The sequence below is a fragment of the Pleurodeles waltl genome, chromosome 1_1 (assembly GCF_031143425.1).
Source record: "Pleurodeles waltl isolate 20211129_DDA chromosome 1_1, aPleWal1.hap1.20221129, whole genome shotgun sequence".
Classification (NCBI taxonomy): Eukaryota; Metazoa; Chordata; class Amphibia; order Caudata; family Salamandridae; genus Pleurodeles; species Pleurodeles waltl.
Genome location: NC_090436.1, coordinates 5,501,410 through 5,789,767, shown reverse-complemented (window position 1 = coordinate 5,789,767; position 288,358 = coordinate 5,501,410). Strand labels below are relative to the sequence as shown.

The 288,358-nt window shown below is 47.5% G+C and overlaps 2 protein-coding genes across 3 annotated transcripts; both read right to left on the bottom strand.

Annotated features, from left to right (window-relative positions):
• Positions 1-6,869: 6,869 nt before the first annotated feature.
• On the bottom strand, positions 6,870-9,572 carry LOC138291687 (uncharacterized). Its single transcript, XM_069230327.1, has one exon. The coding sequence runs from the start codon at positions 9,570-9,572 to the stop codon at positions 6,870-6,872; it is 2,703 nt and encodes a 900-aa protein (XP_069086428.1).
• A 101,940-nt stretch (positions 9,573-111,512) lies between these two features.
• LOC138249767 (uncharacterized) lies at positions 111,513-254,336 on the bottom strand. Of its 2 annotated transcripts, XM_069203878.1 has the most exons (8): positions 254,233-254,336; positions 241,722-242,616; positions 214,343-214,468; positions 200,999-201,109; positions 199,158-199,280; positions 192,102-192,239; positions 153,784-155,556; positions 111,513-113,886 (listed from the first exon to the last, which is right to left on the bottom strand). In XM_069203878.1, the coding sequence occupies exons 2-8, from the start codon at positions 242,380-242,382 to the stop codon at positions 112,364-112,366; spliced, it is 4,455 nt and encodes a 1,484-aa protein (XP_069059979.1). In that variant the 5' UTR covers positions 242,383-242,616; positions 254,233-254,336; the 3' UTR covers positions 111,513-112,363. The 2 variants fall into 2 exon arrangements, with proteins under 2 accessions (XP_069059979.1, XP_069060066.1); XM_069203965.1 differs by lacking the exon at positions 199,158-199,280.
• Between the last annotated feature and the right edge of the window lie 34,022 nt (positions 254,337-288,358).

Sequence of the window (288,358 nt, the reverse complement as noted above, 5' to 3'; positions counted from 1 at the left end):
AGGTGGCGGCTGAGCTAGAGGCCAAAATCTACAGGTAGGCACTTCGCAAAAAACACCTCTGTTTTTTTCCAAAATTTAGGATGTGTCCACGTTGCGCTTTGGGGTGTTTTCTGTCGCCGGCGCTAGGCCTACCCACGCAAGTGAGGTATCATTTTTATCGGGAGACTTGGGGGAACGCTGGGTGGAAGGAAATTTGTAGCTCCTCTCAGATTCCAGAACTTTCTGCCACAGAAATGTGAGGAACATGTGTTTTTTTAGCCAAATTTTGAGGTTTGCAAAGGATTCTGGGTAACAGAACCTGGTCCGAGCCCCGCAAGTCACCCCTCCTTGGATTCCCCTAGGTCTCTAGTTTCCAGAAATGCACAGGTTTGGTAGGTTTCCCTAGGTGCCGGCAGAGCTAGAGGCCAAAATCTACAGGTAGGCACTTCGCAAAAAACACCTCTGTTTTTTTCCAAAATTTAGGATGTGTCCACGTTGCGCTTTGGGGTGTTTCCTGTCGCCGGCGCTAGGCCTACCCACGCAAGTGAGGTATCATTTTTATCGGGAGACTTGGGGGAACGCTGGGTGGAAGGAAATTTGTAGCTCCTCTCAGATTCCAGAACTTTCTGCCACAGAAATGTGAGGAACATGTGTTTTTTTAGCCAAATTTTGAGGTTTGCAAAGGATTCTGGGTAACAGAACCTGGTCCGAGCCCCGCAAGTCACCCCTCCTTGGATTCCCCTAGGTCTCTAGTTTTCAGAATTGCACAGGTTTGGTAGGTTTCCCTAGGTGCCGGCTGAGCTAGAGGCCAAAATCTACAGGTAGGCACTTCGCAAAAAACACCTCTGTTTTTTTCCAAAATTTAGGATGTGTCCACGTTGCGCTTTGGGGTGTTTCCTGTCGCCGGCGCTAGGCCTACCCACGCAAGTGAGGTATCATTTTTATCGGGAGACTTGGGGGAACGCTGGGTGGAAGGAAATTTGTAGCTCCTCTCAGATTCCAGAACTTTCTGCCACAGAAATGTGAGGGACATGTGTTTTTTTAGCCAAATTTTGAGGTTTGCAAAGGATTCTGGGTAACAGAACCTGGTCCGAGCCCCGCAAGTCACCCCTCCTTGGATTCCCCTAGGTCTCTAGTTTTCAGAAAAGCACAGGTTTGGTAGGTTTCCCTAGGTGCCGGCTGAGCTAGAGGCCAAAATCTACAGGTAGGCACTTCGCAAAAAACACCTCTGTTTTTTTCCAAAATTTAGGATGTGTCCACGTTGCGCTTTGGGGTGTTTCCTGTCGCCGGCGCTAGGCCTACCCACGCAAGTGAGGTATCATTTTTATCGGGAGACTTGGGGGAACGCTGGGTGGAAGGAAATTTGTAGCTCCTCTCAGATTCCAGAACTTTCTGCCACAGAAATGTGAGGGACATGTGTTTTTTTAGCCAAATTTTGAGGTTTGCAAAGGATTCTGGGTAACAGAACCTGGTCCGAGCCCCGCAAGTCACCCCTCCTTGGATTCCCCTAGGTCTCTAGTTTTCAGAAATGCACAGGTTTGGTAGGTTTCCCTAGGTGGCGGCTGAGCTAGAGGCCAAAATCTACAGGTAGTCACTTTGCTAAAAACAGCTCTGTTTTCTGTGATATGTCCACGTTGTGTTTTGGGGCATATCCTGTCGCGGGCGCTAGGCCTACCCACACAAGTGAGGTATCATTTTTATCGGGAGACGTGGGGGAACGCTGGGTGGAAGGAAATTTGTGGCTCCTCTCAGATTCCAGAACTTTCTGCCACAGAAATGTGAGGAACATGTGTTTTTTTAGCCAAATTTTGAGGTTTGCAAAGGATTCTGGGTAACAGAACCTGGTCCGAGCCACACAAGTCACCCCTCCTTCGATTCCCCTAGGTCTCTAGTTTTCAGAAATGCATAGGTTTGGTAGGTTTCCCTAGGTGGCGGCTGAGCTAGAGGCCAAAATCTACAGGTAGTCACTTTGCTAAAAACAGCTCTGTTTTCTGTGATATGTCCACGTTGTGTTTTGGGGCATATCCTGTCGCGGGCGCTAGGCCTACCCACACAAGTGAGGTATCATTTTTATCGGGAGACGTGGGGGAACGCTGGGTGGAAGGAAATTTGTGGCTCCTCTCAGATTCCAGAACTTTCTGCCACAGAAATGTGAGGAACATGTGTTTTTTTAGCCAAATTTTGAGGTTTGCAAAGGATTCTGGGTAACAGAACCTGGTCCGAGCCCCGCAAGTCACCCCTCCTTGGATCCCCCTAGGTCTCTAGTTCTCAGAAATGCACAGGTTTGGTAGGTTTCCCTAGGTGGCGGCTGAGCTAGAGGCCAAAATCTACAGGTAGTCACTTTGCTAAAAACAGCTCTGTTTTCTGTGATATGTCCACGTTGTGTTTTGGGGCATATCCTGTCGCGGGCGCTAGGCCTACCCACACAAGTGAGGTATCATTTTTATCGGGAGACGTGGGGGAACGCTAGGTGGAAGGAAATTTGTGGCTCCTCTCAGATTCCAGAACTTTCTGCCACAGAAATGTGAGGAACATGTGTTTTTTTAGCCAAATTGTGAGGTTTGCAAAGGATTCTGGGTAACCGAACCTGGTCCGAGCCACACAAGTCACCCCTCCTTGGATTCCCCTACGTCTCTAGTTTTCAGAAATGCACAGGTTTGGTAGGTTTCTCTAGGTGGCGGCTGAGCTAGAGGCCAAAACCTACAGGTAGTCACTTTGCTAAAAACAGCTCTGTTTTCTGTGATGTGTCCAGGTTGTGTTTTGGGGCATATCCTGTCGCGGGCGCTAGGCCTACCCACACAAGTGAGGTATCATTTTTATCGGGAGACGTGGGGGAATGCCGGGTGGAAGGAAATTTGTCGCTCCTCTCAGATTCCAGAACTTTCTGCCACAGAAATGTGAGGAACATGTGTTTTTTTAGCCAAATTTTGAGGTTTGCAAAGGATTCTGGGTAACAGAACCTGGTCCGAGCCACACAAGTCACCCCTCCTTGGATTCCCCTAGGTCTCTAGTTTTCAGAAATGCACAGGTTTGGTAGGTTTCCCTAGGTGGCGGCTGAGCTAGAGGCCAAAATCTACAGGTAGTCACTTTGCTAAAAACAGCTCTGTTTTCTGTGATGTGTCCACGTTGTGTTTTGGGGCATATCCTGTCGCGGGCGCTAGGCCTACCCAAACAAGTGAGGTATCATTTTTATCGGGAGACTTGGGGGAACATAGAATAGCAAAACAAGTGTTATTGCCCCTTGTCTTTCTCTACATTTATTCCTTCCAAATATAGGGGTGTGTGTAAAAAAGACATCTATTTGAGAAATTCCATGTAATTCACGTGCTACTATGGTCACCCCGGAATTCAGAGATGTGCAAATAACCACTGCTCCTCAACACCTTATCTTGTGCCCTTTTTGGAAATGCAAAGGTTTTCTTGATAGCTATTTTTTACTCCTTATATTTCAGCAAATGAATTACTGTATACCCGGTATAGAATGAAAACGCACTGCAGGGTGCAGCTCATTTATTGGCTCTGGGTTCCTCGGGTTCTTGATGAACCTACAAACCCTATATATCCCCGCAACCAGAGGAGTCCAGCAGACGTAACGGTATATTGCTTTCGATAATCTGACATTGCAGGGAAAAGTTACAGAGTAAAAAGTAGAGAAAAATTGATGTTTTTTTCACCTCAATTTCAATATTTTTCTTTTTCAGCTGTTATTTTCTGTAGGAAACCCTTGTAGGATCTACACAAATGACCCCTTGCTGAATTCAGAATTTTGTCTACTTTTCAGAAATGTTTAGGTTTCTGGGATCCAGCATTGGTTTCATGACCATTCCGGTCACTGACTGGAAGGAGGCTGAAAGCACAAAAAATTGCACAAATGGGGTATGCCCCAGTAAAATGCCAAAATTGTGTTGAAAAATTGGGTTTTCGGATTCAAGTCTGCCTGTTCCTGAAAGCTGGGAAGCTGCTGAGTTTAGCACCGCAAACCCTTTGTTGATGCCATTTTCAGGGGAAAAACCACAAGCCTTCTTCTGCAGCCCCTTTTTCCAATTTTTTTGAAAAAAACGAAATTTTCACTGTATTTTGGCCAATTTCTTGGCCTCCTTCAGGGGAACCCACAAAGTCTGGGTACCTTTAGAATCCCTAGGATGTTGGAAAAAAAGGACGCAAATTTGGCTTGGTTAGCTTATGTGGACAAAAAGTTATGAGGGCCTAAGCGCGAACTGCCCCAAATAGGCAAAAAAAGGCCTGGCACAGGAGGGGGAAAAGGCCTGGCAGCGAAGTGGTTAAGGAGGCATCACCGCCCACCACTGTCACGGAAGTTAGAAGTTTTTTAGGAATGGTTAACTACTGTGGGCGATTCATAAAAGATCTATCTAATCTGACCCAACCCCTGAGGAATCTTCTCAAAGCGTCTGAGTCGTGGCAGTGGGGGTCTGCTGAACAAACAGCGTTCGAAACAATCAAAGAGGCCTTATCCAGTGACACGGTACTGAAGTACTTTGACCCGAAAAGAAATACCAAAATTGCTGTTGATGCAGGACCCAAAGGTCTGGGAGCTGTACTGTTGCAGGAGCAACGTGAAGGAATGTGGGCTCCTGTCGCATATGCCAGCCGTTCGCTGACTGACACTGAACAGCGGTATTCGCAAATTGAGAAGGAAGCCATTGCGGTACATTGGGGGTGCAAGCACTTCCACATTTATGTATATGGTCGCCCGTTTGTAGTTACCACTGACCACAAGCCTTTGCTTCCGTTGTTCAACGGAACTGCTTCTAAACCCCCACCAAGAATAGAGAAATGGATGCTACAATTGCAAGACTATCGATGCCAGTTGGAGTATCGCCCGGGATCCGAAAATCCGGCTGACTATCTATCGAGGCATCCCAGAAGTGCATCCGAAGTAGAGGTCGAGGAAGCCACAGAGACTGAAGAATATGTCCGATACATAGCTGATCGTTCCCGGCCCTTACCTATGACCATGGAAGAAATCATACAAGCGACCAAGTCGGATGAGAGTCTGCAGAAAGTAATGAAGGCTGTCCAGACTGGTCAGTGGTACCGAATCAAAAATCAGTTACCATTAGTCAACTCTGAAGCTCGACGCGTCATGGAAAGCCTTTTTGGGGTAAAGGGTGAGCTTACCATTGACTCTCAAGGCTGTTTGTTAAGAGGAAGTCGTCTGGTCATCCCTTCCTCCATTACCAGCAAGGCGATTGACTTGGCACACAATGGCCACCAGGGTATGGTCAAGACCAAGAGCCGACTTCGATCCAAGGTGTGGTTTCCTCTCATGGACGAGAAGGTTGAGCAGGTGGTCAGGTCATGCCGATGGTGTCAGGCCACTGGTGAATCAGCGAGGCCTGTTCCTGTTGAAACTGAACCAACCCCTACCGGCCCATGGGTATCGGCGAGTCTGGATTTTGGTAGTCTGCCCGATGGTCGCCACACCATGGTGGTAATCGACGATTTTTCAAAGTATCCTGAGGTTGAAATCATTCCGGCCCTCACTGCTGCCGTAGTGATCGCTAGACTGGAAAAGATAATGGCTACTCATGGTCTCATTGCTGAGATAAAGACTGACAATGGACCGCCGTTTCAGAGCAATGAGTTTGCGGAGTACCTGAAAATTACTGGCACCCGTCATCGCCGAATCACTCCGCGATGGCCTCAGGCCAATGGTGAGGTGGAACGTTTCATGCGGACTTTAAATAAGGTGATAAGAATTGCAGTGGCTAGTGACCAGTCTGTGGAGTATGCGATTTTTTCGTTTTTACGGAACTATCGCCAAACACCTCATTCCACCACTAGTTTGGCTCCTGGTCATGTGGCGTTTGGAAGGGCGTCTATTGATGCGATTCCCCATCATTCTTCATGGTGTCCTCCTGGAATGGCTCGGGGTGTGGTCCAAGAGAAGAGGCGGATGTCAAATCAAAGGGTCAGCCGTGCAAGGAACGCCACACCGTCTGATCTGAAGGTTGGTGATCAGGTATTACTCAAGCAAACTCTGCCTGGTAGCAAGTTTCGTACACCTTTTTCGACAGTCCCGTGGAGAGTTGTTCGACGACATGGATCCGCTGTGGTTGCGCAGCGTGGAAATGACACAGTGACCCGAAATGTGTCATTGTTTAAAAAGTTTCATGGTGAGAGTGACTTTCGAGAGGAATGTATCGAAGATGCTGAGGCCAGCATTCCGGTGTGTGACGGGCCTGAGGCGGATACCCCAATGAACGGGTCGCTGATTGGTGGTGGAGATGGTAGAGTGTCAATCCAGTCTGACTCCAAGACTGATGGTTCCTCCACTGACTTAGTGTCTAAGCGATCTGGATCTGCTGGATATGGTTTGCGGGGCAATCCTTGTCCTTCATCCCGTCTCCGGGATTATGTGTGTGATTATTGATTGTCATTTCATGATGATACTTAGATTGGTGTTTGTGTGGTTTTGCATTTTTGGGGAGGAATGTTATGTCGCTGGCCAGTGACGTAACTGGCCAGCACATTCAAGTGTCGCTGTGGGGGCGCAACGAGGTGGGGGAAATGCCCGGATGTGTTGAGGGCATTTCCCCTCTGTTACAGTGTGCATTTGGTTTGCTCCTCGGCCGGCGGCCGGGAGCTATAAATAAAGAAGGGCGTGGCTGGGTGCGGCAGCTTCGCACCGAGACACGCTCCGATACTAAGACCCGTGCGGACGGGCTTAATACAGCGTGCACGCACTCGCCCGTGCCTTAAGCAAAGCAAGGCCGGTTTTCATTTGTTTTATTGCCGAGCGGCGCGCGCTACTCCCGACATATGTCCCAGCCCTTATAAGGGCTGAGGACATAACATTCTCTACTCGTGATAGTTATCAATCCTGCCGGGGCTGCGGAGGAAAGGAAGGCGTGGGACAGTTTGTTTGATTAAACTCCTCGGGACTGCCGGGCCGCCCCCTTTTCTCTCTCGAGTGGAGCCGAGGATGAGGAGGAGGAGAGGCGTTGAGTCCTGGAGTGCGGCAGACAGGAGGGAGGAGGAGAGGAGGCTGCTGGAGGAAGAGAGGCGTTGAGTCCTGGAGTGCGGCAGACAGGAGAGAGGAGGAGAGGAGGCTGCTGGAGGAGGAGAGGCGTTGAGTCCTGGAGTGCGGCAGACAGGAGAGAGGAGGAGAGGAGGCTGCTGGAGGAGGAGAGGCGTTGAGTCCTGGAGTGCGGCAGACAGGAGAGAGGAGGAGAGGAGACTGCTGGAGGAGGAGAGGCGTTGAGTCCTGGAGTGCGGCAGACAGGAGAGAGGAGGAGAGGAGGCTGCTGGAGGAGGAGAGGCGTTGAGTCCTGGAGTGCAGCAGGCAGGAGGGAGGAGGAGAGGAGGCTGCTGGAGGAAGAGAGGCGTTGAGTCCTGGAGTGCCGCAGGCAGGAGAGAGGAGGAGAGGAGGCTGCTGGAGGAGGAGAGGCGTTGAGTCCTGGAGTGCGGCAGGCAGGAGAGAGGAGGAGAGGAGGCTGCTGGAGGAGGAGAGGCGTTGAGTCCTGGAGTGCGGCAGACAGGAGAGAGGAGGAGAGGAGGCTGCTGGAGGAGGAGAGGCGTTGAGTCCTGGAGTGCGGCAGACAGGAGAGAGGAGGAGAGGAGGCTGCTGGAGGAGGAGAGGCGTTGAGTCCTGGAGTGCGGCAGACAGGAGGGAGGAGGAGAGGAGGCTGCTGGAGGAGGAGAGGCGTTGAGTCCTGGAGTGCGGCAGACAGGAGGGAGGAGGAGAGGAGGCTGCTGGAGGAGGAGAGGCGTTGAGTCCTGGAGTGCGGCAGACAGGAGAGAGGAGGAGAGGAGGCTGCTGGAGGAGGAGAGGCGTTGAGTCCTGGAGTGCGGCAGACAGGAGAGGGGAGGAGAGGAGGCTGCTGGAGGAGGAGAGGCGTTGAGTCCTGGAGTGCGGCAGGCAGGAGGGAGGAGGAGAGGAGGCTGCTGGAGGAGGAGAGGCGTTGAGTCCTGGAGTGCGGCAGGCAGGAGGGAGGAGGAGAGGAGGCTGCTGGAGGAGGAGAGGCGTTGAGTCCTGGAGTGCGGCAGGCAGGAGGGAGGAGGAGAGGAGGCTGCTGGAGGAGGAGAGGCGTTGAGTCCTGGAGTGCGGCAGGCAGGAGAGAGGAGGAGAGGAGGCTGCTGGAGGAGGAGAGGAGTTGAGTCCTGGAGTGCGGCAGGCAGGAGAGAGGAGGAGAGGAGGCTGCTGGAGGAGGAGAGGCGTTGAGTCCTGGAGTGCGGCAGACAGGAGGGAGGAGGAGAGGAGGCTGCTGGAGGAGGAGAGGCGTTGAGTCCTGGAGTGCGGCAGACAGGAGGGAGGAGGAGAGGAGGCTGCTGGAGGAGGAGAGGTGTTGAGTCCTGGAGAGGAGGAGAGGAGGCTGCTGGAGGAGGAGAGGCGTTGAGTCCTGGAGTGCGGCAGACAGGAGAGAGGAGGAGAGGAGGCTGCTGGAGGAGGAGAGGCATTGAGTCCTGGAGTGTGGCAGATAGAAGAGAGAAGGAGAGGAGGCTGCTGGAGGAGGAGAGGCGTTAAGTCCTGGAGTGCGGCAGACAGGAGAGAGGAGGGGAGGAGGCTGCTGGAGGAGGAGAGGCGTTGAGTCCTGGAGTGTGGCAGACAGGAGAGAGGAGGCTGCTGGAGGAGGAGAGGCATTGAGTCCTGGAGTGTGGCAGACAGGAGAGAGGAGGCTGCTGGAGGAGGAGAGGCGTTGAGTCCTGGAGTGCGGCAGACAGGAGAGAGGAGGCTGCTGGAGGAGGAGAGGCATTGAGTCCTGGAGTGTGGCAGACAGGAGAGAGGAGGAGAGGAGGCTGCTGGAGGAGGAGAGGCGTTGAGTCCTGGAGTGCGGCAGACAGGAGAGAGGAGGAGAGGAGGCTGCTGGAGGAGGAGAGGCGTTGAGTCCTGGAGCGGAGGAGAGGAGGCTGCTGGAGGAGGAGAGGCGTTGAGTCCTGGAGTGCGGCAGACAGGAGAGAGGAGGAGAGGAGGCTGCTGGAGGCGGAGAGGCGTTGAGTCCTGGAGTGCGGCAGACAGGAGAGAGGAGGAGAGGAGGCTGCTGTAGGAGGAGAGGCGTTGAGTCCTGGAGTGCGGCAGACAGGAGAGAGGAGGAGATTAGGCTGCTGGAGGAGGAGAGGCGTTGAGTCCTGGAGTGCGGCAGGCAGGAGAGAGGAGGAGAGAAGGCTGCTAGAGGAGGAGAGGCGTTGAGTCCTGGAGAGGAGGAGAGGAGGCTGCTGGAGGAGGAGAGGCGTTGAGTCCTGGAGTGCGGCAGGCAGGAGAGAGGAGGAGAGGAGGCTGCTGGAGGAGGAGAGGCGGCTGCTGGAGGAGGAGAGGCGTTGAGTCCTGGAGAGGAGGAGAGGAGGGTGCTGGAGGAGGAGAGGCGTTGAGTCCTGGAGTGTGGCAGACAGGAGAGAGGAGAGGAGGCTGCTGGAGGAGGAGAGGCGTTGAGTCCTGGAGTGCGGCAGACAGGAGAGAGGAGGAGAGGAGGCTGCTGGAGGAGGAGAGGTGTTGAGTCCTGGAGAGGAGGAGAGGAGGCATCGCCGGGCTCGTCCTGCATCCACGTCCCCCCAGGCGATGCTCTCAGGATGGCTCGGCTGGCCTTGACTCGGGCTCCGGCGGTAGAGAGGTCACCGGCGGCCGCTCTGTGCATCCTCTATGGAGCTGGGGGAGTGTTGTGGGCGCTGCTCCGGAGGGGGAGCACACTTGGGCCAGGTGAGCCCCACCGCAGACTGCAGGTGAGGCCAGCGCCTGTTTCAGTGAGCAGGGGGCCTCACACAACACCCTACCACACTCACCGCACACCTGCCACCTTGCTTCTGAGACCTGCGTGGCGCCACCCTCTCCTGTTCTGCCGCGAAGAGAGTGACCGTATTTTCGCGCTTTGTCCCGTGCACTTTTACCATCTTGCGTGATGCAGCGGGTGAAGTGGCTGAAAAGTGCGCGGTGGGGGAAGGAAGGGTGCGCGCACCTTACAGGGAACATTGCCTGGGGGATCAAGGATTTTTGTAGCCCCAACATATGAAGACGCTGACTCGGATATGCTACAGGAATGGGATGATAATTCTAAAAGTTGTTCGCTAACTATGATGTGCATCTTGGTCAAGTACGCACGTAAGGATCAGGCTACACTACTTCAGGACATAGACAAAATAATGTCAAAAGTGTCAGAATTAATGTCTAAGGAGGACTTGGAAAGTTTTTTTAATACAATGTATGAACGTTTGGCAAGAATTAAAAATGAAATCACTGCTAAGAAATAAAGAAAGTTTTTACGGGATCTAAAGGACTACCAGACGGAGAATTTTGACCCTTCACAAGAAATATGATCATCTCTATCACAAGACATCAACAGAGAGGAAGGAACAACATCGGGTGAAAGATAAGGAGAAAAGTGATGCATCAGATAGCAACGTATCAGATTTATCAGGAGACATCACAACCCAAACCACACCAACAGATACTGAACAAAGGATGAATTTTTTAAGGCAGTACCAGTTACTGAATCAGAGCAAGACAGACAAATTTGGAGAATCAAATCGGCAGAATGGCAGAGGCCAAGGAATACGAGGATGAGCCAGAGGAACAAACAGGCCTACCGCGGCGCAACCCGAGGCACTAAGAGCCATATTTATACTTTTTGACGCAAAACTGCGCTAACGCAGTTTTGCGTCAAAAAAATTAGCGCCGGCTAACGCCATTCTGAAGCGCCATGCGGGCGCCGTATTTAATCAATGACGTTAGCCGGCGTTAGCCGCCGGCGCTGCCTGGTGTGCGTTGAAAAAAACGATGTACACCAGGCAGCGCCGGCGTAGGGGGATATGGAGCTTGGGCGTGAAAAAATGGGGCAAGTCAGGCTGAGGCAAATTTTTCGCCTCAACCCAATTTGCGCCATTTTTTTCGACTCCCAACCCCCATAGAAATGACTCCTGTCTTAGCAAAGACAGGAGTCATGCCCCCTTGCCCAGTGGCCATGCCCAGGGGACTTCTGTCCCCTGGGCATGGTCATTGGGCATAGTGGCATGTAGGGGGGCACAAATCAGGCCCCCCTATGCCACCAAAAAAAAATTAAAAAAACACTTACCTGAACTTACCTTAATGTCCCTGGGATGGGTCCCTCCAGCCTTGGGTGTCCTCCTGGGGTGGGCAAGGGTGACAGGGGGTGTCCCTGGGGGCATGGGAGGGCACCTCTGGGCTCCTTCCGAGCCCACAGGTCCCTTAACGCCTGCCTTTTACAGGCGCTAAAAAACGGCGCAAAAGCGGCCGTACGTCATTTTTTTTGACCCGCCCACTCCCGGGCGTGAATTTTGCCCGGGAGTGTAAATACGGCACACATGCCGCGGAGTCAATTTTTTAGACGGGAACGCCTACCTTGCATATAATTAACGCAAAGTAGGTGTCCACGCTAAAAAATGACGCTAACTCCCTGGACTTTGGCGCTAGACGCTTCTAACGCCAAAGTATAAATATGGAGTTAGTTTTGCGTCGGAATTGCGTAAAAAAAAACTACGCAATTCCGGCGCAAACGGAGTATAAATATGCCCCTAAGTCTGAAGGCGGCAGCGGTTAATCTTTTAGGCCGCCGGGCATGCCGCTTCACTTTTTCCCGATATTTCCTCGCATGAGGCTCTAGGTTTCACATCGGGCCTCGGCGAGCTCAGGATACAGCACGGCCTGGGAATTAATTATTGCCCCATTTCCCCATTATGGCACATACCTGGTTTTCTGTTAGTCTCTGTTCTTTTCTCTTCTGTTGTTTGTTCTTCTTTTATGGTCTGTCTCTCTTTTGGGTGGAGCCATGTTTTTGCTTCTTTTTCCCAGCATACCTTTCTCTTCCCTGCATGCATCGGGATCCCTATCTAACATGGTGACCACATCTTTATCTCCTATGGTAGTTTTTCCCAACCTAACATGGCGTCTTTTCTTTTCCTGCATGTCACTTCCTGTTTTTAGGTATATAAGGACTTAGGGCCAGATGTAGGAAAGGGTTTTACCCATTCTGTGTCTATGGGAAAATGTGTTCGTACATATGGCCCTTAGACACTTGATCTCCTTGTGCTGCAACACTTCCTTTTGGTGGTGATCACGCTCCGGTTTTTTCCAGTCTTTTTATGCCTCTTTCTGGCCTTCCTGTTATATTTTGTTTTTTGAAAACTTACCTTTGCCTGTGCCTTTTGTTGTTCCAGGGAGTTCCAGCCTTTGAGGTGTTTTCCCTTCGGGTTTTTCCTCAGGGACTTCTTTTGGAGGGTACGGACTGCCTTGACGTTTCCTTGTCAGCAGCACCGTGGCTACTAGAAAGGGTCGCCCATATCTTGGCCAAGGCAGGACCTACAAGCGGCAAGACCATCCTGCAGACAAATCTGGTAAGCGACGAGTCAACCGTGACAGATTGCAGCGCCAAACTAACCAGCCCTTTTTGGCCAGCATGGAGGATAACTCAACGGCAGCTGCAGAATCCAACCAGTCGTTGCTATTAACAATTCAACAGCAAGCCCAGGAACTACAAGTACGTAATGAAAATGCGGCTTTATGACAAGCCCTGGAATCATAAACTACTGATGTCCCTACTAAATCTGCTACCATGCCACATTTCTCAGGAGATCCGAAAACACTCCGAGAGTTCCTTGAGGCCCTTACAGTCTATTTTGTTTTTTGTCCCACACAATTCGCACAAGATAAGACAAAGGTAGGATATCTTATCAGTGCCTTGTCTGGTCCTGCTTTGGCATGGGCAACTCTGTTGGTAGCCGCCGCCGACCCTAAGTTATCTGATTATTCAGCTTTTCTCACTTCTTTCAAACAAATGTTTCGAACGCCCTGGATTGGAGGCGTCGGCAGAAGAAGCGTTATGCAATATCCAACAAGGTAACCAAGATGTTCGTCAATACATTACACGATTTAGACAACTAGCAGGAGAGACAACATGGGTAGAACGCACCTTGGTAACTCTTTTTCTAAGGGGTCTACGAGGAGAAATCAAAGATGAATTAGTACATTCAACTAGAGTAGACGATCTATGTGGATTGATGGATCAAGCACTTTCCATAAGAGTATCGTCTAAAGGAACGCCGTCTTGAAAGAAGAAAGAATCGAGGTCCTCCTTATGTTGGAAATCCACGTACAATCGTCCATCATACTGAAGAAACTCGATCAGCCTCAAAAGAGACGACAGATGAAGAACCCATGCAAATAAACACTGCTCGTGGCCCTCTCACATCAATTGAACGTGAGAATCAGCGTAGAAAGGGATAATGGGGGTCATTACAACATTGGCGGTAAAAGGCACTTACAGCCGTGCAGAAGACCGCCAATACACCGCGGCGGCGGCGGAAGCCCGCCACAGCTATTATGACACACATCACGGAATCCGCCGAAATTCAGACACCCACACAATACTGCCACACCAAAGGTCAGCGATAAACATGCGGAAACAAATCCTCCACCTCCATGCCAACAGAAACACGCCCATGCCATTACGACCCACGAATCCACGCGGCGGTCTTTCAACCGCGGTATTCCATTGGCGGTACACACCGCCGCGCTCAAAATACACACACACACACAAAACACCGCCACATTGGACACATCCAAATACACACACCTGATACACATACAAACACCACTCCCACACATCCAACACAATATAAAACACACACCCACATCACCCACAAACCCCTACGACCCGAAATTAGAGAGAAGGCCATAGAGAGACAGCACAGAATAGAGAACCCCATCACACAGAGGCACACTACACCATCACCCACACAACATCCACGCACAAAACACCACATACCACTACACTCACCACACTCATCACCACATACACCACCCCACACCTCACACACACCACCCCATGTCATGCCAAAGACACCCCCGCTTCTCCGAGGAGGAGCTCAGGGTCATGGTGGAGGAAATCCTACGGGTAGAGCCACAGCTATTTGGCTCACAGGTACAGCACACATCCATAGCCAGGAAGATGGAGCTATGGCAAAGAATAGTGGACAGGGTCAATGCTGTGGGACAGCACCCAAGAAATAGGGAGGACATCAGGAAGAGGTGGAACCACCTACGGGGGAAGGTGCGTTCCACGGTATCCAGGCACAACATCGCTGTACAGCGGACTGGCGGCGGACCCCCACCTCCTCCCCCACAACTAACAACATGGGAGGAGCAAGTCTTGTCCATCTTGCATCCTGAGGGCCTCGGAGGAGTCGTTGTAGGAACGGACACTGGTAAGTCAAATCTTCACTATCATATCCCCCGCCCTACCTGCATGCTATCACACACCCCCACCCTCACACCCTCCCCTATCACCCTAACTCCTCATTAATGTACCCATAACAACAACCACCCATCCCAAGACCTGCATGACACAACTAAGCATGGATACCCATCACTAAAGCATGCCCACTGCACATACCCAGAACACCCCCCAACCATCAGCACACAAGCCCCCACACAGGAATGCCTGCACTGGGGTACACGCACAACCAACCATTGCACACCATAAAACACACACATGCAATAATCATGTACTTATACCCCCGCAGGAACCCGAAGGAACGTCACCACACCAGAGGGTCCAGACAACACCACTCCACCCCCAGAAGAGGCCCACAGTGACGACAGCAGCTCTGCCCTCCTGGATCTTGATGACCAGCCCGGACCATCGTGGGCCTCAGGACAGTCGGTTCCCCTTGCCCAGCCACAGCCCAACACCGAGCTGCCACCCTCTGGTAACACCAGCACAGCACCCACCCAGCGGGCCCATACCTCCGTACCTCCGTCCCCAGGACAGGTCAATCAGCGGTGTGTCCACCACTACAGGGCACCCAGGGTAACCCACCACCCCAACAACAACAGGGACCTGGGGGCAGTGGTAGTGGGCACACGGTCCAGGGGACGGAGGCACAGGAACATAGGGGAACTGGGAGGGCTGCTGTGCGACAGAGGGAGGACAGGCCAAGGGAACCAACTCTCAACGAGGCCCTCTCCTCCATCATGGGAGCATACCACCACTCCCAGGAGACGATGGCAACGGTCCTGGACAAGTTGCAGGAGACCCTGCGTCTTTGGGGTTCAGGGAGGAGCTCAGGACCCCTGCAGACGGACAACCACCACAAAAGCAGTCCCTGAGATCCAGGAACAGGACAGAGCAAGATGGCAAGACCCCCGCCAGGAAATAAGACTACCCTGATTGTCCCCCCACTGTCCCACTTTGTTACCCTGTCCATATCAGAACTGCCCCAGCTCCACTTCCAATGGCCAGATGTGCAATGTACCTGTGAGACTAATAGACTGGACTCTGCCATGGACATTCCTCCACCATCACCCATCCCCATTTCACAACCCCCCTTCATGTTTATGCACTTAAATAAACACCCTTGAAACACTAATAAAACTGGAGTCAGTCTATGATTTTGTACTTTGTATTGTCAATTACAGTGTCAAAAAGGGTTACCCATTGGAAGGCTAACATACCAATGGCACACATCACAAGCCCTTCAAGGGTGCAAGCTGTTGACACGTAGGTTATCACATTTGTGAAACTGAAATGGAAGGGGACAACTCAGTTAACAAATAGTGAGTGAAATGTAGGTACAGGATAGAGGTAGACGTGTGAAAGTTAATGTAATGTGAAACCTGAAAATGTTCTCACCTGTGTTTCACTGGAAATATTGCTGTATGACTGACTCCCTGTTGTTGTTTTCTCCTTCCTCAGAATCATCCTCATCACTGTCCACAGGCTCCACAGGCTCTACCGCTGCTACAACACCGTCATCTGGATCATCCTCCTGCAGAAAAGGCACCTGGCGTTGCAATGCCAAATTATGGAGCATGGAGCAGGCAATGATGATGTCGCACACCTTCTTCGGTGAGTAGAATAGGGACCCACCTGTCATATGGAGGCACCTGAACCTGGCCTTAAGGAGTCCGAAGGTGCGTTCGATCACCCTCCTAGTCCGCCCATGGGCCTCATTGTAGCGTTCCTCTTCCCTGGTGCTGGGATTCCTCACTGGGGACAATAGCCGGGAAAGGTTGGGGTAACCAGAGTCCCCTAATAGCCACACACGGTGCCTCTGGAGTTGACCCATCATATCAGGGATGCTGCTATTCCACAGAATGTAGGCGTCATGCACTGAGCCAGGGAACATAGCATTTACCTGCGAGATGCACTGGTCTGCCAAACAGACCATCTGGACATTCATCGAATGATAACTCTTCCTGTTCCTGTGCACCTGTTCACTCCTGCGGGGGGGACCAGAGCTACATGGGTCCCATCAATGGCACCTATGACGTTGGGGATATGTCCAAGGGCATAGAAGTCACCTTTCACTGTAGGCAAATCCTCCATGTAGGAGGCTGGACTGGCTTGTAGTGAGTACCAAGGGGTACTTACACCTTGCACCAGGCCCAGTTATCCCTTATTAGTGTATAGGGTGTCTAGCAGCTTAGGCTGATAGATAATGGTAGCTTAGCAGAGCAGCTTAGGCTGAACTAGGAGACGAGTGAAGCTCCTACAGTACCACAAGTGTCATATGCACAATATCATAAGAAAACACAATACACAGATATACTAAAAATAAAGGTACTTTATTTTTATGACAATATGCCAAAAGTATCTCAGTGAGTACCCTCAGTATGAGGATAGCAAATATAAACAAGATATATGTACACAATACCAAAAATATGCAGTATAGTCTTAGAAAACAGGGCAAACAATGTATAGTTACAATAGGATGCAATGGGGACACATAGGGATAGGGGCAACACAAACCATATACTCCAAAAGTGGAATGCGAACCACGAATGGACCCCAAACCTATGTGACCTTGTAGAGGGTCGCTGGGACTATTAGAAAATAGTAAGGGTTAGAAAAATAGCCCACCCCAAGACCCTGAAAAGTGAGTGCAAAGTGCACTAAAGTTCCCCAAAGGACATAGATGTCGTGATAGGGGAATTCTGCAGGAAAGACACAAACCAGCAATAAAACAACGATGGATTTCCAGTCGAGGGTACCTGTGGAACAAGGGGACCAAGTCCAAAAGTCACAAGCAAGTCGGAGATGGGCAGATGCCCAGGAAATGCCAGCTGTGGATGCAAAGAAGCTGCTACTGGGATGTAGAAGCTGAGGATTCTGCAGGAACGACAAGGGCTAGAGACTTCCCCTTTGGAGGATGGATCCCCCACGCCGTGGAGAGTCGTGCAGAAGTGTTTTCCTGAAGAAAGACCGCCAACAAGCCTTGCTAGCTGCAAATCATGCAGTTAGGGTTTTTGGATGCTGCTGTGGCCCAGGAAGGACCAGGATGTCGCCAATTGCGTCTGGGGACAGAGGGGGCATCGAGCAAGACAAGCAGCCCTCTCAGCAGCAGGCAGCACCCGCAGAACTGCCAGAAACAGGCACTACGAGGATGCGTGAAACGGTGCTCACCTGAAGTCGCACAAAGGAGTCCCACGTCGCCGGAGGACAACTTAGGAGGTCGTGCAATGCAGGTTAGAGTGCCGTGGACCCAGGCTGGACTGTGCACAAAGGATTTCCGCCGGAAGTGCACGGAGGCCGGAGTAGCTGCAAAAGTCACGGTTCCCAGCAATGCAGTCTGCCGTGGGGAGGCAAGGACTTACCTCCACCAAACTTGGACTGAAGAGTCACTGGACTGTGGGAGTCACTTGGACAGAGTTGCTGGATTCAAGGGACCTCGCTCGTCGTGCTGAGAGGAGACCCAGGGTACCAGTGATGCAGTTCTTTGGTGCCTGCGGTTGCAGGGGGAAGATTCCGTCGACCCACGGGAGATTTCTTCGGAGCTTCTAGTGCAGAGAGGAGGCAGACTACCCCCACAGCATGCACCACCAGGAAAACAGTCGAGAAGGCGGCAGGATCAGCGTTACAGAGTTGCAGTAGTCGTCTTCGCTACTTTGTTGCAGTTTTGCAGGCTTCCAGCGCGGTCAGCGGTCGATTCCTTGGCAGAAGGTGAAGAGAGAGATGCAGAGGAACTCTGATGAGCTCTTGCATTCGTTATCTAAGGAATCCCAAGAGACAGAGACCCTAAATAGCCAGAAAAGAGGGTTTGGCTACCTAGGAGAGAGGATAGGCTAGCAACACCTGAAGGAGCCTATCAGAAGGCGTCTCTGACGTCACCTGATGGCACTGGCCACTCAGAGCAGTCCAATGTGCCAGCAGCACCTCTGTTTCTAAGATGGCAGAGGTCTGGAGCACACTGGAGGAGCTCTGGGCACCTCCCAGGGGAGGTACAGGTCAGGGGAGTGGTCACTCCCCTTTCCTTTGTCCAGTTTCGCGCCAGCGCAGGGCTAAGGGGTCCCTGAACCGGTGTAGACTGGCTTATGCAGAAATGGGCACCATGTGTGCCCATGAAAGCATTTCCAGAGGCTGGGGGAGGCTACTCCTCCCCTGCCTTCACACCATTTTCCAAAGGGAGAGGGTGTAACACCCTCTCTCAGAGGAAGTCCTTTGTTCTGCCATCCTGGGCCAGGGTTGGCTGGACCCCAGGAGGGCATAAGCCTGTCTGAGGGGTTGGCAGCAGCAGCAGCTGCAGTGAAACCCCGGGAAAGGCAGTTTGGCAGTACCAGGGTCTGTGCTACAGACCACTGGGATCATGGGATTGTGCCAACTATGCCAGGATGGCATAGAGGGGGCAATTCCATGATCATAGACATGTTACATGGCCATATTTGGAGTTACCATTGTGAAGCTACATATAGGTAGTGACCTATATGTAGTGCACGCGTGTAATGGTGTCCCCGCACTCACAAAGTCCGGGGAATTGGCCCTGAACAATGTGGGGGCACCTTGGCTAGTGCCAGGGTGCCCTCACACTAAGTAACTTAGCACCCAACCTTTACCAGGTAAAGGTTAGACATATAGGTGACTTATAAGTTACTTAAGTGCAGTGAAAAATGCCTGTGAAATAACGTGGGCGTTATTTCACTCAGGCTGCAGTGGCAGGCCTGTGTAAGAATTGTCAGAGCTCCCTATGGGTGGCAAAAGAAATGCTGCAGCCCATAGGGATCTCCTGGAACCCCAATACCCTGGGTACCTCAGTACCATATACTAGGGAATTATAAGGGTGTTCCAGTAAGCCAATGTAAATTGGTAAAATTGGTCACTAGCCTGTTAGTGACAATTTGAAAGAAATGAGAGAGCATAACCACTGAGGTTCTGGATAGCAGAGCCTCAGTGAGACAGTTAGTCATAACACAGGTAACACAGTCAGGCACACTTATGAGCACTGGGGCCCTGGCTGGCAGGGTCCCAGTGACACATACAACTAAAATAACATATATACATTGAAAAATGGGGGTAACATGCCAGGCAAGATGGTACTTTCCTACACAACCCCCCCCCCCCCCAAACGAAGGACAATAAGACTAGCCATGGCCTGATGAGTCTTCATTGTCTAAGAGGAAATATCTGGAGAGTCCATCTGCATTGGAGTGGCTACTCCCAGGTCTATGTTCCACTGTATAGTCCATTCCCTGTAGGGATATGGACCACCTCAACAATTTAGGATTTTCACCTTTCATTTGTTTTAGCCAAAGTAGAGGTTTGTGGTCTGTCTGAACAATGAAGTGAGTGGCAAACAGGTATGGCCTCAACTTCTTCAGTGCCCAGACCACAGCAAAGGCCTCCCTCTCAATGGCAGACCAACGCTTTTCTCTAGGGTCAACCTCCTACTAATAAAAGCAACAGGTTGATCCTGGCCCTCAGAATTAAGTTGTGATAGGACTGCCCCTACTCCTAATTCAGATGCATCAGTTTGGACATAGAATTTTTTAGAGTAACAAGGGCTTTTCAGGACAGGTGCAGAGCACATGGCCTGCTTCAGCTCCTCAAAAGCTTTCTGACAGTTTGCTGTCCATAATACCTTTTTAGGCATTTTCTTGGATGTGAGGTCATTAAGAGGGGCTGCAATGGAGCCATAGTTCTTAATTAACCTCCTGTAATACCCAGTGAGGCCTAGGAAGGCTCTCACCTGAGTCTGAGTAGTAGGGGGAACCCAATCTATAATAGTTTGGATTTTCCCCTGAAGTGGTGCAATCTGTTCCCCACCAACAAGGTGTCCCAGATAAACCACCTTCCCCTGCCCTATCTGGCACTTTGAAGCCTTGATAGTGAGGCCTGCCTTTTGCAGGGCCTCTAAAACTTTCCATAGGTGGACCAGGTGATCATCCCAACTGGAGCTAAAGACAGCTATATCGTCCAGATATGCTGCACTAAAAGCTTCCAGCCCTTGCAGGACTGTGTTCACCAACCTCTGAAAAGTGGCAGGTGCATTTTTCAATCCAAAAGGCATTTACTGTGAATTGGTAATGGCCTCCAATGGTTGAAAATGCAGTTTTAGGTTTAGCATCTTCTGTTAATTTGATCTGCCAATACCCTGCAGTCAAATTAAAAGTGCTTAGATACTTGGCAGATGCCAGTGTATCTATGAGCTCATCTGCCCTGGGTATAGGGTGAGCATCAGCTTTGGTTACCTGGTTGAGACCTCTGTAGTCAACACAAAACCGCATTTCTTTCTTTCCATCTTTGGAATGAGGTTTTGGTACAAGTACCACAGGAGAAGCCCATGGACTTTCAGAGTGCTCAACCACTCCCAGTTCTAACATTTTCTGCACCTCTTGCTTTATGCAGTCCCTGACATGGTCAGGCTGCCTATAGATTTTACTTTTGACAGGCAAGCTGTCTCCAGTATCTATAGTGTGCTCAAACCAAGAAGTGGTACCTGGCACAGTAGAGAAGAGTTCAGAAAACTGACCCAGGAGATTTATGCAATGGTCTTTCTGCTCAGCAGTAAGACAATCAGCCAAAACTACACCTTCCATTAGAGCATCTTGTTCTGTGGAAGAGAAGAGATCAGGTAGAGGATCACTGTCTTCCTCCTGTCCCTCATCAGTTGCCATGAGCAGGGTGAGATCAGCCCTGTCATAGTAGGGTTTCAGGCGATTGACATGGAGCACCCTAAGGGGACTCCTGGCAGTGCCTAAGTCAACTAAGTAGGTGACTTCACCCTTCTTTTCAACAAGGGGTACTTACACCTTGCACCAGGCCCAGTTATCCCTTATTAGTGTATAGGGTGTCTAGCAGCTTAGGCTCATAGATAATGGTAGCTTAGCAGAGCAGCTTAGGCTGAACTAGGAGACGAGTGAAGCTCCTCCAGTACCACAAGTGTCATATGCACAATATCATAAGAAAACACAATACACAGATATACTAAAAATAAAGGTACTTTATTTTTATGACAATATGCCAAAAGTATCTCAGTGAGTACCCTCAGTATGAGGATAGCAAATATACACAAGATATATGTACACAATACCAAAAATATGCAGTATAGTCTTAGAAAACAGTGCACACAATGTATAGTTACAATAGGATGCAATGGGGACACATAGGGATAGGGGCAACACAAACCATATACTCCAAAAGTGGAATGCGAACCACGAATGGACCCCAAACCTATGTGACCTTGTAGAGGGTCGCTGGGACTATTAGAAAATAGTAAGGGTTAGAAAAATAGCCCACCTCAAGACCCTGAAAAGTGAGTGCAAAGTGCACTAAAGTTCCCCAAAGGACATAGAAGTCGTGATAGGGGAATTCTGCAGGAAAGACACAAACCAGCAATGCAACAACAATGGATTTCCAGTCGAGGGTACGTGTGGAACAAGGGGACCAAGTCCAAAAGTCACAAGTAAGTTGGAGCTGGGCAGATGCCCAGGAAATCCCAGCTGTGGATGCAAAGAAGCTGCTACTGGGATGTAGAAGCTGAGGATTCTGCAAGAACGACAAGGGCTAGAGACTTCCCCTTTGGAGGATGGATCCCCCACGCCGTGGAGAGTCGTGCAGAAGTGTTTTCCTGAAGAAAGACCGCCAACAAGCCTTGCTAGCTGCAAATCGTGCGGTTAGGGTTTTTGGATGCTGCTGTGGCCCAGGAGGGACCAGGATGTCGCCAATTGCGTCTGGGGACAGAGGGGGTGTTGAGCAAGACAAGGAGCCCTCTCAGCAGCAGGCAGCACCCGCAGAAGTGCCAGAAACAGGCACTACGAGGATGCGTGAAACGGTGCTCACCCGAAGTCGCACAAAGGAGTCCCACGTTGCCGGAGGACAACTTAGGAGGTCGTGCAATGCAGGTTAGAGTGCCGTGGACCCAGGCTGGACTGTGCACAAAGGATTTCCGCCAGAAGTGCACGGAGGCCGGAGTAGCTGCAAAAGTCGCGGTTCCCAGCAATGCAGTCTGGCGTGGGGAGGCAAGGACTTACCTCCACCAAACTTGGACTGAAGAGTCACTGGACTGTGGGAGTCACTTGGACAGAGCTGCTGGATTCAAGGGACCTCGCTCGTCGTGCTGAGAGGAGACCCAGGGTACCGGTGATGCAGTTCTTTGGTGCCTGCGGTTGCAGGGGGAAGATTCCGTCGACCCACTGGAGATTTCTTCGGAGCTTCTAGTGCAGAGAGGAGGCAGACTACCCCCACAGCATGCACCACCAGGAAAACAGTCGACAAGGCGGCAGGATCAGCGTTACAGAGTTGCAGTAGTCGTCTTCGCTACTTTGTTGCAGTTTTGCAGGCTTCCAGCGCGGTCAGCGGTCGATTCCTTGGCAGAAGGTGAAGAGAGAGATGCAGAGGAACTCTGATGAGCTCTTGCATTCGTTATCTAAGGAATCCCAAGAGACAGAGACCCTAAATAGCCAGAAAAGAGGGTTTGGCTACCTAGGAGAGAGGATAGGCTAGCAACACCTGAAGGAGCCTATCAGAAGGAGTCTCTGACGTCACCTGATGGCACTGGCCACTCAGAGCAGTCCAGTGTGCCAGCAGCACCTCTGTTTCCAAGATGGCAGAGGTCTGGAGCACACTGGAGGAGCTCTGGGCACCTCCCAGGGGAGGTACAGGTCAGGGGAGTGGTCACTCCCCTTTCCTTTGTCCAGTTTCGCGCCAGAGCAGGGCTAAGGGGTCCCTGAACCGGTGTAGACTGGCTTATGCAGAAATGGGCACCATGTGTGCCCATGAAAGCATTTCCAGAGGCTGGGGGAGGCTACTCCTCCCCTGCCTTCACACCATTTTCCAAAGGGAGAGGGTGTAACACCCTCTCTCAGAGGAAGTCCTTTGTTCTGCCATCCTGGGCCAGGCCTGGCTGGACCCCAGGAGGGCAGAAGCCTGTCTGAGGGGTTGGCAGCAGCAGCAGCTGCAGTGAAACCCCGGGAAAGGCAGTTTGGCAGTACCAGGGTCTGTGCTACAGACCACTGGGATCATGGGATTGTGCCAACTATGCCAGGATGGCATAGAGGGGGCAATTCCATGATCATAGACATGTTACATGGCCATATTCGGAGTTACCATTGTGAAGCTACATATAGGTAGTGACCTATATGTAGTGCACGCGTGTAATGGTGTCCCCGCACTCACAAAGTCCGGGGAATTGGCCCTAAACAATGTGGGTGCACCTTGGCTAGTGCCAGGGTGCCCTCACACTAAGTAACTTAGCACCCAACCTTTACCAGGTAAAGGTTAGACATATAGGTGACTTATAAGTTACTTAAGTGCAGTGAAAAATGGCTGTGAAATAACGTGGGCGTTATTTCACTCAGGCTGCAGTGGCAGGCCTGTGTAAGAATTGTCAGAGCTCCCTATGGGTGGCAAAAGAAATGCTGCAGCCCATAGGGATCTCCTGGAACCCCAATACCCTGGGTACCTCAGTACCATATACTAGGGAATTATAAGGGTGTTCCAGTAAGCCAATGTAAATTGGTAAAATTGGTCACTAGCCTGTTAGTGACAATTTGAAAGAAATGAGAGAGCATAACCACTGAGGTTCTGGATAGCAGAGCCTCAGTGAGACAGTTAGTCATAACACAGGTAACACAGTCAGGCACACTTATGAGCACTGGGGCCCTTGCTGGCAGGGTCCCAGTGACACATACAACTAAAACAACATATATACAGTGAAAAATGGGGGTAACATGCCAGGCAAGATGGTACTTTCCTACACTCCACCTCAGGGAAAATTATGTATCTCCTTACGTGTTTCAGCAGGGCAGCCAACACTCTGGACAAGACGTTGGAAAACATAGGCTGGGACATCCCTGATGCCATGGCCACAGTAGTCTGAAATGACCCACTTGCTAGGAAATGGAGCACTGACAGCACCTGAACGTCAGGGGGGATTCCAGTCGGATGGCGGATTGGTGACATCAGGTCTGGCTCCAACTGGGTACATAGTTACTGGATAGTGGCACGGTCAAACTGGTAGGTCACGATCAAATGTCTCTCTTCCATTGTCAACAGGTCCACCAGCGGTCAGTACACCGGCGGATTCCGCCATCTTCCCATATGTCCCAACTGACGGTGCCTAAGAAGGATAACAGCGAAGAAACAGTCACCATTCCTCCGGGTATGTACCCACAGTCATACACAAGACTACAACAGACAATTAACCCTTCCGGGATATGTTTTGAGTGTAGGCCTCGGTATGTGTGACGCAGTAGTAAATGAAGCCATGTGGGCCCCTGAAATGGCGGCTGCCTGACCTCTAAACTGGGACAATGGAATTGTGGGGTAACTTGGCTGGCGTTGGACACCGTCGCGGTAGGCAGTCGTAGACCGCGACGCAATGCTGCATTGGTTAACATTGGACCCTATGGGTCCCAGGAGCGAATGAACAGGTGCGCCGGCGGTGATGATGCGCCCCGCCGCGGACGTCACCGCCATTTTCTATCTGTTCAATCACTAGATACCTGACCTTCGACAGGAGAGGACCTACACTGCCAATGCTGCTGTGACCTCGGTCTGGAAGCGACGATGGCTGCTGCGTCAGGGGAAAGGGCCCCTGCCTTCACTGCACAGGAGTTGGAGAAATTTGTGGATGGGGCGCGTTGGATGGGCTAGGCCTGGGTGGACAGGGCTGGGTGGGAGAGGGAAGGGGGCAGAGTTCTAAGTACAGAAATGCATGGGGATGAATGGGCCACATGGGCAGAGTTGGGAGGGGGCCACTCACATTGACGATGCAGTAGGTAATGACTGTTCCTCTTTCCTTGTGCATGTCATGTAGGTGAGCGCCCACCAGAAGAGGGACATGTGGCGTGCCATCGCCAAGGAAGTCCGGACCCTGGGGGCCCACCAGAGACGGGGCACCCACTGCTGGAAGAGATGGGAGGACATTCACCGCTGCAGCAAGAAGACGGCGGAGGCTCAGCTGGGGATAGCCTCCCAACGTGGTAGGGGTGCCCGTTGCACCATGACCCCCCTGATGTTCCGGATCCTGGCGGTGGCCTACCTGGAGTTGGATGGGCGCTTAAGGACATCACAGCAGACACAAGGGGGTGAGTACAACTTCATTCTGTGGACTTTTGCGTGCAGTGGAGGTGTCTGGGTGGGAGAGGTGGGCTGTGGGTGTCCCTAGGCCAGGGCGAGTTAGGTAGGCAAGGCCCCTCCGTAATGTAGGTCATGTGGGACTCTACCCCAGCTCAGAACAGTGGCAAATTGAGGTATAGTTGCCCCTTTGCCATCCATGCGCGAAGATTTCTAGCATTGCCATGTAGGCCATATCCCAGATATTGCATGTGCAGAGGCCAGGAGCACGGCGTAATGCATGGGGCTGCTGCGTCTGCCTTGTCCGCCAACGGTAGTGGTACGCCATGCACTAAAACTCTCTTTCTTCTGTCACCCCCCCTTTTCCTGCTCTCCCTGTCCTTTTGTACATCAGCATCATCAGGCAGAGGTACAGTGGCACCGGAGCACGAGGGAGCTGCATCCCACATGGCCATGGAGGGCCACACCACAGACTCTGAATGCACCAGTGGGACAGAGGGCGAGGGGAGCTTCAAGTCGGCCACCGGATCACCAACCAGCGACACGGACTCGTCCGCCGATGGGAGCTCCCCTGTGGTGGCGGCACCATCTGTGCGCCCCACTTCTACAGGTACAGCCGCCACCTCCCCTACCAGCACCGCCCTCCCAGCAGCCCCTCAGCGTTCGCCCCGTGCCCGCTCACCCAGGAGGGTGGGCATCACCTTCGCCCCAGGCACCTCAGGCCCTGCTCCAGTCACCCCTGCTGCCCTCAGTGAGGAGGCCATTGACCTCCTCAGGTCACTCACTGTTGGGCAGTCTACCATTGTGAATGCCATCCAGGGTGTAGAACGAGATTTGAAACACGGTAATGCATTCCTGGAAGGCATTCATTCTGGTCAGGCTGTCCTTCAGCGTACCCTGCAATCTCTGGCCTCAGCACTGATGGCAGCCATTGTCCCTGTGTCTAGCCTCCCCCCTCCAACCTTCTCCACCCAGACCCAGTCCACTGTACCCCAGCCCATCCCAAGCACACCTACATGCACACAAGTCAACACACACAAATAGCTCATGCATGCACCACATCTACAGGCACTAGGACTCGCACCAGGACACCCAGCACCACAAGCCGCTCACCTGCACTCACCACCTCCACTGCCATTTACACGTCCCCTGTGTCCTCTCCCAGTGTGTCTGTGACACCCCCTCCCAAAGTACCCAAACGCCGGCACTCACCCAACATCCATCCACCTCACGACAGCCTCCAGTACCTGCACCTGCACCCAAAACACCTAAAGTGACACCTCCTACAACCACCTCCTCTTCCTCCACTCCCAGACCCCCTCCAGCTACCCATCCCAGTGTCCGTCAGAAACTGTCCCTATGTCAAATTGACCTTTTTGCCCCCCCCCCTCCTCCAATTCATCAGTCCCGTCGTAGCGCCTCAGCCAAAAAGCCTCCAGTACCAGTGGTGAATGTTCCAGGTTTTTGGAGTGCACCGTCCACCAGGGCAGGCAGTAGGACCCGGAGCCAAGGCACTGTCAGCCCACCCCCTGTAAAGGCTCTGAAATTGCAGAGTGGACGATGGGACCGTGTCAAGACTCCTGGTGGGACAACAAGTGGAATGGGATCCAAGGCGATTGGTGAGTCAGCTGTAGCTCCAAAAAAGGTGGGGAAGGTCCTGAGGAAGTCTCTCCAACCTGTTGTGAGTATCACAGCGGAGAAGTGCGCCATCATTTCCGGCGGTCCAGACACTACTGCCAGCACCGTCGTTACTGGTCCAGAGACCACCGCCAGAGTCACAGCCCAGGAGGGCACAAGTATCGTCACTGGTCCAGAGACCACCGCCAGAGTCACAGCCCATGAGGGCACAAGTATCGTCACTGGTCCAGAGACCACCGCCAGAGTCACAGCCCAGGAGGGCCCAAGTATCGTTACTGGTCCAGAGACTACCGCCAGAGTCACAGCCCAGGAGGGCCCAAGTATCGTTACTGGTCCAGAGACCACCGCCGGAGTCACAGCCCAGGAGGGCCCAAGTATCGTTACTGGTCAGGAGACCACCGCCGGAGTCACAGCCCAGGAGGGCTCAAGTATTGTTACTGGTCCAGAGACCACCGCCAGAGTCACAGCCCAGGAGGGCCCAAGTGTCGTTAGTGGTCCAGAGACCACCACCAGAGTCACAGCCCAGGAGGGCTCAAGTATCGTTGCTGGTCCAGAGACCACCGCCAGAGTCACAGCCCAGGAGGGCCCAAGTGTCGTTAGTGATCCAGAGACCACCGCCAGAGTCACAGCCCAGGAGGGACCAGGATCCCACAGCCCCGCTGGCCAATGATGGAACGTCATGCCACACACCAATGTCCAGTGTGGAGTTCGTCATGCCACACACCAATGTCCAGTGTGGAGTTCGTCATGCCACACACCAATGTCTTTATCCGAACCGCCATGTCAGAGCACCGCTGAACAGTCCATAGACCGCCATGGCAGTGCACCGCTGAACAGGGCAAAGACCGCCATGGCAAAGCACCGCTGAACAGTCCATAGCCCGCCATGGCAAAGCACAGCTGAACAGGGCAAAGACCGCCATGGTGAAGACCGCTGAACAGGTCAAAGCCTGCCATGGTGAAGACCGCTGAACAGGGCAAAGACTGCCATGGTGAAGACCGCTGAACCGTCCATAGACCGCCATGGTGAAGACCGCTGAACAGGGCAAAGACCGCCATGGTGAAGACCGCTGAACAGGTCAAAGCCTGCCATGGTGAAGACCGCTGAACAGGGTAAAGACTGCCATGGTGAAGACCGCTGAACAGGTCAAAGCCTGCCATGGTGAAGACCACTGAACAGGGCAAAGACTGCCATGGTGAAGACCGCTGAACAGTCCATAGACCGCCATGGTGAAGACCGCTGAACAGGGCAAAGACCGCCATGGTGAAGACCGCTGAACAGGTCAAAGCCTGCCATGGTGAAGACCGCTGAACAGGTCAAAGCCTGCCATGGTGAAAACCGCTGAACAGGGCAAAGACCGCCATGGTGAAGACCACTGAACAGGTCAAAGCCTGCCATGGTGAAGACCGCTGAACAGGGCAAAGACCGCCATGGTGAAGACCGCTGAACAGGGCAGACACCGTGTGGGTATGAATAGGCCGCCACATCAGGCATCCTTCTCCCATGTGCAGCTGGGACAGTGACAGGACATGAACTTTCACGGGGAGACTCATCCAGTCTGGGCACCAGTCCCACCCAGTACCAGTAGAGAACTGCATCTACTTGTGAGCCTGTGGCTTTGCACTCCCCAGGATGGCACAGTGGGCAAGCCACCCACTGTAGAGACTCGTGAGACTGTGGCTTTGCACTCCCCAGGATAGAACAGTGGGCAAGCCACCACTGTAGAGACTTGAGAGACTGTGGCTTTGCACTCCCCAGGATGGCACAGTGGGCAACCCACCCACTGTAGAGACTTGAGAGACTGTGGCTTTGCACTCCCCAGGATGGCACAGTGGGCAACCCACCCACTGTAGAGAGTTGAGAGACTGTGGCTTTGCACTCCCCAGGATACATCAGTGGGCATGGAGCCCCATCGTGGATCTGGCTTCGCATTCATCTGGCTGAGGTGCCCCCCCTTCCCTTCCCCCTGAGGTGCCTGCAGTGTTTCTATCTGATGCCCCGGCAGTGTTCTCTCGGATTTTGGTCAGGTATCTATTGTGGGCCTCGCCCATGCATTTTTGGACTGTTGGTGCACGGACATTGTTGTGTACATATCTGCACTACTTCTTGTATTGTATATTTAATTATGACAGATTTTGTGATATATATCAGTATATTTTTGTAGGACATGTATATTGGCACATTACAATGTTTGACCGCAATTCGCTTTGTCTTTGCATTCTTCCGGGGGGATTGTAGGTTGTTCATGTGATATTTTTGACTGCATTGGTGTGTATGTTGTCTAATGCGAGGGTGGGGGTGGGGGTGTTTGGTGGGTGTCCCCCTAATTTTTGCCTCCCCCTCCCCGTGTCGTAGATGCAGTACTCACCGGTATCTTCTGCGCCTACGTCGCTGTTGGTCGTAGAGGAGCAGAAAGACAAGGGCAGGTAGGATTTGTAGTTCCAGCTCCATGGAGTTGTCGTTCCTCGTGGAGTGTGTAGAGGTGAGCGTTTTCCCATAGCTAAAGCTGTTTCCGCGTGTTTTTATCCACGGAGAATCCGCCCCGGAAAAGGTGGCGGATTGGTGTGTTGTGATAGTGTGGGCGGTACATTGTCTCCCGCCTGTCTGTTGGCGGTGACCGCCGCGCTGCTTGTCTGTACCGCCGTGGCGGGCGGTGTGTTAAAGTGGCTGTCTTTGTTGGCAGTTTCCGCCAGGGTCATAATTCCCTTTTTTTGTCCCCCGGCCTGTTTGCGGTATTACCGCACCTTTTACACCATCCACCAGGGTTGTAATGACCACCTATGTCTCTATTATGGAGCTGCTGGCCATCTGCTACGTACTTGTCCTGTCTGTCCAGTAAAAGCCTCGGGAAACGCCAATTCCTGTCCTCTATGAGAAGGGAGGGGACGGGATTCTCGGTGATACCTCCTGTCTTTTCTTCTAATGAGAATTCTACAACATCGTTTTTGTTACCAATCACCCTACAGCTACTTGATGGTCGGGAAGAAAGAACTTTTGCCTTATTAGACTGTGGGGCCAGTGGAAATTATATGGATGAGAAATGGGCTATGGAACACAGTATCCCTCAAGTATTGAAAGATATCGCAGAACAAGTTCATACCGTTGATAATTCTTTGCTATCCTCTGGTCCTGTCATCAATGCTACTCCTACTTTGTGTCTACACTTTGGTAAACATCAAGAACATGTTTCTTTTGATTTGATATCCACACCTAACGATACCATAATCCCAGGCATACCCTGGTTTACAAGGTATAACCCATATATCAACTGGGAAACCAGAACTATTTCTCTTTCCTCGCAGTTTTGTCAAGTCCACTGTTATGCTTCAGGCACATATTGGTTACCAAAGAAGATGTTACCCACAGCACCAGAAGTAAGTTGTTCCATAAATGCTATCGAAGGCGTACCTAGTCATTATATGAATTATGCAGATGTGTTTAAAAATCCAGCAAGACCAGTGCTACCACCACACAGAGAGTATGACTGTACCATTCCATTGGAACCTGGTGTTGTTGTTCCCTTTGGTAGAATGTACTCGCTTACTGAATCAGAGAAGAGGATACTCAAGGACTATCTGCAGGAAAACCTCCAGAGTGGTTTGATTGCTCCATCGTCTTCCCCAGCTGGGGCTCCTCTTTTTTTCGTGCCCAAGAAGATGAAGGATCTACAACCTTGTATAGACTTTCGTGGGTTAAATAAACACACTATAAACGACCGATACCCCTTACCCTTAATAAGGGATATCTTGGAATCTGTCAGAGGAGCGCATCGATTCACAAAGTTATACCTTAGAGGAGCTTACCATCTGCTGAGAATAAAGGAAGGCGATGAATGTAAGACCTTTTGGTCATTATGAGCATTGAGTAATGCCTTTTGGTTTAACTAATGCCCCCTCCGTATTTCAGAGATTTATGGATTTGATATTTTCGGATCTGTTAAATCACACTGTGGTCATTTACTTGGATGACATCTTGATATACTCTAGAAATCCTGATCATCACACCGTGCATGTAACTCAAGCTCTAGGCAGACTTCGACAACATCAATTGTTCTGCAAACCTGAGAAATGCAAATTCGATAGAACAGAAGTGAAATATCTTGGATATCACATCAGTCCAACTGGTATTTTTATGGATCCTGAGAAGGTTCAGGCTATCCTTGACTGGCCATCCCCCTCTCCCATTAAAGAAACACAGTGATTTTTAGGATTGGCCAACTTTTATTGTCAATTTATTCCCAATTTCGCACAGCAAACCAGTCAAATAACAAAAACTCTTAAGAAAGAGAATATACATGCTGGTTTTATTTGGTATGATACTGCCGAAAGAGCGTTCCAAGATTTCAAACGTGCCTTTACCCAAGCTCCAATACTACGACACCCTGATACGACTAAACAATTTATCGTAGTCACTGATGCTTCAGAGAGAGCTATAGGGGCTGCCATACTACAGAAACAAGTGGATGATGAACTATAACATCCCGTCTTTTATTTGTCTCATGTGTTATCAGATTCAGAACGTACTTATTCTGTTTTGGAACGCAAACTTCTAGCATTAAAGACAGCATGTAATGAATGGAGGCATTTCCTTATGGGGTCTAGGGAACCACTTGAAGTACGAACTGATCACTGAAATTTACAATGTCTACAGAACTTCCAATGTCAGAACAGTCGTCAAGCCCGTTGGGCTTTTTTTTTGTTGCCAATTTGATTTTTATATTACCTATATCCCTGGTTCTCAGAATATACTTGCAGATGCCTTGTCACAACTTTACCCTGAAATTGTTCCTTCTCCTTCGCAACATCTTATTGAACCCCAAAGAATCATTGGTCTAGTACAGTCGTTTCTTGATAAGGTACGGTCAAAATATTCCACTCTTTCAGACTCCGAAATGAATGAACGATGTCCAAAATTATGCAAAGTCAAAGAACATTTTTACTACAAAGATGCATTATTTCTTCCTTCCAATGAGGTACAAAGGAGAGCATTCCAAATGTGTCTTGACTCCCCTATTGCAGATCATCGTGGAGTTAAAGCTACACAAGAGCTACTTCTCTGTTCCTTTCGGTGGCCTATGCTTAAAAAAGATATAGGGGGTTATTACAACTTTGGAGGAGGTGTTAATCCGTCCCAAAAGTGACGGTAAAGTGACGGATATACCACCAGCCGTATTACGAGTCCATTATATCCTATGGAACTCGTAATACGGCTGGTGGTATATCCGTCACTTTACCGTCACTTTTGGGACGGATTAACACCTCCTCCAAAGTTGTAATAACCCCCATAGAGAGTTATGTGGCGTCTTGTCCCATCTGTGCCCAAGCTAAGACACCCCATAAAAAGTCAGCAGGATTACTTCATCCATTACCTGTGCCGCCAGCCCCTTGGCATACTATATCAACGGATTTCGGGCCATATTTATACTTTTTGACGCAAAACTGCGCTAACGCAGTTTTGCGCCAAAAAAATTAGCGCCGGCTATCGCCATTCTGAAGCACCATGCGGGGGCCGTATTTATTGAATGACGTTAGCCGGTGTTAGCCGCCGGCGCTGTCTGGTGTGCTTTAAAAAAAACGACGTACACCAGGCAGCGGCGGCGTAGGGGGAAAATGGCGTATGGGCGTCCACAAATGGTGCAAGTCAGGCTGAGGCAAAAAAATCGCCTCAACCCGATTTGCGCCATTTTTTTACGACGCCCAACCCCCATTGAAATGACTCCTGTCTTAGCAAAGACAGGAGTCATGCCCCCTTGCCCAATGGCCATGCCCAGCGGACTTCTGTCCCCTGGGCATGGTCATTGGGCATAGTGGCATGTAGGGGGGCACAAATCAGGCCCCCCTATGCCACAATTTTTTTTAAAAAAAAATACTTACCTGAATTTACCTTAATGTCCCTGGGGTGGGTCCCTCCATCCTTGGGTGTCCTCCTGGGGTGGGCAAGGGTGGCAGGGGGTGTCCCTGGGGGCAGGGGAGGGCACCTCTGGGCTCATTCTGAGCCCACAGGTCCCTTAACGCCTGCCCTGACCCAGGCGCTAAAATCCGGCACTAATGCAGGTTTTTTAGTCCCGCCCTCTCCCGGGCGTCATTTTTGCCCGGGAGTATAAATACGACGCATATGCATCGGAGTCATTTTTTAAGACGGGAACGCCTACCTTGCATATCATTAACGCAAGGAAGGTGTTCACGCAAAAAAATGACGCTAACTCCATGAACTTTGGCGCTAGACGCGTCTAACACCAAAGTATAAATATGGAGTTAGTTTTGCGTCGAATTTGCGTCGAAAAAAACGGCGCAAATTCGGCGCAAACGGAGTATAAATATGCCCCTTCATGTGTCCCTTGCCACCCTCCGCAGGTAACCGAGTGATAATGGTGACTGTGGATTCTTTCACTGAAATGGCTCATTTTACTGCCCTGAAGAAGCTACCCACATCCCAAGAATTAAGCCAAATCTTTATACAAGACATATTTCGTCTTCATGGTTTCCCTCGCGTTATCCTTTCCGTTCGTGTTCCGCAATATATATCACGTTTTTGGAATTATTTCTGTAAGACTTTAGAGATTGAAGTAGCCTTGTCTTCTGGTTTCCACCCTCAGACTAATTGCCAGACGGAACGTCTAAATCAAGGTCTAGAACAATATCTACGTTGCTTCTGTAATTCTACTAAGAGTAATTGGTTCACATATTTACCTATGGCTGAATTTTCATACAATAATACAATACATATTGCTTCAAAAAACACTCCTTTTTTCTGTTCATATAGTTTTCATCCCAAGTCCTTTCCTACTGTAATGAGAGATTCTTCTACACTCCCTGCACTCACTTTCTATACTCGAAGATTACGTACTATTCAACGCCTAATCCATTCTAACCTCTTAGCTACCAAACAACAGATGAAAAGGATGGCTGATAAGAGACGCTGTGAAGCTCCTTCTTATAATGTGCAAGACAAAGTTTGGCTTTCCTCCCGGTTTCTACCTCTCCGTTTATCACAAAACAAGTTCAAGCCTCGTTATTATGGACCCTTTTCTATCCTTAAAAAAATTTATCCAGTTCTGTTTCGGCTATGTTTGCCTCGGACATGGAAAATTCATCCTGTTTTTTATGTCTCGCAACTAAAACCCTATAGGCCTGATCCTTTTGGACGACAATTCACCTGTCTCCCTCCCATTTTGGTGAATAATGAACCCGAGTACGAGATCCAAGAGATTTGTGATTCCCGTCTGTTCTGCAATCGCCTCCAGTATCTTATCCATTGGAAAGGCTACCCTTTGAGCGAGTGTTCTTGGGAATATGCCTCTTTTTTGGTACATCAGTTTTTCCACTTGCATCCTCACAAACCTGGAGCTCCAGGGGGCGGACCTACTGTTGCCCCGCGGCCTACCCCGGCGCACCCCGAAGCACTGAGTCGGAACGCGGCAGCGGCTGCGGTTCATCTTTTAGGACGCCGGGCATGCCACTTCTCTTTTTCCCGATATTTCCTCGCATGAGGCCCTAGGTTTCACATCGGGCCTCGACGAGCTCAGGATACAGCATGGCCTGGGAATTAATTATGGCCCCATTTCCTCATTATGGCACATACCTGTTTTTTTGTTGGTCTCTGTTCTTTTCTCTTCTGTTTTTTGTTCTTTTATGGTCTGTCTCTCTTTTGGGTGGAGCCGTGTTTTTGCTTCTTTTTCCCAGCATACCTTTCTATTCCCTGCATGCATCGGGATCCCTATCTAACATGGTGACCTCATCTTTAGGTGGTAGTTTTTCCCCAACCTAACATGGCGTCTTTTCTTTTCCTGCATGTCACTTCCTGGTTTTAGGTATATAAGGACTTAGACACTTGCACCCGTATTTATACTGGAAAAAAACGGAGCGTAATCACCACCAAAAGGAAGTGTTGCAGCGCAAGGAGATCAAGGCCCATATTTGTACTTTTTTAGCGCTGCGTTTGCGTCATTTTTTGACGCAAAAGCGGTGCAAACTTACAAAATACAATTGAATTTTGTAAGTTTGCAATGCTTTTGCGTCAAAAAGCGGTGCAAATGCGGCGCTAAAAAAGTATAAATATGGGCCTTGATCTCCTTGCGCTGCAACACTTCCTTTTGGTGGTGATCACGCTCTGGTTTTTTCCAGTCTTTTTATGCCTCTTTCTGGCATTCCTGTTATTTTTTGTTTTTTGAAAACTTACCTTTGCCTGTGCCTTTTGTTGTTCCAAGGAGTTCCAGTCTTTGAGGTTTTTTTCCCTTCGGGTTTTTCATCAGGGACTCCTTTTGGAGGGCATGGACTGCCTTGATGTTTCCTTGTCAGCAGCATTGTGGCTACCAGAAAGGGTCGCCCATATCTTGGCCAAGGCAGGACCTACAAGCGGCAAGACCATCCTGTAGACAAATCTGGTAAGTGGCGAGTCAACCGTGACACAAAGAAACGCAGACTTGCCCGTGGGAACAAGGAAAAGGGGCAAACAATTAACCTGATGGATGTGGTAAATCTTTCAGAACGGTCTTTATCTAAAGAAGAAGTAGAACTGCTGTCATTAGGCTTATCTTTCTGCCCCATTACTTCTATGGATTTTCCAAAAACTAGAATAAGCTTGTTTCTATTCATCCGTGAATTGAAATTGAAAAAATGGTTTTCCACACAAGTTTGATCTGAATCAAGAATGGGAAAGATATTTATGTATTGGTAATATAGAGACCTTGCATACCTTAAATATGTTAGATTACTCTTGTAAATTAGATGAGGATGCCATTTTAAATCTGGTTGACTGGTATTGATGTTGAAATGAGCCAGGAAAGCCATTTCAAACCTAAATCAAAATTCATACCTTAGATACATTGTGAATCCCTAGAGATTTTTGAGAAAAGGTTATTGAGAGAATTAAAAAAATTGAGAGGTAAAGAAAGGAGGATAGGCCTACACAATCCTACCCCAGTCCAAAGAGCAGCTTTGGTCAATTTGAAAAATGATTCCACAATTGTGATTAAAAAATCAGATAAGGGAGGTAATGTTGTGGTTTGGTCAAAGGAGAAATATTTAGCAGAAGGTTTGACACAATTCAATGATGGTTCATGTTATGAACGAACAGATTTTCAGACAATGAGACTAGCGAACAAGCGAGATGAGGAGCTGCTTGAGAACTGGAAAGATCAGGGCTTATTGGAATGGGAAGAATATTGTTTCCTGAATTGTAAACATCATAGAACTCCCATAATGTATCTGTTACCTAAACTACATAAAGACCCTACCAATCCTCTGGGGAGACCTATAGTGTCTGCAATTGGTTCTTTAACAGAGAATACTTCCAAATTCATTGAAGGCCCTTTGTAACAGTGTTGCCAGCGTATCTGAAGGATACCACTCACTTTCTGACATTGATTGAAGGTATAATGTGGGAAGATGATTTTCTAATGATGACATTATACGTAACTAGTCTTTATACCAGCTAATAGCACGAATTAGGAATCAAAGCAATCAGGCATTTCCTGAGGGCTAGGTCACTGTCCTTATTGTTACACTCTGAAATGCCGAACACTATGGTCTGGTTTTTCCTTACTAATAATTATTTCTTGTTTGACAATAAACTTTATAGACAGATACTGGGGACAGTGATGGGCACGTCTTTCGCCCCCAGTTACGCAAACTTGTTCGTGGGCTGGGGGGAGGAGCAGGTGTCCATTGATTTCCCAACTTTTGACGATCATGTGGACATGTGGACATGCTTCACCGACGATATCGTCATCATTTGGAGGGGAGATGTGTCTTCGGCAGAGGATTTCATAACAAAATTGAACAGTAATGAATTGAACTTGCATTTTACAGAGAACATCAGTAAACATTGTATTGAATTTTTTCGGATGTGGAGGTGTACATAGAAAATGCAAAGATGAATACTTAGCTCCATCATAAACTTACGGCGGGTAACAGTTTATTGCATGCGACCAGTGCACACCCAAAGAGTTTAATACACAGTATCCCATATGGGGAATTACCAAGAGGAAAAAGGATTTGTAGTGCAGTGTCAGATTTTGATACTGAGAAACAAACTATACAGTCCTAAAATGATTCAGCAAGCGAGTAATCGGGCTGATGTTGTGGATAGAACATGTCTATCACATGCACAGGCGGCACCACTGGAAAATGAACAAACAACTAGATTCATTACCACATTGTCTTGTCAGGCCCCTGAGATTCGGAAAATCTTTAATAAGTATTGTGGGATTTTTAAAACGGATGACCATATAGCTAAAGTAGTACAAAATAGACCACATATTATGTTTTGCAAGTCACAAGGGGATAAATTGAGCAATAATTTCGTTTTTTCTCAGAAGACCAAAATGGTTCATGACACAACAGGCTTTTGTTACTGTATGCAATGTAACGCGTGTAGACAAAGTGAGAATTGCACTAAACTTTGGATTTGTACTAGACAGAAATATCATGTGATTAAGTAAAGATATACATGAAACACAGAATTTTGCATATACTGTTTAATCTTCCCATGTGAGAAATTATGTGTAGGCAGTACCATTCATAAGGCTAAAAAACGAATACTAGGACACATGAGAGCCATTACGAATAATGATAAACAATATCCAGTGGCGTGACATTTTACAGAGGTACATAAAGGAAATGCCAAACTTTTGAAGTTTGTGGTAATAGATAATGTAGAACATCAGATTAGAGGTGGAAACAGAGAACATGAATTACGTGTTTTGGAATCAAGATACATAATTTATTTTGATATTCTTACTTCCCAAGGTCTCAACTCCAGTGAAGAACTGGCGGTGCACTTATAGTTAATAAATAGAATGACTGAACCGTGGACAATAACATTACTATCAGGAAACTGAGAGTGAATGTTTAAATTTGAGCTAAACATAAAGGTTATGAGATATACATTTATAAAATTGGAGCTCGGCTGGGCACTTGATGGCAATAGATATGTGTATATTATTAATAGGTTTATGATAGAATCCGTATGTCCTAATTTTCTCTTTCTTCTTCCTTCTCTTTATATATGTCTGTATGGATATAAAGGTTGGGTTTTAACTTTAGTATGTATCTTGTTTGCTTTTATGTTCCAATCAGGTACCGTTGTTTGGAAATAGGACTACAACTTGTGATAAGTCAACGCTTGTGGGGTAGAGCCAGAAATGGACACCTATTTGGTACTGTATTGGGGGGAGTTATTAAGCATCACATTTGAGGAATGTAATTGATTGTGAATCTGGCCCACATTGGCAGTCATTGTAAAATTGTGAATTAAGTCACTTATATTGAAAAATTTGAACTTTTGTGTAGTGGTGATGACTACTCCTAAGTTTGAACCTAATGTGACTAAGGCCCTCATTACAAAGCTCGCGGTCGGTGATAAAGCAGCGGTAATACCGCCAACAGGCCGGCGGTAACAAAAATGGAATTATGACCACGGAGGAAACTGCTCAGACAGAGAGCCACTTTAACACTCCGACCGCCATGGCGGTTTCAACAAGCACCACGGCGATAACCGCCAACAGCCAGGCGAAAGACAATGTACTGCCCACACTATTACGACAGGCCTATCCGCCACCTTTTCCGGGGTGATACCAACGACATAAAAAGCACGGTGGAAACAGAACACAGAAGTTAAAGGACTCACCTCTGGAGACTCAGAGAACAACCACGACGCCATGGAGCCCGAGCTGCACATATCTCCGATGCTCGTCTACCTTTTCCTGCATTATGAGCAGCAACGCCGGCGAAGACGACCATGGTGAGTACTGCTGCCTAGCACACAAGGGAGGGGGGTGGAAAAAGAGAGTGACACACACACACAACACGCAACACCCCCAACACCATACACACAACCAGATGCACAAACATTACATATCCACCCCGTATCCTTCAGGAATAATGCAAGGACAAAGTGATTGGAAGAAATGAGTGTAATACAATAAAATAAATAGAATAAGTGCATCAAAATACAAACGTATATACATATTTACAAATGTAGGGACACTGCCCAGTCCTCAATGTCCGTAGGCCACAGAGCCACATCACATAGGCCAAGGCCCCACCTCACTCCTGCAACAACACGGAGAGAACACTGCAGGGGCATCAGGTCGAAAATACACAGACACCTCAGGGGGAGCGGGAATGGGGGGGGGGGGGCACCTCAGCCAGAAGATGGTACAACACCACTGGTCCTGGAAGGGGCTACATGCCCTGTGCAATGTCCTGGGGAGTGCAAGGCCACAGTCTATCTAGTGGGTGGTTTGCCCACTGCTTGGTCCTGGGGAGTGCAAGGCGACAGTCTCTCTAGCTTGGTCCTGAGGAGTGCAAGGCCACAGTCTCTTAAGTGGGTGGTTTGCCCACTGCTTGGTCCTGGGGAGTGCAAGGCCACAGTCTCTCAAGTGGGTGGTTTGCCCACTGCTTGGTCCTGGAAAGAGCAAGGCCACAGTCTCTCTAGTGGGTGGCTTCTCCACTGGTTCTGGAGGGGGCCTTGTGCCGAGTGTGCTTCATACTGGGAAGGATGGGGGTGAGTGGATGGCTTCTTCCACTGGTTCTGGAGGGGGCATTGTGCCCTGTGATGCAGATATTGGGGTGTGCAAGGTCACAGTCTCTCACCTGGGTGTCAGACCCACAGGATTTGAAGGAGCCAGGACGCACCACAGCCCATGGAGTCAGGACTACACAATGTCCGCCGGCGATGATGGTTGCTCAGTGGTGGCAGTGGTGGTGCTGGTGTCGGGGCTGGCAGTGGTGGGGGGAGGCTCCAGCCCATCGTCTGCAGCCTCGAACGGCTGCCCACTGGGGCTGCTGCTGCTGGCAGAGGTGGTGGTGCTGCTGGCAGAGGTGGTGGTGCTGGTGGCAGTGCTGGCAGTGGTGGGGGGGAGGCTCCAGCCCTTCCCCTGCAGCCTCGGATGGCTGAACCACCATGGTTGGTGGTGGGAGCTCCGAATGAGTCCCAGCACCAGGCCTCCTGTACTTCCAGCCTGCTAGTGCAGGCCACTTGCCCTTCCTGTCAGCAGCTGGGGATTGCCCCTTGCTTTTCTCTCCTGCAGCTGGTGGTGCCTCGTTGGCCTTCCAAGACACTGCTGTTGGTGCCTCCTTGCCGTTCCCTGTCGCAGCTGGTGGTGCCTCCTTGCTCTTCCCTGTCGCAGCTGGTGGTGCCTCCTTGCCCTTCCCTGTTGCAGCTGGTGGTGCCTCTTTGCCCTTCCCTGTCGCAGCTGGTGGTGCCTCATTGCCCTTCCTTGATGCACCTGGTGCACGCACCCTGTCAGTGTTGCTGCCTGGTGCCCGGGATCCTTTCCCACCTGCAGTGGCTGTCGACACTACTGTGGCCATGGACTGGGGGGCTGAGGTGCTCGCCGAGACCCAGCGGCTGCAGAAGAGACAGTACTTGGGGATCAGACAGGACTTGAAGGACATAAACACCACCCTGGTCACTATTGCAGAGGTGCTGGCAGACATGGCCAACACCATGAGGCTCTGTGGTGGTATGGGACTGTGCCTGGGTTACTGACTGTCTGGAGATCCCTATTGGGCCAGGTTGGTCATCCAGTTCCAGGCGTCCAGAGCTGCTGTCATCACTGTGGGCCTCTTCTGGGGGGTGTTGCTGGCACCTCCTCTCCAGTGACTTTGGGAGAGGGACCTGTGGGGATGTAAATGCAGTGTTATTGTTTCTTTGTGTGTCATCTTGTGCATGGGTGTGTTGCCCTCTATGGTTGTTGTTGCCCTGTCAGCTTTGCCTTGCCTTGTGTGAGTAGTTATTTTGTGGGCTAGGTGATTCTCTCTAGTGTGCATGCTTTAGTGATGGGGGGGGTCCATGCATTGGGGTTACATGCACGGCTTGGTATTGGGAGGGGTGGGTTGTGATGGTGGGGTGTGTGTGAGGTGGTGGAGTGATGGGAGTGAGGGTAAGGGTGGGGGTTTGTGATGGCATGCATGTAGGGGGGTGATAGTAATAGAGAGTTGACTTACCAGAGTCCAGTCCTCCTCCTAATCCTGCCAGGCCCTCAGGATGCATGATTGCCAAGACTTGCTCCTCCCATGTTGTTAGTTGTGGGGAAGGAGGTGGGGGTCCACCGCCAGTCGTCTGTACAGCTATAGCTATTTGGTGTCTTGCTGCTGTGGAACGCACCTTCCCCCGTAGGTTATTCTACCTCTTCCTGATGTCATCCCTTGTTCTGGGGTGTTGTTCCACGGCGTTGACCCTGTCCACGTGCTGCACCTGTGATCCAAATAGCTGTGGCTCTACCCGGATGATTTCCTCCACCATGACCCTTAGCTCCTCCTCTGAAAACCTGGGGTGTCCTTTCGGTGCCATGGGTGTACTGTGAGTGGTGTGCGAGAGTGTAGGAGGCTGGACTGGCTTGTAGTGAGTACCTGGGGTACTTACACCTTGCACCAGGCCCAGTTATCCCTTATTAGTGTATAGGGTGTCTAGCAGCTTAGGCTGATAGATAATGGTAGCTTAGCAGAGCAGCTTAGGCTGAACTAGGAGACGAGTGAAGCTCCTACAGTACCACTAGTGTCATATGCACAATATCATAAGAAAACACAATACACAGATATACTAAAAATAAAGGTACTTTATTTTTATGACAATATGCCAAAAGTATCTCAGTGAGTACCCTCAGTATGAGGATAGCAAATATACACAAGATATATGTACACAATACCAAAAATATGCAGTATAGTCTTAGAAAACAGTGCAAACAATGTATAGTTACAATAGGATGCAATGGGGACACATAGGGATAGGGGCAACACAAACCATATACTCCAAAAGTGGAATGCGAACCACGAATGGACCCCAAACCTATGTGACCTTGTAGAGGGTCGCTGGGACTATAGAAAATAGTAAGGGTTAGAAAAATAGCCCACCCCAAGACCCTGAAAAGTGAGTGCAAAGTGCACTAAAATTCCCCAAAGGACATAGAAGTCATGATAGGGGAATTCTGCAGGAAAGACACAAACCAGCAATGCAACAACAATGGATTTCCAGTCGAGGGTACCTGTGGAACAAGGGGACCAAGTCCAAAAGTCACAAGCAAGTTGGAGATGGGATGGGCAGATGCCCAGGAAATGCCAGCTGTGGATGCAAAGAAGCTGCTACTGGACAGTAGAAGCTGAGGATTCTGCAGGAACGACAAGGGCTAGAGACTTCCCCTTTGAAGGATGGATCCCCCACGCCGTGGAGAGTCGTGCAGAAGTGTTTTCCTGACGAAAGACCGCCAACAAGCCTTGCTAGCTGCAAGTCGTGCGGTTAGCGTTTTTGGATGCTGCTGTGGCCCAGGAGGGACCAGGATGTCGCCAATTGCGTCAGGGGACAGAGGGGGCGCCCAACAAGACAAGGAGCCCTCTCAGAAGCAGGCAGCACCCGCAGAAGTGCCGGAACAGGCACTACGAAGAGGAGTGAAACGGTGCTCACCCGAAGTTGCACAAAGGAGTCCCACGTCGCCGGAGGACAACTTAGGAAGTCGTGCAATGCAGGTTAGAGTGCCGTGGACCCAGGCTTGGCTGTGCACAAAGGATTTCCACCGGAAGTGCACAGAGGCCGGAGTAGCTGCAAAAGTCACGGTTCCCAGCAATGTAGTCTGGCGTGGGGAGGCAAGGACTTACCTCCACCAAACTTGGACTGAAGAGTCACTGGACTGTGGGAGTCACTTGGACAGAGTTGCTGGATTCAAGGGACCTCGCTCGTCGTGCTGAGAGGAGACCCAGGGTACCGGTGATGCAGTTCTTTGGTGCCTGCGGTAGCAGGGGGAAGATTCCGTCGACCCACAGGAGATTTCTTCGGAGCTTCTAGTGCAGAGAGGAGGCAGACTACCCCCACAGCATGCACCACCAGGAAGGTGAAGAGAGAGATGCAGAGGAACTCTGATGAGCTCTTGCATTCGTTATCTAAGGAATCCCAAAAGACAGAGACCCTAAATAGCCAGAAAAGAGGGTTTGGCTACTTAGGAGAGAGGATAGGCTAGCAACACCTGAAGGAGCCTATCAGAAGGAGTCTCTGATGTCACCTGCTGGCACTGGCCACTCAGAGCAGTCCAGTGTGCCAGCAGCACCTCTGTTTCCAAGATGGCAGAGGTCTGGAGCACACTGGAGGAGCTCTGGGCACCTCCCCTGGGAGGTGCAGGTCAGGGGAGTGGTCACTCCCCTTTCCTTTGTCCAGTTTTGCGCCAGAGCAGGGCTGAGGGGTCCCTGAACCGGTGTAGACTGGCTTATGCAGAAATGGGCACCATCTGTGCCCCTGAAAGCATTTCCAGAGGCTGGGGGAGGCTACTCCTCCCCAGCCCTAACACCATTTTCCAAAGGGAGAGGGTGTAACACCCTCTCTCTGAGGAAGTCCTTTGTTCTGCCTTCCTGGGCCAAGCCTGGCTGGACCCCAGGAGGGCAGAAACCTGTCTGAGGGGTTGGCAGCAGCAGCAGCTGCAGTGAAACCCCGGGAAAGGCAGTTTGGCAGTACCCAGGTCTGAGCTACAGACCTGTGGGATCATGGGATTGTGCCAACTATGCCAGGATGGCATAGAAGGGGCAATTCCATGATCATAGACATGTTACATGGCCATATTCGGAGTTACCATTGTGAAGCTGCATATAGGTAGTGACCTATATGTAGTGCACGCGTGTAATGGTGTCCCCGCACTCACAAAGTCCAGGGAATTGGCCCTGAACAATGTGGGGGCACCTTGGCTAGTGCCAGGGTGCCCACACACTAAGTAACTTAGCACCCAACCTTTACCAGGTAAAGGTTAGACATATAGGTGTCTTATAAGTTACTTAAGTGCAGTGTAAAATGGCTGTGAAATAACGTGGACGTTATTTCACTCAGGCTGCAGTGGCAGGCCTGTGTAAGAATTGTCAGAGCACCCTATGGGTGGCAAAAGAAATGCTGCAGCCCATAGGGATCTCCTGGAACCCCAATACCCTGGGTACCTTAGTACCATATACTAGGGAATTATAAGGGTGTTGCAGTAAGCCAATGTAAATTGGTAAAATTGGTCACTAGCCTGTTAGTGACAATTTGAAAGAAATGAGAGAGCATAACCACTGAGGTTCTGGTTAGCAGAGCCTCAGTGAGACAGTTAGTCATAACACAGGTAACACATACAGGGCACACTTATGAGCACTGGGGCCCTGGCTGGCAGGGTCCCAGTGACACATACAACTAAAACAACATATATACAGTGAAAAATGGGGGTAACATGCCAGGCAAGATGGTACTTTCCTACAGTGAGGGTGTGAGGGGTGATGTGTTGGGGTGTGTTATGTAAGGTGCGTGGATGGTGTATAGGTGATGGTGGTGTGTGGTTGTGGTCTTGTCTGTGGTCTTGCTATCTCTCTCGTGGCAATTGTTTGTATTCGTAAAGGATTGTGGGTAATGTGTGTGTTTTTTATACTGGTGTGGGTGTGGTGTGTGGGTGTGGTGTGTGTATGTGTGTCAGGTGTGTGTTATTCAAATTGTCCAATGTGGTGTTGTTTTGTTAGGTTGTGTGTATTTTGAGCGCGGCGGTATGTAGCGCCAATGGTTTACAACAGTGAAAGTCTGCTGTGGTAATTCGTGGGTCATAATGCTGTGGGCGTAGTTCTGTTGGCGGAATGGTATGGGTTTTGCTACCGCCAGTTTATCACCGACCTTTGGGATGGCGGACTTGTGTGTGTGGCTGTATAGTGACGGATTGCTATGTGGTGGTAATCTGCTGCGGTGGCGGTATGTTGGCAGCACTGAAACATGCATAACGGGGGATGAACTATGTAAATTGAAGCCATGAACTGATCAGGTACATGAGTGATTAGGTTAAGATGGAGCGGCGCCATGTTGAAAATGGCATTGCGCTCTGTTTGCTACATTTGGAATTTTTTTTCTTGGTATGTTACATTATATGTGGAAAATTCTCGGATATTAATAATAGGATTATGAACATGATTTATAATGACTGAGAAAAATATTTCAATTTTGTGCCAATAATGTGATGTGTATATGAATTAGTCATATTCTGATGTTTAGTAAGGTAATGCGTAAAACAGGTGGACTCATGGACCGCTCGTAAAGAATGTTTTATTGATAGGAGCGTTGTTTTAAAGTTCTCTTCACTAAGAATTGTCTTGGAGATAGAGAAATATTGATTTGGGAATATCGTGATTGTGGATTCATGATGAAAATGTAAACATGAACTAGCGTATGAGTTACAGAGAAGTTAATTACCAAGATATGGATGTATATGAGATACACTCAAAGATGGCTCTTGATTTTTTACGTATGTATTGTTAGTCCTACATTTATGTGCAGTAGAGCAACCTTTAAAAAGTTTGTAAAATTACTGACTGCTAACCGTGATCAAGGCTCCGGCAAAACGCATTGGTGAAGCTATTGTAATGAAATCGCATCTATCTGAGCTCTGGTGTTCGTACCATTCTTCCAATTTCCATAGAGGAGCGTGGTTTTGATTTAGAGCATGGGTACTCACAAACATTTTCCCAGGGGCCAAAAGATGTGGTCTGTGACGTGTCCGAGGGCCGCATTGATGTCAGCAGCGTGTGGTTGGTGGTGGGGGTATTGGAGGGCCATTGGTTGTAAGGTGGGTGTAGATGAAACTAATAATATACACGTAGTTGCTGAATTGCACAATGGGAAACAAGAAAACCTTGGATTAGTCCCAGCTTCCCCACCTTACCAAATTGTGTGAGCCTAGGCAATAGTTTTATTTTTCTTCTCTTCATTATCACTTAAACAGGACCTAAAAAATACATGACTTCATGATGTCTGCTGTACAGAAACATCTCCTATGTTTGATTTAAAAAACGATAATGTTTTACTTGTATAATAGGAACCCAGGTCACCCATAGGGTGCACATAACCTACTTGGCACATTTCACTATTGACATTTCTAGGGCAGGTGAAGAATTGATGTTTCTAACTTTATGTAAGAAAACTATCACTTTTAAAATAATACTTCTCAATGTGCTGATATAATCTGATGTACGGAAGTGAAAAAGATCTGCGTGTTAATTAAATACACTTTTTGAATTTTGAGATTTTATCATATGTTTGCACTTCGCTGCAAGATGACTTTAAAATGAAGGTGCTCCAAAAGTTAAATGATGCAGGACTTAACAGTTACCTCCTTTTTTTTAACACTAATTATGCTTTAAATAAATTGTTGCCTGTTTCTTCAACATCTTTTTTTATTGTTAGCATCTATTTGTGTACATAGCAGCAGAGTGCTGCTGTGCACCAGGGGGGCCACGTGTCACGGTCGAGAGGGCCGCATGCGGCCCCCGGGCCGTACTTTGAGTATCACTGATTTAGAGGGTAACCAGCCCCCCGGTACGGACGCCGCGCAAAAGGGGCCCTTTGTGTTTGCTGGACTCGTAAGATTATATATATATATATATATATATATATATATATATATATATACACACAAAATATTACGCCAAATCTGGGGGGAGCTAAACCCCAAGTGCAATCAGCAGGATTATAAGCTCCTCGGCGTGTGCTGTTCTTGTAATTGTTGCAGCCTTCGCCGGTAATCTGAGTGTAGGGACCAGGAGAGCCAGAAAAGGGTAACTGGAGCGTGCACGCCACCTGAGAGCGGGGCTCACGCTAGGTTTGCAGCCTGAGCGCTGGCAGGGGCTGAGTGAGAGCGCATCAGCGAGGAGGAGGTCCTCGGCTCTCAGCCCGGGCCCGATGAACGGAGGCTCCGAAGAAGCCGGCAGCCTCATGGTTTAACCCGATGAGACATAAAACGCTTCTTACCCGGAGAGTAGCTCTGCAATGCGCAATGGGGGAAGACCCCAGAACGACGGGAGCGCCAGGACAGGGGATGCAGCTAGAAAACGTGCAGCCTGAGAGAGATGAATACTAGTGCGATAAGATGCAGAAGGCGAAACTGGCAGATGGGACTAATAGCGAGCCAATGAACATGAATATACACCAAGGCGCACATCTATCCTGCTGAGCACCAAAGAAAGAGGCTGCCACGATGCTGCTGACTGTATTAGTATGGGCTTGTGCGCTGTGATTGGTGGATTTATGGACTGAGCATTTTGGAATATGTAGTTTGTGTTTACTGTTTTTTCATTGGCTACAGATATGAACCATATTATTTTCTGTCTGTATTTATCTGTAACAGTCAGTTAAAATGGAGAACTGGGAGCCTTAATTATATAAAAGGCTCTATCCTGTGATTGGATGTCTGCTTCTGTGGTTATTGATTCATGGAGGTTGCTGGGATATGTAGCTTGATATTTTTTGTTTGAATAAAATGGTGTTCTTTTAATAAAACTACTTTTTAATAAACTGGCAAAATATATGCATAATCCACACTGCTGAGTCCTCAATAGAATTAAAACTTTCCTATTCCATAGCTAGGAAACTTTCTGGCCCTGTTTGTATGTTTGCTGCCTCAGGATGGCTGTGTCCAGAGTCCACCTATGAGTCCCTTTTCTATGTATGTGGCCTCAGGCTGGCAGTGTTCAGAACCCCCCCCCCCCCATGAGTCCTCTTTCTGTGTTTGTGGCCTCAGGCTGGCAGTGTCAGAGAGCTCTCCTGTGAGTCCTCCTTCTATGTTTGTGGCCTCAGGCTGGTAGTGTTTAGTCAGCTCTTCTGTGAATCTTCTTTCTATGGCTTCAGAGTCACCCTTCTATGTTGGCAGCCTCAGAGGCCTCTTTCTTTGTCCATGGTCTCAGAGTCCTCTTTCCATGTCTACGGTCTTACAGTCCTCTTTCTATGTCCATGGCCTCATACTCCTCTTTCCATGTCTGCGGCCTCAGTGTCCTCTCTATGTCAGCAGCCTCAGAGTTCTCTTTCTGTGTTGATTGCCTCAGAATCCTTTCTATGTACACTGCCTCAGAGTCCTCTTTCTCTGTCCCCTGCCTCAGTGTACTCTTTCTAGGTCTACAGTCTCGGAGTCCTCTTCCTATGTCCTCAGCCTCAGAGTCCTATTTTTATGTCCGTGGCCTCAGCGTCCTCTCTCTCTGTGCGCGGCTTCAGAGTCCTCTTTCTATGTCCGTGACCTCAGCGTCCTCCTTCTATGACTGCGGCCTCAGACTCCTTTTTCTATGTCCACGGCTTCAGTGTCCTCTTTCTGTGTCCACGGCCTCAGTCCTCTATTCATGTTGATGGCCTCAGGGTCCTCTTTCTATGTCTGCGGCCTCAGAGTCCTCTTTCTGTATGCGCTGTCTCAGAGTCCTCTTTCTATGACTGCAGTTTCAGAGTCCTCTTTCTATGTCTGCGGCCTCAGAGTCCTTTTTCCATCCACAACCTCAGAGTCCTTCTTCTATGTCTGTGGCCTCAGCATCATCTCTACATCCACGGCTTCAGAGTCCTCTTTCTATGTCTGCAGTCTCCGAGTCCTCTTTCTATGTCTGTGGCCTCAGAGTCCTCTTCCTATGTCCACGGCCTCTGAGTCCTCTATGTCTGCGGCCTCAAAGTCCTCTGTCTATATCCACTGCCTGAGTCCTCTTTCTATGTCGGCAACCTTAGAGGCCTCGCTGTATCTCAGTGGCCTCAGAGTCCTCTTTCTATGTCTGCGGCCTCAGAGTTCTCCTATGTCAGCAGGCCCAGAGTCTTCTTTCATGTCCTCAGCCTCAGATCCTCTTCCTGTGTCCACGGCCTCAGAGTCCTCTTCCTATGTCCACGGCCTCAGAGTCCTCTCTCTATGTCTGCAGCGTCATACTCCTCTCTCTGTGTCCGCGGCCTTACAGTCCTCTTTTTGTGTTGGTGACCTCAGCGTCCTCTCTCTATGTCAGCGGCCTCAGAGTCCTCTTTCTATGTCTGAGGCCACAGAGTCCTCTTTCTATGTCCCTGACATCACAGTCCTTTCTCAGAGTCCTCTTTCTATGTCCATGGCCTGACAGTCCTCGCTCTATGTCTACGACCTCAGAGTCCTCTTTCTGTGTCTGCAGAGTCCTCTTTCTCTGTCCCCTGCCTCAGTGTACTCCTTCTAGGTCTACAGTCTCGGAGTCCTCTTCCTATGTCCTCAGCCTCAGAGTCCTATTTTTATGTCCGTGGCCTCAGCGTCCTCTCTCTCTGTGCGCGGCTTCAGAGTCCTCTTTCTATGTCCGTGACCTCAGCGTCCTCCTTCTATGACTGCGGCCTCAGACTCCTTTTTCTATGTCCACGGCTTCAGTGTCCTCTTTCTGTGTCCACGGCCTCAGTCCTCTATTCATGTTGATGGCCTCAGGGTCCTCTTTCTATGTCTGCGGCCTCAGAGTCCTCTTTCTGTATGCGCTGTCTCAGAGTCCTCTTTCTATGACTGCAGTTTCAGAGTCCTCTTTCTATGTCTGCGGCCTCAGAGTCCTTTTTCCATCCGCAACCTCAGAGTCCTTCTTCTATGTCTGTGGCCTCAGCATCATCTCTACATCCACGGCTTCAGAGTCCTCTTTCTATGTCTGCAGTCTCCGAGTCCTCTTTCTATGTCTGTGGCCTCAGAGTCCTCTTCCTATGTCCACGGCCTCGGAGTCCTCTATGTCTGCGGCCTCAAAGTCCTCTGTCTATATCCACTGCCTGAGTCCTCTTTCTATGTCGGCAACCTTAGAGGCCTCGCTGTATCTCAGTGGCCTCAGAGTCCTCTTTCTATGTCTGCGGCCTCAGAGTTCTCCTATGTCAGCAGGCCCAGAGTCTTTTTTCCATGTCCTCAGCCTCAGATCCTCTTCCTGTGTCCACGGCCTCAGAGTCCTCTTCCTGTGTCCACGGCCTCAGAGTCCTCTTCCTATGTCCACGGCCTCAGAGTCCTCTCTCTATGTCTGCAGCGTCATACTCCTCTCTCTGCGTCCGCGGCCTTACAGTCCTCTTTTTGTGATGGTGACCTCAGCGTCCTCTCTCTATGTCAGCGGCCTCAGAGTCCTCTTTCTATGTCTGAGGCCACAGAGTCCTCTTTCTATGTCCCTGACATCACAGTCCTTTCTCAGAGTCCTCTTTCTATGTCCATGGCCTGACAGTCCTCGCTCTATGTCTACGACCTCAGAGTCCTCTTTCTGTGTCTGCAGCCTCAGAGTCCTCTCTTTATGTCCGTGACCTCAGAGTCCTCTCTCTATGTCCGCAGCTCCACAGTCCTCTCTCTGTGTCCGTGGCCTCCGAGTCCTCTGTCTATGTCCATGGTCTAAGAATGAAAAATGTTCTAGCTACCGTGAAGGAAACTTTCAATTCTATAGCAGGACCGGCGGCGAGGATTATGCAGTCCTTTCTTCACTTTTATTAATGACAGCAAGTTCAACAAAATCTCCCATGATGCCCACAAGTAACCATGACAACTCATAACCAATCCACAGTCCATAACGAGGAGTATATATATAACTGACGGGCGCAGTCCTTCCTCACTCTTCACTGCTGCCCGTCAGTTAAGTCCTCACTCCTTCTCGTTCTTTGGGGGATCGGGGATTGCCTTGTGCTGTTGCGTCTTTCACTTAGATTTGCTTGGTTATCCGAGGAACGCTCCTCGCCTTTAGCGCTTGGCTTTCTGTGCGTGCGGGTGCGAGGAACGCCTTCGCATTCCTCGCATTCCATTCTTGACATTCCGCGCGGCAGGCTCTCGCCCGAGCGCGTTGTGCGGTGACGGCCTGTCGCCGCTAGGGGCGCTTATCGCGCTCACCATCTGAATAGGGCAGCGCTTCGCGCGCTGTTTTTTTTCCGATTGTTTTGAGCCTGGCAAGCACCCTCCCTCGGGGTTTCTTGCCGTTTTAGGCTCCCAACCCTTGCTGACACCGCGTGGCGGTAGGAGCAGGTTCTCCTGCACTGGTATTTTCCCTTTGGGGACGCTATTAAGGTGTTTTTTTGCACTTGTATATGTTTGGTGCTGATAACTCATTCTTGGAGCACGGCAAGGGGGCTGCCCATTGAATCTAGGTTGGGCGTATTCTGTTTGGTGCTCTCACCCCCTCTTTATTGACGCCCCTTGGTTGGGTAAGTGACGATTTGCTTCTGGTTATCCCTGGGTCCTTTCCCTGTACTCTTTGGTGCTGAGTTGTGTATTTTTGGGTGCGATGTCTTCATCTACCCCTTAGGTGGATTCTTTTCTTGACCATGCCTACGCCCCATCTTTGGGGTCGGAGGAAGTTTGGCCTCCTCAGCGCCAACTTCCTGAGGGCATGGACAAACTAGTTTCGCAGGCGGTGGCGAAAGCCTTAGCACCCCTGCAAGATAGGGTGGACAATCTTATGCAGAATGTGTCCCACTCGAGTGTTTTAGGGGATACGGACCCTCGGGCCAGTACATCTAAGGCGCCTTCTTCCTCCAGGAAGCGTGACGCGGGGCACCTGGAAGGGTTCACCCAGTTAAGGGAGGCCTTCTCCAAGAGTGCGCGAACGCTAGATCCTGTACCCTGCCGGGAGGATGTATCACCCGGAGAGCATGGCAGCTCTGCTGCCCTGGCACTGGATCCCTTCGTGAGATCACCCCATTCGGGGGGGGGTGACTCCGATGACGAGGGCTCATCGGATGAGGGTCGCATTGTGGGAAGACCTTGGCGCCCATCTGCGAACACCTCTAGTGTGGAGGAAGATGGTTGGGATTCGGACATGTTTGACCCTGAGGACATTTATCATCCTCAGTCCTCCGAATGGGTTCCCAATCCCAAAGTGCCGGCCTATGTAGCTAAAACTATCCGCCACCCCTTGGAGCAAGGGGTTCGGGCCCGCTTGCAGGCGGAATGTCCCCGGCCGGCGCTGGGGGACAAGGTGGCTGCAACACCCATGTTGGACCCTAAACTATGTACTTTCTTTTCGAAGTACATGCGTGACCCCAAGAAGGGGATCGATCGTTCTTGGCGGTCGTGCCAAGACAAACTGTTGGATGTGTTGGGTCCTTTAACGAAGATTACTGAGTTGGCGGATTCGGCCAAGGCTGCGGGGAACCCTTGCAGGCAGATCTGGTGGCTGGATGGGCACAACAGGCGGTTTGTCTCTTGGGCAATGCCAATTGTGCCATTTTTACGGAGAGACAGCGTTCTCTTCTAATAAAGATCGACCCTAAGTTGGGGGAACTGACAAAATCTGAGGCTGGCGCGATAGTCCAGGGCAATCTCTTTGACGATCCCTTTGTGAAGGAGCTTGGGAGATTTGTATCTACTCTCTCCGCCTTGGATAAAGCGCAGTCCTCCATGCGCAAGATATTTCCCAGAAAGGTTTTCGGCGGGGCCGGAAGAGGAAGGGGTCACTCCTCCGGCTGCTCTCAACAGTCAGGCCCCTCCAGAACCCAAGGCAAGCGCAACAACGGCTGGAGTGATGGCCGTCAGGGAACTTTCTTTCCCAACAGAGGTTCTGGCCGGGGACGCTCCTCGCGTTTACAACTTGGCAACTCCAATTCCCAGGGAAGAAGTACAGGTGAGCATTCCCCTTTCTTCCCCTCAAGAGCTGGGAGGCAGGATTGCTCTCTTCGCAAGCAATTGGGCCCGGCTTACGTCCGACCCTTGGGTTTTAGAGACGGTTTCAGGTTTTCGCATAGAGTTCTATGGGATACCTGTTCGTCTGGTTCACCCTCCTCCCATTCGGTTCAGTGTACAGGATTCACTTTTGATCGATTCGGAAGTCCAACTTCTTCTTCGGGGCAAAGGAGCCGTTGTCCCGACTCTCCTCCACCTAAGGGGGTTTCTGAGCAACATTTTCCTGGTCGAGAAGAAGGACAAAGGTTTCCGCCCGGTGATAAACCTCAGGGCGTTCAACGAATGGGTGGTTTATCGTCATTTCAAGATGGAGGGTATCCATCTTCTCAGGGACCTTTTGTGTCAAGGGGACTGGTTGATCCGTTTGGATCTCAAGGATGCGTATCTTACAGTAATTTACCACCCTCACCACAGGTTTCTACAGTTTCAATGGCGGAGTCAGGTTTACAAGTTCACGTGCCTCCCATTCAGCCTTTCGTCAGCACCTTGTTGTTTCACGAAACTGCTGAAACCGGTAGTCGAGTTCTTGCAGACTCAGGGCACAAGACTGATTATTTACTTGAACAACATCCTGTTGACGGACCAGTCCAGATCGCAACTGCTGTCTTACACGAACATGACTATTGCATTACTACAGGACCTGGGCTTCGTGATCAATTCGGAGAAGTGCTCTCTGTGCCCGTCTCAATCCACAATGTTTTTGGGGTTTGTGGTGGACACGACGTCAGCAACGCTGCGTCTTCCGGAGCACAAGGTCTCCAAGATAAAGAAGGAGATTGCCAAGGTGCTCCGCAGGGACAGGACCTCCCTCTGGCAGATTGCCAGGATTGTGGGACTCCTGTCGTCGTCGATCCAGGCTATATTTCCGGGACCTCTCCATTACAGGGCCCTGCAACGCTTGAAGGCTTCTCACCCCTGGAAAGGGCATACCTATTCAGCCCTGGTAGAGCTCTCTCCGGAGGCTTGTCTGGAGATGCAGTGGTGGTTGGACCACATGGAGGCATGGAATGGCAAGGCCATTTTTGGTTCTCTCCCCGACCTGGTGATAGAATCGGATGCCAGCAGACTGGGCTGGGGAGCTAGGTGTGGTCAGATTTCCATTGGAGGTCAGTGGACCTCGGAGGAGTTGAACCTCCACATCAACTGCCTGGAGCTTCTGGCGGGGTCGTTTGCGATCCGCTCTTTGACTTGAGACGGGATTTCCTGTTGTGTCCTTCTTCGGATGGACAATATATCAGCTATTCAGTATATCAACAGACTGGGGGGCACTCGCTCCAAGGTCTTAGCGGACTTGGCAAAGGATTTCTGGAATTATTGTCTTCAGAGGCAGATTTCGGTCACAGAGGAATATCTTCCGGGGACTAAAAATCAGGTTGCGGATTGAAATTCCCGGTACCTCAAGGATTCTAGTGATTGGCATCCGGAGATATTTCGGTCTCTGATGGACCGTTGGGGTCCTTGTTCTGTGGACCTGTCTGCATCCCGGTGGAATGCTCAACTTCCGACTTATTTCAGTTGGAAACCCGATCCGGGGGCGAGAGCAGTGGATGCTTTCTTGCAGGACTGGTCGAACGACCAGTGCTATGCTTTCCCTCCGTTTTTGTTGATCCCCAGAGTGGTGGCTCAGGTGCGTCGCCAGCGGGCGTTCCTGATATCTCAGATCTTGAAGGCTCAGCCGTGGTTCCCCACTCTTCTGGAGTTGTCTTGGATGGCTCCTCTCAGACTCCTTAATAGAATTGAAAGTTTCCTTCATGATAGCTAGGAACTTTTTCATTCTGTTAAGGACACGGAGGTGAGGATTATGCAGTCCTTTCTTCACTTTTATTAACAACAGCAAGTTCAAAGTTCAACAAAATCAACATCAAGACTTCAAATCCCATGATGCCCACAAGTAACCATGACAACTTATAACCAATCCACTGTCCATATCGAGGAGTATATATATATATATATATCACTGACGGGCGCAGTCCTTCCTCTTTCTTCACTGCTGCCCGTCAGTTAAGTCCTCGCTCCTTCTCGTTCTTTGGGGGATTGCCTTGTGCTGTGGTGTATTTCGCTTCAATTTGCTTTGTTTATTCGAGGGACGCTCCTAGCCTCAGCAGCCTCTTTCTATGTCCTCGGTCTCGGAGTCCTCCTTCTATGTCTGCAGCCTCAGAGTCCTCTCTCTATGTCCATGACCGCTCCATGGTTTGCAGGACTCAAGATGGTGGCAACCAGCCTGTGTTCAGGAAGGAGATGAGCCAGGCACAGAGTGGGGAGACGCCCAGCGGTGGAGGGAGCCACTTCTCTTCAGGAGGGGGCTTGGGAGGAGAGGCGGGCCTGTGTGCCCACCCCCAGCACCTCCGGGAGGGGCTCAGACCCACTCTCGCCAAAGTCATCCACAGAGCCCTGTTTCTACAAGCTGCAGCTATTACTCATTGTTGGTGTCTTTAGAGCCTGGTGTGTTCAGAGGAGGATGGGGTGGGCTATCCTCCCCCACCCCCCAGTTATTCCCCATTCCCAGTCCATGCATTCAGATGAACAAGTTACTTACCTTCGGTAACGCTTTTTCTGGTGTATACAGTAGCTACCTGTGGATTCCTCACTTTATAAATTCTCCCAATGCGCCAGTGTTCTTCTGATGGATACAACTACCAGTGGATTCCTCACCTTATGACTAGTGTAGGAAGTTGGCTCTGTATGTACTATTTCAAAGTGAGAAATAGCATGCACAGAGTCCAAGGGTTCCCCTTAGAGGTAAGAGTGGCAAAAAGAGATAATTCCAATGCTCTATTTTGTGGTAGTGTGGTCGAGCAGTAGGCTTATCAGAGGGTAGTGTTGAGCATTTGTTGTACACACACAGGCAATAAATGAGGAACACACACTCAAAGACAATTCCAGGCCAATAGTTTTTTTTATATAGAAAAATATATTTTCTTAGTTTATTTTAAGAACCACAGGTTCAAGATTTACAAACAATACTTTAAATGAAAGGTATTGCACTCAGGTATCTTAGCAACTTTGAATTATTACAATAGCATGTACAGTTTTGGCAAAAAAGCTATTTTGAAAGTGGACACTGCAAAAATCAACAGTTCCTGGGGGAGGTAAGTAAATGTTAAGTTCACAGGTAAGTACAACACTTGCAGGGTTCAAAGTTGGGTCCAAGGTAGCCCACCGTTGGGGGTTCAAGGCAACCCCAAAGTTACCACACCAGCAGCTCAGGGCCGGTCAGGTGCAGAGGTCAAAGTGGTGCCCAAAACATATAGGCTTCACTGGAAATAGGGGTGCCCCGGTTCCAGTCTGCCAGCAGGTAAGTACCCACGACTTCGGAGGGCAGACCAGGGGGGTTTTGTAGGGCACCGGGGGGGACACAGACAGGCACAGAACGTACAGCCTCAGTGGCACTGGGGTGGCCGGGTGCAGAGTGCAAACAGGCGTCGGGTTTTCAATAGGATTCAATGGGGAGACCCGGGGGTCTCTTCAACGATGCAGGCAGGGACGGGGGGGGCTCCTCGGGGTAGCCACCAGCTGGGCTAGGCAGAGGGTCGCCTGGGGGTCGCTCCTGCACTGGAGTTCGGTTCCTTCAGGTCCTGGGGGCTGCGGGTGCAGTGTGGTTTCAGGGTGTCGGGTTCCTTGAAGCAGGCAGTCGCGGTCAGGAGGAGCCTCTGGATTTCCTCTGCAGGCGTCGCTGTGGAGGGTTAGGGAGGTCAACTCTGGCTACTCACGGGCTCGCAGTCGCCGGGGAGTCCTCCCTGTAGAGTTAGTTTTCCGCAGGTTGAGCCGGGGGCATCGGGTGCAGAGTGGAAAGTCTCACGCTTCCGGCGGGAAACGTGTGGTCTTTAAAAGTTGGTTCTTTGTTGCAAAGTTGCAGGTTTGTTGAAGAGGTCCGCTGTTCTCTGGAGCTTCTTGGTCCTTTTAGATGTGGGGTAGTCCTCTGAGGCTTCAGAGGTAACTGGACCCTGTGGGATGCGTCGCTGTTGCAGTTTTTCTCGAAGTGGGGAGACAGGCCGGTAGGGCTGGGGCCAAAGCAGTTGGTGTCTCCCTCTTCTCTGCAGGACTTCAGGTCAGCAGTCCTTTTTCATCTTCAGGTTGCAGGAATCTGATTTCCTACTGAATTTAGGGCTGTGTTTAGGTCTGGGAGGGCAGTAGCCAATTGCTACTGTCCTTGAGGGTGGCTACACCCTCTTTGTGCCTCCTCCCTGAGGGGAGGGGTGCACATCCCTATTCCTATTGGGGGAATCCTCCAAAATGAAGATGGAGGATTTCTAAAGGCAGGGGTCACCTCAGCTCAGGACACCTTAGGGGCTGTCCTGACTGGTGGGTGACTCCTCCTTGTTTTTCTCATTATCTCCCCTGGACTTTCCGCCAAAAGTGGGGGCTGTGTCTAGGGGGCGGGCATCTCCACTAGCTGGAGTGCCCTGGGGCATTGTAACACGAAGGCTGAGCCTTTGAGGCTCACTGCTAGGTGTTACAGTTCCTGCAGGGGGAGGTGTGGAGCACCTCCACCCAGAGCAGGCTTTGTTTCTGGCCTCAGAGGGCACAAATGCTCTCACCACATGGGGTCAGAAACTTGTCTCTCAGCAGCAGGCTGGCACAGACCAGTCAGTCCTGCACTGAACAATTGGGTAAAATACAGGGGGCATCTCTAAGATGCCCTCTGTGTGCATTTTTTAATAAATCCAACACTGGCATCAGTGTGGGTTTATTATTCTGAGAAGTTTGATACCAAACTTCCCAGTATTCAGTGTAGCCATTATGGAGCTGTGGAGTTCGTTTTTGTCAAACTCCCAGAACATATACTTAATATGGCCACACTGTACTTACAATGTCTAAGAATAGACTTAGACACTGTAGGGGCATATTGCTCATGCAGCTATGCCCTCACCTGTGGTATAGTGCACCCTGCCTTAGGGCTGTAAGGCCTGCTAAAGGGGTAACTTACCTATGCCACAGGCAGCATTTTGCGTGCATGGCATCCTGAGGGGGATGCCATGTCGACTTTGCCTTTTTCTCCCTACCAAAACACACAATCTGCAATCGCAGTGTGCATGTGTTAGTTGAGGGGTCCCTTAGGGTGGCACAACATATGTTGCAGCCCTTAGGGACCTTCCCTGGTCACAGGACCCTTGGTACCACTGGTACCTTTTACAAGTGACTTATCTGTGTGCCAGGGGTGTGCTAATTGTGGAAACAGTAGTACATTTTAAGTGAAAGAACACTGGTGGCTGGGGCCTGGTTAGCAGGGTTCCAGCACACTTCTCAGTGGGGGGTAAGTGCAACAGGGAGCCATTTCCTTACAACTAGAATCCCAAAGCAGTCCCGCACTCGGAGGTGGGTGCCCGATTGGTCAAACCAAGAAGTTCTGCAAAAAAGAGCCGGCAAAATTACCATCCCTCGTCACTTCCGAGTCTAAACAATAATGTTTTGCGAAAGTGTGGAGGGAAGCCCAAGTTGCTGCCTTACAAATATCAGCAACCAGCACACCTCTAGCCAAAGCTGAAGTGGCAGACTTAGCCCTGGTGGGATGGGCCCTAATGCCCACAGGGGGAACCTTCTTTGCTAGTGAATAACAAATCTTTATGCAAAGAATGACCCACCTAGAAGTAGTCCTCTTATGGACAGCTTTGCCCTTCCGTTTGCCCACATATCCAATGAAGAGCTGATCATCAATTCTGAAGTCTTTCATCCTTTCTATGTAGGAGCTCAGATGCAGCCTTTCCTTCTCCTTAGATGGATGGGGAGGAGGGTAAAAGGACAGAAGAGTTATAGATTGTCCCAGGTGGAATGGAGTGATTACCTTAGGAAGGAAAGCCGCCCTGGTTTTCAGCACCACCTTGTCAGCATGAAAGGTAGTAAAAGGTGGTTTCGCAGAGGGGCATATTTATACTCTGTGCTGGATTTGCATCAATTTTTTTTTACGCAAATCCGGCAAAAACTTAACTCCATATTTATATTTTGGCGCTAGACAAGTCTAGTGCCAAAATATTGGAGTTAAAGTCATTTTTTGCCTGCAGAAAACTACCTTGCATCAATGAGATTGAAGGTGGGCGTTCCCAGGCAAAAAAAATGACTCTAAGGCCCAAGTGCCTTATTTATCCTCCTGTGCAAAAATCACGCACGGGGGGAGGAGGGGTCAAAAAATGGTGCAAAGCTTGCTTTGAACCATTCTTTAACACCTGGGTCTGGGCAGGTGTTAGGGGACCTGTGGGCCTATTTCTACCATGGAATAAGCCCACATAAGACTTCCCTAGGCCCCAGGGACACCCCTACCCACACCAGAGGGACAGCGAAGGATGGGGACCCCATCTCAGGTAAGTACAAATTTTCATTTTTTTTCATTTTTTTTTTTGTTAAGTGCCATTGGGAGTACTGGGTGCAATGGCCATTCCCAGGGGACCCTGGTCCCCTGTGCTTGCCATTGTGGTGGTGGGCATGAGTCATGTGGTGTGGATGATTTTGCGTCAGAAAATGACTCTAGGCAGGTTAGAGTCATTTTTTTTTTTTACTCTAACCTGCCTAACCTCATTTTTTGGTGCAAAACCTCCTTCTTCCATGTCACCAGCCCCACCGGACTAACATAATTTTTGTTATGCTAGCCCACCCTTTGCACCGGCCTGCACCATTCCATAAATATGGTGCCCGGCTGGTGCACAGAAATGGTGCAAGCCAGTGCAAAACATTTTGGTGCAAAACTGCTTTAGGGCCAAAGAGCCTGAAGCTCACTCACACGTCTAGCCGACGTGATGGCTGTTAGAAAAACTGTCTTAAAAACTAAGGCCCATATTTATACTTTTTTTGCGCCGCATTTGCGTCGTTTTTTGACGCAAAATCGGCACAAACTTACAAAATACAATTGTATTTGGAAAGTTTGCGCTGATTTTGCAATAAAAACTACGCAAATGCGGCGCTAAAAAAGTATAAATATGTGCCTAAAAGCCTCAACAGGCAAGATTGCGTAGGTTGCGTAGGTTGAAACGGTGAATCCATCAAACAAGCTAAAACTAAATTCAAATCCCACTGAGGCATTACAAACAGAGTGGGAGGAAACTTGCTAGTTAACCCTTTAAGGAACCTAAGAACTATAGTTGACTTAAACAAGGAAGGCTGATTAGGAAGGCAAAGAAAAGTCGACCGCCCCGATAAATAGCCTTTTACTGTAGCAACTGTGCAACCTTTCTGTGCTAAGGAAAGTGCAAACTGCTAAATATTAGATAAATGGGCCTTTAAGGGATCAATTTGTCTCTCTCCACACCAAGTAACAAATTTCGCCCATCTGCCGGCATAGACAGTCTTGGTGGAGTGTCGCCTAGCCGATAAGATAACGTCCACCACTTCTGGAGGGAGAGGAAAAGAACTCAGATTGCTCCGTTCAATCTCCAGGCGTGTAGGTGCAGGCTCCGGAGGTGGGGGTGTAGAACCTGCCCCTGGGACTGCGAGAGGCATCTACCCTGTGAGGGAGACGGAGCGGGGGGCACAGTGAGACTTGAAGGGGGCCTGTGTACCACACCCTTCTTGGACAATCCAGGGCTATTAATATGACTTGGGCCCGATCTTGCCAAATCTTCCTCAGAACTCGAGGAATCAAGGGTATGGGAGGAAACGGATTAAGCAGTTGGTCACTCCAGGACAGCTGAAGCTGCATCGGATACTGGAGGGTGCAGAACGATGGGCAGTGAGCGTTCCCGTGAGTGGCAAACAGGTGTATGTGAGAAGCCCCCCACATCCGGAAGACGTGAAGAACCACATCCGAATGGAGATGTCGCTCGTAATCAGTTGAGAAGTGGCAACTGAGACTGTGCACACACGTTGAGAACTCCGGCCAGATGGTTTGCTACAGGACCAGAGCCACAGAGCCTCTCTGAAGAGAAGGTACGGCCCTACTCCTCCCTGATTGTTGAGGTACCACATCACAGTAGTGTTGTCTATTAAGACTTGTACCGACTGACCGCGAATGGACGGGAGGGAGGCCTTGAGAGCCAGAGGTATCGCCTGCAGTTCTAACAGATTGATATGAAACATCTGTTCTACTGGAGACCAAAGGCCCTTGATCTCCAGGTCCCCCAAATTAGTTCCCCACATCAGAGTGGAAGCATTACTTATGACTGTGGTCACCGGAGGTTGAAGACAAAATGGCCTTCCTCGAGAGAGGTTGCCGTCCACAGACCACCATCACAGATCCACCGCAGCATCTCTGGAGATCATAATCGACTCCTCGAGATCCCCTTTGTGTTGAAACCACTGCTTGTGGAGTACCACTGGCGAGCCCACATGTGCCAATGTGCGTGAGTGACCAACAGAATGCAGGACGCAAACAGACCGAGCAGACGTAGGACCTTGAGGACTTGAACAGTCGCTTCCTTTTGAAACATTGGAATCATCGCCTGAATGTCCTGAAAACTCTGTTGTGTCCAGTACTGCCCTTATGAACAGGAGGCACTGAGAGGGCTCCAGGTGATACTTGAGCACATTCACCGTAAAGCTCAGGTTGAACAACAACTGGGTTGTCACCTGCAAATGGCGCAGCACGAGCTCTGGGGACCCCGCTTTGATTAGCCAATCGTCCAGTTAGGGAATACAGAAATTCCCTTCCTTCTGAGATCTGCTGCAACCACTGCCGTCACCTTCATGAAGACATGAGGTGCGGAAGTAAGACCTAATGGAAGGACCGCAAACTGGTAGTGTTGCAACCACACACGAACCAGAGATACTTCCTGTATGACTTCAGAATAGGGATATGAAAATAAGCATCCTGTAGGTCAATAGCCACCATCCAGTCTTCCATGTTCAACACAAGAAGCACCTATGCTAAGGTCAGCATTTTGAACTTTTCCTGCTTGAGGAACTAATTCAAATTCCTCAGATCCAGGATAGGCCTCAATCGACCATCCTTCTTGGGAATAAGGAACTACCTTGAACAACATCCCTGAACGCTTTCCTGGTCCGGAACCAACTCCACTGCACCTTTTAACAAAAGGGTATGCACCTCCTGCTGAAGCAAGAGGAGATGCTCTTCTGTGTAAAATGAATGATGGGCAGGGAAGTGGGGGGGAAACTCCCAAAAGGGAAGGGCATGACCTTTTCCCACTATGCTCAGCACCCAAGAGTCCGATGTAATTAACTCCCACTTGTGGAGAAAATGTAACAGCCTTCCCCCTACGAGTAGAACATGCTGATGAATGGAGTGAGAACTAGGGCTGCTTTCCTGGCTGGGGTCCCCCAGAGGATGAGGCGAAAGGCTGCTGTGTGGTTCCTCGCATTCTAACTCTCCGACGGCCTCTATAGGACCTGTAGAGGGGGTTGGCAGACTGCTGGACATGGGACTGCTGCCTCCCACAAAAGGATGACCCACGGCCAAACCCTCTGAATCTTCGGAAAGATCTGAAGGACGCAGAAGAAGAAGCGTGAAGGCCCAATGATTTTGCAGTGGCTCTGCTATCTTTGAACCTTTACAGGGCCTTTGCCCCAAACAGTCTTGCACCATCAAATGGGAGGTCCATCAACGTAGCCTGTACATCAGCGGAAAAACCAGAACCTCTGAGCCAAGCATGCCTCCTAGTCGCAACGGAAGTCCCCATAGCTCTAGCAACTGAGTCTTCAGTGTCCAGACCTGACTGAATCACCTGCCTTGCTGCCGCTTGACTGTCCTGCAACAGTTCACTAAAATGTTCCTAAACTTCCTGTGGCAATTTAGGGACGACCTCCTTTGCCGTATCCATTAGGGCACAGATATATCTCCCCAGTACACGTTGCATTCAGTGATTTTAAGGCCATGCTTCCTGAGGAGAAGCATTTCTTAGTAGACTGCTCCATGTGCTTTGACTCCCTATCAGATGGTTTTGTAGGGAACGATCGCGGAGACAACCTTGAAGAACAAAAAGCCTGCACCACCAAGCTTTCCGGTGTTGGGATAAAAATTGTGGATCACCTGGAGCAACTTTGTACTTTCTGGATACAGTCTTAAAAACCACAGGTGTAGTAACCGGTTTCTTCCATGTCTCTAATAAGGGTTCTGTCAAGGCATCATTGAATGGGAGGAGGGGCTCTGAAGAGGACGCCAATGGATGCAAAACCTCCGTTAAAATATTGGTCTTCAACTCCGATGCAGGAGGTGGCAAGTCCAAAACTTCTGTTGCCTTCCTTATCACCCCATGTTAGGTAGTCGCTTCTGCGGTGAGTTCACCTCCAGGGGATAAAAGCTCCCGCTCAGGGAACGTGTCTAACCCACTAGCAGAGTCTAAGCCCTGGGATTTCTCCTTCCTCCAATTGTTGTTGTCCTTAATACTGTTGCTCCTCCAGACGTCTCAAGGCCTTCCATATAGACCTCAGCCTGGAATCCAAATGCGGCGTTGATAGAGAATTAATCAACATCGAAGACACCGGCTTTGAAGGAGAAGGTAACACCGGCGGTGGAGGGGAGGAAGGTGAATCCACACTCCACGTCGAAGTAGAGCGTCGGGATCTATCCGGCGCCGGTATCGACACCTCTGGCACCATCATCCGGGGTGGAGGCGGTGACATCCTCAGCACCGTGCCAGTACCTTCGCAAGGAGTTGCTGGTAAAACAAAAGGGCATAAATGGGGCCTATTTATACGGCACCAGGAAACCCAGCTTGAAAGCCAACGGCCCCGTGGGACCAGCAGGTGCATAAGAGGGGACCATCACCCTATTAAAAATGCTAAACGTAGCACTGAGGAACAAAGACGGATCCGCTCCCAGAGCCGGGAAGGCAGAGGTGGCTGCACTGGACCTGGCGCTCGAATACCAAACTTCTGACCGTGGGAGTATGCAGGAGAAAACTGAGCCGTTGGACTCGCAGGTGACTCGGAGATCGCGATGGAAGTCGTCTCTAGAGATGCCTCAGGAGACTGTGGCTGTGGAGTCACAGTGGGGATGACTTCCCACGTCGTGTTGCGCCGTCTCGGAGACTGCAACCGATCTCGGGATGAGCGGCACCGTGATTCATGCCATCGGCATTGCTTCTTATGAGACCTCGAAGATCTCTGTGACAAAGTGTCCTGTGTCCTCGACCTTTGCCGACCTCTTTTCTCCTTCTTAGCTTTTGCTAGCTTTAGGTTTTTGCTAGAACATCATAGCCTCTCTCTCTCCTTCAGAGCTTTTGGGTTCATACATTGAGCTCTGATCACGACGTGGCAGGTTGCTCGTCCTGCCAAACACCAGAGACAGTTCTTGTGCGGATCCGTCACCGACATGTGGTCTCTGCACTCGCTACAAGGTTTAAAACCATATTTTGTCAGTGGAGACGTAGTACTAGAAACAATTCCCTCGATACAGTTGAGATACAACGGAGAGGTGAAAAAACCATTAGCCTTGAAGCTGCGGGAAAAAAAGGGAACTGACGTCAGCATGCCGGTGAGGACTTCTTATGGCTCCGATGATGTCAGTCGGAGTCGCATGCGGAGCCGGGCAATTGTCACGTCCTCGTAAAAAAAAAAAAATCCATTGAATGCTGGCGCATTGGGAGAATTCATAAGGTGAGAAATCCACAGGTAGTTGTATCCATCAGAAAGGGCCTATTTTGCTCTGTGGCTATTCCCCGTTCCTTCCTTCTCAGGCTGGTGAGAAGGGCACCTGAGGAAGCAGCTGCACTCCAGTGATTAGTCCCTATTCCCTGTCCAGCCTGCACTGTGGGTGGAGGGGGCTGTACACCTGCTGTCATTCCCCATTCCTGTCAGGCTGGTGTGCCGAGAGCTGGGAGGAAGTAGCTGTGTTCTCACACCCACATGTTATTCCCCATGCCTCTGGACCTGGCCTTGACCCCCCCGCCCACTGTCTGCAGGGGGTGTCAGACCTGCCTGGTAAGGGGCTGTGGACCTGGCCTTGCCCCACTGTTCCAGTGTCTGCAGGGGGCGTCAGACCTGCCTGTTGAGAGACACTGGACATGGCCTTGCCCCCCCTCACCCCTCCAGTGTTTGCAGTGAGTGTCTGACCTGCCTGGTGAGGGGCTCTGGACCTGCCCTTTCACCCCCCCCATCCAGTGTCTGCAGACGCTGCCTGACCCGCCTGGAGAGGGGCTCATGACCTGGCCTTGCCCCCCCCCCTCCTCTCCAGTTTCTGCAGGGGGTGTCTGACCCACCTGGTGAGGGGCTCTGGACGTTGCCTTGCTCCCCCGTCCAGTGCCTGTAGTGGGTGTCTTTCTTACCTGCCTGGTGAGGAGCTCTGGATCTGGCCTTGCTTCTCTCCCTTCCTTCAGTGCCTGCAGGGAGTGGCTGACCCACCTGGTGAAGGGCTCTGGAACTGCCCTTGAACCCCCCACCTGAGGAGGGGCTCTAGACCTGGCCGTGCACCCTCACACCCTGTCCATTGTCTGCAGGGGGTGTCTGACCCACCTGGGAAGGGGCTCTGGACCTGGCCTTGCTCTCCCCATCCAGTGTCTGCAGGGGGTGTCTAACTCACATGGTGAGGGGCTCTGGATCCGGCCTTGCTTCTCTATGTGCAGTGTCTGCAGGGGGTGTCTGACCCAACTGGTGAAGGGCTCTGGACCTGGCCTTGCGCCTCCCCACCTCTCCCTGTCCAGTGTCTGCAGGGGCTGTCTGACCCGCCTGGGGAGGTACTCTGGACCTGTCTTGCCCCCACCCATCCAGTGTCTGCAGATGTCCGATGCACCTGGGGAGGGGGGTTCTGGACCTGGTCTTGTTGTCCTCCCCGATCCAGTGCTTGCAGGGGGTGTCTGACCCACCTGGTGAGGGGCTCTGGTCCTGGCCTTGCTCACCCCTGTCCAGTGTCTGCAGGGGGTGTCTGACCCACCTGGGGAGGGGCTCTGGACCTGGCCTTGCTCACCCTCTTGCCCAGGGTCTGCAGGGGGTGTCTGACCCACCTGGTGAGGGTGCCGTGGACCTGGCCTTAGCCCCCCCCCACCCCTACCATCTAGTGGCTGCAGGGGGAGTTTGACCCACCTGGTGAGGGGCTCTGGACCTGGCCTTGCTCCCCCCCCTGTCTAGTGTCTGACCCACCTGCGGAGGGGCAGAGGACCTGGCCTTACTGTTAGGGTTTGTGCACAGCAAAGAGCATGTCCCCTCTCACTGCACTAGTGGGTTCTGTAATAGCTCCCTTTTAAACTTACTATTGAAAGCCTTTCTTGTTATCTCACCTTCCCCCCCCTAGGCTTCTGTGTATGTTGTTTAATGTGCTGTTTTGTTTACACATTGGGCCTTGCTCTTACCAAGGCTTCTTTAAAACACTCCTCCCTAGGCCATGTGTTAATTCAACTCATTTGCATAATAACTGAAACTCTGCACACCTTTCAAGAACATGTGCAGCATGTGAGGACCACACCCAGCTCTTCAAACCACACCCAGCTCTGCACACCTTTCAAGAACATGTGCAGCATGTGAGGACCACACGCAGCCCTTCAAACCACACCCAGCTCTTCGAACCACACCCAGCCCTGTCTATAAAAGGCAGCCCCCGAGCCTCACCCAGTGCTTGTGCTCGTCTACCTCCCGCTTACCTGAGACCAGATCCCTCGGCGCTGGCACTCCTGCTCTCTACAGACTTTCATTGGCTTCAATGGGTGCAGCTGCTGGCTCTTCCTTCCTCCGGTTTCCGGTTCTTCCTTGCCTCAGCCTCTCTCCTACAAGCAACCTGCAAAAGAGAAAGAAGACAAGGTTAGACTGATCAGTATCTCTTGCCAACAACAAGTAAGTGCAAAACTTTTTATTACCTGAAAGAACTTTGACAACAATTTCTGGATTCGTGTATAGACAATTTGAAACAAGATACCTTCCACGAACATTGTGATTCAAACTCTTTGTTACAAGAATACTTTGCGGAACTTTGTGAAGCAAACATTTTTTGTTTATGGAACTTTTAAGAATTGAACAGTGGAAACCATTAACAGCAAGACAAACAGTAAATCAAGGACTTGCACAAATTACATGCTGTATTTTGATGTAAAAGTACAGTATTTGTTTTATAAAAGATTCTGGAAATATGGGAAAAGTGAGTCTGCTATTGGGAGTTTAGGCTTTAGTTATATTAAGATGAATGTTAGATATTGGTAATTCTGATAACGGTATTTGTTTAATGTTTTAGAAGCTTTACAGCAATAGAAAGCACATCCCAGAGCAGTAACACATTCCAAACCTGGAAACTAGAGACCAGGATCCAAGAGGTACTTTTAGAAGAGAATTTCTAATAAATAAAGGGATAGTCAGGAACCCATTTAGGAATAGGTTGTACTTATCTGTTCTTTGTTTATGTTTCATTAGGCACCAGTTTCTACAGAAGTCAGAAAGGGCCGCAGATTTGTGCAGCACTTCAACAGTGGAAACGCAAGAACGGTGTTGTCTCTTTATTTTATTTTATCCACTTCCCCCCTTCCCTTGAGCTTCTGTTCTTAGTGCACTGTTTTAAAAACTAGTGTGCTGGAACAAGCAGTTTCAGGGTGGGGTCGGATTGTCTTCAACCTCCATCAGAACTGAACAAGGACTCAGGTGAGCTGGGCTTTGACACTTACTCCCCCCTGTCCAGGGTCTCAGGGGGTATTTGACCCCTCTGGTGAGGGGCTCTGGACCTGGCCTTGCTCCCCCCTGTCTAGTGTCTGACCCACCTGCGGAGGGGCAGAGGACCTGGCCTTACTCCCCCCTGTCCAGGGTCTCAGGGGTTGTATGACCCACCTGGTGAAGGGCTCTGGTCCTGGCCTTGCCCCCCCATCTATTGTGGGGGTGGAATCTGACCCACCTGGTGAGGGTGCCGTGGACTTGGCCTTGTCATCCACCCCCCCCCCTCACCAGTCCAGTGCCTGCAGGGGGTGTTTGACCCCTCTGGTGAGAGGATCTGGACCTGGCCACCTCCTCATCCAGTGTCTGCAGGTGTTATCTGACCCACCTGGTTAAGGGCTCTGGGCCTGGCCTTGCTCCACCCCCCGCCCCACTGTCTAGTGTGGGGGGTTCTGACCCACTTGGTGAGGAGCCGTGGACTTGACCTTGCACACCCCAACTCCCTCCCCTCCCTCCCCCAGTCCTCCCCCCTATCCAGTGTCTGACCTGCTTGGTGAAGGGCTCTAGACCTGGACCTGGCCTTGCTCCCACCCCAGTCCAGTGTCTGCAGGGGCAATCTGACCCAACCTATGCTAGTATAGGCTTTAGAGATTATCTTTGGCAGCTTGCGCTCCTGTTCCTGTTGAGGAATCTCCAAAAGCTGTTGGCGAATGGCCAACGCTTCTGCTTTCCCTTTAATGTTTCTTTAAATAATTGAGGCTGCTGTGTCAAAATTACACAACAGTTTTACCCCCAAGTCCAGGGACAGAGCTGCCCTGTGTTCATTTTGGATGTGTTTTAACACTTCCAGTAAATTGGCAAGTGTCAGGGTACCATGTGTGGTAGTGTAGATTACAGCCAAGACAGTCCTCTGTTGATGAAACCATACCAAATGTCAAAATTCTATGTTTATCTTGGGGTCCCATATCGGGAAAACACTCCTTCCAGCTGATTTGTTTTTGTGTCCACGTACTATATCAGCAAGGTATGTTTTTATAGGTAATTTCTGATCACTCTTGCTCTGCTCTCACTGGGTTCACGTTAACATTAGTTGCGCACTTGTCTGATGGGAAATGTACTTTTAACCATTCAGTTGTTTCTTTGTTCTATTACCTTCTACTCAGTACACTTATCACTATAGGGAGCACTAACTATTCTATTTTCTATTCACCGTACACTGCAATCTACTGTAAAAGACATGGGCCTGCAATGATTAGGATAATGAACAATGCAAGAAGCAGAATTGTAAAAATGAGAGTCATGAGTATAAAGACCCCCACCATCTTGCAACAACATGAGGTGTGAAATAGGCCCTAATACCCTAGCATGTTGAACCTAATCTCTAACTTAGAGAACTAGGTGTGGTAAACCTTATCTGCCAGTATCATGTCTACGAGAAAAGCCCCCCATCCCTCGTTACCTTGGAATGAGGTCTCCAGATCAGACTCCGTGGAGGCACGAAAGCTGGGTCTGCATCAAGGTGACCTGTACCATAGATAGCGTTGATCATCTGGTAGGAATCCCTCTGACAATCTTGTCTGTGAGATGTATTTATAAAGATCTTGTAAGACCCCTGATGCAGGTATGTTCCCAAACAATAGATAAAAAGGCATGCTTGGGGCAGCAATTATATAAACAATTCCCTGAAAAGGTACATTATGTTACTGTTACATGAAAGTGGGCGTTAGCCGGCGGCGCTGCCTGGTGTGTGTCCAAAAAAATGACGTACACCAGGCAGCGCCGGTGTAGGGCAATATGGAGCTTGGGCGCCAAAAAATGGGGCAAGTCAGGCTGAGGCAAAATTATCGCCTCAACCCGATTTGTGCCATTTTTTTCGACTCCCAACCCCCATTGAAATGATGCCCCCTTGCCCAATGGCCATGCCCAGGGGACTTCTGTCCCCTGGGCATGGTCATTGGGCATAGTGGCATGTAGGGGGGCACAAATCAGGCCCCCCTATGCCACAAAAAAAAAAAAAAATAATAATACTTACCTGAACTTAACTTATGTTCCCTGGGATGGGTCCCTCCATCCTTAGGCGTCCTCCTGGTGTGGGCAAGGGTGACAGGGGGGGTCCCTGGGGGCATGGGAGGGCACCTCTGGGCTCCTTCCGAGCCCACAGGTCCCTTAACGCCTGCCCTGACCAGGCGCAAAAAAACGACGCAAAAGCGGCTGCACGTCATTTTTTTCGACCCGCCCACTCCCGGGCGTCATTTTTGCCCGGGAGTGTAAATACGGCGCACATGCCTCGGAGTCACTTTTTTAGACGGGAACGCCTACCTTGCATATCATTAATGCAAAGTAGGTGTCCACGCTAAAAAATGACGCAAACTCCATGGACTTTGGCGCTAGACGCGCCTAACGCCAAAGTATAAATATGGAGTTAGTTTTGCGTCGGAAGTGCGTCAAAAAAAACGACGCAATCCCGGCGCAAACAGAGTATAAATATGCCCCCAAATGTCGATCATGACAATCACAGCAGGCCAAAGTCTAAGGCAATGTTTGTCAAAACATTGAAACTTTAGAATAAGCCAATGGTCAAATACATTTAAAAGTAGTCATGATTTTGAAGAAAGTCTTCGAAGCCATCGAAGGAAAGGGCATTCAGGAAAGAAACCACATTGTCAGCTGTCAGATCGACGACAGGATTGGCAGACGGATTCAGGATCAGTAGTGCACAGCAGCCTCAGACGCAGAATCTCCCGCAAGGACAGCACCATCCCAAGTGTCTAAGGGAGCCAGATAGTCCACCAAGGGCGGCTCGTAAGTGGCCTCGCAAATCATCCTCAGTCTCAAGGGGCACGACCGTGAATGAACCCTCATCGGGAACATCAGCAGTTCTTGGTCCCCAGGAGGCACTGGCAGAACAGCAAGGCACACCGAAGGTAGATGTTCGAAGTGGCATCAGGTGCAATGAAAGACTAGTTGCACACACCATAAGACTGGTCGGAATGACAGTGACCAATCATGCTCCAATTCTTCCAGCAACGGAGCACCAAAGATCTGCATCATGCGATCAAGGCACAGCTGGGCTGGTGGTGGTAGCTTCATCACTCCACTGGGAAGGCATTACAACTGCGTATCAGGAACAGCAGCAGCAGTATCCCGCCGATCAATGGCAAAGTCACAAGAAAGCCATCAAACACACTTGGAAAGAGTGAATGGATGGCTGAAGGAATGACTCTGACACTAATCCAGACCCGACAGCCTTAAAGACGTGCTCAATCCCTGTAGTGCTTGAAGCGTTGAATATTCTGGATACCAGCTCTGCAAAGTGCGTGGGGAAGTTTGTGTTTAATAGGGATTGTACCTCAGCAGATGATCTTGCTATCTGGAGAGCATACGTCTCTAGCTGATGTCAGCACAACTTGTTTGTGGAACAGTAGCACCTTTAGTCTGTTCAGCTTGTCATAATTTACATTAGTAATATCAATGTGAGGCCACATTTTTTGCTACTCTTATCTCGTGTGGGGGTGGTGGGGGAATAGAACATGTCCGCAACAAGTTGCAATCTTAGAGACTGAAATTGTGTAGTCAATTCCTGGTCTCATACCGCAACAGCTTTGTTTGTTCAGGACCACATAAGTACCATTTGAAAGTACATGAAATGCTGGATGAATCAAAGGGATGGGATGAATGATTAACAGTAGTCTCACATTCGCTTCCACTGAGAAAGGCGTCCGTTTCGCAGTTCAGACATTTATATTTAACGCGCAACTCCCACTCCTGTATAATATAGCTATCGCCTAGCCACTCGTATCTGCCCACAAGAAGGTGTTTCAAGCATTTTGAAAAACGAAAGGTTGAAATGTGCAGATTTATCATGCAATGCACAAGCCATACTGTTGATGGACTCTCTGCAACCGTGAAAGGAAACTTTTCCAGCTTCTCTATATGAAGCATGGTGAATCTTGCTTCCCTTTGAGCCATTGTCTGTTGTTCCCTGGATAAAGTCAAAGAAGCAAACAAATAACTATTGTTAATGTATTTCCATGGAACGCAGCCATTTTTCAAAATCTGTAATGTCCAACCTAACTGAATGATGGAATGCAATTGACTTTGTCCATGGTGTAAAAAGGACATGCTATTCTTAATGATGTCTATCGCAGATGACACTATGTTATTAAGGGAGTATATCCTGTTGGATAGAGTATTCATGCCATTACTGACAACAGCTAAAGCCTTCTCCAAATTGTCCTTGTCTATCTGCCTTAAACGCACCAAGGCTTCCATTTGAGAAAGCTTCTAAATCTCCCTGTATATGGCATAGATGAATCTTTTAGAGCGTGGCTGTTAGCAATGGGGTCTTTGGTTGGCAGTCAGGTTACCCCCTGTCCAAGCAAGGACCCTCATTCTAGTCAGGGCAAACGAGAATCACCCTCCTTTAACCTCCGCTCACCCCCTTGGTAGTTTGGCACAAGCAGGCAGGCTTAACTTCAGAAGCAATGCGTAAAGTATTTGTACCAACACACACAGTAACTCAGTGAAAACACTACAAAATGACACAACACAGGTTTAAAAAAATAGGTAATATTTATTTAAACAAAACAAGACCAAAATGACAAAAATCCAACAAACACAAGTCAAGTTATGAATTTAAAAAGCAAAAAGAGTCTTTAATCCTTTTGAAAACAGTGAGACCTTTGTTAGCGTTCAAAAGTACCTGGGTAGCATGGAAATAAAGCCGCATGGGCGAGCGTGCGTCAAAAAAGGCCAACGATGCGTCGATTTCTCACTCGCAAGTGAGAGCGTGTGTCATTTCTCCTCCGGTCGGGTTGGCGTGTGTTGTTTCTTCTCTCCCGTAAGACAGTGATGCGTCGATCCAGACGGGCACCTCAGGTCCGGCAGGCTTTGCGTTGATTTTCCACACCCAGCGAAGTTGCGTCAAAATCCGGTCGCAAGGTGTCAAGAAACCATGCTGCGTGAGGGTTTGCGTCGTTAACAGCAGCCACTGCAGGAGTTGCGCGTCGTTTCTTCAGCCACGTTGCATCAATCTCCCATCCACGATGCCGGCGGAGCGTCGATTTTAAGCAGAGGCCGGCGGCATGTCGTTTTTCAGCTGCAACGCGGGTGGTGCATCGAAAGTTTCCCCGCATGGCGGTCTTCGTGTGGATTTCTGTCTTATCCACCAGCTGCACCTTTCAAGGGCCCAGAGACAGGTTAGGACACCATTCGGCAGGCAGGACTCTCAGCAGAAAGCCCAAGTGTTGGCAGGGAGAAGTCTTTGCTGTCCCTGAGACTTCAACAAAAGGAGACAAGCTCAGTTTCAAACCCTTGGAGATTCTTCACCAGTGGGAAGACACACAAATGTCAGTCTTTGTCCTCTTTCAGGTAGAAGCAGCTACTGCAGGCCAACCCAGCAAAGCACAATCACAGGCAAAGGGGCAGTACTCCTCATCCAGCTTCTCCAGCTCTTCTCCTTGGCAGAGGTTCCTCTTGGTTCCAGAAGTAATCTGATTTGTAGGGGTTTGGGTGCCCTTCTTATACCCATTTTTGCCTTTGAAGTAGGCCTACTTCAAAGGAAAGTCTCTTGTTTGTGTGATCCTGCCTTGCCCAGGCCAGGCTCGACACACACCAAGGGGTTGGAGACAGCATTGTGTGAGGGCAGGCACGGCCCTTTCAGGTGTAAGTGACCACTCCTCCCTTTCCCTCAGCCCAGATGGCCCATCAGGATATGCAGGCTACACGCCAGCTCCCTTTGTGTCACTGTCTAGAGGAGAGGCGCAAACAGCCCAAATGTCAAACTGACCAAGACAGGGAATCCACAAACAAGTAGAGTCAGAGAATGGTTTAAGCAAGAAAATGCCTACTTTCTAGAAGTGGCCTTTTCAAACACACAATCTAAAAACCAACTTCACTAAAAGATGCATTTTTAAATTGCGAGTTCAGAAATCCCAAACTCCACATGCCTATCTGCTCCCAAAGAAAATATGAGTTTTAAGAATATTTGAAGGCAGCCCCATGTTGACCTATGAGAGAGATAGGCCTTGCAACAGTGAAAACTGAATTTGACAGTATTTCACTGCAGGACATGTAAAACACATAAGTACATGTCCCACCTTTAAAACACACTGCACCCTGCTGTCATGACCACACAAACTTGCCAAGTCAAATCAAAGAAGTGCATGAGAAAAGCAAAGAGATATCCTCAGTGGAGACAGCAAAGCCCAAACTGGAAGAAGGTTTGCAGAGTAATCTTGCGCTTATTTCAAAGGAAGAATCAAGAAGAGAAGATCCAAGATGGCCGCTGTGAGTCCTGAAGGTTAGTTACAGTTCTAGTCTTGCAATCGGTTGGTTGCTAGGTTACGAGCTCTCCAGCTGGAAGCCTTGCACTTCAACTGAGGTCTGACAGGAATCAGCTGTGTGGAGAGAGAGCGCGCTTCAGAACAGAAACTCCTGTGAGGTAAAATTACATTTGAAGATTATATTACAGAAAACTGATAAATATTGTCAAGGTTTATTCGAAGAGTTTGATAGTAGACCGTTCCCGTGGAAGTCGGCAAGGCTACAGAGTTAATGTATGAATTAACCTTATGTTTACAAGGTTCTTGTTTAAGATATTAAAGTAAAAGAAAAAACGAACTTTAAAAGAGCAAGTATCTACAAATGTCAAGGTTATAAACAAAGGCCAAGTTTAAAGGAGAAACGAACTGTTAACAAATAAGCATTTACAAAGTCAATGGTAATAAACCAAAATAGAGTTTAAAAGAGAAACAAACTTAAATAAACAAGCATTTACAACTACAAGTTATCGACAGATGTCGAAGTAAGGAAGGAGAAACTAACTGTAATAAACAAGCATTTACAAATACAAGTTAACAACAAATGTCGAAGTAAGAAAGGAGAAACGAACTTTAATAAACAAGCATTTACAAATACAAGTATTGACAGAAGTCACAATAAGACAGGAGAAATTAAATAACATCAGCTGATTTGAAGAACGCATTATCACCAACTATATATATATATATATATATATATAGCAACATAAAACCAATCTCTAACAAAGGTTGAGAAGTTCTTCCAGAATCAGTAATAAGCATTTTTTTAAGAAGAGCTATCATTTATAGAGCGAAGCAAGGCTACAGAGAACTCAGGGTGAGTGAAGAAATAATAGAATTAAAGAGAATTAAGTGTTGAGAGTAGAAAGTGAAAAACTGATGTTGTATGTCCCTAGTAATTGCGACTGTGACTCTTGCAGGTGCTGTATCCAACCCTAGATGTGAAGAGGCAGACTGAGTACTGGCGTTCATCATCTCTGTGGCAGTCTCTCTACCATCCCATTCCCCTTCCCCCCTCCGGGGTACTCAGCACGAAGGATTAATATTCGTTGTGAGTAGCTCGGGTCGGGACTGAGGAGTTATCTTCTGCTTCTGAGGAAATCGAATTGAAGTATCCTGACAGATTGAAGTGCCATCATCCTAATTTTGGGGGAAAAAACTGATTTCCTCCTGAGCAGAATGGCAGAAGGAATTGATATAAAAGCATTAGCCACCGTTTTGGAAGGGTTACAGAAACAATTAAATAACACCATAGAAGAAACAGTCCAAATAAAACAGCGAATAAATGAGTTAGGGAACACCGCTAAATCAAATGAATCTGTGTTTTCACAAATCCCTAGCCCTTCACAGTCTGCAGGTATATCCACTCAAGTAATTCATGCGGTTTCCCCTATTATTCCTTTGGCTCAACCCGAGCGCTTCGGTGGGGATCCAAATAAGGCGCAGATTTTTCTGACCCAATGCTCATTGCATTTTTTATGTAGACCAGTCATTTTTTCCGAAGACCAGTCCAAAGTGGCATTTATATTGTCTTATCTGACAGGAGATGCGGCCGCATGGTCCATGCCAATAATTTCCGGAAATGATCCTGTTTTATATAATTTCCAAAATTTCAAGGAAGAGTTCTTAAGAATATTTGATCGGCGAACTGCAGCTCAAGCCACTGACAATGAACTACTGGAAATCAGGCAAGGTAATAAAGATCTAGTAGCCTATCTGGCTCATTTCAATAAACTCATTGTAGAGACTGCCTGGCCGGAGTCAAAAAGAGCCGCCATATTTTATCGTGGACTGAGAGATGAATTGAAAGATGCCTTAGCACAAGTTCCAAATAGACCGACCGAAATTTCGGAGTTAATTGATCTTGTGTTACAGATTGACCACCGGTTAACTGAACGAAGAGCAGAAAAGAGAAGAGAGTATCGACCATTTCCCCTGAGAATTGATCGTGTAAGAAATGATCATACGAGAGCCGGAGAAGGGATAACGATAGAAGAAACAATGCAAATTGGTTCCATCTGAGGTCCTTTATCTAAGGAAGAAAAAGAGAAAAGAAGAGTGAATCAACTATGTTTATATTGCGGTGCATCTGGGCATTTTGTTAAAAACTGTCCCAAGAAACCCAAAGCTCTTCAGTCGGGAAAAGGCCAGCTTCATCAGTAGAGGGAGTTGCCCTGATGAAAGCAGAACCCAAGACAACTCCTTTAGATCAACGAGTGGCGAATACCTTACAAACCGCAGCGCCACATTTGGTACAAACAGTATCAGTTAAGACCCTTGAGAAGGAAATTCAAGGGATCTCAGTTATGATAGACTCTGGAGCTACAGGCAACTTCTGTGATATCAAATACGCTCGTAAAATGGGTATTCGATTTATCAAGAAATCTACTTTGGAAGTAGTAAGAGCTGTGGATGGAACCAATCTTTCTTCAGGACCCATTTCCCATGAGACCGAACCAATTCAGATGCAAGGTTTTGGTGGACATCAGGAGCAGATAATCTTTAATTTGATAGATGCGCCACAATTTCAACACATTTTGGGTCTGCCCTGGCTTACAGAACATAATCCACAAATTGATTGGAGCAAAAGAACTATCAAAATGAATTCCTCTTACTGCAAAGAGAATTGCTTTCATGATGGAGTGGAAGTGTCCACCAAGTCCCAAGCGGCCTGTTTATCATCACCCTCTTCAATGATCTGTGCACTAAAGACAGCAGAAATCCCAAAAGAATATGAGGATTTAGTCGCCGTTTTTAATGAAAAGGAGGCTGAGAAATTGCCACCACATTGACCCTACGACTGCAAAATTGAACTGGAGCCAGGTGCGATATTGCCATGTAGCAGAATATACGCATTGACCGAAGCAGAGAATCAACATTTAAAGGAGTATTTGGATCAATATCTTGCTAATGGTTTTATTCGTCCTTCTGAATCTCCAGTGTCATCCCCACTATTTTTCATACCAAAGAAGGATGGGAGTCTTCGAACTTGCATTGATTATCGAGCCCTCAATCAGGTTACCATCAAGAATCGATACCCACTGCCTTTAGTGTCAGTTTTATTAGATCAAGTAAAGAATGCTGGAATCTACACCAAATTGGACTTGCGAGGAGCATATCATTTGATTCGAGTGGCTTCAGGGGATGAATGGAAAACCGCTTTTTGGACTCAATACGGATTATTTGAATATCAAGTGATGCCTTATGGGTTATGCAATGCTCCCGCTGCCTTCCAGCATTTCGTTAATGATATATTACGAGAATTCCTCGACCGGGTTGACGTGGTTTATATAGATGACATTTTAATCTTTTCCGAAAATCTACAGGAGCACATTTCCCATGTTCGATCCATCCTCACAAGGTTGCAAGAAAACCATCTCTATGTAAAATTGGAGAAGTGTGCATTTCATGTGGAACGAGTTGAGTTCTTAGGATTCATTTTGTCACCAGAAGGAGTTAGTATGGATCCTGCCAAGATAAAGACAGTGCAACATTGGCCTTCTCCTTGCAATGTCAAAGAGATCCAGAGTTTCTTGGGGTTCGCTAATTTTTATCGAAGATTCATATCCAATTTTTCTCAAACAGTTACACCCATTACTCGATTGTTGAAGAAAGGAGTGAAGTTTGAGTGGACAAAAGAAGCTGAAAATGCTTTTAATTTTTTGAAGAATTCCTTCATCCCAGCTCCAATCTTGCTCCACCCCAATCCAGATGAGCCATATTATGTGGAGGCAGATGCTTCAGATGTTGCCATAGGAGGTATCCTTTCCCAGCGTCATAAAGATACAGGTCAATTACATCCAGTGGCCTATTTCTCTCGAAAATTAACACCACCAGAGATAAATTATTCAATTGCGGATAAGGAGCTATTGGCAGTCAAAGAAACTTTTCGTGAGTGGAGGCATTACATTTTGGGAGCTAAGCATAAAGTGACCGTTTACACGGACCACTGAAATTTACAGTTTTTAAAATCAGCTCGAACTCTAACAGCTAGACAACTGCGTTGGTCCCTATATTTTGCAGACTTTGATTTTGTTATCACTTTCAGACCAGGAAAAGTAAATGGGAAGGCAGATGCTCTATCTCAAATTGATACCGGTGCAGTTAAAGAGCCTCCAGAAAAAGAATTGATTATTCCACAAGAGAAGTTCATATCTGCCATATTGTATGAAAATTTAACCAAAGAAATTCAAGAAAACTTAACATTCGAAGGAATGCTGAAGTGGTCCAAAGAAGGCCAAGGAAGAGAAATCAAAAAAGGTTTGCCATACTTTAAAGGTGCACTGTATGTTCCGACTGTGGAGCTGCAAGAAAAAATTCTTCAGGCTTATCATGATGATCAATTGGCTGGACACAAAGGAATTCAAAAGACTCAAAATCTAATACAACAAGAATTTTGGTGGCCAAAAATGAAAACTCAGATAAGACAATATGTGTCAACTTGTGACAAATGTCAAAGAGGGAAATCAAATAGAACAGCTTCACAAGGTCTGTTAAGACCTTTGCCCACTGCACCCCATCCCTGGCATACTGTTACTATGGATCTTATAGTGGACCTCCCTAGTAGCCAAGGTTTTAACACTATCCTAGTTTTTGTAGACACTTTCACTAAAATGGCGCATTTCATTCCTTTGAAAGAAATCCCTCGAGCCCCACAGGTTGCACAGTTGTTTACACAACACATAGTACGCGCCCATGGTATCCCAACAATTCTAGTTTCAGACAGGGGGTCCCAATTTGTTTCTCGCTTTTGGAAGGCCTTTAGTAAAAGATTAGGAATTGATTCTCGTTACTCTACCAGTTACCATCCTGAAACCGATGGGCAAACAGAGAGAGTGAATCAAGAGTTAGAACAGTATTTAAGACTCAATTTTTTCGATAAAGAGAAGGAATGGCTCGAGTTGATGTGGGCAGCTGAATTTGCTTACAATAAGGCTGTTCATTCCACCACTGGGTTCACCCCCTTTTATCTGAACCATGGTAGACATCCTAATGTAATGTTGGGTAAAGAAGATGATTCAGTGCCTGCAGTAGAAGAGATGGTGAGGGATTTGCAGACCACTTTAGTTAGGGCTAGAAAAAACATCATTCAAGCAAAAGACTCATATAAGACTCAGGCTGATAGAAAAAGAAGAGAGAGCCCCATTTATTCGAAAGGAGACAAAGTTTGGTTATCCACTCGTCATTTACGTCTCAAAGGAAATCGCAAATTTCAGCCACGATTTATAGGCCCATTCAAAGTTGACAAGATGATCAATCCAGTGGCAGTTAAATTGCAGTTGCCAGCTCATCTAAAGATACATCCTGTTTTCCATGTCTCCTTGTTAAAGAACAGTCCTCCAAATGTACGTCAAAACTCCCCTCCAATTCCTATCCAGATTAGCTCTGCAGAAGAGTATGAGGTCAATCAAATCTTAGATTCCAAAATCCGTAATGGCCAGCTTTATTATCTAATTGATTGGAAAGGTTATGGTCCAGAGGAAAGATCCTGGGAGCCGCACGAGTATGTACATGCTTCAAGATTAGTGAGAAACTTTCATAGAACCTACCCAAGCAAACCTAAATTGGAGAACTGTTCCTTGAGGGGGAGTACTGTCATGACCACACAAACTTACCAAGTCAAATCAAAGAAGTGCATGAGAAAAGCAAAGAGATATCCTCAGTGGAGACAGCAAAGCCCAAACTGGAAGAAGGTTTGCAGAGTAATCTTGCGCTTATTTCAAAGGAAGAATCAAGAAGAGAAGATCCAAGATGGCCGCTGTGAGTCCTGAAGGTTAGTTACAGTTCTAGTCTTGCAATCGGTTGGTTGCTAGGTTACGAGCTCTCCAGCTGGAAGCCTTGCACTTCAACTGAGGTCTGACAGGAATCAGCTGTGTGGAGAGAAAGCGCGCTTCAGAACAGAAACTCCTGTGAGGTAAAATTACATTTGAAGATTATATTACAGAAAACTGATAAATATTGTCAAGGTTTATTCGAAGAGTTTGATAGTAGACCGTTCCCGTGGAAGTCGGCAAGGCTACAGAGTTAATGTATGAATTAACCTTATGTTTACAAGGTTCTTGTTTAAGATATTAAAGTCAAAGAAAAAACGAACTTTAAAAGAGCAAGTATCTACAAATGTCAAGGTTATAAACAAAGGCCAAGTTTAAAGGAGAAACGAACTGTTAACAAATAAGCATTTACAAAGTCAATGGTAATAAACCAAAATAGAGTTTAAAAGAGAAACAAACTTAAATAAACAAGCATTTACAACTACAAGTTATCGACAGATGTCGAAGTAAGGAAGGAGAAACTAACTGTAATAAACAAGCATTTACAAATACAAGTTAACAACAAATGTCGAAGTAAGAAAGGAGAAACGAACTTTAATAAACAAGCATTTACAAATACAAGTATTGACAGAAGTCACAATAAGACAGGAGAAATTAAATAACATCAGCTGATTTGAAGAACGCATTATCACCAACTATATATATATATATATATATAGCAACATAAAACCAATCTCTAACAAAGGTTGAGAAGTTCTTCCAGAATCAGTAATAAGCATTTTTTTAAGAAGAGCTATAATTTATAGAGCGAAGCAAGGCTACAGAGAACTCAGGGTGAGTGAAGAAATAATAGAATTAAAGAGAATTAAGTGTTGAGAGTAGAAAGTGAAAAACTGATGTTGTATGTCCCTAGTAATTGCGACTGTGACTCTTGCAGGTGCTGTATCCAACCCTAGATGTGAAGAGGCAGACTGAGTACTGGCGTTCATCATCTCTGTGGCAGTCTCTCTACCATCCCATTCCCCTTCCCCCCTCCGGGGTACTCAGCACGAAGGATTAATATTCGTTGCGAGTAGCTCGGGTCGGGACTGAGGAGTTATCTTCTGCTTCTGAGGAAATCGAATTGAAGTATCCTGACAGATTGAAGTGCCATCATCCTAATTTTGGGGAAAAAACTGATTTCCTCCTGAGCAGAATGGCAGAAGGAATTGATATAAAAGCATTAGCCACCGTTTTGGAAGGGTTACAGAAACAATTAAATAACACCATAGAAGAAACAGTCCAAATAAAACAGCGAATAAATGAGTTAGGGAACACCGCTAAATCAAATGAATCTGTGTTTTCACAAATCCCTAGCCCTTCACAGTCTGCAGGTATATCCACTCAAGTAATTCATGCGGTTTCCCCTATTATTCCTTTGGCTCAACCCGAGCGCTTCGGTGGGGATCCAAATAAGGCGCAGATTTTTCTGACCCAATGCTCATTGCATTTTTTATGTAGACCAGTCATTTTTTCCGAAGACCAGTCCAAAGTGGCATTTATATTGTCTTATCTGACAGGAGATGCGGCCGCATGGTCCATGCCAATAATTTCCGGAAATGATCCTGTTTTATATAATTTCCAAAATTTCAAGGAAGAGTTCTTAAGAATATTTGATCGGCGAACTGCAGCTCAAGCCACTGACAATGAACTACTGGAAATCAGGCAAGGTAATAAAGATCTAGTAGCCTATCTGGCTCATTTCAATAAACTCATTGTAGAGACTGCCTGGCCGGAGTCAAAAAGAGCCGCCATATTTTATCGTGGACTGAGAGATGAATTGAAAGATGCCTTAGCACAAGTTCCAAATAGACCGACCGAAATTTCGGAGTTAATTGATCTTGTGTTACAGATTGACCACCGGTTAACTGAACGAAGAGCAGAAAAGAGAAGAGAGTATCGACCATTTCCCCTGAGAATTGATCGTGTAAGAAATTATCATACGAGAGCCGGAGAAGGGATAACGATAGAAGAACCAATGCAAATTGGTTCCATCTGAGGTCCTTTATCTAAGGAAGAAAAAGAGAAAAGAAGAGTGAATCAACTATGTTTATATTGCGGTGCATCTGGGCATTTTGTTAAAAACTGTCCCAAGAAACCCAAAGCTATTCAGTAGGGAAAAGGCCAGCTTCATCAGTAGAGGGAGTTGCCCTGATGAAAGCAGAACCCAAGACAACTCCTTTAGATCAACGAGTGGCGAATACCTTACAAACCGCAGCGCCACATTTGGTACAAACAGTATCAGTTAAGACCCTTGAGAAGGAAATTCAAGGGATCTCAGTTATGATAGACTCTGGAGCTACAGGCAACTTCTGTGATATCAAATACGCTCGTAAAATGGGTATTCGATTTATCAAGAAATCTACTTTGGAAGTAGTAAGAGCTGTGGATGGAACCAATCTTTCTTCAGGACCCATTTCCCATGAGACCGAACCAATTCAGATGCAAGGTTTTGGTGGACATCAGGAGCAGATAATCTTTAATTTGATAGATGCGCCACAATTTCAACACATTTTGGGTCTGCCCTGGCTTACAGAACATAATCCACAAATTGATTGGAGCAAAAGAACGATCAAAATGAATTCCTCTTACTGCAAAGAGAATTGCTTTCATGATGGAGTGGAAGTGTCCACCAAGTCCCAAGCGGCCTGTTTATCATCACCCTCTTCAATGATCTGTGCACTAAAGACAGCAGAAATCCCAAAAGAATATGAGGATTTAGTCGCCGTTTTTAATGAAAAGGAGGCTGAGAAATTGCCACCACATTGACCCTACGACTGCAAAATTGAACTGGAGCCAGGTGCGATATTGCCATGTAGCAGAATATACGCATTGACCGAAGCAGAGAATCAACATTTAAAGGAGTATTTGGATCAATATCTTGCTAATGGTTTTATTCGTCCTTCTGAATCTCCAGTGTCATCCCCACTATTTTTCATACCAAAGAAGGATGGGAGTCTTCGAACTTGCATTGATTATCGAGCCCTCAATCAGGTTACCATCAAGAATCGATACCCACTGCCTTTAGTGTCAGTTTTATTAGATCAAGTAAAGAATGCTGGAATCTACACCAAATTGGACTTGCGAGGAGCATATCATTTGATTCGAGTGGCTTCAGGGGATGAATGGAAAACCGCTTTTCGGACTCAATACGGATTATTTGAATATCAAGTGATGTCTTATGGGTTATGCAATGCTCCCGCTGCCTTCCAGCATTTCGTTAATTATATATTACGAGAATTCCTCGACCGGGTTGCCGTGGTTTATATAGATGACATTTTAATCTTTTCCGAAAATCTACAGGAGCACATTTCCCATGTTCGATCCATCCTCACAAGGTTGCAAGAAAACCATCTCTATGTAAAATTGGAGAAGTGTGCATTTCATGTGGAACGAGTTGAGTTCTTAGGATTCATTTTGTCACCAGAAGGAGTTAGTATGGATCCTGCCAAGATAAAGACAGTGCAACATTGGCCTTCTCCTTGCAATGTCAAAGAGATCCAGAGTTTCTTGGGGTTCGCTAATTTTTATCGAAGATTCATATCCAATTTTTCTCAAACAGTTACACCCATTACTCGATTGTTGAAGAAAGGAGTGAAGTTTGAGTGGACAAAAGAAGCTGAAAATGCTTTTAATTTTTTGAAGAATTCCTTCATCCCAGCTCCAATCTTGCTCCACCCCAATCCAGATGAGCCATATTATGTGGAGGCAGATGCTTCAGATGTTGCCATAGGAGGTATCCTTTCCCAGCGTCATAAAGATACAGGTCAATTACATCCAGTGGCCTATTTCTCTCGAAAATTAACACCACCAGAGATAAATTATTCAATTGCGGATAAGGAGCTATTGGCAGTCAAAGAAACTTTTCGTGAGTGGAGGCATTACATTTTGGGAGCTAAGCATAAAGTGACCGTTTACACGGACCACTGAAATTTACAGTTTTTAAAATCAGCTCGAACTCTAACAGCTAGACAACTGCGTTGGTCCCTATATTTTGCAGACTTTGATTTTGTTATCACTTTCAGACCAGGAAAAGTAAATGGGAAGGCAGATGCTCTATCTCAAATTGATACCGGTGCAGTTAAAGAGCCTCCAGAAAAAGAATTGATTATTCCACAAGAGAAGTTCATATCTGCCATATTGTATGAAAATTTAACCAAAGAAATTCAAGAAAACTTAACATTCGAAGGAATGCTGAAGTGGTCCAAAGAAGGCCAAGGAAGAGAAATCAAAAAAGGTTTGCCATATTTTAAAGGTGCACTGTATGTTCCGACTGTGGAGCTGCAAGAAAAAATTCTTCAGGCTTATCATGATGATCAATTGGCTGGACACAAAGGAATTCAAAAGACTCAAAATCTAATACAACGAGAATTTTGGTGGCCAAAAATGAAAACTCAGATAAGACAATATGGGCCTGATTCTAACTTTGGAGGACGGTGTTAAACCGTCCCAAAAGTGGCGGATATACCACCTACCGTATTACGAGTCCATTATATCCTATGGAACTCGTAATACGGTAGGTGGTATATCCGCCACTTTTGGGACGGTTTAACACCGTCCTCCAAAGTTAGAATCAGGCCCTATGTGTCAACTTGTGACAAATGTCAAAGAGGGAAATCAAATAGAACAGCTTCACAAGGTCTGTTAAGACCTTTGCCCACTGCACCCCATCCCTGGCATACTGTTACTATGGATCTTATAGTGGACCTCCCTAGTAGCCAAGGTTTTAACACTATCCTAGTTTTTGTAGACACTTTCACTAAAATGGCGCATTTCATTCCTTTGAAAGAAATCCCTCGAGCCCCACAGGTTGCACAGTTGTTTACACAACACATAGTACGCGCCCATGGTATCCCAACAATTCTAGTTTCAGACAGGGGGTCCCAATTTGTTTCTCGCTTTTGGAAGGCCTTTAGTAAAAGATTAGGAATTGATTCTCGTTACTCTACCAGTTACCATCCTGAAACCGATGGGCAAACAGAGAGAGTGAATCAAGAGTTAGAACAGTATTTAAGACTCAATTCTTTCGATAAAGAGAAGGAATGGCTCGAGTTGATGTGGGCAGCTGAATTTGCTTACAATAAGGCTGTTCATTCTACCACTGGGTTCACCCCCTTTTATCTGAACCATGGTAGACATCCTAATGTAATGTTGGGTAAAGAAGATGATTCAGTGCCTGCAGTAGAAGAGATGGTGAGGGATTTGCAGACCACTTTAGTTAGGGCTAGAAAAAACATCATTCAAGCAAAAGACTCATATAAGACTCAGGCTGATAGAAAAAGAAGAGAGAGCCCCATTTATTCGAAAGGAGACAAAGTTTGGTTATCCACTCGTCATTTACGTCTCAAAGGAAATCGCAAATTTCAGCCACGATTTATAGGCCCATTCAAAGTTGACAAGATGATCAATCCAGTGGCAGTTAAATTGCAGTTGCCAGCTCATCTAAAGATACATCCTGTTTTCCATGTCTCCTTGTTAAAGAACAGTCCTCCAAATTTACGTCAAAACTCCCCTCCAATTCCTATCCAGATTAGCTCTGCAGAAGAGTATGAGGTCAATCAAGTCTTAGATTCCAAAATCCGTAATGGCCAGCTTTATTATCTAATTGATTGGAAAGGTTATGGTCCAGAGGAACGATCCTGGGAGCCGCACGAGTATGTACATGCTTCAAGATAAGTGAGAAACTTTCATAGAACCTACCCAAGCAAACCTAAATTGGAGAACTGTTCCTTGAGGGGGAGTGCTGTCATGACCACACAAACTTACCAAGTCAAATCAAAGAAGTGCATGAGAAAAGCAAAGAGATATCCTCAGTGGAGACAGCAAAGCCCAAACTGGAAGAAGGTTTGCAGAGTAATCTTGTGCTTATTTCAAAGGAAGAATCAAGAAGAGAAGATCCAAGATGGCCGCTGTGAGTCCTGAAGGTTAGTTACAGTTCTAGTCTTGCAATCGGTTGGTTGCTAGGTTACGAGCTCTCCAGCTGGAAGCCTTGCACTTCAACTGAGGTCTGACAGGAATCAGCTGTGTGGAGAGAGAGCGCGCTTCAGAACAGAAACTCCTGTGAGGTAAAATTACATTTGAAGATTATATTACAGAAAACTGATAAATATTGTCAAGGTGTATTCGAAGAGTTTGATAGTAGACCGTTCCCGTGGAAGTCGGCAAGGCTACAGAGTTAATGTATGAATTAACCTTATGTTTACAAGGTTCTTGTTTAAGATATTAAAGTAAAAGAAAAAACTAACTTTAAAAGAGCAAGTATCTACAAATGTCAAGGTTATAAACAAAAGGCCAAGTTTAAAGGAGAAACGAACTGTTAACAAATAAGCATTTACAAATTCAATGGTAATAAACCAAAATAGAGTTTAAAAGAGAAACGAACTTAAATAAACAAGCATTTACAACTACAAGTTATCGACAGATGTCGAAGTAAGGAAGGAGAAACTAACTGTAATAAACAAGCATTTACAAATACAAGTTATCAACAAATGTCGAAGTAAGAAAGGAGAAACAAACTTTAATAAACAAGCATTTACAAATACAAGTATTGACAGAAGTCACAATAAGACAGGAGAAATTAAATAACATCAGCTGATTTGAAGAACGCATTATCACCAACTATATATATATATAGTTGGTGATAATGCGTTCTTCAAATCAGCTGATGTTATTTAATTTCTCCTGTCTTATATAGCAACATAAAACCAATCTCTAACAAAGGTTGAGAAGTTGTTCCAGAATCAGTCATAAGCATTTTTTTAAGAAGAGCTATCATTTCTAGAGAGAAGCAAGGCTACAGAGAACTCAGGGTGAGTGAAGAAATAATAGAATTATAGAGAATTAAGTGTTGAGAGTAGAAAGTGAAAAACTGATGTTGTATGTCCCTAATAATTGCGACTGTGACTCTTGCAGGTGCTGTATCCAATCCTAGATGTGAAGAGGCAGACTGAGTACTGGCGTTCATCATCTCTGTGGCAGTCTCTCTACCATCCCATTCCCCTTTCCCCCTCCGGGGTACTCAGCACGAAGGATTAATATTCGTTGTGAGTAGCTCGGGTCGGGACTGAGGAGTTATCTTCTGCTTCTGAGGAAATCAAATTGAAGTATCCTGACACCTGCCCATGGGGCTAGCTAGGGCCTACCTTAGGGGCGCCTTACATGTATAAAAAGGGAAGGTGGGTACACTTGCAAAGTCGAATTGGCAGTTTAAAACTGCACCCACAGACACTGCAGTGGCACATGTGGGTGACACAACCAGTGCCGCAGGCCCACTAGTAGCATTTGCCTTACAGGACCTGAGCACCTCTAGTGCACTTTACTAGGGACTTACTAGTAAATCAAATATGCCAATCATGAATAAGCCAATGTACACATATCATTTATACAGGGAACACTTACACTTTAGCACTGGTCAGCAGTGGTAAAGTGTCCAGAGCAAACAAAACAGCAAAAACACACAGAAAACAACCTGGGAAGTAGAGGCAAAAAGTTAGGGGAGACCATGCCAATGATGCCAAGTCTAACAGTGGCTTTTTGGGACCTAACAAAAAAGCTTGTACGTCTATGTCTTCAGATAGCGTATTAGGATGTTCTTTAACTGCTGCAACCGTTGTTGGCACAGTTTACCCACATTGTATGTAGTAACTATACCCGAGTGTTGACCAGAGACAAAGCGAGGGTCCGGCCAGCTAATCTTGAAACCCCCTGAGGAATTAACAAAACACGCCTGACACCCATTTGTGTCTATTAACCACAATAACCACCCGCCGGGAAAGGAAAGTGAGGAATTATAGGCACCAGCCTGGAGCTTTGCATCTAGTTCTTCCTCAGTGATGTTTAGGAAGGACGGCCAATTAGTGTATTTTTCCGGTGTGGGGATACTGGGCGCATTAATTTCCTTCATTTTTGCTAATCCTAGGCAGGATGCCTGTTGAGTTATGTCATTCAAAAAGATAATTTTAACAGGAATAAGGCACGCTCTAAATAAAGCTCCCCTACTCTGTATTTGCCCATCTTCTGTACCCCATACACTTTTAAATCAATAGTGTTCTTCAATGTATTCGTATCCTTCAACTGCAAGTCAGGAAACATAGGAATCGGAATAAATCAAAATCATTAACATTTATAAAGCGCGCTACTCACCCGTGCGGGTCTCAAGGCGCTAGGGGAAAGGGGGGGTTACTGCTGCTCGAAAAGCCAGGTTTTTAGGAGTCTCCGGAATGCGGAGTCGTCCTGAGGCTGGTGGGGAGGGAGTTCCAGGTACTTACTGTGAGGTGGGTCTCAGGAACTCAGGAACCTGGAGGAGCTGCAGCGGCAGGGGGAGCGACCTACCCTTGGGTCAATCAATGTTGTGTTTGTTAGCAAACTTTTCCTAATTACAGAAGGTGGTAACTTGAAATAGTATGATTCTGCATTCTTAATGTCATGCCCAGAAAAATATGTAAAGTTATCTGAATAATGCTTTGGACTTCCCACAGGCAGAGTTGAACAGTGTTCCCACTGTGTGTAATTGAATACCAATCTGTGTCTAGTTGCTCAGTGCAGGTAGTAATATCTCCAATTATTATAACAGAACATCTCCCCATAATTCTTTGTGTTAGTGTACACATCATCACTTTCAAATACAGTATAATCCTTCAATTCAGCAAGCTTGGAATCAACTGTTTGAACATCCCAGTCATCAGAAACAACACCCGGTGTAATTATATCAGTCATTGAAATTCTGAAGGCATATGGAATTTGAATGATCTCAGTAGGCCCGTATATATCACTTTATCCCACACAATCCCCTCAGGAATTGGTACTGCTGAAATGTTCACAAGGGACAAGTCTTTTTGGACCTTATGCAAGGAAAGATAGGGAGCTAAGACTTCATCCACTGGCTCAACAGAGGAGCGTTCAGGAAGATAATGACCATTTATAAGGAGAAAGAAAACAGTCACAAAACCAATCCATAATAGAAATGCAAGTATTGTCAGAAATATCCACAGACAGTACAACTGATAAATTTGTTATTTTTAAGCCACATGTACAGCTTACGTGTCTTTGAAACAGTTTCAGTTGCAGATGTGGATGAAGCAGAAGAAAATTCCTCAAGGTCAATTAAATAACCAGAAGCAGTCTCTGCAAACACATGAGCCAGTGCATTACTGGTTGATGGATCCATGTCGCGTGGTGGCTCATAGTATACAATGTCGTCAGTATATGTGGAATTGGAGTAGAAGACAGCCACATCTTGGACAGTTGTTGTCTGTGAAGTGGTAACAGGAACTACCAAAAGATCATTTTCTGCCCTCCTCGTGCTCGAGGAGGCATCTGTAGCATCATTGTATATGCTTGTGTAGTCAGAAGTGTTGTTTTTTCTTCTTTGAAGAGGTTATGTCCCATTGGGAATTGAGAGGGGACCAGGAACTACCCCAGGGACCTCTGGGTCTACTGTGCAGGATTGGCCACATGGTGTAGTTTGATGTTGTCACTAGAGACAAATCTGTTTGCTTTGGAACAAGGCAGCGGTGGTAGGATGACAGTTCTGGTACTTTGTATTTCTAGGACTTGGACCAGTACTCTGTAGGATGGGCCGAATTCCTTGGTTGGGGAAGGCGCCTTAATAGGTGATTCTTCAGATCGTCCCTTTGACGAATGTGTGACTATAAGGGGCATCTTGCCCCTCCCCAGACCAGGGGCCACCTGCCCTCAAGGTTTAGGGCCTCCCTTATTTGAGTTAGTACTCAGGTAGGCCCATAGTGTGTTCTATATACGCTGGTAACCTTTAGTTTAGGAGAGGCACTTCCAGCACACTAGCTTCACAAGGGATCCCAGGCCCTGACGAATGCGCCAGACCAGGAATGGTTATATAAGTGGGGAGAAACATGTTGGCCAGTAGGATTTGAGTGACATTATGAGTCATTATATCCATCAGCGTCCAGCCTTTGTTTTTATCTTTAGCAACAGACACCATCATTAAAGGATGTGATCTACACTGGTGATCTGTTAGGTAATTTTATTCATATAACTGGACCCCTACATTATTCAGAGAAACATCATTTCAGCACTCCTTTGAGGTTCATTTAACCACAAGGTGGTATTATCCTACCTGGGTGGGGATAGATGGTTTAATGATGAAGCATGACTCTATAGTGTGGGTGAGGCCACCTATTCCGGAAGGAGGAACCCCTCTAACAGGTCTCCAAGACACGTTTATCACAACCATACTGCATCCCTAACTAGATCACAGAAAAGAGTGATCTTATCACTAGTCAGACAGACCCTGGCGGTTCGTTCACTAGATTCTCCCCCAAAACTCTTGTGTACATGGCTGAATTACTTATTCACAGCAATCTTCTCATGAACCAGATCCCCTACTTTAGGAATCCAGCCAGCAGACATTGTTGGTAAATCCCTTATTCCAAGGTGGCATCACTGGCAGATGAATTATCACAAAAGTGCTGAAGCTCCTGTAAGACACTGAGACATTCATTTATGTCAAAAGGTGTATCTGCTGCCACCAAACCAGGGCCATCTAGTTCTGGGACATACATAGGTATCCCAAAGAGAACCTCATAGGGAGGGCCCCCCCCCTCAAGGACCGTCTTGGCAGATTATTCAGTGCTCTCTGGACCCCATATAGGTGATGAAGCCAACTGCAACCTGAACCTAATACTCTGGCTGTTAAGGACTGCTTTAGATTTCGACTTCTCATGGTGGCCGCCAAAGCCTTAAAGGCAAAGGCAGGGCCCTGTCCGAATGGAACGCTGCCACACATGTTTACCAATAAAGACCAGCAAGTCTTTAATAACAGTTCGAGCGTCGGCCAACCGCTGAGGCCATACCCACAGGAATCTAGAACAAGAATCTACAGCGACTAAGATGTATTTGTATGCACCATCAGGTTGTAGGGGAGCACAATGGTCCAGGTACACACATTGTAGTGGCCTGTTGGACATTAAGGGATGTCTGCAGTGGGCGTTTGAAGTTTGAGCCCTTTATCTGCTGGCAAATGTCACGATAAAGAACATATTGCTTGGTCTGCTTCTATAGACCCAGCCACCAGAAGCGTTTCTGTAAGAGTGTGATTGTGGCCGCAACACCAGCATGTACAGAGGCGACACCCTCATGCACTGCTTTTACTAGAACTAATCTCTGGTCCTGGTTGAGGATCACTTGATCTCCCACCCCAGAAGTGTTGCGTAGGCAACATTCTGTGCACTGATGTGGTATGAATATTTTGTAGGGTATGCTTTTGGAAGAGGCTTGCCTTCAGCCAAAGCTTTCACAGCAGCCAGTTTCATTCTCCAATCTCATCTGGGAACCAGTCACTGCAGCAACAGAAGCCGTAGCTACTGCGGATTTGGCCGCTTCATCAGCCACAATGTTGCCAATAATGTGTACCCCTACATGTTGGTGGCCCAATGTATTGACTTCATGAGCACTCGGTAGCTTATCCTCAAGATCAGCCACCCTCCCCCACAGAGTTATGTGTTTTATGGTGTCCCCTTTGAGTCTTTGAACCCGTTCAATCGCCAATGATTAAGATAATCATTGTAGGACTGGGCACAGTAGTACGAATCACAAAATAATAATGCGAGTTATCCTGGATCCGTATCTTCCAGCTCTCGGATAAGAGCTTTAAGTTCAGCCAGCTGAGCTGTGCAGTTTCCTAGGGTCTGAATGTAGGTACTGTAAGAGTGGAATATACCATCCTTCATCACTCAGCTCACAGCTGCATAAGCAGCTGACTATTGATGTATTCTACCTATAACTGGTTGTGCTGAACCATCAGTGTAAATGACAGCATGGTATCTGTCAAGTGGCAAGATGTCTAGAGGTGCCGGGTACTCCTATTTGTATTGGCGGAATTCTTGAGTTTGAAGTTTTGAACCAAAGATGTAATAAACATCGGTGGCAGTCAGGGAGGTTGCCCACTGAATCCAACGTGGATGTAATGCTTTAGCGTTAGGAATGCTCGCTTTGGTGACAGCCTCTAAGGCAGGCACTGGGGTAACGACAATAATGCGTTTCCCTTGGGCAAGTGGCCTCTCCTTGATGACAACCATCTGTACTGCAGTTAGAATTTTTGCTGTGGGTGCAACACGTGGTTCTGCATTGAAATATAAATGTGATTTGTATGCTATGGGCACTGTGTCGCCTTCGTTAAAGTAAACCCACTGGCACCAGGAATTATTCTGATGACCAAATTTGTTTTGTTGCCACGGGTGTGTAAGTGTTTGCTTCTAGCATGTCCTGTTGTAGTCCTCTAAGGATGCGTGTGTGTTCTACTTTCCAATGTCTGCTAGAAATATCAGGGCGTATTAAGTCAGAAAGTGCCTAGATGCGTTGTGCATAGTCCAGAATATATGTTCTGCCAAAATTGAAGAAACCTAGTAAAGACTGTAGTTTCTTGATAGTATTTGGTGGTTGGAGTTGAGCACACTTCTCCCCCCCCAAAAAAAAAAGTGCTAGCCAGGCTCTTGCCCTCGTTTGATAGCTCACATCCTAGGAACAATACACTGAGAAAGGCTAAACAAGGGCTGCGAATCCAAGAATGATCTGCTCAGCCATGACAAGATGAATGTTGAGGTCGTCATCTGTCATATAGATGTCATCCATATAGGACAACGCCGCAGGATCAATATCATGCAATATTGATGTTACACGGGCTGAGAACAGCCCTAGGCTGTTCTCGTAGCCTTGGGGCAAGCAACAAAAGCGTTTTTGTGAGCCGAATGAGAATGCACTCAGGTCCCGACTTTCGTGTGCTAAGTTTTGGTAGAACAAAATGTTGGAGATATCCAACGTTGTTTTGTATTTCTTACGCACTATGTTGTTAATTAGGGCTGTACTCTGTGAATTTTGTATTGCATATGTGCGAGGAGGACTGTTTAAGTGTCTGTAATCGAAGACTATTCTGTATGAATGGTCTGGTTTTGCAATGGGTAATAACGGGTGATTCATTGCAGACACGCAGGTCTCAATTACACCATGGTACTCGAGCGGAGTGAGGATCTCCCTCACCGAAGCTTTTGCTTTGTGTTTAACTGGATATTGTGGCTGCGGTTGGGGTGTAAGACCTGATCGGTATTACATGGCAAGGAGAATCCTTGTCCCAACCTACATGATTGTGGTATAACGCAGGTGCCTCTGCTAAAGCCCAGTTGACAGCGCACACTTGTTTTACCGCTTCTGGAACAAGATCAGAGAAAGGCAAAATGACATCTTCCCCCCCATGTGGGAGCTTAGGGAACTGCGTTCAGCCAATGGGATATCACAACTAAGTTCATCCGAGAATATTACACTAATGGTGCGCTCTATGTCTCCCTTAATTTGGATATTTAAATCATAAACCCAGTCGGTGGGAGAACGCGCCCATCCACAGTCTCGACTGCAATAAAGTCGCTTGTTGCTGTTGCATCCAGGTGATCTTTCAGACTCTGGCGACATACCATGACCTCTGCTGCGCTGTCCAACAGTGTCACAGCCCACGTCTTGTTCTTCAGCAATGTTCTCAAGTTTACTGCCATTCTTAATGGACAGTGCTGACACTTTTTACTTTTTGAACTGTAGCTTTTGCTGTGGAGACCCGTCTTCTTTTTTGTCTGAAAACTGCAGTGAATCTTTCTTCTGTTTCACAGTCAGGAGATTGCTCTGACTGGCCCACTCTCTCGCTACGTCTATCTGGTGCGTCCTGAAAGGAAAGAGAGGGACGCGAGTCAGTATATCTGTCAGGAGCTTTTATATTTTCTCTATTTCTGAGATTAGATCTCCTTTCGGAGTTCTCCAGGTGTGGAGAGTCCGCTCTCTTTGTCTTTAATTTGCTTATGTTTAGCCCAGTGTTGTTTGGAATTTTCAGCTTGGCTCCCAAACTATCCCGTCCTACACTAGTAGAGGTATCGGAAATTGTTTTCGGTAGCTGTTTCTCCTGGTCCAAGTGTATTCCTCTTGGAGCCGCTGGCGTATGGCCAACACTACCCCTTCCCCTTTAATGTTACTGAGTATTACTGAGGAAACTGCATCAAAGTTAAGCATCAATTTCATCCCCAAATCTAGAATTTGTTTTCCAGTAAATTGGCACGTGTCAGGGTACCATGTGTCGTTGTGCAAACTGCAGCAACGACTGTACACCATGTGGCGCAGTCATCCACTGAGGGGACCATAGCTCCCAGCTGATTCGTTTTCTGGGCTATCCAGAATGGGATTTTCTCTCGCTCTGTGGGCACTTTGCCCATGATATAATGTACTGTGGGTTAATTCCAGTGGTGGCCAATTGATATCCAGCGGGTGCTGGACGCGCTGGTATTGTGTTCAAAGTTTGCATTATGAACTGAACGAGTTGTGTAATGAAAATGTCACTTACCCAGTGTACATCTGTTCGTGGCATCAGTCGCAGTAGATTCGCATGTTCTGCAATAGCTCGCCATCTGGTGTTGGGCCGGAGTGTTACAAGTTGTTTTTCTTCGAAGAAGTCTTTCGAGTCACGGGACCGAGTGACTCCTCCTTTTGTCTCCATTGCGCATGGGCGTCGACTCCATCCTCGATTGTTTTTCCCCGCAGAGGGTGAGGTAGGAGTTGAATTGTAGTAATAGTGCCCATGCAATGGAGTGACTAAGTATGCACTTATTTAAGGTTGAGATGATACATATATAAATAATTGAAGGTAACTTCCAAACTGCTACAGGCTCCCGGGGAGGCGGGTGGGCACATGCGAATCTACTGCGACTGATGCCACGAACAGATGTACACTGGGTAAGTGACATTTTCAGTTCGATGGCATCTGTCGCTGTAGATACGCATGTTCTGCAATAGACTAGTAAGCAGTTATTTCCCCAAAAGCGGTGGATCAGCCTGTAGGAGTGGAAGTAGTCTGAAATAATGTCCTTAATACAGCTTGACCTACTGTGGCTTGTTGTGCGGATAACACGTCTACACAGTAGTGCTTGGTGAATGTGTGAGGCGTAGACCATGTGGCTGCCTTACATATTTCTTGCATTGGGATGTTTCCTAGAAAGGCCATGGTAGCACCTTTCTTTCTGGTTGAGTGTGCCCTTGGTGTAATGGGCAGCTGTCGTTTAGCTTTAAGGTAGCAGATTTGGATGCATTTAACTATCCATCTGGCTATACCTTGTTTTGAAATTGGGTTTCCTGCATGAGGTTTTTGAAATGCAATAAAGAGTTGTTTAGTCTTTCTGATGTTCTTTGTTCTGTCAATGTAATACATTAATGCTCTTTTGACATCTAATGTATGTAGTGCCCTTTCAGCTACGGTATCTGGCTGTGGAAAGAACACCGGAAGTTCCACTGTTTGATTTAGATGGAACGGTGAAATAACCTTTGGCAAAAATTTAGGATTGGTCCTTAGGACGACTTTATTTTTGTGTAGTTGTATAAAAGGTTCCTGTATAGTAAACGCCTGAATCTCGCTTACTCTTCTCAGGGAAGTAATGGCGATGAGAAATGCCACCTTCCAGGTTAGGAACTGTATGTCGCAGGAGTGCATGGGTTCAAAAGGTGGACCCATAAGTCTAGTTAGGACAACATTTAGGTTCCATGAAGGAACAGGTAGTGTTCTTGGTGGTATAATTCTCCTAAGGCCCTCCATGAATGCTTTAATGACTGGTATTTTATATAGGGAAGTTGAATAGGTAGTCTGCAGGTATGCAGATATTGCTGCAAGGTGAATCTTAATGGAAGAGAAAGCTAGGTTAGATTTTTGTAAGTGAAGCAAGTAACCCACTACATGTTCTGGAGTTGTGTGTAATGGTTGTATTTGATTAATATGGCAGTAGCAAACAAACCTCTTCCATTTACTTGCATAGCAGTGCCTGGTGGATGGCCTTCTTGCTTGTTTTATGACTTCCATACATTCTTGGGTAAGTTGTAAGTGCCCGAATTCTAGGATTTCAGGAGCCAGATTGCTAGATTCAGCGATGCTGGATCTGGGTGTCTGATCCTTTGGTTGTGCTGTGTCAACAGATCTGGCCTGTTGGGCAATTTGATGCAGGGTACCACTGATAGGTCTAGCAGCGTTGTGTACCAGGGTTGCCTTGCCCAAGTTGGTGCTATCAATATGAGTTTGAGTTTGCTTTGAGTGAGTTTGTTTACCAGGTAAGGAAGGAGAGGGAGAGGAGGAAAAGCGTAAGCAAATATCCCTGACCAGTTCATCCATAGGGCATTGCCTTGGGATTGTTTGTGTGGGTATCTGGATGCGAAGTTTTGGCATTTTGCGTTCTCCCTTGTCGCAAACAAGTCTATCTGAGGTGTTCCCCAGAGTTTGAAATAAGTGTTCAGTATTTGGGGGTGAATTTCCCATTCGTGGACCTGTTGGTGATCTCGAGAGAGATTGTCTGCGAGTTGATTTTGTATCCCTGGTATAAACTGTGCAATTAGGCGAATTTGGTTGTGAATTGCCCAATGCCAAATTTTTTGTGCTAACATGCTTAACTGCGTGGAGTGCGTCCCTCCCTGCTTGTTTAGATAATACATTGTTGTCATGTTGTCTGTTTTGACGAGAATGTATTTGTGAACTATTATTGGTTGGAAAGCTTTTAGTGCTTGAAAAACTGCAAGAAGTTCTAGGTGATTGATATGCAGTTTTGTTTGATGTACGTTCCATTGTCCTTGTATGCTGTGTTGATCGAGGTGTGCTCCCCACCCTGTCATGGAAGCATCTGTTGTTATTACGTATTGTGGCACTGGGTCTTGGAAAGGCCGCCCCTTGTTTAAATTTATGTTGTTCCACCACAGAAGCGAGAGGTAAGTTTGGCGGTCTATTAACACCAGATCTAGAAGGTGACCCTGTGCTTGAGACCACTGTGATGCTAGGCATTGTTGTAAGGGCCTCATGTGCAGTCTTGCGTTTGGGACAATGGCTATGCATGATGACATCATGCCTAGGAGTTGTAATACCATCTTTGCTTGTATCTTTTGTGTTGGATACATGCGTTGTATGATGGTGTTGAAATTTTGAATTCTTTGTGGACTTGGAGTGGCTACTCCTTTTGATGTGTCTATTATGGCTCCCAGGTATTGTTGTACCTTGCGTGGCCGAATTTTGGATTTTGTGAAATTGACGGTGAACCCTAGTTTGAAGAGGGTTTGTATGATATGATTTGTGTGATTTGAGCACTCTATTAACGAATGGGCCTTGATTAGCCAGTCGTCTAGATATGGGAACACATGTATTTGCTGCCTTCTGATGTGTGCAGCGACTACCGCTAGACATTTGGTAAAGACTCTTGGTGCGGTTGTTAATCCGAAAGGCAGTACCTTGAATTGGTAATGTATTCCTTTGAATACAAACCTTAGGTATTTCCTGTGCGATGGGTGAATTGGTATATGGAAATAAGCATCCTTGAGGTCTAAAGTTGCCATGTAGTCGTGCAGCTTTAGCAATGGCAATACTTCTTGTAGTGTGACCATGTGGAAGTGGTCTGATTTGATGAAAGTGTTGACTACTCTGAGGTCTAGGATTGGTCTCAGTGTTTTGTCCTTCTTTGGTATCAGAAAGTACAGTGAGTAAACTCCTGTGTTTATTTGTGTGTTTGGCACTAATTCGATTGCATTCTTTTGCAATAGTGCCTGCACTTCTATCTCTAGGAGATTGGAATGGTGTGTTGTTAAATTTTGTGCTTTTGGTGGTATGTTTGGAGGGAACTGTAGAAATTCTATGCAGTAACCATGTTGGATAATTGCTAGAACCCAAGTGTCTGTAGTGATTTTCTCCCATGCTCTGTAATAATGACCTATTCGTCCCCCCACTGGTGTTGTGTGGAGGGGGTGAGTGACATGTGAGTCACTGTTTAGTAGTAGGGGTTTTGGGGCTTTGGAATCTTCCTCTATTTCTAGGGAATTGCCCTCCTCTATATTGTCCCCGAAAACCTCCTCTATACTGTCCTTGGTAACTGGACGGTGTGGCTTGTGAGGTGCTGGCTTGTGTGCTTTGACCCCGAAACCCCCCTCGAAAGGGTGTTTTACGGAATGAGCTGTAATTCCCTCTGCTCTGCGGGGAGTAGAGTGCGCCCATGGCTTTGGCAGTGTCCGTATCTTTTTTGAGTTTCTCAATCGCTGTGTCCACTTCTGGACCGAACAGTTCTTTTTCATTAAAAGGCATATTGAGAACTGCTTGTTGAATCTCTGGTTTAAATCCAGACGTTCGGAGCCATGCATGCCTTCTGATAGTTACAGATGTATTAATTGTCCGTGCAGCTGTATCTGCAGCGTCCATGGAGGAGCGGATCTGGTTGTTGGAGATGGCCTGTCCCTCCTCAACCACTTGTTTTGCCCTATTTTGGAAGTCTTTGGGCAGATGTTCAATGAGATGTTGCATCTCGTCCCAGTGGGCTCTGTCATAGCGCGCAAGTAGTGCCTGGGAGTTCGCGATGCGCCACTGGTTTGCAGCTTGTGCTGCGACTCTTTTACCAGCTGCATCAAACTTGCGGCTTTCTTTATCTGGGGGTGGTGCATCTCCAGATGTGTGAGAGTTGGCCCTTTTCCTAGCTGCTCCTACAACAACAGAGTCTGGTGGCAGCTGTGTTGTGATGAAAGCCGGGTCTGTAGGAGGCGGCTTATACTTTTTTTCCACCCTTGGTGTGATTGCCCTACTTTTGACCGGGTCCTTAAATATGTCTTTTGCGTGCCGGAGCATACCAGGGAGCATAGGCAGGCTTTGGTAGGAGCTGTGGGTGGAGGAGAGTGTGTTGAACAAGAAATCATCCTCGACCTGTTCTGAGTGGAGGCTTACGTTGTGAAATTGTGCTGCTCTAGCCACCACCTGAGAGTACGCGGTGCTGTCTTCTGGTGGAGATGGTTTTGTAGGGTATGCCTCTGGGCTGTTATCTGACACTGGGGCGTCGTATAGGTCCCATGCGTCCTGGTCTTGGTCACCCTGGCTCATGGTGGTGTGAGCTGGGGAGTGTGATGGCGTTTGTGCTGGTGAAACGTTAATCACGGGCGGAGGAGAGGGTGGTGGTGTAACTCTTTTCACCACTTTTGGTTGTGGTGCTTGTTCCGTCTGGAACTCCAACCTTCTCTTTCTCCTAATGGGGGGAAGGGTGCTTATTTTTCCTGTCCCCTGCTGAATGAAGATACGCTTTTGCGTATGGTCCGCATCAGTTGCTTGTAGCTCTTCCTCAAACCTATGCTTCTGCATTTGGGAGGTTAGCGAGTGCTCTTCTGTATAAGAGCCTGAAGCTGGGTCGCTTGCAGTTTGTTTCGGCGTCGAAACTTTGTCTGCGTGTTTTTTCGGCTCCGAGGTGACTTTTTTCCTTTTCGGGGCCGAAACCTCTCGGCGTCGATCTGTTTCGGTGCCGCTGTCTCGGCGTCGAGCCGTGTCCACACCGGCATCTCGGTGTCGAGGCTTGTCTCCAGCACTTTCTCGGTCCCGAGAAGGCTGCGTGCCGGTGTCTCGACCGGAGTCGGACGATCTCGGCACTGTTTGGGCCTTTTTCGGTGCCGACGGTCGGTCACCGATTTTATGGGTTGAGCCATGGCCTGGTGGCAGTGGCGTCCCCTGGGCCTTGTAAATGTTTCTTTGTGTGGTTTTCGACGTCTTACTCACGGTTTGTGTATCGTCGAATCCTTCGGAGTCTGAGTCTTGGATCGAGAAGGTACCTTCCTCTTCCTGTTCCTCGAACTCCCGTCGGGCTGTCGGTGCGGACGCCATTTGAAGTCTTCTGGCTCGACGGTCTCGGAGTGTTTTTCGGGACCGGAACGCACGACAGGCCTCGCAGGTGTCTTCGCTGTGCTCAGGTGACAGGCACAGGTTGCAGACCAAGTGTTGGTCTGTGTAGGGGTATTTATTGTGGCATTTGGGGCAGAAACGGAACGGGGTCCGTTCCATCGGCGTTCTTCAGCACGCGGTCGGGCCGACCAGGCCCCGACGGAGGATCGAAAAATTACCCCGAAGGGCACCGGAGCTCTTCGATCTTCGATGCGGTGTTGAATGTAAGTATGCCGATCCCGAACGCAACAATACCGACGAAAATCTTCCGAAATTAACTATTTTTTCTGTTCCGAAACTCGGAGCGACAGGAACACGTCCGAACCCGATGGCGGAAAAAAAACAATCGAGGATGGAGTCGACGCCCATGCGCAATGGAGACAAAAGGAGGAGTCACTCGGTCCCGTGACTCGAAAGACTTCTTCGAAGAAAAACAACTTGTAACACTCCGGCCCAACACCAGATGGCGAGCTATTGCAGAACATGCGTATCTACAGCGACAGATGCCATCGAACATAGTGTTACTAGCTCATCAGCTGCCTGCATGTTTTGTACACCGGAATGAGGTGTATATGTGGCAAACATTGGCCACGTTGGTCCTGCATTACCTAAGGGACCTAATCTCACCGGTTGTATTACGTGTGGTAGGGCACCATTAAACCAGTTCTGATGTTCTTGATAAGTAATCAGTATTCTGAGATACAGGTATGTGTGATACTGTTGTGGTACGTCTGCAATTCTGTATGTGTGGAATGTGAATATACTAGGGTCTTCCTCAGGAAAGGTGACCCAGGAATAGACTGCTTCTGTTTGGTAAGCTTCATTAACTTCTACAATAAATGCAACATTCCCGCCCTCATCTGACATGCCGTGACCTATCAGGTGGAGTGTTAATGCACGTGTGACATTCTCGGGAATGTCTATAGCGTTAGCCATCTTGAAAAGGATAAAGAGGTGGAACACCAAATGGGAAGAAAGTTCTTTTAAGAGTTCGAGCTCAAACAACCTACAGCCTAGTTAGGTGCTCCCTGTTCAGCTGAGGAGGATTATCCCAAAGACCATGGATGTCTCCGTTTAATGGTGCTTAGGGTACCTTGTGTGTGTGAGACGGAGATACTCCGGGCATCCGTAAATTAGTGCCTAAACACAATCGTTGGTGGCGCCATTTCATAGTTGGACTCTTACTTTAGGTAAGACCGCTGGTTTTTGGAAGTCAGTACTTCTGTACGTAGGCGAGTTAGCCAATCCTACAAGCCGCAACTGTCAGCTCAACTCTCCCGGCTCACAAGCAGTACCTCACCAAAAACCCAAACAGTAGAAGGTGATTTGTGGCAGCCTTCACGCATGGACTCCAGAGTGCAACATCTCAGGGGAGTCCGGGTTAAACGTTGGTTACCCTTTTCTCACATGAGCAACAAGTCTCAGTCACACACAGGGAATGAAGGAGATGCAGTAAAGTTTTTAATAGGTTTTATTAACAAGACTGCAAGCTACTGTAAAATGCATGGGCTGCAGTGATTAGGATAATGAACAATGCAAGAAATGTAAAAACGAGTCATGAATATAAGACCCTCACCATCTTACAACATAAGAAGTGAAATAGGCCCTAATAACCTAGCATGATGAACCTAATCTCTAACCTAGATAGCTAGGTGTGGTAAACCTAATCTGCCAGTACCATGTCCATGAGAAGAGGCCCCCCCATACCCTCGTTACCTTGGAATCAGGTCTCTAGATCAGACTCCGTGGAGACACGAAGGTTGTGTGTGCATCAAGGCGATGTTTAGCGTAGATAACGTTGATGCATCTGGTAGGAATCCCTCTGATAATCTGGTCTGTGTGAGATGTATTTATACAGATCTTGTAGGACCCCCCTGACGCAGGTACGTTCCATAACTATGAAGGCATGCTTGGGGTGGCAATTATATAAACAATTCCCTGAAAAGGTACATTATGTTATTGTCACACGAAAGTGGGGAAAATACATAATATGAATACCTACCTATATCACTTATCTTTGATGCTGATAGTGATGCCTTTACAGAGTGGCACTGATAACATAAAATGAAAACATCTTCCTTACTATAAACATAGCAGCCATCATCAGCGAAATAATTAAATGTGCTTAAACAGAGCAGGCTAAGTAGGTTAGAAGTCACTAGGTGATGGGGGAACAGGCCTGCAAGCCAGAAGACTAAGCTATCTCTTGACTTCAAATAAAACCAAATAGGACCCACTACACCCAAATCTCACCTGAGGACCTCCCAAAAACTCCAGTTCATAGAGTCAGTAATGGACACCACCCTTTGCCACAACTTTATACCACCTCAGAGGATTGCCTACAACTAGGACATGCTCTAATCTTTTCAACAAGGTCTGAAAGTTTCAGTCCAGAGAGTCCTAATGTTCACTGGTCTGATAGCTTCCTGAATTCTCACACACATTGGCATGAGGGCCTGCAGTGGTGCCTCTGCATGTAGTGGCTACCGTACAGGGGAGACCCGTCAGACTATTGTGATGATCTCCCCCAGTGCTGAGGCAGAGGTGGCTTGGTGGGGGAACTAGGTGAACCTCAGCTGCGGGATAGCCTTCACTCCCCCTCCGACCACGACTACAATAGTGGTGGATACCTCACCTAGAGGATCTGGAGGTCACAGGCCTCTTGTCTCCAGAAGAACAGGTTTTTACTGTCAACCTGTTGGAACTTTAGGTGATTCAGATAGTGCTCAAGATCTTCCTTCTCGCCATCAGTCGGCCCATTTAGATCTTGACAGCAAGAATATACATTAGAAAGATTACAGGTAACTTTTTCTTTCCCGATGACGTTGATCGGTTGTATGGCTCCCTTTATGTAGTGGGCTTGAACTTTCCTCATGGAGAAGGGCAAAAGGTTGCAGCTGAATACTCTTTGCCGTGGGGGCGTGCTGGGTGGGGTTGGGTGGAGTGGAATTTGAGTCTTTAGCCCATAGCTCTGTTGGACAACTGAGGTGATCTCCACCCAGCATGGGTAGACAATTCTTATCCTCCCCCGAATGGTGTTCTGTGATTAGGGGGGTTCTTGGGTGAGTCAATATTTAAGGGCCCCTCTACCCCTGCCCCTACCGTTACTTCCTAAATAGTCTTCCCTTAAGTATCCCTTGGTGTTTGGGGGTTGTACACGCTTTTTTGTTGCATTTGACCTTGATGGCTGCAAACCTTAGCTGGGCATTGCCACTTTTGGGTATTTCCGAAGAAAACTGCCCCATGACATGCTTTCTTGTAGGGCCCCATCGATTATGCAGTACCTGTGTCTTTCTTTATTTTCTCCAACATTTCAACTACCGGGGGACCAAAAACATTCTCCATCGAGTGAAATGTTGAGGAGGTGGTGTTACACCTCTAGTTCAAACTACAAAGCCAAGCATGTCCATGAAGCAATACAATGGTATTCAGACTGCATGAGGCAGTGTCTGCGGCATCTATTGTGCAGTGGATATTCGTACTGGACATTACTTTCCTCTCTGCGACAAGCTCATCACCACGCTTCCTGTGTGTGGTGGGACTTGCTGCATTACCGCCACCATCTTATCCTAATGGAATCTATCAGAACTTGGTAGTAATGCAACAAAGTGTGGGATTCGCCAGTTGTATGGTCGCACCTACAGCAACTTCTTTCCCTGCTGCATCTATATGCTTGCTTTCATTACCAGTGGGTTTGGCATCCTCTGGTGGCCTGTGCTGATACCCCCTTTCTGCCCATATGCACCACCAGAGAGTCTGGGGGAACCTGTTACCTGATTGTTTCCTAGTTGAGACCCTCTCCAAGACTGAACATAGTGGTTACTTCTTAATGAAGCTAAAGGGCCTGCTGAGGTCAGTCCCTGACAGCTTTAAGAACTCTGTCTGAGTCACAGTAGCTGTGCCCTGTATCGAAAAGAAATATAATGCCTCTTCTGAAGGGTACGGTTTGTTGTGTATGTGCTAGGCAACCACTTCACAAACCAATTACCTAGGTAAGGGTATGCATGTATTTTATTACATCACAAATGCACAGGTACATCTGCTAGATACTTCATAAAATGTGTTCAAGCACACTTTATTCCAAATGATAGAACCTTGAACTTGCAAAGTTTTGACAGGGCACCAAGCGCCGACATGGACACTGATTAGGCTCAATCAGTACGTGGAAAGAGTTGTCAAAGTCTCCTGGAGTTAGAAATGGGATTCAGTAGCATAGGCCTAGGATTGGCTGTCAAGTGAAATCCTTTTTTAGGCATTAGGAAATTCACAAATCAGGACCCTAAGTTTCGTTGGTGTGCTGCTGCCTTCTCCATATCCTGGCTCATAGTTATGGTGCAGCCTTCTTGGGAAAGAGGCAAACGATCTTTGTTGGCCTTGTGCTTGTGTGGTGGAATGTATGGAGTTAATGAGTGAAGTACATAAACTATTCGTCCCCCAAGGAGAATACGGAAACGTTTTGAGGCTGTAATTCTGTTGGCAATTTGAGCAAAAGGACATCAGCCTTGTCGCAGTTTGTCCAAAGACCTTTGATGCAGCAAAACACCAAAACATTTAGGAGTCTTGTTGCCCTTTATGTTCTCCAACATGTCATGAAACTGTGGTCTGCAAAAATGTTCCCCATCAAATGCCTTGTGTTCCGAAGTCTGACAGTCTGGGCTGTGCATGTCTACGGTGCGGTACGCTGGTATTAGTTTGAACCGACAGGCATTATGCACTTCCCCGAGGCACATAGGACACCTGTGTTTGTGATAGCTTTGCATCTGATCCCATTTCCTCTACTCATTTCCCATGTGTCAGCTAGGTGCTGTAGAAAAGCTTCCACTTCTTCCCATCTGTGTCAGTGATACGTTAGGATCAAAGAGAGATTAGGAATTAACGATAGTCCAACTGATGTCTTGTCTCATAAATAATCTTTTTTGGCACATCAATCCACTTGCTTTCCTTATCAAAGGTGGGGTACCAAGGGTCCCTAGAGTGCAGTGCGTACCACCGGGGAGTCCGGTAACATGCCAGGGGGGCAGTGATGTACTATTCTCTACCCTGCTATGTACTGATCTAGTCAAGATTGGATTTTGAACATTCAGTTGACACGTTTGAAACAATCCAACAAGTTTACGTACTGCATCTTCCCGACGTCCTCATTCTGAATACTCGCACAAGGTTGGGGATTCTGACTGTTTCCTCAGTGGCTATTGTTTCCTTTGCCTGCAGGATTAGTCAGTTTTGGAATTTTATAGGAACCTAGTTCAGGGAAAATTGCTCCCTCAAAACTAATAATCAGCTTTCTTGATTTTTGTGCAATTCATGTTGAATGCTGCAGGTGTGGCGTTTATCACCAGAAGCTTTGGTTTCCAGGTGTCCCGGCTGTGTCCTGCGGCAGGATTTATAAAGATTTATTTTTTTTTGTCTGGTTCCGGTTTCCTCTTCCTCCTTGAATGGTGGTTTTGATGTTGACTGGGCTCAAGAGGCTTTGAAAGGTGCTCTAAGTGCCAATCTTGGTTTTGAATGTGATCTGCTTCGGACGCAAGCTTTTGTTCGAGGACATTTATCCTCAAGTGATAAGGATTGTTTTTGAGGTTGGTAAGCTTCAGTTGTAAAGTCAAGTTTTTAGACCTTTCTTGCACTTCAACTCAACCGTTGGTTAGAGGTAAATCACTTTCTTCTAGTTGATGCTCCTTAAGAATTCCATCCTGAGGACACCCTGTGTCTCTGGGTGTACGAGTGTTGTGATGGAGAGTACGTACCTTGCCTTGTGGGCTTAGATGCGCTTTCCTTTCTATATTTCTAGGATCAGGCTCGTAATGTTCTAAAATGGAATGGCTTCCATCCTCTTCTGGTTGGTCAGTGATCCCAGGACAGCCATTTTCATTCCGCATTCATACACCTCTCTCAAATTCCTTGATTGACCCATTAACTAATCCACTAGCTCCTGATTGGTGATGCATTGAAGAAGAACAAGCTCACCAATGGTCCTGATAATAATAAGTATTTCATTTAACTTCTGCCATGTAGAGAAAACGGCTTTGCTGTGATCTTGACAAAGATAAAAACCTAACTCTGATCGCACTCTGCCAACATCACACTGCTACTTGGGCAGAACAGAAAAGGCATTTTCCATAACCCAGTTCCTCTCCCTCTGACCAAGTCATTCTTAAAGGACCTGAATACCCAGGGGTGGGTCTTTGCGACACAAACAGATCTGCAGCTGTTTTGGCTGTTATTTGTGCTCCATCAATGCCCAAAGAGTGGCAGGTGCCTCCTTCCCATGCGGTGATGCAATTTCCACAGCGAGTACACAGCTCCATTTCCAAACAAGATGGGGGCGGGGGAGAATCAGAGAATAAATCATCAGGGATGTCCGTGTACTGATGCGACATTAGCTTGGGAAGTGCAAAAGAACATTCGGCATACACAAGGTTCTGAAAGAGACATCGAAGGGGGGTGGGAGCATTATTCTTAACACAACAGCAGGTGGAAGAAGAGTGTGCAAATATGATCTACAACCAAATATACTAATCTGTGGCTCCATTTCAGTCCAAGCCTAACACTACTGGGAGAATACCTGAACCAAAGCCTAGGCCTGGAGCAAAGAGCCGAAGTATAATACGTATATGTCATCTCAGCTACAACCTAATAGTTGGATGGCCAAACAGGACAAGTCATGTACACAAAGCTGTGTCTTCCACTCAGACAGCGAAGCAAAATATTTGAAAAAAACTGACAATGCCTTTGGAAGGAACCACTCCCACTGACCATGTACTGTCTTCAGGTAGGAGTTTCTCCACCTGGTGGCTTTACCTGCCAAGTCTATAGGGCGACACATTCCGCAAAAGACTCTGCTGGAAATGCCTGTTTGGGTTCCCAGTGTGCACAAATTTAAACTTTAGCCAACTTCCTTCTTTGCTACTTTAAGCTTTCTTGACAACCTCTCCTGAATACTAACGGCACATTCTACTGCACAGTCAGACATTTGCTAATATCATAAGGCCAACAACAGTGAGAACTCTATATGTAAGGAAATGCTTCCTTGGCATGGTTAACCCCTGACTGTTTGCCTTTTGTTGATGCCAGTTATGATTGGAAGTGTGCTGGGACTCTGCTAACCAGGCCCCAGCACCAGTGTTCTTTCCCTATACTATACCTATGTTCCCACAATTGGCACAGCCCTGGCACCCAGATAAGTCCCTTCTAAATGGTACCCCTGGTACCAAGGGCCCTGATGCCAGGGAAGGTCTCTAAGGGCTGCAGCATGTCTTATGCCACCCTGGGGACCCCTCACTCAGCATATGCACACTGCCTCACAGCTTGTGTGCGCTGGTGGGGAGAAAATGACTAAGTTGACATGACACTCCCCTCAGAGTGCCATGCCAACCTCACACTGCCTGTGGCATAGGTAAGTCACCCCTCTAGCAGGCCTTACAGCCCTAAGGCAGGGTGCACTATACCACAGGGGAGAGCATATGTGCATGAGCACTATGCCCCTACAGTGTTTAAGCAAAACCTTAGACATTGTAAGTGCAGGGTAGCCATATATATATGGTCTGGGAGTTTGTCAAACACGAACTCCACAGTTCCATAATGGCTACACTGAAATCTGGGAAGTTTGGTATCAAACTTCTCAGCGCAATAAATGCACACTGATGACAGGGTGGAATTTATTGTAAAATGCACCAAGAGGGCATCTTATAGATGCCCCCTGAATACTAGTCCAACTCCTAATGCTAGGCTGACCAGTTTCTGGCAGCCTGCCACAACCAGACTAGTTGCTGGCCACATGGGGAGAGTGCCTTTGTCACTCTTTGGCCAGGAACAAAGCCTGTACTGGGTGGAGGTGCTTCTCACCTCCCCCCCTGCAGGAACTGTAACACCTGGCGGTGTAACTCATGCCTTTTGTTACAGCACACCAGGGCATTCCAGCTAGTGGAGATGCCCACTCCTCCGGCCACTGCCCCCACTTTTGGCAGCAAGGCTGGAAGAGATGAGAAAAACAAGGAGTCCCCACCCACCAGTCAGGACAGCCCGTAAGGTGTCCTAAATCCTCCATTTTGAGATTGGAGGATTCCCCCCAATAGGATTAGGGATGTGCCCCCCTCCCCTCAGGGAGAAGGCACAAAGAGGGTGTAGCCACCCTCCAGGACAGTAGCCATTGGATACTGCCCTCCTGACCTAAACACACCCCTAAATTCAGTATTTAGGGGCGACCCAGAACCCAGGAAATCAGATTCCTGCAACCTACACAGAGAAGGACTGCTGACCTGAAAGCCCTGCAGAGACGACAAGTGACTTGGCTCCAGCCCTACCGGCCTGTCTCCAGACTCAAAGAACCTGCACAGCGACGCATCCAACAGGGACCAGCGACCTCTGAAGCCTCAGAGGACTACCCTGAACCCAAAGGACCAAGAAACTCCCGTGAACAGCGACACTGTTCAAAAACAGCAACAACTTTGCAACTTTCTTGCAACTTTTAAAGACTTCACTCTTCCTGCCGGAAGCGTGAGACTTCACCCTCTGCACCGGACGCCCCAGGCTCAAGCTCCAGAGAACCAACACTACATGGAGGGCTCCCAGACGACTGCAACCTCATGAGTAACCCGAGACGCCGACCCCACCCGGAACCTCACAGCGATGCATGCAGAGAGAATCCAGATGCTCCCCCTGAAGCGACTGCCTGTAACAAGAAACCCGACGCCTGGACCAAGCACTGCACCTGCAGCCCCCAGGACCAGAAGGAACCAAACTTCAGTGCAGGAGTGACCATCAGCCGACCCTCTACCTAGCCTAGTCAGTGGCTGGCCCGAGAAGCCCCCCTGTGCCCTGCCTGCACCGCTGGAGAGACCCTCGGGTCCCTTCACTGATTCCTATTCAAAACCCAACGCCTGCTTTGCACACTGCACCTAGCCGTCCCTGTGCTGCTGAGGGTGTGTTTTGTGCGCCTACTTGTGCCCCCCCCCCGTGCTCTACAAAACCCCTTGGTCTGGCCTCCAAAGACGCAGGTACTTACCTGCTGGCAGACTGGAACCGGAGCACCCCTGTTCTCCATAGGCGCCTATGTGTTTTGGGTCCTCCTTTAACCTCTGCACCTGACCGGCCCTGAACTGCTGGTGTGGTAACTTTGGGGTTGCCTTGAACCCCAAACGGTGTGCTGCCTATGCCCAGGAACTGAGACTTGTAAGTGTCTTACCTACCTCATAATCTAACCATTACTTACCTCTCCCAGGAGCTGTTGATTTTTGCACTGTGTCCACTTTTAAAATAGCTTATTGCCATTTAAAAAAAAAAAACTGTATACGATATTGCGCTAATTCAAAGTTCCTAACTTACCTGGTTGGAGTACCTTGCATTTTATGTATTTACTTCAAATCTTGAACTTGTGGTTCTAAAAATAAATTAAGAAAATATATTTTTCTATACAAAAACTATTGGCCTGGAGTTAAGTCTTGTGCGTTCCTCATTTATTGCCTGTGTGTGTACAACAAATGCTTAACACTACCCTCTGATAAGCCTGCTTCTCGACCACACTACCACAAAATAGAGCATTAGAATTATCTAATTTTGCCACTATCTTACCTCTAAGGGGAACCCTTGGACTCTGTGCACACTATCTCTTACTTTGAGATAGTATATACAGAGCCAACTTCCTACACTATACCTATACTGCTCATCCATGAAGTGTGTGTCGACGGGACTTGCGGTTCTGTGGAGCACGTCGTTACCACCAACCTCTGTGAACAGATCCACTTTTACCTTCATTTGTATCTGCTGGTGATCAATAAAATAACAGAAGTTTCTGCTACTGTTCAGAATTGGGATGGAAAAAACCACACTGTTCGTGGGTACTGAAAATGAAAAGGACACAGATTACCTTATAGTGGTATAATGTATCAGTCTATGGACATCAATCTCGATTCCAAGCCTGTGTGTGGACGCATTCCCTGCAGGTGCTGTGATCAACACCAGAATCTCCAATCTGTTTAATTCTGGATCTCGGACTGCCTTCGGTCTACGAGGGGGTAATCTCTTCAAGTCAGGCATGTATAATGAAGCCCAGAAACCGCACCAGATGGATGAAGAGCTTCTTCGTGAGAAGATGGACAAGTCTTGATGAATCCGGACCAAGGCAGAAAGTAAGGACAGATTCCTAATCTCGATGTATGGGAAACAATTTCCATGTAAGCCCTCTTAAAACTGGCAAACGGCATGCTGGTTTTTGGAGTCAGTGTGTTAGGAACTCTCACTAGTACAAATATACATTGTTCTTTCCTCTAAGAATTTTTACATTTCATGGATTAAATGAAGGGCAGCCGTCACACAGATTAATCCATGTATATTGTGAAATACATTTGTGGACAGAATTCGGTACACAATAACTGTTTCACACAGCGCTTGCATGAAATCCAGGCTTTGTACAAAGGGACATCTTTAATTAACTGTCACATTGAGTACAACGATGTTGTCATACATTGCTTTTAAGACCACACAGGTTCCTTATTTATATGTGAACAGTTTGCAAGTCGGACACTGACATTCATAAACCTAGATGTCTGCAAGAAACCACCAGCCGTGGAAAGGGGATACTTCATTCATCTGGTATATAAAAAAACTGGAAGGAAAAGTAAACCTGTATGCATAGAACAATATAATTATTAAATATGACAAAAATATTAATATCTTCACACTTGTTTCCCGTTTTAGCTATAAGCTAGTCGACGAAGACCTGGGAAGAGGCATTGAGTAGGCAAAGCCTCTGCATTGGCAGGTGCAGGATACACAACGAAAGAGCAGATCCAAGCTAGTATGGACCACTGCAGCTATCAGAACAATCTGCCTCGTTCAGGCACACTTTTCAAACTCGCATACATTGCAAGCAGCCCTCACTGCACATGGATAAGAACCAACCCACCTTTCTTATTCGTTCATTCCACAGTTCCAATCTTACGACTGATGTGAATCTGTTTACAATCAAGACCACAATCGCAAAACATTGCAAATAGAGGAGGCGGGGACTGCGCATTTATGGTGTGCACCTGCAGCCCCCAGTAGCAATGTGTCATGAATCAAAGCTAAAGAGGAGCTCTGTGGAGCGATGCCTGAGGAATGACTTCTTCAGAGCTCAAGCTGTTTAAAGCGAAAGCAACTCTTTCTCCAAAGCTTTACAGCAACATTTAACTCTGTGTTCAGATATTCCACTTAACCCAATATGCATGTTAATGTTAAAACATGTTTTCCTGAAATTCACAACATTTGGAAGGAGCCTGCAGACTAACTAGACATCAGCAAATATAATTCCTTGTAAGTATAATTACATTTCACATCTGGAGGATGCAGAGATTGGTAATTTTCAGGATCCCCAGCAGACATTCATCTGCAAATCCAAAACATTATAATCAATTTCAGTTTTTTTGCTGTAACTCCCAAAGAAACAGTTTTGAACAGTGTTCAAACAAGACCATGTGTGATTCTGTGGTGACCGCGTTTGCTGACCGACCACGACACACTCTTCCTAGAGTTACATTAAAGCAAGCACTAAAACTCAGTGAGTCTGGACAGTCAACGAAGATGTGTCTTAGGTGTATGTTTGTGGAGACAGAGCCCACTGGGGAGGGCAGGATGCTGGGGTGGGGAGGGCAGGATGCTGAGGAAGGCAGGATGCTAGGATGAGGCTGTAGCTGGAAAGGGCAACGCATGTGATGATAAACATTCGAGGTATGTTCAGAGTGGTAAGTGTGGGGTGGCAGTACAGCGATTCAGTGGCACAACAGTGTGGCATGGTGGTAGTGTGGTTGAAAGTCTGGTGTGGGGTGGATGGCAGTGATCACTCTCAAGTGCATCGCCTAAGTCAGGGTGAGGCAGATGGACGAACTACAAAGTAGCCACTGCAATGCTTTCAGCATTTGAAACCTACCACAAAGTGGCCGATGCAAGCACAGGCACCTTGTCTGATGGATATCAACATAATACAGCAATGCATAGCATTCAACCGCAGCAATCAGAGTCATTATACAATGGACCAGTGCAAAGCCCACCACACTTTAGTGAGCAGCAGCAGCATCTCACTCTCCCGAGACGCCCTAAAGCCCACCGCCTCCTACGTTTCGCAAATGTACCAGAACATCCACAGGTTAACAGCTCACAAGAGGCACATCGGAGGACTCACAGCTCTCCTGTACTGTCAGACCACCATTAGCTGTCAATCTACCACTGTCCTTCTAACCCCACTGACCAACAGCCCACTTCTGACCCTCGGTGCTCTACTCACGGTCTTCACTGCTACCGCTATTCTCATCTTTCTCTTCCAGACAGACTCCTAATGCCCAATCAGCTACCACGCATGGCCCTAAAGCTGCACCTCCCACCCTCCTTGCCCCTACAGAAATCTGGTTCAATGAATCTTTGTCATGTGGCATGCAAGATACCCTCCTGGAATCCTGTAGCATCCTCCACAGGAGAATATTGTTCTACTGTGAAGCCTTCCCACTCAACCACCACATCCTCGACCAAAGCCCTGAATCGCCCAACCCCTCCACTTCATGACTGTTCACTGGCTTGCATAGTAACTCCTTCCAAAATGGCTGAACCCCTCTACTCGATCAGATTCTACCTCTCTCTCAACACAAACGCAGATCAGTGATAAAGTAAAGAAACGTTTGTTAAAAGAACGACACCTACTGAAGGAGCTTAAAAAGACATGAAGATTTTTTTCCTTAAAGGTCTGAAAACTTACTTGTGGAAATCCACACTTGGACCTTGAGTAGTTGATGGCTTCCTAACAATCTCATTACTTATCACACTATCGATCTTATCTGGTGTAAATCTACCTGACGCCCCACCTGTGTAACACCTGCTCCACAGAGTACCAAAAAGAAACAATACAATGTACTACAGAGATATTAATTCTGCAATAACTAGAGTTCTGTCTCTAACAAAACAGGCTGTGTTCGCTAACATGAGACTGCTGGTTGTTCGTTAAAAAGGATCAGTGAGGTGGAAAAGTAATGAAAACATGACATTTTATTCATTCCTTTCTGAGAGATGCATGAAGTCTGAAAACACAATGCATGCAGGTGGCCAGACCAATTCGCTTCTGCTGCGCATGATTGTATGTGGTCCATGCCTTCCCCAGTCAACCAGTGCCTACTGTACAAAGTTATTTCTCCAGCTCACATATATTGACCTTGAACCTTTGAATTGTTAACTGAACTGTCCTCTCCTGGGTTACCCAAGAGAACAAAAAACATTTCTACAACAAAAACACAGGGTGTAGACTAATTCTGAGAGAACCTCAGTGTCCTCCATTCTGTTACCCGTCACAAACCTTTCTGTTGGCATTGACTGTACACCCACCACTGTGCATCGCCAACATAGAGGGAGAGTATTACAATCATCACCACACCTATGCGATTCCTCTTTGGGTAGAAAGTCCTATTGTTGCTTGTCCACTAGACGCAAGCGTTGTCTGCGGCAAACTCAACTCTTGAGGCAGACAACCCTGCAACATTGTTTTGTGTTACAAGATGACCTTTTCTTTCTTGATGTTAACAGCATCAAGATTTCTTCAGTTGGCTGTTCACACAACATTAGTTGGGCAACGTAACTTTTCAACCTCGGACTCATTTGTGAGTTTGTCAAAGACTGTAGCCAAACTGCCCTTGGAAGTGCCATGGACCACACCAAAGCAGCCACACAAGGCTGTGTTTACGCATTTACGAGGTTGCGTTCTTGTAACCACTGAAATCAACCCTAGTGCCAAGGATGGCGTTGGACACCATTTTGCTGTGGATGTCTGAAGTAGTAGGCTTCATATTTCACTTGGTCTCACATTTGTGTTTAGGGAGACTGCTGGTTCACTGACCTTTAGAATCAGTCTTGTTCAAATTGTGTTCTTTATTTTTTTTCAGATGGTCGATCAGATTTTTTTGTTTGCTGAAACGCCTCCCACACTGAGGACATCCATATGGCTTTGGCACTGGGTGCATTTTATGATGTTTAATAAAGGAAGTGGGGTCTGGGAAACTCTCGCCACATTCACAACACAAAAAAGGGTTTTCTCCTGCATGCGACAACTCATGCGCAGTCAGCTGCGAGTACTGGCTGAACCCTTTGCCGCACTCGTTGCACTTGAACAACTTCTCCATCTGCTGATGCTTAACCAACTGTGAGCGCAAGTTGAAAGTTTTCCCGCATTCATCACAAGTGAAAACTTTTTCGACTACGTGGCTTTGCTGGTGTCTGTACAGTTGCACTTTGTGAGTGAACTCCTGTCCGCATTCCTCACAGGAATGCATTACTCTTGTGTGTGCGCGCATGTGTTTGTTCAACGAAGCTGTGCTAACAAAAGCCTTTTTGCATTCAGTACACGGGTATGGTTTCTCATCTGTGTGAGAAAGTTTGTGCGTTGTTAGGTGTATTTTCCGTGAAAACCCTTTCCCACACTCGTCACATTCGTATTTGTGCGTTGCGAAGAAGTCTGATGAGTCACTTGAACTCTCCTCACTTTCTATGTCTGTTTCTCCACTGAAACCAGGCCCACTTTCCTCATCGGCAGGTGACGGCGCATCACTGACACCCAGTCCGCTTTCTATACCTGTAGGCAATGGAAGGTCACTTTCTGGACCTGTAGAAGACTGAGCGCAACTGATATCCACTCCATTTTCTAGATCCATGGATGACTGTGCTCCACTGACACTCTGACCACTCTCTTGTCCTGTAGATAATGGCTCTCCACTGGAGCTCTGCCTACTTTCAGGACATGTTGACAACTGAACTTCCCCAACACTGGAAGCACATTCCGGACCAGATGAGGACTGGACAACGCAGAAACCTTGACCTCTTTCTGTAGTAGTACCGAGCTGGTCAACTGCATGCCTCTTCTCATGTTTATAGAGGTTTCCTAAGCGACGGAAGCTCATCCCACACACGCTACACACACGCGATCCACTGCTTTGGTGGCTTTTCTTATGAACATTAAGACTGGATTGCTTTCTAAATCTTTTCCCGCACTCGCTGCATTCATATGGCTTCTCCCTTTTGTGGCTTCTCTGGTGCATGCGAAGGGCAGAGCTTCGACGGAAGCCTTGCCCACAATCACTGCATTCATACGGTCTCTCTCCTGTGTGATCCCGGGAAGTTCTGGTGGATGAGGCTAACTTTTTGATCTCTCTTTCAAACGCAGTGGATTGTCGGCGTTTCTTCCTCATGATTTGGTTTTTCTGCTTACGTGGTGATTTTGGCTCTTTGTGGATGGCTGCTGCTAACTTGGAATAATACCGCTCATTTGTATCTTTTCCTGGAATGGGTACATATGATTCCACATCTCCAGGAAAATTATCATTATTACGCTTCAAGTATTTATTACTGGGGCTGCTCCCTGTTGGTTTAAAAGAGAGGGAAAAAGCTTTATTACAATAGATAAGAACACATTACAAGTGCAACATCAGCATTCACCGACTTAAACCAACTGAAAGCAATCAATTGTTTCCTTTTCTGCTACAATGAAGCAGTGTTTATAGTCTCTTAAGAGTACACAATGGTTTGCCAGTTCCAGTATAAGTGCTAGAAAACAAGATGTTCTGAAGAGGCAGCTGCTCCCTTTAAGGGAGTTACGGTAATACTCAACTCAAACCATCGGCTGCCTCCGCTTTCATGGGAAGAGGGGCTCTGACTTGTGTTCTGTGCAGAAGCTGGTACCCTAGTCTTCTTGGGTATCCTTCATGAGGTCACAGAATTTGGCATCTACCTCATTCAATGTCAGGACCCCATCCCTGCTTTCACCCGAGAACAGTTCCCACAAGAAAGTGTCATCATTTTCCACTGCCACTCTCCTACCTTCACAGGCTCTTTCAAAGGCAGAAAAACATTTGATGTTGTCATCACTTTCAGTGTATTTGGGGGGGGTGTGTGTGTGGGGTGGGGGGGAGGGGGAATAACTCCTTTTGGGAGTTGTAGGTTGAAAGATCCCTCTTTCTCCCTAGTTATTTGAATGCTGCCACCAGGGATGTGTCCAAGTCCCATCTCTCTTCTTTTTATCTCTATGTCCAAAAGCTGGGCTTCTAAAGTCAGTCTTTTGGTCAATCTAGCTAGAATCTAGCTAGAGCTTCCTCCTCATCTGAGGGGGCTCCTACTTATGAGACATGGAAGCTCTCATCTCCCTGCTCCACAGTGTCTATTGAGGAGTCTTGGTTTGCGGAGGTTGAAGGTTCCCTCTCTTCCACAGGGTTCTTGGTTTCATGCTCTGCCATAAGTTTCATAAGTGTGTCTGCAGTAGCTTGATAACCAGGGTGAATGTTGTATGCCTTGCAGAGTGCCCTTAGACTTAATCTCATCCAAGGGGTAAGGTCGAGCTCCTGAGGCTGGTTATTTGCTTCAGACATGTTTACTTTACTTAAGTTGGGATCCTTTTAACTCTTGGACAATTTTTGCAAACTTTTAAAAACGTTTGAAAAAAAAAAAAATTAAGGCCTGAAGTCTTTTTAGTTCGAATCACCAAGGCTCTGGCAATTAATTTTCACAATTTAGAAACATAGTCTAATTAAAAAATACAGCTGGCTACAGACAATTTTTAAGAGTATCAGAAAATGCAAAGTCTTGCCACATCTGAAACACAACATGCTGGTGGCTGGTTCTCTATATAGTCTGCAAAAAGGATTTACACTGTGCAGAGAGTCCGGGCAACTACACCTTGATACCCGGAGGCAAAAACAGATCACTTAATGCTCTATTTTAGTGGTAGCTTGATCGAGCAGTTAGGCTAATCCAGGAGATGTGCGAAGCATTTGTTGTACTCACAGTATCAATAAATGTTGACGCAGAATAACTCAAGAACAATTTACAAAAATACTTCAGATTTGTATAAAATTGTTAAGACCAAGATCATCAAAATCAGATAAGTACTTTTTACGTAATGATTTTTCGAAAGTTTAGAAAATGTTCTGTTTCTGTGCATAACTACGCATCGTAGGAATCAAAGGGAGAAAATTAAAAAAAATATATATAAAAATCAAGGCAGTGCTCTTACAAGTGTCACCTTTTGTTTCCGGGTTGAGGTCGTCGCGATATTCTTTGAACCAGCCAGAGAAATTCAGGCAGCTCCCAGTTCCAGCAGGAGCAGCGGCTGAAGGTCTGGGGCGCCACAGGGAAGGGGACTACATGGAAATGCACTGCACAGGGGGACTTAAGAGTTAAGTCAGGTGGGTCCTCTTGTACGGTGGAGGTCACAAGGTTTGGGGGACCCCTAGAGCAGAGCTGGTTCTCAGATGCAGGGGCCAGGGAGGCAGAGTGCAGAGCAGACAGGTCAGCCAAAGGTAGGGCATCAGGGAGCCTTTTGAGCCAGGTGCTGGTCACTTGGAGGGTGGTTTGCAGGTCAGTAGGGACATGCTGGGGGGTTTTCTTGAGTGTCCTGAAGTCCCTCGACTGGTGCATGCTCCTGGTCCTTGGAGAGTCCGGGGTGGACTTTTCTCCTGGGGTTCCAACACCCCTGGCTATTGCAGGGTTTAGCCACTGGAGGTTGCAGTGCCACCAAACCGGGCATACACGCAGGGTTTGTCCTCTGGGTGCACCGGGTAGAATTTGGTCTGGGTGCTGTGTCTGGCTCATTGTTCAGTGAACAGGACTTTACTGGTTCTTGTCTGCTGGGAGCAGGAAGTGACACCTTCACTCTGGAGGGAGGTTCTTGGTGATTGAAGGGTGGCGGTCCTCTGGGGTTTCTGAGAGTCCGTCTGATGTCTAGTCGACCCCTCAGCAGTAATTGTCAAGTCCTGGTTGCAGCAGGCAGGGTTTGGCGTCATTTTCTTTGTGCAGCAGGTCTTCTGTTCTCGAACCTTGTGTCCTCTTTGTTGCTGGCCTTCTTGTGTCCGTTGAATATGATCTGTAGGTTTAGGGATGCCCACGGTAGGTGTTTAGGGGAGTATCTAGCAGTGGCCAATAGGCCACTTACCTTAGGATGGCTACACCCACTATGTGATCACATCCTGTGGGAATGGGTCACATACCTGACAGGCTATTTTCCTGCCATCCAAGATGGAGGAAAATGGAATGGAGTGCTCACCTCGCCTGCCACTCCTGAGGGGTCGTGCAGGCTGGGGGGACCACTCCTAGTCTTTGTGGATTTTCCTCCCACCAGAGGTGAGGGTTTGAAATGGAGGTGGCCATCTGCTGCTAGCAGTAGGGCTGGGGGTCAAGTTTTAAGGGCAACAGTGCACATTACTGGGGGAGGAGGTGTAACACTGCTGCCCAGGAAGAGCTTTGTTTGCTGGTCCCAGGGAGCAGAGGTTCTCTCCCCAGGGATCCAGGACCCTGCCTGGTGGTGACAGGATGGTTTGAACTAGCCAGCAACTGTGCCAGGGTGGTGTAGGTTTTGCAGGGGAACCTCTAAGGTGGCCTCTCGGTACATTTTATAATAAATCCAATACTGGTACCAGTGAAGATTTATTACTCTGAGTTCGTTGATACCAAACAGCCCAGTATTCAGAGGCCATCATATAGCTGGGAAACTTGTAATGACCAGTGCTCAGCACATGTATTTACTATGGCTTCCCTGTACACTTACTATGCCTTAAGGTTTTGTAAACACACAGTAGGGGCAGATTTGCTCATGCAAACATATGCCCTCACATGTATTACAGTGCACCCTGCCTTAGGGCTGTAAGACCTGCCAGAGGGGTGACTTACCTACAGTGCGTGTGGTGTTAATGGACAGGGCACTCCTGGCGAGTGCCATGTCGAGTTTGCAACTTTTAAAATACACCTCGTCATGCACTTGCATTGGCAGTCTACATGAGGCTATTGTGGGGGTCTCCCTGAGTGGCACAATTGGTGCTGCGGTTCTGGGGGTGCCCCCTTTAGCACCCATGGCCTGGGTACTATGGGCACCATTTGCTAGGGACTTACACGGGTGACTGAAGCACCAATAAACAGCACACTGTCAGGGAAAAACATCTGGCCCTGGGAACCTGTTTGGAAGGGACCCAGGGAACTTACAATTTTGAAATCACATCATTATCCAGGAAAAAAGTGGGGGGCTAACAATGCAAAGAGGCCTTTCTCACACCTTACCCATAGGCGGCTTGAAAGGATGGGAGCATTTTCCGAAGCAGCATGTTCTAGATGCGACTCAGAGTTCTTCCACATGGTCTCGGAGTGCAGAGATATTTCGCGGTACAGGACCAAGTTTTTCTCTACACTTTACCAAATCAGAGAGCGCCCAGTCAGCTGCTCCCCCTCCGTCACTCTACTGGGGATCATGGAGGACATGGAAGGCCCTAGGGAAGAACATTCCTTGGTGGGAATGGGGGGTGGGGGGAAATCACAGCTGTCAAAAGGGAGATCAAATGACAGTGGAAATCAGCCCAAGTCCCCTCACAAGTTGAGTGGACAGAGGCGATAGAATGGCGTGCGAAACTAGAGGCACGATGTACACAGCAAAGTGTTGCCCGCACAAACACTGCAAGATCTGGGGGGAGATGGTGGAATCATTACAATATACGTGTGCCCTAGAGAACACGTCAGAGACCCTATAAGCTCAGGAGCCATGGCACTCGCAAATTGTCCACATTGTAGTGCTTACAGTGTGTCTTTTATGTACTTTCATTGCTTTTTCAATTGTGTTTTCGTCAAGTTATGGAGCTTGTATAAACTCCATTAAATAAGTTTATCAAGCCTCTCAATATTGACTTTGCTTTGCGACATATGACTTTCTTCCCGAGGTGCAGTACTCCTGATTTGGCCAAATAAAATTGTGGTGCATTTTACATACATACATACATATATATATATATATATATATATATATATATATATATATATATATATATATATATATGGAAAATGTCACTTACCCAGTGTACATCTGTTCGTGGCATGTGTAGCTGCAGATTCACATGCTGTGCACATCCCGCCATCTGGTGTTGGGCTCGGAGTGTTACAAGTTGTTTTTCTTCGAAGAAGTCTTTTCGAGTCACAAGACCGAGGGACTCCTCCCATTTCGACTCCATTGCGCATGGGCGTCGACTCCATCTTAGATTGTTTTCCCCACAGAGGGTGAGGTAGGAGTTGTGTATGCTAGTAATAGTGCCCATGCAATGGAGTGAATGCGTATGTACATAATGAAGTTTAAAGTAATATATTTGCAAATGTACAAATGTTTAAGATCTACTTCTACAGGGAGTGCAGAATTATTAGGCAAGTTGTATTTTTGAGGATTAATTTTATTATTGAACAACAACCATGTTCTCAATGAACCCAAAAAACTGATTAATATCAAAGCTGAATATTTTTGGAAGTAGTTTTTAGTTTGTTTTTAGTTTTAGCTATGTTAGGGGGATATCTGTGTGTGCAGGTGACTATTACTGTGCATAATTATTAGGCAACTTAACAAAAAAATATATATACCCATTTCAATTATTTATTATTACCAGTGAAACCAATATAACATCTCAACATTCACAAATATACATTTCTGACATTCAAAAACAAAACAAAAACAAATCAGTGACCAATCTAGCCACCTTTCTTTGCAAGGACACTCAAAAGCCTGCCATCCATGGATTCTGTCAGTGTTTTGATCTGTTCACCATCAACATTGCGTGCAGCAGCAACCACAGCCTCCCAGACACTGTTCAGAGAGGTGTACTGTTTTCCCTCCTTGTAAATCTCACATTTGATGATGGACCACAGGTTCTCAATGGGGTTCAGATCAGGTGAACAAGGAGGCCATGTCATTAGATTTCCTTCTTTTATACCCTTTCTTGCCAGCCACGCTGTGTAGTACTTGGACGCGTGTGATGGAGCATTGTCCTGCATGAAAATCATGTTTTTCTTGAAGGATGCAGACTTCTTCCTGTACCACTGCTTGAAGAAGGTGTCTTCCAGGAACTGGCAGTAGGACTGGGAGTTGAGCTTGACTCCATCCTCAACCCGAAAAGGCCCCACAAGCTCATCTTTGATGATACCAGCCCAAACCAGTACTCCACCTCCACCTTGCTGGCGTCTGAGTCGGACTGGAGCTCTCTGCCCTTTACCAATCCAGCCACGGGCCCATCCATCTGGCCCATCAAGACTCACTCTCATTTCATCAGTCCATAAAACCTTAGAAAAATCAGTCTTGAGATATTTCTTGGCCCAGTCTTGACGTTTCAGCTTGTGTGTCTTGTTCAGTGGTGGTCGTCTTTCAGCCTTTCTTACCTTGGCCATGTCTCTGAGTATTGCACACCTTGTGCTTTTGGGCACTCCAGTGATGTTGCAGCTCTGAAATATGGCCAAACTGGTGGCAAGTGGCATCGTGGCAGCTGCACGCTTGACTTTTCTCAGTTCATGGGCAGTTATTTTGCGCCTTGGTTTTTCCACACGCTTCTTGCGACCCTGTTGACTATTTTGAATGAAACGCTTGATTGTTTGATGATGACACTTCAGAAGCTTTGCAATTTTAAGAGTGCTGCATCCCTCTGCAAGATATCTCACTATTTTTGACTTTTCTGAGCCTGTCAAGTCCTTCTTTTGACCCATTTTGCCAAAGGAAAGGAAGTTGCCTAATAATTATGCACACCTGATATAGGGTGTTGATGTCATTAGACTACACCCCTTCTCATTACAGAGATGCACATCACCTAATATGCTTAATTGGTAGTAGGCTTTCGAGCCTATACAGCTTGGAGTAAGACAACATGCATAAAGAGGATGATGTGGTCAAAATACTCATTTGCCTAATAATTCTGCACTCCCTGTAAACGTCTACAGGCTCCCGGGGAGGCGGGTGGGCGCATGTGAATCTGCAGCGACTAATGCCACGAACAGATGTACACTGGGTAAGTGACATTTTCCGTTCGATGGCATGTGTAGCTGCAGATACACATGCTGTGCATAGACTAGTAAGCAGTTATCTCCCCAAAAGCGGTGGTTCAGCCTGTAGGAGTTGAAGTAGTTTGAAATAATGTTCTTAGTACAGCTTGGCCTACTGTGGCTTGTTGTGCAGTTAACACATCTACACAGTAGTGCTTGGTAAATGTATGAGGCGTAGACCATGTTGCTGCCTTACATAATTCGTTCATTGGAATATTTCCTAGAAAGGCCATGGTAGCACCTTTCTTTCTGGTTGAGTGTGCCTTTGGTGTAATAGGCAGTTCTCTTTTAGCTTTAAGATAGCAGGTTTGAATGCACTTAACTATCCACCTGGCAATGCCTTGTTTTGAAATTGGATTTCCTGTATGAGGTTTTTGAAAGGCAATAAATAGTTGTTTTGTCTTTCGAATTTGTTTTGTTCTGTCATTGTAGTACATTAGTGCTCTTTTGATGTCTAATGTATGTAGTGCTCTTTCAGCTACAGAATTTGGCTGTGGGAAGAACACTGGTAATTCTACAGTTTGATTCAAGTGGAACAGTGAGATTACTTTTGGTAAAAATTTAGGATTTGTCCGTAGAACAACTTTATTTTTGTGTATTTGAATAAACGGTTCTTGAATGGTAAATGCTTGAATTTCACTCACTCTTCTTAGAGATGTGATGGCAATTAAAAATGCAACTTTCCACGTTAAGTATTGCATTTCACAAGAGTGCATGGGCTCAAAAGGTGGACCCATGAGTCGTGTTAAGACAATGTTGAGGTTCCATGAAGGAACTAGTGGTGTTCTTGGTGGTATAATTCTCTTTAGGCCTTCCATAAACGCTTTTATGACTGGTATCCTAAATAATGAAGTTGAGTGCGTAATTTGCAGGTAAGCTGAAATTGCAGTAAGATGTATTTTAATGGAAGAGAAAGCTAGTTTTGATTTTTGCAAATGTAGTAAGTATCCTACTATATCTTTTGCAGATGCGTGTAAAGGTTGAATTTGATTATTATGGCAGTAATAAACAAATCTTTTCCACTTATTTGCATAGCAGTGTCTAGTGGTAGGTCTTCTAGCTTGTTTTATGACTTCCATACATTCCTGTGTGAGGTCTAAGTGCACGAATTCTATGATTTCAGGAGCCAAATTGCTAGATTCAGCGATGCTGGATTTGGATGTCTGATCTGTTTGTGTTGTGTTAACAGATCTGGTCTGTTGGGTAGTTTGACATGAGGTACTACTGAAAGGTCTAGTAGTGTTGCGTACCAAGGTTGCCTCGCCCATGTTGGTGCTATTAGTATGAGTTTGAGTTTGTTTTGACTAAACTTGTTTACTAGATATGGAAGAAGTGGGAGAGCGGGGAAAAGCGTACGCAAATATCCCTGACCAGTTCATCCATAGTGCATTGCCCTGAGACTGATGTTGTGGGTACCTGGATGCGAAGTTTTGGCATTTTGAGTTTTCTTTTGTTTCAAATAGATCTATTTGTGGCGTTCCCCACAGTCTGAAGTAAGTGTTCAGTATTTGGGGGTGAATTTCCCATTCTTGGATCTGTTGGTGATCCCGAGAGAGATTATCTGCTAACTGATTCTGAATCCCTGGAATAAATTGTGCTATTAGGCGAATGTGGTTGTGAATCGCCCAATGGCATATTTTTTGTGTTAGGAGACACAACTGTGTCAAGTGTGTTCCTCCCTGTTTGGTATTAGGTAATACATTGTTGTCATGTTGTCTGTTTTGACAAGAGTGTATTTGTTGGTTATTATGGGTTGAAATGCTTTCAGAGCTAGAAATACCGCTAACAGTTCTAAGTGGTTTATATGAAACTGTTTTTGCTGAATGTCCCATTGTCCTTGGATGCTGTCTTGATCGAGGTGTGCTCCCCACCCTGTCATGGAAGCATCTGTTGTTATTACGTATTGTGGCACTGGGTCTTGAAAAGGCTGCCCTTGGTTTAAATTTATACTGTTCCACCATTGAAGCGAGGTGTGTGTTTGGCTGTCTATCAACACCACATCTAGAAGTTGACCCTGTGCTTGTGTCCATTGTGTTGCTAGGCACTGTTGTAAGGGCCGCATGTGCAGCCTTGCGTTTGGGACAATGGCTATGCATGATGACATCATGCCTAGAAGTTTCATCACCAATTTGCCCTGTATCTTTTGGTTTGGATACATGGCTTGTATTACATTGTGAAATGTTTGGACTCTTTGTGGACTTGGAGTGGCAATTGCTTTTACTGTGTTGATTGTTGCTCCTAGGTATTGCTGTGTTTGACACGGCAGAAGGTGTGACTGAGTAATTGATTGAGAAACCTAGTTTGTGTAGGGTTTCTATGACATAATTTGTGTGTTGTGAACACTGTATTTGCGTGTTGGTTTTGATTAACCAATCGTCTAGGTACGGGAACACATGTATTTGCTGCCTCCTGATATGTGTAGCTACTACTGCTAGACATTTTGTAAAAACTCTTGGCGCAGTTGTTATTCCGAATGGCAACACTTTGAATTGGTAATGTATCCCTTGGAATACAAACCTTAGGTACTTTATGTGTGAAGGATGTATTGGTATATGGAAATATGCATCCTTTAGATCCAGTGTTGTCATGTAGTCTTGTTGTTTGAGCAGTGGGATTAGTTCTTGTAATGTAACCATGTGAAAGTGGTCTGATTTGATGTATGTATTTAATATTCTGAGATCTAGTATAGGTCTTAGACTTTTGTCTTTTTTGGGTATCAGAAAGTACAGTGAGTAAACTCCTGTGTTTAGTTCTTGTTTTGGTACTAATTCTATTGCCTCTTTTTGAAGCAATGCTTGAACTTCTAATCCTAGAAGATTTATATGTTGTTTTGACATACTGTCTGTTTTCGGTGGGACTGTTGGAGGGAATTTGAGAAATTCTATGCAATAACCATGCTGGATAATTGCTAGTACCCAAGTATCTGTTGTTATCTCCTCCCAATGTTTGTAAAATTGGCTTAGTCTTCCCCCCCACAGGTGTTATGTGATGGGGATGTGTGACTTGTAAGTCACTGCTTATTTTGAGGAGTTTTGGGGCTTTGGAATTTTCCTCTATTTTTTTGGAATTGTCCCCCTCTATATTGCCCCCGAAAACTTCCCCGCTGATATTGGCTTTGGTAAGTGGGCCTTGTTTGTGATGTTGTGGTTTCTGTAGGTTGTCCTCGAAACCCTCCCCTAAAAGGTGTTTTACGAAATGTGCCTCTGCTCTGCGGGGAGTAGAGTGCGCCCATGGCTTTTGCTGTATCAGTGTCTTTCTTGAGTTTATCAATAGCAGTGTCGACTTCCGGCCCAAACAACTGCTGTTCATTAAATGGCATATTTAGCACGGCTTGTTGAATTTCCGGCTTGAACCCTGAGTGCATCAGTGGAGGAGTTGCTACTGGTGATGTGTGCACTGATGGTGGTGGAGACGGTGGTGGAGGTGTTTTCCTTGCCACCTTTGCCTGTGGCTCCTTGTCCTTTCCTTAAAAGGCAAGTTTTCTTTTTATTTTAATTGGGGGAAGAGTGGTTATCTTCCCTGTGTCTTGTTGAATGTGGAGCCTCCTTTGAGTATAGTCTGGCTCTACTGCTTGAAGTTCCTCTCCGAATCTATGTTTTTGCATTTGGGAGGACAATCCTTGTTCCTCTGTATAGGAACCTGTTTTCGGCTCCGAGGCTGGATGTTTCGGAACCGAAACTTTTTCGGACGTCTTTTTAGGCTCCGAATAAACCTTTGTAATTTTTGGCGTGGTGGTGTTTCGGTGGCGAATTTGTTCGGTGCCGCTGTCACGGTGCCGAAATTTCTCTGAGCCGATGTCTCGGGTCCAAGATTGCTGTGTGGCGGTATCTCGACCGGAGTCGGATGACTTCGACACCAGCGTGCCCTTTTTCGGTGCCTTGGATCGGTCACCTATTTTTTGGGTTAAGCCATGGCCTGTTGGCGGTGGCGTCCCCTGGGCTTTTGTTGACTTCTCGTGAGTTATGTTTCAACGTCTTACTCACGGTTTTCGGCATTTCTTCGGCCTCGAGCTCTTCCGAGTCCGACTCGTGGATAGAGAAAGCTTCCTCTTCCTCCTCGAAACGCTCTTGTCCTGTCGGCGTCTACGCCATCTGCAGTCTTCTGGCTCTTCGGTCTCTTAACGTCTTTCTCGACCGAAACGCTCGACAGGCCTCACCAGTATCTTCCTTGTGCTCTGGGGACAAGCACAAGTTACAGACCAGATGCTGATCCGTATACAGATACTTGTTATGGCATTTTGGACAGAAGCGGAATGGGGTCCGTTCCATCAGCCTTGAAGTCACACGTGGCCGGGCCTACCAGGCCCCGACGGGGGAATCGAAAAAACCCCGAAGGGCCACCGGAGCTTTTCAAAATTCGGTGTCGATCTGTTGTAACTAACCCGATACCGAACGCAAACAATACCGAAGTTTTTTCCGAGATTCTAACTAACTTCCCGACCCGAAACACGGAGCGAAAAGGAACACGTCCGAACCCGATGGCAGAAAAAAAACAATCTAAGATGGAGTCGACGCCCATGCGCAATGGAGTCGAAATGGGAGGAGTCCCTCGGTCTCGTGACTCGAAAAGACTTCTTCGAAGAAAAACAACAATATATATATATATGGAAAACGTCACTTACCCAGTATCGGCTACATTGCGCATGGGCATCGACTCCATCTTAGATTGTTTTCCCCGCAGAGGGTGAGGTAGGAGTTGTGTATTATAGTAATAGTGCCCATACAATGGAGTAAACATGTATGTACATAATGTAGTTTAAAGTGATATATTTACAAATTTACAAATGTTTAAGATCAACTTCAAAATGGCTACAGGCTCCCGGGGAGGCGGGTGGGCGCATGTGAATCTGCAGCGTCTCATGCCACGAACAGATGTACACTGGGTAAGTGACATTTTCCGTTCGATGGCATGTGTAGCTGCAGATACACATGCTGTCTATAGACTAGTAAGCAGTTATCTCCCCAAAAGCGGTGGTTCAGCCTGTAGGAGTTGAAGTTGTTTGAAACAAAGTTCGTAGTACTGCTTGTCCTACTGTGGCTTGTTGTGCTGTTAACACATCCATGCAGTAGTGCTTGGTAAACCTATGAGGCGTAGAACATGTGTCTGCCTTACATATTTCAGTCATTGGAATGTTTCCTAGAAAGGCCATGGTAGCACCTTTCTTTCTAGTTGAGTGTGCCCTAGGTGTAATAGGCAGTTCTCTTTTTGCTTTGAGATAACAGGTTTGAATGCATTTAACTATCCATCTAGCAATGCCTTGTTTTGAAATTGGATTACCTGTGTGAGGTTTTTGGAAAGCAACAAATAATTGTTTTGTTTTCCGAATTTGTTTTGTTCTGTCAATGTAGTACATTAACGCTCTTTTGATGTCTAATGTATTCAGTGCTCTCTCAACTACAGAATCTGGCTGTGGGAAGAACACTGGTAGTTCTACTGTTTGATTCAAGTGGAACGGTGATATGACTTTTGGTATAAATTTAGGATTTGTACGTAGAACTACTTTATGCTTGTGTATTTGAATAAATGGTTCTTGTATGGTAAATGCTTGGATTTCACGGACTCTTCTTAGAGATGTGATGACAATCAGAAATGCAACTTTCCATGTTAAATATTGCATTTCACATGAGTGCATGGGTTCAAATGGTGGCCCCATGAGTCGTGTTAAGACAATGTTGAGGTTCCACGAAGGAACTGGTGGTGTTCTTGGTGGTATAATTCTTTTTAGGCCTTCCATAAATGCTTTTATGACTGGTATCCTAAACAGTGAAGTTGAGTGGGTAATTTGCAGGTAAGCTGAAATTGCGGTAATATGTATTTTAATGGATGAAAAAGCTAGTTTTGACTTTTGCAAATGTAGCAAATAGCTTACAATGTCTTTAGCAGGTGCGTGTAAGGGTTGAATTTGAATATTATGGCAATAATAAACAAACCTTTTCCACTTATTTGCATAGCAATGTCTAGTGGTTAGTTTTCTAGCTTGTTTTATGACTTCCATACATTCCTGTGTAAGGTCTAAATGTCCGAACTCTAAGACTTCAGGAGCCAAATTGCTAGATTCAGCGATACTGTCTGATCTGTTGATTGTGTTGAGTTAACAGATCTGGTCTGTTTGGTAGTTTGATATGAGGCACTACTGAGAGGTCTAGTAGTGTTGTATACCATGGTTGTCTTGCCCAAGTTGGTGCTATGAGTATGAGTTTGAGTTTGTTTTGACTCAACTTGTTTACTAGATATGGAAGGAGTGGGAGAGGGGGGAAAGCGTATGCAACTATCCCTGACCAACTCATCCATAACGCATTGCCCAGAGACTGATCTTATGGTGTAAAGAAATGGCTCCCTGTTGCAGTTACCCCCCACTTTTTGCCTATACTGATGCTGACTTGACTGAGAAGTGTGCTGGGACCCTGCTAACCAGGCCCCAGCACCAGTGTTCTTTCACCTAAAATGTACCATTGTTTCCACAATTGGCAGACCCTGGCATCCAGATAAGTCCCTTGTAACTGGTACCTCTGGTACCAAGGGCCCTGATGCCAGGGAAGGTCTCTAAGGGCTGCAGCATGTATTATGCCACCCTAGAGACCCCTCACTCAGCACAGACACACTGCTTACAAGCCTGTGTGTGCTAGTGAGAACAAAATGAGTAAGTCGACATAGCACTCCCCTCAGGGTGCCATGCCAGCCTCTCACTGCCTATGCAGTATAGGTAAGACACCCCTCTAGCAGGCCTTACAGCCCCAAGGCAGGGTGCACTATACCATAGGTGAGGGTACCAGTGCATGAGCACTGTACCCCTACAGTGTCTAAGCAAAACCTTAGACATTGTAAGTGCAGGGTAGCCATAAGAGTATATGGTCTGGGAGTCTGTTTTACACGAACTCCACAGCACCATAATGGCTACACTGAAAACTGGGAAGTTTGGTATCAAACTTCTCAGCACAATAAATGCACACTGATGGCAGTGTACATTTTATTGCAAAATACACCCCAGAGGGCACCTTAGAGGTGCCCCCTGAAACTTAACCGACTGTCTGTGTAGGCTGACTAGTTCCAGCAGCCTGCCACACTAGAGACATGTTGCTGGCCCCATGGGGAGAGTGCCTTTGTCACTCTGAGGCCAGTAACAAAGCCTGCACTGGGTGGAGATGCTAACACCTCCCCCAGGCAGGAGCTGTAACACCTGGCGGTGAGCCTCAAAGGCTCACCCCTTTGTCACAGCCCAGCAGGGCACTCCAGCTTAGTGGAGTTGCCTGCCCCCCTCCGGCCACGGCCCCCACTTTTGGCGGCAAGGCTGGAGGGAACAAAGAAAGCAACAAGGAGGAGTCACTGGCCAGTCAGGACAGCCCCTAAGGTGTCCTGAGCTGAGGTGACTAACTTTTAGAAATCCTCCATCTTGCAGATGGAGGATTCCCCCAATAGGGTTAGGATTGTGACCCCCTCCCCTTGGGAGGAGGCACAAAGAGGATGTACCCACCCTCAGGGCTAGTAGCCATTGGCTACTAACCCCCCAGACCTAAACACGCCCTTAAATTTAGTATTTAAGGGCTACCCTGAACCCTAGAAAATTAGATTCCTGCAACAAGAAGAAGGACTGCCTAGCTGAAAACCCCTGCAGAGGAAGACCAGAAGACAACAACTGCCTTGGCCCCAGAAACTCACCAGCCTGTCTCCTGCCTTCCAAAGAACTCTGCTCCAGCGACGCCTTCCAAAGGGACCAGCGACCTCTGAATCCTCTGAGGACTGCCCTGCTTCGACGACGACAAGAAACTCCCGAGGACAGCGGACCTGCTCCAAAAAGACTGCAACTTTGTTTCAAGAAGCAGCTTTAAAGAACCCTGCAACTCCCCGCAAGAAGCGTGAGACTTGCAACACTGCACCCGGCGACCCCGACTCGGCTGGTGGAGAACCAACACCTCAGGGAGGACCCCCGGACTACTCTACGACTGTGAGTACCAAAACCTGTCCCCCCTGAGCCCCCACAGCGCCGCCTGCAGAGGGAATCCCGAGGCTTCCCCTGACCGCGACTCTCTGAAACCTAAGTCCCGACGCCTGGAAAAGACCCTGCACCCGCAGCCCCCAGGACCTGAAGGACCGGACTTTCACTGCAGAAGTGACCCCCAGGAGTCCCTCTCCCTTGCCCAAGTGGAGGTTTCCCCGAGGAAGCCCCCCCTTGCCTGCCTGCAGCGCTGAAGAGATCCCTTGATCTCTCATTGACTTACATTGCGAACCCAACGCTTGTTCTAACACTGCACCCGGCCGCCCCCGCGCCGCTGAGGGTGAAATTTCTGTGTGGGCTTGTGTCCCCCCCGGTGCCCTACAAAACCCCCCTGGTCTGCCCTCCGAAGACGCGGGTACTTACCTGCAAACAGACCGGAACCGGGGCACCCCCTTCTCTCCATTATAGCCTATGCGTTTTGGGCACCACTTTGAACTCTGCACCTGACCGGCCCTGAGCTGCTGGTGTGGTAACTTTGGGGTTGCTCTGAACCCCCAACGGTGGGCTACCTTGGACCAAGAACTGAACCCTGTAAGTGTCTTACTTACCTGGTAAAACTAACAAAAACTTATCTCCCCCAGGAACTGTGAAAATTGCACTAAGTGTCCACTTTTGAAATAGCTATTTGTGAATAACTTGAAAAGTATACATGCAATTGAAATGATTCAAAGTTCCTAATGTACTTACCTGCAATACCTTTCAAACAAGATATTACATGTTAAATTTGAACCTGTGGTTCTTAAAATAAACTAAGAAAAGATATTTTTCTATACAAAACCTATTGGCTGGATTTGTCCCTGAGTGTGTGTACCTCATTTATTGTCTATGTGTATGTACAACAAATGCTTAACACTACTCCTTGGATAAGCCTACTGCTCGACCACACTACCAAAAAATAGAGCATTAGTATTATCTATTTTTACCACTATTTTACCTCTAAGGGGAACCCTTGGATTCTGTGCATGCTATTCCTTACTTTGAAATAGCACATACAGAGCCAACTTCCTACATATGGGTACCTGGATGCGAAGTTTTGGCATTTTGCGTTTTCTTTTGTCGCAAACAGGTCTATTTGTGGTGTTCCCCAATTTTGGAAGTAAGTGTTTAGTACTTGGGGATGAATTTCCCATTCGTGGATCTGTTGGTGATCCCAAGAGAGATTGTCTGCTAATTGATTCTGTATCCCTGGAATGAACTGTGCTATTAGGCGAATGTGGTTGTGTATCGCCCAATGCCATATTTTCTGTGTCAGGAGACACAACTGTGTTGAGTGTGTTCCTCCCTGTTTGTTTAGGTAATACATCGTTGTCATGTTGTCTGTTTTGACAAGAATGTGTTTGTGGCTTAATTTTGGTTGAAATGCTTTTAACGCTAGAAATACTGCCAATAGTTCTAAGTGATTTATGTGAAACTGTTTTTGCCGAGAGTCCCATTGGCAAGTTTTCTTTTTATTTTAATTGGGGGAAGAGTGGTTATCTTCCCTGTGTCCTTTTGAATGTGGAGCCTCCTTTGAGTGTAGTCTGGCTCCATTGATTCTAGTTCTTGTCCGAACTTATGTCCTTGCATTTGGGAGGACAATCCCTCTTCCTCTGTGTAGGAACCTGATTTCGGTTCCGATGCTGGATGTTTCAGAATGGAAACCTTTTCGGTAGCCTTTTTCGGCTCCGACGACACTTTCTTTATTTTCGGCGTCGTGATCTCTCGGTGCCGACCCATTTTGGAGCCGCTGTCTCGGGCTCGAGATTGCTGTGTGCCAGTATCTCGACCGGAGTCGGATGACTTCGACACAAGCGTGCCCTTTTTCGGTGCCGATGGTCGATCACCTATTTTACGGGTTAAGCCATGGCGTCCCCTGGGCTTTTGTGGTCTTCTTGTGAGTTTTATGTTTCGACGTCTTAGTCACAATTTTAGGCGTTTCTTCGGGATCGAGCTCGTCAGAGTCTGACTCCTGGATGGAGAAGCTTTCCTCTTCCTCCTCCAAATGCCTTTGTCCTGTCGGCGCCGACGCCATTTGCAGTCTTCTTGCTCTTCGGTCTCTTAATGTCTTCCTCGACTGAAACGCTCGACAGGCTTCACACGTCTCTTCTTTGTGTTCTGGAGACAAACACAAGTTACAGACCAGGTGCTGATCTGTATACGGATACTTGTTGTGACATTTTGGGCAGAAGCGGAATGGGGTCCGTTCCATCAGTCTTGAAGAGACACGTGGCCGGGCCGACCAGGCCCCGACGGGGGATCGAAAAAACCCCGAAGGGCCACCGGAGCTCTTCAAAAATCGGTGTCGATCTGTAGTAACTAACCCGATACCGAACGCAAACAATACCGTCGATTTTTCCGAAATTCTAACTAACTTTCCGAACCGAAACACGGAGCGAAAAGGAATACATCCGAACCCGATGGCGGAAAAAAAACAATCAAAGATGGAGTCGACGCCCATGCGCAATGGAGCCGAAAGGGGAGGAGTCCCTCGGTCTCGTGACTCGAAAGACTTCTTAGAAGAAAAACAACTTGTAACACTCCGAGCCCAACACTAGATGGCGGGATGTGCAAAGCATGTGAATCTGCAGCTACACATGCCATCGAACACATATATATATATTCACATACATACACACTTTTGATGCAGGACAGTCATCAATTTCTTCTTCATAAAATGTGAATTTTCTACCTTCAATTAGGTGACCTTCACAAACAGTGAAAGTGTTTATCATTAACTAAAAAGCATGTTTCATTCCCTTTGCAGGGAGCCCTCTGAAGAACGAACCAGCCGGAAGCGCCAGTGGGTGACCTCACCTAAACCTACAGCGTACGCACTAGAAATACCAAATTCTAGCTTCGAACAGAAGAACATGAATCTTCTATGAGCTCCCCGAAGTGTCTGTTTTCTTTCATAAGAAACTGGTCCTGTGTTGATTTGAACTCCTTTTGCAGTAAGTTGAAAATATCCCTTCCTAGTCCCATGGCAGACATTGTTGGCCATGCAGAGGCCATCAAGGGATGGCTAGTGGAGGCTAGTAACAAGCGTGCACCCCCTCGTAAAGTTACACAGATGAGACGTCATGAAGCCACCAAATAGTTCTCAGAAGAGCTAGAAGCAGATTAAATGGAATTCAGGAGGCCAGAACACAGATGGCGTAAGGACTGCGTCAAAGATCCTAAGGGAATCTTTGTAAGACTATTCAAAGAGTATAAACAACTGATTAAACAAGCTGAAACTACCTTCTTTAACCAATAATATACTGAATTGTACTAATCACTCAAAAGTGATATTTAAAAATGGTCTCTGAGCTTTCAAGTCCAGACAGAACCATTCTTCCTATTACTCCATTTCAACACTTATGCAAGTCTCTCAATTCATTATCAGCAAGATTGAGTCCACCAAAAAGCGAGCATCACTGCTAGACTGGGGCACAATACCACAGCGAACAATACTGATGAGAAAAATCCCTTTTATCTTTCATCGTTCTCTGAGATCAGTGAGGAGGAATTCATGGTCCTACTAACAAACATTAAATCAGGCTCTCCTAACAATACCTGTCCCCAAAATATTTTAAAACCAGTATCCACTTTACCCCCTGATGTGGCACTATCACTTCTCAACAACTCTATTAATCAAGGAATTGTTCCTAGTCCCTTTAAAGAGGCACTAGTGGTCCGACTCCAAAAGAAAGTAGATGAGAACCCTCTCAACTTAAAAAAAATATATCATCCAATTTCCTTACTTACCTACCTGGCAATTCTCGAGGCACATGTAGGTGCCTTTGTTCCTTCCTCGAAGATACAGACTATCTGGACACTTACCAAGCTGGTTTCTGACAGCACACTTTGCAGAAGCAGTTATCCTAGCGGGTACAGATGATTTGCATGAAGCGGTTGATAAAGGTAAGACACAGGCCCTCGTTCTGCTCAATCTCTTAGTGGCCTTTGACACAATCAATCATAATCTCTTGGTTGACCTTGTCGGGCTGCAGGTCTCCAGGACTTTGCTACTAATTGGGTGGCTTCTTTTTTACAAGATACATCACAATCTGTCAGGCTGTCCGGCTTCAAGTCCCCCCTAGTACAGCTAAATTGTGAAGTGCCACGAGGACCTTCGCTTTCTCCACACCTCTTCAACCTATACATTCACCCCCTGGTCCATTCGCTCAAAAAAAATGTAAGTTAAACTATGTAACTATGCTGATGATATGCAGCTTCTGCTTATAGTGGACAACACTCCTAGTGCTAAAATGCACCTTCAAGGCACGACACTACTCACCCGTGACTGGATGAAAACCATTTAAAACTTAACTCTGAAAACACAGACCGTTATAACTGAAAACAAGTTTAATCTTTAGAGTCCATAATTTTGACCGTCTAAAATGGACTGGATTGCACCCCCCACAACCCCCACAGTAAAAAGCCTTGACATTATTATAGATGAGGACCGAACTCTGAAACCACAGATTGGTTCGGTGGTATCCTCTTGTTTCTTCCAACTGCGAAGTTAAGAAGATAACGAGGATCTATGTCTGACTATGAGAACTCTTAATATATTGGTAGCATAATGCTGTCTGTACAAAAATCGGGGATAATTCTGAATTGTAAAAGTACGAGAACAGGGGTGGCAAGAATTATGCACAAATTATGGAGTCTCTTTTCTACTAGAATCATTGAACCTGACTGAGGCCCAGGGCCCTAAATATCTAGCTTAATTGATGAAACCACAAGGATGACTTGGGCCCGGTCATTCCAGTTCTTCAGAAATCGGTGCAGGAAGGCGGACAGAAGTCTAGTGTTCCACTCCAGTTATTATGCATCCCTTAGCGAGAGCCTTTGAAGGAACTCTAAGGCACAAACGTCTGTACATGGTGCATATGGCAGCGGCGAAGAGATCCGGCCAGGTTTCTCCCCCTATGCCACCAGCTCAGCTCATCTGCCTTGGTGTTCAAGGGTCCCGCTAGGTGTTTCGCAATCAGTGCAATCCCATGATGTTCGATTCACCTCCAGAGGCACAGTGCCATCTGGTATCGGACCCAGGACCACTTGGTGGTGCTGTTCTCTGTAAGATTCTGCACTAGCTTCCCCCGGATGGATAGCAGAAAGGCCTCCACTGACGGATAACTTGCCCACAACTCCAATATATTGATATGGAGCTGGGTTGCTGCTGATGTCAAGAGTACTCTGATCTCCACCTCTCCCAGGTGAACTCCCTGGCGCAAAAATAATGCATCTGTCACCTCTGTCAGCGGTAAGGAGAGGGGCCTAACACTGGTCAGACTGGAGTCGATCAGCCACCACTGTAGATCTTGTCCAGTCTCCTCTGAAACCTGGATGACACCGGACATGTTTTCTTGGGGATGGGACCACTGAGCCTTCAGATTCCACTGCAAAGCCCGCATATGCTACGTGGCACAGTTGACAAGCTGAATGCAGGAAGCCAGCAGCCAATAAGTCTTAAAGCTGCTATCAATGAGATCCAGGGCAGAGGTTGAAATATTGGGATTTTAGGGAGGAAGCCATGGACTTGCTGTAATGGAGGGAAGGCCTTGAACTGCAACATGTCCAAGACACGTCTTGGGATGCAAAGTCCCTGAAAATTGTTAGGTGCCACTTCAGCTCTTAGTCTACCCTGAACAGCAGCAAACGTTGATAGGACTGCAGGATGAGTATATGAAAATACGGAGGTCCAAGACCATCATTCAATAGCCCTGTTACAGGACAGGCAGAACCTAAACAAACATGAGCATTTTGAATGTGTTCTACTGCAGGAAGGCACTCAAGTGGCAGATGTCTAAATTAGGCATTGATTCTTCTTTGGCCCGAGGAAATAGCAGGAATAACAACCCATCCTTAATTCAGAGTCTGGAACCCTACTGATGGTTTCTTTGGAATGTAGACATTGCACCTCTGCACTAAGATGAGTGCAGTTGAGAGAGAATCTGATGTGAGAGGAAGCTACGGCAGGTCAGAAAGAAGCAGAAGGGCATGGCCATGCTGAACGATCTGGAAGACCCATCTGCTGGATGTGTTAGATGGGTTGGACGTTCACCATGTGTTGAATCCTGCCTCCCAGAGGGTGGATGTGCTCAGTTAAGGGCAAACTAAAGTGGCTTGTTATGTTATGTTATAAAATTTATAAAGTGCATGGCTACCCTAGGACCTCCCAGCACTGTCTGACCGCAGCCTGAACTAGGCAGAGGGGACAGCCAGGTTTTAAGTGCCTTACGAAAGTTATATTCATGGCTTATAAGACGAAGTCGGGGAGGAAGGGAGTGCCACAGCTTGGCACCACCCCATCTAGCTTTTTTAACTCTAGGTAGGGTGGCCAGAGCTGCTGAGGCCGACCTCAGGTCTCTGTTAGGCTTATAGAAGGAAGCAAGGTTCTTTGATAGCGGAGGACCTCTGTTGTAAAGATACCTGTGAATACAGCACAAAGCCTTACATTTTATGTGCTGTTTCACAGGCAACCAGCATAACGAAACTAATGCTGATTTAACAGAGGTACGTCTGGGGATGTCCAGTAGAAGGCGGGCTGCCGCATTTTGTACCAACTGCAGTTTCTTTTTCACATATGTAGGAGAGCCAAGAAATAAACCATTGCCATAATCAAGTCTGGAGCGAATGATTGCCTGAATGATAAGTCTTTTTGCCAGGGATGGAAGAACTGTAAAAACCTTACTCAAGAGTCTCAATAAGCCAAAGCAAGTGGCGGATATATGCCCAGCATGCTGTTCCAGCGTTAGTGAAGAGTCCAACCCTATCCCTAGACTCTTAATATGTTTCTTAGGGGGAGGGAGTTCCCCCAGGGCGACTGGAATCATAAGCGGCTTGCCTGGACCAGGATCATGGCTGTAGGAAGTTGGCTCTGTATGTGCTATTTCAAAGTAAGGAATAGCATGCACAGAGTCCAAGGGTTCCCCTTAGAGGTAAAATAGTGGTAAAAGAGATAATACTAATGCTCTATTTTGTGGTAGTGTGGTCGAGCAGTAGGCTTATCCAAGGAGTAGTGTTAAGCATTTGTTGTACATACACATAGACAATAAATGAGGTACACACACTCAGAGACAAATCCAGCCAATAGGGTTTGTTATAGAAAAATATCTTTTCTTAGTTTATTTTAAGAACCACAGGTTCAAATTTAACATGTAATATCTTGTTTGAAAGGTATTGCAGGTAAGTACATTAGGAACTTTGAATCATTTCAATTGCATGTATACTTTTCAAGTTATTGACAAATAGCTACTTTAAAAGTGGACACTTAGTGCAATTTTCACAGTTCCTGGGGGAGGTAAGTTTTTGTTAGTTTTACCAGGTAAGTAAGACACTTACAGGGTTCAGTTCTTGGTCCAAGGTAGCCCACCGTTGGGGGTTCAGAGCAACCCCAAAGTCACCACACCAGCAGCTCAGGGCCGGTCAGGTGCAGAGTTCAAAGTGGTGCCCAAAACGCATAGGCTAGAATGGAGAGAAGGGGGTGCCCCGGTTCCGGTCTGCTTGCAGGTAAGTACCCGCGTCTTCGGAGGGCAGACCAGGGGGGTTTTGTAGGGCACCGGGGGGGACACAAGTCCACACAGAAATTTCACCCTCAGCAGCGCGGGGGCGGCCGGGTGCAGTGTAGAAACAAGCGTCGGGTTCGCAATGTTAGCCTATGAGAGATCAACGGATCTCTTCAGCGCTGCAGGCAGGCAAGGGGGGGCTTCCTCGGGGAAACCTCCACTTGGGCAAGGGAGAGGGACTCCTGGGGGTCACTTCTCCAGTGAAATTCCGGTCCTTCAGGTCCTGGGGGCTGCGGGTGCAGGGTCTTTTCCAGGCGTCGGGACTTAGGTTTCAGAGAGTCGCGGTCAGGGGAAGCCTCGGGATTCCCTCTGCAGGCGGCGCTGTGGGGGCTCAGGGGGGACAGGTTTTTGTACTCACAGTATCAGAGTAGTCCTGGGGTCCCTCCGGAGGTGTTGGATCTCCACCAGCCGAGTCGGGGTCGCCGGGTGCAGTGTTGCAAGTCTCACGCTTCTTGCGGGGAGCTTGCAGGGTTCTTTCAAGGCTGCTGGAAACAAAGTTGCAGCCTTTCTTGGAGCAGGTCCGCTGTCCTCGGGAGTTTCTTGTCTTTTCGAAGCAGGGGCAGTCCTCAGAGGATGTCGAGGTCGCTGGTCCCTTTGGAAGGCGTCGCTGGAGCAGGGTCTTTGGAAGGCAGGAGACAGGCCGGTGAGTTTCTGGAGCCAAGGCAGTTGTCGTCTTCTGGTCTTCCTCTGCAGGGGTTTTCAGCTAGGCAGTCCTTCTTCTTGTAGTTGCAGGAATCTAATTTTCTAGGGTTCAGGGTAGCCCTTAAATACTAAATTTAAGGGCGTGTTTAGGTCTGGGGGGTTAGTAGCCAATGGCTACTAGCCCTGAGGGTGGGTACACCCTCTTTGTGCCTCCTCCCAAGGGGAGGGGGCCACAATCCTAACCCTATTGGGGGAATCCTCCATCTGCAAGATGGAGGATTTCTAAAAGTTAGAGTTACCTCAGCTCAGGACACCTTAGGGGCTGTCCTGACTGGCCAGTGACTCCTCCTTGTTGCTTTCTTTGTTCCCTCCAGCCTTGCCGCCAAAAGTGGGGGCCGTGGCCGGAGGGGGCGGGCAACTCCACTAAGCTGGAGTGCCCTGCTGGGCTGTGACAGAGGGGTGAGCCTTTGAGGCTCACCGCCAGGTGTCACAGCTCCTGCCTGGGGGAGGTGTTAGCATCTCCACCCAGTGCAGGCTTTGTTACTGGTCTCAGAGTGACAAAGGCACTCTCCCCATGGGGCCAGCAACATGTCTCTAGTGTGGCAGGCTGCTGGAACTAGTCAGCCTACACAGACAGTCGGTTAAGTTTCAGGGGGCACCTCTAAGGTGCCCTCTGGGGTGTATTTTGCAATAAAATGTACACTGGCATTAGTGTGCATTTATTGTGCTGAGAAGTTTGATACCAAACTTCCCAGTTTTCAGTGTAGCCATTATGGTGCTGTGGAGTTCGTGTTTGACCGACTCCCAGACCATATACTCTTATGGCTACCCTGCACTTACAATGTCTAAGGTTTTGTTTAGACACTGTAGGGGTACCATGCTCATGCACTGGTACCCTCACCTATGGTATAGTGCACCCTGCCTTAGGGCTGTAAGGCCTGCTAGAGGGGTGTCTTACCTATACTGCATAGGCAGTGAGAGGCTGGCATGGCACCCTGAGGGGAGTGCCATGTCGACTTACTCGTTTTGTCCTCACTAGCACACACAAGCTGGCAAGCAGTGTGTCTGTGCTGAGTGAGAGGTCTCCAGGGTGGCATAAGACATGCTGCAGCCCTTAGAGACCTTCCTTGGCATCAGGGCCCTTGGTACTAGAAGTACCAGTTACAAGGGACTTATCTGGATGCCAGGGTCTGCCAATTGTGGATACAAAAGTACAGGTTAGGGAAAGAACACTGGTGCTGGGGCCTGGTTAGCAGGCCTCAGCACACTTTCAATTGTAAACATAGCATCAGCAAAGGCAAAAAGTCAGGGGGCAACCATGCCAAGGAGGCATTTCCTTACAATGGCCCAAGATCATTAGCTCCGTTTTATCACCGTTTAGTTGCAACCTACTGTCCGTCATCCATCCTGTGACTGCTCGTAAACAGGAAGACAGTGAGGAGCCCTCCAGAGCAGAATTTGATGGAAAAAGAGACCACCAATTGGGTGTCATCGGCGTAGGACACCAATGATAATCCAAAGGATTCCACCAGCTCGGCCAAAGGGGCCATATATATGTTAAAAAGCATGGCGCTAAGCGATGAGCCCCATGGCACACCGCAGCTGAGGTGGAGTTTATCCGAGAGGTGGGATCGGCCAAGGACCTGAAATGATCTACCCTCTATGAAAAAGGTAAGCTATGCAAGGGATGGACCCTCAATTCTGATCTTCCTCATCCTTTGGCAAAACACCTGATGGTCTACGGTGTCGAAAGCCACACTCAAATCAAAAAGTATGACAGCTGTAGTCTGTCCCTGAGCAGGGTCCAAAGGAAATCCTGACTTGAGTGAGTTGAGAAGTGAAGTAACCTGCACCTGGGAGAGGAGGGTGAACTGCGAAATAGTCGCTATGCTGTAATTGGTGGATTTATCCTGCCCTTCTAACCTGGGCATACTGTTAGGAAAATCAGAATATATGTCCAGGATTTTTTGTTGGAAGAAACTGGCTAGCTTATTGCTATGTTCTAGGGAAGCTTCAATGAGTTTCTCCTCTAGGGGTACCTGGAGAATTTCTTTTAACACCTGAAAGACTTCTTTGGGAGAACCAGAGGCTTCTTCAATTCTGTCAGCATAATAGGTGCTCTGTGCTGATTTTATCTCAGCGTGGTAGAATCTAATCGCTTTCCTATACGCATCCCTATGAGCCAGGTCGTATGATTTTCTCCACCTTCTCTCTAACCTTCTACACTTTCTTTTAAGAAGGTGCAAGTGAGGGGTAAACCACAGAGCACTAGCTTTCCTAGAAGTACAATTGTTTACCCTACGAGGGAGTGTTATATCCAGACTGTCAATGATCCAATCATTGAATGACTCCACTTCGGTATCAGTGCTGTTAAAAAACAGGGGTCTGCGGTGTTCCAGCACAACAATCCATTGATTGGTACTAAGCTTGTGCCACAGCATGCCGGCCTGCGCAACTGGCATGGGGATGCTTCCTACAACATCAATGGCTAAATTCAGTGAAATTAGGAAGTGGTCTGACCAAGCCAAAGGAAAAGGGGGTTTACAAGTTAAAGCTGTTAGATTGCTAAACGCTAGGTCAATGGTGTGTCCCTTTTCGTGTGTGGGCCCTCTCACCAATTGCTCTAGTCCCAGCGCATCCATGTTGCCCAGGAGATGTCTCGCCGCCGGCTGATCTAGGTTCTCAGCATGAATATTAAAATCACCTAGGATGGTGAAATTGGGTCTCTTAAATCGGCAATATGGTCTGGGAGAGACTCTATAAAGTTATCTGGCGAGCCGGAAGGACGACAGAGTAAGATTCCTGGGAGTGTCAATAGGGGATTAAGCGCGAGGGAAAAGAGCATGCCTTCCCCTTCTGATAGCTGGAGGGGCTGGTAAGTCATCTTAAAAGAATCCTTATAAATAATCGCGAGTCCTCCCCCTCTAGAGGTAGTTCTGTCCACCCTGGCTATCAGGTATCCTGGAGGTAACGCCAGGTTAATATCTGGCCCGACCATTCATGCAGCCAAGTTTCCGTAAAAGATTCATATCGAATTTGTGGGCTGGCATTGAACGACAATTAATCAGTAAGAAGGTAGTATGGGATTTGACTACTGAGACCGACCTTGACTCACTAAATTGAAGCCTCCACTGACAAGATGGGCAGCTCCATGAGGTTATTATTCCAGTCTGTGCGTGCCTGGCATTCTTTAAGAAGGGGCGGCCTAAGAGCCCGAATAAAGCCTGAAGAATAAGAAAGAGCAGATGTTATGGACCCTTTGGTTATGGCCGGACCAGGGGGACTCGCCCTAAGGCCCGACCTGGCATGGACGGGCACAGACAGGCTTGCCTGAGCTGGCGCGGACGGGCAGACAGGCTTGCCTGAGCTGGCGTGGACGGGCAGACAGGCTTGCCTTTGGCGCGCCTTCGGCTTGGTGGCTCATGCCGCAGGGAAGGGGTCTGGGAAGATCGATAGGCCATGGTGATATGCGCAATCCCTGCTGGATGCCCCATCCCTTGCCACAGCAGGACAGGCTGCAGCGAGCGTTGAGTAGCCTGTCTTTGTCTGTACGCCAACTCTATAGAGTAGCCTCAGAAGGGCTGTATACTGCACTGACCGTCCTCAAGGAAAGGTGTGATGAAGAGAACATTAGTTTTCCAAACTCTTCAATCCTCGGGGTGCAAAGGGGTTTAAGGGTGCGGGGGGGTTGGTTGTGGGTTAGAATTTAGCTTGCTGGTGGAAGCTTTGATCACCTAAGTCTCAGAAGTAGGATGCTGTGTAAGTGAAGCAGGGTCACCAGATGCCATTTTGTGGCGTCTGGCCACCTGCCTGTTCACTCTAGGCAAGAGCAAGCTTAGCCCAAGTGCCTCAGAGCGTTAGTTAGGGCGACATTGAGTGAAAGTGAGGGTTCAGGTCGCAGGATTTCGGTTAGGACATTTATCTTGATCTCAAAAGAGGGAAGTTGGAGGCCACCACCTCAGACACATGCAGAATTACCACAGGAAAGGAAGCACTCTTCTGTTGGCTGTCCAAAGGGGAAACCAATCTTGCATCAGGAGAAGAATCTTCCAACTGGACTCCTGTAAATCAATGAATAAACTGATCATCATAACATCATCCCCTTCATCACCACGGTCATCTTCAAGTGGCGGTAAACTCTGGGCAGAATCCGAATGAAAAAGTTAATGGATGACTCTACAGCAGAGGAAGCAGATAGTTTGAATCAGGCTCCGGGTGGGCCGGGGCACAACCTTGGTTGGGGTTGAAACAAATTCAGCTCAGATATCAGAGTCTGCACCGGATCCCCCTCCTGTGCCAGTGAAGTTGCTACCGGTGTCGACAAAAGTGGGACCAGCTCAGACCTTAGAGCCAGGAGTGAAGTAAGCACCAGAGTCGGTAGAGAACCTAAGGCAGCGTGAAGGGGTCAAGAAGCAGAGGATGGATCTACTGGTGGTAACCCGAAAGGAGGCCCCTGCGGATCTTGGAGGGTCTCAAGGCGTGCCAGAGGGAGCAGAAAGAGTACGTTGCCGATGGCATGGGGAACTCTGGCCCATCAGGATTTTATTACCTTTTTCTTAGCCTTTGCCTATCTTAAAGGGAAAGATGGGTTGATCTCCAGGGACCGTGCCAGAAATTAGGTAGATATGCTTTAGTTGCAGGATATTTTAAGATCGCACAAACCCACACCAACTAGAGATGTCCTGACAAATGATGTGGTGGTTGAAAGGTGGGTTACAGCTGCAGTCCATGTGGTCACCCCAGAACGTAGTTCCTAGAATCTGAGACCTTGTCCCTCAGCTCGTTCATTTTCTGGCGATCTGGCCTCTGAAATGAAACATTGCAAAAATCTAGAACGCCTGTGGAGACGACATTACCATGAAAAAGATAAAATCAAACACAAACAAGCCCTGAGTATATACCATAAAAATGTAAAGCTTGCACGTCACAATTCTACTCTGAAAACAATCAGTGAAGCAAAAAATAATGCTAAAGAAATCTTTAGAATTGTGTTGGAATTCACTGGCCCTAAAGTAACTGCTTCTCTATTTGAAATCAACTCAAACGTATGGGTAGGCTGAGGGATATTTTCGAGGATAAAATTATGAAGAATCAGTGTAAACACCTGAGATTAAAAGCTAATGAGTTGAGGGGTTCTATTTTGTCCTCATATTCTGAGGCAAGTAGTGGACGTTATAAATTGAGTGTTTTGAGCATGTTACTGCTGGTTGTTGTTGTGGGACATGTTTTGAAAGGTGATTTTGTGGGTTTTGGGGCCTAGTAAATTTAGGGGTTTTGCATGTTTTGCGTCTGAAGTTGGAGGATGTTCCCACTAGTTCTTGGTGGATTTGACTGTTGATGTCAGGGGCTGAGATAGTCTTGTTTTGTTTTCAAGTTAATTTGCAGAACATGGGTGAATGGGAAGTTGCGTTTGGGCCTCTATTCTAGATGTGAGTTTGGCGTGATTTGAGGCCTAGTTAGGTTGCAGGTTTTGTGATTGAATTGTGGGGTGTTACCCTGGTGAAGAGTGGGTCTGAGGACACGGGATCTATGAGGGGAATATGTATTTGTAGGTGGAAGTGGAACTTTGGGTTTGTGTGTGAGAAAAGTTGCAATTTGGCTATGTTTTCAGAAAGCCGTAATGGTGCATATATACGAGTATTGGGTGAATGCGGTTAAGGGTTAGGAGTGTTGCCGAGGGTGATTTAGGGTTCAGGGAAGGGGTGGAGGCAGGTGGTGGTTTTAGGGCTTAGGGTTCCTGGCTGGTCAGGGATTGGGGTAGGTGATGGGTTTATGTTTTTTTCTTCTTTTTTTTAGGGTTCAGGTTTGGGGAGGTGCTGGGCTGAGGGCTGTTCTGGGTCTTAGGGCGAGGAATGTGGGAGTGGAGAAGCAGCGATAGGGTTGGTGTGCGGAGTGTGGTGTGGAAAGAGGGTTAGGAGGAGTATGTTTGAAGAGGAGTTTAGGGCCGAGGGTTGGGATTGACTACTGGTTTAGGGTTGGGTGGTAGAGATATGGCTGGGATAGGGAAATGGAGCGTGTGGGCTGTGGGTTTAGGGGTATGGGAAGAGGCTGGGGTTGAGGGCTAACGCTGATCCTGAAGCCCTGTCTAATGTTGGACCCATCTCCATTTCCATGGGTCCCAAAGCTGCTTGAAAAGATTGTTATTACAAAATTATCTGCATTTTTGGGCACTTTCAATCTTCTGCACTTATCACAATCAGTCTTCAGGGCCCATCCCAGCACAGAAACAGCATTATGGAAATAATTGATTCCATTAAGCCGAATCTTGATTTGGGCCACAAAGTCATCCTGATCCGGTTAGACCTCTCTGCGCCATTTGACATGGTCTCACATGAGATCCTGATGCAGCGCCTTGATTGGAGTGGAGGGCGCGGCATTTGACTGGCTTGGTTCCTTCTCAGATCACAGGCCAAGCCATGCGGCTGAAGCCTTTCTATTGAGAGGTGAAGGCTCTGAAGTGTGAGGTACCACAGGGCTCAGCAATGAGCCCTACGCTTTTTAACATTTACACGTCCCAGCTTTCTTTCTTGATCGAATCCTTTGGTATCCAAGTTGTCTCGTATGTGGATGACACCCAGTTATTGCTAACCTACAAAGGCAATTTGTCCGACACCAAATGAACGTTTTCACCCTGTATTGTGGCGGTGATCGGGTGGCTCAGATGCAACTGTCTCCAATGTAATCCTGACAAAACGGAGATCCTGCTATTCGGCTCTAATCCTCTTCCAGGCTGGTCAGGTGCTGTTCACTGCCCTCCCTCCCCTCCCTTCCCCACGGAGGTGGTAAAGAACATAGGTGTGCATTTTGATGTTCACCTCTCTTTTAAACCCCAGATGAGAAGGCCTACTGTTAGATACTCAAACTGTTAAGAGATGTCTTGATTTCCTGCCTTGGAAAGCTCAGAAATTAGTAGTCTGGGCCAGGATTCTTTTCAGATTAACTTATGCCAACGTACTCTAGAGGTCCCGGGTTACTTAATCCATCGGCTGCAAATTGTACAGATTATAGCAATCCGCCTCATGTTCAAGCTCCTCAATTGTGCCTCGGTATTTTATTACTGCAAAAAATGTCACTGATTACCAGTGAGGAAAACAATTGTTTTGAAAATCCTTACCATTGCTTACTGAGCTTTTTACAAGGCCGGACCTAAAATTTTCTTAACAGTCTATAAGAATACTACCCACCTCAGGCCTTACGTTCAAAGACTGCCTGGATGCTAGCCATCCCACTCACTAAGCAAAAGAAGCTTGGTTGTTTGGCCTGTTCGGTCTTGGTGGCTAAGCACTGGAACAAGCTTCCCCCTCCAACTCAGAAGTATCTCAGATGAAACTATCTTCCAGAAACAGTTAAAAACCCATCTGTGCAACATTTAAGGTGGTAGAATTCCCTCTTTCCTTTTAACGTAGCACTGGGATACTTGTAATAGCAGTGCGCTTTAGACGTGTTTTCATTCATTCATTCAACTGAGGAATTGGATCCTCAATCAGGGGTCGGAGACAGAGTGGCACCTTGATGCCCTTGAGACTTTTCTTTAGATAGTGAGTGGTGAGGTGGGAACGACTCCAGCTTTGCCTTCTTGCATTTCACTTTTGATGTACCAGATAACTTTGACCACAAAGATGTGTTGCACGACCGACCTCAGGTGTGGGTCCGCGCCCTCAACTTAAGAGTGGGACTTGCATGAGGTCCATGACGTCTTACTATGTTTGGGGAATAACAGATTTGCTTTACTGTCGTGGATCACCTGTGGGTCCATGACGGTTCATTCATAACACAATCCGAACTCGTACCCAGTGTCAAACACTAAAGTCATACCTTGTGAAAGTGCATCACCAACATCTTTTGTCTACAGTCACGCATGGTTTGAACATGGTGCATCTTTGCACACTGGATTTTGGTTTGGAAGGACATCAAATACCTGAAAGAGGCAGCGGCAAGCTAGAACAGAGTCTGAAGGCACCGGAAAAAAGGAACTGACATCCATGTGCATGGGAGTTGCTTATATGCAGCTCTTCTCGATCACTTCTAGGGTAGAACAAAGCTTTGGCAGTGTGCTGTAGCAGTGCTATGAATTGCTTCCGGATACAGTGTGGCACTTGGGAAATATTGTAAAGGTGAGGAATCTGCAGCAAGTAGTATCCATCAGGACGGAGAGCTCTCATATATGCATCTTTAAAGTTTCAGTAGCTACTAACCTCATTTTGTTCTTGGCTAGCTACGGCCATTTGCAACCAGCAGTAAGTTGCTGTGCTTTGCAGCCACAAATGTGTCTTCAGAGAAAGAGAAGGGTATTGGTTGAGAATTTGTTGGTCACTTTGTTGCCCTTCCTTGTGCTGCACAACACAACTGTGGGTATTTCTAAGATGCCGATATTATTCCTAAGAGTTATGAGAATCCACTTGAACATAACTGTCACCTGTCGAGGACAGGTCCAACTCTCAGCCTTTTATCCACCTCCGGATTGATAAGTACCACTGAGTTGGCAATGTCACCAGCAGGTTCAGGATACATCAGTTAGGGATTTCTGAATTGGTCTTGCGATGACCATCTGGTACTGTAGCATTTAACCCCCACGCAAACTGAAGGCAGAATACTGTCTGGTGCAGCTGGGGACTATGTTCTTGCTATACTCTGTATCAGTGGTTCCCAACCTGTGGTCCGGGTCCCCTGGGGATCTGTGAAGCCTCCTCAGGGAGTCTGCAACAGTTTAGAACAGATTTGGTCCCCAGCTTTCAATAATGACACAGTGAGGGGTCCCCAGATTCAGTGGGGGTCCCCGGGTTCCAGTCATGGTAAAGTGGGAGACACAGAAGCCAAAAGGGTGGGAACCAGTGCTCTATATGGAATCATAACTGCTCTAGGCAAACCGTCTTACAATCAAGACATCTTCTAACAGATTTACCACTTCATCTTGAAATACACAAACAATACACATAATCCAGACACCTGATGTGGGATCAGAGACCCAACAACCATGTGAGGGGCTGGCGGGTGATTGCCATCGGAAGGAGGAGAGGGAGTGAGGGAGGATTTTGAGGTGAGGACTAGCATTTTTCAATAATGACATTTAAGACAAAGGTAAGAGACCCCGTGGGAACTTAAAAAGTGTGGTGATTCATTATGGGCCGCCTGTAAGGCTACCCTCAGAGGGCATGCCAAGTACCTTCTCCGTACCCGCGAGCGGGACAGGAACTCCCAGATCTCTGACCTGGAGGCCAGGGCTCTGAGACTGGAACGCCAACAAATGACTTCTTCGTCTGCCGCTGCCCTGAGACAGCTGACTATGGTTAGAGAAGAAATTAAACACATAATGCTAGATTCAGCCAGGTGCATTTGGAGAGCTTCGGTGGCCCGTATATATGGCTGGGGGGACAAAAATGGGAAGCTCCTACATTGGCTGGCCGCGCGTCCTCTGGCCAGCAGGGTTATACCTGAGATTTTGGAGCCCTCAGGCGCCCTCTCTAGGACACCAGCTGCAATCGCACAAAGTTTTTCGTCCTACTATGCCCACCTCTATGCAATGCACCCCCGCCCCGCTATTGAGAAAGAGACTCCCCTCCTGAATGAGATCACTCTCCCCAGGATCTCCCTGGAGGCAAGAGACAGGCTAGACGAAACTATTAGCCTTGCAGAGATCACCAGTGCAATCTCCATCCTGCCATCGGGCAAGACCCCCGGCCCTGACGGATTCCCGGCAGAGCTATATAGCAAATGCAGTGATATACTGGGTCCCCACTTACTCAACATGTATGGGGAAGCCGAGAAACTAGGCCGATTTCCCACCGAGATTGACCAGGCGACAATAGTAGTGATTCCCAAAACTCAGCCCCCATCGAGACATTGTTCGGCATACCGACCCATCTCACTTCTAAACATTGAGATCAAAGTGCTTTCCTCGACCCTGGCCTCTAGACTGAAAGAGATAATGCCTACACTAGTGCACCCTGACCAGTGTGGCTTTATGCCCACTCGTAGCACCAGGCACTGCATTAGGCGGTTGCATCTGGCTCTGGCACATCGCAATACTCTGTCGCACGCACACTTGGCATTACTCTTGCTGGACTTTGAAAAAGCCTTTGACACAGTGGATTGGTCTTACCTTGAACTGGTCTTGCAGAAAAATGGACTCGGTCCCAGATTCCGAGGCCTGGTGAGACTCCTGTACTCCAAACCGACAGCTCGAGTCCGGGTGAATGGAGTGGTCTCTGACCCATTCCCTATTGGCCGCGGAACCCAGCAGGGTTGCCCGCTATCCCCATTGCTCTTCGCATTAATGATAGAGCCTCTTGCGATACTGCTGCGAGGAGATCCCCTGATCGAGGGCTGGTCCTGGCCTGCCTGTGCAGAAGACCGCGTGGCGCTATACGCAGACGATGTCCTCCTATACCTATCCAACCCGGCTAAAAGTGGCCCCCGCGTGCTAGAGATCCTGGGCCTCTTCGCGGAAGCCTCGGGGCTGATCCTGAACCCCGCCAAGTCCCTACTGGTCCCCCTACACCGCTCCGGGGATTGTGTGGACTGGCAGCGAAACATTCCGGTACGAAGAAATAGCTTCAAATATCTGGGAATGTATATTTCACTTCTCCCTGAGTTGACATGGGAACTTAACTTTACACCGTTAACCAGAAAAATCAGAAGTGATCTCCTACACTGGAGGACACTCCCCCTTAACCTGCTCGGTAGAATCGCGCTCTATAAGATGATGATCCTTCCTAGGCTCCTCTACCTCCTGCAAAATTTTCCCCATCCCATCCCTAGGAAATGGTTTGGGGAAATGGACTCATTGGTGCGTCAATTTATATGGAGCTGAGCCCGCCCACGATTAGCGCTCAAAACCTGCCAGAGGGATGTATATGATGGAGGTTTGGGCATGTCCAATATCCACTCCTACCACCTCGCGACACAAGTACTTGTGATTAATGACTGGATGGGGGGTGGGTGGACAGACCCGGCGTACCGACTGGAGCTCCAAACGATGGGTTACCCACGGATTTTGGACACCCTCTATGGAGGTCCGATCTCTCGAGACGTCCCAGATGTGACCAGGGTGGTTCTACAGGGATGGCGGACGGCTCAAAAGTCAACGGGGTGGTGGGGACGACTTACCCAGCAGACCCCACTGTGGCATGGGAGGCAATTGGTGGAGGTGGCGGGCTTGGAGGGGTTTCGGAACTGGGACAACATAGGCATCTCCACACTAGGCGATGTCTGGAACGGGTCACACATACGGTCCTTTGAAGATCTCCAGAAAAACTTTTCATTAAACAAGACACAGTTCCACAGATACCTCCAGCTCCGACATGCCTTATCAGTACACATCCGAGAGGGGGAAAACATACCTGAATGCAGCCTCATGGAGGCCAAGGCATTGATGGGGAGCCTAGGTAGGGGAGGTGTCTCCCAGATATATCGCACCCTTGTCTCCGGCACCTCGGGCTCCCTGGGGGTGCTTCGCCAGAGATGGGAGGGGTGGGTGGGCCCCATGGAAGAGATGGAATGGGGTGAGGCGCTAATGGCCCCGCGGGCCCTGGCGATCGCCACCCGTTTCAGATTGATACAAACTTACTTTTTGCACACAGCATACCTCACACCCGACAAACTACACAGAGCGGGCCTCCGCCCCAACGCGGAGTGCCCTCGCTGCAGAAACCTTACAGCTGACTTCTTCCACATGGTGTGGACCTGCCCGGCCATGGTAGCCTATTGGGGAGCGGTCCTGGGGGAGATTTCTGAGGTGTTGCAGGAGAATATAGAGAGAGAGCCTCTACCCCTCCTCCTCGGGATCATGGGTGACATCGAGCTAAGGAGACCAGATCGAATTTTCCTTGGGGTGGCGTGCTTAGTGGCTAAGAGGGACATAGTGGCAAACTGGAAGGCCAAGAATGCCCCATCGTTGGCTAAGTGGAGACAGGGAGTGGATTGGTGTGCGCAGAGTGAAAAACTTGTATATGAGGCTAGAGGATGTCCGAATAAATATAATAGGATATGGGGGAAATGGGAGGCCGCACTAGGCTCCTGAATACTATGTTATCTGTTATCTTTAATATTAGTGCTATCTGGGATCACAGGTTCGACCAATGTTGGATGCCCGTTGGCATCGTGTTATGACCTTTGTATCATGGTTATTTTTTCTTTTGCAAAAATCAATAAAAATTCTTTATAAAAAAAAAAAGTGTGGTGATGTGCATCTGAGCTTAGCAGTGTCCCACTGGTTTCACCAAAGGAAAGGTTTCTTCCTTCTAAACCTTTTTGTGCATTGTATGAATCGTTGCTGAAGTCAACAACCTGAATGTGGTTTCATTCTAGCTGTACTAGGGGTCGGAAGAACTAATGTGAAGAGCTCAAAGTGCTAATAGAAGCCTTCACAACGTAATGACCAAGTTACTTACCTTCTGTAAGGAATCTGTAGGGCGCACTACTCACCTGTGATGGTCTCAAGGCGCTAAGGGGAAGTGGATGCTGCTACTGCTCGAACAGCCAGGTCTTGAGATGTCTCCTGAAGGTATGGAGGTCCTTGGTCTGACGCAGGTGGGTGGGAAGTGTCCCACCTCTTGGCAATGAGGTGCGAGAATCACCTGCCGCTGGTGGACGTTCCGCGGATGTGTGGGACGGTGGCAAGGGCAACATCGGCGGAGCAAAGCGGTCAGGTTGGGGTATAGGAGAGCCGTCTGTTGAGGTATTCTGGTCCGGAGAGCCGTCTGTTGAGGTATTCTGGTCCGGAGTTGTGCAGTGCCTTGTGAGCGTGGATGAGGAGCTTAAAAGGTGATTTTCTTGTTGACGGGGAGCCAATGCAGATCTCACAGGTGGGCATTGATGTGGCAGTGGAAGAGGATGTCCAGGATGAGGCATGTGGAGGCGTTCTGGATGCGTTTCAGCCTCTTCTGGAGTTTGGCAGTGGTACCTGCGTAGAGGGCATTACCGTAGCCCAGTTTGCTGCTTACAAGGGCATGGGTAACTGTTCTTCTGGTTTCAGTGGGGATCCATTTGTAGATCTTCAGAAGCATGAGGAGGAAATGGCGTTGACTTGCTGGGTCATAGATAGTGAAGAGTCCAGGATGAATCCCACGTTCCGTGCGTGATCGGTGGGTGTCGGTGCGGTTCCCAGTGTAGCAGGCCACCAGGAGTCGTCCCATGCGGAGGGGGTGGAGGCAAAGATGAGGATCTCAGTCTTGTCAGAATTCAGTTTAAGGCAGCTGTTCTTGATTCTTTCAGTGATGGCCTTCATTCCTTCATGGAGGATGGTCTTGGTGGTGTCCTTGGTGAGGGACAGTATCAGCTGGGTGTCATCAGCGTATGAGATGATGTTGAGGTTGTGAGATCGGGCGATGTTAGCGAGCAGATCCATATAAACGTTGAAGAGGGTCGGGCTGAGGGACGAACCTGGGGTACGCCGCAGATGATATTGGCGGCTTCAGAGCGGAATGGAGGAGGCAGATTGAGTACTGCCGATGAGAAAGGTGGTGATCCAGTGCAGGGCTTCATCACGGATTCCTGCGTCGCTGCGATGTGTGCGTACGGTGTGGTGGCAGACGGTGTCGAACATGGCTGAGAGGTCCAGGAGGCTGAGGGCCGCATTTTCGCCGTTGACCACTGTTCTGGATGTCACCGGTGGCGGCAATGAGCAGTCTCGGTACTGTGGTTGCTGCAGAATCCGGATTGGGAAGGGTCCAGGGTGCAGTTCTCCTCGAGGAAGCGGGTTAGTTGTCTGTTGACCGCCTTGACCATTACTTTCGCTGAGAAGGGGAGCAGGGAGATAGGCAGGAAGTACTTGAGATTCTTTGGGTCCGCCTTGGGTTTTGATCTCAGCTTGTTTCCAGCTCTCCGGGAAGGTGGCGGACTCGAAGGAGCTGTTGATGATCGTCCGTAGTTGGGGTGCGATGACAGCTTGCTTTGTTGAGGATGTGGTGAGGGCAGGGGTCAGATGGGAAGCCGGAGTGGATGGTGTTCATGATTTCGATGGTGTTGGTGTCGTTGACGGAGGTCCAGGAGAGCAGAAGGTTGGTCAGAGGTGAATCTGTGGTGTTGGTGGCTGCCAGGGGGGGGTCTGGGTGCTGAAGTGGATGTCTGCAATCTTGCGGTGGAAGTAGGCGGCTAGGGAGTCGCAAGCTCTTGAGATGGAGGGATGTCATTGGCGTTGGAGCGGAGATTGGAGAGTTCCTTCACAATGTTGAAGAGCTCCTTGTGGCTGTGTGCGTTGTTGTTGATTCAGTCTTTGGAGGCGGTTCTTTTGGTGGTTCGGGTGAGTTGGTGGTGTCTGGGGATGACGTTTTTGAAGGCTGTGTGGCTGTCCAGAGTCGGATATTGGTGCCCCTTTCTTTCAAGTCTACAACAGGTTTGCTTCGATTCATGGAGGTAGGCGGTAAACCAAAAGGTCCTTCTGTCGGTGCGTCTGTTGGAGGGATTCTTGATCGAGGAGAGAGTATTGGCACAGGTGTCGATCCACTGCGGGAGGTTATGGCAGCTGTGTCAGTGTCGATGGGTGGGTTCCGGGAAAGGATCTCGATAAGTTGGTCTTCAGTGACCTTGTTCCCACTGCGGTGGGGGATCCGTTGTGGGTTTCTTGAAGGAGAATTGGATGCAGCAGTGATCTGTCCAGTGAAGTTCAGTGGTGTGGCTGAAGGAGACGTGATTGCTGGCACAGAAAATAGGGTTGAGTGTGTGTCCTGCGGAGTGGGTCGGTGTCGTGACAAGCTTTTTGAGGCCGAGGTTGTCGAGCAGGGTGGTGGTGTCGTCATTGGTGTCCTCGAGGTGGAAGTTTAAGTACCTGAGGAGTATGTAGTCAGTGGATGCGACAGCGTGTGTGCTGATGTCGGTGATGGAGTCGCTGAACTGCTGTCAGGGGCCGGGAGGCCTTGTAGACACACTAGCCTCTATATCTCAAGAAACCAGACACATGATTACTCTGAAATGGTACAAGGTTACCCTAGCAGCCTTTTTGGCAGCTTTGAGCTCCAATCCACCGATTCTAAAGGACTGTGTGAACATTGCTAAAGCACAGGTAGAAACATGAGTCCCTGAGGCACTTAATATTGCACCTCTGAAGAACTTCAAAGCTGGCCATTCCAAACCATCAGCACAATGGTTCCAGGGGGGGGGGACTACAGGCAATAAAAAAAAGTCCTGTATGCGCCAGGAACGCCTATGGTGTAGGAACTATAACATCTCTGACAAAATCATTTACCCCAAGGCCTTAAAAGAATATAATAAACACATACGGTGCACAAGCTGCCTAGTCTACTCACAAACGATCAAACAAGCTAAGAACTCGCAAAAGGAGCTATTTCAGATAATGAAATCGCTCTCTTCCTTGGAGCGGGATTCCCATTCCATTAGTCCCTCAATTGACAATTACAACTCTATTGCGCACTTCTTTTCAGATAAAATCTCGAAAATCTATGCATCTTTCCTGAAGGCTGTGAAAAGGGCAGGGCACATAGCCCAGTCCTCTTGTCCGTACCGTCGAAGTTTACGGATGATTTATATAGCATTAAAAAAAAACTTATCTTTGGATGACCTCTGCACCCTCTGGCCCAAAGTTAAATCTGGGTCACCTTTGGAACCAGCCCCAGTGAGGATACTGGGTCACGGCAGGGAGGCCCATCCTACCTTTTCTATGTGAACTACTGAATCACTCCTTCAGTTCAGGTCAGTTTCCTGTTAAATGGAAACATGCCACTATTCTTCCCCTGCTGAACAAGCCTTTGCTAGATCTTAGCAAACCATAAGTGTTCAGACTGATCTCCCTCCTTTGCTAAAATAGCAGAGAAACATATCAATCTATATTTGAAGCACTTTATTGAAAACAAACAACTTTAGCACGAGACCCAATCGGGCTTTAGTCCACAGTTCAGTACAGAATCTCTGCTACTACTTGTGTCTGAATCTATAAAACAGATTAAAGATGAGATAAAGACGGCAGATTTAATCATGACTTGAGTGCGGACTTTGATACCGCATCACATAGCCTCCTTTTCGAACAGCTCGGGATGTGCGGGATCGAGGTTTGGCCTGGAAGTGGCTAGCATGTTTTCTGCAAGATCAGACCATTCACAAGACAACAGCCTTACTTTTCAGAATCTCTTCCTATGCCACAGGGGGTGGCACAGGGCTCTGCTTTAAGCCCGACTTTGTCCAATCTTTATATGAGCCCTCTCGCCAACATTATTGAATGTTTCGGAATCAAAATTGTATCTTTTGTGGATGATTCCCAGTTTATTATTCTAAACCATGATGAGGGTATCTCCACTTTCAACTTTGGATCCTACCTGCTAGGGTTAGCTGAGTGGATGGATCAAAGATATCTTAAACTTAATGCTGAAAAAACCCAAGGTCCTGATTATAGGAAAACAACCCTCAATTTGGTCATATGCCTGGTGGCCAGACACCCTGGGGCAGCCTCCTACCCCTAAGCAGAAAGTGAAAAACGTTGGCATCTGGTTTGACAAGACTGTCTTTTGATAGCCAGATTGCCAACCTTGCTGGGGTCTGTTTCAACATTTTAAAAACCCTTCGTAAGATCTTTGCCTTTCTTCCGGTTTCGACCAGGAAAACGGTAATCCAAGCCCTACTGGTGTCGAGGCTGGATTACTGTAACATGCGGTGTCTGGCCAGCATAAGGCGGCTCCACAGGGTCCAAAATTCGGCAGCTTGGTTGGAGCTGAACATTCCCACCAGAGTCTCGTCCACGGGGCCTGCCTTGGCAAAGCTACATTGGCTCAATATTAAGGCAAGAGTCTCATTCAAAACCTTTTGTTTCTGCCATAAGATTATGTATCAAAAAGGACCACGTTATCGCCATGGTCTGCTCAAACCCCTCCAGTCCAGAAGACGCCTTAGATCTTCGGGGACGGCTCTCGCAGTAATCTCAAGAGTTGAGAGAGCCTGTATGGGAGGTTTCTCCTTTAGATTCTTGGCTGCCAAACTATGGTATTCCTTGCCTGCCCATCTCAGGCAGGAACACCCAGAGCCAACCTTTTGGATAAAAATTAAAATTATGGCTTTTCAAACAATCCACTAAGAGCGTAGATCAAGTGGACCTCTTTGGGAAAGGGAATACAGGGGTGGGGAGACACCATAGAGAGTAACCAGGCAGTTTATAAGCTTGTTAACATAATCAGTGCTATATAAAATCTCTGTACTAAGAAAATATTGCTTGCTAGTTTGGATACTGTATGAACGTCAAGCCTCCCAACGCATACCATGTTCTTTTTAATACAAAGAAAACAGTCCTAATATACAGTTAAAATCTAGCATAATACTGTACCTTGACAGGAGGTTGTCCTTTTTACTCCACCGCCACATGAGGACGTCTCTTGGTAAGGAACTTCTATCTCAAAGGCTAATATCACCTCATTATCAAATTCCAATATCTCTTGGCACTCTGGTTCAGTTTTTACGGTGGCGGCGTCAGAGGAGGGCTTATCCAGAATATTAGGTTCTAGATGCTGAAGTGGTGCGTTTATGCCGCTGTCATGTGAATGCTCTTGGTTTTCAACTTTCAGAGTGGGCTCACTGGCTCCCATCTGGCATGACTGCCGTGTGTCCTCAACTTTGACAACTTGGGCCTTAAAACCAATGTCACAAGGCTTCTGTTGGGTTTTAGTGTTAACATGTGGTGCTTTCATACTACCGACAGATGAGGACTTTTTTTGGCTTAGACGCTTTATTGTGAAGTCTGGGTCTTTCACTTTACATTCATTTGATGCCCTTTTTTTGATAGGTCGTCCCGCTGCAAAAGCTGATGTCTTCGCACCATGACATGAACTTCCTCCACTGATAGACGACGCCTTTTCACTACAAACTTCAACTTCAAATGCTGGTGGCTGCATTCCGTCACTCAATGGCAATTCTTGGTTAGGAAATTCTACTTGGAAGGATTGCAAGTTATCACTGTCGCATGCTGACATCTCTTGGTTAAGAATGTCTATACTATAGACTGCGGTCTTCACTCCATTGTCACACAACGAACTCTCTTGATTTGGCATTTTTATTATGAATGTTGATTCTGATGCCTTACTGTCAGATGACACTTCTTTTAGACTAGGAACTTTAGCTTGGATATTCATTCTGCTGTCACAAGACGGCATTCCTTGGTTAGTAAATGATACTTTTAAGGGGGGGCTAGTTACTCCATAATCACTCAATTGTTTCTGTGGGTTTTTAAGCTCTAGTTTAAAGGCTGGGGCTGTACCTCCACCCTCAAGGGACTGCATCTCTTCATTCGGAAGGGTCACTTCAAAGGCTTGTGTCTTGATTCCACTCTCACACAGAGGCTTGCTTTGGTTTTTTAAATCAAATTTGAAGCCTGGTGCACTCAACCCGCTGTCACGAAACAGCTTCTCTTGGTTAGGAAGGTCCAAATTGAATTTAGATACCTTGACTCCGCTCTCCCACGATGACCTGTCTTGGTTGGGAAGCTCTACTTTGAAGATTGAGACCTTCACTCCACTGTCACGCGACAACCTCTCGAGGTTAGGCAGGTCTAGCTTGAGTGTGGTTGACAACTTCAATCCGCTGTCACGTGACGATCTGTCTTGGTTAGGAAGTTCTAATTTGAAGCTCGACGTCTTTACTCCGCCATCAATTGAGGTCTTTTCAAGTTTGTTCAGATCTAGTTTGACGCCTGGTGAATTCACAATACTGTCGCCTGATGAAGAGTCTATTATGAAGGCAAGCGTCTTCACTCCACTCTCGCTTGATGACTTGTCTTGGTTTCTGGGCTCTAGTTTTGAGGTTGGTGCATTCCCCAGACTGCCACATGATGCCATGTCTTGTTTCAGGCATTCTATCAGGAAGGCTGGGGTCTTAACACCACTTTCACATGAGGGCTTGTCTCGTTTATTTAGTTCTCCATTGAGTGCTGGTGAATTCTCTTTGTTGTCACAAGACAATGTTTCTTCATTATTAAGTTTCAGTTCAAAGGCCAGCGTGCTCTCGGCATTATTGTCAGATGAGGTCTCCTGCTCAGGCAGTTGATCCTGGTTGTGCAGCTCCTCTTGGGGACAGGCGCTCTGGTCTTTAGAAGGCGAATCATTCACTGAAATAAAGTAGAGTTTAAACACTGTTAAAACTCAAGAGGATACAGTGTAATAACAATCTGATCTAGATTTAGCGGAGCGGTGGTAGCACAGAACTGAAGCTCAGAGCTTGCCCTATGAACACTGGATTTACAGGGAAAACAACTTCCCGACCTTCTTCGCAACAGAAAATCATTTTCTCAAATAATTTAAGCACAAGCGAAAAGAAAGCTTGCACCTGCATCACTGGTTTTGCAACTTGCCAAAAGTTACTGATCCCAAGGTGGGTGAAAGAAAATGGTTACCTACGTGTTCAATGGCAGCTGAATAGTTTGTATAGTTCCTAGATTTCATGCAGAACATATTTCTGCTATCCTGTTAGTAGTAAAAGCCGAGAGTGAGTGTGTGTGTGTGTGTGTGTGTGTGTGTGTGTGTCTGCACGAGACCATGACCACAGTGGTAGGTCCACTGTACGTCCTTTGCAGCTGATGTTGAAAATAGCTCAAAACAAAGCTTAAAAGAAGCTAGATTATTTAACAATTCATCACGACCAGCAGCCCTGCTTCCATTGCAGCCAAGCACACCATCTCTGGGGCTCTAGCCGCACCCGTGACAAGGACATCGTCAGACTGGAAATTAAGTAGTGTAAGAAAAACAAAAAGCAGCAAACTATGTGGACCTTCACAACTGTCTCCCCATAACTTGGAGAAAAAAAAATCCAGCAGGACCACCTAACAAAGCGCCGATTTAGGCAAGAGTTGAAGGCACTTCTTTCCAAGAAAACTGCAACACAATGCTTTAACAGTGTATTTCTGCTCCCAGCTGCCTCTTCTATCAGTAGGTGACTGTACGCCTACCTTTTAGCTAGGTTCACTCTATACAACCGGGCATTCATACCTACACAGAAGTCCTACGCAGGCTCCCTCTTGGGTGTGCACCATCAATCGCTCACGTTTTGCAATTCATAGAATTTTTATAACACTCACTGTACCCCCATCCCCTTGCAGTGCCTCTCGCCCACAAGTCTGTATACTCCAACAGGAGAACCCACAAAATGCAAATTCCCTTCAGCTTATACAATAACCTCAAATCAACATTCAATTTGTCATGTTTTTAAAGTACTTTGTCACATGAGTTCCTAAAATCTGCTGCAGAACGCTGCAGGAACTTGGCTACATCAAAGAAAATAAATGCACCGGACAGCACAAGCGGCCTTCCCCATTCCTACAATATGCCATCATTCAGTGGTTCTTAGCCTGCGATCCACAGATCCCTACTCGGGAGGCCCACTATTGTTCAGCAAATGCAATAATATTAGCAGATTAATAACACATTTTTATGCGAAAAAAGCAAAATGTAAAATTTGCTCTTGTTAAACCTGAAGGAATTTGAAACTGAAGTCTAAAAGTTAAGTTGGTACCCTGAGCTTGATTTGTGGGAACAGCACCAAGTATGGTCAACAGAATCTAGTACTGACCGGTGGCCTCCACTGAATCACTAGTATCTGCTGACAAGAGTCGGCATTAGGAGCAAAAAAGTTATTTGTGTCCCTGTTGCCCCAGAGCCCCTTTCCAGCATTCCTGGGTTCGCTCCCCTTTTGTCGTGTTCTGCACCGGGGACTTGCAGCTTTCCTGCTACTGTCTCTCCATTCCAGATGGTCCCCTGCCCCTCGTTCCTTTCTCCCCCGTGCAGATTTTACCGCTAGTACTTCTTGGCTGCCCTTCCCCACACAGTAACAGTCCATCCTCGAGCTATAGCAAGGACCGGCCCAACTGTCTAGTCTCTCCTTGCATCACTTAAAACGGTGTAGGTGTCAGACAGTGGCCACATTCTGGCATAGGCCTCTTCTGATTTCTCTTGCTACTCTGGTGTTGCCACTTTGGGTTAAGAACAACCAGCTCCTGGATCTGCCCAGATATCCACCCCATGGTATCACTCACCTCGTTACTAGTGTTTCATGGACAGTTTAAGCCCTTTTCACTGATCACCTTGAATGTCAATGGACTATCCCACTACATTAAGCGCAAAAAAGGGCAATATCTCCATACGAAAATATACATACTGAGTTGTTTTTTTCAGGACACACTTGTCCCCAGAGAAATTGCTCAAGCTCAAAGGGAACTGGATGGGTGCGATTGGTATCTGTAATAGGTGCGCAGGCACCACTGGTGGTAAATTCCCCCCTCCTACTGCACATCCAAGAGTTGGTGTTGCTACCCTGGTAAGATGGAGACTTCCCTGTAAAATCATTAACATTTGGACAGCTGATCAGGACCGATGGGTTTTCGCTAAACTATGTATTCCGAAAGATCCTTTCTGGTAGGTTCAAATTATGTGCACAACACGGACAAGACCTACTTCCTGGTTCATCTAGCTAGGATTACCACCTTTGAGTGCAAGCCTGTTCCGCTGGGAAAAGACTAACTTGGCACCTAATCCAGTCTTGGACAATACCGGAAGGCCAGACAATTCCAACCGCACCGACGGGGCTTTACGTCAAGATCTAATATTAGACCATGCCTTACGGGATGTGCGGTGGTTGCTACACTCTTCAGTCGAAGATTACACTTTACTCGTGTACTCATGGCACCCACTCTTGTACTGATTAGTTTCTCCTGGAAGTTACCAACTGTCATACTAGAAGTTAGCCTCTCTGAACATGGCCTGCTCCAATTAGACTTGGACACGGGCTTATCGGCACCTCTACTGCTTTGATGGCGCATGAAGGTACTCACTTATAAACAATGAGTGCAGAAGGAACAGCTCTGGTATCATTCTATTTGACCTTGCGGACAACGAAGGATCGGTGGGTTTCCACAAGGCACTCTGGGCAGCAGTGAAGGCAGCTGTGCGAGGGCTACCACTGAGGGGTATTGTGGAACGTAAGGCAGGAGTGGACTTGTAGCTCGTGGATTCAAAGTTGAAAAGGCATCAATGGGTGATACATAGCATCTCCGACCCCTGGCCTCTTGAAAGAATTACAATTGGCAAAGATGCACCTCAATACATTTTTCACAGAGGCTACAAAAAATCCTCTGGTTAAATTGCTATGGCACTGGTGCGACCAAGGTGAGAAGGTGGTGCGACTTTTGGCCACTCAGCGGCGACAGCAGGAATCCCACTAAACTATCCCGGTCATACACGATGAGTATGGCAATCTTTTAACACATCTCCTTGATATCAAGGGACGTTTTGCTTTGTACAACCAACCAATGAACCAATCAGGATTTATATAGTGTGGCTACTTCACCTGTGAGGGTCTCGAGGCACTGAGGGGTTGTGCTGCGGGATCACGCTGCCTGTTCCTGTTGGCTGAACATCCAGGTCCTGAGGTCCTTCCTGAACTGTTGGAGCGATGGTGAGGCTCTGAGGTGCAGGGGAGGGTGTTCCAAGTCCTTCCTGAACTGTTGGAGCGATGGTGAGGCTCTGAGGTGCAGGGGTGGGTGTTCCAGGTCTTAGCCGCCAGGTTGGAAAAGGAACGGCCTCTGCTGTTGGCCCGGCAAATGCGGTGGGTGGCTGCCAGGGAGAGGGATCTGAAACGGAGTTCTCTGGTTGGTTGGTGGAAAGTCACTCGATTGTTGAGGTATGCTGGTCCTTTGTTGTGTAATGCCTTGTAAGCGTGGGTGAGCAGCCTGAACTGCCATCTTTTGCGACTGGTAGCCAGTTGAGTTTCCTGAGGTGAAGGGTGATGTGTCTCTGTCTGGGGAGGTCAAGGATGAATCTGGCTGCTGTGGTCTGGAGTTTCCTCATGAGTTGGGCAGTGATTCCTACGTAGAGGGAGTTGCCGTAGTTGAGTTTGCTGGTGATGAGGGCTTGCATGACAGTGCACCTGGTGTTGGGTGGGAGCCATCTGAAGACCTTCCTGAGCATTTGGAGGGTGAGGAAGCAAAGCGGAGGAGACAGTGCTGATGTTTCTTCATGGATAGCTGGCTGTCGATTATGATGCTGAGGTTGCAGGCATGTTCGGACGGTTTGGAGTGGGGCCCAGCTTGGGTGGCCACCATTCGTTGTTCCATAGGGTGTCCTTGCCTTTCCCGAACATGAGTACTTCTGTCTTGTCTGTGTTGAATTTGAGATAGGTCTTGTTCAGCCAGCCGGCCACCTCCTCCATGCATCTTTGAAAGCTGTCTTTGATGGCCGTTTGTCAGGGGGAGGATGAGTTGAGTGTCGTCAGCGTAGGAGTTGATGTTGAGTCTGTGGCTCCTAACTATGGTTGCCAGGGGTGTCATGTATACGCTAAAGAGGAATGAGCTGAGGGATGAGCCTTGAGGTACACCGCAGATGTTCTTAGGGGTCGAGGACTGGGAGAGGGGAATGATAATCTTCTGTGTTCTTCCTGTGAGGTAGTAAGGGATCTATTCTAGGTTGAGGAGGATGAGGGCTGCTGTTTCTCCAGCATCATTCTCATATTGTCCATGGTTGCGATTAGAGCAGTCTCTGTTCTGTGCTTTGCTCTGAAGCCGGCTTGGGAGGGGTCCAAAAGGTTGTGGTTCTCTAGGTGTCTGGTTAGCTGGATGTTGATACCTTTCTGCTGGGAAATGTAGCCCTGGGCAGAAGGGTCGCAGCAAGTCCCTTTATTCCTCTCCCTAAATTGCAGAGTCTTCAGTCATGTTAAAGTAAATTGATACTAATTTTTGGGCCATTAAACCTACCCACTCTGAATGTGGAGGGTCGGGTGCTTCTTGAGGGGGCTTACACAGAGCATGAGGTGGCAGAGACCATTTTGGCATTATCCACATATAAATCATCTCCTGAAGACGGGTATCCTGGTAAGTTTACAAAACTGGTAATCCAGTCTTGGTCCCTCTCCTGATGTGGGTCTATCAAGAAGCCTACAAAGCCCTTCACAACCAAGGACCAGTGTACATCAACCACCGCCTGAGCTTCCACCTACCCTCCAGACCCGAGCTCAGCCTCGCTTACACCCCCAGCATCCACCGTATCAACACTGGAGGTTGTTCCTTCTTCTACCTCAGCATAAAATCCAGGAACAGCCTCCACATCCACCGGAGGACCGCTCCCTCACTCCAGGAATTCAAAAAGGGACTCAAGACCTGGCACTTTTACTGAACCCCGAGCAGACTGGACCTAGCGCCTGTATACCCTCACAGGTGATCAGCAGCGCTCCATAAATCCTGACTGATTAAGAAGCAGTCGAGAGACTCCCTTGGGCACATGCTCAACAAGGCCAACATTACCCTTCTTCCTAAAGATCACAGAGTCCTTGGAGTGCACCAGTCACCAACCTATTTCGCCACTTAATGTCGACCTCAAATTAACTCCCAAAATTCTGGCTTTCTGACTAAGCAAGGTGATTCCCCCAGCTGGTTCATCCTACACCAGTGGGCTGTGTACCAGTCTGATGCTACTGCAACCATTTTTGGACATTGCCATGTGTACTCTGGCAAGCAAAAGAAGACCTTGAGGGGATATAAGCCCTTTCCTTGGACACCAATAAGGCGGTGTAAAGTGATCTTATTTTTTCAGAGTAATGGAGAAAACAGGTATTGATTTTCTCAGCAAGACACGACTTCTCTACGATTCCCCCATGGCCTAAATTAACTGTGGGAGCTTCCTGTTTGACTCGTTTACTACCCAAAGCGGTACTAGGCAGGGAGGGCCCCATTTCTTTTCCTTACTGGGCAGGCACAAGACTTTGTCCTGTCAATCCTTTCACGGGATGCTCCAAGAACTTGCACGGAGATTTTGACTTCATGTTCAGTCACGACAATAATTTGTACACTGAAGAGAGGGCATAGGGCGTTCAGCACACACGCTGTTCCTCACTTCCCAGTCTAGGGGCTTTTTGAGAAGTGCCTACACTTAAGCAGGTGTCCTTAAGTGCTAGCAGCCATTCCATTGAATGCATGAGCATAGTATTATCTGGGTTGAAGTTCTCACAGGGTCATAGGCTCGCCACACAATGAGTGTCTCCCGAAGGCAGTCATGACTCCCCTTCCTGCAGCTCCTGGAGGCATTCACGAGCCCTGAGTAGACACACATGGCTAACCAAGCCTGCAGTGGTTACAGAACAGGCCAATAGCAGATTGCTCAAAGAACAGGGAGGCTTGACCACAGTACACCCTTTAACATGAAGCCTTCAAGAAAATGAGTTACCATGAACAGCAAATACCAACACTGAAGAGCTGGAAGCACACATAATGAAGGAGTGTGGAATTTATAAAGAATATATTTGTCACAGGGGCAAGGTGCTTCAGAAATCTTATTGTCCTGTAAAGAATCACTTGTCCCATTTGGTTCTACAAGAGATTACTGCTTTGTTGGGGTCTGTTTCTTCCAGGTCTTTTGCTGCTGGCTGCTGCCTAGTGTGGAACGTGAGTTCTGAGCATAGCATCTCTTTATTTGTATGAAATCTCTGAATACTCACAGGCTCTGCAGAGGCTCAGTCTACAAACTGCCTCTATTTAGCCTAGATGTCTGACTATGATGAGGCTCTGAATACGCCAACACTTTCATTACACCAGAGTTCTGATTATTGCACAGTTTAGGATAAATCATTGCTCATTTTCTTTCTTTCGTTTCAGAAGAAGTGTCTTGTGAACAGCTCTGCAAGTTTATGTTTAAGCTTTCACTTGATTTCACAAAATGTTACAGTAAATCTCAGATTCTAGTTGAGGCCTAGTGCCTGTGTTCACAACAGAGGATCAAAGCGATAGCTTCCAGTCTGAGATTCTCCACTTGACTACAGTGTGTAATTCTTGGGCAGATCACTTCACCTCACTGTGCCACAGTCCACTCACACGAGCTACATCATCAATGCAGGGCTCGAAAAATCTACCTGACCACTCGCTAAGGTGAGTTTTATTTTATGAGGTCGAGCTATTTTTAGATTCCACTAGCCCCTTCTGGCAAGTGGACAAAACAGGTGTTCTGTTCAGTCAGAAATCTTATTCTCATCACATTTGCTCTGTGTTCAAAGACAGAGGTCAAAAGTCAGTTTGTTTTCTTGCAATGCAAATACTTTTCCTTTAGACTGCAGAGTTCCAGGATTTTGTAAGGTGAACTATCTGACCTATATGAAATGAAAAGCTTTTATCATCAGGTTTTTCGCAACGCACAACATTTATATAACTAAGTCAACTTTAGAAACATTTCAAAATATATTTCAGTAGCTGTGAAAGACAATTTTTTCTAGTTCTGTGTGATGAAATTTTTTTTTTTATAGAATGAAAAAAAGTCAGAGCACTTTACTTGGTGATGTGCAAATGATAAATGTTTCCTGAAACCCAATTCTCGCAGATTATTGTTAATACACTGTATAGTTATATCAGTAAAGCTGTAAGTTAGTGGGAAGGTTTTTGGACATTTCTTGGACATTTACTGTGTGTAAATGACAGTGCACTACCACATCATGCTTTAGTAATATATTTATTGCAAGTGAGTGTTTAAACAAATTGAGAAACACTCCTGCCCTGATGGCAAAGCTATCAGTAAACTAAGAGGCAAGTCATGCATGGATCATGTGGACCCTATATGGGGGCTAGATTTACTGTACATGGAGCAAACGTTCAGTGTATTAAATCAAGCAAAAGAGGATTTTTTTTTTTTTTTTTTAACAGCAGAAATGCTGAGCTCACATATTTGAAGGTGCGCTCATATGTGAGAATGAAGAAAAAGGCAACTAAAATACAGTATTTGCCTGAGATCACACAAGTTGAGACCTGTTTTTCGGGTCAAGTACATTACAGTTAGGTTGAGTAGATTATTAAAGAAGCTACTCGACCTGCAGGTCTAGTAACATTTTTATGATTTTTCTAGGCCTGCAATGGCAACATTCACATTTAACAATAAGACAAACTATGTGAAGTTTGGTGCGCGCGCACACATTTTTCTACTCATGCACTGCAAAAAGACAGGCTGGAACGTCCTGTGACGCTGGGCACATACACAACTGTACATGGTTAAGGGTTACAGGCACACATTTTTACATTGGAACTACTGTCCAATATACCAGCTGAGATTACAATGCAGCACTCACCCCAACAGAGAAGGCATTGTGTTAATGAACCATTTGTACCTTTTCAAAGATGCTATACATAGGAAGAAGCACACAATCTCATTTCCTGCAACTGTACTCTAGCACTTTAAACTGGCAGCCAAAGGGTTTATATTACAGGGAGTTAAGGTGACTGACATATCACCCTAAGGGTATCTAGGCGCTGGAGCAGGTGTGTAGGTCATATGCTAAGGTGCTAGATGAACAGCGAGGTCTTCCGGCTCTTGAGTAATTCAAGAAGAGAAGATAAGGCTCTGGTTTGTGGTGGTACGTCGATCCATGTTTTTGGTGTGATTTTTATTTTATCTTGTCCTTTACCACCAAATGATGTGTCCTACTGGTTGGGCAATTGTAATCCCACACCCCTGCTAGAAATCTCAAAGAAGGGTGGGTACTTGTCTTGACACAATCAGCAAAGCGCGAGTCTGATGAGAATATAGGTAGAGCCTTGAAAGGAATAGGGTGGCTGTTACTAGTCATGTTTTACATCATATCCCTGTGGCTCATGGGAAATGCAGTGTTTATACTTGGTAGTTTTTGTTGCAATTTAAGACATACAGCATAATTTTATCTCTGGTGGTGACGCAACTTGGAAGTTATGGTGCACAACACAATCATAACTCCCACAACGCAATGAGACAAGATGTCACAGATCGCATCACAAATTGTGTAACTAAGAACAACCCTGAAGATGCGATGGAGTAGAAAGCAGAGGGTGTGGCCACAAGCTTGACCCCGTGCCCTTAGTGTACTGGGCACAGAGACAGTGCATATTTGGTGTGCAATTAAGGAACAAACAACTTGAGCAGTAGATAAGGCCTACACTCAGAGCTCAGTGGGGAAAGCAAAAGGAAATGTCCAGTGGTATTTTAGGAAAGGACATTTACCTATGGCTGCTGAGCAACAGATCGATTAACACTCCATGCAGCCCCCACAACACTCAACTGCACTTATGGAGCCTGCATCGTCGTCTTCTGCTCCTGGCCACCGGAACCGCAACTGGACACGTCAGGAACCAACAAGACTGCAACTCCCAAGACTACCTCGCCTTGCAACATTGTTTCTCCGGTTTCTTCCAGCAACTGCAACATTTCCCTGGCTGTGCATCCTCTGGGGTTGGCAAGACTTCAGCTGCACTAGGAAATCAGAAGAAATCTCCCTTGGAGTGAAGGACTCCCTCTCATCTGCAGGCACCTACAGCAATGACGTACGGCTGCGTGGATCTGCTCTCCTCTAAAACTGTGTGGATCCTGCATTACAGTTGGTGGTCTGGAGTGGTCCCCTAGGTCCTCTCTGTCCGCTGTCCAACTTGGGAGAAGGTGAGGCCTTGCCTCTCCTCGCAAGACAGTACTCCTGTTCATCGCGACTCTTGCAGCATTCAAGGCTTGTTGACTTCTGCTCCAAGGGATCTTCAGGCTCGGAGTAGCCCGGCCTCCAGCACTTCATCCCTCTAAGGACAGTCTCTTTTCTGCTACTCTAGCGACATGGGACTCCTCTACAGGTGTGCTGGTTGAGCCTCACTGCAAATTACTGTGCCTGCTGCCAGTGGATGGCCTGTGGGGGCTGCAGCTGCTTCTGAGGGTCAGCCCAGACTCCCCTCCAAGGTTCGAGTCCTCTGGGCTTTGCTGGTCCTCTTCAACCTTGCAACTCTTCTTTTGCTCCTCTTGCATTTGCCACGGCTTGTTGGTGGTTCTCCTGAGCCACTGACCATCTACGACCCGATGACCGACCGATCCACTCCAAGGACTCCTTTTACAGCTTCTGGACTCCACAGCTGGTCGTCTTCTTCCCCATCAACCCGTATCTTCATCCGCAGAAGGGTGGGTAGTGGCTCCGGCCCCCACTGGACATTCCATCATGGACTGGACTCTTTCTCCTTCCTTTGCAGGTCCTCTTTATACAGAATCCACCTTTGGTTTCCTATAGTCTGGTCCTGTTCTTGCACAATCCATTTTCTAAGTCCTCTTGTTAGTCCTTGGGAAGACCAGGTACTTACCTCTGCTCTCCTGGTCGCCACTCCGGTACTCAACTCTTGGGGTCCCTAGTTCTTTAACCTACCCTCTAACTACTCCATACCTTTGGGTGTATTTTAGTATATGGTTTGGCCCTCCCTTTGGGCCCTCACTATTTTCTACAATTCTTGGCAATGGGGGTAAGGGGTGGAGTGGTGGGATGTGTGTGTGTGTGTGTGTGTGTGTGTTGGGGGGCTGACTATATTTAATATAATGTAGTATTACTATAATAAAGTACATTTATTTTTGTAACACTGAGTGTTTTCTTTCATGTGTGCAACAGCTGTGTGACTATAGTGGTATTGCTTAAGCTTTGCATGTCTCCTAGATAAGCCTTGGCTGCTCATCCACAGCTACCTCTAGAGAGCCTGGCTTCTAGGCACTGCCTACACTTCAGTAATGAGGGATACCTGGATCTGGTATAAGGTGTATATAATAGTTTGTTTACTCACCTGCTAGTAGAGTATTGCCTATACAGTATTTTAGTATTTGTGTTACTGTAGTAAAGTACCTTTATTTTTCTACAACTGAGTGTTTTCTTTCACGTGTGTGAGTGCTGGGTGACTACAGTGGGACTGCACGAGCTTTGCATGGCTCCTAGATAAGCCGTGGCTGCTCTCCCTACAGCTACCTCTAGAGAGCCTGGCTTCTAGACACTACCTACATATCACTAATAGGGGATACCTGGAATAGGGTAATAACACCATAGGTGCTTCCCACACACCAGGCCAGCCTCCTACACTCTTCATGATGGAAACTTTCTATAACCATAGATTTCTCTACATGAGCCGAAGAGACATATTTGCTCTTCCTTTGCTTCTAAACTCTGCATTCTACTTACCCGATGAGGGTAATCTGGACTAGGCAATCTTCACAGAATCAAGATCGGCACCTACCCCAATTCTTCTGCTCAGCGACAGAGCTTGGCTTTTCACCCGATGGCTTTGCGTGCAGACAGATCACTTGTTGCAGGACCTGGAGTCTTTCCTGCTGCCCAAACACAACAGGGAGAGGGCTTTGTGGATATGTAACCGCTATCTATTCCTGGCATGCAAAACACACCGAAAACAGTAGGAGCAAAGCTGTGGGCCTGTGTAGGATGCAGAAAGGGAGAAATGGATGGCAGTGGTGACGCCTACAAGTGGCCCTGTGTAATGTCTGGAGGTGGAATGGAGTTGAGGTAAAAGCCTCATGGAAAGATTTACAAGGTGAGGAATCTGCTATTAGACAAATCCATCAGGTCAATACAGACAGAAAAGTCCACCAAAATGCTCCCCACCAATATGTCATGCTTCAGAAGAAACCTGCTCTTCCTCAGGGGTTGACTGGAATCTGCAGCTTTTATTATCATTCTATAAGTCATGAATCTAATTGTTAGTATCCAATCTCACATGGAATAAACCCCTTTTCTTGTCTGGAACGATTTAATGTATTATGTTTGCAGTACTCCTAATAGTTATCCTGTCTGTGTAAGCTAACGTTTACTGACGTACCAAGTATTACCAAAGTATACTCTGGAGCAACTCAAACCCAAAGTCAATCGTACTTCTCATGATATCACTTTATAATCAAGTTACTCAGAATCACAAGACTGTTGTTAAAACCCCATGATTGTGATGTGGTGTGTTTTATAATACTTTAAAATTAGCAAAATGTACAAGTAGATCAAAGTGACAAAGTTCAGGATGTTCATTTGTCATTTGTAGCTTTAACAAATAAATTAGATTAATTAATGCTGTATCCTTTGCTCAAAAACAGTTCCATATTGTCCAGTTTTATTTGAGATGTAACTGGCTCATCTCAAATCTCTAGGCCATTTTACTTTAGTGACATTCCAACTGATCAAATATTTTCCAATTTTTAAGTGCCTAATGGTATACTTCCAAATACAACGTTTTAAAGTCATAAATTAACATATGACAAATGTTGGGTGCTTTAAAATCACTGATGTTCAAAAGATGATTTCATTTTTCCATTTAAATCAAATAATACAATTGAGTAGTTGCAAATGTGCTCAGTTACTCTGCTCACAGGTCTATGAAATGTTAAATGTTAAACTGGGAGGGGGAGCACCACTTGAGGCACTTAAAATGTGGTTTGACCAACGCACGCTCACTGATTAAACAGCGCTGAAATAGAAGAGATGATTGTAGGAGGCTGGACTGGTTTGTAGTGGGTACCTTGGATACTTACACCTTATACCAGGTCCAGTTATACCTTACTGGTGAAGTAGTAGTGTTCTAGCAGCTTAGGCTGATAGAAGGTAGCTATAGCAGAGCAGCTTAGTCTGAACTAGGAGACATGCAAAGATCATGCAATACCACTTATAGTTACACAGTACTTATGCACAAGTAAACACAATACTCAGTGTTACCAAAAATAAAGGTATTTATTTGGGTGACACAAGGCCAAAAATATCTTGGAGACAATACTCCTTCTGGAGGTAAGTATTATACACAATATATACACTAGGCACCAAAATAAGGTAAGTAATTAGACATAGGATAGTGCAAACAATAGGAAATGCTATAGAATGCAAAGGGAGAAAATAGGTTAAGGGGCAACACAAACCATATACTAAGAAAGTGGAATGCCAATCACGAATTACCCCTAGACAAGTGTAGTGTGTGCAGAATCGCTGGGAGATTAAGAATACAGTAAATGTAAGTACATTTCCCCACCCCAGAGCCCAGAAAAGCAGGAGTAAAGTACTACAAGTTTCCTTAGGACACACTACACCTCGTGATATGGATTATTACAATAACCAACCGAGCCTACAAACGACAACTGCTGGATTCCTGGACCTGAAGACCTGCAAAAGAAGGGGACCAAGTCCAGATGTCGAAAGAAGTTCCAGGAAGGACAGGAGCCCCTGCCAATCCAGAAGAGGGTGCAAAAGAAGAGTCCCCGGTTGGACGAAGTCTGCATAAATGCACCCTAGGAAGATGCCAGTGGGTTTCTGCATGATGCAACGGATGTCCCACGATGTGAAGATGGATGCAGACGTAATTTTGTGTTGGAAGTCGCCAACAAGCCTTGGTTTCGACAGTTGCGTTTGGTCTCAAAATGGCGCTGGCTGGACCCAGGAGTGACCTGAGGACCTCAACTCTGTGTGAGGAGGAAAAGGGGGCTCTCAGCACTTTAAAGAGCCCTTAGGACACCAGACAGCACCCACGGGACCCTTTGTCCCAGGACACGGGGACAAAGGAGGTGCAAAGCACGGTTGGTGCAGCACTCTAAAGAAGGGTCCCACGCCGCCGGAGATCAACTCAGCGAGTTGAACGTCGCAGGATGGAGTGCTGGGGACCTGGGCCAGGCTGTGCACAAAGGAATTTTGCAAATAGTGCACAAAGGTCTCAGGAGGTGAAGACGACGCCGTGAACAGGGGTACTGTCGACACCAGGGAAGGCAAGGGCTTACCTCCTCCAAATTGGGACAGCAGGACCTCAGGACAGTGTGTCGATGGGGTCTACGCCTCTGTGTTTCTAGGAGTACGCTCGTCACTGTGTGAGGAGTCCAGGAGTACCAGTCGACTTAAAATGTGCCTGCATGAGCAGGAGAGTGACTCAGTCACCCCACAGGAGATTTCTTCGGTCCTTCTGGTGGAGGGTGAAGACAGGGAGTCCTCGGGGCGTGCACACCGTGGATACTGTTGCAGTTGCTGGCTGGAGCTGAAGTTGCAGAGGAAAAGTATCCCTTGTGGATACTTTGTTGCAGTTACAGCGGTTCCTGGAGCAGGCTGCGGTTGATCCGAGGTCACAGGATGAAGAAGTAGTTGCAGGGGATTCCTGAAGGAAACTTGCAAGTAGAATCTGAAGAGAACCCACAGGAGAGACCCTAAATAGCCCTGAGATGGGGATTGGCTACCTTATAAGGTATGCACCTATCAGGAGGGTTCTCTGATGTCACCTGCTGGCACTGGCCACGCAGAGCCCTCCAGAGTGCCCCCACACCTTGCAAAGCAAGATGGCTGAAGTCTGGGACACACTGGAGGAGCTCTGGGCACCACCCCTGGGGTGGTGATGGACAGGGGGTGGTCACTCCCTTTTCCTTCGTGCAGTTTCGTGCCAGAGCAGGGGCTGGGGGTGTCCCTGAACCGGGGGGGGGTCCAGTGTGCCAATTGGAATTGTTAATGAAGTCACTAGCCTATAGTGACAAATTTAAAAGCAGAGAAAGCATAAGCACTGAGGTTCTGATTAGCAGAGCCTCAGTGACACAGTCAAGCACTACTGACAACACACACATTAGGCCACAAACTATGAGCACTGGGGTCCTGGCTAGCAGGATCCCAGTGACAGTAAAAACACACTAACACACACTCACAAACAGGCCAAAAGTGGGGGTAACCATGCTGGAAAGAGGCTACTTTCTCGTAATGATCAAATCCTTGAACCTAGACTGCCTGTTTATCACAGAAACATGGGAAGACATGGAAGACTCCAGCCCTGATTTGACAGCGGCCTCTCCACCGGATTAGGTGTTCTCAGACTTGACAGAACCTGTAAGAGGGGATGGGAGTGATCTTCAGGTCTAAACTTCACTGTGCATTAAATTCATCAATGTTAGCCCAGAAATTTGCGAAGGTTCGCCTGAAGAATATGGTGTTCTTCGACTGGGACGACTCCTGGTGGCCCATCGCCCTAGGCCCCGCAACCCCCCCCCCCGCAAACCACACACGCAACCTCGGCATCATCCTTGACCACTCCCTCTCCATGACACAGCAAATCAATGCTCTAACCTCCTCCTGCTTCCTCACACTCCACACTAAAAAAATCCTTCAAACAGATTCCCCCAGAAACCAGAAAGACAGTCACCCACGCACTCATCAGCAGCAGACTGGACTACGGTAACGCCCTCTACACCGGCACCACACTCAAACGCAAATTCCAGAGAATCCAGAACACAGCCGCACGCCTCGTCCTTGGCATCCCCCGCCACAAACAAATCTCACCACACATCAAATCCCTTCACTGGCTCCCCATAGACAAGAGAATCACATTCAAGATCCTCATCCACGCACACAAATCCCTCCACAACACCGGCCCAACCTACCTCAACGAAAGAGTTAACTTCCACACTCCCACACGCAACCTCTGATCAGCCGTTCTCGCCCTAGCCACAGTCCCCCGCATACAACGCACCACCACAGGAGGCAGGTCTTTCGCCTACCTCGCCCCCAAAACCTGGAACTCCCTCCCCACCGACCATCGCAAAACCAAAGACCTCCTGCTCTTCAGAAAGAACCTCAAGACATGGTTGTTCGATCAGTAACCCTCGCTGCCCCCCCCCCCCCCCATCCTCCCGCCCGATTTCCCTACCCCCCTGTCAGCGCCTTGAGACCCTCACGGGCGAGTAGCGCGCTCTACAAAGTTTTTTGATTGATTGACTGCCTTCTGACTTATCGTCCCCCTCGCCCTAAGAGCTCTTTTCTCCTTCACTGGCCGTCCATTCTATTGCTACTTTTAAGGGCATTGTGTTGGGAGACTAACTTTCATCTTGAGGACAACGGGACGGCGCGACATGCATGTTCCTTGACCTAATGACGAATTTTGATTGGGACCTTAAGGTTACATCAGCCACCCATCGACCGGGCACACCCTGGACGGTATTTTCTCTCACCATTATAGATGCATCTTTCTGGAGAATGTGGTCCTTGACTGGTCCGATCATCATTTGCTTACCTTTAGTGTGGCGGGCAGGAAGACCCTCTCCTCCACCCCCCCCCCCCACCCCCCCCCATCCCCCCCACCCACCCCCCCCACCCGCCCAACCACCACCCCCCCCAGCACCCCCCCGCCACCCCCCCCACCCCCCCCAACCACCAAATTAATTAGACAATGGGGCAAAATGGAAGGGAAGAAGTTCGCACTGGCCTTGAAGGCAGGCTGGGAGCAGGCTAGGTAACAATTTAGCTCTGTGGTAGAAAGATACAATCAGGAGCTTAAGGGCAGCCATTGATTTACGTGCCCCCCCTTAAGAAAACTAGACCCTTGTTCTGTAAGAAAGAATCCTCTCCTTGGTATACCAAGGAACTCAAGGATCTGCAAAGACTATATAGGCTGTAGGAACAAAGATGGAAACTGAATCAGAACTCAGGGGAAAGAGACAAGCTTAGGTCTCTGCTTGGGGACTATAAACTGGCAATTAAAATAGCTAAAGCTGACTATTTCACTCTTAAAATTAAGAAAGCGGATAATGCACCTAGGGAACTCTTTAGAGTGCTCCGCTCTCTTACTTCCCCTAAACCCCCCCACCACCACCCCCCCCCCCCAGAATTGGAGAATTCCCAAGCTTTTTTTTTGTAAGGTCGCCGACTTCTTTAAAAACAAAGTCCTTCTCATCCACGCTAATTTTGTTCTGCGCCGTGGATCTGGACTCGAATGTTCCTAGGGGGGACTTGTAAACTAACAACGGTCCGGCAATCACCAAATTCCAACCACTGTTGGCTAATAGGATTAAAGAATTGGTGTTGGGGGTTAAGTCCGGGTCCCCTAACGATCCTTGCGCCCCTAATATACTGAGGCTCTCTCCGGACTTGGTGTCCGCAACATTAAAATTGGTCTACCAGGAGATATTGAACGTGGGGGGTCTCCCCCCCCCCCTGAAAAAAAGGCAATTGTTATCCCACTCAAAAAAAAAACCAGGAGGTGTCCAAATGATCTTAAGGATCTTTGTCCCATTGCTTTATAACCTGCCCGGGCCCAACTTCTTGAAAAACACCTCAATATTGAACGTGCCCGCTTCTTACAGGACAGTGTCTGCTTAGACCCCTCAGCATGGGTTTCGTGAAGTGCATAGCACAGAATCTGCGCTCACTGCCACCTCTGATTCGATCCGCAGACTGGTAGATCAATGGGAGGGTGCCATTCCAGTACTGTTTGATCTCTCGGCTGCGTACAACATGGTCTCCCCTCAATTGATGATGCATCGCCTTTACCAAGCTGGGGTAAGAGATAGTGCCCTGGATATCCTAAAGTCCTTTCTGTTTGAAAGATCAACCATTGGGAGCTGTGGGGACTTCGGAGCCGCCTCTTTTCAACTTACGGGATTCCCCAGGGGTCCTCTCTTAGCCCCACCTTGTTCAACCTGTATGTGGCCCCAGTGGCCGAGCTGGGAGGGGACAGAGCCTTTTCGTGGCAGCAGCCAAACTTTGGAACACTCTCCTGCTTCATATCGGGAAAGGACTCTTTAATGCCTTTCCAGAAGCAGTTAAAATCCTGGCTCCTTTCCATCAAACTATAAATGTCTTCTCAGCAAGTCTCTTTTTCTCCCCTGCCGCTCTTCACACTAACTTGTACTACTCTCCGCATAGCGCTTCGATGCCATAGCCAGAAAGCGCTTTACAAATACAAAATACACTTTTAGCAGTGCTCCTACCCCTAGCTGGTTCTTGGTACCAACTGTACAGCGAAGTATACCAGGAAGGGCTCTAACAGTGTAGTTACCCAACATTGAATGGCTGGGTCTTTAGAGCCACACAAAACACAGAATTGGATGGGACAACTCTTAGTGGCATTGAAGAACATTCCAAAGTTGACGCTCACAAATGGTGACCAATGGAATATCTGAGAAAGCAGCATGTGCAACAAGACAGCCAAAGCAGATCTGAGTCACTGACCGGAGGATGTAGTATACTATGAGCTTCTATTTAAAATCAGAGCAAGACCTTGAGTTGCAAGTAACCAGCCCTTGATGGGAGTCCACTGAGGTTAATGAGAGGCGTGGCATCAGAAACGTGGGGCGCTTCTTTCACCGTCCTAGCTACTATGGGTCCATGTGACTTGTGGTCTATGCGTGCGCCGCCTAGGAAGACCCGTAGCAAATCAAGGCTGCAGCCCTCCGCAGTACGGCCTTACACAACGCCTCACTAAGTACAGCAGAAGCGTAGTACGAGACAAATCCAGTCACTCTCAGACGCGCTTTAACACAGGCTCTACCTGAAGGAGATGCTGTGAATGAAGACAAGATATTCAAACACTCTGTACACAACAGGAAGAAGAACAATAGAAGTATTTAAATCTTCTGTAATTTTGGTCCCTATCAATTCTGTATTCTTAAGCCAAACTTCATTAGGACTGTACACAAAACAAGTTGGACTCAACACTGGGCGGTAGAAGGTTGTCAGTTCACTTCCATATGTTTTCAGTCAAAATATTGAAGATATTCCAGAACGAATTTGGGTAATGTTGAGAAAGTAGCTGCCTTTGGTGTGTGTATATGAAACAATTTAAATGTGTTCCTATTAATCAAACCCATGTAAAGCCAGTTTCTCAATGGACAAAGCAGCTCTAAAACATTGAGTCGTATCACGCTCTATTTCTCGAAGAAATGCCGGAGCGCCACAGCATTCTCTTCAAATGCAGAAACAAAAACTCCTTTATCGGCTTAAGAGGACACCGTAGAATCAATGTGTAAAGACTGCAAGGCCACCTTCTTGCTTTTGTTTAAATTACACTATCACTGCATGCTTCGGATAATATTTCTCAACTTTGTCTCACACGCTCCTTTTAAATGTATCAATACACTTACACAGAGGTAAAAATCTAGATTTAAATTTTATTTTACTCTTCGGTTAAACTTATGTCAATAGCCACCTCTTCTATCACACGTATTTGTGATTTCCAAATCTTCTTCTGACCTCAGTGTAGCTACATCTAGAATTACATTCATGAAGAGACTTGGAGCAGCCACATCTGATACAAATTGATGCTTTTCACTATTAATTTGCAAAATATTTGTTTAATTTGTAATTAGTCAGTACGTGTAAACAATTTTTTTTTATTTATTTTTTTAAACAAATTATTTTTTTACGTCCAACGCACTGCTTGGTTTCTAGAAAGGAAAAACCTCAAACCCTTCCCTAATACCTGTAAAACGATGCGAGGCTTCTCTGTGAAAGATTAAAAACTAGAGACTGGTCTGATATTCCTAACTACAACCTTTCCGATTCAAACAAGTCTGCATTCCTCCTGGCCAACTCCTCAAGTCTTCCTCGTTTTCTCAAGACTAAACTCCCCACGTCCCTAATTAGTTTCTACTAATAAGCAAAGCTCTTTCATTTGACGTATCTAGATTGTCCACCGAGCCTAAATTAATGTGTTAAGTGGTCATCCTAATAACTAGCCTTTGATTCGCTCTCTGATCAAGTCATCATTTAATCAAACTTTAGCAGCTCTTTTCACAATCTGTTTAGTCTTGAAATATTTTTTTTCTTTTTAGCTTTATTTCATCATATGCATCGAGATTTTTCCTAGATTCAGCAAAGTCGTATTTGTTGTTCCCTCATTTTCTTAATTTAAAGCTACCACTTTTCGATCAGCTCAAGATTCATCATAACATATTGGAAATGTTGTTAAAAAAATAACCCTTCTCTGGGCAAACCAGACCGATACATAAATAGTAAGTGTAGTGTGCCTCCACCACTTATCCAGTTCCTGACGGCTTAACGTCTCCATCTTTTAAGAAAAATTAGCACCCGTGGGCTCCCCAGATTTTCGTATAATATACTTTATTGGGTGTGATTTTTAAGCAAAGCAAAAACAAAACATGACCCATCAGTATCAAAACACCAACATCTGTCCTCTATCCCCCGGTCTAGTTATACGTACATTTAAAAGTGTCTCTTCTGCCCTACATGTACGCCTACCACCACCTACCGCAGCACTCATCTTTGCCCCAGTGCAGTACATTCTTCCATATAATTCCTGCTATATAAGCTCCGATTCAAGATTCTTGAATTTCACAAGAAGCTGAAGACCTGGCTTTCCGAGCGGTCCCACTAGGCCCTGGTTGTCCTAGACTCCCATCTACTCAGCTCTAGGACACCCTCCTGGGTGACAGTGTGTGTTACAAACCAACTACATAAAGGTCTCCTGCAAGATTACAGCCATTGTCTTGCCACGTATGCACTGTCATTGCATCGCTGATGTTCCTAAAGGGTTTAAAGGCCCATAATGGGATATTTGGTTCTCAGGGAGGTCTTCTGAAAACCGCTGTAGTCATCCTTTCTCACACAGTCGAACATGTCTGATCAGATATGGAAGCGTCTGTCCCACCCACCCAAAGCTTCAATTGGATCCTATCTGGGGTGTATTCGCCATAACAATGCCTTCTCCAAAACTGTAATTCCAGTCAAACCAGTGTGTTGCGTATTGCAGTTGAGCCGCTGCCTAATACCGAAAAATGCCACCCTATACCAGGCCCTGTTTTTTTCAAGGGAGTTTTAAAATGCCAAATATAAGTGGACTGTATTTCCCAGCCCAAAGCAAGGATATACCAGTGTGTCATCCGCATAGCATGCTACCACGTCTGTTGTATCCCCAGCAAGTCATGTTGAAGTTTTTTAAAGTACTTGCTGCTGCGGCTACTCTGTGCCTTATAGTAGCATTTTATTTGATAAGCAAGAGAAAATGTCCTGGTTTGCCCATGAACTACAAACGGCAACAGGACACAAGGAATCCAGAATGAAAAAGACACTGCCGGGTAGTTGGAAATCAGAAAATAATTCACAACCCCAGGACAATCGTACAACCTTTTTCACTGAAGAGCTAAGAGGCAGAGGTCATCAATTATCACCACCAGGAACAATGCTGACCCAGGATCTCACGGACTGGGTAAACATAGCAGAAGGGGTGCACGGACAGCCCGACACCAGTAAGCAGGCCTGAGTTAGGTGCGAACACGAGTCCAAAGTGAGAGGGGACAGACTGCTAACATGGCTTTTGCCATTACCCAGGAATTCCGAATGAGGTGAGAGGTGGGCAGACTAGATTGGTGGCAGACTACAATGAGAAACCTAAAGCAGGAGCCAAACCAGCCCCAAAACCCACCTAATGAAGCCCTTCTGCTCAAATGAAGTCAGAGATGAAGGTACGAGTACAATATAAGCGCAAGCAGTAATGCTAGAGCCATGGGACCACACTCAACAGATCTGCTTTACTCTTGGGGTGATCAATAGAGAAAGCCAAGAGCAGTAACATCATGAATGTTGAGACAACTCCACTCCACTAAATGCCAGCCTGAAGAACCTGGCAAGAAATGAATCCGGAACTGGTAGATTGCATTCTGAAGTCATATACCAGTGTGCCAAAAATGACCAGTCCAAACATTTAGAGAAACTGGGATCTTAACTTGTGGGATCACAATGATTGCACTGTGATAAGACAGGGAGGAAAAGGACTAGAGGAATATTTGAAGTCTGGTTTCCTCTACATGCAGCACAGCGTAATACAAGCCTGCCCTGGGGATGGCAACTCCAGCTGGAGTACATCAAAGGAAAGCAGGAAACCTTTCCACCTAGAACTCAGGATCATTAACCTGGACTCGTTGCTGCTCATTCTAAGCGAGGACCGGTGTGGGAACTGCTTCATTTGGCTTGACGGAAGCAAGGTTTAAATGGAGGACGGCTACTACTGACCTGCTGAGGAGTCGCTTGGCTCACGCCATGCCATCCAGGCACCTTCAAGCTTAATCTGTCTCCAAGGAAGAAAGAGCATCTCCTCGTCTGCAGCCACTTGCAGTCTCTTACATGTGGCATCTGATGAGATAGAAAACCTGGTTAAGGAAGCGCCATTTTGTTTATGACTAGACCACTGACTGACGGGCTGTTAATCACGGATGATATGATGCGTCTCGCTGCCGCGGGACCACCTCAGGAATCGATGCGTAATCTTCTCCTTTAAGGTAAAACACCTAATTTCATGTAGTTTACTAGCTTCGAGGCATGTCTCTGTGCTCTGTTGTATGTCCCAAAGCAGTACCAGGAGAAGGTCTCCAGCCTCCAGAGGGGTACCCGTTAACCACAGCAATTAGGATTTTCAGCAATCAGTCAGTGGTCCGATCATTACTTGGATGACCACTCCCCATCACACCAGTCACTAAACCAAGAGAATACCAAAGTAAGGTTTTCCCAAGGAAACAAAAAGACCACCACTGACAGAAAAGGTAGAAACAAATAGTTACATTTAATTGCGAGACTCAGATACAGGCCAAACATAGCCCTGCAGAAGATAAACAATTCAAGCATGGAAGTGGACATTTAAAGCAAGTCACACAATAGTGGGAAAAACATGGGCAAACGGATCCTTGTAGCAGTGAGACAAATGTTTACAAGGGGATTGTAAAGAAATGGCTCCCTGTTGCAGTTACCCCCCATTTTTTGCCTGATACTGGATGCTGACTTGACTGAGAAGTGTGCTGGGACCCTGCTAACCAGGCCCCAGCACCAGTGTTCTTTCACTAACAATGTACCATTGTTTCCACAATTGGCACAACCCTGGCACCTAGGTAAGTCCCTTGTAACTGGTACCCCTGGTACCAAGGGCCCTGAAGCCAGGGAAGGTCTCTAAGGGCTGCAGGATGTCTTATGCCACCCTAGGGACCCCTCACTCAGCACAGACACAATGCTTGCCAGCTTGTGTGTGCTGGTGGGGAGAAAATGACTAAGTCGACATGGCACTCCCCTCAGGGTGCCATGCCAACCTCACACTGCCTATGCCATAGGTAAGTCACCCATCTAACAGGCCTTACAGCCCTAAGGCAGGGTGCACTATACCACAGGTGAGGGCATAGGTGCATGAGCACTATGCCCCTACAGTGTCTAAGCAAAACCTTAGACATTGTAAGTGCAGGGTAGCCATAAGAGTATATGTCTGGGAGTCTGTCAAAAACGAACTCCACAGCTCCATAATGGCTACACTGAATACTGGGAAGTTTGGTATCAAACTTCTCAGAATAATAAACCCACACTGATGCCAGTGTTGGATTTATTAAAAAATGCACACAGAGGGCATCTTAGAGATTCCCCCTGTATTTTACCCAATTGTTCAGTGCAGGACTGACTGGTCTGTGCCAGCCTGCTGCTGAGAGACGAGTTTCTGGCCCCATGTGGTGAGAGCCTTTGTGCTCTCTGAGGACAGAAACAAAGCCTGCTCTGGGTGGAGGTGCTTCACACCTCCCCCCTGCAGGAACTGTAACACCTAGCAGTGAGCCTCAAAGGCTCAGGCTTCGTGTTACAATGCCCCAGGGCACTCCAGCTAGTGGAGATGCCCGCCCCCTGGACACAGCCCCCACTTTTGGCGGCAAGTCCAGGAGAGATAATGAGAAAAACAAGGAGGAGTCACAGGCCAGTCAGGACAGCCCCTAAGGTGTCCTGAGCTAAGGTGACTGACTTTTAGAAATCCTCCATCTTGCAGATGGAGGATTCCCCCAATAGGATTAGGGATGTGCCCCCCTCCCCTCAGGGAGGAGGCACAAAGAGGGTGTAGCCACCCTCAGGGCTAGTAGCCATTGGCTACTAAGCCCCCAGACCTAAACACACCCCTAAATCGAGTATTTAGGGGCTCCCAGAACACAGCAAGATAGATTCCTGCAACCTAAAGAGAAGAGGACTGCTGAGCTGAAAAACCCTGCAAAGAAGACAGAGACACCAACTGCTTTGGCCCCAGCTCTACCGGCCTGTCTCCCCCACTTCTAAAGACACTGCTCCAGTGACGCTTTCCACAGGGACAAGCGACCTCTGAAGCCTCAGAGGACTGCCCTTCATCTAGAAGGACCAAGAACTCCCGAGGACAGCGGCTCTGTTCACCAAAGACTGCAACTTTGCAACAAAGAAGCAACTTTGAAACAACTCGTGTTTCCCGCCGGAAGCGTGAGACTTGGCACTCTGCACCCTGCACCCGACGCCCCCGGCTCGACTTGTGGAGAACAAACTTCAGGGAGGACTCCCCGGCGACTACAAGACTGTGAGTAGCCAGAGTTGACCCCCCTGAGCCCCCACAGCGACGCCTGCAGAGGGAATCCCAAGGCTCCCCCTGACCGCGACTGCCTGCTTCAAAGACCAGACGCCTGGTAAAGACTCTGCACCCGCAGCCCCCAGGACCTGAAGGATCCGACTTCCAGTGCAAGAGCGACCCCCAGGTGGCCCTCTCCCTTGCCCAGGTGGTGGCTACCCCATGGAGCCCCCCCCCCCCCTTTGCCTGCATCGCTGAAGAGACCCCTCGGTCTCCCATTGAATTCCACTACGAACCAGACGCCTGTTTGCACACTGCACCCGACCGCCCCCGTGCTGCTGAGGGTGTACTTTTTGTGTGGGCTTGTGTCCCCCCCGTGCCCGACAAAACCCCCCTGGTCTGCCCCCCGAAGACGCGGGTACTTACCTGCTGGCAATCTGGAACCGGGTCACCCCCTTCTCCATTGAAGCCTATGTGTTTTGGGCACCACTTTGACCTCTGTACCTGACCGGCCCTGAGCTGCTGGTGTGGTAACTTTGGGGTTGCTCTGAACCCCCATAGGTGGGCTACCTTGGACCCAAACTTGAACCCCGTAGGTGGTTTACTTACCTGCAAAAACTAACAAACACTTACCTCCCCCAGGAACTGTTGAAAATTGCACTGTCTAGTTTTAAAATAGCTATATGTAATTTATGTGAAAACTGTATATGCTATTTTGCTAATTCAAAGTACCTAAAGTTCCTAAATGAAATACCTTTCATTTAAAGTATTACATGTAAATCTTGAACCTGTGGTTCTTAAAATAAACTAAGAAAATATATTTTTCTATACAAAAACCTATTGGCCTGGAATTGTCTCTGAGCGTGTGTTCCTCATTTATTGCCTGTGTGTGTGTACAACAAATGCTTAACACTACTCCTTTGATAAGCCTACTGCTCGACCACACTACCACAAAATAGAGCATTAGAATTATCTCTTTTTGCCACTATCTTACCTCTAAGGGGAACCCTTGGACTCTGTGCATACTATTCCTTACTTTGAAATAGTATATACAGAGCCAACTTCCTACAGGGATAATCAGAAGAGTCTACTAATGGTACCCCTGTGGCACATAGAGAATGGTTCTAGATGCAAACCGAAACCGATATGTACTGAAGAATAGATTTCCGGACTGGTGTTCTAGTCTAGTGATGTATGGTAGCCTTGGGGTTTTTAGACCCTAGCTGGCAATTTGAAAAAGCATGCATGGGGTAGATGCAAAAACACTTGACTCCTAGTGACGTGTTTCAAACATCCCCGGAGTGGATCCAATGGAGGGACATTAAACAAATTGTCCTTTGGGGTGGAATGCAAGAACTGTGAGCTAAATCACACTATTTGTAGGACGGTCAAGGAATGTTTGTGCTGCATGCACCACAGAGTCAAAGTGAGCATTGCATGAACAGTTCCAGGACGAGTTATCTTTGGGAGATCTGGCAGAGTCGCACCTGATGAATCCCAAGCAGGGGCTGGCAATGTTGTGAGTGGTTTATGATCAAGGTAACCGATAAACCAAAAAAAAAAAAAAAACACATCAGTCAAGTCTTCAGTGGATGCCAAACCTAAAAAATACAAGTAAGAAAAGAACCATCTATGGAGAGAATGGGTGAAATCCTAAGAAGAACCACAAGTCATTGCTATTAAAGCCCTAGAGCTTTATGAAGAAGTCCAAAGAAACAAAGGGTGCTTGGGCACAAAATAATTTCACTGCTCGAAACACTGAGATGGTGACTTCCAGATAAAGACCTAGCAATCAGGAACTGTGCAAAAGTGGAGACAGCTCAAGCCCTAGCAGACACTGACGGTAGGATTCGATAAAAAGCTGCCTCAGGTGCTGATAAGGTTTGGATTGTCAACCCATGAGGCGGCAACCTGGGCACGGCAAACATAATAAAGGAACCGCCTGATGGTATCCCTCACAACTCAGACTCATCAAAAAGGATCAAGTGAACAGGAAATGTGACACCCAAGAGAAACTAGAGATGAGAACCTGTGGAAGGAAGAATTGGATCTAGGCACCGCTTTGTGTGGTGGGGGTACCCCGGCTGGTCCCCAAGACATTTCTAAATAGTGGACCTGGCTGCAGATACTTTGCATGACTTAAGGCCCCAGTCTAACAACTGGAATGAGTGCACTGTGCAGTTAGCGACAGGAGGGAGACAAGCTACCTAGACTGCAAGTACTTAACGAAGAGTGAACAACAAAGAAGCTACCCATTAAGTTAACAATTGCTATAAAAAGGAAAAAACAACTGTTTAAACTGGGAAAAAAGAAATGAAGATGGGAGACTAGAAACATCTTTTAAACAAATTTAGGAAGCTCACCGCTAAGAAACTTAACAACTTGATAAATTAACAAATACATTAAATTAGTATAACAGTGGATGCTAAATTTTGCAGGAACAAGGCACAATAACCAACGCTGCCCCATAAAACATTAAAGTTCTACAATTATATTAGACTAGAAATCTATCTGGACTTGGGTACGAGAGACATTTAATCTGTCAAAACACAGAATAACTCCCCCCACCCCTCCACCCCCTTCTAACAACATACATCATTCCCTTAGCGAGGTGACAGGGTTAAAACAACTTTAGAATCTATAGATTTGGAAATTCCCAAATGTCCACCTGACATGCGGCCTTGGAGGTGAAGAGGAGAGTGTAATTTGAGGTAACGGGATGTATACTTGGGAGACACCATGGCAGGATGTTCCAAAGATCACTTAAAAACTAAGAGCTACATACACCAATCTGAGAAATACTTAATAAAAACATAGCAAAGCAGTTCTGACTGCAATCACTGCAAAATGAAGGCCAACACATTACTTTTGTTTTTGCAGAACTTTTCTTGAAATAGTTATAAACAAAACAGAGTTCCTAAAAGAAGGTGTCCTTGTCTTTTTGTGGAAGCGCCGTTTGAAAAGTCTTCTATAACTTTCAAGTTGAAATCTGGCTCCTAAAATTAAAAGGACAGCTGTTTCCCAATATAGTCGCTGACAATGCAAAGTACATGGGCGAGCAGGAATAAATCACCGATCGAGACTGTATAGAAATTTAAAATACATAACAGGTGAAAGAAGAGGTAATTTTGTGCTTTCCTGTGAATTTACAGATGGGTGTCACTCATTAATAGATTAAAGGTGAAAAGGTTTTGTACATTTAATATAAAAAAATAGCGAAAGAGCATAGGGTAATGTACATAAGCCATCTTCCCATTGTTAGATGTCAACAAGAGAGATTATGAAGAGCTAAAGTAAAATACTGGACTCTTAACTTCTTAAGAACAACGAAAAATCATGATTTTAGTAGCCAATGAAAGGCAAACTGCTGTGCTGATACCAACATACATGACGATACACTGTCAGAACCTGCGCTGATACCAACATACATGACGATACACTGTCAGAACCTGCGCTGATACCAACATACATGACGATACACTGTCAGAACCTGCGCTGATACCAACATACATGACGATACACTGTCAGAACCTGCGCTGATACCAACATACATGACGATACACTGTCAGAACCTGCGCTGATACCAACATACATGACGATACTGTCAGAACCTGCGCTGGTACCAACATACATGACGATACACTGTCAGAACCTGCGCTGGTACCAACATACATGACGATACACTGTAAGAACCTGCGCTGGTACCAACATACATGACGATACACTGTCAGAACCTGCGCTGATACCAACATACATGACGATACCCTGTCAGAACCTGCGCCGATACCAACATACATGACGATACACTGTCAGAACCTGCACTGATACCAACATACATGACGATACACTGTCAGAACCTGCGCTGATACCAACATACATGACGATACTGTCAGAACCTGCGCTGATACCAACATACATGACGATACACTGTCAGAACCTGCGCTGATACCAACATACATGACGATACACTGTCAGAACCTGCGCTGATACCAACATACATGACGATACACTGTCAGAACCTGCGCTGATACCAACATACATGACGATACACTGTCAGAACCTGCGCTGGTACCAACATACATGACGATACACTGTCAGAACCTGCGCTGATACCAACATACATGACGATACTGTCAGAACCTATGCTGGTACCAACATACATGACGATACTGTCAGAACCTGCGCTGGTACCAACATACATGACGATACACTGTCAGAACCTGCGCTGATACCAACATACATGACGATACACTGTCAGAACCTGCGCCGATACCAACATACATGACGATACACTGTCAGAACCTGCGCCGATACCAACATACATGACGATACACTGTCAGAACCTGCGCCGGTACCAACATACATGACGATACTGTCAGAACCTGCGCCGGTACCAACATACATGACGATACACTGTCAGAACCTGCGCCGATACCAGCATACATGACGATACACTGTCAGAACCTGCGCCGATACCAACATACATGACGATACACTGTCAGAACCTGCGCTGATACCAACATAGATGACGATACACTGTCAGAACCTGCGCTGATACCAACATACATGACGATACTGTCAGAACCTGCGCTGATACCAACATACATGACGATACACTGTCAGAACCTGCGCTGATACCAACATACATGACGATACACTGTCAGAACCTGCGCTGATACCAACATACATGACGATACACTGTCAGAACCTGCGCTGATACCAACATACATGACGATACTGTCAGAACCTGGCAACCACAGCACAACGCCTAAAATCGGCTCTAGGAACAGCCCCAGAGTTCAGCTTCCAGACAGACACTTGACATAAGGACTGACAAGTATGGTTAGGCACTGAAGTATAAGTCTTATCCGGATAACATGCCAGGTTTACGTGATGTGCAAATAAAGCTTGATTGTAGAAGAGGACCTATACTTAAGCAGACCTACTTAGGTCACGAAAGCTTCACTCCATAACAAGCAAATCTGTGAAACAGAAAAAAGAAATTAAGTAGAACTTTTCAATGAAAATTAGGAACAGATATGAGCTTGGCTCTCGGAACTGTTCCACACTGAGAAAAAATGAATCGTCCATAACTGCTTCAACATAAGGACACTCTATTTAGACTGCTTAAATTAAGCACAAAGCAAGCAAAATGTAAATTGGAAATGCTGCCTTGATTAATTGAACTGACGAAAAAACATTTAGTTATATGGGGTGATATAGATTCTTGTTTTTTGTTCCTTAAATGACAAACACACGGGTGTGGGGGTACGGAAGCTATCTAAACCCAAGATAATGCTGCTTTAGTCTGGCGGAGCATTAGGGTTAAAGGCAAGTAATGTCTTAAATATGGGTGTAATCCAAGGAAGGACTAGGAAAAACCTCAGGACTACATGAGAGAGAAGAGCACTGAATCAACATGACTTCTTAAGCTAGAGTCTCGGGAACACTATTCCTAGTGCTTACAGATCACTTTTGATTTTCTAGCCCACAGAGATCCATAACACAACCTTTATTATTTCACCGATTGTTGCTTTCAGATTTAATTATCTTAGTTACAGCCTGTTCCGACTACCTTTAAAGATGTCAGGTACAATGTGTGCTGATGAAAAGAAAAGCAAGGGAATGAAGAAAATTAGTTACTTACCTGTAACTGCAGTTCTCCAGTATTGGTATCTTTCATAGATTCACATGCTTGAATCATCCCCGTCGTCGAGGTGGGAGCCTCACGGTAAACTTAAATATATAAAAAGCAGTAAGTCAGTAAAAATAAAACCAGTAGGCCCAAGTAGGCCTCATAAGGTATTTTACAGTCTATCCACTTTGTTTTGTGAAAAGACCCAAACTTGAGTATCAACCAATCAGGATTCAGCCCCTCCCAAACACTCCCAACAGAGGCTGAATTCCCTCAGATTTTCTATTAGGAGTGTGAAGTTTAATATCTGTATAATAGGGGAGCCTCTGAGGGGAGGAGGGTGGGTCGCATGTGAATCTATGAAAGATACCAATACTGGAGAACTGCAGTTACAGGTAAGTAACTAATTTTCTTCTCCAGTATTGGATCTTTCATAGATTCACATGCTTGAATCCGAGTAACGAGCAGTAATGTTTTCTTACTTACTGAATTACATTGACTGTAATTCCATCGTAATTCTATACGTGATGTGATTCACATTAGTTCAGTTTTAAATATGCACTTACATATAATTATATTTATATTCACAAACATACGAATATAAAAGCAATAAAATGTGTGTGGCAAGAAATCCTGACACAGTTTATGCTATTATTATGGAGAATACAACACGTTAAACAGTAGAAGAAAATGAACCATTAATGACCATACCTCGAGTGTGGTGGTGGGATGTGTAAGAGGCTCACCTTAACGAAATAGATGCCTCAGCACTGCTTGTCCCACTGCTGTATCGACCTGGTTTGTCTCCTCTAGACAGTAATGTCTTGTAAATGTGTGTTGGCTGGACCATGTTGCTGCTCTACAGATGCTATGTAGTGGTACACCTGCAAAGAGTGCCGCTGAAGTGGCTACCGATCTTGTAGAGTGGGCTCTCACCTTGGTATGGAGCGGCTTTCCTGCTTTTGAATGGCAGAATTGAATCGCCAGGCCAATCCATCTTGCCAAAGTCTGTTTGGACACCGCGTGTCCCTTCTTTGTTCCGCCGAATGCTACAAATAATTGATCCGACTGGCGGATGGCCTGAGTTTTCTGTAGATAAAACTTTAAACATCTTTTAATATCGAGAGAATGTAATGTTTTTTCCGCCACTGTTTGCGGATTTGGAAAAAAGGTTTTTAAGATGACTGGTTCATTTAAATGAAATGTTGAGGGAACTTTCGGAATGAATTTAGGATTTGTCCGCAGGATGACACCTGAGTTTGTAAACTGGAGGAACGGCTGTTTGATGGTGAAAGCCTGAATGTCACTGACTCTTTTTGCCGAAGTAAGAGCTAACAGTAACGCTGTTTTCCATGCGAGGAATTTTAGGTCAGCTTTGTGGATCGGCTCAAAAGGAGCTTTCATGAGTTGCATCAACACAACATTCAATGACCATAGAGGCGGGGGTTTCCTAATTGGCGGGAAGACCCGAAAAAGGCCCTTCATAAATTGTTTGACAATTCTTGTGGAACACAAAGAGAGTCTATCTGGTGATCTGCGGTATCTGGAGATTGCTGCCAGATGTACCCGTATGGAAGAATATGCAAGTCCTGATTTTGCCAGGAGCAGGAGATATGGAAGTATCTGTTCCGGAGTAGAAGATAAAGGATGTATATTTTCCGCTGCACACCAAACACAAAACCGTTTCCATTTAAGTCTATAGGTTTTGTTGGTAGTGTCAGCTCTAGCTTTTGCTAAGATGTCTCTACACTCTGGGGAGATTTTGAGATTTAAGTATTCATTGTGTTCAGGAGCCAAGCCGACAAATGAAGAGACGACGGATGTGGGTGTGTGACTTGTCCCTGGTGCATCGTTAAAAGAGTCGGACTCTGTCTGAGTGGTAGATGTGGTCGTTCGGAGAGCATGAGGAGCTCCGTATACCATATTTGTCTGGGCCATCTGGGAGCTATGAGTAGAAGTCGACACCCCTCCGTCTTCATTTTCCTGATGACTCTCGGAATGAGCGGGATCGGAGGAAAAGCGTAGGCATAAACTCCTGACCATCTCATCGAAAACGCATTCCCCCACGAATCTTTTTGGGGAAGCCAACTTGCGTAGAACTGGCATTTCTTGTTCTCGAGAGTGGCAAATAGGTCTAAGTTTGGTTTGCCCCATAATAGAAACAGGCCATTGAGAGTTTTCTGGTCTAGCTCCCACTCGTGATCAGGAATTACTGTCCTGCTCAAGGTGTCTGCTAGAACATTGATCTGTCCTGGCACATGCTCCGCTTTTAGTGAAATATTGTGTTTGATGGCCCATGTCCAAATTTGTTGGGCTAGCTGCGAGAGTTGTAGGGACCTTGTGCCTCCTTGCTTGTTTAGATAAAACATGCTGGTCATGTTGTCCGTCCGGATTAAGACGCTTGAACATTGTATCTTTGGCAAGAAAGCTTTTAGAGCTAAGTGTATTGCTTTGAGTTCTAGATAATTGATGTGGAGCTGGCTCTCTTGCTGATTCCAGATTCCGCTGATTTGCAGGTCCTGGCAATGTGCACCCCATCCTTCGAGAGAGGCATCCGTTGTTACTATGTAACTTGGTGTTTGAAGAAGAAAAGACAGCCCTTTTGAGAAATTGGTTGGAGTCGCCCACCACCTCATAGTGTTCTTCATTAGAGGCGTTATGCGAATCTTGTTTTCGAAGGAGCCGAGGACCTGTGTCCATTGTATGTCCAATTGCTCTTGCAGGGGTCGCATATGGAGCCTGCAATCTGGGACTAGCGGAATGCACGATGATATCATTCCGAGCAATGATTTGTAGATGCGGACTGAAACGAACTTTTTTCTGGATAGGTTGTCTGCCAACGAGGTTAACTTTTGTTTCCTCTCGTGTGATGGGTACGCTTTGCTGCGTACTGTGTCCAAAATTGCTCCCAAGAAACTCAACTCTTGTTTGGGGTATATCTGAGATTTCTGGTAGTTGACTACAAACCCCAGGCTGTGTAACAAATGAAGGCAATAGGAAATATGATTTGTTACTTGGAATTTTGAGGGTGCCTTTATAAGCCAGTCGTCCAGGTAAGGGAAGACCTGGATACCTGCCTGGCGAAGATGTGCTGCTACTGGAGCTAGCATTTTTGTGAAGATTCTGGGGGCTGATTTGAGACCGAATGGTAGAACCCGGAATTGGAGGTGCATACTTCCTACCCTGAACCTTAAAAATTTGCGATGGTTGCGATATATGGGGATATGAAAATAAGCATCCTGGAGGTCTAGGGATGCCATCCAATCGCCCGTGTTTAAGAGACGCAGGACATCCTGCAACGTTACCATCCTGAACGATTGTTTCTTTAGAAACTTGTTTAGTGCTCTCAAGTCCAGGATGGGGCGCCAGTCTCCTGAGGGTTTCTTGAGAAGGAAAAACCGGGAATAGAATCCCTTGTTCCTTTGAGATAAAGGGACTGGTTCTATTGCTCCTTTTGTTAGCATTATCCTTACTTCCCTGAGAAGTTGGCTCAACCTCAGAGGCGGTGTACCCGATGGAGGGACACTCGGTGGTGTTTGGATAAATTCCAGAGTATGACCTCTGGTCACCACATCTAGTACCCATCTGTCCGATGTTATAGCCTTCCACTTGGGGAAATAATAATTGATGCGACCTCCGACCTTCAATATTGATTGGGGAGGTGTTGAGATTATCCGCTGGTCATTGCTTTCTGCCTGTATCTCTTGCTCGGGCAGCTCCTCTTCCTCTAGCCGGATGTTTGTAAGCTGCGGCTGGTGGTAATCGATAATGCTGCTGTTGTTGATGGTGCTGATGTCCTGGTCCTGTGGAGGAAGATGTATATTGTGACCTGTATTGTTGGTATCCACCTCGAAAGGAGTAATTACCTCAACCCCTTGCTCCACGAAAAGGTAGTTTTTTATATTGCAGGGTACCTAGGGATTTTGCCGTATCGGTATCCGTCTTGATAGCCTGCAGCATATCATCGACATGTTTGCCAAACAAACTCTCTCCATCGAAGGGCATGTCGAGAACACGAGTCTGGACTTCTGGTCTGAAAGAAGTAGCTTTAAGCCACCCTTGTCTGCGCAGGACTGCTGCTCCAGCTAATTGTCGAAAGCCAGTGAGGGAAATATCTATTGCACTGTCTATTATCTCTGCGGAAACCCTTTCTCCCTCCTGCAAGACCTTTTTAGCCTCCACCTTGAGATCTTCTGGCAGTGAATCTACAAAAACGGACATGTCTGCCCACATCTGCCGATCGTACCTTCCCAGGATGGCGAGGGAATTTGCCGCCTTGACCGTTACTGCAGCAACCGAGGAGAATTTCTTACCGATATTGTCTAGTCTCCTTCCCTCTTTGTCTGGGGGAGACGCAATAGGTGTAGAGGGGTTTTTGGATCGTCGTTGAGCCGCCTGTGATATAACCGAGTCAGGTTTCGGTTGTGAGACTAAACAGGCCGGAGAATCATCTGGGGCCTTGTATTTTTTCTCTAGCCTTGGCATTTGTGAAGGCACTGTTGCCGGGTTTTTCATTGCCTTCAAACCCTCCTGCCATAAGAAATCCACAATAGGTATGGCTCTTACAGATCTCTTTGATGGCTCTTTAAAGTCATACAAAAAACACTCAGTTTCATGGGAAACAATTTCCAGGCCAAAACGTTTCGCCGCTCTCTCTATGATATTATGGAAACCTCCTATGTCTTCTGGAGGAGAATCCACTGGAGCTGCTGGAGGTGGAGATGGTGTGGGAACGAGATAGTCGTCCCATTCACTAGCCGCTGAATCTGCTAGCTCGCCCTCTTCCCTTTCGTCGTCCGACGAGAGGTAAGCTTCCGGAGCTTGGCTAGTTACAGGTCTACTAGCCTGTGGCGTTTCGGAAACATTAGTAGTTTGAGCTTGCTGGTAACTCTGAGGTCTACGTGGCGTGGACTGAGTTGACGGTGGGAACCTTTTATAGTAGTCCTTCAACATATGTTGTAAATCTGTCACTAATGTGCTAGGCATAGCTAGAGGCGATGGTTGGTTTTCCTGTGGATAAGATGTTGAAGCATAACTATGCTGGTAATGTTGATCCTCTTCTTCATCAAACTCTTGACATTTGACATTTAGTTGGGACGGTCTACTAGCTGCCCCAAACATTCCTTGAACGTCATCATCCTCATCGTCTAAAAGATGTTGCGGTGGGTATGGCAGCACCTTACTTGGTGATGTATGCATCGGCAAAATGTCAGATGGCTTGTCCCCTATATTAATAAGGGAAAGGGGTAAGAATCTGGTGGAGTCCTCATGATGGTATGAGGAATGAGCTGGTGAAATGTCCAAAGGTTTGTAAACTGTTAATGCTGTGGTGATCGTCTGATCCATCGTCGACGGCTCCCTCGTCGACGGCTCCCTCGTCGACGGCTCCCTCGTCGACGGCTCCCTCGTCGACGGTACTGTCGTCAACTGTACTGTCGTCGACGGGTCTCTCGTCGACGGGTCTCTCGTCGACGGGTCTCTCGTCGACGCTTCCGTCCATGACTGCGTCTTTTCCTTAGTCGACGTTCCCTTCGTCGACGGGTATTTTAGCGACGACGGTCGCTTCGCCGACGTAGTTTGCGTAGATGGGAGTGCCCTGGATGATTTGTGAACCCAGGAGGCCTCCGCTGTCGACGATGTGGTTGCCGACGAAGCTCTTTTGAAGATTTTTGCAGTAATAATCGTCGTCGATGAGAAAGGCGACGACGTCATAATCATCGGTGAGGATGGTGTTGTGAACGTCGACGATACCGTGGTCGCTGTTACCGTCGACACTGTCGTCGACGGGGCGGTCGTCAACGGTTGTTTTTTCACCAAAAAGAGTTTTTCTGACTCTTTTTGTGGTGACAGAGACAGGGATGGTTTCTTTGAGGTGCTTTTCCGGTGTAACGGCGTAGTAGGTTCTGAATGAACCTTTTTTGGTCCATGTTTAACTGCCTCTTCAGTTAAGACTTGTTTAGTCTTTTTGTGCATTTTTCTTGGTGGTTCATCCGCACCTCTATCTCTCTCACCTGTTCTTTTCTGAGGGCGAGAAGTTTGTGGTGACTCTTCGCTGTCTGATGAAGGATGCTCTAAGGCTTTCTGTTTTTGCAGCCATAAGAGAAGTCTACCCTCTCGGTCTTTGAGGGTTTTTTGACTAAAGGTGCGACAGATTTTGCAGTCTCTCACCTTATGGTCTGGATGAAGGCAGTAAATACACTTCTTGTGGGGGTCATCAATATGTAGTCTCTTCTTCCCACAGTTGTCACAGTCTCTGAACAGACCCTTCTTTGCCTTTTCAGACATAGTAAAGTTGTAACTAGTTTCCTGAGAGAAAAAACAATCTTCAGTCAGAAAATAGGAAAAAAACTGAGCAGAGCTCAGGGAGACTCCCTTCACACGACGTGCGGTAGAAAATCTGAGGGAATTCAGCCTCTGTTGGGAGTGTTTGGGAGGGGCTGAATCCTGATTGGTTGATACTCAAGTTTGGGTCTTTTCACAAAACAAAGTCGATAGACTGTAAAATACCTTACGAGGCCTACTTGGGCCTACTGGTTTTATTTTTACTGACTTACTGCTTTTTATATATTTAAGTTTACCGTGAGGCTCCCACCTCGACGACGGGGATGATTCAAGCATGTGAATCTATGAAAGATCCAATACTGGAGAACAAGGTATAATCTTTAAGATTCCTCAACAGCCACACTGGGATACTTAACCAGCCTGTACCCTTTCCGATGCAAACTGTAATCGAGCTGTCCACAGAGTCTCAGGCATCAAAGAGGCAAGGATATTCATGAAATTCCAGAAACTGAAACCAAACCCTTGAGAATTCCCAGACAGAAAACCCCAAAGTGATCAGAGTAAAAGATTCCTCATTGTGCTCTTGTGCAATTTTGCATATTTATTCAATCAAGTCCTCCTAAACACTTTAAATAAATGTTATCAGTTGTTTCCGAGAACCATGATTGTGTACACAATCCAAAAACTTAGCACGTTTGTATTTTTTCCTAATATCTTGAAAGACCATTCTGTAGCCAATTTTTTGCACAGGCCAAAAAATAATCCAAATGCAAAAGTCGCAAAAAATATAAGATGCCCAGCTGTGCAGATTTCCAGCATTAATAACCCTGTTGAGCACAAGGAGGAGTTTTGTCACAAGGGGATACGGACAAACATGTTCAACATGTACCTTTAACGGAGGCTGGTATTTCGACTCCAGAGTTGCATGAAGAGTCCGGTTGGTCAGGCAGTTGGTTTTGGTTTTGGATAGGCGGTTCTGGTTTGGGGCAGGCGCGGCAGTCACCGACAGGGGGTGCTTTGTCTGGAACTGTGGAAATAAAGCACTGTTACAATACACTTATTGTAATGTACAGACTGTAGCGGTATTTACATATCACAAACCAAACTGAGAAGCAATTCAGGCATGTTAACAGAGTGCCAGCTAGAATCCCCTACCCAGCGGGTGCAGGGATATGTTCAGGGAGACGTTTAGCATGACCTAAGAGCAAGAAGGCGCATTAATATGTAAACACTTTACGATGGAGGTAGGGACTGGAAGCTGCTGTCCCCTGGTCTCATACACCTTGCAGATCAGAAATAATTAATCTGCAGTAATTATTGTAGATAACCCACGTTAGACACTCTGTTTTGTAATAACTGCTCTTCCTTCACTGTGGTGGGCTTGGTTTCTGTTGACACCGCGTCAGCATGGCTGCTGTTACAGGCATTCAGCACCCTCGGTGTGACAAATATAATATACTTACTTCTGAACTTCCTCCCAGCCCTCATCATGAGCCCTCGACCTTCAGATGTAAACATACGCTTTACTGCGTTGAACTGAAAAGTATGAATTATGTAATAATCTCGCACATGGTGAACCTTTGAGTCTCTCCTGGTGGAACTGAGCTGCAGTGTGTGCAAACAAAGGTGCTGGTCCAATCTAAAACTCTAAACACTCCTAACTCCAGGATTTGCTATGCTTTGCTGGATGTTTAGAAATTAAAATGCAGCAACAGTTCAATGCATTAGTGTTTGGAGCCCACTGACGTAGCAGTGATACAGCGGCACTTACCAATGCTTTGTATCAGCGCTCTGTTTATTTTTGGTTAACTCAATGTATATTACAAGTTGGAGTATTTCTATTTGTTAGACAGGATAATTCTTCATTTGTAAACAACTCCTGCACAACTTAGATAGGTAAACAAGTTCTGCTCCACAACACACTGCCCTAACCAACACAGCCTGTGATCTCATGCAAAGCAAACTTCAGGATAACTCTGGTCATCCTACCCCTCACACGGAAGCCCACCAAGAAGGTTAAGTACCCGCAAACTAATACATTCAACACAGATTGGTTAGAAACAATTACAAGCTATGGAAGCAGCTCAAATTCAAGAATATCTGTCTTATTTTGCACCTATTTGTTTTTCGATTAGTTAATTCTAATTATGTCTTGTGTGACAGTAAAGGGCACACTTTTGGCTAATGCTTGTGAAGACTAAAGCATTTTTTTAAAAAATGATACATCTTGAAAGTATATGAAAAAGAATCCACATTAGCATGCAAACAGCAATAATTTTTATTATAGATCTTAAATGAGCTGTGTCATCTCTTTAAATACAGTGAAAGTCAAAACAACAAAATAAAATTATGCTTATCAATTTTTGTAGCCGGTGTCCGCAAAAATGGACAAAACAAAAACATGTAATTTCATAATTGTTTAAATTTAAATTTTTTTAAAAACTAAAAACTAACAACTGAAAATAAACTTTAAAAAAAAAGGTAGAGACCACCAGCAGTCTAAAAAAAGTGGTTCATTAAAAAAAAAAAAAAAAGGAAACAGGAACCCAAACATTTTAGTAATTGTATACTATGCTGAGCTGCAAATAAACTGTAGAGGTCTGAAAACCACGCTATGGAGTAAAGAGACAGCATTTTCCTCTTTGGTGATGATATTTCCTGTGTACATATGATCTTCCCACAGATGACTCGCCTCATGAGTTATCCTTGCAGGCTACAGAGTCACAGAAACTTTGCTCTGTGTCTCAAAGGGTGACAAGGTGGTGTCATTCGGCTTTGGACATGACACCGCCTCCAGGCAATATCAGAGTTTATTAGGCACCAATCGGTGCAGTTGCATCAGTTTCCAACACGTTTGCCAATGTCCTATAGAGGCATGCGGAGGGGAACCGAAAGAGTTCTGCAATGCGCATGGGCACCGACCCCTCCCTTAGTGCTGCAATGCGCATGGGCACAGACTCTTCCCTTAGTGCTGCAATGCGCATGGGCACCGACCCCTCCGTTAGGGCTGCAATGCGCATGGGCACCGACTCTTCCCTTAGTGCTGCAATGCGCATGGGCACAGACTCCTCCCTTAGTGCTGCAATGCGCATGGGCACCGACTCCTCCCTTAGTGCTGCAATGCGCATGGGCACCGACTCCTCCCTTAGTGCTGCAATGCGCATGGGCACCGACTCCTCCCTTAGTGCTGCAATGCGCATGGGCACCGACTCCTCCCTTAGTGCTGCAATGCGCATGGGCACCGACTCCTCCCTTAGTGCTGCAATGTGCACAGACTCTTCCCTTAGTGCTGCAATGCGCATGGGCACCGACCCCTCCGTTAGGGCTGCAATGCGCATGGGCACCGACTCTTCCCTTAGTGCTGCAATGCGCATGGGCACAGACCCCTCCCTTAGTGCTGCAATGCGCATGGGCACCGACTCTTCCCTTAGTGCTGCAATGCGCATGGGCACAGACTCCTCCCTTAGTGCTGCAATGCGCATGGGCACCAACTCCTCCCTTAGTGCTGCAATGCGCATGGGCACAGACTCCTCCCTTAGTGCTGCAATGCGCATGGGCACAGACTCCTCCCTTAGTGCTGCAATGCGCATGGGCACAGACTCCTCCCTTAGTGCTGCTATGCGCATGGGCACCAAATCCACCCTTCGATTATTTTTCGCTCAACGGGTGAAAGTGGAGTGCTGAGAGTAGGAGGTACGTGCCCTGCGATTTGTACTGAAGAAGATAGGTGCATTTATTGAAATAAAGACCGTGCCAGTACAAACCACTTCCGGGATATAGTGTGGGTGCATATGATCACAATATTACAGCCGATGAACAGAGGCTTAGCGGGTAAGTAACATGTTCTTAGCATGTGCGGCTGTAGATACACAGGCTTTCCCCAAGTGCAACAGTTTTCCTCCATTAAGAAGCACATGATGCAGATGCTGCAAACAATGCTCACAATACAGCCTGGTCAACCATGGCGCGTGGATGAGCAAAGATGGCCGCACAGTAATGCTGGGGAGTGTGTGCGGTGCTGATCAAGAAGCAGCTTTACAGATATCTGCTAAAGGAATGACCCCCAGAAGCCATAATGGCTCCTTTTTTTACATGAAGAATGAGACTTGGGAGGTATGTGGAGGACACTTTGCCTTTGCATAAACAGCCTGAATGCATTTAACAATCCACCTTGCAATGCCTGCCTTGAGATGGGCTGTCCTTTACAAGGCTTAGAAAAGGCTACACAAAGTTGATTTGTCCTTCCAAAAGATTTGGTCCCATCAATGTAACACACAAGAGTTCTAGAGAATACAAGGCTCTCTCTGAAACGGTATCTGGTTCATGCAGCGCAGCAATCAAACTGGCACGAAAAGGTGATACTACCCTAGTTAAGAACATGGGGTTTGTTCCAAGGAGCACTATCTGTGAATCTGGATAAATGGCTGCCATAGTAATAGCCTGCATTTCACTAAATTGTCTAAGTGAATTTATGGCTACGAGGAAAGCAACCTTTCCTGAAAGGGACTGTGAGGGTCATGAGAGAAGAGGTTCTAAAAAAGGGACCCCATAAGTTATGTTATGTTACAACCTCTCCATGCAACATTGTTTCTGCGGCTCCTGTCAGCAACTTGCAACATTTCCACGGCTGTGCATCCTCTGGGGTTGGCAAGACTTCAGCTGCACCAAAGAAGCAAGAAGGAATCCCCCTTGGAGTTAAGAGTCACTCCCCTGCATCCGCAGGCACCTAAGGCAACGATGTCCGACTGCTAGGATCTGCTGTCCTCTGAACCAGTGAAGATTCTCCAACACAGGTTGTGGTTCTAGGGGTCCTCTGGGTCCTCTCTGCCTTCTGTCCAGCCCGGGAGACGGTGAGTCCTTGCCTCTTCCTACAAGACAGAACCCCTGTGCACTGCGACTTTTGCAGCAACCACAGCTTGTTGAATCCTGCTCTCAGGAATCTTTAGTCTTCAAGTAAACCTGGCTCTCAGCACTGTACCTGCAAGAACAGACTACTCTTTGCTGCTCCAGCGACGTGGGACTCCTCTTCAGGTGTGCTGCCTGGGCATCACTGTGACTTACTATGTCTGCGGCCAGTGGGTTGCTAGTGGGGGATCGGACTGCTTCTGCTGGCTCTGCTGCCTTGTCAGGGTCAGCTCAGACTCGGTGGAGTCCCCAGGACCTTGCTGGTCCTCTTCAGCTCTGCACATTTCCAACAGCTCCAGTTGCTTTTGCTTGTGTTTGTTGGTGGTTCTCCTGATCACTAACCCATCTGCAATCCGGCGACTGCTGAAGGACAGCTCCTAGGTGACTTCAGGGACTCCAGTGTAGCTCCTGGACCCCGCAGTGGACTTCATCCACCACCATCGACCCGGATCGTCACCCACAGAAGGGTGGGCACCGGCTCCTGCCCACTTGGCCTCCCCTGCGTGGACTGGACTCTGTCCCCTTCTTTTGCAGGTCCTCTTCATCCACCGTTGGGTTCCGGCGGCCTGGTCCTATTCTTGCAATATTCCATTTATGAGCCCTAATGTTAGCCTATGGGGCGACCAGGTAAGTTACCTCTACTCTCCTCGTCGCTGGGGGCCTTCTAGATACTCCCCTTTTGGTGCTTCACTTTCTCCCAGTCCTTGGCTAACTACTCCATATCCTCTGGTGGGGGCTCAGTCTCACATTCCTCTTTTTTAGTATATGGTTTGGACACCCTATAGGGCAATTACTATTTGTTGCTATTTCCTAATACTTACCTGTGTATATTTTGTGTGTACTTACCTCCAGAAGGGGGTTTGCCTGTAGTAATCTAGTTTGCTGTAATAAAGTACCTTTGTTTTTGCAACACTGGGTGATTCCTTTCATGTGTGTAAGTACTGTGTGACTACTGTGGTATTGCAAGTGCTTCACAGTCCTCCTGGATGAGTCTTGGCTGCTCACCACAGCTATCACTAGAGAGCCCTGGATGTCTAGACACTGCCTACACTTCACTAATAAGGGTTGCCTGGACCCAGTATAAGGTGTAACACCACAGGTGTCCAACACACACCAAGCCAGCCTCCTACACAATCCCAATATCTTGCTCTGCACTGTGAAAGAATGGGGATAAGCAGGACAGTCCTAAGCTGGTTCTGCACTTATTTGGACAACTGCTCCCAATAAATTAAACTTAGCAGCTCACTATAAAATGTGGCCCCTGTAAGGCAAGGCGTCCCACAAGGTCATCTCCAGCTGCAGGACCATAACATCTCTAACAAACTTCAACTTCTACATGCAGATTACATTCAACTATATCAAGAGGACATACTAACACTGGATCATACTCTAACCTCTCCTACCACCGCCTGCCGATTACATTCAACTATATCTCAAGAGGACGTACTAACACTGGATCATACTCTAACCTCTCCTACCACCGCCTGCCGATTACATTCAACTATATCTCAAGAGGACGTACTAACACTGGATCATACTCTAACCTCTCCTACCACCGCCTGCCGATTACATTCAACTATATCTCAAGAGGACGTACTAACACTGGATCATACTCTAACCTCTCCTACCACCGCCTGCCGATTACATTCAACTATATCTCAAGAGGACGTACTAACACTGGATCATACTCTAACCTCTCCTACCACCGCCTGCCGATTACATTCAACTCTATCTCAAGAGGACATGATCGCACCGGATCATACTAAAATAAAAAAAAATAAAAAAAAGGCATCCAGGCCTGGTTGTCCTGTAACCACCTGAAACTGGAGACTGAATTCTTTCTCCTCTCCCCCTCGCACAGCCTGTCCTTGGACAAAAGACTGGGCAGAATGCAGATCAACTGCAAGTCAAACATTAATGAATGCACCTAATGTGTTAGGATCATCCTGGACACAAGTCTGAATCTACAAACCGATATAAACGCAACTGCCAAGAGCGCTCACTTCCATCTGAAACTCCACAGATTCACCAAATTGCTCATTCCAGAACTTGACTTCAAAAATATGGTACGATCACTTGTCATCTACAAACCATACTATGGGAATTTTCGACTCAATGGAATCCCCAAAATACACCGAGCCCCACTGACGGCCACAAGGAAGGTGTATAGTGCAAGATGTGTCTAACACATCACTCCTGATGACCAATGGGATCCAGACAGACATTTTCAAAGGAGCTTGCGTAAGGTATAGAGTTCTACATCAGGGCACACTAAAATATTTAGCAGAGAACCTTGTCCTCTCAGGAGGAAGCCGGTCCATCCGAAGCTCTGAATCACATCTCTTGGAACTGCCAAAATTCATGAAACAAAGAACTATCTCGAGATCCTGCTTGGGCTCCCAAGACCTGGAACTCTATCCCACTTGAAATACACAACAATCCCTCATGCGAATCCTTCAAAAGGAACCTGAAACATCTTCTGATGAAGAAATACCCAAGGAACTAACCACCATATCTCTGGATAATAGTCTCTCCTATCTTATATCTAACGTTTTATTTAAGCTTTCTTTGATTTTGTTGCCATGGTACTTTGCAAGACCCACTGCACTCTGAAAACCTTGGGTCTGGTTTTCACCATATAAAACAAATAGATAGAAGGGGGAAGGAGAGAAGTGCAAGGGGGCAAAAGGCAAGGTAAATAAGTGTGATGGGGGTGGAACCACACTAGGATCTTCAGGAACAAAAACATGAAAGACAGAGGTTTTGGGGGGTGCACATACCAAACAAAAGGGTGTTCAACGGGAGGGGGAAACCGCGTTTTGCCGGCCTCAGATATTCTAAAGCAGGTTGTGTGCAAGTCGCAAGCTACGGCACAATCTGGTTCACTACCCTCTGGCTCAAACTTATTTCAACATAACTGGTCGTAGATTAAGTGGTTTTGAGAGAAGAGTCATTTGGACATTAACAGCTTCTAGTCTTGGCCAGAGCCGCAGGCAGGCCTATGATCTATCAGGGTGGCGGACGTTTTGCAAGTTCTTACCAAACTCTTCAGGATGCTCTGTGCTCTCTTCATACTCCACCACATCGATCTGTGGTTCCACGTTGTAATAGCGCTCTACGCCTCTGACAACACCCTCATTAGCGGATGGTTCAGGTATTTGTACTGTAAAATATACATTTGATGTGTGTTTCACGTAATATTCTTCAGTTAATCATAACACAAATAAACAAACATAGAAGAAAAGCAGAGACTGTGCACCTCTTCCCGCCACAAATAGGGCTTGAGCAGACATGCGTTCACAATGACATCTGCCACTTAGCATGAACTCTTCCGGTATGCTCATTTGAATTAGAACACTATATATATGGAATAAAAGTAAAGGGGATGCACAAATTGAACGCTAGGAGAGTGGAAAAGGCAGTGGATTTTAAAATGAACAATGTTGCTGTGGTTTAAAAGCTGCACCTGAAGCATTCCTTGGACATTACAGGAACACATTCTGCTGTTACAAATTATTCTGCAGTGTAAAAGTCTAAAGAAAAGTTAGTTCAATAGTTGAAGTTTAAGCCTCCAAAAAGCACTGAATTAAATTTAAAAAATAGTCTTTTGAATTGATAATGCTATGAATTTAGCGACAGTATTTCCCAAATAGTTTTGGAACCACAGCTCCTTTCGTTTTTTACCCTGTGAAGTTACCTTTACGATTTTACTGAATGAAGAGTGACCCATCTTTATGTTGGGAAAGGTTACAAGCTTTGGAACTGGTTAACATTTACATCCTGTCACCATTTCTCTTGGTGGCTTTCTACTGCTGCAGTAGGACGCCTTCTCCTGACTGGGCGACTTGGTGGCAGTCCACTTAAGTTCTTTTTGAGTTTCTCTGATACATCATCAACTTCTTGAAAGTATATTAACATAAAAAGAGCTGTGGAGATGAACAGGAGTTTTACCCCCTAGTGCGGACTCCACCCTGTTAGTCAAAGACGTGGACACAGGAGTCCTTTTTCAGCTATCTTTGCTGCATATGAACTCCAGTGTGGAACAGACTCAGAAACCAGTGATGACGCACACCATCACCCACAGTGGGCTCCCGTTAGGGTTCACCATGTGGCTGCAAAGATGGGAAAACCAGGGTCAGGAACTGCACTAAGACCTACAAAGAGAAACCAGCTCGAACACTGATTCAGAGGGAGGGAAGGAAATAGTATTCTAGACTGGTGAGAGGCAACATTTAGTTTAACATACATGAACTGTTACTTACGCAGAATGACTGACCCTAACTGCACCGACATTCATTCTTTAACCCTCCCATTGCTCTATGTAGACCAAGCTCTCAAACTGAAAGTGGCCACTTGTACACAGCTAGCAGCGGTTTGTTGGTCAACTCATCCAAGGATGTTTCAGGCATTATATACTCTGAGATATTTTTTGGCCGCACACCTTTAGCTTGTGTGGATGTATAGCCTCTCAGTGCATAACCTGTTAAATAACATTAGATACAAGAGAAAACCGCTACATACCTGCCAGACACCAAACATCATCCACCCACCCGATCCACCACCAGAAAATAGAACTATCATCAGTATTGAACTAATCTTACATCAAAGCAAGAAAAGTGACTGAAGGATGCTGGACAGTGGGTCTTGCCTCACATACGGCTGTCCGAAACTCACTGATCAAGATATTATTTTTGTTTTCTCTATCTTTCTGTGCACTCTGAAATTATCAACAGGCAATTTGTGGTGCCGTACGAAACCCTAACATAAGTGTTCAAATTACTTCTGCTATTACTAATATAGCACTGAATACAAGAGCGTCAGAAGACAATCCAGAACATGCCTGAATTTTGTGGTCACCACTAGCATCCGGTCAGCACTTACCGGTCTCCCCAAGTGGCTCTCCAACGTCCTCCACAGTCTCCTCATTTGCCCCCAAATCCTCCAGGGTGTAGTAGCTTTCTACTACAACGGTGGCTTCATCAACTGGTTTCTCTGTGGTCAATCATACACGGTTATTAGTTTATTAAACAAAACACTGGGTAAATTCACTGAGAACAGAATGGGGAAATAACCAGAAACATGCAAAGTACAAACATACTTCCTACAAGTGATTGAGAATGAGAACCCACATGAGTGATGCTTATGAAGAGAGTATTTCTTAATGCAGTCTATTTCAGTAGTCTAGTAGTCGAATAGTCCATAAATTATATTGTAGAAGATTTTTTGGAGTTTAAGAATAGACTTGACAAGTTACAGACTGGACACAGCCTTTATTCATTGGTTCGAAGATATTCGAAGAAAATTGGAGATTGTAGACCAAAACACAGCCAACATGTGTTTCGCCCTCTATGGTGAGCCCACCTAGGGCTTTCTCAAGGCTGTAATTAATCAAAAATAAGCAAATCAATTGTTGAAGTGGACCTCATTAGTATCGGTGAGTTAGGGACATGTGATAAAGCATGCAAAGCTCTTACCAGTCAGTGCCATTCTTCCTAAAGCTACGTGAGGAAGGTGAAGGATAAAGGTGAGGGAAACAATCTGAGAATACCCAAAGAATGGCAAGAAAAGTCTGGTTAAGAGGTTACAACTCTAATAGCTTTAGATCGAGCATACGCAAGACCCATTGCATTGCAAATCTTGTTTTTTATAGTATGCTCTTTTGGTAATATTTTCCAAGCGGATTGCAACATCGTGTCGTTTGACAGCCTTCTGACTTCTGGAACTATGTCCAAAAACGTCTATAAGATGGTTTACTTGTAAATATTTGATGCCCTTGAGGAGGTCATAACAGAAGAAACATTGTTCTGTGAGGGGAGGTTCTGGCTGTCAGAACCACAGGGAGTGTGTTGGACGGTCATTCTAGTGCCAGCACGACACACTCCCCTCACAGAACCGAACTATCAATCTATGGTAATCTTGAGCTAAGGTATGTGTAGAGACTTCCAGTTAAAAAGTGTTTGTGGTTTCTGTTTAGCTTTTCCCCTTTGAGGATCTTGCTGGTGACCTAATTATGGCACATTTTTGATACCAGTCTCTCTACATGGGCACCTCTAGGTCACAAAAGATCCCCATCACCTGTGGAGTTCCACACTATCTCCTGTCATCTTTAATCTTTACACACAGTCGCTTGGTGCTCTACTCACCGGTAACAGCAACAAGATTCACCAACATGCTGATGATAAACAACTTTACTTGAAAGTTGCCTCCATTTCAGAAATCATCCACAACTGGATGCCCTGAACCTCAACCCAACCAAGACAGAATTCCTATCATTTGCAAGGAATTAAACAAGTTATAGGAAAAACCTTCCTCAATGACAATCTTGATGGCTTCGAACCTCAACCTTTACTGTCTGCCAAGTGCCTTGAATTCACCCTTGACACAGACCTCACCTTCAAAGAACTCATTGTCGAAGAAACGAAGAACACATGGTACTTGCGGTCTCTTCAAATTCAAGTCAAAGCATTTCTTTCAGAAAGTGACTTTATAACTGCTACTCAAGCCCTCATACGCTCTCATTTTGATTTGTGGTAATGCCGTACTCTCTGGAATCCCACAATTCACAATGGTGCCACTGTGCACTATATTAATGTCTGACCTCGTTGGAGGGGAGCACGTGGCGTAACAGCCCGAACTGCCGACTTCAGAGCTGGGGGAACCAGGTTCGAGTCTTGGCGTATTCTCAGTAATCCTGAGATTCAGGCCAAATCAATTAATCTCCTGGTGCCTACAATTCAATGCTTTGGGACTCTCACGGATGATTTGCCGTGCTTTAGAAATTCTGGATTTATTTCTCCAGGGCCTGAAGAAACGTGATCACATCACCCCCGTCTGAATGGAACTCCGTGGTCTCCCCTTGCCAGCCTGCAGCATCTTCAAACCAGCTGCATAATTTGCACCCCCGCTTATCTTGCGCGCGCACACACACACGCACGCACACACACACACGCACATGCGATCCCTGGTGATCTCAGCACACCTGCAGCCAGGACACCATTAAACTGCAGACTAGGAAGTGTAAAGTGAAGAAACAAGACAGCAGACCTTTTTCAATCTATGCACCCAGGACCTGAAACAACATCTATGTATACATGAGGACCACCAGATGCTGCTCCAATGTACAGGGATGTGGAATTCCTATCGCCCGGACATCTTGTTTGGGGTCAAGGGCAACAAGTTTTTATGTTTACTTTGTCCTTGGGACAAGTAGGCCCAACCCCCTGCAGCACAAACCCTTTGGCTGCCTGTTTACAGAGCATGGAACTCTCTGCAGTTGAGGTAATGTGTTTCCAAAAGAAAATGCTGTTCGAACTTGTATTTATGGTTCACTATTTGAAAGCCTTCATTATTAGGGCGAGAGCTGTAAATAAATGTTTTAAGGTCACACTTCACTACTGACGTTGGTTCCAGTACAAAAAAAAAAAACGTGTATACACATGTTTGAAAAGTTTAGGCTATGAGGCTAAGTATAATGCTCCCAGAATGCTCTCTGATTATATGCAAATGAAGTGTCATTTAGTAAAATGTGTTGATGCATGCTAGTATTTCCCAAAAATATTTCTAATGGAAAATCAGTGTAACCATTTTCAACACGATTATGGGAAGCATGAAAATAAACAAACACTGACAAAGCCAACTGATCTGACATATTTTTATAAGTCTTTTAGTTTCATCAATGCGTGTCTTGTTTTGACATGGCTTTTGTAACACTTTATTGTTGGTGGAGCTACCAGGCCCTCAACATTGTAACAAACACTGGCAAACCCCCCCCCCAAAAAGCTTTTGAACTCTAAAAGCACACGTTGCCACCAGCGGCATAGCAAAGGCCCTGCAGCCCCCCTCCAGGGGGCCCCTTCAGCACAGCACCTGCACTGAGTGAGTCTGGAGAGGGGGCTCCTCCATGTTCTTAACAAAGGGCACCCTCCAGTTTCGTTACGTCACTGATTGCCACTGTAGTTCCCGACACTGAATAAAACTACTTTGTGTGGCAATATGCTCCTTGTGGAAGAGCAGAATGCGATCACTCACAGTGAAGCCGGACGAAAGAGAGAGAAATAGAAGTTTAATAAAAACAAAATGTCTTTAACACCAGACCTAATTAGGGACCAAGACCCACATGTAGGTAGCTTTTTGCATGTCGCAAACAGCGACTTTCGCTGTTTGCGACATGCAAAAAGCACATTGCAATGCACAAACCCAGTTTTGCGATTCGGTAACTTGGTTACCGAATCGCAAAACGGGTTTGCGACTCGCAATTAGTAAGGGGTGTTCCCTTCCTAATTGCGACTCGCAGTGCAATGTAGGATTGTTTTGTGACCGCGAACGCGGGCGCAAACCAATCGCAGTTTGCACCCATTTCAAATGGGTGCTAACACTTTCGCAAAAGGGAAGGGATCCCCATGGAACCCCTTCCCCATTGTGAATGTCACAGTAAACATTTTTTCAGAGCAGGCAGTGGTCCTGTGGACCACTGCCTGCTCTGAAAAAATGAAACGAAAACGTTTAATTTTTCGTTTTTGTTATGCATCTCGTTTTGCTTTAAGGAAAACGGGCTGCATTACAAAAAAAAAAAAACTGCTTTATTGAAAAGCAGTCACAGACATGGTTGTCTGCTGTCTCCAGCAGGCCACCATCCCTGTGAGGGCCGCCATTCGCGAGGGGGTCGCAAATTGCGACCCACCTCATGATTATTCATGAGGTGGGCATTTGCGAAGCCCTTGCGAATCACAGATGGTGTCAGGGACACCATCCTACATTCAGATATGCGACTCGCAATTTGCAGGTCGCAAATCTGAACCTACCTACATGTGGCCCCAAATTCTTAAAGAAAGTCACAAAAGTGCACCCATGGTATATGTCGTACCCCTATAAAATATTTGTGAACTGTATTTTAGCATGGGTAAATACGATGTGTAGATTTGCTCATGTAAAAATCTATTGAGCATTTGCAAGTTCAATTTCCCTCCAGCCACTTTCTTCTCAACCCTGGAAGAAGTTCTAATTCTGCCATTGTCAGGAGTAAATGTCCAACCTTTCTTATTATGGGAAAATATTAGAGAGAAGCTGGTAAAAATCTTTAAAACATGCAGGTTAGTAGGTTTGCAGACTCAAAGGCGTTCCAGCCCTGGAACTATTGCTTACTGCTTCCTCCAGCCCCAGTATGCAGATCTGCAGAAAGGTGGCAAAATAAGGAAATTGCTACAGTAGGGATTGAAACTGCAAGTGTTCAAGCCCTACTATGGTAGTAGACCTGGCATAATCAGAGAGGCTATTATCAGAGCACTTACATAATGAGATTGCTGCCATAATTTGTCGCCACACTACATGGCACCAAAGGGACCAGTAGATCTTTTTACAGGACAAGTAGATTTGAGAAGCAACCTGTCCACTGGACAAGTAGATATTTTAATAAATTCCACACCCCTGAATGTAGGAAAGAGTTGAAGACTCACCTCTTCAGGGAACCCTACAACACAATGCATTAACCAGACTCCTTCTCTTCTTACTCCCTGATGCTGGTCTTAGCCATGTACAGCGCTGCTCTGCCTCTTGGTTCGGTGATCGCTATAGAAATGCCTTACACATACACATGTGTAAACAGGAGGGCAGCAGAGGAATAACGGAGCTGTGTGAGGATCTAAGGTCCTCACGCAGCTGAAAGGCAGGATTAGCCCTTGTGAAGGAGTCACAAGTCATGTTCTGATGACCCCTCAGAGGTGGAAGGTGCATACGGCATCCACATGCAGAGGTGGTGGTTTACTGAGGCCGGAAGAAGTGACATGCACGAAAGATTTTTGGGTGATTCAAGATATGTTGTTGCCAAACACTACTCCTTACACATCTCAATGCTGCACCTCTTCATGGAACGCAGTATTGTATCTGGATCACTACAAATAACCACATTGCTGATCTGATTGGTGTTTAGCCATCAGCAATTAAGTTTTGGATAGCCAAGACGCGGGGATGAGAATTTTATGTTAAATCTTTTACCACTTTTGTCAACTGTCCGTCTAGATTGGCAGGAGTGAAAGGTTGTTTAAACGTTACGATTTATTAACAAATCATTATACTGTCTGCATGGTTTAGAGTCTCATGCCAGCTGCTTCAAACTATAACTAGGCGATGAACGGCCTCTGTAGCAAACAAGTCTTCAAGGGAGAGGTATAACGTTTGACAGCAAACAGAGTCTGACAGTTTCATGTCTCAAATGGGAAGACAGTCTGACAAAAGGGAGATGGTTGCACCCAATAGGGCCTCTTTTACACTGTTGGCATGAAAGAAAAAGTTACTTACCTTCGCTAATGCTTTTTCTGGTGGATACACTAGCTACCTGTGGATTCCTCACCCAAAGCAGTACCACACTCGGAGGCGGGTGCCTGACTAGTCACACCAAGAAATCCTGCAACACAGAACGTGCAAAATGGCCATCCCTCCTGACTTCCAAATGTAAGCAGTAGTGCTTCGCAAAAGTATGAAGAGAAGCCCAAGTTGCCGCTCTATAAATATCTACCACTTGAACACCCCTAGCCAAAGCTGAAGTGGCAGCCTTAGCCCTGGTAGAATGAGCTCTAAAACCCTCAGGAGGAATCTTCCTTGCTAACTAATAATAGATCTTAATGCAAAGAATGACCCACCTGGATACAGTTCTTTTATGGACAGCTCTGCCCTTCATCTTTCCCACATATCCAACGAAGAGTTGGTCATCCAACCAAAAGTCCTTTGTTCTCTCAATATAGAAACTGAGAGCCCTTCTGGGGTCCACGCGATGGACTCTTTCTTCCTCTTTTGAAGGATGAGGAGGAGGGTAGAAAGATGGAAGGGTAATAGACTATATGGAAAGGAGTGACAACTTTAGGAAGGAAAGCTGTCCTGGTTTTCAGCACCACTGTCAGCAAAGAATGATGTAAATGGAGGGTTGACACTAAGGGCCTGAAGCTCACTCACATGCCTAGCAGACGTAATAGCTACAAGGAAAACTGTCTTAAAGATCAATAATCTTAAGGGACAAGAAAGCATGGGTTCAAACGGTGAACCCATTGAAAAAGTCAAAACCAGATTTAAATCCCAGTGAGGCATAAGAAACGGAGTGGGAGGAAATTTGTTAAACCTTTCAAGAACCTAACAACAATAGGTGATTTGAACAAGGAAGGTTGATCCGGAAGTCAAAGAAAGGCTGACAGTGCCGACAAATAGTCTTTGACAGTCGCAACCGCACAACCCTTCTGTGCTAAAGTTAAGGCAAACAACAGAACATCAGACAGATGGGCTCTCAAGGGATCAATTTGTTTCTCTTCACACCAAGCCATGAATTATTCCCACCTGCTGACAAACAGTCTTAGTGGAGTGTCCCCTGGCTGATAAAATAACATCCACTACCTCTGGTGGAAGAGAGAAAGAACTCAGATTGCCCCGTTCAATCTCCAGGCCTGTAGGTGCAGGCTCTGGAGGTGGGGGTGTAGAATCTGCCCCTGCGAGAGGAGATCTTCCCTGAGAGGGAGACGGAGCGGAGGACACAGTGAGAGTTGGAAAAGGTCTGTGTACCACACCCATCTCGGCCAATCCGGAGCTATTAAAATGACTTGAGCCCGATCTTGGCGAATCTTCCTCAGAACCCGAGAAATCAAGGGTATCGGAGGAAACGCGTAAAGCAACTGGTCGCACCAAGACATCTGAAACGCGTCTCCCATAAGCTCCTTGCACCGGATACTGGAGGCTGCAGAACGACGGGCAGTGCACGTTCTCCCGAGTGGCAAATAGGTCAATCTGCGGAAAACCCCACATCCAGAAGATGTGAAGGACCAGATCGGGATGGAGACGCCACTCGTGATTGGCAGAGAAATGCCAACTGAGACTGTCCACACGTAAGCTGAGAACTCCGGCCAGATGACACCAAGCAAATCAGAGGGTCCTGAGCCCAGGACCAGAGCCTCTCTGCAGAGAAGGTAAGACCCTAATCCTCTGTGCTTGTTGATGTACCACATTGCGGTAGTGTTGTCCGTCAAGACTTGAACTGACTGGCGGCAAAGGGACAGGAGGAAGACCTTGAGAGCCAAACGTATCGCCCGCAATTCCAACAGATTGATATGAAAAGTCTGTTCCACTGGAGACCAAAGACCTTTGATCTCCAGGTCCCCCAGATTAGCTCCCCACCCTAGAGTGGAAGCATCCGTTATGACCATAGCCAGAGGCGGTAGTAAAAACGGTCTTCCTTGAGAAAGGTTGCCGTCCACAGCCCACCATCGTAGATCCGCTGCAGCATCTCTGGAGATCGTTATCGACTCCTCAAGATCCCATTTGTGTTGAAACCACTGCCTGCGGAGGCACCACTGAAGAGCCCTCATATGCCAGCGTGCATGAGTGACTAACTGTAAGGAAATGCCTCCTTGGCATGGTCACCCCCTGACTTTTTGCCTTTGCTGATGCTATGTTTTGATTGACCAGGGCCCAGCACCAGTGTTCTTTCCCTAAACTGTACATTTGCTTCCACAATTGGCACAGACCTGGCACTCAGGTAAGTCTCTTGTAAATGGTACCCCTGGTACCAAGGTCCCTGATGCCAGGGAAGGTCTCTAAGGGGTGCAGCATGTCTTATGCCACCCGGGGGACCCCTCACTCAGCAAATGCACACTGCCCCACAGCTTGAGTGTGCTAGTGGGGAGAAAATGACTAAGCTGACATGACACTCCCCTCAGAGTGCCATGCCAACCTCACACTGCCTGTGGCATAGGTAAGTCACCCCTCTAGCAGGCCTCACAGCCCTAAGGCAGGGTGCACTATACCACAGGTGAGGGCATATGTGCATGAGCACCATGCCTCTACAGTGTCTAAGCAAAACCTTAGACATTATAAGTGCAGGGTAGCCATAAGAGTATATGGTCTGGGAGTCTGTCAAGCACGAACTCCACAGTTCCATAATGGCTACACTGAAATCTGGCAGTTTGGTATCAAACGTCTCAGCACAATAAATGCACACTGATTCCAGTGTGGGATTTATTGTAGCATTCACCCATAGGGCATCTTAGAGATGCCTCCTGAATACCAACCCGACTTCTAGTGTGGGGCTGACCAGTTTCTGCCAGCCTACCACAACCAGACGAGTTGCTGGCCACATGGGGAGAGTGCCTTTGTCACTCTGTGGCCAGGAACAAAGCCTGTACTGGGTGGAGGTGCTTCTCACCTCCCCCTGCAGGAACTGTAACACCTGGCGGTGAGCCTCAAAGGCTCTCCCCCCTTTTGTTACAGCGCCACAGGGCATCCCAGCTAGTGGAGATGCCCGCCCCCTCTGGCCACGGCCCCACTTTTTGCCAGCAAGGCTGGAGGAGATGATTGGAAAAACAAGGAGGAGTCACCCAACAGTTAGGACAGCCCCTAAGGTGCCCGAGCTGAGGTGACCTCTGCCTTTAGAAATCCTCCATCTTAGTTTTGGAGGATTCCCCCAATTGGATTAGGGATGTGCCCCCCTCCCCACAGGGAGGAGGCACAAAGAGGGTGTAGCCACCCTCCAGGACAGTAGCCATTGGCTGCTGCCCTCCCAGACCTAAACACACCCCGAAATCTAGTATTTAGGGGCACCCTAGAACCCAGGAAATCAGATTCCTGCAACCTGAACCAAGAAGGAGGACTGCTGACCGAGAAGTCTGCAGAGACGACAGATGACGACAACTGCTTTGGCCCCAGCCCTACCGGCCTAGAGTCGAAAACCTGCAACCAGCGACTCATTCAATAGGAACTAGCGACCTCTGAAGCCTCAGAGGAATGCCCCGACCCCCAGGACCAAGAAATTCCCATGAGCAGCAGCTCTGCTCAACAACCTGCAACAAACTTACATCTTTAAAGACCTCACTCTTCCCGCCGGAAACGTGAGACTTCACACTCTGCACCCAACACCCCCAGCTCGAGATCCAGAGAACCAACACTACAGGGAGGACTCCCCGGCGACTGTGTACCCGTGAGTAGCCCGAGACGACCCCCACAGTGACGCCTGCAGAGAGAATCCAGAGGCTCCCCCTGACTGCGACTGCCTGTAACAAGGGACCCGACACCTGGACCAAGCACTGCACCCGCAGCCCCCAGGACCAAAAGGAACCGAACTTTAGTGCAGGAGTGACCCCCAGGTGATCCTCTGCCTAGCCCAGGTGGTGGCTGACCCAAGTAGCCCCCCTGTACCCTGCCTACACCGCTAGAGACCCCCAGATCCCTCCATTGTTTCCTATACAAGACCCGACGCATGCTTTGCACACTGCACCCGGCCGCCAATGTGCCGCTGAGGGTGTGTTTTTTTGTGCCTTCTTGTGTCCCCCCCAGTGCTCTACAAAACCCCCCTGGTCTGCTCCCAGAGGACGCGGGTACTTACCTGCTGGCAGACTGGAACCGGAGCACCCCTGTTCTCCATAGGCGCCTATGTGTTTTGGCCCCTCTTTGACCTCTGCACCTGACCGGCCCTGAGCTGCTGGTGTGGTAACTTTGGGGTTGCCTTGAACCCCCAACAGTGGGCTGCCTATGCCCAGGAACTGAGACTAGTAAGTGTTTTACTTACCTCACAATCTAACAAATACTTACCTCCCCCAGGAACTGTTGATTTTTGCACTGTGCCCACTTTTAAAATAGCTTATTGGCATGTTAACAAAAACTGTATATGTTATTGCTCTAATTCAAAGTTCCTAACTTAACTATGTGGAGTACCTTGCATTTTATGTATTTACTTCAAATCTTGAACTTGTGGTTCTAAAAATAAATTAAGAAAATATATTTTTCTATTTAAAAACTATTGGCCTGGATTTAAGTCTATGAGTGTGTGTTCCTCATATATTGCATGTGTGTGTACAACAAATGCTTAACACTACCCTCTGATAAGCCTACTGCTCGACCACACTACCACAAAATAGAGCATTAGAATTATCTAATTTTGCCACTATCTTACCTCTAAGGGGAACCCTTGGACTCTGTGCACACTATCTCTTACTTTGAGATAGTATATACACAGCCAACTTCCTACACCAACAGAATGCTAGAAGTGACCACACCGAGCAGGCGCAGGACCTTGAAGACTGGAACAACCGCTCCATTTTGAAACATTGGAATCAACACCTGAATGTCCTGCATCCGCTGAGGCGGAGGATGTAGGAAGTTGGCTCTGTATGCACCATTTCAAAGTAAGAAATAGCGTGCACAGAGTCCAAGGGTTCCCCTTAGAGGTAAGAAAGTGGAAAAAAGATAATTCTAATGCTCTATTTTGTGGTAGTGTGACAGTGTCTTGTGTGTGGCAGGCTGGCAAAACTAGTCAGCCCACACTGGAAGTCGGGTATGTTTTCAGGGGGCATCTCTAAGATGCCCTCTGGGGTGTATTTCACAATAAAATGTACACTGGCATCAGTGTGCATTTATTGTGCTGAGAAGTTTGATACCAAACTTCCCAGTTTTCAGTGTAGGCATTATCGTGCTGTGGAGTTCGTGTATGACAGACTCCCAGACCATATACTCTTATGGCTACCCTGCACTTACAATGTCTACTGTTTTGCTTAGACACTGTAGGGGCATAGTGCTCATGCACTTATGTCCATCAGAGCGTGCACATATCTACCTAACACACAGTTACCATTTTCCGCTTTCAGGGCCATACTGCAGGATGAAAAAAAGTCTTCTTGGCGGACTGCTCCATTCTCTTGGACTCTCTGTCCAAAGGAGTAACAGGGAAGGAGCCTGGTGGAGAATGTGCCGGACATGAGGCTTGGACTACTAAACTCTCCGGAGTCGGGTGCTTTGACAAAAATCCCGGATCTCCCAGAGCCACCCTATACCGTCTTACAACAGATCTGTTCATAGCTGCCGATGACACAGGATTCCTCCAATATAGGCTCCGTAAGAGCATCAATAAATGGAAACAAGGGTTCTGCTGAAGCTGAAGAAGGATGCAGGACCTCGGTTTAAATGTTTGTTTTAACCTCCGCAGCCGGCAACGGAAGGTTCAAGACATTTGCCGCCTTCCTGACCACAGAATGAAAGGAGGCCGCTTCCTCTATAAACTCCAGTGGAGATGAAAGATCCCACTCCGGGAAGTGTCCAGCCCACTGGCTGAGTCTAGGTCCTGATAATCCCCCAAGGGCTCAGCAATCTCCCCTTCTTCTAGCAGCTGTCTTTGGTACCCTTGTTCTTCTAAGAGCCTCAGCGATCTTCTCTGTGACCTCAACCTGGCCTCCAATCTCAGCGTCAACAGAGTTAGCCGACGTCGACGACACCGGCTTCAGGACCGATAGACGCAGACCAGGAGAAGTAGGAGACACACTACGATCCAATCCGTATCCATTCAGTGCCGGAGATGATCCCATCGGCGCCGTGGATATCTGAGGTTCCGTCATCGGCGTTGACTGTGTATGAGGCGACGTCAATGGCGCCGCAGGCCTATAAGGCGCCGTCATCGGAGCCGTAGGCCTCAGAGGAGAAGACATTGGCGCTGTAGGCCTCTGAGGCAAAGATATCGGCGCCGAACCGGCATGCTCAGCCAGATAAAATGCCATGAACGGCACCGACTTATAAGGGGCGGAGAGCCCAATGAGAATGCCAAGGGACCCGTGGGTCTCGCCGGTGCACCAGCAAGGGCCATAGGATTGAACATGTTCAACATGGCATTCAAAAATGCTGCAGGATCCACTCCCGGAGCAGGGAAGGCAGGATACCGCTGACCTTCCTGCGGCACTTGCGCCGGCTGGGCATCAGAATCCTGCGCCCCAGACGAAGAGCGAGGACTCTCTTGGGGTGCAACCACCTCAAAGACGGATGGTGCCGGAGAAGCCTGAGGGCTTTGAGGCTGTGGAGTCACCGTAGGACTAACCTCCCATGTCGCACAACGCCATCTAGATGGAGACCTGGATCGTGAACGACCTCTAGCCGAACGATACCGAAAGTTCTGTCGGAGCTGCTTCTCATGCTTCTTCGAAGAGGTATGTTAAGACTATCTCTGATGACTTCTGTGCCCTTTCTTCGCCTTAGCCAGAAAGAGTTTGGCTTCTCTCTCCTTTAGCGCCTTCGGATTCATGCTTTGGCAGGACAAACACTCCTCCACGTCATGCACCGAACTTAGGCATTAAAGGCATTCATCGTGAGGGTCCGTAACCGACATGCGACCCCTGCACTCCTGACAAGGTTTAAACCCGGACTTTCTAGGAGGAGACATTGTAACCAGGGACAAAAAGGACACCTTCAAAACAGTAGCTAGAGCTAGGAGAAAACCGTTAGCGTCGACGGCTCGGAAAAAAGGGAACTGACGTCAACACGCTGGCGAGGACCTCTTATTGACACGGTGGCGCATTGGGAGAATTCATAAGGTGAGGAATCCACAGGTAGTTGTATCCATCAGAAACTAAAATGTTTGAAAATAATTTAGAATAATCAGAACACCAAGGAGAGAATCCACTACCAAGGAGAGAATTCCACTATCCCCATTTTACCAATCCAATGGGAAAACTAAATTTCCACCTACTGCTTGCTGCAAGGCTATGCCTAGCCCAAATGTGGAAACTGCCAACTCCTCAGATCAACACGTGGAAGGGAATGGTTTAGACCATCTATGCCCTGTAAAAACAAATCCCCGAGTGGTCATACATGACGGAGTTCATAATTTATGAAGGATTGCTACTCATGTTAAGATACCAGATGCTAGGAAGCAATCCCGCAATCATCTCTGCAACCCTTTCCCATTCTGGATTGTGTGATTTATCCTTCCCCGGTGAGAATGATGGAACTGGCCAAGAGAAGACCCGATACGACCATGGGCCACTGGCTGCTACTCGATCTGTTGATGCAAGCTGTTGCTTTCTTGAGGTCGATCAATTATATAATCCACGAAAACTTCTAGTTCTTTTATGCTTTCTTATCCTTTTGACGCTTCAACAAGATACTTATGTCATATATAATGTAATCACCCGTGCATTTCAAAACCCAAAATGTGGTTTAAAAAAAGAATAAGAACTAAAAGAAAGAAAACTAGGAAAAATAAAAATAGAAATAAGAAAAATAGGATTCCCTGCTTGTGCCTTTTTATATAAAACAGGATAATGGGACAGCTGAGCCATGAATAGTAGCCCTTTGCATACACTGCACGTAGCTACCACATACCCGTATCCTTCGTTAACATCACTGTGACAATCAACCCAAAGTCCTACGCAGTTACCAGGAGGCACACACCCATCAACAGTCCCTCAAGCAGGCTGACAGGGTGCGAGTGCTCACCTGGCTCTCCCAGCTGACTGCTGGCCGGCTCCGGTGTCTGCTCGTACTCATCTTCGTCAACCTCCAAATCCAGGTTGTAGTAGCCCCCACAATCTCCATCATCGCTGGCCGGTCCTGTGTTTTCACCTGTGAAAGAAATGAAGAGTGTGGGTCAGTTTACAGATTGTACAGACCATACAGCTGTTCATTAAATACAGAATCAAGTCTCACAGGAAAAAGAAACATCCATCAGTAGAGTACAAGACCCATCACTAAACACCACTTCTACCTATGCAAATGGGCAGCCCCGAAGACCACGCTCCTGGGTGCTTTAGAAATCAGGGTCACATTTAAGGTCAGCAGTGCTTCTGCCACCTCGTTCAATTTACCTAGTGATATCCCCCTTACACCAGAGCAACATAGGTTTTCTATCAGGAACTTTTAAAGTTTAATTGATAACTGTAAAGAGAAAAATGATATTCAGTAAATGTAGCCTTAGATAGGCTGCTATGTCTACAATTAAGAGTAGCAGGATTTTTTTTAATCATTAAAAAAATACTCCAGTGTTTTACAATTTGCTGTACAGACAGGGCTACGGAATTGGTGCAACTACAAAAAAAACACTGCACAACTGAGGAAATCAATCTGTACTAAACCTACACCGAATAAAGATGCAGCATCACACAAGTTCCACTCTGCAATTATAAACCACTGGCTATTGAGGATCTCACTCCTTGGCCTCAGGACGCTTGTGTCCTGCTGCCAAATATCACACAATGGAGAACACAAGAGACATTAAATACTCTGGGCCAGCCCTGCAGAAGCCCCTCTGCCAACTACCACCAAATCCACCCATTTATCACAACCCTAGAACTGCCCCAGCAACCAGACTACTCAGCCCCTTCCCCTTAGAATTAAAACAAAGCACCTTGTAAGTTAAAATACACAAAAGCAAGAGCTGGAAAAAACAAACGTTCTGGCCTTGGCAAACTGGTGTGATGCTTCATTTGTTCACTGGAAGTATATGTCAAAAAAAGAAAAGGAAAAACATGCTAATATATCCTTGCAATATATGCTTAAAAAAAATACTCATTACATTTTGTGACAGCATGGGTGCTTTCTAGCAGGCAGGTGTATTTATAACAGGCAGAGTAAAACCTTGTGTTAATGCACCTCACAGGGAAAGAAATCCCTACTATAACCTGAAGAGCTGACAAACAACTAACTTAAAAAAGAAAAAAAAAAAAATTGAAAATGGATAGAAAATGTGGCAAAAAAAATATATCAAAACAAGGCCCTTTCAGGGTGAGAGTGACGCATAAATTTTACAAAAAACAAGGGAGAACTCTGGGAAGTTCCCAAATTTAGGTGGAGAGCAGCTCTAGTAAGGAACACTCTGCAACACCAGTGACTACACTCTAGATTTGCTCAGTTTGGAGCAGTTACAAACCATCAGGTTGGGTATGCAAACTAAGCTTGCAGAGATACCAAGGAATTGTATCAATTTGGAAACACGCCATAGTGAAAGTCTTACTGTAGGAAGTTGGCTCTGTATGTGCTATTTCAAAGTAAGGAATAGCATGCACAGAGTCCAAGGGTTCCCCTTAAAGGTAAGATAGTGGCAAAAAGAGATAATACTAATGCTCTATTTTGTGGTAGTGTGGTCGAGCAGTAGGCTTATCAAAGGAGTAGTGTTAAGCATTTGTTGTACATACACACAGGCAATAAATGAGGAACACACACTCAGAGACAAATCCAGCCAATAGGTTTTGTTATAGAAAAATATCTTTTCTTAGTTTATTTTAAGAACCACAGGTTCAAATTTTACGTGTAATATCTCATTTGAAAGGTATTGCAGGTAAGTACTTTAGGAACTTTGAATCATTTCATTAGCATGTATACTTTTTACATAAAACACAATAAGCTGTTTTAAAAGTGGACACAGTGCAATTTTCACAGTTCCTGGGGGAGGTAAAGTATTGTTAGTTTTAACAGGTAAGTAAGTCACTTACAGGTTTCAGTTTTTGGTCCAAGGTAGCCCACCGTTGGGGGTTCAGAGCAACCCCAAAGTTATCACACCAGCAGCTCAGGGCCGGTCAGGTGCAAAGGTCAAAGAGGTGCCCAAAACACAGGCTTCAATGGAGAGAAGGGGGTGCCCCGGTTCTAGTCTGCCAGCAGGTAAGTACCCGCGTCTTCGGAGGGCAGACCAGGGGGGTTTTGTAGGGCACCGGGGGGGACACAAGTCAGCACAGAAAGTACACCCTCAGCAGCGTGGGGGCGGCCGGGTGCAGTGTGCAAACACAAGTCAGGTTTACAATGGTTTTCAATGAGAGATCAAGGGATCTCTTCAGCGTTGCAGGCAGGCAAGTGGGGGGCTCCTCGGGGTAGCCACCACCTGGGCAAGGGAGAGGGCCTCCTGGGGGTCACTCCTGCACAGAAGTTCCGATCCTTCAGGTGCTGGGGGCTGCGGGTGCAGGGTCTTTTCCAGCTGTCGGGAAATGGAGTTCAGACAGTCGCGGTCAGGGGGAGCCTGGGGATTCCCTCTGCAGGCGTCGCTGTGGGGGCTCAGGGGGGACAACTTTGGTTACTCACAGTCGTAGAGTCGCCGGAGGGTCCTCCCTGAAGCGTTGTTTCTCCACCAGTCGAGTCGGGGTCACCGGGTGCAGTGTTGCAAGTCTCACGCTTCTTACGGGGAGTTGCAGGGGACTTTAAATCTGCTCCTTGTAACAAAGTTGCAGTTCTTTTGGAGCAGTGCCGCTGTCCTCAGGAGTTTGTCTTTTTCGAAGCAGGGTAGTCCTCAGAGGATTCAGAGGTCGCTGGTCCCTTGGAAAGCGTCGCTGGAGCAGGTTTCTTTGGAAGGCAGGAGACAGGCCGGTAAGTCTGGGACCAAGGCAGTTGGTGTCTTCTGTTCTTCCTCTGCAGGGGTTTTTCAGCTCAGCAGTCCTTGTTAGTTGCAGGAATCTAAATTCTTAGGTTCAGGGGAGCCCTTAAATACTAAATTTAAGGGCGTGTTTAGGTCTGGGGGGTTAGTAGCCAATGGCTACTAGCCCTGAGGGTGGGTACACCCTCTTTGTGCCTCCTCCCAAGGGGAGGGGGTCACATCCATAATCCTATTGGGGGAATCCTCCATCTGCAAGATGGAGGATTTCTAAAAGTTAGAGTCACTTCAGTTCAGGACACCTTAGGGGCTGTCCCGACTGGCCAGTGACTCCTCCTTGTTGTTTTCTTTGTTTCCTCCAGCCTTGCCGCCAAAAGTGGGGGCCGTGGCCGGAGGGGGCGGGCAACTCCACTAGCTGGAGTGTCCTGCGGTGCTGTGACAAAGGGGTGAGACTTTGAGGCTCACCGCCAGGTGTTACAGCTCCTGCCTGGGGGAGGTGTTAGCATCTCCACCCAGTGCAGGCTTTGTTACTGGCCTCAGAGTGACAAAGGCACTCTCCCCATGGGGCCAGCAACATGTCTCTAGTGTGGCAGGCTGCTGGAACCAGTCAGCCTACACAGATAGTCGGTTAGGTTTCAGGGGGCACCTCTAAGGGGCCCTCTGGGGTGTATTTTACAATAAAATGTACACTGGCATCAGTGTGCATTTATTGTGCTGAGAAGTTTGATACCAAGCTTCCCAGTTTTCAGTGTAGCCATTATGGTGCTGTGGAGTTCGTGTTTGACAGACTCCCAGACCATATACTCTTATGGCTACCCTGCACTTACAATGTCTAAGGTTTGTCTTAGACACTGTAGGGGCACAGTGCTCATGCACTGGTGCCCTCACCTATGGTATAGTGCACCCTGCCTTAGGGCTGTAAGGCCTGCTAGAGGGGTGTCTTACCTATACTGCATAGGCAGTGAGAGGCTGGCATGGCACCCTGAGGGGAGTGCCATGTCGACTTACTCATTTTGTTCTCACTAGCACACACAAGCTGGTAAGCAGTGTGTCTGTGCTGAGTGAGGGGTCTCTAGGGTGGCATAAGACATGCTGCAGCCCTTAGAGACCTTCCCTGGCATCAGGGCCCTTGGTACCAGGGGTACCAGTTACAAGGGACTTATCTGGATGCCAGGGTGTGCCAATTGTGGAATCAAAAGTACAGGTTAGGGAAAGAACACTGGTGCTGGGGCCTGGTTAGCAGGCCTCAGCACACTTTCAATTCAAAACATAGCATCAGCAAAGGCAAAAAGTCAGGGGGTAACCATGCCAAGGAGGCATTTCCTTACACAACCCCCCCCCCCCAGACGAAAGAGGATGAGACTAACCTTTCCCAAGAGAGTCTTCATTTTCTAAGTGGAAGAACCTGGAAAGGCCATCTGCATTGGCATGGGCAGTCCCAGGTCTGTGTTCCACTATAAAGTCCATTCCCTGTAGGGAGATGGACCACCTCAACAGTTTTGGATTTTCACCTTTCATTTGCATCAGCCATCTGAGAGGTCTGTGGTCAGTTTGAACTAGGAAGTGAGTACCAAAGAGGTATGGTCTCAACTTCTTCAGGGACCAAACCACAGCAAAGGCCTCCCTCTCAATGGCACTCCAACGCTGTTCCCTGGGGAGTAACCTCCTGCTAATGAAAGCAACAGGCTGGTCAAGGCCATCATCATTTGTTTGGGACAAAACTGCCCCTATCCCATGTTCAGAGGCATCTGTTTGCACAATGAATTTCTTGGAGTAATCTGGAGCTTTTAGAACTGGTGCTGTGCACATAGCTTGTTTCAGGGTGTCAAAGGCCTGTTGGCATTCTACAGTCCAGTTTACTTTCTTGGGCATTTTCTTGGAGGTGAGTTCTATGAGGGCTGTCACAATGGATCCATATCCCTTCACAAACCTCCTATAGTACCCAGTCAAGCCAAGGAATGCCCTGACTTGAGTCTGGGTTTTTGGAGCTACCCAGTCCAGAATAGTCTGGATCTTGGGTTGGAGTGGCTGAACTTGGCCTCCACCTACAAGGTGTCCCAAGTAAACCACAGTTCCCTGCTGTAGGAGGCTGGACTGGCTTGTAGTGAGTACCAAGGGGTACTTGCACCTTGCACCAGGCCCAGTTATCCCTTATTAGTGTATAGGGTGTCTAGCAGCTTAGGCTGATAGATAATGGTAGCTTAGCAGAGCAGCTTAGGCTGAACTAGGAGACGTGTGAAGCTACTACAGTACCACTTAGTGTCATATGCACAATATCATAAGAAAACACAATACACAGTTATACTAAAAATAAAGGTACTTTATTTTTATGACAATATGCCAAAGTATCTTAGAGTGTACCCTCAGTGAGAGGATAGGAAATATACACAAGATATATATACACAATAGCAAAAATATGCAGTATAGTCTTAGAAAACAGTGCAAACAATGTATAGTTACAATAGGATGCAATGGGGAAACATAGGGAGAGGGGCAACACAAACCATATACTCCAAAAGTGGAATGCGAACCACGAATGGACCCCAAACCTATGTGACCTTGTAGAGGGTCGCTGGGACTATTAGAAAATAGTGAGAGTTAGAAAAATAACCCTCCCCAAGACCCTGAAAAGTGAGTGCAAAGTGCACTAAAGTTCCCCTAAGGACAAAGTAGTCGTGTTAGAGGAATAATGCAGGAAAGACACAAACCAGCAATGCAACAACTGTGGATTTCCAATCTAGGGTACCTGTGGAACAAGGGGACCAAGTCCAAAAGTCACAAGCAAGTCGGAGATGGGCAGATGCCCAGGAAATGCCAGCTGCGGGTGCAAAGAAGCTTCGACTGGACAGAAGAAGCTGAGGTTTCTGCAGGAACGAAAAGGGCTAGAGACTTCCCCTTTGGTGGACGGATCCCTCTCGCCGTGGAGAGTCGTGCAGAAGTGTTTTCCCGCCGGAAGAACGCCAACAAGCCTTGCTAGCTGCAAATCGTGCGTTTGGCGTTTTTGGACGCTGCTGGGGACCAGGAGGTCGCAAATTGGACCTGAAGAGAGAGGGGACGTCGAGCAAGACAAAGAGCCCTCACTGAAGCAGGTAGCACCCGGAGAAGTGCCAGAAACAGGCACTACGAGGATGCGTGAAACGGTGCTCGCCGAAGTTGCACAAAGGAGTCCCACGTCGCCGGAGACCAACTTAGAAAGTCGTGCAATGCAGGTTAGAGTGCCGTGGACCCTGGCTTGGCTGTGCACAAAGGATTTTCGCCGGAAGTGCACAGGGGCCGGAGTAGCTGCAAAGTCGCGGTTCCCAGCAATGCAGCCCAGCGAGGTGAGGCAAGGACTTACCTCCACCAAACTTGGACTGAAGAGTCACTGGACTGTGGGGGTCACTTGGACAGAGTCGCTGGATTCGAGGGACCTCGCTCGTCGCGCTGAGAGGAGACCCAAGGGACCGGTAATGCAGCTTTTTGGTGCCTGCGGTTGCAGGGGGAAGATTCCGTCGACCCACGGGAGATTTCTTCGGAGCTTCTGGTGCAGAGAGGAGGCAGGCTACCCCCACAGCATGCACAAGCAGGAAAACAGTCGAGAAGGCGGCAGGATCAGCGTTACAGAGTTGCAGTAGTCGTCTTTGCTACTATGTTGCAGGTTTGCAGGCTTCCAGCGCGGTCAGCAGTCGATTCCTTATCAGAAGGTGAAGAGGGAGATGCAGAGGAACTCGGATGAGCTCTTGCATTCGTTATCTAAAGTTTCCCCAGAGACAGAGACCCTAAATAGCCAGAAAAGAGGGTTTGGCTACCTAGGAGGGAGGATAGGCTACTAACACCTGAAGGAGCCTATCAGCAGGAGTCTCTGACGTCACCTGGTGGCACTGGCCACTCAGAGCAGTCCAGTGTGCCAGCAGCACCTCTGTTTTCAAGATGGCAGAGGTCTGGAGCACACTGGAGGAGCTCTGGACACCTCCCAGGGGAGGTGCAGGTCAGGGGAGTGGTCACTCCCCTTTCCTTTGTCCAGTTTCGCGCCAGAGCAGGGGCTAAGGGGTCCCTGAACCGGTGTAGACTGGCTTATGCAGAATTGGGCACATCTGTGCCCAAGAAAGCATTTCCAGAGGCTGGGGGAGGCTACTCCTCCCCTGCCTTCACACCATTTTCCAAAGGGAGAGGGTGTCACACCCTCTCAGAGGAAGTTCTTTGTTCTGCCATCCTGGGCCAGGCCTGGCTGGACCCCAGGAGGGCAGATGCCTGTCTGAGGGGTTGGCAGCAGCTGCAGTGAAACCCCAGGAAGGGCAGTTTGGCAGTACCAGGGTCTGTGCTACAGACCACTGGGATCATGCCAACTATGCCAGGATGGCATAGAGGGGGCAATTCCATGATCATAGACATGTTACATGGCCATATTCGGAGTTACCATTGTGAAGCTACATATAGGTAGTGACCTATATGTAGTGCACGCGTGTAATGGTGTCCCCGCACTCACAAAGTTCAGGGAATTGGCTCTGAACAATGTGGGGGCACCTTGGCTAGTGCCAGGGTGCCCTCACACTAAGTAACTTTGCACCTAACCTTTACAAGGTAAAGGTTAGACATATAGGTGACTTATAAGTTACTTAAGTGCAGTGTAAAATGGCTGTGAAATAACGTGGACGGTATTTCACTCAGGCTGCAGTGGCAGGCCTGTGTAAGAATGGTCAGAGCTCCCTATGGGTGGCAAAAGAAATGCTTCAGCCTATAGGGATCTCCTGGAACCCCAATACCCTGGGTACCTCAGTACCATATACTAGGGAATTATAAGGGTGTTCCAGTAAGCCAATGTAAATTGGTAAAAATGGTCACTAGCCTGTTAATGACAATTTGAAAGTAATGAGAGAGCATAACCACTGAGGTTCTGGTTAGCAGAGCCTCAGTGAGACAGTTAGGCACCACACAGGGAACATATACATGCACACCTATGAGCACTGGGGCCCTGTGTGACAGGGTCCCAGTGACACATACATATAGGCCACAAACCTATGAGCACTGGGGTCCTGACCAGCAGGATCCCAGTGACACATAACAAACATACTGAAAACATAGTGTTTTCACTATGAGCACTGGCTATCAGGATCCCAGTGAGACAGTGAAAACAGTGACAAACACCCTGACATACACTCACAAACAGGCCAAAAGTGGGGGTAACAAGGCTAGAAAGAGGCTACCTTCTCACACCTGCCCTATCTGGCATTTGGATGCCTTGATAGAGAGGCCTGCAGATTGCAGAGCCTTCAAAACCTTCTTCAGGTGGACCAGGTGATCCTGCCAGGTGGAGCTGAAGACAGCAATATCATCAAGATAAGCTGCACTAAAGGGTTCCAACCCAGCAAGGACTTGATTCACCAACCTTTGGAAGGTGGCAGGGGCATTCTTTAAACCAAAGGGCATAACAGTGAACTGATAATGCCCATCAGGTGTGGAGAATGCTGTCTTCTTTTGCTCCAGGGGCCATTTTGATTTGCCAGTACCCTGCTGTTAAGTCAAAGGTACTTAAGAATTTGGCAGCCCCTAATTTGTCTATTAGCTCATCAGCTCTAGGAATGGGTTGGGCATCTGTCTTGGTGACAGAGTTGAGACCTCTGTAGTCCACACAAAACCTCATCTCTCTCTTTCCATCTTTGGTGTGAGGTTTGGGGACTAAGACCACTGGGCTAGCCCAGGGGCTGTCAGAGTGCTCTATTACTCCCAATTCCAGCATCTTGTGGACTTCCACCTTGATGCTTTCCTTAACTTGATCAGAATGTCTAAATATTTTGTTTTTGACAGGCATGCTGTCTCCTGTGTCCACATCATGGGTACACAGGTGTGTCTGACCAGGGGTTAGGGAAAAGAGTTCAGCAAACTGCTGCAGGACCTTCCTACAGTCAGATTGCTGTTGGCTAGAGAGGGTGTCTGAATAGATCACTCCATCTACTGAGCCATCTTTAGGGTCTGATGAGAGGAGATCAGGGAGAGGCTCACTCTCAGCTTCCTGGTCCTCATCTGTTACCATCAACAGATTTACATCAGCCCTGTCATGGAAGAGCTTAAGGCGGTTCACATGGATCACCCTCTTGGGGCTCCTGCTAGTGCCCAGGTCTACCAAGTAGGTGAACTGACTCTTCCTCTCTAGTACTGGGTAAGGGCCACTCCATTTGTCCTGAAGTGCCCTGGGAGCCACAGGCTCCAGAACCCAGACTTTCTGCCATGGTTGAAATTCAACCAGTGCAGCCATTTGGTCATACCACAACTTCTGGAGTTGTTGGCTGGCCTCAAGGTTTTTACTTGCCTTTTCCATGTACTCTGCCATCCTTGAGCGAAGGCCAAGTACATAGTCCACTATGTCTTGTTTAGGCTCATGAAGAGGTCTCTCCCAGCCTTCTTTAACAAGAGCAAGTGGTCCCCTTACAGGGTGACCAAACAGAAGTTCAAAGGGTGAGAACCCTACTCCCTTCTGAGGCACCTCTCTGTAAGCGAAAAGCAGACATGGCAAGAGGACATCCCATCTCCTTTTGAGTTTTTCTGGGAGCCCCATGATCATGCCCTTTAATGTCTTGTTGAATCTCTCAACAAGGCCATTAGTTTGTGGAAGGTATGGTGTAGTGAATTTATAAGTCACTCCACACTCATTCCACATGTGTTTTAGGTATGCGGACATGAAGTTGGTACCTCTGTCAGACACCACCTCCTTAGGGAAGCCCACTCTGGTAAAGATACCAATGAGGACCTTGGCTACTGCAGGGGCAGTAGTTGACCTAAGGGGAATAGCTTCAGGATACCTAGTAGCATGATCCACTACTACCAGGATGTACATATTTCCTTAGGCTGTGGGAGGTTCTAGTGGACCAACTATGTCCACACCCACTCTTTCAAAGGGGACCCCCACCACTGGAAGTGGAATGAGGGGGGCCTTTGGGTGTCCACCTGTCTTACAACTGGCTTGACAGGTGGGGCAGGAGAGGCAAAACTCCTTAACCTTCTGGGACATATTGGGCCAGTAGAAGTGGTTGACTAACCTCTCCCACGTCTTGGTTTGTCCCAAATGCCCAGCAAGGGTAATATCATGGGCTAAGGTCAGGATAAACTCTCTGAAACCCTGAGGCACTACCACTCTCCTAGTGGCACCAGGTTTGGGATCTCTTGCCTCAGTGTACAGGAGTCCATCTTCCCAATAGACCCTATGTGTTCCATTTTTCTTGCCTTTGGACTCTTCAGCAGCTTGCTGCCTAAGGCCTTCAAGAGAGGGACAGGTTTCTTGTCCCTTACACAACTCTTCCCTTGAGGGTCCCCCTGGGCCTAAGAGCTCAACCTGATAAGGTCCCAGCTCCATAGGCTCAGTTCCCTCAGAGGGCAGAATTTCTTCCTGAGAAGAGAGGTTCTCTTTTTCTTGTTGTGTTGCAGCTGGTTTCCCAGCTGACTTTCCTTTTCTCTTGGTAGGCTGGGCCATTCTTCCAGACTCCAGCTCTACTTTTTCACCCTGTGCCTTGCACTGTGCCCTTGTCTTGACACACACCAGTTCAGGGATACCCAGCATGGCTGCATGGGTTTTCAGTTCTACCTCAGCCCATGCTGAGGACTCCAGGTCGTTTCCAAGCAAACAGTCTACTGGGATATTTGAGGAGACCACCACCTGTTTCAGGCCATTGACCCCTCCCCACTCTAAAGTTACCATTGCCATGGGATGTACTTTAGTTTGATTGTCAGCATTGGTGACTGGATAGGTTTGTCCAGTCAGGTATTGGCCAGGGGAAACCAGTTTCTCTGTCACCATAGTGACACTGGCACCTGTATCCCTCAGGCCCTCTACACTTGTCCCATTAATTAAGAGCTGCTGCCTGTATTTTTGCATGTTAGGGGGCCAGGCAGCCAGTGTGGCTAAATCCACCCCACCCTCAGAGACTAATGTAGCTTCAGTGTGACACCTGATTTGCTCTGGGCACACTGTTGATCCCACTTGGAGACTGGCCATTCCAGTTTTAGCTGGATGGGAGTTAGAAGTGGTATCTTTCTTGGGACAGGCCTTGTCTCCAGTTTGGTGTCCAGACTGACTACAGCTACGACACCAGGCCTTTTTGGGATCAAAGTTTTTACCCTTGTACCCAGAATTGTTTTGTGAAGAGGCTCTGGGCCCACCCTCCTGTGCAGGTTTTTGGGGGCCTGTAGAAGACTCTTTACTATTTTTGTTTTTGGCTGTCTCACCACCTTTCCCCTGGGGAGGTTTTGTGACCCCTTTCTTTTGGTCACCCCCTGTGGAAGTTTTGGACACCCTAGTCTTGACCCAATGGTCCGCCTTCTTTCCCAATTCTTGGGGAGAAATTGGTCCTAGGTCTACCAGATGCTGATGCAGTTTGTCATTGAAACAATTACTTAACAGGTGTTCTTTCACAAATAAATTGTACAGCCCATCATAATCACTTACACCACTGCCTTGAATCCAACCATCTAGTGTTTTTACTGAGTAGTCTACAAAGTCAACCCAGGTCTGGCTCGAGGATTTTTGAGCCCCCCTGAATCTAATCCTATACTCCTCAGTGGAGAATCCAAAGCCCTCAATCAGGGTACCCTTCATGAGGTCATAAGATTCTGCATCTTTTCCAGAGAGTGTGAGGAGTCTATCCCTACACTTTCCTGTGAACATTTCCCAAAGGAGAGCACCCCAGTGAGATTTGTTCACTTTTCTGGTTACACAAGCCCTCTCAAAAGCTGTGAACCATTTGGTGATATCATCACCATCTTCATATTTTGTTACAATCCCTTTGGGGATTTTCAACATGTCAGGAGAATCTCTGACCCGATTTATGTTGCTGCCACCATTGATGGGTCCTAGGCCCATCTCTTGTCTTTCCCTTTCTATGGCTAGGATCTGTCTTTCCAAAGCCAATCTTTTGGTTATCCTGGCTAACTGGATGTCCTCTTCACTGGAGTTATCTTCAGTGATTACAGAGAGGTTGGTCCCTCCTGTGAGGGAACCAGCATCTCTGACTATTACTTTTGGAGTCAGGGCTTGAGAGGCCCTGTCCTCCCTAGATAGGACTGGTAGGGGGGAATCACCCTCCAAGTCACTATACTCATCCTCTGTGTTGCCATCCTCAGAGGGGTTGGCTCTTTCAAACTCTGCCAACAGCTCCTGGAGCTGTAGTTTGGAAGGTCTGGAGCCCATTGCTATTTTCTTTATTTTACAGAGTGACCTTAGCTCTCTCATCTGGAGATGGAGGTAAGGTGTGGTGTCGAGTTCCACCACATTCACATCTGTGCTAGACATTATGCTTCTAAAAGTTGGAATACTTTTTAAGAAACTAAAACTAATTCTAGAATCTAATTCAAACTTTTAAACTCTAAAAGAAATGCTAACTGGGACTAACACAAGGCCCTAGCAGGACTTTAAAGAATTTAGAAAAATTTCAAATTGCAAAAATCAATTTCTAATGACAATTTTTGGAATTTGTCGTGTGATCAGGTATTGGCTGAGTAGTCCAGCAAATGCAAAGTCTTGTACCCCACCGCTGATCCACCAATGTAGGAAGTTGGCTCTGTATGTGCTATTTCAAAGTAAGGAATAGCATGCACAGAGTCCAAGGGTTCCCCTTAGAGGTAGGATAGTGGCAAAAAGAGATAATACTAATGCTCTATTTTGTGGTAGTGTGGTCGAGCAGTAGGCTTATCAAAGGAGTAGTGTTAAGCATTTGTTGTACATACACACAGGCAATAAATGAGGAACACACACTCAGAGACAAATCCAGCCAATAGGTTTTGTTATAGAAAAATATCTTTTCTTAGTTTATTTTAAGAACCCCAGGTTCAAATTTTACATGTAATATCTCATTTGAAAGGTATTGCAGGTAAGTACTTTAGGAACTTTGAATCATTTCATTAGCATGTATACTTTTTACATAAAACACAATAAGCTGTTTTAAAAGTGGACACAGTGCAATTTTCACAGTTCCTGGGGGAGGTTAAGTATTGTTAGTTTTAACAGGTAAGTAAGTCACTTACAGGTTTCAGTTTTTGGTCCAAGGTAGCCCACCGTTGGGGGTTCAGAGCAACCCCAAAGTTATCACACCAGCAGCTCAGGGCCGGTCAGGTGCAAAGGTCAAAGAGGTGCCCAAAACACATAGGCTTCAATGGAGAGAAGGGGGTGCCCCGGTTCTAGTCTGCCAGCAGGTAAGTACCCGCGTCTTCGGAGGGCAGACCAGGGGGGTTTTGTAGGGCACCGGGGGGGGACACAAGTCAGCACAGAAAGTTCACCCTCAGCAGCGCGGGGGCAGCCGGGTGCAGTGTGCAAACACGCGTCGGGTTTACAATGGTTTTCAATGAGAGATCAAGGGATCTCTTCAGCGTTGCAGGCAGGCAAGGGGGGGGGGCTCCTCGGGGTAGCCACCACCTGGGCAAGGGAGAGGGCCTCCTGGGGGTCACTCCTGCACAGAAGTTCCGATCCTTCAGGTGCTGGGGGCTGCGGGTGCAGGGTCTTTTCCAGCCGTCGGGAAATGGAGTTCAGACAGTCGCGGTCAGGGGGAGCCTGGCGATTCCCTCTGCAGGCATCGCTGTGGGGGCTCAGGGCGGACAACTTTGGTTAATCACAGTCGTAGAGACGCCGGAGGGTCCTCCCTGAAGCGTTGTTTCTCCACCAGTCGAGTCGGGGTCGCCGGGTGCAGTGTTGCAAGTCTCACGCTTCTTGCGGGGAGTTGCAGGGGTCTTTAAATCTGCTCCTTGTAACAAAGTTGCAGTTCTTTTGGAGCAGTGCCGCTGTCCTCGGGAGTTTGTCTTTCTTGAAGCAGGGTAGTCCTCAGAGGATTCAGAGGTCGCTGGTCCCTTGGAAAGCGTCGCTGGAGCAGGTTTCTTTGGAAGGCAGGAGACAGGCCGGTAAGTCTGGGGCCAAGGCAGTTGGTGTCTTCTGTTCTTCCTCTGCAGGGGTTTTTCAGCTCAGCAGTCCTTCTTCTTGTTAGTTGCAGGAATCTAAATTCTTAGGTTCAGGGGAGCCCTTAAATACTAAATTTAAGGGCGTGTTTAGGTCTGGGGGGTTAGTAGCCAATGGCTACTAGCCCGGAGGGTGGGTACACCCTCTTTGTGCCTCCTCCCAAGGGGAGGGGGTCACATCCCTAATCCTATTGGGGGAATCCTCCATCTGCAAGATGGAGGATTTCTAAAAGTTAGAGTCACTTCAGTTCAGGACACCTTAGGGGCTGTCCTGACTGGCCAGTGACTCCTCCTTGTTGTTTTCTTTGTTTCCTCCAGCCTTGCCGCCAAAAGTGGGGGCCGTGGCAGGAGGGGGCGGGCAACTCCACTAGCTGGAGTGTCCTGCGGTGCTGTGACAATGGGGTGAGCCTTTGAGGCTCACCGCCAGGTGTTACAGCTCCTGCCTGGGGGAGGTGTTAGCATCTCCACCCAGTGCAGGCTTTGTTACTGGCCTCAGAGTGACAAAGGCACTCTCCCCATGGGGCCAGCCACATGTCTCTAGTGTGGCAGGCTGCTGGAACCACACAGCCTACACAGATAGTCGGTTAGGTTTCAGGGGGCACCTCTAAGGGGCCCTCTGGGGTGTATTTTACAATAAAATGTACACTGGCATCAGTGTGCATTTATTGTGCTGAGAAGTTTGATACCAAACTTCCCAGTTTTCAGTGTAGCCATTATGGTGCTGTGGAGTTCGTGTTTGACAGACTCCCAGACCATATACTCTTATGGCTACCCTGCACTTACAATGTCTAAGGTTTGTCTTAGACACTGTAGGGGCACAGTGCTCATGCACTGGTGCCCTCACCTATGGTATAGTGCACCCTGCCTTAGGGCTGTAAGGCCTGCTAGAGGGGTGTCTTACCTATACTGCATAGGCAGTGAGAGGCTGGCATGGCACCCTGAGGGGAGTGCCATGTCGACTTACTCATTTTGTTCTCACTAGCACACACAAGCTGGTAAGCAGTGTGTCTGTGCTGAGTGAGGGGTCTCTAGGGTGGCATAAGACATGCTGCAGCCCTTAGAGACCTTCCCTGGCATCAGGGCCCTTGGTACCAGGGGTACCAGTTACAAGGGACTTATCTGGATGCCTGGGTGTGCCAATTGTGGAATCAAAAGTACAGGTTAGGGAAAGAACACTGGTGCTGGGGCCTGGTTAGCAGGCCTCAGCACACTTTCAATTCAAAACATAGCATCAGCAAAGGCAAAAAGTCAGGGGGTAACCATGCCAAGGAGGCATTTCATTACACTTACTTAAAAAAAAAAAAAAAAAAAACAATCTTAGCCACATTGGCACGGGAAATTATAGGCCGATCTTACTGCTCCCATGGATGAGTAAAGTGCCTGAAAGACATGCGAATAAGGAACTTTCAGATTTCCTAGAGAACAATAACATTCTTTGCCATACCAAGACTGGATTTAAACCAAAGCACAGCAAAGAGAACGCGCTCCTCGCAGTTGTTGGAGAGATTAAAAAGCTACTGGATCAAGGAGGTTCAGCTGCTATCATCCTCGTTGATCTCGGTGCAGCTTTTGATATTGTCAATCATTACATCCTTATTGACAGAATCCACCACGCAGCAATCCCTTGCCTGCGTCCAATCTTTCCTTAAAGGTAGCACATTTCAGGTATTCCAGGCGAACTGTATCTCAGATATCCTTCTGCAGAATACCGCAAGGATCCTCTAAGTGCCACGCTGCTCAATTTGTACATGTGCCCATTGGCAGATACTGACCTCCCTCTTGGGATATTCATAATAATATATGCGGATGGTACCCAACTGGTTTTTGCCTTCTCTCATAATCAACATACGAGCTCCTCGACTCTTGGCCCATGTCTAGAGAAAGTAGCCATTTAGATGAATGACTCATTTTTAAAAAAAATAAACGGTGACAAAAGCGAGCTCATGACTCTCTGCAATTCAACTAATCCTTACAGGAGTCTCGGTTGGTCGAGTCGAGGTGCCTGGGTACCCTCTCTATCCCAAAGACAGCTACAAAAGCCTGGGTGTCTGGTTGGACAACTCTCTGACCATGACCAGCCAAGTCATTAAGCTCACAGCCACCTGTTATGGCATCATCAGGATGCTCAGGAAAATTCTGCACTTTCTTCCTCCTTCATCTAAAACAATTGTGGTCTAGGCACTTACTCTTTCTTGCCTCAGCTATGGCAATTCTTTGTACCTTGGAGCTCCAAACACAGTATTTAGGAAATTACAGGTAGTGCAGAACTCTGCACCTAGAATTCTTTACAACATTCCCAGGCGTGAGTCTGCCTGGCAAGCTTTAACTTCTCTGCACTGGCTACTGGTGGTTCAGAGGATTAAATTAAGGCCCTCTGTATAGCCCACAGAGCTTTACATGAAAAAGGTCCTGTGATCTCCCGACAACTGACTGCTCCCTATACTCCTGTAAGAAATCTTACATTGACTGACGCTTGCCTGGCAAGGATACTTACTCTTATAAATGACAGAAGTGGCGGTCGATCGTTCAAGTTCAATGCTTCCAAACTTTGGAATGCTTTACCTTTCACCCTACGGTCTACTACGGAGGAACTTCCTTTTCGTAAACTGCTAAAAACCTGGCTCTTCGACGGCTGCCACCATAGTTCATATGGATCTGCTCGCTCCACACTGACCAGCGCTGGGACACCTTCGGGTAGCTCTGAGCTCTACAAGCGCCTACAGCGTAGAATAGGATCGATATACAAAAGCATACAAGCCATTGAGAGAGGGCCAGCACCTACAAAGATACAACAGCTGCACTCTAGACCACAAGTGAAGACAATAAAGCAAGCTTATAGGCACTTACCAAAGGAGCTGAGATATGAAGCCGCAATGCAAAGATCTAGAAAACAGGTGATGCAGAGATAATATAAACATTCACAATGCATGAAGAATCCATGGTGACATGCTTCTGTGAATGCCTCTTTAAACACATCCTGGGCAATGTTAGTCCCCCAGGGACAGATTGTCAGAGCACACAAAGTATAACTGGAGCCTGGGGCTCAACTGAGAGATATTCAAGTGAAACCCAGGACATCTGAAATGCAGGTGGTACCCTGGGCCACAAACAGACAAAAACAAACAATCAACTCTGCGAAATGCACAAAACTTCTTTCCAGACATCCAACACGCTACATGAACCAGGCAAAAACTGTCAAAAAATCAACATGGAACTTAGAAACACAAACTACAGGTGGGCATATTCGTTCACATTGCTCTTCACAATCAACAACAAATGGTGCACGATCAAAACAACTGAAAAGGACGAAGAATACCTAAGATTGCCAAGATGGACCCAACACACTGAAGGCCAACAACACAAGGAACTCCAGCTGAGAAGTGAGTGAAAATGGGAGAAGACAACACAAACCCCGGAGAGACAAATTAAGAAGTAATAGATGTCCTTGAACATGCTAACAAACTGTATAATTCTAGTGCTCGTTTGCATAACACACAGATGTACTAGGAGAAAGAGTGAAAAAAGTGGGGATGGGAGGAAATAGTTGAAGACATAAGTGCGTTTTAGGTGCATCCCACATTTATTTTTTTCTCTTCCAACCAAAACACAGTATTATCATGCTTTGTAACAAACTTAAGTCTCAGGGAGGCGAGGGATCTGAGGGTAATACCCACTTACCATGCACCGCATCAACACAATACCAAGAGTGCCTCCAAACACTGACATCACATGAGTCCTGTGATAGGCATCGGGTAATATGGAATGAGTCCCAATGGACAGACTACTAGCACTAAATAGAAGGAGACTGAATTTACTGGCCACAAAAATACAGAGCAAAGAGCTATAACAAGTAAAAACTAGACCTATTCTACCTCCAGGAAATCCCACCTGGTACTGAAAGAATCAAGACTAAAGCCCCACAAGAAATGCCCCACACAGCTGTTTGCAAAAAACATTAGCAGGGTTGTGGTAGCACTGCACATGCGCCTGCCAATGGAAGCTGCACAAACAAGGTGCATTAAGTTATCTTAATGAACGTAACACTATGGAGCTCACAACTACAGCTTCCTATGTCCCAAACACACAGCAGGAAACACTACATCCATGTTTCAGAAATTCTTCAGGATAAAGCCAAAGGAGAGGTGATGTGGGTGGGAGATTTCAGTCCGGTTCTTTCCCCTGAAATAGAAAGATATCCAAAGGATGTATACACAGGAGGAAGCATGCCACAGGCAATCAGGCTAGACATGATTTAGAGCAGACACAGTGCTACAATTAGACAAAAGCCAACTAGGCCTCATAACGATCTCAAATCATGCCCCAATAATAGGGCATTTCAACATGGGTGGAACCACAGAGAGAAGACCATGGAGATTGCACCCCTCTATCCTTGAGGATATACTTGTGACGTTGAAAGTCAAGACCAAATATGGGGATATTATTAATTTAACCAGTAGAGGGAGTCAAACCTACACTTTGAGGCTGTGATTAATCATTACACTGAAAGCAAATAAACGTTACACATGGGCCCTGAGAAAAACAAATTGGAAGAGGAACTGAAAGATGAAGAGAAGCAATATGAAGAGAGGGAAACCTCATCACTGCTTAGAGAAGTGACTAGATTATGGGGCGAAATGGACCTAATGCTAACAGAATGCCCCGAAAAGTGACTTCTTAAACTAAAAACAACAATTACATGAAACGCCAGTAAGCCTAAATTACTACCAGTCTGGCTAAGGCGCATTCTACCACAGCAAACAAGATATATTCATTAAAAGGAGACAGAGGTACTCAGTGCAGGTGTCAATAAATGCAAAATTTCATGTAGTGGTGTTGTGGGTCAGTAGTATTAGGAGTTGGGTGGACAGTGTTGATCTCTCAACACTTAGTATGACTTTCGACATACATTATGTCGTTAAAACATAAGTCTAGTCCAGAAAACAAGGTATGAAATCTCAGAAAACAGTTTATGGCATCTCAGAAAGACAGGTGGTAAACCCTGAATGTCAACATAAGAATCACTGACAAAATAATGCAAGTTCTTCTCACCAAACACTGGAACAGGGTTCTAAACATTATGGTTGACATCACAGCACACTGCTGCCACCTCCCCCCATGCCTCAACCACAGCAACAGGAACCCATTTTTTTTTTTTTTTTTTTTCTTTTTTAAAACAATCGGTGCCTGATCAGTCAACAAAGTAAGACTACACGTGAAGGAGAGCAACAGCAGCAGAAACTCCAGGCCCTACCACCTTTACAATGAATCACATCTCCCTAGCTTTTCTGCTAAGAGCTGTAAATACATCTTCCACACTGCTCAGTCACGTTTCGTTGCTGCTTGTAAATTAATAGAATTAAAAATGACATTGAAGCCCACAGCCCAAATCCAACCAACCCTTAATCTCAAAACGGCACTACAATGGAAAACACCTTGAAAAAAATACGCCCTCAAGAGACCTTCAGTTCGGGCAGCGACACAGGGTCGCTAGTCTGGGGGAAAAATATTTTTCTATGTTACGGCCCCTCCTAGGGCTACATCAGCCATTTTTTCAGCCGATCTGGCTCCCCGGGGGGAGGGTCAAAACCCACTAGATACCAGGGATTGTTGCTTGTTTTTTTTTTTTTTGGGTGGGGGGGGGGGGGCTTCGGCAAGGGTCCTTCCCCTTGGGGGGTCATATTGTTGTACGCCATTTCTCCCCCCTTTTTTTAAAGTTTAGTTCTTGTGTGTGTTGGGGGGGTGGAAGGTGGTAGTGAGGCCTGACAGCGAAGGGGATAAAGAGGTGTGTCTTCAACTCTTTCCTAAACTGAAACGGCACTGAGGGAGTCCTGATGGGTAAGTACAAAGGATCCTCGGTGCATATATGGAAAAAGCGGTCTTGACTTTTTTTTTTTTTTTTTAAACACATCTTAGTCTGTAGTCTGACGGTGTCATAGCGGTGGCTGTGATGGGAACCACCAGAGATGATGAGCTTGCCCGCAAGACAAGAAAGAGGGAGCCCTCAGTTCAGGGGTGATAGGACTATATTTCTTCAGGTTTTTGATGAGGCCTGGTGCAGTTGCCATTGTGGAGTCTGGGAGGCCACAGAGCTTGATGTTACTCTCTATACTGAAGAGAGCTGGTAACAGACCATCTTTGGTTTTTGGAAATGTGTTACTGGAGGGCAAGTTTGGTGCACAGGGTGAATCCAAGTGACTTGGCATTCTGTGAGAGTTGGGGGTATGAGCTGTCAAGGTTCAGGTCACTGAGTCCGATTTCTACTGTTTCTTGTTTATTATTCTTGGCAAACATTAGGACTTGTATCTTGCTTGGGTTGCGCTTTTGGTGGGCGCCAGACAAACAAGTGGATGATGTGCAGGCAGAGTTTGATGCGTCGGATGTCTGAAGCAGAGAAGACTTTCAAGGAGAGTTGTGTTTTATCAACAACTGGTAAAGATTGATGCAGTTATCAGTGAAAAGGGTACCACGAGGCTGCATGTAGAGATTTAAGATGAAAGTGAATAGTATGAAACCTTGAGGGACCTGGAGGAGCCCTTTTGAACGAGCTGGGTGTGTAAGAAGCTGGGCTGGTCGTCAGAATCGAAGGCGGCTGACCCGTCCAGCAACATCAGGAAGAGGTTCTATTCATCTCTGGTCTGGAGGACGTCGTCTATGGTGTGTAAGTCAGCAGCCTCCATGAAGCAACGTTATCTGAAGCCTCGTGGGACAGCATTGCTTTATTGATTTTTGTGTTCTCATGCCCTCATGTTCTTTTTTTACATCACCTTTTTTTAATGATAAAAAAATGACCTGCCAATTGTTCACCACCACTGTGCCCCTGGCTTTTGGTCTGCTGTCTCATCTTGCCATTTATTTTATTGATTAAGTTTTATTTTCAGCATCAGCATTTTTTGGTCTCACCAAATAGGCTGGTTGCAAAACACAGATTGTGTTCATAACCATAATTGGCAAATTTCCGAGATTTTACGCATTTGAGTCCGGACTATAACTCAGCAGTCCGAGTTTGAAGCGGGTTTGGCTTACCGCCACGCCATCCAACAACCCCTTCTGTACATGATTCAGGCTTCCCAAGCGGAGGTTGGGAACAAGGCTCGGCTTGTGGACAGACCCCACTCCTGTCCTGGGCACTTGACATGGCTGGCAGTGAAGCCCTGCTTTCTAGTTCCTGCCTTCTAAACAAAGACACTGTGAGAAAACAGGGCTGATTGCAGAGGCCCCATAACTTTTTGCCCCCATTTTCCACTTTTTGCTGGTGTTTTCCTGACTTTAAAGGTGCCCTGGGTACTGCTAACCAGTCCCAGGGCCTGTGCAAAATGGATATGCAAATTAGGCTAATTATAATTGGCTAAGTTAACCTACCTATAAGTCCCTAGTATATGGTAGGGCATGTAGGTTTAGGGACCACAGCATAGGTGGTGCACACCTAGGTGCATTGCTGAGGTGCCCAGTGTCATTTTAAAAGCAAGCCTGCCTTGCTGGCTGCTTTTAAATTAAAGTTATATGCAAATTCGACTTTGGAATTAAAGGTACTTCCAAAGTCTTAAACTACCTTATTTTTACATATAAGTCACCCCTAAGGTGTGCCCTATGTGCCCCTGGGGCTGGGTGCCATGTAACTATAAGCAGGGACTTTATAAAAATAGATTTATAAGCCCTGGTGAGGTAAAAACAGCCAAATTCGTTTTTCCCTCATTGAAGTAAATGGCCTTCATAGGCTAGAATGGGCAGACTTTATTTTAAATTCTAAAGTCTCCTTAAATGTTACATACCAAGAATTTGGTATCAAATTGATTGTTGTAATAAATCCCACAACTTCCAGTTGGTGGATTTAATATAACTTGTCCAGGTAAAAAGTTTAGACTTTACCTAAAAAGTTGCCAATATCAGCTCTGCATTGTTTTTGCTGATGTGCTCTGATTGGCCGGCCTGCAGCAGCTTCTGCCAGGCTGCCATGATGAGGTGTGAAGTGGCCAGGCTTCACACAAAGGAATGTGCTTGGGGGAGAGAATCTCCCCTCAGCAGATGGTGAGGCAGGAAGGGGGAGGGCTGCCAAACTGGTCTTCAAAGGCAGAGAAGGACATTTGCAGCACCCAGCAACACCCCCACATCCTGCAACCCCAGACAATTAGGTGCCCCCTTGATTAGATTAGGAGAGGGCAGGAGAGGGGTGTGTTTATGATTTTTAGCCACACCAGTGGGTGGGCTCAGCCAGATGTAACCTCCAAAAATCAGATTCATCCATGTTGGATTTTTTAGAGACTGTTGCCTTCTGGGATGGATTTTTGCCACACTTCCCAGGAAGTGGTCATCACAGGGGGACGACCCTGTCCCTGATTGGAGAACCAGGGCCCCCCTGCTTTTCACCCAGGAGCAAGGATAAAACTGGCAGACCTGCCCCCACACCTCAGATCCCCTCCAGAATTCAACAAGAAAGGAACTAAAGAAGAAGAAGGACTGCCCTGCTGGACCCCTGGCCTGCACCTGGACCCTGCACTCAGAAGGACTGCACCAGCTGCACACTTGGGCTTCACCACAAGAAGGACTTTGCCTGGCTTCAACTGGTTCAAGGAGGGACTCCCTGTTTGCTACAGGTGAAAAATTGCTAAACCAGAGTCCCCTGCACCAACTCCTGAAGAAAGCGACCAGCTGACCACTGTCCAGTGGCCAAAAAGGAGTTTGCGCCAGGTGCATTCTGGGAGTTGAAGTCCGCACCCCCCAAGGACCATCACAGAACTTCTGGACCCTTGGGGTGAGCTGTGGACCCCAAAAGAACCGTAAAAGAACATCTGGGTGAAGCCCCAGAAGTTTGGAAAAGATTTGAGAATTTTTGGAAAAAAGCTCCAGAGAGGGACCGACCCGCCGCGGAAATTCTAGCCGGCTTGCCTCAACCGCGACCCGGCCTGACTTCGTGGTTCGTCCCGGTAAAGAAAAACATCCAAAAAAGAGACTAAGTCCGAACGTAAAAAGTTGACCGGGACCTCCCAGCCATCGTATCCGAGAAGGGCTCCATGGACGTCGGATCAAGATCCAGGTTTACCCCGGTCGAAGGATTTTCATCTCGAAAAAACGACTAAGTCCGAAGGTAAAAGTCTCCACCGAGGAAACCCACATCGCGTATCCGGACAAGGGCTCCAGGAGGTCGGATTCAACTGGCAGGTTCGTCCCGGTGAAGAAAAACTTCAAAATAAAGACTAAGTCAGAAGGTAACTTTTTAACCGAGGCCTCCCGCGACCTGTAGCCGAGCAGGGCTCCATCGCGGTCGGCCTGAAAGTTTGACTTTGCCCCGGTCGAGGTGCAACCAGATGACCCGATTGGCGCTTTTTGTTTCTAAGCGCTAGAAAAGTAATAATTCTTTAAAAATTCATATCTCCGGTTCCCCTGAACCGATTTTAATCGTTTTTGTGTCATTTTAAAGATAAAAATATAAACTATTTTTATAAATTGGTTTTGGATTTTTAAACTGTTTCCTGTGTTTTATTTAATTACTGTTTTGTGATATTTGAATGCTTTACACTTTGTCTCCTAAGTTAAGCCTTGACGCTCGTTGCCAAGCTACCAAGGGTTGAGCTGGGATTAATTTACTGAGACCTAACTGTACCTATGTGGAGGTTGGTGGCTTGTTGCTAGGTGTAGGTACCTACCTGCCCTACCAATAACCCATTTTCCAACAGACACCAATTTTAGTGTTTGGATTTGCTTGTGATTTTTTTTTTGTGTTGCACTTTGTCACGCAAGTGGGCTCTGATTTGAGAATCATGGATAAATTAGTGGTTGAACCCTGCACTTAAAATGGCCTCTGGCGAGCTTGCTAGTCTGCGAAGACTCCTAAATTCTGTGCCGAAAAGGAGTTTTTTTTATTCTCCTCAGAAGAGGCTTATATTTTCCATATGTGGGATACTCCTCACCACTGTCCTGTGAGCAGTCACTTTTGAGATTGGCTCCCCTTGGATGTAGAAATTTGCTTTTCAGGGCTGACTCATGAGTTTTAAGATGGTTGAAAAAAAAAATACATAATTTCAACCCTAATACAGCAAATATTCGTGAATAAAAATTCAAAGTGTGATAGACCGGATTGACTCACAAATTTAAAAAGGCAGAGGTGTACAAAAGGTGCTAACCCTTTAAATCATGCTGGGCACCTTTTTCTAAACGAGCGAATCTCAAACTACTGAGCAGATTTACAGCAAATCAAAAAAGTCCGCTTAGTGCAGTTTGTTCACGCCAGGTTTAGTGAAAATCCGATCAGCGTCTTTTTCTGCACTGTTTTTCCTATGAGAGCTAAACTATGACATGATAGATATCCATTTTCAGCACTTTTCACTTTTAAACCGTAAACAAGTTATGAAACTTGACATCCTGAAACTCTGCTGCGTTTATTAGTAGATTGGCAACTTTTGTGCAAATCCGACCACAGCGTTGTGCATTATAAAATGCCTTCCAAGGGAAAGTGCAGCTAAGCCATAACTGCAGACGGCTCCTATGGAAAAGCAATCTCTTTCAGTCTCTATGTATTTAAGTGAGTAGTGGCGTAGAAAGATGTGTCCCAAGTTTGCCTTACGCTGTCTCTCCATGGATATTTTAGTGGCTGGATTCCTGGAACAACTGTGACTCAGTGCTTAAGTCGCTGTGTGTGTGTGTGTGTGTGTGTGTGTGTGTGTGTGTGTGTGTGTGTGTTTGTGTGTGTGTGTGTTTGTGTGTGTGTTTGTGTTTGTTTGTGTGTGTGCGTTTGTGTTTGTTTGTGTGTTTGTGTGTTTGTGTGTGTTTGTGTGTGTGTTTGTGTGTGTGTGTGTTTGTGTGTGTGTTTGTGTGTGTGTGTGTTTGTGTGTGTGTGTGTGTTTGTGTGTGTGTGTGTTTGTGTGTGTGTGTGTTTGTGTGTGTGTGTGTTTGTGTGTGTGTGTGTGTGTGTGTTTGTGTGTGTGTGTGTTTGTGTGTGTGTGTGTGTGTGTGTGTGTGTGTGTGTGTTTGTGTGTGTGTGTGTTTGTGTGTGTGTGTGTGTGTGTGTGTGTGTTTGTGTGTGTGTGTGTTTGTGTGTGTGTGTGTTTGTGTGTGTGTGTGTTTGTGTGTGTGTGTGTTTGTGTGTGTGTGTGTGTGTGTGTGTGTGTTTGTGTGTGTGTTTGTGTGCTTGCGGTGTGCGTGCAGCACTGCACGAGTATACGTTACTATACATGCGTTTCTGTCCGTGTACCTCTGGGTCTCAAACAGTTAAGATCTAAAAATGGTGTCCCTTTTCATGTCTGTCAGCGTCTATGCCAACAGGGGGTTTGTTTCTACAGTGTGATCACATTGCTTGACTAGAACCAGAACAGAAATCTAGTTGTGAGTGGAACAACAGTTACTGTTTTCAACTTGATTTCTGTGAGGACACCTACTGGCCGTATGTGGAATTGCAGCTATTATTTCCTATGTTTGTTAGGACACCTCTTAGCAGTCAGCTGTAACTATTTAATGAACATGTGAGGTCATCTGGGTATTCATTGATGAGGTCCCCTATTAACACTCAAGCAGCATTCTGAGGTACGTAGTATGGATGGCTACCTAACAATCACTCAGGACAATGACAGACCCCACTACCAAGCTCATGGAGGTGGCCGATGAAAAGCTCCTGGTCTGATGGGGAGCATACACATTTATCATGAAGATGCCAGCGCTGCCCACAGCTGGGCAGTATGAGCACGAGGAGGAGCTCAGTGACATCAACAGAGCACCCCGGTGGGCTAGTGCCCGTGGAACAGCTCATCATTGGCTGGATTTGCTTCAGCTATATCGCCAGCTGTTGACTGACAGGCTCACGCTGAAGGCACTGCAGCATTTGCTCTTGACGACTGCTGGACCTAGGAGAAGACTGACCTGAAACCGCCCTCTTTCTGGTTGTTGCCTGGCGTCTTTCATGGACATTCCTTTCCCCTACTGCCACATAGCCTTGGACCCGGACTGCGGAGGGGACCCCAGTGAGATGTCAAGGTAGTCTGCGACAGCTGTGGGACTGGTCAATGCATTTACAGGGGCCTCGGATGCTGTGTGATGGGCCTAGTATCTTATAACTCACTGGTCTGGGCTCCTCCTACCCATCAGCAAACCTTAAGTAAAGGCCTCTATCCACAAGAAAGTCCCCTGTCCTTTCTACTCTTTTGTTTGACTATGGATTGATCATATGGCTTTTAGAGCTTCACTTAAACTGTACTACAAAAAGCTTAGGCAAGCTAAACAAGCATTTGCAATGCAGTGGGTCTTGCATTTGCTGGACTTATAGTGATTAGCGTTATAAAGCTCTACCCAGACGTTTATTGCCACATAAAATGAAAAGTAACAGTTTTACATAAGCAAGTCAATTTAAAGCGTCATGCCATGAGCGTGAAGGCGCACACAAAATGAAACGGAAGTTCGCTCGTAGTCAAACGTATTGGCAAATGTGAGAGATTGTGCTGCGTAGGAAAGAAAATCCTGCAGCCTTAAGCCAAAAATATTCCAGCTTCGGCATTGCAATATGAAGAGCTGACAGAATTTTTTTTAATGATAAGATTGACAAGATCTATTCTACTTTGAGACCCAATTTCCCTTGGTAGAGTCTTTTCTGAAAAGGCTAATCCACACCCCAGCTTGTCCACCCATTGGGTTGAGTTTCAGGAACCTTCACCAGAAATGGTGAAAGAATCATGAAGGAAGTATAACTGGGTTCACCAACGGATCCTTGCCCGCATTTAATTTTTTTCAGGATAGCCTCAATTCTAAGCCCTTGTATCACCTGGCTGTTCAAATGTTCCTTGAAAAACGCTGGTTTTCCATCGAGCTGGGAATATGCTTTAGTGCTGCCACAACTAAAGAAGGCTGGAGCAGAAGCTGCTGTCCTTTACAACTCCTGCCCCCTTTCACTCTTCATACATTGCACCACAGAGATGTACTTCCGAGCGTAATTCTCATGTCACCAAATTACTGGAATGGCCTAGCCTGTGGTGGGGGGAGGCTGAAGGGGGAGCCTACATCTTGCACGTCCCACTAACCCCTCTAGCACACAGCCCTGAGGTCCCACTGAGACATCTCCCTTAACACACCCACAAAGTATTAATATGATTAACACCACCCCTTCTGAGAGTATGTTCGCCTGCCCTCGAAAAGAGCTACCATGGACATGATCCATCTTGTTACTTTAGGGTGTCTGTCCCGGATATGCAGAGCTATTATAAATACTGAAAACTCTCCTCTTTCACTTTAGCAGCTGTTTGTCACGCACAACCAGTCCCCTGTAAAAATTATTTAAAAAGCATATCAGGTCACTCAGGGTGAGAAAACAGATGTTAAACAAGGAACACTTCATCATGAGATTACATTTTTCAGGCACAAAGCACACTCGAAACCATCACACAATATGTTGTCTGCTGCTCATACACAAACTCAAACTAGCCATACTTGCATTTGAGGTACGCAAACAAGTTAAATTACGATGAGCATTATCTGAGCCTCAAAGCGTCCGGTCTGTTAAAAGCTTAAGGGGCCCACAATTTCATATGCTTTTACATACACTAGGATGGGTTGTTCCAGCCACACTGTTTGAAGCTCAACACCCCAGTCTGTGTGACTATCTGCACTTTGCTCATAGAGTACTTAAAATGATACCTTCGGTGTGCTGTTCTTCTACCTGGGGTGTCATCTGGACCTCAGTTTCAACTTCTCCAGGTGGTGCTTGAAAGTCTTCTCCAGCCAAGTAGTTCTCGATCAGCTGAATGGCAATGTCCAGCGACAGCGATGCCATGTGATGGCTGATCCATTCACCTGCCCCCTGTGGCAGGATCTGAATGAACTGCTCAACAACAATGATTTCCACAATCTCTTCAGGGCTACGAATTTCTGGCTTCAGCCACCGCCTGGCCCAGTCCCGTAGTTCGTGGGCCACCTCCCGTGGTTTTGCACCTTCAGTGAAGGCGACACTGCGAAACTTCCTTTGGTAACTTCTCTCACTCACACCCAAGTGATCGAGTATGGCCTCTTTCAGGATATCGTAGTCTTCAGCAGTGTTGTGTGGCAAAGCCTGGTACACCGCACAAGCGTCCCCAGAAAGCAAGGGGCCCAGGTGCTCTGCCCACTCTTCCTTGGGCCACATGGCACTCTCTGCCACAAACTCAAACGCTCTCAGGAAGGTTTCTGGGTCATCCCCAGGCTTCATCTTTCCAAACTTGATGATCTGCACTGGCATCTGGGATGCTGCTAGCAAATGTACTTCGGGTGCAGGCTGACAGACCTGGGTCGGCAGCTGGACTGGTCGTGGAGGCAGTTCCATGGTCTTCTCAGCGTGCTTAGTCTTTGTTGAGGAATCTCTCCGGTGCTCAAATAGTTTGTCCTACCACAGTCACTCCACTGATCATGTGCCGCCCATGCTGGAGAGGGTATCAAAGAGAATGCGGGTTAATTCCGTCTCCTTTCAGTAGAGTCCCACTCAGCGTGACATAAGTAGCTGTGGATATCTGGCAACCAGTTCAGGCTCCTCTTGGGACAATTAGATTGAAACCAGAACCTGAAGTAAGAAGACAGATGTTTCATTAAGCATTTCATTTTAAGCCTTGTTTTTATCTTCTGCTTATAACATAAGAAAAGCTTGTCAAGGAATATTTGTCAGTAAAAAGCACAACTTTTCAACACACTAGAATCCTCTAACATACCCCTGCCCATCAGTTCCCTGCTGGATGAGCTAAAATCATAATAAAAAAAACACACTAAACTGTCATCTGTCACGTTTATAGAAGCTTGAGTGCCCCTTAAACACACAAATCTACTCAAGTTTGAGAGGTGGGGCAGTTACTTTTGTAATAGTGAGACTTTTTTTATTCCTGGGTAGTCTGAGCTTGCTGGTGCGGCCTCAGGGCAGTTTTTATGAATACACAATGGTAGACCTACCTGTACACTATAGGGCTCACCAGGAATTGGAAATCCCTTTACCATATCAAGGACACAAAAATTGGTTTGGAGGTCATTTGCCACACACGCACAGAGAGGTCTTGCTGGGGCCTCTTAGCAACATAAAGGGAGAGGCTTCCATTCTGGCAATACGTCAGAAACTAGAAGCAGTTCCGGTTCAGGACCATGAACAGGAATTATCAAAAACGCAAAGGGCACAGTAGCATGTCAGGCACGTCAGAGGTTTCTGGATGCAAATCCAACTGATGATTTTATACAGATCGAGACTCCAGGTCAACATTTAAATTCTCTGGATATGGTTTATGCCTTAAAAATACAAACTGATGGGGACATACCACACAAAATCAAAGCAGTCTTCTGGACTCATCTATCTGATGATTATGAAATCATCCTAGCAGAAGAATGGCCTCCAGCTTTCATTAGGGAAGCACCCGGGGGAGGACCTATAAGGGTAGCGTTCTCTCCAACCGTACCTGAGGATATCGGGAAAATTTATGCTGGTGAATGGGCCTCAAGAAAGGTTAAAGCCTTGCATAGAAATTAAGTGGGGTGGGACAAACACTCTAGTCCAAGTTATTGCCCAATGTAGTCAACCACAACCTTAAGAACAATGCCCTCTAAAACCAGAAGAGAAACATGGTATTAAAGCAATTAGAACAATTGCATTTTCAAGGCATAATAAAGGCTTTCCTCTCACCCATGAACACACCAACTTTTTCTATCTCTAAACCAGATGGCTCTAACAGACTTTCGAAATTTGAACTCAGACAAGAATGTATGCAGTGTAGAATGGAGACAGCACAGGTTTAATGACAAACCTGGTGCAAAAATAATAGAAGACGAACCTGGATAATTCCAATGGGGTTTTTAGTCAGACTTCAGCTCCTGGAAGTGAGTATCTAAGCCCTTTCAGTTTCAATGTAGTGCAGTTCTCAATCAACTTGCCTGTGGGCTAGAAGAATAGTCTTGCCTTCTCAAATCATGGAGATCTTACAACCAGATCCTGAGGTACTGTCATGCAATGCAAATATTTACAAACCAGGGGCAATAAAACCAACCGAGCTATCAGTCATACTAAGTCACTATGGTTACACCTACGTGACATACAATGAAGGACTGACCGTCCCCACTGCCTACAAGTCTTGACTGAAGCACAATTGGTTTCTATTGAAAAGAATCCTGACTGCTGTACAAACAGCTATTCTAAAACAGCTCCCTTTGGCACAGGAAAAATATTATTGTTTCTCCCATACCTGCACTAAAGGAGGCAACTAGTGAAGGGTGGTGAATTAATCCCTAAATGCACCCTCGCCAAACCTAAGGGTGAAAGCACTGCACAATGTGCAGAATTACATGCCCTGCTACTTGCATTACAGAAGACGGACTCATCAGTTCCCACTCAGTGTTCAGCTCAGCTTTGTGTGCGCGTGGTTACAATGTCGATTGGCAGCACTGGAAATTAAATCAATTAGAGGATTCAAAGGGAAAGACTATAAAGAATAAACAGCTTTGGGGAAAGGTGGCTGTCTTACAAGACATGAAAGTGCCTGACTTGGATAATTCTGGGAAGGTGGCAGATGAAGACAGATTTGACTTGCAGAAACATGAATATATTACATAATATCCAAGAAGTCAGAGACAAGCTATCTTAAACAAACCACTGTGACGCGGCCAGCTGTGAAGAGAAGGTTGTTGCTACTGCTGCTGACAGATGGGTTCCCAAAGTTGGAGACCTAGTCCAAGAGGAAAATCAATACTAAGAAAGCCTTTGAATCATTCTACAGACCACCAGTCACTGTTCTTGGAGTGAAAAGCAACAGAACTGTTATCGTGCCTCCTATGCCTGGATCAAAAGAAACAGACGCATGTTGACCATGTTAAAAACACTATGTGGCCTGTCCTCCACTGGCAGCCACCGCAGACAACAAGAAGGATTCAGAGTAGTGCCTCTCAGCCTCTCCTCACTCAGAACACTTTATCGCCTGAATAAAAGCAGCAAATTTCTAGCTAGACTTCCCAGCCAGGGATGTTTGACCTTTAACAATCTACACAACAAAATAGGGTCCCATAACCGTATACCCATCACTGCCGTTTTTACATGTGGTCAAAGTGTGTCCATCGCATTTTTGTGCCATTTAAGTATTAACCTTAGCTGCATGCCCCTTGGTAATATGCATAGCGCTAGACCATGTGCGATTTCCTGCACAGGTTTTGGTTCAGGTTCTTGGTCCAGCACCTGTCCATATAAAGGTAGAAACACATCACTGAAGTGGGTTGTGAAATAGCCTGGGTCAATTTTCAACAAGAGAACCTTTAACAGACAGGGGATCCTCATAACTCTTCATTTTTTCAGCAAAACTCTGCTCACTTTACAGATCATTTACAGAATATTAAGCCCCTATCAAGGACATCAAGATCTCTAGAGGTGTCCAGTCTACATTATAAGGGTTGACCACAGTACGGACTGACAAATTGTAACGCCTGATCCAAAATAACCATCAATAACCTTATCCGCTTCCACCACCCGCCCAAACAGCCTCCGCAGAAATGGTGCACAGAGAATACGTTCGCACAATTAACATCAAATTTTACTCTATGGTTAAGGGAATCCTTAAGGTGCTCCAAACAAGGATCAACATCAATTCTCTAATGATGGACACTAATATCACACTTGCGCCCTATGGTCCTGCCAGCCAAGATGCTGTTGGGGCATAGTGGCTGCTATTCTTGGAGGCTGCAGTAGGTCAGTCTCCTCTTCCATGGCAAGTCTGACGCAACCTCCGCTGCTCCTCACTGGCACCTCTGAGATACAGATTCCCCCAGGGAGGGAGGTGATGCAGGGCTAATTTGTGTGGCAGAGAAACCACCTGTTTGCAGATACCAAGCATATCTTTAAGCTGGGCCAGCAGCCGAAGCAGAGCACGTCCAGCTACCCTGATATCTTGGCCATGTCTATCCTGCCCAGACAGAAATAAAAAGTGGGGTCCATTTTTCAAGATCCTTAATTATTTCAGTGATGTAGGGAGGGAGGGTGGTCCTATTAGAAAAGGTCCTCTAATCTGGGTACTATTTTTTCCTCAGGCATTCAATACAACATGGGTCCCTCTGAAACAGGTATACATGAGCTGGGTTCCCTCAGGTAACATGAGGTTTTGAATTTTAATTTCCCAGTACTGATTTTATACCCAGTTATACCTTGAGGTGTTAGTAGTTGATTAAAAATAAAGGGGAGAATTTTTTCTGGTTCACATTGTTTAAGGAGGGAACCATCAGCAAACAGTACATGTGTATGCAGGTTGGGCAAAGGTTTTTTGGGGGGCTATCTTTCATTCCATATAAGCGGCACGCTACTAATGCAACTGTCTCAAGCAAAGAGGACCGTTGACTGGAAGCTGCCCTGGCTTGTTCCCATCAGCAAGCGCACCAGTTCAGATTTCAGACGATTTAAGATTATTCTGGCAGTTGAATTATGATAAGTGGCTGTTGCCATACAGAGGAAATTGGCTCCCATCCCCACAAAAAAAAAAAATCTTTAAGAAAACAAGTCTACACATTTAAAGGCATTTTCGGAATCCAAAAAAGCCAGTATTGCAGGTAAATTTATTTCCACCTTTTCGTCCAAGAAAATTACTCACCGCAAATGACAGCAAGTTTGTCCCTGGCAAACCGAGACAGGCTGCCTGAGTTAAATCCAGTACCAAGTGTACTAATAAAGTTGCTATTATTTTCTAATATATTTTAAACATTATATTTAAAACAGGGGTGTGGAATTTAATAAAATATCTACTTGTCCAAAGGACAGGTTGCTTTATAAACCTACCTGTTCTGTAAAACAAGATCTACTAGACCCTTTTATGTCATGTGACATATTAGAACAGCAGTCTCACTCTGATAATAGCCTCTGATTATGCCAGGGCTAATACTACAGTAGGACTTGAATACTTGCAATTTCAATTCCTAATATAGCAATTTCCTTATTGTGCCACCTTTCCCTGGAGGAAGCAGTAAGCAATAGTTCCAGGGCTGGAATGCCGTTGCGTTTGTGCAAACCGACTAACTTGCATGTTTTAAAGATTTTTTACCAGTATTTCTCTAATCTTTTACCATACTGAGATAGGTGGGAATTTACTCCTGACAAAAGCAGACGTAGAAGTTCTTACACGGTTGAGGAAAAAAGTGGTTGGAGGGAAAATGAACTTGTAAAGGCTCAACATATTTTCACATGGGCAAATCTACAAGTGTGCATTGCTCATGCTAAAATACAGTTCACAGATATTTTCTAGGAGCACGATTTACCAATCCTCTGCTGCATATTCTTATGAATTCATGAAAGCCATAATTTTGCACTAATGCAAGGACATATACCATTTGTGCACACATGTGACTCTTCAAGAATTGGGCCCTTACTTAGGTCTGACCTTTTGGTTTCATTAAAATCCTATTTCTCTATTCATCTATCTTTACTGTGAGTGGTAGATAATATTCCACTCTTTCATAAAGAGCACATTGAGACACAAAGTTGTTTTGTTCAGTGCTTGGAACTAATGTAGCAATGCTTGCATTTTGAAAAAACGTGAAACATTTTTTTTTTTGCTTTTGCCAATGCTTGTTACGATGGTGAGGGCCTGGCAGCTCCCACAGCAAAGTTTTCCAAAAGCCATGTCAAAACAAGCCACACTGACAAAACCAAAAGACTGACCACCACTGTCTGATCGGTTGCCTTTACTAATGCTTGTTATTTTCATGTTTCCCATAATCTTGTTGGAACTGGTTACACTGGTTTCCATTATGAATATTTTTTGGAAATACTATCATGCATCAATACGTTTTACTAAACGATGCTTCAAGAAATTGGTACCTAAAATTTTGCAGTAATTTAGCAAAAAAAATGTTCTCAAGTTGCATTCTTTTTCTGAAATTTTATTTCGAAAGCAAATAATCATCAATCTTGATTACAAGCTTCTGCAAACATTTGCATCTAACCATAGAGCATTCTGGGAGCATTAGACATAGCCTCAAATTGTTACACCTTTCAAATGTGTGTGTACATTTTTTACTGGACCCACTGTCAGTTGTGCAGTCCATGCTTACCACATTTATTTAAAGCGCTCACCCTAGTAATAAAGGTTTTGCATTAATGACCCACAAATATAAGTTCAAACAGCATTAACACCTTGACATAAATATTACCTCTGCTGCAGACAGGTCCTTTCCCTTTAAACTGGCAGCCAGAGGGTTTGTGCTGCAGGGGGTTGGGCCTACTTGTCTCAAGGACAAAATAAATATGAAAACGTGTTGTCCTTCACCTTGATCAATACGGTAATAGGAATTCCACATCCCTGCTAGCAACAGAGGAGACAAAGGAGAACTGGCCCTTAGACGCCTTGATTCTAAATTTATTATTCACTTTGAAGCCAAATCACCATAGGGTCTTAACACTGAAACATATAAACATGAAATTATACACATTTCAATCTGTTTTGACTGTATATATACTAAAACCTAATTAAAGGAAATAGTATTGTAATGCACATTACTTTAAGATGACATTTATTTGTATATGTGCATATAACTGTCAGTTTCATTGAGCACATCAGCTGTTTCTCTTTTTTTTACAATGTGCTGAATCGAATTATTTACAATATTTGTGTATTTAAATTGATTTTAGAATACCAATTAAAGAAAAAGACAAATTTATAAAAGACTCAGGTTTTATATATTGTTTATGGAGTCATTTAATCATCTCTTCAAGTGGAGTAGGATGGTTCAAACATTCAGTATTGTATAAACACCACTCCAAAATGAAGGATGGCTATACTTTTTTCGACAATGTTTGTCAACTCCATAAAGGCTGTATGGCATATATATGAATATGCATGGTCTCGTCACTGCATTAAAAAGGTCCTATATCACAGACAGGAGTGCACTCTTTTGCCTGAGAGGGCCTGAAATTGAAAACCAAAAGGTGACATAGGTGAATGTCAGTGATAACATTAACTGTTGGAACTGTAAGAAGAAAAAAAAAAAAAAAGAAGAACTACACCAGTTATAGTTTGCAGAGCTAATTATAACATGTGCCCCGCCATGCACTGCTTATAACCTCACATATCACATCACTCATGACATCTATGACACCATTTGACATCACTAACATCTCAAGTGACAAAGTTGATGACAGCAACCAAGCTTCTTCTGTACACATTACTCCATGAATGAAGCATCATTAATGTCATCACACATACAACTAGTTATGCGTAGTAAGAACGTGTTATGCCCAACATTGATCCTATAACATACATTTCTCAGGTAGCCTAGTTGACATTAACAATCAACCACAAATATGTGGGAACCCGAATTGCACGCTGTGTTCAATATGTTCACAACTGTTCAATGAAAGGCAAGTTCCTCAAGATACTCGACATCTGTCCAAAATGAATGCCGTAATAAAGACAGCTTTTATCCGCATCAAACCCTTCACAGTGACCCAACCTACACTGAGAAACGTAACTGATATGAGAAGAAACATGAGTACTGTAAACAGTGTTTTCTCTTTTGAAGGAGTTTACTCTGTACCACACTGTTTGCAGACACAAACTCATGTGAGAAATACACTATAGTAACAAAGTATCTACCAAGAACAGTTCATGCAACACTTGTCAAAAAAACTACACTATCTGCTTAAAATAAGCAATGTCTGACGATGCTAAAGATTACACTAGCTGCGGCCTTCATACTGTGGTGACACTTTACAGGCATCTTCCGAAGCAAAAGAACCACATTTACTTAGGTTAATACCAGGTGCACAGTCGTGTTTGTTATGTAGAAATTGTCACGCTGAAACAATTCTGTCTAATAACTCAAGGTTGTTTACATATTTAGTATATACTATGTAGAATAGTTGCCTCTTTGGAAACTTTCTGCAGAACCAATAAACTTGGGTGGAACTTACTGGACATGTCATCAACTGTCACCAGCACACAGCCTTACTTTTCAATACAAAGCTTTATAACATGCTCAATACCTTTTAACACCTGAGAAGCAGTCGGAGCACATGTTTTGCAAACACATTAGTTGGACACAGGATGTACAAAATGACATATTCCTCTATCTATAACATCACTGTAGCTTTTGGTTTATTCAGTGACTGCTCGAGTGTGGCAGGGGGTTAGCCACAGCACCTGTGTTCCAGCCAGGCCCTGCTTCTAACTCCCCGCAGGAAGCCAAACCCCACACTGACTGTGCATAGCAGGGGTTGATCACAGAGCTTGGCTTGCTATCAGTGAGACCAAGCCCCTAGGAGGCTGCCAAACCCACAACACAGTTGTAAGGGTTGACCTTAATTAGCCCTAGGGGCTATCTCCCACGGCAAAATACAATTATACAAAGGAAAAGGGTGTGCATCCCTTTTCCAATACTTAATAAGGCTTGGGGGCCACATCCCCTGTGTCCAAATAGAAGGGGGCCAAGCCTTCTTAGGTGCGTGGTGGCCCCATCCCCCGGGCCAAAATCTAAGGGGAGGTAAGCATGCAGCCCCCACTCCCGAGCCTTAATCAGTCCTGGGGACCCCAGCCTGAGACCAAAGATAATGAAAACCAGGAGTGAGCCCTTGCGGTTTACTGCTGCTCTTTTGATTCAGTTTAAAGCAAAGCCCTGTGATTAGCATAAAAGATTATTTTGGCCAGAGCCTGGCGCCTACCAGGATCACTTGAGGTCCTCCTAGGGGGGCCTGTTCCCCCATTCGAAGATCCCTGCTCTATTCATGGAGGGCCGGATAATTCATAAAGACCCCTCAGGGTGGAATTGTTCATGAAGTAATGCCATACACAACAGGTAGGCTATTTGGAAAAACATACTAGAAACTTGTACTCTAATAGCCCTCCTCAGACTAGGACCAGTCATAGCCCAATATAGCTTACAAGCCATTCTTGGAGATCGTGTGCTCAGCATATCAATGGACAACACCTGAGTGCTCCAATTGCTTCTGTGAGGGATACTGTGGGAGGGTTTAAGAGCTGGAGAGTTGTGCAGAGGTGGTTTCCAGTGTGTGTTTGGGAACTGCTGACAGGCAGTGCATACGCGCAGTGCACCTCCAAGAGCTATAGAGGAAGAAGCCCTGAGGGGTCTGTGTATTATGTATGTATGTATGGAGGTATTTGTAGAGCGCATTCCGGCCAGGGGGCATCGAAGAGCTGACTAAGGGAGAGCAGCAATGTCAGAGAAAGAAATCAGACAATTATCGAGGAAACAGCCAAGTGTATATAAGTGTAAATAAGTGCATTATAGCTCACAACAGGTAGTGGGAATGTGTAGTGGGCTTGTAAACGCTACAGAGGGTAAGGTCCCAGGGAGTGTGCGTATTAGAGTTCACAACAGGCAGTGGGAATGTGTAGTGGGCTTGTAAACGCTACAGAGGGTAAGGTCCCAGGGAGTGTGCGTATTAGAGCTCACAACAGGCAGTGGGAATGTGTAGTGGGCTTGTAAACGCTACAGAGGGTAAGGTCCCAGGGAGTGTGCGTATTAGAGTTCACAACAGGCAGTGGGAATGTGTAGTGGGCTTGTAAACGCTACAGAGGGTAAGGTCCCAGGGAGTGTGCGTATTAGAGCTCACAACAGGCAGTGGGAATGTGTAGTGGGCTTGTAAACGCTACAGAGGGTAAGGTCCCAGGGAGTGTGCGTATTAGAGCTCACAACAGGCAGTAGGAATGTGTAGTGGGCTTGTAAACGCTACAGAGGGTAAGGTCCCAGGGAGTGTGCGTATTAGAGTTCACAACAGGCAGTGGGAATGTGTAGTGGGCTTGTAAACGCTACAGAGGGTAAGGTCCCAGGGAGTGTGCGTATTAGAGTTCACAACAGGCATGGGAATGTGTAGTGGGCTTGTAAACGCTATAGAGGGTAAGGTCCCAGGGAGTGTGCGTATTAGAGTTCACAACAGGTAGTGGGAATGTGTAGTGGGCTTGTAAACGCTACAGAGGGTAAGGTCCCAGGGAGTGTGCGTATTAGAGTTCACAACAGGTAGTGGGAATGTGTAGTGGGCTTGTAAACGCTACAGAGGGTAAGGTCCCAGGGAGTGTGCGTATTAGAGTTCACAACAGGTAGTGGGAATGTGTAGTGGGCTTGTAAACGCTACAGAGGGTAAGGTCCCAGGGAGTGTACGTATTAGAGTTCACAACAGGCAGTGGGTATGAGGAAATCACCTCTGAACGCTAGAGAGGAAGAGGTCCTGGGGAGTGAGTGTATTAGAACTCACAAAAGGTAGTGGCTTTGGAGACTATGCACATGAACACATGGGGGTGGAGGGTGGATAATGTTGGAGAGGTGCTGTGCCAGAGAGGAAGCCAAGGACAGAGGAGTGAGGGAGAGGCAGACAGACTTTCCTTCTAGTAGGAGCATATTTGTGAGAGGGAGGAGAAACCACAGCTACGGCAAAATGATAGATGCCCCCTTCCCCGTACACATCAGCAAAGAACAAAGGGGAGTTTTGCGGAGGAGTGCAGCTTTGAGAACAAAATCAGAATTTCACTGAAGGCAATGGCGGGCCATGTCCTTTGTTTTGGTGCAGGGGACACTTCACCTGCCTACAAGGAGAGTCCTTGTGTGCAGCACAGAGGGGGCTTTGGATCAGCCTCTTCCTTGCCGCACTGCTTTGGGGGTTTGTCAGGCACACACTGGGCGGGCCCAGGACAGGGCCCCTCTTGCCCTCAGTGTTTTACTCAGCGCACTACAGGTGCTTCCGCAGCGACGCGCCGGGGCCCTGAAGGAGCAGCAGCTGCTGGACACTGAAGCAGGTTTGTAAAGTAGATTTCTGCCACAGAAACACCCAGCCCGGCAGAGCTCGGGTACAGAGAGCGTCCCTTGAAGCAGGACTGGGGGGCTGGGCCTATGACAAGTGGCGCTTGGGGGTCTGTGACATGGGCTGGGGGGGTCCTGTGAATCTAGGGGGGCTGAGCCTATTGCAGGGGGTGCTGGAGGGTCTGTGACATGGGCTGGGGGGGGTCTGTGAATCTAGGGGGGCTGAGCCTATGACAGGGGGTGCTGGAGGGTCTGTGACATGGGCTGGGGGGGTCCTGTGAATCTAGGGGGGCTGAGCCTATGACAAGGGGCGCTTGGGGGTCTGTGACATGGGCTGGGGGGTCCTGTGAATCTAGGGGGGCTGAGCCTATGACAGGGGGTGCTGGAGGGTCTGTGACATGGGCTGGGGGGGGGTCTGTGAATCTAGGGGGGCTGAGCCTATGACAGGGGGTGCTGGAGGGTCTGTGACATGGGCTGGGGGGGTCCTGTGAATCTAGGGGGGCTGAGCCTATGACAAGGGGCGCTTGGGGGTCTGTGACATGGGCTGGGGGGTCCTGTGAATCTAGGGGGGTTGAGCCTATGACAGGGGGTGCTGGAGGGTCTGTGACATGGGCTGGGGGGGTCCTGTGAATCTAGGGGGGCTGAGCCTATGACAGGGGGTGCTGGAGGGTCTGTGACATGGGCTGGGGGGGGTCTGTGAATCTAGGGGGGCTGAGCCTATGACAGGGGGTGCTGGAGGGTCTGTGACATGGGCTGGGGGGGGGGGATCTGTGAATCTAGGGGGGCTGAGCCTATGACAAGGGGCGCTTGGGGGTCTGTGACATGGGCTGGGGGGTCCTGTGAATCTAGGGGGGCTGAGCCTATGACAGGGGGTGCTGGAGGGTCTGTGACATGGGCTGGGGGGGGTCTGTGAATCTAGGGGGGCTGAGCCTATGACAGGGGGTGCTGGAGGGTCTGTGACATGGGCTGGGGGGTCCTGTGAATCTAGGGGGGCTGAATCTGTGACAGGGGGGCTCTGAGTCTGTGACATGGGCTGGGGGGGTCTGTGAATCTAGGGGGGCTGAATCTGTGACAGGGGGGGCTCTGAGTCTGTGACATGGGCTGGGGGGGTCTGTGAATCTAGGGGGGCTGAATCTGTGACAGGGGGGGCTCTGAGTCTGTGACATGGGCTGGGGGGGTCTGTGAATCTAGGGGGGCTGAATCTGTGACAGGGGGGGCTCTGAGTCTGTGGCATGGGCTGGGGGTCCTGTGAGTCAGGGGGACCCTGAGGGGGTCTCTGACTTGCGCTGTGGGGCAGTGAGACTGAGAGGGGTGCTCGGGGGTCCTGTGGGTTCAGGGGGACGGCAGTGAACCTGTGACAGGGGCTGCACCCTGCGCTCCCCCGGGGTGCGGTCTCCGCGCCCCCCGACGCCCCTCGGCCTCTCACCTGCTGCGCCCCGCGGCCGCCGCTGCGATCCGATGACAGCGGGAGGAGTGAGGAGGAGGGAGGGGTGCACTTCCGCTTCCGGGTCAGAGAGCGTGCCAGGCCGCGCAGGGAGAGGGCGCCCCGCCCCCTGCGTAGCGTCATCGAGTAACTCCCTCAGAGGCCCCGCCCCCTCCGCAGCGTCGCCGACGATGCCCCAGAAGCCCCGCCCCCTGCGTAGCGTCATCGAGTAACTCCCTCAGAGGCCCCGCCCCCTCCGCAGCGTCGCCGACGATGCCCCAGAAGCCCCGCCCCCTGCGTAGCGTCATCGAGTCACTCCCTCAGAGGCCCCGCCCCCTCCGCAGCGTCTTCGAATCACTCCTTCAGAGAGGAGGCCCTCCCACCGAGGCCCCGCCCCCTCCGCCGCCACCCTAAGCCCTACTTCCCACCCAGGGCCCCCTACACCCCCTTGTTTATTTATTTATTTAATGCGTTTTTATATAGCGCGGACTTTACCCGAAGGTGTCAGAGCGCTTCACAATAGGCAAAGTAAAGATACAAGAGGCGAAGAATTACAAGTGAGCCTGTTACAAAAACACGCGTTACATTACAAGAGGCAATCGTGATAATTGTGCACGTATCAAGAGCAAAAATACATGAGGTAGCAAACGATACGTTACGAAAGGAAAAAGTGACGTGTGCGGGTTACAAGAGCAAATAAAGTACGAGTAGAGGAAGAAAAAAGTTGCAATCAATGGTAGACACTCAAAACACTAAAACAATGGTTACGCTACATGAGGCAGTGGTGGCCGTTGTGCATGTATCAAAAGCAAACAAGAAATAAGAGGTAGCAAATGATACGTTGTAAAAGGAAAGGTGCCGTGTGCAAGTTACAAAAGAGTACAAAGTACAGGTAGAGGTATAATACTGCACTAAATGGCAGACACTCAAAACACAAAAACACCCTGAGAAGGCACTTCTATAGGCATGGAGAACAGATTTTCCTATAATGGAAGGACTTCCTTCAGAAAACAGAGGGCTTGAATTAACTTTGGAAGTGTCTTTGAAGGAGGAGAGCTTTGAGGTCAGTTTTGAAGGCCTGGGAAGAGGTGGTGGTCCGAAGCTGAGGCGGAAGTGAGTTCCAGATTCTCACCGCGTTGCCTGAAAAGGATTGGGCCATCGATCTTTCCTTCTTGAAAATGGGAGGTTCAAGCAGTAACTTTTCTGCATTACGTGATGGTCTGGAGCCCCCAGAGAGTTTCAGTTTATTCACCAGGTAGCGAGGGGAGGAGGAGTGCAAGGCTTTGTGGGTGATACATGCAGTTTTGTAGATAGATCTTGCCTCTATGGAATGCCAACGGAGGGTGGATAAAATGGGTGTGATGTGGTCGCTTCTTTTGGCCCCATATATGAAACGAGCTGCTGAATGGAGAATAGACTTCAGGGGGGAAAGGTGGGATTTGGGAAGGCCAGTAAGAAGAGAGTTGCAGTAGTCCAATCTGGAGAGAACCAGCGATTGGACCATGGTTTTAAGGTCGTGCTCCGGGAAGAATCGACAAATCCCCCAAAGAAGGCGCAGTTGGTGTCGAGCAGACTTTGCAATGGAGTTAATGTGGGAGAGTAGATTAAGTTTTTTGTCGAGAATGACACCAAGGGATTTTGCGCTCTCGACAATGATGGGCTTATTGTTCATTAGATTGATCTGATCCATCCATGTTTGCACTGGGGGATGAGAAAGGGAGGAGGAAAGGAGGAGGAATTCTGTTTTGGAGGAATTCAGGATCAGTTGATGACTTAACATCTAATTTTGAATGGAGTCGAGAGTAGAGCTAAGGAAGGAGAGATCGTGATTGGAGGCCACCTTAAGGTAAATCTGAGTGTCATCCGCATATAGATGATTGTAGGAAGTTGGCTCTGTATGTGCTATTTCAAAGTAAGGAATAGCATGCACAGAGTCCAAGGGTTCCCCTTAGAGGTAAGATAGTGGCAAAAAGAGATAATACTAATGCTCTATTTTGTGGTAGTGTGGTCGAGCAGTAGGCTTATCCAAGGAGTAGTGTTAAGCATTTGTTGTACATACACATAGACAATAAATGAGGTACACACACTCAGAGACAAATCCAGCCAATAGGTTTTTATATAGAAAAATATCTTTTCTTAGTTTATTTTAAGAACCACAGGTTCAAATTCTACATGTAATATCTCATTCGAAAGGTATTGCAGGTAAGTACTTTAGGAACTTCAAATCATAAGAATTGCATGTATACTTTACAAGTTATTGACAAATAGCTGTTTTAAAAGTGGACACTGCAATTTTCACAGTTCCTGGGGGAGGTAAGTTTTTGTTAGTTTTACCAGGTAAGTAAGACACTTACAGGGCTTAGTTCTTGGTCCAAGGTAGCCCACCGTTGGGGGTTCAGAGCAACCCCAAAGTCACCACACCAGCAGCTCAGGGCCGGTCAGGTGCAGAGTTCAAAGTGGTGCCCAAAACACATAGGCTAGAATGGAGAGAAGGGGGTGCCCCGGTTCCGGTCTGCTTGCAGGTAAGTACCCGCGTCTTCGGAGGGCAGACCAGGGGGGTTTTGTAGGGCACCGGGGGGGACACAAGCCCACACAGAAATTTCACCCTCAGCGGCGCGGGGGCGGCCGGGTGCAGTGTAGAAACAAGCGTCGGGTTCGCAATGTTAGTCTATGAGAGATCTCGGGATCTCTTCAGCGCTGCAGGCAGGCAAGGGGGGGATTCCTCGGGGAAACCTCCACTTGGGCAAGGGAGAGGGACTCCTGGGGGTCACTTCTCCAGTGAAAGTCCGGTCCTTCAGGTCCTGGGGGCTGCGGGTGCAGGGTCTCTCCCAGGCGTCGGGACTTTAGGTTCAAAGAGTCGCGGTCAGGGGAAGCCTCGGGATTCCCTCTGCAGGCGGCGCTGTGGGGGCTCAGGGGGGACAGGTTTTGGTACTCACAGTATCAGAGTAGTCCTGGGGTCCCTCCTGAGGTGTTGGATCGCCACCAGCCGAGTCGGGGTCGCCGGGTGCAGTGTTGCAAGTCTCACGCTTCTTGCGGGGAGCTTGCAGGGTTCTTTAAAGCTGCTGGAAACAAAGTTGCAGCTTTTCTTGGAGCAGGTCCGCTGTCCTCGGGAGTTTCTTGTCTTTTCGAAGCAGGGGCAGTCCTCAGAGGATGTCGAGGTCGCTGGTCCCTTTGGAAGGCGTCGCTGGAGCAGGATCTTTGGAAGGCAGGAGACAGGCCGGTGAGTTTCTGGAGCCAAGGCAGTTGTCGTCTTCTGGTCTTCCGCTGCAGGGGTTTTCAGCTGGGCAGTCCTTCTTCTTGTAGTTGCAGGAATCTAATTTTCTAGGGTTCAGGGTAGCCCTTAAATACTAAATTTAAGGGCGTGTTTAGGTCTGGGGGGTTAGTAGCCAATGGCTACTAGCCCTGAGGGTGGGTACACCCTCTTTGTGCCTCCTCCCAAGGGGAGGGGGTCACAATCCTAACCCTATTGGGGGAATCCTCCATCTGCAAGATGGAGGATTTCTAAAAGTTAGAGTCACTTCAGCTCAGGACACCTTAGGGGCTGTCCTGACTGGCCAGTGACTCCTCCTTGTTTTTCTCATTATTTTCTCCGGCCTTGCCGCCAAAAGTGGGGCCTGGCCGGAGGGGGCGGGCAACTCCACTAGCTGGAGTGTCCTGCTGGGTTGGCACAAAGGAGGTGAGCCTTTGAGGCTCACCGCCAGGTGTGACAATTCCTGCCTGGGAGAGGTGTTAGCATCTCCACCCAGTGCAGGCTTTGTTACTGGCCTCAGAGTGACAAAGGCACTCTCCCCATGGGGCCAGCAACATGTCTCGGTTTGTGGCAGGCTGCTAAAACTAGTCAGCCTACACAGATAGTCGGTTAAGTTTCAGGGGGCACCTCTAAGGTGCCCTCTGTGGTGTATTTTACAATAAAATGTACACTGGCATCAGTGTGCATTTATTGTGCTGAGAAGTTTGATACCAAACTTCCCAGTTTTCAGTGTAGCCATTATGGTGCTGTGGAGTTCGTGTTTGACAAACTCCCAGACCATATACTCTTATGGCTACCCTGCACTTACAATGTCTAAGGTTTTGTTTAGACACTGTAGGGGTACCATGCTCATGCACTGGTACCCTCACCTATGGTATAGTGCACCCTGCCTTAGGGCTGTAAGGCCTGCTAGAGGGGTGTCTTACCTATACTGCATAGGCAGTGAGAGGCTGGCATGGCACCCTGAGGGGAGTGCCATGTCGACTTACTCGTTTTGTCCTCACTAGCACACACAAGCTGGCAAGCAGTGTGTCTGTGCTGAGTGAGAGGTCTCCAGGGTGGCATAAGACATGCTGCGGCCCTTAGAGACCTTCCTTGGCATCAGGGCCCTTGGTACTAGAAGTACCAGTTACAAGGGATTTATCTGGATGCCAGGGTCTGCCAATTGTGGATACAAAAGTACAGGTTAGGGAAAGAACACTGGTGCTGGGGCCTGGTTAGCAGGCCTCAGCACACTTTCAATTGTAAACATAGCATCAGCAAAGGCAAAAAGTCAGGGGGCAACCATGCCAAGGAGGCATTTCCTTACAATGATAGTGCATCCCGGATTTACTCAGGAGATTTCCCAACGGTTCTAAATAGAAATTGAACAGTGTGGGTGCAAGTATGGAGCCTTGAGGAACACCTTGACTAACCGCTAAAGGAGCTGTTTACTATTTTGACCCTCCCCCCAAACAACCCCACTAATGACCCCCCAGTGTCCCCTCCCCCCAAACAACTCCTCTAATGACCCCTCAGTGCCCCTCCCCTCAAACACCCCCTCTAATGACCCCTCAGTGCCCCCTCCCCTCAAACACCCCCTCTAATGACCCCTCAGTGTCCCTCCCCTCAAACACCCCGACTAATGACCCCTCAGTGACCCCTCCCCTCAAACACCCCCTCTAATGACCCCTCAGTGCCCCTCCCCTCAAACACCCCCTCTAATGACCCCTCAGTGCCCCCTCCCCTCAAACACCCCCTCTAATGACCCCTCAGTGCCCCTCCCCTCATACACCCCCTCTAATGACCCCTCAGTGCCCCTCCCCTCAAACACCCCCTCTAATGACCCCTCAGTGCCCCTCCCCTCAAACACCCCCACTAATGACCCCTCCCCTCAAACACCCCCTCTAATGACCCCTCAGTGCTCCCTCCCCTCAAACACCCCCCACTAACGACCCCTCGGTGCCTCCTCCCCTCAAACACCCCCACTAATAACCCCTCAGTGCCCCCTCCTCTCAAACACCCCCTTTAATGACCCCTCAGTGCCCCTCTCCTCAAACACCCCCTCTAATGACCCCTCAGTGCCCCCTTCCCCCAAACACCCCCTCTAATGACCCCTCAGTGACCCCTCCCCTCAAACACCCCCTCTAATGACCCCTCAGTGCCCCTCCCCTCAAACACCCCCTCTAATGACCCCTCAGTGCCCCTCCCCTCAAACACCCCCACTAATGACCCCTCCCCTCAAACACCCCCTCTAATGACCCCTCAGTGCGCCCTCCCCTCAAACACCCCCCACTAACGACCCCTCAGTGCCTCCTCCCCTCAAACACCCCCACTAATAACCCGTCAGTGCCCCCTCTCCTCAAACACCCCCCACTAACGACCCCTCAGTACCCCTCCTCCCTCAAATACCCCCCACTAACGACCCCTCAGTGCCCCCTCCCCTCAAACACCCCCCACTAATGACCCTTCAGTGCCCCTTCCCCTAAAACACCCCCCACTAACAACCCCTCAGTGACCCCTCCCCTCAAACATCCCCCACTAATAACCCCTCAGTGCCCCCTCCCCTCAAACACCCCCACTAACGACCCCTGGCTAAAACAAAACCTCCACGTCACGCCAACAGAAAAAAGCCCACACTATCATGACACACAATTCCACGCGGCGGTCTTTCAACCACAGTATTCCATTGGCGGTACACACCGCTGCGCTCAAAATACACACACATTTACAAAACACATCCACATTGGACAATTCCAAATACACACACCTGATACACATACACACACCACTCCCACACACCCATTACAATATAAAACACACATCCACATTACCCACAAACCCCTACGACAAAATTACAGAGAGAAGGCCAGAGAGAGACACTACAAACAACTACCAAGCATCCACAGACACACAATACCATCACCCACATAACTTCCATGCACCTCACACAACACACCACTAAATATCACCCCACTTATCACTACACACACCACCCCACACATCACCCACACTACCCCATTGCACGGCAAAGACACCCCAGGTTCTCTGAGGAGGAGCTCAGGGTCATGGTGGAGGAAATCGTCCGGGTAAAGCCACAGCTATTCGGATCACAGGTGCAGCACGCCTCCATAGCTAGGAAGATGGAGTTATGGCGAAGAATAGTGGACAGGGTCAACGCAGTGGGACAGCACCCAAGAAATAGGGATGACATCAGGAAGAGGTGGAACGACCTATGGGGGAAGGTGCGTTCTGTGGTCTCCAGACACCACCTTGTGGTACAGAGGACTGGCGGTGGACCCCCACCTCCTTCCCCACAACTAACAACATGGGAGGAGCAAGTCTTGGTGATTCTGCATCCTAAGGGCCTCGCAGGAGTAGATGGAGGAATGGACTCTGGTAAGTAAAATCTTAACTATTACATCCCCCACCCTACTTGCATGCTATCACATACCCCTACCCTCACCCTCACCCCCATCACTCCAACTCCTCACAAATGTCCCAACATCACAAACCACACATCCTAACACCAAGCCCTGCATGCAACAACAAAGCATGGACACCCATCACCAAAGCATGGCCACTGCACATACCCATACACCCCCCCTAAACCACCATCACACAAGGACCCACACAGGAATGCAAGCACTGGGGTACACAGTCACCCACCCATTGCACACCATGGCACACACAGATGTAATAAACATCCTTTTATACCCCTGCAGGACCCCTACTCAACGTCACTGGACAGGAGGGTCCACACATGTCCACACCACCAACAGAAGAGGCCCACTGTGATGACAGCAGCTCTGTCCAACTGGATCTAGATGACCATCCCGGCCCATCTGGGACCTCGGGACAGTCGGTTCCCCTGACACAGTCACAGGCCACCACAGAGCTACCCCCCTCTGGAAACACTAGCACAGCACCCACCCAGCGGGCCCATACCTCTGTCCCCAGGACACGTCAATCAGCAGTGTGTCCACCACTACAGGGAACCCAGGCTAACCCACCACCCCAACAACAACAGGGACCTGGGGGCAGTGGGCACACGGTCTAGGGGATGGAGGCCCAGGAACCCAGGAGAACTGGGAGGGCTGCTGTGCGACAGGCCAAGGGAACCCACTCTCCACGAGGCCCTCTCCAACATCATGGGAGCCTACCACCATTCCCAGGAGACGATGGCAACGGTACTGGCTAAGTTTCAGGAGACCCAGTGGCTGCAGGAGAAACAGCATTTGGGCATCAGGGAGGAACTCAGATCCATCAATTCCACCCTGGGCACCATCTTAGGAGTGCTGAAGGAAGTCCTCAACACCAGGAGGGACACTGTGGCACAAGGGGGCCCTGACACTAGCCTGGACGATGAACTGCCCACCACCTCCGCCGGCGCTAGTGGACAGGAGGCACCGCCACAGGACCACCACACCAGCACCCCACCCACTGCAGAGGGAGAACCACCCCGCAAACGGTCCCTGAGAGCCAGGACAAAGACAGAGAACGATGCCAAGACCCCCGCCAAGAAATGAGACCACCCTGAATGTCATCCTTCTGTCCCACCTTGTCACCCTGTCCATCCTCAAACATCCCCAGCTCCACTTCCTATGCCCATTTGGGCAATGCACCTGTGAGACTAATAGACTGGACTCTGCCATGGACATTCCTCCGCCATCACCCCTCACAATTTTACAACCACCTCCAATATTGAGCACTGAAATAAACACCCTTAAAGCACAAAACAATCTGGAGTCTGTCTGTGATTTCGAAATAGTGTATTAGCAATGACAGTGACAAAATGCTCTTTCAATTGTAATGTCAACATACCTATGTCACACAGCTCTAGTCCATGAGGAAACAAAGCAGATGTCACACAGTGGGACCCACATCTTTGAAATCGTAAGGGAAAGTGACAACCCAGTGGCCATACACTGGGTGAAAACGACAGACAGTAGAGAGGTAGTAGTGTTAAAGTACATGTAGTAGGCAGCTTTGTATTCTTACCTGTGTCTCACTGGAAGTATTGCAGGATCACAGAGTTCCTGTTGTCGATGTCCTCTTCTTCTGCTTCCTCGTCTTCACTGTCCACAGGCTCCACAGCTGCCACAACACCGCCATCTGGACCATCCTCCTGCAAAAAAGGCACCTGTCGTCGCAAAGCTAAGTTGTGAAGCATACAGCAGGCCACGATGATCTGGCCCACTTTCTTTGGTGAGTAGAATAGGGATCCACCTGTCATATGGAGGCACCTGAACCTGGCCTTCAGGAGGCCGAAGGTCCGCTCTATAATCCTCTGAGTCCGCCCATGGGCCTCATTGTAGCGTTCCTCTGCCCTTGTCCTGGGATTCCTCACTGGGGTCAGTAGCCATGATAGGTTGGGGTAACCAGAGTCACCTGCAAGTGGCGAGGGCAACTGTTAGACACACACTAACCTGTTGGGATATCCCCAGACAACCATTCCCACTGACTTGCTTCCAGGTGCTCACCTAATAGCCACACAGTGCCTCTGGAGTTGACCCATCACATAAGGGATGCTGCTATTTCACAGGATGTAAGCGTCATGCACTGAGCTAGGGAATTTGACATTCACATGGGAGATGTACTGGTCCGCCAAACACACCATCTGCACATTCATGGAATGATAACTTCCGGTTTCTGTACACCTGTTCACTCCTGTGGGGGGGGGGGGGTACCAAGGCCACATGTGTCCCATCAATGGCAGCTATGATGTTGGGGATATGTCCCAGGGCATAGAAGTCACCTTTCACTGTAGGCAAATCCTCCACCTGAGGGAAAACGATGTAGCTCCACATGTGTTTCAGCAGGGCAGACAACACTCTGGACAACACGTTGGAAAACATAGGCTGGGACATCCCTGATGCTATGGCCACTGTTGTTTGAAAAGACCCACTTACAAGGAAATTTAGCACTGACAGCACCTGCACTAGAGGGGGGATTCCTGTGGGATGGCGGATAGCTGATATCAGGTCTGACTCCAACTGGGTACACAGTTCCAGCATTGTGGCACGATCAAGCCTGTAGGTGATGATCACATGTCTTTCCTCCATTGTCAACAGGTCCACTAGCGGTCTGTACACCGGAGGATGCCGCCATCTCCTCACATGTCCCAGCGGACGGTGCCTATGAAGGACAACAGCGAGCACAGAGTCAACCAACTCAGAGGTACGTACCCACAGCTTACACAGAACACAAATCATATTCTGAAATGTGGCCTGTATGAGTGTTGAGGCAAGGCCTAGGTATGTGTGACGCAGTTAAAAATTAAGCCATGTGGGCCCCTGAAATGGCGGCTGCCTGACCTGTAAAGTGGAACAATGGGATATGAGGTAACTGCGCTGGCGTTGTACACCGTCGCAGTAGGCGGTCGAAGACCAATGTGCAATTCTGCATTGGTTAACATTGGACCCTATGGGTCCCAGGAGCCAATGACGATGTATGCCGGCGGTGATGGTACACACCGCCACGGACGTGACCGCCATTTTCTATCTGTTCAATCACTCAATACCTGATCTTCGACAGGAGAGGACCTACACTGCAAGTGCTGCTGTGACCTCAGTCTGGAAGAGACAATGGCTCGAGTGTCTGGGGAAAGGGCCCCTGCCTTCACATCGGAGGAGTTGGAGAAACTCGTGGATGGGGTCCTCCCCCAGTACACGCTACTCTACGGTCCTCCAGACAAACAGGTAAGTACACTGGAAGCATGCTGTCTGGGCTATGCCTGTGTGGAGTGGGGTGGATGAAAGATGGGGGGGATTGAGGCGTGCATGAAACGGCGGTGAGTGCATGTGCCACATGGCAAGGGTAGGGATGGGGGCCAATGACTGTGACGGTGCAGTTGGTAATAACTTTCCTTTTTCCCTTGTACAATTCATGTAGGTCAGCACCCACCAGAAGAAGGATATTTGGCGTGCCATCGGCAAGGACGTCCGGACCGTGGAGGTCTATCACAGACGGAGCACTCACTGCCATAAGAGATGGGAGGACATTCGCCGCTGGAGCAAGAAGACAACGGAGGCCCAGCTGGGGATGGCCTCCCAACATGGGAGGGGTGCCCGTCGCACCATGATGTTCAGGATCCTGGCGGTGGCATACCCGGAGTTCGATGTGCGCTTGAGGGCATCACAGCAGCCACAAGGGGGTGAGTACACTCTCATTCTGCTGATTTTGCACGCAGTGGAGGTGTCTGGGTGGGGGAGGTGGGCTGTGGGTTTCCCTAGGCCAGGGCGAGTGTGCTAGTTAGGTCCCCTTGTTCTGGCAGACCCTGTGGCACCGCACCCCACCTGTGTACAGTGCCAAGTACACCTAGTCAGGCTCCTGTGACATCTATGTGTGCAGATGTCGGCCATAACCTTGTAGGCCATGTCCCAGGGATTGAACAGTGGAGCCCAAGTGTGCGGCGTAGTGCAGGGGGCTTCTGTGTCTGTCGTGTCCACCAACGGTAGCGGTAATGTATGCACTCAACATGTCTTTCTTCTGTCGTTCCCCCCCTTTTTGTGGTCTCCCTGTTCTTGTGTGCCTTAGCATCATCAGGCGGAGGAGCAGTGGCACCAGAGCAGGAGGGAGCTGCATCCCACATGGCCCTGGAAGGCGAGACTACGGACTCTGAATTCACCAGTGGGACGGAGGACGAGGGGAGCTCCATGGCGGGGACAGGAGCTGACACCAGTGATACGGACTCGTCCTCTGATGGGAGCTCCCTTGTGGTGGCGGCCACATCTGTGCCCCCCGCATCTACAGGTACAGCTGCCACCCCCCCCTACCAGCACCGCTTTCCCAGCAGCCCCTCAGCCTTTGCCCCGTGCCCGCTCACCCAGGAGGGTGGGCATCACCTTCGCCCCAGGCACCTCAGCCCCTGTCCCAGTCAGCCCTGTTGCCCTCAGTGAGGAGGCCATTGACCTCCTCATGTCCCTCACTGTTGAGCAGTCTACCATTTTGAATGCCCTCCAGGGTGTAGAAAGGCAGTTGCAACAAACAAATGCATTCCTGGAGGGCATTCATTCTGGTCAGGTGGCCCTTCAGCGAGCTTTTCAGACTCTAGCCTCAGGACTGATGGCAGCTATTGTCCCTGTCTCTAGCCTCCCCCCTCCAACTTCCTCCACCCAGACCCAATTCCCTCTACCTCAGCCTATCCCAAGCACACCATCAGACCAGCTTGTACACGTCAACACACAAGGGAAGCTCAGGCAAACATAAGCACCAGACATCCCACAGGCACTCACGCAAGCATCACACACATGCAGACACACCAACATCCACTGCCTCCACTGTGTCCCCCTCCTCCTCGTCTCCCTCCTCCCTCCAAGTCTCGTCTACACTCACACCTGCATGCACTACATCTACAGCCACTACTTCCATTACCAGCACACACACCACCACACCCCGCTCACGTGCATTCACCACCCCCACTACCATTCACACGTCCGTGTCCTCTCCCAGTGTGTCTGTGACGCCACCTCCCAAGATACACAAACGCAGCCACACACCCACCCAACAGCCATCCACCTCACGACAGCCTACAGCGCATGCACCTTCACCCAAAGTCACCAAACAAACACCTCCTACAACCACAATCTCTTCCTCCACTCCCAAACCCCCTCCAGCTACCCGTCCCAGTGTTCCCAAGAAACTTTTGCTGTCCACCCTTGACCTCTTTCCCTCACCTCCCCTACCCCGTCAGTCTCCTAGGGCCCGACTCTCCAGGTCCCAACCTAGCACCTCAGCCACAACATCTCCGGGACCAGTGGTGCCTGTAGTCACCGGAATCTGGAGTGCACTGGGCAGCAGGGCAGCCAGTGTGGCACGGAGCCACAGCACGGACAGTCCTCTACCTGTCAAACATCAAAAGTTGGAAGACTCCAGCCACCAAAGGCGCTCCCAGGGATACAGGTGGGAGTGTGGAGTCAGCTGCGACACCTTCCAAGGTGGGGAAGGGGCACAAGAAACTCAACAAGTCTGGGAAGAGCTGCATGGCGGATAAGACCGCCATCATCCCCACTGCCCAGGAGGCCACCGCCATCATCCCTGCTGCCCAGGAGGCCACTGCCAGCACCAGCCCTGCTGCCCAGGAGGCCACCGCCATCATCCCCGCTGCCCAGGAGGCCACCGCCATCATCCCTGCTGCCCAGGAGGCCACCGCCAGCACCAGCCTTGCTGCTCAGGACAGGACTGCCAGCACCAGCCCTGCTGCCCAGGAGGCCACCGCCAGCACCAGCCCAGCTGCCCAGGACAGGACTGCCAGCACCAGCCCAGCAGCCCAGGACAGGACCGCCAGCACCAGCCCAGCAGCCCAGGACAGGACCGCCAGCACCAGCCCAGCTGCCCAGGACAGGACCGCCAGCACCAGCCCAGTTGCCCAGGACAGGACCGCCAGCACCAGCCCAGTTGCCCAGGACAGGACCGCCAGCACCAGCCCCGCTGCCCAGGACAGGACCGCCAGCACCAGCCCTGCTGGGCCATAAAGGACCGCCAGCACCAGCCCCGCTGGGCAATAAAGGACCGCCAGCACCAGCCCCGCTGGGCCAGACAGGACCCCGCCGCCACAGGCACCGCTTAACAGGACACCGCCACCACAAGCACCGTTGAACAGGACACCGCCGCCACAAGCACCGCTGGCCCATGAGCGCCAAGGGCACTGACGTTACTGAATCCGCCATGAGCAGGATGAAGCACTCTGGGCACAAAGCCCCCTCCAGAACCAGTGGAGACTGTTATCCACTTGAGAGACTGTGGCTTTGCACTCCCCAGTATTGAACAGTGGGCAAACCACCCACTGTAGAGACTTGAGAGACTGTGGCTTTGCACTCCCCAGGATTGAACAGTGGGCAAACCACCCACTGTAGAGACTTGAGAGATTGTGGCTTTGCACTCCCCAGGATTGTACAGTGGGCATGTGGCCCCCTCGTGGATTTGGCGTTGTGCACTCAACCGGCTGAGGTGCCCCCCATTTCCCTTCCCCCTGAGGTACCTGTTTTATTGCTATCTGATGAACTGCAGTGTTCTCTCCGTCATGTTCGGGGACTGAGTGTGGGCCTCGCCCATGCCGTGTGGGCCCAGTGTTCCACGGACTTCAATGGAGCACTACCTGGACTACTATTCTTGGTGTATATATTTGTTAATAGTGTATATATATTTTTGCGTACTGGATTTTAATATATTACAATGGTTACACTCATTTCCTTTTGTCTTTGCATTCTTCCGGGAGGTTTGGGAGGTGTAACTGTAATGTATCATGCTGTATTAGTGTGTGTGTTGTAGTGGGTGAGGGTGGGGGTGTTGCGTGTGTGTGTCCCTTTTTTTTCCCTCCCCTGTGTCGTAGGTGCAGTACTCACCGTGGTCTTCGCCGATGGCGTTTGTGCTCCTGGTAGAGGAGCAAGAAGATAAGGGCTGGCAGTATCTGGAGCTCGGGTTCCATGGCGTTCGGATTCCTCGTGGGGTGTGTAGAGGTGAGCGTTTTCCCTTCGAAATCCTGTTTCTGCCTTGTTTTTGTTTGCGGTGAATCCGCCCCGGAAAAGGTGGCAGATTGGTAGTTTGTGATACTGTGGGCGGTACATTGTCCTCTGCCTGTCTGTTGGCGGTGACCACCATGCTGTTTGTTTGTACCGCCGTGGCGGTCGGAGTGTTAAAGTGGCTGTCTATGTTGGCGGTTTCCAACACGGTCGTGATTCCATTTTTGTTTACGCCGGCCTGTTGGCGGTCTTACCGCCGCTTTAACACCGACCGCCAGGGTTGTAATGACCACCATAGTGTCGTCTGCTATTGATATCACTCAGACAGACTTGTCCCGGTTATATCATGGACAGACACAGCTACGTTCCCTCATGCAGCTGGGTTGGACTTTACAGACACTGAAAAATGGCCGTATTCCATGGAAGTATATTAACGGGAGTGAATTCTTCACTGCTTTCAATTTTTCCAGAGAACAACAGACAATGGCTAAAAGGGAGGCTAGTTTCACCATGCGTCACGTAGAAAAACTAGATAAGTTGCCCTTCACAGTAGCAGAGAGTCCTTCAACTATCTGGATCTTACATGGCATAATTAATTTACCCATTTCGACCTTTCGTTTCTCAAGCTGCCTGATACATCTTGCAGTGGGAAGGTACGAGTGTGAGAAAGTAGCCTCTTTCTAGCCTTGTTACCCCCACTTTTGGCCTGTTTGTGAGCATATGTCAGGGTTATTTCACTGTGTCACTGGGACCCTGCTAGCCAGGACCCCAGTGCTCATAAGTTTGTGGCCTATATGTATGTGTTCCCTGTGTGATGCCTTACTGTCTCACTGAGGCTCTGCTAACCAGAACCTCAGTGGTTATGCTCTCTCTGCTTTACAATTTGTCACTAACAGGCTAGTGACCAATTTTACCAATTCACATTGGCATACTGGAACACCCTTATAATTCCCTAGTATATGGTACTGAGGTACCCAGGGTATTGGGGTTCCAGGAGATCCCTATGGGCTGCAGCATTTCTTTTGCCACCCATAGGGAGCTCTGACAATTCTTACACAGGCCTGCCACTGCAGCCTGAGTGAAATAATGCCCACACTATTTCACAGCCATTTTACACTGCACATAAGTAACGTATAAGTCACCTATATGTCTAACCTTCACCTGGTGAAGGTTGGGTGCAAAGTTACTCAGTGTGTGGGCACCCTGGCACTAGCCAAGGTGCCCCCACATCGTTCAGGGCACATTCCTTGGACTTTGTGAGTGCGGGGACACCATTTCACGTGTGCACTATACATAGGTCACTACCTATGTATAGCGTCACAATGGTAACTCCGAACATGGCCATGTAACATGTCTAAGATCATGGAATTGTCACCCCAATGCCATTCGGGCATTGGGGAGACAATTCCATGATCCCCGAGTCTCTAGCAGAGACCTGGGTGCTGCCAAACTGCCTTTCCAGGGGTTTCACTGCAGCTGCCGCTGCTGCCAACCCCTCAGACAGGTTTCTGCCCTCCTGGGGTCCAGCCAGGCCTGACCCAGGAAGGCAGAACAAAGGACTTCCTCAGAGAGAGGGTGTTACACCCTCTCCCTTTGGAAAAAGGTGTCAGGGCTGGGGAGGAGTAGCCTCCCCCAGCCTATGGAGATGCTTTGATGGGCACAGATGGTGCCCATCTCTGCATAAGCCAGTCTACACCGGTTCAGGGATCCCCCAGCCCTGCTCTGGCACGAAACTGGACAAAGGAAAGGGGAGTGACCACTCCCCTGACCGGCACCTCCCAGGGGAGGTGCCCAGAGCTCCTCCAGTGTGCTCCAGACCTCTGCCATCTTGGAAACAGAGGTGTTGCTGGCACACTGGACTGCTCTGAGTGGCCAGTGCCAGCAGGTGACATCAGAGACTCCTTCTGAAAGGCTCTTACCTCTCTTACTAGCCTATCCTCCTTCCTAGGTAGCCAAACCTCCTTTTCTGGCTATTTAGGGTCTCTGCTGTGGGGAATTCTGCAGATACCGAATGCAAGAGCTCACCAGAGTTCCTCTGCATCTCCCTCTTCACCTTCTGCCAAAGGATCGACCACTGACTGCTCAGGATGCCTGCAAAACCGCAACAAAGTAGCAAAGACGACTACTGCAACCTTGTATCGCTTCATCCTGCTGGCTTTCTTGCCTGTTTCCTGGTGGTGCATGCTCTCGGGGTAGCCTGCCTCCTTCTTGCACCAGGAGCTCTGAAGAAATCTCCCGTAGGTCGACGGAATCTTCCCCCTGCAACCGCAGGCAACAAAAGACTGCATCACCGGTCCTCTGGGTCCCCTCTCAGCATGACGAGCGTGGTCCCTGGAACTCAGCAACTCTGTCCAAGTGACTCCCACAGTCCAGTGATTCTTCAGTCCAAGTTTGGTGGAGGTAAGTCCTTGCCTCCCCATGCTAGACTGCATTGCTGGGTACCGCGTGATTTGCAGCTGCTCCGGCTCCTGTGCACTATTCCACGATTTCCTTCTTGCACAGCCAAGCCTGGGTCCCAGACACTCTAACCTGCAGTGCACAACCTTCTGAGTTGTCCTCCAGCATCGTGGGACTCCCTTTTCTGACTTCGGGTGGACTCCGGTTCACTCCTCTTCTAAGTGCCTGATCTGGTACTTCTGCGGGTGCTGCCTGCTTTTGTGAGGGCTCCCTGACTTGCTGGGCGCCCCCTCTGTCTCCTCATCCAAGTGGCGACATCCTGGTCCCTCCTGGGCCACAGCAGCATCCAAAAACCTTAACCGCGACCCTTGCAGCTAGCAAGGCTTGTTTGCGGTCTTTCTGCGTGGGAACACCTCTGCAAGCTTCTTCACGACGTGGGACATCCATCCTCCAAAGGGGAAGTTCCTAGTCCTCTTCGTTCTTGCAGAACACAAAGCTTCTTCCATCCGGTGGCAGCTTCCTTGCACCCTCAGCTGGCATTTCCTAGGCACCTGCCCACTCTCGACACTGTCGTGACTCTTGGACTTGGTCCCCTTGTCTTACAGGTACTCAGGTCCAGAAATCCACTGTTGTTGCATTGCTGTTGTTGGTCTTCCTTGGAGAATCCTCCTATCACGACTGCTGTGCTTTCTGGGGGTGGTAGGTGCACTTTACACCTACTTTTCAGGGTCTTGGGGTGGGCTATTTTTCAAACCCTCACTGTTTTCTTACAGTCCCAGCGACCCTCTACAAGCTCACATAGGTTTGGGGTCCATTCGTGGTTCGCATTCCACTTTTGGAGTATATGGTTTGTGTTGCCCCCTTTACCTATGTGCTCCTATTACAATCTACTGTAACTTTACATTGCTTTCATTACTTCCTTTTGCTATTACTGCATATTTTTGGTATTGTGTACATATATCTTGTGTATATTTGGCATCCTCATACTGAGGGTACTCACTGAGATACTTTTGGCATATTGTCATAAAAATAAAGTACCTTTATTTGTAGTATATCTGTGTATTGTGTTTTCTTATGATATTGTGCATATGACACCAGTGGTATAGTAGGAGCTTTGCATGTCTCCTAGTTCAGCCTAAGCTGCTCTGCTATAGCTACCTTCTATCAGCCTAAGCTGCTAGAAACACCTCTTCTACACTAATAAGGGATAACTGGACCTGGTACAGAGTGTAAGTACCCCTTGGTACCCACTACAAGCCAGGCCAGCCTCCTACATTGGTTGTGCAGCGGTGGGATAAGTACTTGTAACTACTTAGCATTTTGTAATTTTGTACTTTTCATAAGAGAATAATATACAAAACAAGTTCACTGTATGTACACCTAACCAAAAAGTTTTGCTTTTCTTCTCTTACACTATCTGCTAAGTGCTGAAAAGTACTCCTAAACTTTCAAAAAGTTGAAAACGTTTTTTTTCTGTTCTTTAAAAAGTCCTGAAACTTTTTCTCTTTTATCTGTCTCTAAACCTTCTTCTATCATGTCTGGTGTAGGAACTCCTCTTAATTTGGTCAATACAACTTATGACAATCTTAACTTTAAGAGCCTAAGGAGTCTCTGCATTGATAGAGGTTTAGTGGTAGGAAAGAACCCTACTAGAGAATTTCTGTCTAATATGCTTATTGAGAATGATAAGGCCCAGGGTGGCACCTCATCTGAAAAGTTGATAGATAGCTCACACTCTGACTCAGGGGAGCCCCTTGAGAGAGTGGTACAGGGTTCTCCTCCTAATCTGCCCCTTAGCAGACCACCTAGCAATGCTGGTAGTAATAGAAGCTCCCATCATAGTAGGGATGTTTTTATTCCTGAAGGCCAGGTTGTTAGAGTGCAAGCTGTTAGAGGCAGGTCTCCCTCTGTTGAATCCAATATTTCTTCTGTGTCAAAGCATTCCCAACCCACAGACCTTTAAGACAAATTGTTAGAAAGGAAACTCAATAAGTTGAGAGTGGAAGAGACCAGGCTGAAGCTTGAACAGCAACAGCTGGCTCTAGACAGGGAATCCATAGACTTAGAGAAGGAGAGACAGAGGTTGGGGTTTGGACCCCATGGTGGCAGCAGCAGTATTCCTGATAGTAATCCTGTTAGAGAGCATGATTCCAGGAATCTGCACAAGATAGTTCCCCCTTACAAGGAGGGGGATGACATTAACAAGTGGTTTGCTGCACTTGAGAGGGCCTGTATGGTACAGGGGGTCCCTCAAAGGCAGTGGGCTGCTATCCTATGGCTATCTTTCAGTGGAAAGGGTAGAGATAGGCTCCTTACTGTTAAAGAAAGTGATGCCAATAATTTTACAGTTTTAAGAATGCACTCTTGGATGGATTTGGCTTAACCACTGAACAATACAGGATTAAGTTCAGAGAAACCAAAAAAGAGTCCTCACAAGACTGGGTAGACTTTGTTAACCATTCAGTGAAGGCCTTGGAGGGGTGGTTACATGGCAGTAAAGTTTCTGACTATGAAAGCCTGTACAATCTAATCCTAAGAGAGCATATTCTGAATAACTGTGTGTCTGATTTCTTACACCAATATCTAGTGGACTCAGATCTGACCTCTCCCCAAGAATTGGGAAAGAAGTCAGACAAATGGGTCAGAACAAGAGTGAACAGAAAAGTTCATACAGGGGGTGACAAGGATGGCAAGAAGAAAGATGGTGAGAAATCTCAGGATAAGCATGGGGATAAGGGTAAAACCAAAGATCCTTCTTCACATCCTAAACACTCTTCAGGGGGTGGGGATAAATCAAATTCTTCCTCTTCTTCACAACATACAGACATTAAAAAGCCTTGGTGCTATGTGTGTGAAAATAAAGGCCATTGGCAAGGGGATAAGTCCTGTCCAGGTAAACCCCCTGAGCCAACCACCACTAATACATCAAACTCTAGTGCCCCTAGCAGTAGTGGTAATAGTGGTGGGACTGCTGGCAACAGTCAAACTAAGGGTATAGTTGGGTTCACTTATGGGTCCATCATAGAAACTGGGGTAGTCAGTCCCAAGACAGTTTCTGTCACACCTAGTGGCATTGGCCTTGCCACACTGGTTGCTTGTCCCCTTACAATGGATAAGTACAGGCAGACAGTTTCAATAAATGGTGTTGAGTTCCAGGCCTACAGGGACACAGGTGCCAGTATCACTTTGGTGAATGAAAACCTAGTGCCTTCTGAACAACACATCATTGGACAACAGTACAAGATTATTGATGTCCATAACTCCACTAAGTTTCTTCCCTTAGCTATAGTTCAGCTTAGTTGGGGCGGAGTTACTGGCCCTAAGCAGGTGGTAGTATCACCTAGCTTACCTGTAGACTGTCTCTTAGGTAATGACCTAGAGACCTCAAGTTGGGCTGAGTTAGAGTTTTATACCCATGCAGCCATGCTGGGTATCCCTGAGGAATTGTTCCCTCTCATTTCTACTGAAATGAAAAAGCAAGGGAGAGAAAAAGGCCTGAAAACTCAGGATCCCTTCCCAACAACAGGTAAAAAGGGTATCACAGTATCCCCTACCCACCCTGCCATTCAGGATACCATTCCTGTGGTAGGAGAAACCTCTCCTGGGGTGGCACCTGTTCCAAGGGAATCATCAGCTGGCATAGCTGTACTCCCTGAGGTGGAAGTACCTCTCTGTGGGATAACTAATATTGGTGAGAAAAAGAGCACCATTTTAGTTAACATGGAGCATCCCTCCAACCCTCCCAGAGAAGCTTTAGTGCAGAAACCCTGCACTGCCTCACAACACTTAGGACAGCAGCCCTGCCCTAGTGTGGAGCTCATAGGACAGCATCCCTGCCCTGCTCCAACTCAAGAGAAACAGCATCCCTGTTCTCTCTTACAGCCATATGGACAAAGTTTTTGCCCAGCTATGGCTTTACTGAGACAGCATCCCTGTCTGGCCTTCTCATCACTAGAAATAGGTCCAGTGGACAATTCCCACTGTTCTAAACTAAAACTTACTGATAGAAACTCTGAAAATATATCTTCACATTGTTGGTTAGCTAGAAAAACTTCAAACAGGGTGGTTTACATCCCCACAGGGAAGTAACCATATAGTGGATGATAAAGGGAGTAACCAGTCTATTGCAGAGCTACTCTCTACTTATCACCACTTAGACAATAAAGTCTCAACTGGCCAAGGTTAGCCTTATTGTCCTTCGTTTGGGGGGGGGGGGTTGTGTGAGAAAGTAGCCTCTTTCTAGCCTTGTTACCCCCACTTTTGGCCTGTTTGTGAGTGTATGTCAGGGTGTTTTCACTGTCTCACTGGGATCCTGCAAGCCAGGGCCCAGTGCTCATAGTGAAAACCCTATGTTGTCAGTATGTTTGTTATGTGTCACTGGGACCCTGCTAGCCAGGACCCCAGTGCTCATAAGTTTGTGGCCTATATGTATGTGTTCCCTGTGTGGTGCCTAACTGTCTCACTGAGGCTCTGCTAATCAGAACCTCAGTGGTTATGCTCTCTCTGCTTTACAAATTGTCACTAACAGGCTAGTGACCAATTTTACCAATTCACATTGGCATACTGGAACACCCTTATAATTCCCTGGTATATGGTACTGAGGTACCCAGGGTATTGGGGTTCCAGGAGATCCTTATGGGCTGCAGCATTTCTTTTGCCACCCATAGGGAGCTCTGACAATTCTTACACAGGCCTGCCACTGCAGCCTGAGTGAAATAATGCCCACATTATTTCACAGCCATTTTACACTGCATATAAGTAACTTATAAGTCACCTATATGTCTAACCTTCACCCGGTGAAGGTTGGGTGCAAAGTTACTCAGTGTGTGGGCACCCTGGCACTAGCCAAGGTGCCCCCACATCGTTCAGGGCAAATTCCTCGGACTTTGTGAGTGCGGGGACACCATTTCACGTGTGCACTATACATAGGTCACTACCTATGTATAGCGTCACAAGGGTAACTCCGAACATGGCCATGTAACATGTCTAAGATCATGGAATTGTCACCCCAATGCCATTCTGGCATTGGGGAGACAATTCCATGATCCCCCGAGTCTCTAGCACAGACCCGGGTACTGCCAAACTGCTTTTCCTGGGGTTTCACTGCAGCTGCTGCTGCTGCCAACCCCTCAGACAGGTTTCTGCCCTCCTGGGGTCCAGCCAGGCCTGACCCAGGAAGGCAGAACAAAGGACTTCCTCAGAGAGAGGGTGTTACACCCTCACCCTTTGGAAAAAGGTGTGAGGGCTGGGGAGGAGTAGCCTCCCCAGCCTCTGGAAATGCTTTGATGGGCACAGATGGTGCCCATCTCTGCATAAGCCAGTCTACACCAGTTCAGGGATCCCCAGCCCTGCTCTGGCACGAAACTGGACAAAGGAAAGGGGAGTGACCACTCCCCTGACCTGCACCTCCCAGGGGAGGTGCCCAGAGCTCCTCCAGTGTGCTCCAGACCTCTGCCATCTTGGAAACAGAGGTGTTGCTGGCACACTGGACTGCTCTGAGTGGCCAGTGCCAGCAGGTGACATCAGAGACTCCTTCTGATAGGCTCTTACCTCTCTTACTAGCTTATCCTCCTTCCTAGGTAGCCAAACCTCCTTTTCTGGCTATTTAGGGTCTCTGCTGTGGGGAATTCTGCAGATACCGAATGCAAGAGCTCACCAGAGTTCCTCTGCATCTCCCTCTTCACCTTCTGCCAAAGGATCAACCGCTGACTGCTCAGGATGCCTGCAAAACCGCAACAAAGTAGCAAAGACGAAGTAGCAAAGACGACTACTGCAACCTTGTATCGCTTCATCCTGCTGGCTTTCTCGCCTGTTTCCTGGTGGTGCATGCTCTGGTGGTAGCCTGCCTCCTTCTTGCACCAGGGGCTCTGAAGAAATCTCCTGTGGGTCAACGGAATCTTCCCCCAGCAACCGCAGGCAACAAAAGACTGCATCACCGGTCCTCTGGGTCCCCTCTCAGCATGACGAGCGTGGTCTCTGGAACTCAGCAACTCTGTCCAAGTGACTCCCACAGTCCAGTGACTCTTCAGTCCAAGTTTGGTGGAGGTAAGTCCTTGCCTCCCCACGCTAGACTGCATTGCTGGGTACCGTGTGATTTGCAGCTGCTCCGGCTCCTGTGCACTCTTCCAGGATTTCCTTCGTGCACAGCCAAGTCTGGGTCCCCGACACTCTACCCTGCAGTGCACAACCTTCTGAGTTGTCCTCCGGCGTCGTGGGACTCCCTTTTCTGACTTCGGGTGGACTCCGGTTCACTCCTCTTCTAAGTGACTGATCCGGTACTTCTGCGGGTGCTGCCTGCTTCTGTGTGGGCTCCCTGACTTGCTGGGCGCCCCTCTGTCTCCTCATCCAAGTGGCGACATCCTGGTCCCTCCTGGGCCACAGCAGCATCCAAAAACCCTAACCGTGACCCTTGCAGCTAGCAAGGCTTGTTTTCGGTCTTTCTGCGTGGGAACACCTCTGTAAGCTTCTTCACGACGTGGGACACCCATCCTCCAAAGGGGAAGTTCCTAGTCCTCTTCATTCTTGCAGAACACAAAGCTTCTTCCATCCGGTGGCAGCTTCCTTGCACCCTTAGCTGGCATTTCCTGGGCACCTGCCCACTCTCGACACTGTCGCGACTCTTGGACTTGGTCCTCTTGTCTTACAGGTACTCAGGTCCGGAAATCCACTGTTGTTGCATTGCTGGTGTTGGTCTTCCTTGCAGAATCCTCCTATCACGACTTCTGTGCTCTCTGGGGGTTGTAGGTGCACTTTACACCTACTTTTCAGGGTCTTGGGGTGGGCTATTTTTCAAACCCTCACTGTTTTCTTACAGTCCCAGCGACCCTCTACAAGCTCACATAGGTTTGGGGTCCATTCGTGGTTCGCATTCCACTTTTGGAGTATATGGTTTGTGATGCCCCTATACCTATGTGCTCCTATTGCAATCTACTGTAACTTTACATTGCTTGCATTACTTCCTTTTGCTATTACTGCATATTTTTGGTATTGTGTACATATATCTTGTGTATATTTGGCATCCTCATATTGAGGGTACTCACTGAGATACTTCTGGCATATTGTCATAAAAATAAAGTACCTTTATATTTAGTATATCTGTGTATTGTGTTTTCTTATGATATTGTGCATATGACACCAGTGGTATAGTAGGAGCTTTGCATGTCTCCTAGTTCAGCTTAAGCTGCTCTTCTATAGCTACCTTCTATCAGCCTAAGCTGCTAGAAACACCTCTTCTACACTAATAAGGGATAACTGGACTTGGTACAAAGTGTAAATACCCCTTGGTACCCACTACAAGCCAGGCCAGCCTCCTACAACGAGCAACTAGGAGATAGCTATATTAAGGAAGAGTGGGAGTTGCCCTTTGATTATAAATGTCTGAACGGCGAAACAGAGGTCTTTCTTAGCGGAAGCGAATGTGAGACTGCTGTTAGTCATTCATTGATATGTAAGCAGGTGTCCCTTCACGGTCTTTGCAATGCGGGGGTCGCAAATTTGGCCTGTTTTCTGAAGGGTACTCCCGTCCCTTTGATTCGCCCTGTATTTCATGTACTTTCCAATGGAAGTTATGTGGTACTGAATGATCAAAGTTGTAGCGGCATGCGACCAGGAATTGCCTACGCAATCTCGGTCTCGAAGGTCGTTACGTGTTGTGGACATGTTTTATTCCACCCCCCCCACACAAGAGATAAAAGTATCTGACATGTGGCCCCACATAGATACTATTAATGTGAACTATGACAAGCTGAGCAGGCTAAAGACGCTATTGTTTAAAAAACAGGTCGCCTTGACATCCGCAAAAGAGACGTATGCTCTCCAGATTGCGAGATCATCAGCCGAGCTACAAATCCTAATAAATACCAACTTCCCCAAGCACTTTGTAGAACTGGTAACCAGACTATTCAATGCTTCAAGCACTACTGGGATGGTCCATTTCTTTAAGGCTGTCAGGTCTGGTTTCGTGTCCATCTTCCAGACTCTCTTCGGAGTCATCCCGTCAGCCATCCACTCGCTCTTTTCAAGTGTGTTTGGTGGCTTTCCAATTATTTTGGCTTTGATTGACGGACTACTACTGATTCGCAGTGGTTGTTTCTTTCCAGCTACGCAGAGCAATGGAGCCGCTCCCACCAACTACGCTGTGCCGTGAACGCATGGTTCGGATCTTCAGTGCGCCCTTGCTGGTGGAACTGGAGCATGACTGGTCGTTGTCAATTTGGCCCCTTTTCTGGTGCGTACATCCAGTTTTCCGCTGCATATGGTGCCTCTTCGAACATCTGCCTATGGTCTGTCTTGCTGTTGCACCGACATCTCCTGTGGACCACGAACTGCTGATGTCCCCGATGGTGGTTCATACACGGTCATGCCCCTTGAGACTGAGGTTGCTCAGCGAGGCCACCTATGATCCTTCCATTTTGAGATCTACCATGGACGACGACACTGCAACGGATGACGTTACACCAGCAAGTACTGCTCACTACTGCTCTGTGGATCCGTTTGCCTGCCCAGCACTCGACTTAACATCAGATGGTGTGAACTCATTTTTGAGGTCCTTCGTTGGTGACTTCGATGACACTCTTCGAGATCACGCGTACAGCAAATAATTTGATGAACTGACTTGCCATTCCAGTTTAAAATTATATATTTAAATTAACTTGCTTTGGCACGCTCTGCTTGTCATGGTTGACATTAACATCTCTGTATGCATTTTAGATGAACTGTTTTTATTCCCTTTTTAACACATTTTAAATTAAAAAGTTTTTTAGCTAGTTTTTTATGCTTTAAGCTTTTTAGTTCAGAGCAATTTTAGCATTTGGGTTCCTGTACCTTCGTCATACCTGTTACGGCAATGGGAGGGTGTAGTGAATACTAGTTTGTTTTAATGGGATAACAGGAGTTAGCTTAGCCTCTGGCTTGCAGACTCGTGTCCCCGTCACCTAGTGACTTTTAACCTACTTAGCTTGCTCTGACTTAGCCCATTTAATTATTTAATTCCTTTAAGATGGCTGCCTTGTTGATAGTTAGGCCACTTGTTATGCTTTGCATTATCAGTGCCACCGCGCTAAGGCTTCAAGATCAAGCAACAAAGACAAACAAACAATAGGTGTTCACACTTAGGGATTTTCCCTCTCTATACTTTCAAGGGATTGTTTATATTAATTGCCGTCCCAAGCATGTCTGTTATCTATTGTTTGGGAACACACCTACGTCAGGGGTCCTTGTAGATCTGTATAAATACATCACACTTTAGACAGATAATCAGAGGGATTCCGACCAGAGGGCATCGCCACCATCGCTGATATCGATGCTGCACGTCGTCTTGACGCTGACCCAGTCTTCGTGTCCCTGCGGAGTCTGAGATAGAAACCTCATTCCAAGGTAATGAGGGTTGGGGGCTCCTCTCTTGGACATGGCATTGGCAGATTAAGTTTAACAAACCCAGCTCTCCTTTAGGTAGGAGGTTAGGCCTTCTTTATTAGGGTATTAGGGCATCTTACATCTCATATGTCTTTCCTATGCATTGCAAGATGGTGGGGTCTTTGTAATAATGAATCTCGTCTTCACAATTCTGCTTCTTGCATTATTCATTATCCTAATCATTGCAGCCCATGCGACTTATCACAAATTGCAGTTGTGTTAAACAAAAACTATTGACACTTTACTGCATCTTTGTCTTGTCAACTACGACAACACATGTTCCTTCCTGCTGCCCCTTGTTCCTACAAGAAGGTCCCACACCTGCTTCTTCCTGCTGCCACTTGTTCCTACAAGAAGGTCCCACACCTGCTCCTTCCTGCTGTCACTTGTTCCTACAAGAAGGTCCCATGCCTGATCCTTCCTACTGCCACTTAATCCTTCTACAAGGTCACACACTTGCTCCTTCCTGCCGCCACTCATCCACTCAGGCTCCCCTACTGACCCTTGCCCCTACCGCATTTTCAACAAGGCCAGCCAAATCATCGCTCCCCAGCTCCGTGCCGTCATCAAAAGTTCCTTCTACACCGCAACCTTCCCAGACGTTTGGAAGCACGCCAAAGTCAACGCTCTTCTCAGAAAACCCAAAGCAGACCCAGAAGACCTCATAAACTACCATCCCATTTCTCTTCTCCCCTTCCCCGCAAAGGTCGCTGAGAAGATAGTAAACGCTCAACTGTCCCGCTTCTTAGAAGAAAACAACATACTCGGCGCCTCTCAAACGGGATTCCGCAAGAACCACAGCACTGAGACTGCCCTCATCGCCTGCACAGACGACATCAGGACCAGAGTGGACAAAGTAGAGACTGTCACCCTCATCCTCCTAGACCTCTCTGCAGCTTTCGACACTGTATGCCACCAAACCCTCCGCGCACGCCTTTTTGACGCCGGAATTCGCCACAAGGCCCTGGACTGGCTGTAGGAGGCTGGCCTGGCTTGTAGTGGGTACCAGAGGTACTTACACCTTGTGCCAGGTCCAGTTATCCCTTTTAAGTGTAGAAGAGGTGTTTCTAGCAGAATAGGCTGATGGCAAAGCAGCTTAGGCTGAACTAGGAGACATGCAAAGCTCCTACTATACCACTTATATCATATGCACAATATCATAAGAAAACACAATACACAGAGTTACTAAAAATAAAGGTACTTTATTTTTATGACAATATGCCAAAAGTATCTCAGTGAGTATCCTCAGTAAGAAGATAAGTTATATACACAAGTTATATGTACACAAACCAAAATTAGGTAAGTAATAGCAAGAAAAGTAATGCAAACAGTGTAGAATTACAATAGGTTGCAATAGGAGCACATAGGTATAGGGGCAACACAAACCATATACTCCAAAAGTGGAATGCGAACCACGAATGGACCCCAGACCTATGTGAGCTTGTAGAGGGTCACTGGGACTGTAAGAAAACAGTGAGGGTTAGAAAAATACCTCACCCCAAGACCCTGAAAAGTAGGAGTAAAGTACACCTACTACCCCCAGAGAGCACAGAAGTTATGATAGGGGGATTCTGCAGGAAGAACAAACACCAGCAATGCAATGACAACGGATTTCCAGACCTGAGTACCTGTAAGACAAGGGGACCAAGTCCAATAGTCGCGACAGTGTCAAGAGTGGGCAGGAGCCCAGAAAATGCCAGCTGAAGGTGCAAGGAAGCTGCCACCGGTTGGAAGAAGCTTGGAGTTCTGCAAGAAAGAAGAGGACTAGGGACTTCTCCTTTGAAAGATGGATGTCCCACGTCGCGATGAAGCTTGCAGAGGTGTTCCCACGCAGAAAGACTGCAAACAAGCCTTGCTAGCTGCAAGGGTCACGGTAGAGGTTTTTGGGTGCTGCTGTGGCCCAGGAGGGACCAGGATGTCGCCACTTGGAGGACGAGACAGAAGAGGCGCTCATCAACTCAGAAAGCCCTCAAAGAAGCAGGCAGCACCCTCAGAAGTACCCCAACAGGCACTGTAGGAGGCTGGACTGGCTTGTAGTGAGTACCAAGGGGTACTTGCACCTTGCACCAGGCCCAGTTATCCCTTATTAGTGTATAGGGTGACTAGCAGCTTAGGCTGATAGATAATGGTAGCTTAGCAGAGCAGCTTAGGCTGAACTAGGAGACGTGTGAAGCTACTACAGTACCACTTAGTGTCATATGCACAATATCATAAGAAAACACAATACACAGTTATACTAAAAATAAAGGTACTTTATTTTTATGACAATATGCCAAAGTATCTTAGAGTGTACCCTCAGTGAGAGGATAGGAAATATACACAAGATATATATACACAATAGCAAAAATATGCAGTATAGTCTTAGAAAACAGTGCAAACAATGTATAGTTACAATAGGATGCAATGGGGAAACATAGGGATAGGGGCAACACAAACCATATACTCCAAAAGTGGAATGCGAACCACGAATGGACCCCAAACCTATGTGACCTTGTAGAGGGTCGCTGGGACTATTAGAAAATAGTGAGAGTTAGAAAAATAACCCTCCCCAAGACCCTGAAAAGTGAGTGCAAAGTGCACTAAAGTTCCCCTAAGGACAAAATAGTCGTGTTAGAGGAATAATGCAGGAAAGACACAAACCAGCAATGCAACAACTGTGGATTTCCAATCTAGGGTACCTGTGGAACAAGGGGACCAAGTCCAAAAGTCACAAGCAAGTCGGAGATGGGCAGATGCCCAGGAAATGCCAGCTGCGGGTGCAAAGAAGCTTCGACTGGACAGAAGAAGCTGAGGTTTCTGCAGGAACGAAAAGGGCTAGAGACTTCCCCTTTGGTGGACGGATCCCTCTCGCCGTGGAGAGTCGTGCAGAAGTGTTTTCCCGCCGAAAGAACGCCAACAAGCCTTGCTAGCTGCAAATCGTGCGTTTGGCGTTCTTGGACGCTGCTGGGGCCCAGGAAGGACCAGGAGGTCGCAAATTGGACCTGAAGAGAGAGGGGACGTCGAGCAAGACAAAGAGCCCTCACTGAAGCAGGTAGCACCCGGAGAAGTGCCAGAAACAGGCACTACGAGGATGCGTGAAACGGTGCTCGCCGAAGTTGCACAAAGGAGTCCCACGTCGCCGGAGACCAACTTAGAAAGTCGTGCAATGCAGGTTAGAGTGCCGTGGACCCAGGCTTGGCTGTGCACAAAGGATTTCCGCCGGAAGTGCACAGGGGCCGGAGTAGCTGCAAAGTCGCGGTTCCCAGCAATGCAGCCCAGCGAGGTGAGGCAAGGACTTACCTCCACCAAACTTGGGCTGAAGAGTCACTGGACTGTGGGGGTCACTTGGACAGAGTCGCTGGATTCGAGGGACCTCGCTCGTCGTGCTGAGAGGAGACCCAAGGGACCGGTAATGCAGCTTTTTGGTGCCTGCGGTTGCAGGGGGAAGATTCCATCGACCCACGGGAGATTTCTTCGGAGCTTCTGGTGCAGAGAGGAGGCAGGCTACCCCCACAGCATGCACAAGCAGGAAAACAGTCGAGAAGGCGGCAGGATCAGCGTTACAGAGTTGCAGTAGTCGTCTTTGCTACTATGTTGCAGGTTTGCAGGCTTCCAGCGCGGTCAGCGGTCGATTCCTTATCAGAAGGTGAAGAGAGAGATGCAGAGGAACTCGGCTGAGCTCATGCATTCGTTATCTGAAGTTTCCCCAGAGACAGAGACCCTAAATAGCCAGAAAAGAGGGTTTGGCTACCTAGGAGAGAGGATAGGCTACTAACACCTGAAGGAGCCTATCAGCAGGAGTCTCTGACGTCACCTGGTGGCACTGGCCACTCAGAGCAGTCCAGTGTGCCAGCAGCACCTCTGTTTCCAAGATGGCAGAGGTCTGGAGCACACTGGAGGAGCTCTGGACACCTCCCAGGGGAGGTGCAGGTCAGGGGAGTGGTCACTCCCCTTTCCTTTGTCCAGTTTCGCGCCAGAGCAGGGCCTAAGGGGTCCCTGAACCGGTGTAGACTGGCTTATGCAGAATTGGGCACCTCTGTGCCCAACAAAGCATTTCCAGAGGCTGGGGGAGGCTACTCCTCCCCTGCCTTCACACCATTTTCCAAAGGGAGAGGGTGTCACACCCTCTCTCAGAGGAAGTTCTTTGTTCTGCCATCCTGGGCCAGGCCTGGCTGGACCCCAGGAGGGCAGCTGCCTGTCTGAGGGGTGGGCAGCAGCAGCAGCTGCAGTGAAACCCCAGGAAGGGCAGTTTGGCAGTACCAGGGTCTGTGCTACAGACCACTGGGATCATGGGATTGTGCCAACTATGCCAGGTTGGCATAGAGGGGGCAATTCCATGATCATAGACATGTTACATGGCCATATTCGGAGTTACCATTGTGAAGCTACATATAGGTAGTGACCTATATGTAGTGCACACGTGTAATGGTGTCCCCGCACTCACAGAGTTCAGGGAATTGGCTCTGAACCATGTGGGGGCACCTTGGCTAGTGCCAGGGTGCCCTCACACTAAGTAACTTTGCACCTAACCTTTACCAGGTAAAGGTTAGACATATAGGTGACTTATAAGTTACTTAAGTGCAGTGTAAAATGGCTGTGAAATAACGTGGACGTTATTTCACTCAGGCTGCAGTGGCAGGCCTGTGTAAGATTTGTCAGAGCTCCCTATGGGTGGCAAAAGAAATGCTGCAGCCCATAGGGATCTCCTGGAACCCCAATACCCTGGGTACCTCAGTACCATATACTAGGGAATTATAAGGGTGTTCCAGTAAGCCAATGTAAATTGGTAAAAATGGTCACTAGCCTGTTAGTGACAATTTGGAAAGAAATGAGAGAGCATAACCACTGAGGTTCTGATTAGCAGAGCCTCAGTGAGACAGTTAGTCACTACACAGGTAACACATTCAGGCACACTTATGAGCACTGGGGCCCTGGGTTACCAGGGTCCCAGTGACACATACAACTAAAACAACATATATACAGTGAAAAATGGGGGTAACATGCCAGGCAAGATGGTACTTTCCTACACAACCCCCCCCCCAAACGAAGGACAATAAGACTAGCCATGACCTGATGAGTCTTCATTGTCTAATTGGAAATATCTGGAGAGTCCATCTGCATTGGAGTGGCTACTCCCAGGTCTATGTTCCACTGTATAGTCCATTCCCTGTAGGGATATGGACCACCTCAACAATTTAGGATTTTCACCTTTCATTTGTTTTAGCCAAAGTAGAGGTTTGTGGTCTGTTTGAACAATGAAGTGAGTGCCAAACAGGTATGGCCTCAACTTCTTCAGAGCCCAGACCACAGCAAAGGCCTCCCTCTCAATGGCAGACCAACGCTTTTCTCTAGGGGTCAACCTCCTACTAATAAAAGCAACAGGTTGATCCTGGCCCTCAGAATTAAGTTGTGATAGGACTGCCCCTACTCCTAATTCAGATGCATCAGTTTGGACATAGAATTTTTTAGAGTAACAAGGGCTTTTCAGGACAGGTGCAGAGCACATGGCCTGCTTCAGCTCCTCAAAAGCTTTCTGACAGTTTGCTGTCCATAATACCTTTTTAGGCATTTTCTTGGATGTGAGGTCATTAAGAGGGGCTGCAATGGAGCCATAGTTCTTAATGAACCTCCTGTAGTACCCAGTGAGGCCTAGGAAGGCTCTCACCTGAGTCTGAGTGGTAGGGGGAACCCAATCAATAATTGTTTGGATTTTCCCCTGAAGTGGTGCAATCTGTTCCCCACCAACAAGGTGTCCCAGATAAACCACCTTACCCTGCCCTATCTGGCACTTTGAAGCCTTGATAGTGAGGCCTGCCTTTTGCAGGGCCTCCAAAACTTTCCATAGGTGGACCAGGTGATCATCCCAGCTGGAGCTAAAGACAGCTATATCGTCCAAATATGCTGCACTGAAAGCTTCCAGCCCTTGCAGGACTGTGTTCACCAACCTTTGAAAAGTGGCAGGTGCATTTTTCAAACCAAAAGGCATTACAGTAAACTGGTAATGTCCTCCAATGGTAGAAAATGCAGTCTTAGATTTAGCATCTTCTGATAATTTGATCTGCCAATACCCTGCAGTCAAATCAAAAGTGCTTAGATACTTGGCAGATGCCAGTGTATCTATAAGCTCAACTGCCCTGGGTATAGGGTGAGCATCAGTTTTGGTTACCAAGTTGAGACCTCTATAGTCTACACAAAACCGCATTTCCTTCTTTCCATCTTTAGAATTGGGTTTTGGTACCAGTACCACAGGAGAAGCCCATGGACTGTCAGAGTGCTCAACCACTCCTAGTTCCAACATTTTCTGAACTTCTTGCTTTATGCAGTCCCTGACATGGTCAGGCTGCCTATAGATCTTACTTTTGACAGGTAAACTGTCTCCAGTATCTATAGTGTGCTCACACCAAGAAGTGGTGCCTGGCACAGTAGAGAAGAGTTCTGAAAATTGTCCTAGGAGATTTATGCAATGGTCTTTCTGCTCAGCAGTAAGACAATCTGCCAAAACTACACCTTCCACAAGAGCATCTTGTTCTGTGGAAGAGAAGAGATCAGGTAGAGGATCACTGTCTTCTTCCTGTCCCTCATCAGTTGCCATGAGCAGGGTGAGATCAGCCCTGTCATAGTAGGGTTTCAGGCGGTTGACATGGAGCACCCTAAGGGGACTCCTGGCAGTGCCTAAGTCAACCAAGTAGGTGACTTCACCCTTCTTTTTAACAATTGTGTGGGGTCCACTCCATTTATCTTGGAGTGCTCTTGGGGCCACAGGCTCCAAGACCCACACTTTCTGCCCTGGTTGGTACTGAACCAAAACAGCCTTCTGATCATGCCATTGCTTCTGGAGCTCTTGGCTGGCCTGAAGGTTTTTACTGGCCTTTTTCATGTACTCAGCCATCCTTGATCTGAGACCAAGTACATAATCCACAATATCCTGCTTAGGAGCTTTTAAAGGTTGTTCCCAACCCTCCTTTACAAGTGTGAGTGGACCCCTAACAGGGTGTCCAAAAAGAAGTTCAAAGGGGCTGAAGCCCACTCCTTTCTGGGGTACCTCCCTGTAGGCAAAAAGGAGGCATGGTAGAAGGATATCCCATCTCCTGCGGAGTTTTTTAGGGAGTCCCATAATCATGCCTTTGAGAGTTTTATTAAATCTCTCCACCAGTCCATTTGTTTGTGGATGGATGATAGGGTGTTGTGAACTTGTACGTTACACCACACTCCTTCCACATGGCCTTTAAGTATGCAGACATGAAATTGCTTCCTCTGTCTGATACTACTTACTTTGGGAAGCCCACCCTGGAAAATATTCCCAGGAGGGCCTTTGCCACTGCAGGAGCTGTAGTGGTCCTTAAAGGAATTGCTTCAGGGTATCTTGTGGCATGGTCCACTACCACCAAGATAAACCTATTGCCTGAAGCAGTAGGAGGGTCAAGGGGGCCAACTATGTCAACCCCTACCCTTTCAAAGGGAACCCCAACCACAGGCAGTGGGATAAGGGGTGCCTTTGGAGTGCCACCTGTCTTGCCACTGGCTTGACAGGTTTCACAGGACTTACAAAATTCCTTTGTGTCCTCAGACATCCTAGGCCAATGAAACAATGGAACCAATCTGTCCCAAGTTTTCATTTGACCCAGGTGCCCAGCTAGGGTAATGTCATGTGCCAGTGTTAGGAGGAACTTTCTGTACTCCTGAGGAATCACTAATCTCCTGGCAGCTCCAGGTTTAGGATCCCTATGCTCAGTGTACAAGAGGTTGTCCTCCCAGTAAACTCTGTGAGAGTCACTGACATCCCCATTAGCCTGTTTGACAGCTTGCTGTCTGAGACCCTCTAATGTGGGACAGGTTTGCTGTGCCACACTCAGCTCCTCTCTGGCAGGCCCCCCTTCACCCAAAAGCTCAGCAGTGTCTGCTTCCAGCTCCTCTGGTGTAGGTTCTGCACAGGGAGGGAATTCTTCTTCCTCAGAAGTTGAATCCACTGTAGAGGGAGGGATAGTAGGAAGTGGTTTGCTTCTACTAGCCCTAGCTTTAGGGAGCACTTGGTCCATTGTTCCAGGATCCAAGCTTCCCTGTCCTTTTTGCTTTTTGGCCTGAGCCCTTGTCAAAGCAAAAATATGCCCTGGGATGCCCAGCATTGCTGCATGGGCCTCCAACTCCACATCTGACCAAGCTGATGTCTCCAAATCATTCCCTAATAGACAGTCTACAGGTAAATCTGAAGCTACCACAACTTTCTTTGGACCAGTTACCCCCCCCCCAGTTGAGATTTACAACAGCCATGGGGTGGCTTTGTGTTATGTTGTGAGCATCGGTTACTTGGTACTGGTGTCCAAGTATGTGTTGTTCAGGGTGCACCAGTTTCTCAATCACCATTGTGACACTGGCACCTGTGTCCCTGTAGGCCTGGACCTCAACACCATTTATTAGGGTTAGTTGCTTGTACTTCTCCAAGTTATGGGGGCAAGCAACCAAAGTGGCTAAATCAATAGCCCCTTCAGAGACTAAAGTAGCCTCTGTGGTCTCCCTAATCAGACCAACCCCAACTAAATTACCAAAAGTGAGCCCAGCTACTCCCTTGGATTGGCTATTAGTAGGTTTGCCCCCACCACCACTGCTATTAGTAGGGACACTAGGTGTAGCAGTAGGGGTTGTAGTGGTA

What these genes read in the sequence shown, in the direction of transcription:
- LOC138291687 (XM_069230327.1), bottom strand. Translation starts at nt 9,572, where the DNA reads ATGCACAGAGCGGCCGCCGGTGACCTCTCTACCGCCGGAGCCCGAGTC.
- LOC138249767 (XM_069203878.1), bottom strand. Translation starts at nt 242,382, where the DNA reads ATGGAACTGCCTCCACGACCAGTCCAGCTGCCGACCCAGGTCTGTCAG. An exon ending in AATACCAGCCTCCGTTAAAG is followed by an intron (nt 155,557 to 192,101) that starts GTACATGTTGAA and finishes ACTTTATTTCAG; the next exon opens with TGAATGATTCGCCTTCTAAA. An exon ending in AAGGACAACCTCCTGTCAAG is followed by an intron (nt 113,887 to 153,783) that starts GTACAGTATTAT and finishes TTAAACCAACAG; the next exon opens with GGAGCAGCCCCAGTAATAAA.